Genomic DNA, 288358 nt, shown 5'->3' with positions numbered 1-288358 from the left:
GAGGAGTTGAAACCTTGTCCTAAGAGATGCCTTGCAGAGCTGTAAGTACAGCTTGATGGACTATTCTGGTCTGAGCTGCAAGACCTGAATGCAATAAGAACTATGGACTGTGAGGTTTGGTTTATGAGGGTGAGAAAGAGCTTTGCCTGGACTGGGCTAGCAGTCTGTGTGAGAAGCTTGCTCTTGTGCCCATGTCCTGAGAAGTTGTGCAGTGTTGCTTTGTGTAGAAGTGAACTGGTGTGAGCAGAGGGATATGGCACAGAAAGAAAAATCTTTGGGTGAACTGTTGCCTGTTCAGCTGCAACTGAGAGATTACAACCTTTGAGACTGGGCTAGCTGACCTGTGCTGGGGCAACAGGAAGAATGTCGACTCTTTTGAAGGGGCCTGAGTGCTCAAGGAGTGTCCTGTTCTTCAAAGTCTGCTTTATTCCCCCCTGGATTCACAAATTGGTACCCTACCTGGTATCATGGAGTATAAGAAATGCTGGAAAGAGGGTCATTGAGTTTGCAACACAGTCTTGTGTTTTGGAAATGGCCATGGGCAGTGTGAAGCGGGTTTGCTGGTTGCCTGCATAGAGACCCCATGGGGCCATGAGGATGAACCGTGGTTTGCAGTGGAGACCCAGTGGAGATGCCGGGACCATGAGATGGCTGCCAAGGAGCTGCCTGCCCAATGAAGTTTCCCAGGACTGTGGGTAGCCTAGCTGGAGGGGTGGAATTGGAATGCCAGAGACTCGTTGCTGGTTAGAATTATTGGACTTGAAGATTTGTCACTGGTTAGAGGTGCTGGACTTGAAGCTACAGAGTTTGATATTTGCCCTGGTTGTTTTAAATCTTGTATTGGTTGAATGTTGATTTGCTATGCCCAATGCCATCTTTTGCAGTGTGAATATTTATTCTGTGTCATTATGGGTTTTTTGAGGTTATTTTTTGGTATTATGGCTCAGTTAAAAGATCTTGGACTATGGAGATGTATGAACATCATTGGGATTGATAAAAACTATGGGGACTTTTAAAATGAGATGAATGCATTGTATTTTACATCATGTATGGATATAAGTTTATGGGGGCCAGGGGCGGAATGTGGTGGTTTGATTCAGGTGTCCCCCATAAACCTAGGTGTTCTGAATGCTAGGTTCCCAGCTGATGGATATTTGGGAATTAATGCCTCCTGGAGGGAGTGTATTGTTGGGGGCGGGCTTAAGGGCTTTATAGCAAGGTTCCCCATGCCAGTGTTTGGCACACCCTCCTGTTGCTGTGTCCACCTTATGTTGGCCATGGGGTGATGTCCACCCTCTGCTCATGCCATTGTTTTCCCCTGCCATCGTGGAGCTTCCCCTTGAGCCTGTAAGCCAAAATAAATCTCTTTTTCCCAGAAGCTGCTCTTGGTTGGATGAGTTCTACCAGCAATGCGAACCAGACTGCAACAGAGTCCTACCCTTCCTGTGGCTCTTACATTCTTTCTTCCACCTCTTCCACAATGGACCCTGAGCCTTGGAAGGTGTTATAGAGATATTGCAGTACTGAGCACTCATGGTCACTTCTTTCCAGCACCATAATGCCTATTTTTATTTATTTATTTAGTTAGTTAGTTAGTTGTTTATTTATTTATTTGAGACAGAAAGAAGCAGAGAGAGAGAGAGAATGGGAATACCAGGGCCTCTAGCCACTGCAAACGAACTCCAGATGCATGTGCCACTTTGTGCATCAGTCTTACACGGGTCCTGGGGAATGCGAGCCTCATCCAGGGTCCTTAGGCTTCACAGGCAAGCACTTAACCACTAAGCCATCTCTCCAACCCAACCTAATGCTCATTGTTTTAAACCACCAACTTTTGGGGTAATGGTAACACTGAGAATGTAACAGTAAGTAACACTTAGTATGCCATCAAATACCATAAAAGAATAGCTTTGGGGACTGGAGAGATGGCTTAGTGGTTAAGGCACTTACCTGAAAGCTAAAGGATGCAGGTCCGATTCCCCAGGGCCCACATAAGCCAGATGCACAAGGTGACGCCTGTGTCTGGAGCTCATTTGCAGTTCATTTGGATGACCTGGCGTGCCCATTCTCTCTCTGGCTCCTTTTTCTCTCTGTCTCTTTCAAATAAATAAAATTTAAAAAGAATAGCTTTTGTTTTGGGAGGGTTGTTTGTTTTGGTTTTGGTTTTTTTGAAGTAGGGTCTCACACTAGCCCAGGCTGACCTGGAATTCACTATGTAGTCTCAGGTTGACCTCAAACTCATGATGATCCTCCTACCACTGCCTCTCAAGGGCTGGGATTAAAGGCGTGCACCACCACACCGGACTGTTTTTGAAGTAGTCTCACTCTAGTCCTGGCTGACCAGGAATTCACTCTGTAGCCCAGGCTAGCCTTGAGATCATGGCGATCTTCCTACCTCAGCCTCCTGAGTGCTAGGGTTACAGGCACGAGGCACCATGCCCAAGGTGCAAAAGAAAGAACATCTTACAATAGAAGAAAGTACCCTTATTTTTGTAATTTAAATTAATACTAAGGTAAAAATGAACAGTAAAATAAATACATTTTACAGACATTTGCCGTGAGCTAATTTTGCCTTATCTCATCCAAGACCATTTAAAACCTTAAATATTTCCAACAGAAAATATATGCTCTCTACATCTCCTCACATGTAGTTACAAGTAAAGATAAAGGTAAAAGTAAAAATTAAAAAATAGATATTCCAGAAGGTGGAAAGTTGTGCATTAAAGATTTAATTTCCCCACATAGTAACCATTTCTGTAAAGCAAGTATGAATTACAGTAGGGAGGGAATACAGGGGAGAGCAGCAGAAAGGGGCTGAAAGAGAACCAAGTACAAGATGTGTATAAAGATGCCATAGTGAGGGCTGGAGAGATGGCTTAGCAATTAAAGTACTTGCCTGTGAAGCCTAAGGACCCAGGTTCGATTCCCCATATTCATATGCAAATGGTGGTGCATGTGTCTAGAGTTCTTTTGCAGGGGCTACAGGGCCTGGCACACCCACTCTCTTTCTCTCTCTCTCTCTCTCATAAGTAATAAAATATTAAAAGAAAATTTTAAGGCCAAGCATGGTGGCACACACCCTTAATCCCAGCACTTGGGAGGCAGAGGTAGGATCTCTGAGTTCAAAGCCAGCCTCACTTAGTATATTCCAGGTAAGCCTGGACTAGAGGGAGACTCTACCTCTAAAAAAAAAAAAAAAAAATCATAAAGAAGCCAAATTCTAAGAACTTTCCCTCTTTCCTTCTTCTCCTCTTCCCTTCCTCCTTTTTCTGTGTTTTATGTTTATCTCCATATCAGTCATTACCTCTCCTTCCCCACTCGGGTTTTGGGGTGCCTCAAGCCTATCTTCCTGTCAGCTGAGCCTTCACCTATATACAGTCCAGAAACTTAGCATTTGTCGTTATAATTAACAGCACTGCTGCCACCTAGTGTTCACACAAGTTACAGAGCAATGCAAAAAAGATGGACATCCTAAAAATCAGAGTCATAGCCGGGCTTGGCGTCCCACGCCTTTAATCCAACACTCTGAAGGAGGAGGTAGGAAAAAAATCTCTGTGAGTTTGAGGCCACCCTGAAACTACATAGTAAATTCTAGGTCAGCCTAAGCTAGAGGGAGACCCTACCTCAAAAAAACGAAACAGGGCTGGACAGATGGCGTAGCGGTTAAACGCTTGCCTGTGAAGCCTAAGGACCCCGGTTCGAGGCTCGGTTCCCCAGGTCCCACGTTAGCCAGATGCACAAGGGGGCGCACGCATCTGGAGTTCGTTTGCAGAGGCTGGAAGCCCTGGTGCGCCCATTCTCTCCCTCTCTCCCTCTCTGTCTTTCTCTCTGTGTCTGTCACTCTCAAATAAATAAATAAATAATTTTTAAAAAGTCAGTATGATAGCACTTACTGTTTGTGTGTTTATAAGAGAGTGTTAGGAGAGAGGGTTAGGGTGTGCTGCAAATGAACTCTAGATGTATGTTCCACTTTGCACATCTGGCTTTACATGGGTACTGGGGAATCAAACCTGGTCTGTTAGGCTTTGCAAGCAAGAGCCTTTAACCACTAAGCCATCTCTCCAGCCCCCATCATTTATTGTTTTTGACACTGTGTACTTCATAAACTCCTTCAATTATCACACAATAGATAGAACTAGTGATTCTGAGATAATATTTCAAGAAGAAAAAAAGAGGCATCTCAAGTTTCAGCAACTTCCTATATCACAGAATTTGAACCCCAAATGACCTGATTTTTATGCTGTCTCCACCACATTAAACTACACATTCTCGGGCTGGAGAGATGGCTTAGTGATTAAGTGCTTGCCTGTGAAGCCTAAGGACCCCGGTTTGAGGCTCGGTTCCCCAGGACCCACGTTAGCCAGATGCACAAGGGGGCGCATGCATCTGGAGTTCGTTTGCAGAGGCTGGAAGCCCTGGCGCACCCATTCTCTCTCTCTCCCTCTGTCTGTCTTTCTCTCTGTGTGTGTTGCTCTCAAATAAATTTAAAAAAAAAAAATTTTTTTTTTAAACTACACATTCTCAGGCTGGAGAGATGGCTCAGTGGTTAAAAACACTTGTAAATCCCTGGTGGCCCAGGTTTGAATCCCCAGTGCCCATCAAAAACCAGACGTCCAAAGTAGCTTATGCATCTGGAGTTTGATTGCAGTAGCAGGAGGCCCTGGCAAGCTATTGACATTCTCCCACTCTCTCTCTCTCTCTCAAATAAGTAATTTTTTTTTTGCGGGCGGGGAGGGGTTCAAAGGTAAGGTCTCACTCTATCCCAGGCTTACCTGGAATTCACTATGTAGTCCCAGGCTGGCCTCAAACACACTTCAATCCTCCTACCTCTGCCTCCCCAGTGCTGGGATTAAAGGTATAAGCCACCATACCCAGATAAATAAAGCCTGCTTTGTTGGCAATGTTTTTATGAGAAAACCTCCTAAATATGAAAGATTCATTAGGCAATGGGCTTACATTTCAAGAAGGCCCATGTAACATATCCTGAGCTGAAAGTCACCTTTTGCCTGCCAATACTTGGTGTGAAAAAGAATCCTTCATCACCACTGTATAACTTTGGGTGTAATTACCAAAGGTACAGTTAATGAAGTGAATGTGAGTGAGTTGGGCCTGGTGACACAAAAAGGCAAGGTGATTTGGGGGAAATATGCACAGGTTACCAACAATACTTGCTATCTCTCTCTCTCCTCACTCCTTCATAAGTAAATAAATAAGTTTCCCCACAAAGGAAAGCCCAGGACTGGATGGATTCACTGCTGAAGTCCACCAATTTTTTTTATTTGTATGTGCAAGCTTGTGTGCAGGTGTGCATGCACATATGTGTTCATGTAAAGGCCAGAGGACAGACTGAAATATTCTTCAGAAATATTGCCAAGTGTGGTGGTGCACACCTTTAATCCCAGCACTTGGGAACCAGAGGTAGGAGGAACGCCGTGAGTTTGAGGCCACCCTGAGACTACCTAGTGAATTCCAGGTCAGTCTGAGCTACAGTGACCTTGCCTCAAAAAACCAAATGAAAAGAGAAAGATCATCTTTTAAAGCCAGAGTCGTGACACATGCCTTTAATCCTAGCACTTGGGAGGCAGAGGTAGGAGGATTTCCATGACGTTGAGGCCAGCCTAGGGCTACACAGTGAATTCTGTCAGCCTGAACTACAGTGAGACTCTACCTACAGCAAACACCAGATATTATTTTGTGTGCATGGCTGGCTTTACATGGGTTCTTGGGAATTAAGCCCTGGCTGGCAGACTTTGAAAGCAAGCATCAGACTGGAGAAATTCTTAACAGTTAAAGGTGCTTGATTGCAAAGCCTGATGGCCTGGATTCCATACCACTAACCCACGTAAAGCCATACGCACAGTGGCACATGCATCTGGAAATTGTTTATAGTGGAAGGAGGTCCTGGTATGCTTTCTCAATCTCTCTCCTCTCTTCTCTTTCAAATACATAAAAATATATTTTTTAATTTGTTGTTTATTTCAATTTATTTATTAGAGAGCCATAGATAGAAAGAGAGAGAGGATGGGTCCACCAGGGCCTCCAGCCACTGCAAAAAACTCCAGATGCATGCGCCACCTTGTGCATCTGGCTTACGTGGGTACTGGGGAATGGAGCCTCGAACCGGTGTCCTTAGGCTTCACAAGCAAGTGCTTAACCACTAAGCCATCTCTCCAGCCCCCATAAATATTTTTTTAATGACCAAGCATGGTGGCACATGCCTTTAATCCCAGACTGAGGTAAAAGGATTACTGAGTTCCAGGCCAGCCTGAGACTACACGTGAATTCCAGATCAGCCTGGACCAGCTTGAAACCCTACCTCGAAAATCTAAAAAAAAAAAAAGAAAGAAAAGAAAGGAAAAGAAATTGGCTTTAACCACTGAGTCATCTTCCCAGCCCTCATCTATCTTTTTTTTTTTTTTTTGAGGTAGAGTTTCACTCCAGTAGAGGCTGACCTGGAATTCACTATGTAGTCTCAGGGTGTCCTCAAACTCATGGTGATCCTCCTACCTCTGCCTCCTGAGCTCTAGAATTAAAGGTGTGCGTGGCTCATCTATCTTTTTTGACACCGATTCTCTCATTGGCCTTCAGATCATCAGTGAGGCTAGAATGACTGGCCAGCAAACCCCAGTTATCCACCTGTCTCTGCCTCCTGGTGATGAGATTGCAAGTGCATACCACTTTATTTTCCTTCTTTCTTTTTGTTCGCTTTTTTGTTGTGGCAGGGTTGCATTATAGCCCATGCCAACCTGGAATTCACTCTGTAGTGCCAGGCTGGCCTCGAACTCACAGCAATACTTCTACCTTAGCCTCCCGAGTGCTGAGACTAAAGGCATGAGCCATCATTCCCCACTTAGCTTTATGTCATCTTACCTTTTTATTTTTTATTTTTATTTATTTATTTTTGAGTTAGAGTCTCACTCTAGCCCAGGCTGGCCTGGATCTCACAGTGGTCCTCCTACTTCTGCCTCCCAAGTGCTGAGATTAAATGTGTGAATGCAAGTACCATCACACATGACTACTGTTTTTTGTTGCTGTTGTTTGTTTGTTTAATGGACTCAGGGATCAAACTTGGGTCTTCATGCTTACAAGCCAGACACTGTACCTACTGAGCTATGACCCTGTTATGTGGCAAAATTACTCTGTATAGAGCCTACCCCTATTAAATTCTCTCTAAAATAATAATGATTTTCCTATTTATCTGGTGCTGACTTCACTCTGCATTGGAGAATTTGCTTCTCTTTTTCAGATGGATACAGAACCTGAGGAGAGTATCAGCCCATCGCTCCTCACCAGGGCCCCAGCTGAAACCATAGCGTAATTGCGGAAATGAGCAAGAGTGCTGCTTTCTGAGTGAATCTGGTATCAGCACAAGGATGAAGGAGATAGACACAGAGAACACTCAACTCCTACCAAACCAGACATCCAGAATCTAGAGGCTCCCAAGACCTCATCACTGAAGTAGACCTAAAATGAACCCAACATGGCTCAGGGAAATTCACACAGAAGAGGGGGCAAAACGATTGTTAGAGCCACAAGTTGGGACATTATGCACAGAGACATTGCCTCTTACCCATAACTGATGGCTAACCCCACAATGCACGACCCATATTCCCCAACGAGGACGGTCCCTGTGGAGGGGGGAGGACAGGGGGGAGGCTAATAATGGTGCCAACATGGCTGTATACACACTGTGTACGTAACTAATAAATTTAAAATACCCTCTGTATTGAAAGCAGTGAACACCTATTGCCAGCTTGATCAGAATCAGCTGTGACAACTCAGAAGCGAAGGCATGCGGAGGCTCATCAGAGCCCACCTGCGATCTCAGGCGCCCTCTGTGCCAGCTGTGGGCAGTGACAGGCGAGGTCTGGCCTCGTGAGGAGAGAGAGTACACAGATGGGAAGATCAAGGAGCAAAGCTCCATGGAGGTGGTTTCTTTGGAGTCTCCATGCTCTGTAAACCTTCACCTTGAGGATGAGGGAGGACCACCTGCATGGGTGATCTCGACATAATGAGCCCTACTGAAGGCTGCTCTGGAGTCTCTATACTCCTGGACAGGGACAAGGAGCTGCTGGAAGCAGCCAAGGAAAGTTGTCATTCAGGGTGGGATGAGACTTCTCCAAAGTGTGGCTGCTCTGGGGTCCCTATGCTCTGTAAGTAAGCCCTCCTTCTGAGGCTGAGGGGGAGCATCAGAGAAGTGATCCTGACACAGGGAGACTCATCAAAGTGGCTGCTTTGGAAGCTCCACATTCCCATGAATAACCCCTCTCCATGCGCTCTAAGTAACCCCAATAAACTCATTGGCTCACTGAAGTGGTACTGGTGCAATCTAGCTTTGGTCAGCCATCTGAGCCCTGTCTAGGGTGAAGACTTGGGTTCGCATCTCCCCAGGGGAAAAGTTTCCCACCACACTCTCCAGCCCCAAATTCTACCAAATTTTTACGAAAACTAATGTCAACATATTTAAACTGTTACGTAAATAGAAAGGGAAAAAAAAAAAAACACTACCAAACTTGTTTTAGAAAGCCAGAATTACCCCGATACCAAAACCTTATAAACACACACACACACACACACAAAGAAAATAACTATAAGCCAATTTTCCTACTGAACATAGATGAAAAATTTTTCACATACTTCCAAATTGATTTCAAGAACATACTGAGAAGATAATGCTCATAGCCAATATAGTTTCATGACAAGGATGCAAGGTTGGTTCAACTTGCACAAATTAATAAATGTAATGTATCATATAAATAGACTTAAGAACTAATATCAAAAAATCATTGGTAGATACAGAAAAGGGATTTGACAAAAGTCAATATGCCCTCATGATAAAAGTCCTAAAGGTAGATCTGAAAAGGATTATACTAAGTGAGGTAACCCAGACCCAGAAAAATGTCACATGTCCTCTCTCATAGTTGGATCCTAGCTACAAATGACTGGACTTCTGTATGAGTAGAAAGAAAACTCAGTAGCATAGACCAGTAAGCTAGAAAGGAGAAATAAAGAGAATAGAAAGGGAGGGATGGGGATACCTAATAGGATGGGCTTGTATATATGTAAGTAGAAAAACAGATTAATGGGTGAGAAAAGGCCCAAGTGAGGTCAGGGGAAGAGATTGAGTAAGGAAAGGTGGAGGGAGGGCTAATCAAAATCTAAGAGTATATAAATAAATCATATAGAAACCTACTTTTTTGGACAATGGAACACTCAGGTGCCATAGATTGTTGCTTGAAAATTTTCAGTGCCAGGAATGGGATAACTTCCAGTGAGTTGTTGGCCAGGGAGGTCCCTGATGCCCCCAAAACATTACAGGCCATTGCCTAGACCCTTGGCTTCCCACCAGGAATAGATGGTAAGACTCTAATTGCTGAAGACTCCACATATTTGGGCTGCAAGGTCACTGAGAAACCCTTCTGGAGCTGAGCTGAAAACCTCCTCCATGTAGACCAGCTGACAGAAAGCATGGGAAAAGCCATGCTGCACGCAGCTCAATGGGAGAGAGAGAGAAATCACCAGTGAAAATACTCAACAGTGAGTACTTCAAGCTGTATAGTTGGCAAGCCAGGCCAAACAAGCCAATGGGTGCAATAGTGGCACTTCTGTTATGGGGGAAGCCAACTGCTCTCTAATTGACTAGAGACCCGCTCCATGGGAGGGAATACATCCCTGATACTGAAAACCTACAATAGGGGCATTCATGAGCCCTAGGAGTGTAATATCTGCTGTTGTCTGGCTAAAACCATATACTATGCTCACCAAACTGCCCAGTAAGCACTTCTAGTAATGTTCATACCCATATATTAATGCTACTCTCACTTTTTTTTTTTTAAAGGGGTTTTTTGTTTTTGTTTTTTTTTTTAATTTTATTTATTTATTTGAGAGTGACAGACACAGAGAGAGAAAGACAGATAGAGGGAGAGAGAGAGAATAGGCGCGCCAGGGCTTCCAGCCTCTGCAAACGAACTCCAGACGCGTGCGCCCCCTTGTGCATCAGGCTAACGTGGGACCTGGGGAACCGAGCCTCGAACCGGGGTCCTTAGGCTTCACAGGCAAGCGCTTAACCGCTACGCCATCTCTCCAGCCCCTACTCTCACTTTTGATAAAGAACCTTCTCTTTTCAAATGGCAGTGACCTTGGGATGACTCAGAAGGCACCATGGTGCTGAGAAGAAGTGACAGAGGAGTGCTCAGCACTGAAATATCTCAATCACACCTTCCATGGCTCAGGATCCCTCGCGGAAGAGGTGGCAGAAAGAATTTAAGAGCCAAAGGAAGGGTAGGACTCCTTACAATGTGCTCCTCCAGACATAAAATGGCCTGGATATCCATGACCTCACAGTGCCTGACACTACCTACCCAAGGCCATCATCATGAAGTAAACAGCTCTCCCACATGCTCCCACTGCCATGACGTTCTGTCCAAATGCATGGGGCCAAGTGAGCATGGGTTGAACCGCCTGAGCCCATGAACCAAAATAAATCATTTAAGTTGTTCTGTCACAGTGACCCAAGAATAATAGATACATGCTATGGCACTAACATGTCTCATCATTCAATCTGTCACTTTCCCCACAAATATGGGTACATGTGGTGCGTGTGTGTGTGCACGTGTGTGTGTGTGCATGTGTGTGCATGAGCACAGGCACATGTAATGCCTTAGAGCACCCATGGAAGTTGGCTAGCTGGCTCTCACGGTTCTAGAAAGATTCTTCTATTTCTGCCTCCCTTCTTGCCCTAGGCATGCTGGGATTATAGACTCCTACCACAGCATCTGGCTTTTCACATGGTTCTGAGGATCTGAACTCAGTCCCCCTCCACCTCATTGCACAGCAAGCACTGAGCCACCTCCCCTGTCCCTTAGGTTTTTAACCCTCATTTATTCCTTTCACGGTGACACACTCTACTGTTCTGAAAGTAGAGCAGGTGGATCAGGAGTTCAAGGCCTTCCACTACATAATAAATTCAAAGCCAGCTTGGGCTACATAAAACCCTGTCTCAAAAAAAAAAAAAATTGGGGCAGGAAAGATGGCTTAGCGATTAAAGCATTTGTCTGCAAAGCCTAAGGACACAGGTTCGATTACCCAGAACCCAAGTAAGCCAGCTGCACATGGTGGCTCATGCATCTGGAGTTTGCAGTGGCTAGAGGCTCTGGCATGCCCATTCCCTCTTTCTCATTCTCTCTCAATAAATAAGTAAAAATAAAAATGTTAATTAAAAAAAGCTTTAAAAAACTTCGATTTGCTTCGTTATGTCACTCTTTTAAAAATTGTCCCTACTTTATCTTATTTATTTATTTATTTAAGAGAGAGAGAGAAAGGGAGATAGAGAAAATGGGCACACTAAGGGCCTCCAGCCGCTCTGAACACAAACTCCAGATGCATATGCCACTTTGTGCATCTGGCTTTACCTGGGTACCAGGGAATTAAGCCTAGGTCCTTTTGGCTTTGCAGGCAAGCACCTTAACCACTAAGCTATCTTTCCAGTGCAACTGCTTTTCCTTATGATGCTGGTAATCGAACCTACCCCCAACCACTGAATTACCGCCCAGCACTTGGTGTTTGGGACAAGATCTATCTATATAACCCAGGCTACCCTTGCACTTGAAATTCTTCTGCCTCCACCTTCCCTTCGGATGACAAGTGCATGCAATTATATCAGGTTTAGTTATATCAATTATTACAAAATTAAATATATCTCTGGAATTAACAATTTTGCAATTTTTAAAGCTTTTCTCTATTTTGAATGTAAGATCTCAGACTGAGGTCCTAATGGTTGTAGGTAAAGAGATATAGCTCAATAGGTAATGTGCTTGCCTTGTATGCATGAGGCCATGAGCTCAAGCTAGAAAAAAATCATATGATTGATATATAGCTGATGATAACCAATACTTTATATATATATATATACATGAAAGGTATTGGTTTGGAAAACACGTAGAATGAGTGAAAATTGCATATCTACCACTTTGCACCCTGTGATTGGGAGACCCATTTTCTTCACCTGCCAAAAATGTAGCCATCAGCAGTATTTTTTTTTTAAATCTATAATACCTTATTTAATCCTTGGCACTGAGCCATCTCCTTAGTGCCTTGGGTTTTTAATCCCCATTTACTCCTTTCATGGCGCCCAGAAAATGTTCCACCACAGCATAGAAGCAGATTTTACAGTGACAGAGGTGATAAGGAAAGTGGCCCTGCCCATGGGAGAAGCTGATGAGAGGACATTACCTTCTATGGGTGAGTTCTCGTGGAGAAGGCTGGGCACATTGAAGAAAGCTTTCCAATGTGTGCAGATGGGCTGATGTTGAGGCAAGGCAGGGGTGGGGTTAAAAGAAACTGTGGGGCTGGAGAGATGGCGTAGCAGTTAAGGCATTTGCCTGCAAAGCCTAAGAACCCAGGTTCGATTTCCCAGGACCCACGTAAGCCAGATACACAAGGAGGCGCATGCATCCGGAGTTCATTTGTGGTGGCTAGAAGCCCTGGTGTGCCCATTCTCTCTCTATCTACCATTTTTTCTCACTCTTTCAAATAAATAATTTTTTTTAATCTTTAAAAAAATAAAGTATGGCTGAGTGTGGCGGCACACACCTTTAATCCCAGCATCGGGAGGCAGAGGTAGGAGGATTGCTGTGAGTTCCAGGCCACCCTGAGACTACATAGTGAATTCCAAGTCAGCCTGGGCTAGAGTGAGACCCTACCTCAGAAAAAACAAACAAACAAACAAAAAGTGTAGAGTTTGGAAAGCACTCTCCTTTGAGTGAGACTCTCCAGTGCTCTCCCAGCTCACCCACTATCGCTGCCAGCTAGGCACTTACACATGGAGCTCCAGCATGTGTCCAGACTCCAGCCTCATGGGGGGTAAGGCCAAGATCCAAACCCACCACCCACCACCCTCACCCCCACCCCAGGCTCTTGTTTCACTCCTCGCAGCCCCAGCACTGCCTTTAAATGACAGTGATGATTTTTTTTAATTTTTTTTTAATTTTATTTATTTGAGAGCGACAGACACAGAGAGAAAGACAGGTAGAGGGAGAGAGAGAGAATGGGCGCACCAGGGCTTCCAGCCTCTGCAAACGAACTCCAGACGCGTGCGCCCCCTTGTGCATCTGGCTAACGTGGGACCTGGGGAACCGAGCCTCAAACCGGGGTCCTTAGGCTTCACAGGCAAGCGTTTAACCGCTACGCCATCTCTCCAGCCCAACAGTGATGATTTTTTACAAAACTGGCATCTCGTATGAAATGTTAGGCAAGGCTTGGGTAGGAGGGGAGGGTAAAACAGTCTGGCGACCTGAGATTGGCCCTAGCAAGACAACAGTCCCCATCATTCAGAACGATAGGCCACAACAGCACTCAGGATTCTGAAGTTTTGATTGCTATTTGATGGGTCCAATGACAATGTTCAGGTGGCCAATGGGGGGTGTCTTGGATGGGCCCACTGCCAGCTCTGACCACCTCGGAGGATGTGAGGCTAGATGACCTTGGGAACACAGCCATTTCCCGAAAATTCTCCGGTCAGCAATAAACTGGGAGTGGATCCTGAGGGTCAGAAGGATGTGACTGTAAAATCAATGTTTATTAGAGAAGAAGCCTTTCCTCGGGTTCTTTCTTGCTCCAGAGAGCTTTTGTGCCTTTAACACAGAGTAGGAGATCAATGATGCATCTCAAGAGGAGGTACCTTTAATCGCAGTTCAACACTAAGTGACACATCTCTATCACACACACTCAGGGACCATTGCAGAAGAGGTGGTTGGAAAAATGTAAGGACCATGCCGGGCAAGGTGGTGCATGCCTTTAATCCCAGCACTCAGGAGGCAGTGGTAGGTGGATCACTGTGAGTTTGAGGCCACCCTGAGACTACATATACATAGTGAATTCCAGGTCAGCTAGAGAGAGTGAGAGCCTACCTCGAAAAACCGAAAGAAAAAAGAAAAGAAAGAAAGAAAAATGTAAAAAGCAAACAAAGGAAGGGGAAGAGTGCATTGCAATACTATCTTTCAGACAGTGGCCATGGTATTCATGACCTCACAGTAGCTAATGTAAGACCTCATAGTAAGAGGGGAAAAGAATATATCAAGTTAGAAAAGAGACTAGTTGGAAAGAAGAAATCATTCAGTGGAGGGGGCGTTCAGGAGTGGGAAAGGAGGGATAGTGGGAGAGGATTATGAGCGTGGTATATTGCCTATATGTATGGAGGCTGTCACCAAAAAGTTTAAAACTGCTTTTAAAAAAGAAAAATGGGCTGGGCGTGGTGGCGCACACCTTTAATCCCAGCACTCGGGAGGCAGAGGTAGGAGGATTGCCATGAGTTCGAGGCCACCCTGAGACTCCATAGTGAATTCCAGGTCAGCCTGGGCTAGAGTGAGACCCTACCTTGAAAAACCAAAAAAAAAAAAAAAGAAAGAAAGAAAGAAAAAAAGAAAAGAAAAATGGGGAATTGATCTGTGGTTAAAAGCACTTGCTTACAAAGCTTGATGGCCCCGGTTCAATTCCCCACTACCCAAGTAAAGCCGATGCATGAAGTGACACATGCATCTAGAGCTCATTCTCAGTGACAAGAGGTCCTCAAATGCCCACGCTCGCTTTCCCACTCTCATGTAAATAAAATCTTATTTAAAAGTTTGAGAAACCATTTTGTACATATATATATGTACATACATACTTATAGTCACGTGTATGTGTTTCCCAGTTAAAGAATTGCTGCTATTTTTTTTATATTTATTTATGCATTTACAACCAGAAAAAGAGAGCAAGAGAGAAAATGGACACACCAGAGTCTCCTGCCACTGCAAACAAATTCCAGACACATGCATCACTTTGGCATCTGGCTTTACTTGGGTATTGGGGAGTCAAACCCAAGTTGTTAGGCTTTGCAGGCAAGCACCTTAATGGCTGAGCCATCTATCCAGTCCTTCTTATTATTTATTTCTATGCTTATTTTTATTTTGGTTTTTTTTTTTTTTTGAGGTAGGGTCTCATTCTAGTCCAATTCGTATCAGGGTGGCCACAAACTCACAGCAAGCTTCCTACCTCTGCTTCCCAAGTGCTGGGATTAAAGGCATGTGCCACCACGCATAGGCCTTCTGCATATTTTTTTTTTTAAATCCTTCAGTTCTACAGACTGACTCACCAGTACCCATGTAAAGCCAGATGTACAAAGTGGTGCATGCATATGGAATTTGTTTGCACTGGCTCAAGGCCCCGGCATACCCATTCTTTCTCTTCTCTTCTCTTCTCTTCTCTTCTCTTCTCTTCTCTTCTCTTCTCTTCTCTTCTCTTCTCTCTCTCTCTCTTCTCCTCTCTCTTCTCTTCTCTCTTTCTCTTTCTCTGTCTCTCTCTCTCTTCCTTTGCAAGGTTGTGTCCTGGAGCACCTATTTATTACCCATCCTCACCATTTACTTGTCATTTACGGTAATAGAACACATGCTAGGGAAGTACTCTACCACAGAACACACCCCCAGCCCAAAGAGAGCCAATTTAAAAATATATATTTTTTGTTTTTCTTTATTTATTTGAGAGAGAGGGAGAGGAGAGAGAGAGTGTGTTTGAGAGAGAGAATGAGCATGCCAGGGCCTCCAGCCGCTGCAAATGAACTCCAGATGTGTGTGCCCCCTTGTGCATCTGGCTTACGTAGGTCCTGGTGAATTAAAACCTGGGTCCTTTGGCTTTGCAGGCAGGTGCCTTAACCACTAAGCCATTTCTCCAGCCCAAGAGGGTCAATTTTTGGAGAAATTTCATGAAGCAACTTTGGAGACATGCTCAAGAGGAAGTCCCTGCTTTGCCTCCAGCACAACTTTTCTTACATACCAGTAGACGTTTGACACTGGTTGAACTAGTGTCTATGTGTTCCCCCTTTGGAGCGTCATACTTTCAACCTGTACACTCGCGGTGGTGTCTGGAGAAACATGGGAGAGGGGGGGCAAACAGGTGACTGCCATAAAGGGATGAAGTCTTGATAAAAAAGGAGGGATAGGGCTGGAGAGATGGCTTAGTGGTTAAGTGCTTGCCTGTGAAGCCTAACGACCCCAGTTTGAGGCTCAACTCCCCAGGACCCACGTTAGCCAGATGCACAAGGGGGCCCTCGCGTCTGGAGTTCGTTTGCAGTGGCTGGAGGCCCTGGCGTTCCAATTCTCTCTCCTTCTCTCTATCTGCCTCTTTCTCTGTCTGTCACTCTCAAATAAATAAAATAAAAATATTTTTTTAAAAAGGGAGGGAGAGCAACTCCAGAGCTACCAAGAATGCTTAGTTGTAGTTAGGAGAAACAGAACTTCAAGTTCTAATGTTCGCTTATTTTCTCTCTTGCCCCAGGGCATTAAACCAGCTACTTTGATTTCTTTATTTCAATCATGTTTCTTTTTAAAATAATTTTTGTTTATTTTTATTTATTTATTTGAGAGGGACAGAGAGAGAAAGAGGCAGAGAGAGAGAGAGGATGGGCTGCCAGGGGCTCCAGCCACTGCAAATGAACTCCAGATACATGCGTCCCCTTGTGCATCTGGCTAACGTGGATCCTGGGAAATCAAGCCTTGAACCAGGGTGCTTAGGATTCACCAGAAAGCCCTTAACTGCTAAGCCATCTCTCCAACCCCATGCTTCTTTTTTTTTTTTTCTTTTAAGGTGGGGAGATAGGTCTTATAGAATTATTTTTAATATATTTATGTATTTATTTGAGAGAGAGAGAGAGGAAGAGGCAGAGAGAAAGACAGAATGGGCGAGCCAGGGCCTCCAGCCACTGCACATGAACTCTAGTCACATGTACCCCTTTGTGTATCTGGCTTATGTGGGTCCTGGGGAATCGAACTGGGCTTCTTAGGCTTCAAGGCAAACGCCTTAACCTCTAAGCCATTTTCCCAGCCCCTTATAGAATTATTTTAAGAAGTCATTGGCCAGGTGTGGTGGTGCACGCCTTTAATCCCAGCACTCGGGTTTTTCAAGGTAGGGTCTCACTCCAGCCCAGGCTGACCTGGAATTCACTCTGTAGTCTCAGGGTTGCCTCGAACTCTTAGAGATGTTCCTACCTCTGCCTCCTGGGTGCTGGAATTTAAAATGTTTTATTTATTTACCTACTTACTTATTTTTTAAACATTTTATTTATCATTTATTTTCAAGGAGAGAGAGAATATAAATGGATGAGAATAGATGCACAAGGGCTTCTTGCTCCTCCTGCAAATAAACTTCAGATACATGAACCACTTTGTGCATCTGGCTTCATGGGTTACTGGGGAATTGACCAAGGCCAGTCAGGCTTTTGAGCAAGTACCTTTAACCACTGGGCAACCTCTACAGCCCCTATTTTACTTACTTGTATTTATTTATTTACTTACTTACTTACTTACTTACCTATTTGAAAGCAGAGAGAGAAAGAGAGACAGTGAGGGGGCAGCCTCCTACCACTGCAAAGGAATTCCTGATGCATGCACTACACTGTGCATTTGATTTTATGTTTGAGAAATCAAAACCTAGCCTTTAGGCTTAAATGCAAGCACCTAAACCACCATGCCATCTCTCCATCCCTGTCTTTCATTTCTTTAAATTAAAGGTCATTAACTTAGTAAGTGTTTCTTGAGGATTCATTTGGAGCTAACAGCTCTGGGATAACCAACAAGCCATAGTTATTGGAGAAACTGGAGAACGTGGAACGTGAGAGTGGGCGGTGGAGGAGCAGAGGCGGGGCGCTGGGCAGCGTCCTGGAGCTCCGTGCAACTGGACGAGGTCCAGGCTGGAAGCCAGGCACTTCCAGCTGTCAGCAGAGCCTGCAGTCTGGGGCCAGTCTTAGTCAGCTTCCCTGTGCTTGGGAAGAAAAGCTGGGTATGGAGCAGGGAGAGGAGAGTGAGGGCACCTGGAACCCACCACGACCTTTGTCTTTCAATGTGGCAGAGAGCAGAGCCACTCGGGGAAACACCTGTCTTTTGGTCTCTGTCCTGCTGATTCACTTCCACCTACTAAATCTCATGTAAACAGAATTGTGTTCTCAAATCTCACAGAAGGGGTCCCTGGGTACTGTTGTTCCAGCTTGGCCAAACTAATGTAATAAGTATGAGAACCTTGGTCAAGAAGTGATGAAGAAAGCCAGGCGTGGTGGCGCACGCCTTTAATCCCAGCACTCAGGAGGCAGAGGTAGGAGGATTGCCATGAGTTTGAGGCCACCCTGAGACTCCATAGAGAATTCCAGGTCAGCCTGGGCTAGAGTGAGACCCTACCTCGAAAAAAAGAAAAAAAAAAAAAAAAAAGAAGTGATGAAGAGAATTCTCCAGGGGCAAAATGTGGCTGAGGGTGGCAAGAATCAATGCAAAGAACCTGAGAGACATTACTTTTCCAGGTCCCAAACTGTTTGCAATTCCTGAAAACTTTCTCCTGTGTTCACATTACAAATATTCTACCCATAAGAAACTTTCTGCATGAAGGTAGAACTCATCTAGTAAGGAAATGTAAGGTTGGGCTGGAGAGATGCCTTAAGTGGTTAAGGCACTTGCTGTGAAGCCAACGAACCCAGGTTCAATTCCCCAGTACCCATGTAAGCCAGATGATGTACAAGGTAGTGCATGCATCTGGAGTCCATTTGCAGCAGCTGAAGGCCTTGGCACACCCATGCTCTCCTCTCTCTCTCTCTCTCATAAATAAAATAAAATAAGGTTTTTAAAAGAGGAAACATAAGGCTGATACCCAAAGCTGACCACAGTCACAGTAATTAAGGACAGTCACTGGCTTTTCCTTTTTTAGTGTGCCACAGCAGCTGTTACCGAACACTTTTAATTCAAATCTTTGTCAGACATAGACTGTCAATCTCTTCAATGATTTATGAAGTTCTAAATACACATCACGTGTAAAGGTAACACCTTGTGTGAACCAAGCAAGCAACAAGAGAAGGTTCTCAACCAAAAGTGAGAGTAACATTAATATATAGGTATGAACATTAAGAGAAGTGCTTAGGGGGCAGTTTGATGAGCATAGTATATACATTTAGCCAAACACCAGCAGATGTTACACCACTAGGGTTCATGACTACCTCTGTTTCAGGTTTTCAGAATCAGGGATATATTCCCTCCCATGGAGCGCACCTCCAGTCCAATTAGAGGGCAGTTGGTTTCCACCATGTCAGACATGCCGCTATTGCACCCCTTGGCTCATTTGGCCTGGCTGGCCAAATATAAGGCTTGCAGTGTCTACTGTTGAGTATCTTCACTGGTGATTTCTTTCTCTCTCCCATTGAACTGCATGCAGAATGGCTTCTTCCAGCTTTCTATCATCTGGTCTATATGGAGGAGGTTATCAACTCAGTTCCAGCAGGATTTTTTAGTGAACTTTCAGCCCAAGTATATGGAATCTTCAGCAATAGGGTCTTACCATCTATTCCTGGTAGGAAACCAAGGGCCTCGGCAATGGCCTGTAATGTTTTGGGGACATCAGGGACCTCCATGACCAATAACTCACTGGATGTTATCCCATCTCTGGCACTGAAAATTTTCTAGTTACAATCTATAGCACCTGAGTGGTCCATTGTCCAAAAAAGGTTTCCATATGATTTATTTATATCCTCTTAGATTTTGACTAGCCCTCCCTCCTCCTTTCCTTACTCAATCTCTTCCCTTGACCTCACTTGGGCCTTTTCACTCCCATTAATCTGTTCTTCTACATATATATATATACAATACCATCCTATTAAGTACCCCCTCCCTTCCTTTCTCTTCCCTTTATATCTCTTTTCTAGCTTACTGGCCTTTGCTACTAAGTTTTCTTCCTACTCACACAGAAGCCCAGTCATCTGTAGCTAGGATCCACATATGAGAGAGAACATGTGACACTTGGCTTTCTGGGCCTGGGTTACTTGACTTCCATCCATTTTCCTGTAAATTTCATAACTTCATTTTTCTTTACTGCTGAGTAAAACTGCATTGTATAAATGTGCCATATCTTCATTATCCACTCATCAGTTGAGGGACATCTAGGCTGGTTCCATTTCCCAGCTATTGTGAATTCCTGATGGTAGCCAATCTGACAGGAGTGAGATGAAATCTCAATGTAGTTTTAATCTGCATTTCCCTTATGACTAGGGATATAGAACATTTTTTCAGATGCTTAGATGTCATCTGTATTTCTTCTTTTGAGAACTCTCTATTTCATTCTATAGCCCATTTCTTAATTGGCTTGTTTGATTTCTTATTAATTTTTTGAGTTCTTTGTATATGCTAGATATTAATCCTCTATCAAATGTATAGCTGGCAAAGACTTTTTTCCATTCTATAGGTTGTTTCTTTGCTTTATTCACAGTGTCCTCTGCTATACAAAGCCGTTGTAACTTCATGAGGTCCCAGTAGTTAATCTGTGGTTTTATTGCCTGAGCAATTGAGGCTATATTCAGAAAGTCTTTGCCAAGACCAATATATTGAAGGGTTTCCCCTACTTCTTCCTCTAGCAGTTGCAGAGTTTCAGGTCTGATGTTAAGGTCTTTAATCCATTTGGACTTAATTCTTTTGCATGAGAGAGAGAAGAATCTATTTTCATCCTTCTACAGATACATATCCAGTTTTCCCAGCACCATTTGCTGAAGAGGCTCTCTGTTCTCCAATGAGTATTTTTGGCATTTTTATTGAATATCAGGTGGCTATAGCTACCCAGACTTACATCTGGATCCTCTATTCTGTTCCATTGATCTATATGTCTGCTTTTGTGCCAGTACCATGCTGTTTTTGTTACCATGGCTCTGTAGTATAAGTTAAAATCAGGCATGGTGATACCACAAGCCTTATTTTGTTGCTCAAAATTGTTTTAGATATTCGAGATTATTTTGTGCTTCCAAGTGAATTTTTGGATTGTCTTTTCTATTTCCATAAAGAATGTCATTAGAATTTTGATGGGGATTGCATTAAATGTGTAGATTGCTTTTGATAAAATTGCCATTTTCACAGTATTGATTCTTCCGATTCAAGATCAAGGGATGTTTTTCCATTTCCTAGTGTCTTCTGCAATTTCTCACTTGAGTGTTTTAAAGTTTGCATTGTAGAGATCCTTCATTTCCTTAGTTAGGTTTATTCCAAGGTACTTTATTATTTTTTTGGTGCAAGTGTTAATGAGAGTGATTCTCTGATTTCATCCTCTGTGTGTTTGTTGTTAGCATATAGGAATGCTACTGATTTCTGTGTGTTTATTTTGTATCCTGCTGCATGGCTATAGATGTTTTTCAGCTCTAATAGTTTTCTCATAGAGTCTGTAGGGTCCTTTATTTATAGAATCATATCATCTGCAAATAATGATAACATGATCTCTTCCTTTCAAATTTGTATCCCTTTTATGTGTGTCTCTTGCCTTATTGCTATGGCTAAGACTTCCAGTTCTATGTTAAATAAAAGTGGGGACAATGTACACCCTTGTCTTGTTCCTGATTTTAGTGGAAAAGCTTCCAGTTTTTCCCCATTTAGTAATATGTTGGCTGTCAGCTTGTCATAATAGCCTTTATTATGTTGAGATATGTTCCTTCTATTACCAGTATTCGTAGGACTTTTATCATGAAGGGATGTTGGATTTTGTCAAATGCTTTCTTTGCATCTAATGAAATGATCATGTGATTTTTGTCCTTCAGTCCATTTATATAATGTATTACATTTATCAATTTGCATATGTTGAACCATCCCTGCATCTCTGGGCTCTTAAGACTCTCAGAGTATCTACAAACGTGACCCTAGATGTGGGGTGTGCCTGCTATGAGCGTATTCAAGTAGGCTGAGTGGAACAAAATACAAGCAGATTCTAAAATTTAACTAAACAATGTATGCATTCAATGAAAAACAGCTCAGAGTACTTATGTAAGAGTAGATATTATGACAACCAGATCCTCTAACAAAGTCGTAATTCCTTAAGGTGTGTGGTACCCCACACCCTTAATCCTGTCCACTAGGAGGTTAAGATTTCTGGTCTGTTGAGAGTTCCAAGTCAGCTTGTGACCAAGTGAGATACTTCTCTAATGAACAACAAAAGAGGAAACAAAGCCACTATAAATCAGGAACCAACAAATAACAAGCCTAAAATATAGCTTATTTAAGAATGGCAACCATGGGATATTTTTTATAATCATGGAAAATGTTAATAAAAATTGAGAAAAACATTGAAAAATAAAAAAAAGAATGGCGAATCCAACCATCCATCAGATTTAACATATAATTTATCCTAATATGGAAGGTGCAATTAGCACTTCAAATTCAAGCCTATATACCAGGCTTATTTGGTGGATACAGACATAGTGTAATCCCAGTTTTCTTTTGGGATGATCTTGGCCTCAGTTAAATTGCACTCCTGCTCAGGTCCCTCTTTGGTGTGCTGTGGGTTAAAGTAGGCTGGCTGGGTCTCAGGATTGCTGGGTGCTGTGATCTCCCTTCCCTAGGTCTCTGGTTCTTGCTGGTGCTTTTGCTGGCAGTGGGCAAGGGGAGGCTGTGGATGGTGGCTCTAGTTCTCCCGCTGGTCCACGTGATCCTCTACCTTGTGATTTGGTCCTCCGCCGCTGTGGTCCTACCTTCACATTTCTTGAGTGTGTGAGGAGCTCCAGTGTGAGCATAAAATTCCCTCACCTGGCTTTTCCTGTGGCTCAAGGCGAGCCTTGCAGCTGTGGCCCCATGGACCTGGTGCTGCCGCTGCTGGAGCCACTTCTGCTGGCCTATGTGGACTCTGGATCTCTCCTACTTCTCGGCTGCCATTGCTAATTTCTTATACCCCTCACTTTTTAATAGAAGAGTGTATTTTACTATTTTGGGGGGGGGTGCTTTTTTTTTTTTTTTTTTTTTTTTACTTTTTCTCCCCTAGGCTGCTTTGGCATGGTTCCTATCCTATGCTGCCATCTTAACTGGAAGTCCTTTTTTTTCTTTTAATTAGGGTATCAGTCTAACCCAGCCTGATCTGGAATTTACTATGTAGTCTCAGGCTGGCCTCCAATTCATAGGGATCCTCCTACCTCTTCCTCCCAAGTGTTGAGACTAAAGGTGTGCACCACCACACCCAATGGAAACATACTTATTTGTTAGCTAATTAAAAGTATATAATTTAGGGCTGTAGAGATGCCTCAGTGGTTAAGGTGCTTGCAAAGCCTAACAACCTTGGTTTAACTCCCCAGTAAAGTAAAGCTGGATGCACACAGTGGCACATGCATCTGGAGTTCGTTTGCAGTGAATAGGGGCTCTGGTGCACCCATTTCTCCCCACCTCCCAACCTACCTCTTTGCAAGTAAATAAATAAATAAAATATTTAGCTGAGTGTTTAATCCCAGCACTCGGGAGACAGAGGTAAAAGGATTACCATGAGTTGGAGGCCACCTTGAGACTACATAGTGAATTACAGGTCAGCCTGAGCGACAAAGAGTCCCTACCTCAAAAAAAAAAAAGAGCCTAGAAACATGTATCTTGTGGGGGTAGATACTGCTGCACCTGGAAGCCATAGGTTGTTACAGAAAAATTCCAATGCCAAGGGTGGGATACTGCCCAGTGAGTAAGGATCTTGAGGCCCCCAAAACAATACAAACTATTGCCAGTGTTCATGGTTCCCCACCAGAACTATATAGTAAGACCTTATTGCTGAAGATACCACATGCTTCATTTGCAGAACACTGAGAAATCAAGCTGGCACTGAGCTGAAAGCTTGTGCTCTCCTGGTTAGCTGCTATACTGTTGGAAGGTGTTATACAAACTGCTGGGGGAGAAAATGTATTAACAATTAGGGGACCCTGGTGCTACATAACTGGCCATGCAAGCAAGATGTGCCCAGTGGGAGCTGGGCATGGTGGCACACATCTTTAATCCCAGCAGTTGGGAGGCAGAGTTAGGAGGATTGCCGTGAGTTTGAGGCTACCCTGAAATTACATAGAGAATTCCAGGTCAGCCTGGGCTAGAGTGAGACCCTACCTTGAAAAAAAAAAGAAAGAAAGAAAGAAAGAAAGAAAGAAAGAAAGAAAGAAAGAAAGAAAGAAAGAAGAAAGAAAGAAAGAAAGAAAGAAAGAAAGAAAGAAAGAAAGAAAGAAAGAAAGAAAGAAAGAAAGAAAGAAAGAAAGAAAGAAAAGAAAAGATGTGCCCACTGGGAAAGGCATGTCTGTTATGGAGGTAACCAACTCTTCTCTGATTGGATTTGAGTCCTGCTCTTGGGAGGGTACTCATGACTGGTACTGAAAACCTAGTCAAAAGCCTATGGGGGCTGGAGAGCTGGCTTAACAGTTAAGGTGCTTGCCTGCAAAGCTTAAGAACTCATGTTCAAATCTCCAGGTCCCACATAGCCAGATGCACAGTGACACAAGCATGCAATACCACACACGGGCACAAGGGGGCACATGCGTCTGGAGTTTGTTCATAGCTGCTGAAGCCCTGGAGTGCCCATTCTCTCTCTCTTTCTTTCTCTCTCTCTCTCAAAATAAACAATAAAGCCAGGTGTGGTGGCGCATACCTTTAATCCCAGCACTTGGGAGGCAGGTAGGTGGATCACTGTGAGTTTGAGGCTACCCTGAGACTACATAGTGAATTCCAGGTCAGCATGGGCTGGAGTGAAATTCTACCTCAAAAACAAATAAATAAATAAACAATAGAAAATATTTTCTAAAAAGCCTATAGCTTGGGAAGTCATAGGTTGTAGGTGACAAGTCACTACTGTTGTATAGTGAGGTGGTTATGTTGTGCCCATCACGTTGCCCTCTATTTATGTTTATGTCCATAGATCAGTACTGCTCTCACTTTTGGTCAGAGATGCTTCTTACTGTGGATGTGGTGGTTTGAGTCAGGTGTCCCCATAAACTCATGTGCTGTGAATGCTAGGTCCTTAGCTGGTGGCAATTTGGGATGAAAGCCCTGCTGGAAGAGGTGTGTTGTTGGGGGTGGACTTATGGGTGTTATAGCCAGCTTCCTCGGGCCAGTGTTTGCCATGGATCTGTAATTCCAATGGCCCTATGCCTACAGGAGGCAGAGGAGCCGGGAGAATCTGAAGCTTGCAAGACAGCTGGTCGCAGTTTCTCTGTAGTTTGGCAGTTCATTTGCAATGCAAGAGTGCAGGTCTCAAAGAAGGTAGAACACAGACTCCTTGAAGTTGTCCTCTGACCACCACACAGAACATGCCTGCATGCACATGCATGTGCTCATACACACACACTCGCACACTAATTAACATGTATTTATTTATGAGAGAGAGAATATGGGCACACCAGGGCCTTCAGCTGCTGTAAATGAACTCCAGACACATGTGCCACATTGTGCGTCTGGCTTATATGGGTCCTGGGGAATCAAAACCTGGGTCCTTTGGCTTTGCAGGCAAGCACCTTAACTGCTGAGCCATCTCTCCAGCCTACACTAATTATTTTTTTTAATGCCATAACTTCCAGGGAACTAGTTCAAACCCAAAGCACATTAGTACTGAGGATATTGGATTACCCCATGGGACACAGGCATAAGAATGCATCCAGCTCTACAGTAGGGACTATAATGAAGAGACGACAAGCCAGAAGCTCTGCACTTCACCCTGTGGCTTCTCTGCCATTTCCGGCTGTGTACTTGTTCCTTCCCCTGCACACTGGATTGCTCTGTGTTTCAAGCTCAAGGTGGAACACAATATTGTGCCTCCGGAGTTTGAAAGACATAGAATCTCACTTTTGGTTCTACTAGCACAAAGGAGAATCTAATCAGATACATTTGAGGTCCCTAGAGGTGGTGATGGAGGGAGAGAGAGGAAGCTTCAGTACAACCTGTAGCCAAGGCCTAGCAGCAGGGATAACCAAGGACCCCACTCCCAGATAAAGGGGAAGGAGGGAACATAAAGTCTGCACGCATGTCCAAAGATGCAAGCGCCCTGGCTTTCTTTACTTATAGAGGATGTAGGGCTAGCCCAGTGGCAATGCAGAGAGGAAAGAGGGCTGGGGAGATGGCTCCGTGAAGTGTTTGCCTTGTGATCATGAGGACCTGAGTTAGATATCCAGAACTCAAGTAAAAATGGCAGGCTTGCTGTGTGTGCTTGTAATCCCAGTGCTGGGGAAGTGGAGACAGGCAGGCGGCTAGGGCTCATGGGCCAGCCAGTCCAGCCTAATCGGTGAGCTCCAGAAAAGGTCCTGTCTCAGAAATAGCAGACTGTGTTTCTGAGGAACAACACCCAACACCCAAGGTTCTCCTTCGGCCTCCGCACGCTCACGGACACACACACACACACACATTTTAAAAAAGAGGCTCCCAGACCCCAACCCTCTTCAGCTTCCTACAGCGAGTGACAGGAGGAATGGGGTCACGTTGAAGTCAGAAGCCTGAAGAGATAGGCACTGAGGGAGCTGTAAGTAAGTCAGAATCAATAGGTAAGTAGACTACTTACTCCCAGGAATGCAGTAAGCATTGTTGAGTGCCTTTCCCGAGCCCATTCCCCTTCTTCCTCTCTACCCCGTCTAGCCACGTCCCTGAGAGGAAACTGATCAGTCAGCCACTCTTTTTGTTGCAGACTAAACTCAGCCTGAGCAGATGGCATGCTCTCTCCAATGAGACGCAAGATGAAATTTAAAGTTTTGGGAAAAGATTCCCTCACTCCCCAGTAAAAAGATAGAGATTCTCTTCCTCTCTGTCATCTCTGGATAGTGGATATGCCTGGAAATGCTGCTACCATGTTGTGGGCATGAAGTAGGAAATAATAGAAAGAGCCTGGTATAGTGGCACACTCCTTCATTCCCAGCACTTGGGAGACTGAAGTAGGATTGCCAAGAGTTTGAGGTTAGCCTGGCTAACAGAGTGGGTTTCGGTCAGGTCAGCCTGGTCTAAAGACCTTGCTTAAAAAAAAAAAAAAAAAAAAGGAGGAAGAATGAGGTTCCATAGATAAGAGATAAAGGGACATCCCAGAATGGTGGCTGTGGACAAGCCTTTGAGGGGACATCTGTCAGGAAGAGCACAAGGCTCCTGAGGTTTCTTCAAAATGAAACACTGGGGACTGGGAAGATAAAACACTAGGGACTAGGGGATAAAGTGCTTTGCACAGAAGGAAGAGTACCTGAGTTTATAACCCCATACGTCATGTAAAAAGCTAGAAATCAAGCTGGAGAAATGGCTTAGTGATTAAGGTGCTTGCCTGAAAAGCCAAAGAACCCAGGTTCAGTTCTCCAGGACCCACATAAGCCAGATGCAAAAGCATCTGGAGTTTGTTTGCAGGGCTAGAGGCCCTAGTGTGTTTGTTATCTCTCTCTCTAATTTTTTTTTTTTTAAAACTAGAACTCTTGGCAGGTTTCTACAATCCCAACACAAGGGGCAGAAAAAGAAGAATTTTCTGGAAGCTCACAGACCAGCTAGCCTGCAAAGGCAGTGATGAACGATGAGAATGACAGGCACTTTCTCAAAGGAGGTAGAAGATGGAGACCCGCCGCAGATGTTGTCCTCTGACCACCACGTGCACACGGCAGCACACACACAACCCGCTCACACACGTGCACACACATATACACACACCAGAGGAAGGAGAATCACCGTGAATTAGAGGCCACCCTGAGACTGCAGAGTTAATTCCAGGTCAGCCTGGACCAGAGCGAGACCCCACTTCAAAAAATAAAAAAAAAAAAGAAAAAAAAGAAAAAGAAAAGAGAGAGAGAGAGATGCGTGGTGGCGCATCCCTTTAATCCCAGCACTCAGGAGACTGAGGTAGGTGAGTTCAAGGCCACCCTGAGACTACATACACTGTGAATTCCCAGGTCAGCCTGGGATAGAGAAAGATCTTACCTCAAAAAAAAAAAAAAAAAAAAAACAACTTAGGGAAATCTGGCTGAGACAACAATAACACTGCCTGGAAAGCGGAGGGCAGAAGAGCCCCTGTAAGCAAACCTGTGAGGGGACCAGATCACAAACGGAATCTTGGATGATCTTCAAATGTGAAAATAAGGACGTCTGGTAGAATATGTCTCAAAGCAGGTTGACTTTCATTGCTTTGTTTCGTTGGTTCTACACACTCAGTAGAATTGCAAAATGTACACAATTCTAACTCTAATAAAATATCATACTTATAGTTAGAAATAAAGATTTAATACAGCCAAAAAAAAAAAAAGAGAGAGAGAGAGCTGGGAGTGGGTCTTTAATCCCAGCACTCAGGAGGCAGAAGTAAGAGGACCACAGAGAGTTCAAGACCACCCTGAGACTACACAGTGATTTCCAGGTCAGCCTGAGCTAAAGTGAGACCCTACCTCAAAAAAAACAAAAAGAGAGAGATGTATCTGAAGATGACAAGAAGAGAGTTGATGTACCTGAAGATGACAAGAAGAGAGTTGAAAACCTGGCAGAATTGGAGGAAATGGTGCAGCTGTGCAGGAAAGTGGAAACAATATATTATGGAATAATAAATAAATATAAGTTGCATAAATATTGATTTGTGAAAATTATATAATCTTACTACCACAATGTCTACATGGACAGGGTGTGTGGGGGGTGTTGAAGAGAAATCTTCAGTAGCAGAAAGTCCATAAGATAATGCATAAATTTTAAAAACTGATCAGGAGGCTTAGAAGATAGCTCAGCAGTCAAAGGTGCTTGCTTGCAGAGCCTGAGAGTCTGGCTTCAACTCCCCAGCATCCACATAAAACCAGATGCACAAAGTAGCACGTGCATCAGGAGTTGGCGAGAGGCCCTGTAGTACCCATATTCTATCATATTCTCTCTATATATGTAATAAATATTTTTTAAAAGCTAAAGGGAGTAGAGAGATGGCTCAGTAGTTAAGTTACTTGCTTACAAAGACTGAAGGCCTGGGTCCAATTCCCCAGTACCCATATAAAGCCAGATGCACAAAGTGGTTTGCAGGGGCAAGAGGCCCTGGCACACCCATATTCCTATTCTCTCTCCCTCCCTCCTTCTCTCTCTCTCTATCGCTCTCTCTCTCTCTTTTCCTTGCAAATAAATTGTTAAAAAAATTAAGATAAAAAAAAAAATCTTATCCAAGTGTGGTGGTTCTTGCCTTTAATCCCAGCACTTGGGAGGCAAAGGTAGGAGAATTGAGGTCAGTTCAAGGCCACCCTGACACTACATAGTGAATTCCAGGTCAGCCAGGGCTAGTGAGAAACCCTACCTAGAAAAATAAAAATCTTGGGCTGGAGAGCGGTTAAGGTGCTTGCCTGCAAAGCCTAACAACCTAAGTTTGATTCCCCAGTACCCCTGCAAAGCCAGATGCACAAAGTGGCACATGATCTGGAGTTTGTTTGCAGTGGCTGGAGGAGCTGGCATGCCCATTCTCTCTCTACTTTCTATCACTTTCTTTCTATCTGCTTGAAAATAAAAAAATATATATTTTTTAAAAACATCTCTGGCCAGGTGTTGTGGCACACACCCTTAATCCCAACACTTGGGAGGCAGAGGTAGGAGGACCACAGTAAATTCCAGGCCACCCTGAGACTACATAGTGAATTCCAGGTCAGCCTGGGCTAGAGTAAGACCCTACCTTGAAAAAAAAAATTTTTTTTTTCAAAAAGGAAAAAGGAGATAGCAATCTTAGATTAAAAAGAGAGAGAGAGAGAGAGAGAGAGAGAGAATTCAGTAGGTCTGGGAGAGATGACTCAGCAGTTAAGGATACTTACTGGTTAAGCATGAGTACCTAGGAAGGCCTGAGACTGCCTGAGTTGGCTCCTCAGAACCCACATCAAAAGCTGGGCATTAGGGGCTGGTGAGAGGGCTTAGCAGTTAATGTACTTGCCTGCCTAAGGACCCAGGTTTGATTCCCCAGAACCTGCATAAGCCAGATGCACAAAGTGGCACATGCATCTGGAGTTTATTTGCAGAGGCTGGAAACCATTCTCTCTATATCTGCCTGCCTCTCTCCTCTCTCCTCTCTCTCCCTCTCTCCCTCTCTCTCTCTCCCTCCCTCTCTCTCTTTCCCCCCCCCCTCTCTCTCTCAAATAAACAAGTAAGAGCTGGGCATTGTCATACCTATCTGTAACCCAAGTGTATGAGAGGTGGAAAGCAGAGAGTCACTTGCTGACCAAAAACAGAAGTCCTGGGATGAAGGAGAGATGCTGTCTCAAGGAAGTACAAAGTATAAACAAAGTTCTTCTGTGGCCTCTGAACATATGCATACACCATAAATAGCATCACATGTACTCTAAACACACACATGTATGCAATAAATACAAAATAACATCAGCCGCGCATAGTGGCACATGCCTTTAATCCTAGCATTTGGGAGGGGACACAGAGGTAGGAGGATCACCACGAGTTCAATGCCACCCTGAGACTACATATGGAATTCCAAGCCAGCCTGGGCTACAGTGAGACCCTACCCCCACCCAAAAAAAAAAAAAAAAAAAGGAATAAAGAAAGGAAGGAAGGAAGAAAAGAAGGAAGAAAGAAAAAGAACATCAAAAAGTCAAGGAGTAAAGCTGAGGGGCTGTAGCTCAGCAGTAGAGTACTTACCTAGGATGTCAGAGGTTTGATACCCAGCACTGCAAAAATCCAGCCCAAACTTCAAGTTGCCACAAGCCCCAAAGGATAGGGAGTACAAGGCCTCTATTCATTGTAGCAGATTATGCCAGAGGCCCTCAGATGCCACCTAAGAAGTTCAAAACAGGAGTAGGGCTGTTGTCCGCTGGCCTAGCATGCACTGAGCCATGGGTTCAACCCCCAGCAGCACATAAACTGGGCGTTACAATGTGTGGTGGCACAGACCTGTAATCCCAGCAATCAGGAAGGTGAGGGCAGGAGCATCAGAAGTTGAAGGTCATACTTAACCACAGAGTAAATTCAAGGCCAGCCTGAGCTACATGGAATCCCATCTCCAAATAAAGAAAGAAAGAAAGAAAGAAGCTTGGGCTGGAGAGATGTCTTAGTGGTTAAGGTGCTTGCCTGCAAAGCCTAAGGACCCAGGTTTGATTTTCCAAGTCCCAGCTAAGCCAGATGCACATGGTGGTGCAAGCGTCTGGAGTTCGTTTGCAGTGACTAGAGGCCTGTTGTGCCCATTCTCTCTCTCAATCTGTCTCCCCTCTATCTCTCTCTCCTAAATAAATTAATTAAAATATGTATTATTTAAAAAGTGTTGAGTAAAATAACCCAGTAAGAATTGAAGGCTATCGTCAAGGAATGATGGCAGAAATGCAGAGAAGCCCAATGCTCAGGGAAACTAAGGCAGAAGGCTTGGCAATGGACTGGATGGAAGTTCTTTTGGACAAGGGAGAAGCTTTAGAGTGTTAGGTCTGGGAAGCTATGAGATCACAGGAATGGTGTCTTTTCACAGGAATGTACCATCCTGTTAATTTTGGGAAATAAAATTAGGCTGGCGTAACTGCTCTCCCTCCACCCCCAGGCTTGGGAATATCCAGCACACAGGCCACGCAGCTCTCCCTCCAAGTCTTATCATAGACAATTGCTTGAGACACAAGGGCTGCATATTCCTCTCATGGCTGGTATGTGAACTGGAAATTCCCTGGAAATGTACCAGGTTCTTGTCTTTCTGAGCTCCAAGATTTGGAAAGTCTCTTGGGGATTTGGGCTTTTTTTCTTTCTTTGGCCGACTTGCTGTTGCAGTCTGTCTCCCCAGGTTCTCAGTAATGCTCACAATATATGCTACATTTTACTCATTCTGTTGCTTTTTGTCCTAGTATCCCTGTTCTCAGAGGGGAAGCTTTCTCAGAAATGTGACAGACGCTGTGACCCACACGTCACCTAGCTGGTGAATCTGGACGGGAGCTATGTAGCCCTCTCTTGGTCAGGATCCATAGCTTCATCCAAAGCTGAACCACGGCAGGCCCCTGTGCTCTCCCTGGAAGCAGCTCCCCTCTCTCCCTGACAGGAGCAGGTCTCTCAAGAGCCAAGGGGGGCCCTCTCATGGGTTGACTGCTTTCTCTGCTCCCAAAACAATATTCAGAAGTTAACATCTGAAGCCAGGCATGGAGGCACACACCTTTAATCTGAGCACTTGGGAGGCTGAGGTAGAATTGTTGTGAGTTTGAGGCCAACCTCAGCTACAGAGTGAGTTTCAGACTAGCCCATTGAATGAAAGAAAGAAAGAAGAGAGAGAGAAGAAGGAGAAGGAAGGAGAGAGAAGAAGGAGGAAGATGAAGGAAAGAAAGGAGGAAGGGAGGGAAAGAAGGATGAAGGAGGGAGGGAGGAAAGAGGAAGGAGGAAAGAAGGAAGGAAAGAAAGAAGGAAGAAGGAAGGGAGGAAGAAGGAAGGAGGAAGAAAGAAGGAGGAAGGGAGGGAGGAGGAAGGAAGGAAGGAAGGAAGGAAGGAAGGAAGGAAGGAAGGAAGGAAGGAAGGAAGGAAGGAAGGGATGGAGGAAGGGAGGAAAGAAAGGAAGAAATAGATTACCATATGGGCATGATGAAGCTCACCTGAGATCCCAGCACGGGTGTGGTGGTGTTACCATGCATGGTGGCACATGCCTTTAATCCCAGCAATCAGGAAAAAAGGAAGGTTGTCCTCAGCTCCATGACAAGTTTGAAGCAGCCTGGCTATACCATTATGACAGGAAAATTAAACCAGAAAGTTTGTACCAAATGGGTAATAAAACCCCAGGACTCCATCCTCAAGCTTTATCCTGTTTTGCAAAGCCTTATCTCAATGTGCATCCGTGAGCAAACCCCACAGTCTCACTGCTTTCTGCTTCTGTAAAACTGCTTATCACTAAAGAATTCCCACTCATGGCTCTTAATCACACAAAAATCACAAAAAAAAAAAAAGAAATTTAAAACCCACCAATAAGAAGAATCCAAGGCCTGGAGAGATGGCTTAGCGGTTAAGCGCTTGCCTGTGAAGCCTAAGGACCCCAGTTCGAGGCTCAATTCACCAGGATCCACATCAGCCAGATGCACAAGGGGGTGCACGCTTCCAGAGTTCATTTGCAGTGGCTGAAGGCCCTGGAGCACCCATTCTCTCTCTCTATCTGCCTCTTTCTCTCTGTGCCTGTCGCTCTCAAATAAATGAATAAAAATAAACAAAAAGAAGAAGAAGAAGAATCCAAGATGATGTCAAAATACCCATATAAGCCAGGAATGGTGGCTCATGCTTTTAATCCCAGCACTTAGGAAGCTGAGTTGAGAGAATCATCCTGAGTTTGAGGCCACCCTGAGACTATATATTGAATTCCAGGTTAGCCTGGGATAGAGCAAGATGCTACCTTGAAAACCTAAAAAAAAAAAAAGAAAGAAAGAAAGAAAAAGAAATCCATGTAAGCCCTGAAAAACATTGGCTCGGGGTCCAGGATTTGGAAGTTATTCCCCTAGACCTGTGCCAGCACAAATAAATCTTATTCTTCACTCTGCCTCTAGAGCTTGACATGTGAGCTCTACCTTCTGTAATACCATGAGACCCTGTCTCAAAAACAGACATGCTCACTTTGTTCTTGTTTGCTCCGCCAGGGTTTCCCTCTAGCCTAGACTGACTATGAACTCACTCTGTAATCCAGGATGGCCTCAAAGCGCTAGAATTACAGCATGAGCCACCACGCCTAGTTTAAAATAAAGGATACTCTCAAAAAAGCAAAAAGACAGCCCACAGGATAGGAGAAAATGCTTGTTAATTGCATGTGTGGGTCTGGATACAGATACAGGCCAATAGGCCTTTCTCACTGAAGTTATAAGAATGACCAATGAGCACAAACTCCAGCTACAGGGAAGGAGGTGGGGTGTCACTGGGGGCAGAGCTGAGTTCTTGTGTAAAGGTATGCAGAGTGCTTGAGCTCTGCCTGGGCTTCTCTCTGTGTGGATTTGGTAAAGAGGACCAGATCCTTCCACCATTTTGGAACTGTAAGCTTCAAATAAATCCCTTCCTCCCATAAACTATGTCTGGTCTGAAGCTTCATCTCAGTGATGTGAAGCTGACTGCAGTGGAAATTGGTGCCAGAAGTGGGGTGTTAATGCATGATGAATCTGACCATGTGGATTTTGGTATTTTGGAATTTTTGTGCTGGAGGAATTGGATATAACTTGGTACTTACAATTGAAGACACCTTCCACAGCAGCAAACCAAGTTTTATGGACTATTTTGGTGATAGTAAAGAGTAAAGATTGTGTTGGCTTTGTTTATGACTTTTTTCTTTTCCTTTTCCTTTTCCTGTTTTTGTTTTGTTTTGTTTTGTTTTGTTGAGGGGTCTTGACCTGGAATTTACTATGTAGTTTCAAGGTGGCCTCAAACTCATAGAGATCCTCCTACTTCCCTGGGATTAAAGATGGAACCACGATGCCTGGCAACAGCTTTGGAACTGTTGGAACTTTCAAAGGGGACTGCAGAGAATTTTTTTGGAACTGGGCTACTGGCATAAGGGCTGGCTGCATTCTGCTGTGTGTGCCCAGAGGGTTTGAGCAAAGTTAAATTTGTAATGGACTGATGTGCTTGGCTAAAGATATGGAACTGAAAGATATAAGATTTAAAATTGGAAAAATTCAAACAAGTTTAAGGTTACTGGCATAGAGACTGGTTTTAGGTTACTGAAGCTGCTATTGTCAGTCACTTTAACAATCTGAGTATTAAGAAAAATGACCCAACTACTTTACATTGAAACAACATAAAGGATGCCTGAGGAAAGACTGAATGGTAGAAACGTAAACTCTTGAAAGGAGATCTTGCCTCCACAAATAATTAAACATGCATAATCTCATCTGTAAGGTTTTCGATAAGCAAAAGGGTTAAACACGAACTTTTTTTTTTTTTTTTTTTTTGGTTTTTTGAGGTAGGGTCTCACTCTGGTCCAGGCTGACCTGGAATTCACTATGTAGTCTCAGGGTGGCCTCAAACTCACAGTGATCCTCCTATCTCTGCCTCCCAAGTGCTGGGATTAAAGGTGTGCGCCACCACGCCCGGCTAACACAAACTTTTATAAGCAAAACATATAACTGAAAACCACAGCACCAATTAATACATCTTCTTCCTCCATAGATTTCAGAGGAGGAACAGAAACACATTAATCTTTTAAAACTTTTTATTGATAACTTCCATAATTATTGACCATAAACCATTCCCTACCCTCACCATCCCCCTCACAAATTCACCCTTTATCATATCTCCTCGCCCTCTGCATTAGTCTCTTTTCTTGTGATGCCATCATGTTTTCCTCCTATTATGAAGATCTTGTAGGTAGTGCCAGGCATTGTGAGGTCATGGATATCCAGGCCATTTCGTGTCTGGAGGAGTGCATTGTAAGCAGTCCTGCCCTTCCTTTGGCTCTTACATTCTTTCTGCCACCTCTTCTGCAATGGACCCTGAGCCTTGGAAGGTGTGATAGAGATGCCTTGTCTCAGTGCTGAACATTCTGTTGTCACTTCTCAGCACTATGGTGCCTTTTGAGTTTTGGGGTTTTTGTTGTTGTTGTTTGTTTGTTTGTTTGTTTGTTTGTGTTTTGATTTTTCAAGGTAGGGTCTCACTCTAGCTCAAGCTGACCTAGAACTCACTATATAGTCTCAGGGTGGCCTCGAACTCATGGTGATCCTCCTACCTCTGCCTATCAAGTGCTGGGATTAAAGGCGTGCAACATTACGCTGGATAAGTTTTGTTTTTTTCTAGGTAGGTCTCTATACTCCAAGGCTGGCCTCCTGAGTGCTGGCATTAATAGCTGCATCACCACACCTGGAAAATGATTATCTCTTTTGCTTTAAATCTATCACCACCACCTGAAGATAGAAGATTTTTCTAACCAAAAGCAGGAGTAGATTGAGCATGGTGTCACACGCCTTTGATCCCAGCACTCGGGAGGCAGAGGTAGGAGGATTGCCATGAAATCGAGGGCACCCTGAGACTACATAGTAAATTCCAGGTCAGCCTGGGCTAGAGTGAGACCCTACTTCAAAAAAACAACAACAAAAAAAGTGAGAGTAGCATTAATATATGGGTATGAACATTAAAAAAAAAAAAAAAAAAAGAGCTTTGCAAGGCATGGCTTTAATCCCAGCACTTGAGACGCAGAGGTGGGAGGATCACTGTAAATTAGAAGCCACTTGGAGACTACAGAATGAGATCCAGGTCAGAGGAGCCTAATAATGGTACCAAACTGCCTGTACTTGCAGCATAGAAAACTAATTTAAAAAAAATAAAATAAAGCTACTATAATAATCCAAAAAAAGGAATGCAAACAATTTTCATTCTTCAAAATGGCATATGGTAAATCTAAAATAATTTGCAAGTGTGTATATCATTAAATAGTAAACTCACAAAAAAAGAGAGGCGGGGCTGGAGAGATGGCTTAGCGGTTAAGCACTTGCCTGCAAAGCCTAAGGACCCCGGTTCAAGGCTTGATTCCCCAGGACCCACGTTAGCCAGATGCACAAGGGGGTGCACACATCTGGAGTTCCTTTGCAGTGGCTGGAGGTCCTGGCGCACCCATTCTCTCTCTCTCCCCCTCTCTTTCTCTCTCTCTCTCTGTCACTCTCAAATAAATAAAAACAAACAAAATAATTTTTTAAAAAGAGATTAAAGTTTACATAGTAATGTATAACTTAATTTTCAAATATGTGAAACATTAATTGATTCATTATGTCCTTAAACAAAGCCCCACTCAAAAATGAGTGGTGAAGGAAAATCTACCCAGTATGGTTGTCTGCTATAAACAGTTAAGGAGTGTCCCCCCAAAATTCATATATGTTCTGGTCCTGTAAATATAATTTTATTTGGAAATAGAATTTTTTTGTTTGTTTAGCAAGTCAGTGGACTTTATTGTTTCCAGGAATATGGGGTTCAGGAGCGATAGGATCTCACTCTGGCCCAGGCTGCTGACCTGGAATACACTATGTAGTCTGAGGGTGGCCTTGAACTCATAGCAATTCTCCTACCTGAGCCTCCTGAGTGCTGGGATGAAAGGCATGCACCACCACACTCGACTTTCTTTTTCTTTTATTTATTTGCAAGCAGAGAGAGAGAGGGCGCAAGCAAGAGTGATGCATGTGCCATCTGGTGCATCTGGCTTTATGCGGGAACTGAGGAATGAAACCCAGCACAGCAGGTTTTGGTAACAAATTCCTTTAACCACTGAGCCTTCTCCCCAGCCCTGGAAATGGAATCTCTGCAGAGGTCATCAAGTTAAAATGAGGTCATACTGGATAGGGCAGGCCTTAATCCAATGACTAATGTCTCTATAATAAGATGGAAATTTGGACTCAGATGCATAAGGAAAAAATGCATGTCGTGACTGAGAAAGAGACTGGAATGATAGAACTTCAAATCTAATAAACACTGCCAGCAACTTCCAGACACTAGAAAGAGACAAGGAAAACATCCTCTCCAAGAGTTTCGGGAGGGAGCATGGTCCTGCTGACTGATTTTAGACTTCTCACCTCAAGAACCCGAGACAGCACATTTCTGTTGTTCCATGCCATCTGGTTTGTGGTACAGTGATTTGTTAATGCATCTACTTCCCCTGCATTGAAAGGGCAAAAGTATGCCCATCTACCAAGTCATGTACAGTCACAACAAACGATTTGACCAAAGAAGGGAGAAGAAGAAGGATTGGTGACGAAGAAGTGTGGAAGCCCAGTCATGGGAGAGCATGCCTATGATCCCAACAATCAGGGCTCTAGGGAAGGAAGATTAAAAACTCAAGGTCAGGGCTGGAGGGATGAATTAACAGTTAAATAAGTTTCCAGTGCAAGCATGAGAGTTTGAAGGAGCTTGAAACTACTGAATTTGAATCTCCAGGTCTCATGTAAGAGCTGAGTATGACTGTGCGTGTCTGTAACCCTAGTCCCACCAAAAGGAGCAAAGACCAGGGATCTCCCCTCCCACAACCCCCGTGTTCTGGAGAAGCAGTAAGCTTTCATATCAGTAAGAGACTCAGGCTCAGGCTGGAGAGATGGCTCAGTGGTTAAAGGCACTTGCTTACAGAACTTGAGGACCCAGGTTCAATCCCCAGTACCCACATAAAGCCAGCTGCACAACGTAGTACATGTGTTGGGGTTTGTTTGCAACAGCAGGAAGCCTTGACATACCCATTCTCTTCTCTTCTCTTCTCTCTCTCTCTCTCTCTCTCACACACACACACACACACACTTTCTCTCAAATAAATGAATAAATTAAAGAGAGAGAGAGAAAGTCGGGCGTGGTGTGCACACCTTTAGTCCCAGCACTCAGGAGGCAGAGGTATGAGGATCGCTGTGAGTTCGAGGTCACCCTGAGACTACATAGTGAATTCCAGATCAGCTTGGACTAGTGTGAGACCCCACCTTGAAAAACCAAAAAAATAAAATAAAAATAAAAAAGAAGGAGAGAGAGAGAGAGCCAGGCTTGGTGGCACATGCCTTTAATCCTAGCACTTGGGATGCAGAGGTAGGAGGATTGCTATGACTTCAAGGCCACCCTGAGACTGCATAATGAATTCCAGATCAGCCTAAGCAAGAACGAGACCCAACCTCGGAAAACTAAATCATCAAAATAAAAGAGAGAGACTCACCCTCAAAATGAGAACAGGTGGAAGAGTGATAGAGCAAGACACCCAGTGTTCTGCTGTGGCCACGGGACCCTCTGCAGATGAGCCCATGGGGCGACACAAGGACTCATACATGTGCACACACTACACACACATTACACACACACAAGCAAAATATTCAAGGTCACCCAGGGCTACGTGGTAAGATTATTTCACAAAACAAACAAATAAATAAAAAGTCTGGGCAGATAGCTCAGCAGTTGAAAGTGCTTGTTTGCAAAGCCTACCGTAAGCCCACTTCCTAAGCCACCCATATAAACTACATGCAAAAAGTGGTATACGAGCCGGGCGTGGAGGTGCATGCTTTTAATCCCAGCACTAGGGAGGCAGAGGTAGGAGAATCACCATGAGCTCAAGGCCACCCTGAGACTACATAGTGAATTCCAGGTCAGCCTGGGCTAGAGTGAGACCCAACCTCGGAAAAAAAAAGGGGGGGGGTATAAGCATGTGTCATTGGTTTGTAGTGGCCATAAGCCCTGGTGGGTGTGTGTGTGTGTGTGTGTGTGTGTGTGTGTGTGTGTGCGCGCGCATGCATACACACACAAATAAATCAATTTAAAATTATTTAGTAATGGGCTGGAGAGATGGCTTACTGGTTAAGCGCTTGCCTGTGAAGCCTAAGGACCCCGGTTCGAGGCTCGGTTCCCCAGGTCCCACGTTAACCAGATGCACAAGGGGGCGCATGCGTCTGGAGTTCATTTGCAGAGGCTGGAGGCCCTGGCGCGCCCATTCTCTCTCTCCCTCTATCTGTCTTGCTCTCTGTGTCTGTCGCTCTCAAATAAATAAATAAATAAAAGTTAAAAATAAAATAAAATAAAATTATTTAGTAAAAGAAAGGTTGTGGCTAGAGAGAAAGCTTAGTGGTTAGTGCAAATGCCTGCAAAGCCAAAGGACCCAGGTTTGATTCCCCAGGACCCACATAAGCCAGATGCACAAAGGTGGCTCATGTGTCTGGAGTTCATTTGCAGTGACTAGAGGCCTGGTGCACACATTCTTTCTCTCTCAAATAAACAAATATATAAATAAATAAAAACAATCTAATAAAAACAAGTGGACAAAATAATATATTTTGTGGCTGTCACTCAATCTCTTTTTTCCAGAGATATCTAATTCTTATTTAATGGGCTCATACATAAATGGCCACCATATCAAGGGTGGAGGCTGGACTTATGCTCAGTAACTCGGACTTCTTACCAACACTGGCCAGGAGAAAACTAGTGAGGAGAGCCTTATCTGTGAGCGGCAGACACGGGCAGGGCCCTGATATGGCTCCATTGCCAGGAGCAATCAGCAGACCTGGTCCACCAGGCTGATTACACACGGCCCTTTCCAGTCACTGAGAGGGCAGAAATTCGGTCTCATCAAAGTACACGCACAGTGTGTCCTGCCAAAGCCTCCACATACTCACGCCCGTTCAACATCATGGTTTTCCACCCAGCACTGCTTCTGATCGTGAAACACATTTCATAGTTAGGGGAAGGGACCCGGAGAATCTAGATCCTCCATCAGCTAGTAACCCTAACTAAAAAGGAAGAATTACTGAAAACTCACTTAAGGCAACTGTCCTTGTTGGGGGTGCTGTGACAAAATACACTGAGTGATTTATGGAAGCGAAAGCCACTTAGCTCAGTTCTGGAGGCTGGAAGTGCAAGACCAAGGGGTCATCAGATGTGCTGTGGCCTTCAGTGCTGTTGTTCTCTTACTCTAGACACCCTTTCGCTCTGTCCTCACAAGGTGGACGGTGGAAGGACCGCTCAGTCCTCTTTTATGTAACATGCTAATCCAATTCCTAGGGCCTCTGCCTCCACAACCTAAGCCACTCCTGGAGGTCCCACCTGCAAATACTCTTAACTTGGGAGTGAAAAACTGTAAAGGGTAACTTGGGGAGTACCTTCAGGACTCAGCAGTGCCAGATGTGAAAACCCTTTAAAGACAGGGTTCTGTCGTGCAAGATGCAGCGTTTGCTTTGAATCAAAGGCCTCTGTGTACAACCATCTCCTCCATAGCAAAGGCATTTGGTCTAGGGCACAGAGGCAGGTGTGGGAGTGGGTCCAAACAGTCTGGTCAATTCTTTTTCTTCTCAGCTCAGTGTGGTGGCACGTACCTTTAGTCCCAGCACTTGGGAGGCTGAGGTAGGAGGATCAGGAGTTCAAAGCCAGCCTAGGCTACATTAAGACACTGGCTCAGAAAAATGGAAAACAAGAACAAAAGCAAGAAAAATAGTATAGCCAGTGTTTAAGTATAATTTTTTTTTACTTTAAAATGGTGATAAACTATATTTAATGTAGTTTGTCATCCTAAACTATGTTTTTTCTTTTTGTGTGTGAACCCAGGTTACATCCTTACCACAGTTCCTTGGCATGAAATATATTCATATTTTATGCAACAATTAACACTATCCAACTCCAGAACTTTCTCAATGCCCCTAACTGAAATTCTTTACTCATTAAGCAATCAGTTGCCATTTCTCTTTTCCCTTGGGCCCTAGCAACTACCACTCTACTTCCTGTTTCTACAAAAATTGACTACTTCAGGTACCTCATGTAAGTGGAATCATATAATTTTGCCTTTTAGTGAGTTTTTTTTTTTAGGTAGGGTCTCATTCTAGCCCAGGCTGACCTAGCATTCACTATGTAGCCTCTGGATGGCCTCAAACTCATTGCAATCCTCCTACCTCTGCCTACCAAATGCTGATGCACCAACACACCTGGCTTTTTTCTTTCTTTTTTTGTTTTTTGGTTTTTCGAGGTAGGGTCTCACTCTAGCCCAGGCTGACCTGGAATTCACTATGGAGTCTCAGGGTGGCCTCGAACTCACAGTGATCCTCCTACCTCTGCCTCCCGAGCACTGGGATTAAAGGCGTGCACCACCACGCCCAGTTTAACACCTGGCTTTTTAAAAAATATTTTTAATTATTTATTTGTGAAGAGAGAGAGAGAAAGAGAGAGAGAGAGACAGAGTCTGGGCACCTCAGCGCCTCCAGCTACTGCAAACAAACTCCAGACACTTTGTGCATCTGGCCTTATGTGGTTGCTAGGAAATTGAATTGGGGCCAGAAGGCTTTGCAAGCAAGTGCATCTAATTACTGCGCCACCTCCACAGCCTCATGACTGGGTTTGTTGCTATATGGCAGTGCTAGGGATTGAACCCAGGGATTTGTACATGCTAGGCAAGTGCTCCATGGAGCCACATTTCAAGCCCTTATATGACTGGATTGCTTAATGTATAATTTTAAAGGGTAAAAATTGTAAACCTAGCTGGATGTGGTAGAGCACGCCTTTAATCCTAGCCCTCAGGAGACAGAGGTAGGAGGATTGCTGTGAGTCCGAGGCCACCCTGAGACTACATAGTGAATTCCAGGTCAGTCTGAGCTAGAGTGAGACCCTACATCGAAAAACCAAAACAAAGTAATAATAATAATCATATACCTCATATAGGTAAACAAATGTATCAGAGGCCTAGTTCATAATTAATGAAGGGACTACTAAGGTGATGTAAGTAGAATCGAGAGATCCAAAGTACCAAAGGCAAATTCATTTTTTAAATGTATAAAATGGCTGGGCTTGGTGTCACATACTTCTAATCCCAGCATGCAGGAGGCTGCAGTATGAGGAATGCTATAAATTTAGGGTCAGCCTGGGCAACAGAGTGAATTCCAGGTTGGCCTTGACTAGTGAATTGTTGCCTTAAAAAAAGGAAAAAGATTTTTTAAAAAAAGGTCCACCTGATCTAACTACATGGAAATAAGGTTATTTTATTCTACCAGAGGCAAGTAAATAATTTTATTTCTCTGGACTAAAATAATTTGCGTTTTAGTACTATTCTACAACACCCAAAGGCCAAAAGCAATGAAAGGAGAAAAAATAAACAGGAAGAATACTCAAGACAGAAGGCAATAATCATCCACACATGGCGGGATGGATGTTGACCATGTAGGGAAAGGCCGGGGAGGAGTGTCCAGTTGTGAGTTCATCGCTTCTCTCAGATCCTTGGTCTTGCTTCGAGTCCTCGGCATCCGGCGGGTGCAATGTTGGACCTGCTCAGCAGAGGGCAATAGAGAGCCAGGGCGCGCCGCCCTCCGCCCCAGTATGCCAGGGCCAGAGCCCAGCCTCCGGCGAGGTTCCACCTCCACCGGCCAGGGCCGGAGTCCCAGCTCGCGCGCAAGGGTGCTGGGCGTCCCCTCTGGACTTCAGACCTGGGAATTTCTCCGCCAGTTAGTAAGCCGCAGCCCCCGCCTCTCCGAGGAGGTCTGAATCTCAACCCCTTTGAAGTTCTCTTCTAAGTTTGCTCACCCTTTCTTTGTGTACTCTCCCAGAACCTTAAACTTCCTATCACATTTTCCCTGATAAGTTGTCGGCACGGGTCCCGGCTCCTAATTGATCACCACCACAGCTTACCTGGTTTCGCCTCGTTTCTCCTTTGTTGTTGTTGAGACAGGCTCTCTGTGTACCCGAGGCTGACCTGGAACGCACCGTCTATCCCTGCTGATTTAGTCGACGTCAGGCTGGGGACATGACAGTGGACCGGTGCCAAGTGTGACCAGCGCTCAGGTGTCAGCATCACAAAAGTAAGTGAACGAAACATGGCAACATAAATTAGCATGCGTCATGTCCCCTTCCAGTTTATCCCAAGGTATTTACCATATTCATATTTGATACTGTGTAGATTTTAATTCTGTGTTGTAATTGATGTATTTTTCCTATTCTATTTTCTTTGGTCCTAATTGATTTTTCTTATTTTTCAAAGCTTTAAAAAAATTTTTTTCGTTGTTTATTTTATTTATTTATTTGAGAGCGACAGAAAGAGAAAGAGGCAGAGAGAGAGAGAATGGGCGTGCCAGGGCCTCCAGCCACTGCAAACGAGCTCCAGACGCGTGCGCCCCCTTGTGCATCTGGCTAACGTGGGACCTGGGGAACCGAGCCTCAAACCTGGGCTTCACAGGCAAGTGCTTAACCACTAAGCCATCTCTCCAGCCCTGCTTTTTCTTTTTAAAAAAAAAAAAAACTTTTTTGAAGCCGGGGCGTGGTGGCGCACACGCCTTTAGTCCCAGCACTTGGGAGGCAGAGGTAGGAGGATCGCCATGAGTTCCAGGGCACCCAGAGACTACACAGTGAATTCCAGGTCAGCCTGAACTAGAGTGAGACTCTACTGCGAAAAACCAGAGGAAAAAAACAAAACAAAACATAGTGTGTGTGTGTGTGTGTGTGTGTGTGTGTGTGTGTGTGTGCGTGCGCGCGCGCGCCCCAGAGGTGCTTAGAGGACGACCCCACAGTACCTGTATTCTTCCACCTTTGAGACAGGGTCTTCAGGTGCTGTTCTGCTCTGCTTCCCTTGTTGGAGAGGCATTGGGATCAAAGACACATGTACCACTTTGTGCCTGGCTTCACGTGGGTACTGGGGAACTGAACGTCAGTTGGCACCTTTTGCCAGCAAGTGCCTTTAATTACTGAGTCATTTCCCCAGCAGCTGCTTTCTTTTCTAAGGTTATAACGGACTTTACATGGCTATGGATAGATACCTCTTAAACAGAACATGTGAAGTTTTGTTTCACTTAGTATTTAATACTTCCTCCAAAATATATTCTTTGCTAGATACGGTGGCGCATCCCTTTAATCCGAGTGCCCAAGAAGGGAGGTAGGAAGGTCTCTGTGAGTTTGAGACCAGTCTGGGACTACAAAGTCAGTTCTAGATCAGCCTGGGTTAGAGTGGAGCGAGACCCTGACTTGAAAATACACATTTGTATGTTCACCATGGGTCTTTGTGTGGCAAATTTTCAGAGGGCTTATATGACTGCTGTGTCAAGTTTAGTATACCTTTCTCTTTGTTGTTGTGTGGTTTTTCGAGGTAGGGTCTCCCTCTAGCCCAGGCTGACCTGGAATTCACTATGTAGTCTTTGGGTGGCCTCAGACTCATGGTGATCCTCTTAGCTCTCCTTCCTAAATTCTGGGACTAAAGGTGTGCACCATCATACTCATCTGCACTTGACTTTCTGTTTTTTTTTTCAAATTTGTTTTTAGACAGTCTTGCTTTGAAACCCAAGCTAGACTCTAAATGTGTGATTCTTCTGCCTCAGTCTCCCAAGTGCTACATAATGAGAATGTGCCATTCTGACAATTGAACTTTAGATGACTACTCATTTAGAATTTGATAAAGAACTCTAGGCTCAGTGCTTTTTGAATTGTTTGTCCCCAGTGTGTAACAAAAACTATAATGTTGAAAAGTTCAATACAGGCTGACCTGGAATTCACTCTGTACTTTCAGGGTGGTCTCAAAGTCACGGTGATCCTCCTACCTCTGCCTCCTGAGTGCTGTGATTAAGGTGTGCTCCACCACGCTTGGTATTTAATCTTTTATAGATCACATATTCTCTCTAGAAGGTTTCAGAATTTTTTTTTTTGTTTGTTTATTTGCTTTTGTTTTTTGAGGTAGGGTCTCACTCTAGCCCAGGCTGACCTGGAATTCACTATGTTCGCTCAGGGTGGCCTTGAACTCACAGTGATCCTCCTACCTCAATCTCGGGAGTGCTGGGATTAAAGGTATGCACCACTATGCCTGGCTCAGTATTTTTTTAATATGTAATATTTACATTTCACCATAATATGTCTAGTGTGTTTTTTTTTCTTATGCCTTCCCTCTGGTATTTATAAACTGTTTCAATCTGAAATATATTATTTCTTCACTTTGTAAGTCTTCCTCTTCCTTTTCTTTTCTTTCTTTTTTAAATTTATTTGAGATAGAGAAAATGAGAACATGGGCACACCACAGCTTCTTGCCACTGTAAACAAACTCCAGACACATGTGCCGCTTTGTGTATCTGGCTTTACATGGGTACTGGGGAATCAAATTTAGGCCATCAGGCTTTGCAAGGACCTTTAATTGCCGAGTCATCTCTCCAGCTCTCTTTTTTTCAAGGTAGGTTCTTGCTCTAGCCCAGACTTACTTTAAATTTACTATGTAGTCTTAGGCTGGCCTCAAACTCACATCAATCCCCCTTCCTACCTCTGCCTCCAGAGTGCTGGGATTAAAGGCGTGCGCCACCAGGTCTGGCCCCTCTTTCTTTCTTTCTTTTCTTTTTTTTTTCTTTTCTGTTCTTTTTTTCTTTCTTTCTTTCTTTCTTTTAGCATAAATTATGAATGGTTAAGTTTATTTTAGGGAAAGTTTGGATCCAGAGGGAAGCCTGAGCCAAAAGAAGTTCTTCCCCCTCGGAAGGGGGAGGTGAGATGAAGAAAAACCTTCCTTAGAGAGAGATCTTCCCAGAAGATGATTTTGGAGACAGGACTTACACACGCAGAAAGCAAAGCAAAAGGGCCTAAGCCACAAGAGTCAGAGAAGACTAACAGAGAGTAGTGGGCTCAGAGCAAAAAGATGGGGCCGGGCGTGGTGGTGCACGCCTTTAATCCCAGCACTCAGGAGGCAGAGGTAGGAGGACTGACTGCTGTGAGTTCGAGGCCACCCTGAGACTCCATAGTGAATTCCAGGTCTGGGCTAGAGTGAGACCCTACCTCGAAAAGCCAAAACAAACAAACAAACAACAAAAACACACAAAAGATCACTCATGTATCAAAGCGAAGAGCAACCACATGCAACACATGACGGAAAAGAAATCCTCCTTCTTGGGGGAGAGAGGAGACTGAGACAGACATACACACGTGCGCCCAGAGGAATCAAGAAACTCTTACGCAGTTGAAAAGGAGACATAAAGGGAAGAGAAAGGAAGGGAGGAGGGTACTTAATAGGTTGATATTGGATATATGTAATTACAATGATTGTAATGGGGAGGTAATATGATGGAGAATGGAATTTCAAATGGGAAAGTGTGGGGGTGGGGAGGGAGGGAATTACCATGGGATATATTTTATAATCATGGAAGATGTTAATAAAAATTTAAAAAAAAAAGAAACTCTTACGCATGAGGTTAGGCTCTTTTATGTGGGTCAAGCATCCACTTAGGATGAGCCCCATCATCAGACTCAGGTGTGTAAGGGAGAGACCTGATTGGTTGGTAGGCTCAAGAGGCTGACTCAGGAAGAACCAGCTGCCAGGTATGTGAGCCCGGGAAAGTTTGAAGAAGAGGCAGGAAGGCTGGAGAGATGGCTTAGCGGTTAAGCGCTTGCCTGTGAAGTGTAAGGACCCCAGTTCAAGGCTCGATTCCCCAGGTTCCACGTTAGCCAGATGCACAAGGGGGCACACGTGTCTGGAGTTCGTTTGCAGTGACTGGAGGCTCTGGCATGTCCATTCTCTCCCTCTCCCTCTTTCTCTCTCTGTCTCTCTCAACTGAATAAATAAAAATTGGATTAAAAAAAATAAAAAAAAAAAAAGAAGGCAGGAAAGTTTCAGTGGAGTTGTTGCTTGCCGCCATCTAAGATGAGACTGGTTCAGACAGACCTGTCTCCATGTTCTCCTTGGGCCCCTGTCCCTGGCTGACTGCCTCAAAAAGCTACCTTGCTCCTTGCCCCTATTCTGAATCATCCCCCACGTTCCTACTGAGAGGAAGCTAAGTGCTGTTCGGGAAATGGGACAATGACTACTCTAACTTCTTCAAGCCGAATAGGTAGGACAGCCTGGCAGTTAGAGCTTCCCAGGAGGAGTTTATCTGAACACCCCCATGATGGAGAAGCTTTTTTATTCTTTTTAAAAATTTATGTTTATTTTTATTTATTTATTTGACAGAGAAAGAGGGAGAGAGAATGGGCATGCCAGGGCCTCCAGCCACTACAGATGTACTCCAGACACATGCGCCCCCTTGTGCATGTGGCTTACATGGGTTGTGGGGAATTGAACCTTTGGCTTTGTAGGCAAACGCCTTAATCACTCCATCCCTCCAGCCCAATTATTTGTTTCATAGATAAACTTCTTTATCTTGCTTTATTTATTTATTTGCAAGGAGAGAGAGAGTCAGAGAATGGGTACACAGTATATCTAGCTACTTCAAATGAACTCCAGATGACTTCCAGGTCAGTCTGGGCTTGAGGAAGGCTCTACCTTGAAGAAAATAAATAGAGAGATCTTGTCCTGTTGGAAGGATGAGTAAGTCAATGTAAGAGCTTAGTGTTGTAAGCCTTAAGCACATGACCAAGAAAATTGTTGATCTAGATCTAGCATCAGACAGGGAAACCTGTTTGCCTCAATCTTTGTTTACATTCTTTTTTTTTTGTTTGTTTAAGAGAGGATCTCATATAGCCCAAGTTGGCCTTGAATGTGCTATGAAGCCAAGGCAAGGGTGACCTTGAATTCCTCATCCTCCTGCCTCTACATCCCAATTGCTGAAATTACACGTGTGTACCATCAAATCCAACTTTGTTTTTTTCTTTTTCTAACCTTTTTTTTTTTTTCTTGAAGAAACAGATTTACTGGGGCTGGGAAGATGACTCAGTGCGTAAAGCACTTGCCATGCACATGTGAGTTCCTGAGTTCGTATCCTCCCCCCCCCTCCCCCGCCCCCCCCCCCCCCCCCCCGCATAAAGCCCCACTTTGTGGTTGGCTTCTGTAATCTCAAGTAGGCCTAAGTCAGAGAGACAGGACAGGAGAATTTCCTGGAAGCTTGCAGGCCAGCTGGCCTGGCTAACAGAGCACTCAACAATGAAAGGCTCTGCCTCCAAGCCAGGTGCACAGTGGAAACCTCACGTTTTCCTCTGACCCCCGCTCAGGCTGTGGCATGTGCGTGTTTGCACACATGAACATGCATCATCAACACACAGCCCTGCAAGGCAGAGAGGCCTGGCAGTGAGAACCACCTGCAGTTTTCCTTTCTCTCTGCAACGCTACATTTTAGGACCCACCTCATCCAGGTGCCTGCATTTGCAGTGCCCTGCGTAACTCTCTGTTAGAATTTAGGTCTTGTTTGGTTTTCTTTTTCTAAATTATTTCATTTATTTAAGAAAGAGAGGATGAATGGGTATACTAGGGCCTCCAACCACTGCAAATGAGCTCCCTATGCATGCGCCCCTCATGCATCTGGGGAATCAAATCTGGGGGGGTCTTTAAGATTTGCAGGCAGGCACCTTAAATGCTCAGCCATCTCTCCAGCCTTAGTTGTTTGTTTTTAGAGCAGGGATCAATAAACTGCATCCTGCCACTTGTTTGCCAACAACAACTTCTCCTCCTTCTCCTTTTCCTTCCTCCTTCTCCTTCTCCTCCTCCTCCTCTTCTTCTTTTTCTTTTTTTCTTTTTTGAGGTAGGGTCTCACTCTAGCCCAGGCTGGCCTAAAATTCATTGTGTAGTGTCACGCTGGCCTTGAATTTATAGCGGTCCTCCACCTCTCTCTACCTCCCAGGTGCTGGGATTAAACATGTTTTATGTGATGTTTATGACTGCCTTAGCAGACAAAGGTTGATGGGACAGAACCTATGTGGCCCACAGAATTTCAAGTCTTACTAACTGGTGGAGGATGGCTGTGAGTTCGAGACCAACCTGAGACTATAAAGTAAACTCCAGGTCAGCCTGGGCTAGAGACCTTGGTGGGGGGAGGGGTTGCGGTTGTCTAACAATAGTTATCACCGTGAGGACAGATATTCCTCCTGCATTTCAACAGCGCAGTGCCGCAGGTAGGAAGGAGACCCACAAATGAAAACTGATTTGTTTTCCGTTAGGACAGGCATTGAAGACATGTGCAAAAACATAAAACCATCTTGGCCATTTCATTAACTTCATTTTGTTGGGAAAGAAATAAAGCTTTAAAAATGTAAACATGTATTTGTGCCAACTTGTTGATTTATAATTGTTATCTTTTTGTTGTTGTTTCTATTTTCCAAAGTAGGGTCTCACTCTAGTCCAGGCTGACTTGGAACTCATAGCCATCCACCTATTTCTGCCTCCCAAGTGCTGGCATTAAAGACACCTGGCTTTATTTATTGTTATCTTAAATGCTTAAATGAATAAATCTATCTATCTATCTATCTATATGTTTGTTTTGTTTTGTTTTGTTTTTCGAGGTAGGGACTCACTCTAGCTCAGACTGACTTGGAATTCACTATGTAGTCTCAGGGTAGCCTCAAACTCACAGCAATCCTCTTACCTCTGTTTCTCAAATGCTGGTATTAAAGGCATGCGCCACCACACCCTGCTTAAATCAATACTTTTTTTTGAGACAGGATTTCACTCTAGCACAGGCTGATCTAGAACTCACTCTTTAGCCTAGACAGGCCTTGAACTTAGTGTGATTCTCCTACCTCAGCCTCCCAAGTGCTGAGGTTATAAACATAAACCACCATGCCTGGCCTATTTTTTTAAAATATATTTTTATTATTTATTTGCAAGCAGAGAGGGAGGTGGGAAGAGAGGATGGGGACTCTAGGGCCACTGCAGACAAACTCCAGGTATATGTGTCACTTTGTGTATCTGGCTTTGTGTGGGTACTGGGAAATCAGACCCAGGCATTCAGGCTTTGCAAACAAGTGCCTTTAACCACTGAACTATCTCTCCAGCTCCAATATGATTGAATGTTTGTTTTCTTTTGTTTGGCCTGGAACTCACGGTTTAGTCCCAGGCTGGCCTGGAACACAGTGGTCCTCCTAGCTCTGCTGGAATTACAGGTGTGTTTCTATTTGTTGACTTGCTCTTACTTGTAGCCCTGTCTGGTCCGGAACGCATGGTGATCCTTCTTCTGTAGCGATTATGGACATGCATCACCATACCCAGCTCTTTTGGTGCTGAAAATGGTCTCATTCTAGCTACGGCTGGTCTTGGAATGACTATGCAGCCCAGGCTGTGTATGAACATATGATCCTCCAGGCTCAGTCTCGCACGAGTTGTTTTCATATCAGAAATATATAGTCAACTTTATTTTCTTTGTTTTTTTCAAGGTAGGGTTTCACCTTAGCTCAGGCTGACCTGGAATTCACTATGTAGTCTCAGGTTGGCTTCGAACTCATGGCGATCCTATAGCCATCTCCTGAGTTCTGGGATTAAAGGTGTGCGCCACCACACCCGACTTTATATTCAGCTTTTAATTGGATTAGGATTTATTTACATTTTGGTGACATCAACTCAAGCCCTGTGAGCCCTACATGCAGCAGTTTGGGAACAACAGAATCTACAGTGCTGGCGTGAAGTTCAGAAGGCTCTGGATAGCCAAGCAGCCAGTTGTTCATGCTGGGATCCAGCACAGCCCCACCTCTCTCCATCTCCCTGCTGTTTTCATCCCCTTGGACTACTCAGGTGTTCTGGAGAAACCGCCTACCCATCTCCATGAGTCTCAGGGGCTTCTCTTGTTTGTTTTTAAGAAATCATAGGAGAATATTGTCAGAAAACATCCCAGGAGTTTCACATAACTAAAAAGAACCTTCATTATAGTAAAAGAGTGATTTTTTAAAAAAATTCTGTTTCGGGAAAAAAAAAAAACACTACTGATGTCAGAGAGTTGCTTTATTTTAGGAGAAATATGAGAAATGTGACTATGTTGTTAAGATTAAGAGAGAGCTGGGTGTGGTGGCACACGCCTTTAATTCCAGCACTCAGGAGGCAGTAGGAAGACTGCCATGAGTTTGAGGCCACCTTGAAAATACAGAGTAAATTCTAGGTCAGCCTGGGCGGAGAATGAGGCCCTACCTCAAAAAAACAAAAAAAAAAAAAAAAAAAAAAAACATTGAGCGAGAAGTCCTTTATGGGTACATGCGCTTGTAACTCTAGCTATGAGGGAGTCTGAGGCAGAATTGCTTGAACACAGGAGTTTAAGGCCAGTCTGGGCAAAAAAGTGAGGTTCTGTTTCAAAAGAGAAGGAAGGAAGGAAAGGATGGGTGGGCTAGAATTTCCATTGAGTATACTGAAAATGTTATGGAAGAATTCCTGTAATAAAGAAGATGGAAAGCTGGGATGTGGTGGTGCACACCTTTAGTCATAGTACTTGGGAGGAGGCCAAGATAGGAGGATCTTTGTGAGTTTAAGGCCAGCCTGAGACTACATACTGAGTTCCAGGTCAGCCTGGGCTAGAGAGGAGACAGGTTGTATGTGTCCCAGGCTGACTTCCCAAGTTCACGTTTGCTAGGCAAGCACTCTACCAACTAGACTCTGTCCCCAACCTTGCATTTTTTATTTTCCAATTCTTATTAATTAATTAATTAATTTGTTTGTTTTAGAGACAGAGAGATAATGGGTGTGCCAGGGCTTCCAGCCACTGCAAACTCCAGACACACCATTCTGTGCATCTGGCTCTACGTGGGTACAGGGGATTCAAACCCTGGCCCTTAGGCTTTATAGGCAAGCACCCCAACCACTTAGCCATCTCTCCAGCCCATCCCCCCTTTTTGGTTTTTAGAGGTAGGTTCTTGCTCTAGCCCAGGCTGACCTGGAACTCGCTCTGTAGTCTAGGCTAGCCTTGAACTCATGGCTATCCTCCTACCTCAGTTTCCTGAGTGTTGGAATTAAGCATTTTTCCCCTTTTCTTTTCTCTTCCTCCTCAGACAGGTCTTGTATGTAGCTCAGACTGGTCTTAAATTCATGATCCTCCTGCCTCAGACTCTCAAATGCTAGTATTACCGGCATTCATGCCTGGCTTTATGTATTTTTTTTTCTTTTCTTTTAAATTACGTTTAGTCATTTGAAAGAGAGACGGAGATAAAGAAGTAGACAGAAGGAGTGAGTGTGGGTGAACCAGGGCTTCCTGCTACTGCGAACAAACTCCAGACACATGTGCCACTTATTATATCTGGTATTGTGTGGGTACTGGGAATTAAAGCCATCAAGCTTTGCAAGTAAGTCTCTTAACCTCTGAACCATCACTCAAGCCCAAATATTATTTATTTGCAAACAGAGAGGGAAAAGAGAGACAGAGGAAGAGAGAGAGAGAATGGGTGTGCCAGGGTCTCCAGCCCCTGCAAATGTACTCCAGATGCATGCACCACTGTGCATCTGGCTTTATGTGGGAACTGAGGAATCAAACTTGGGTTGTTAGGCTTTGCAGGCAAGCACCTGAACTACCGAAAAATGTCTCCAGCCCTGTATTTTCTTTTGTTCCTCTCTTTCTTTTTCTTCCTTTCTTTTTCTTTTTCGAGGTAGGATCTCATTCTGTAGTCTCAGGCTGGCCTCAAACTCACAGCCATCCTTCTATCTCTGTCTCTCAAGTGCTGGGATTAAGGATGTGCACCACCACGCCCGGCTTTTTGTTGTTGTTTTCCCTTTGGTTCTTAGGCTTTACAGGCAAGCACCCCAGCCACTTAGCCATCTCTCCAGCCCATCCCCCCTTTTTGGTTTTTAGAGGTAGGTTCTTGCTCTAGCCCAGGCTGACCTGGAACTCACTCTGTAGTTTAGGCTAGCCTTGGTTTTTTGAGGTAGGGGTTTCACTCTAGCTTGGGCTGACCTGGAATTCACTATGTAGTCTCAGGGTGGCCTCGAACTCTCGGTGATCCTCCTACCTCTGCCTCCTGAGCGCTGGGATTAAAAGTGTGCGCCACCACGCCCAGCTAATATTGAGCTTTTGCATCCTTTTGAGACTCCATCTACTACCATCTTCCTGGAGGAGGCTGTCAGGACAGCAGTGGCAGCCACTTTCTCAGCGTTGGTTGATGTGATAGAGGTGATTCCTCCTTTACTACACAGCCCACTGTGTTTTCTTGTTTCCTGATCCTCCTGAATCTACTTCCCGAGGGTTAGGAATTACAGGCCTGCACCACGGGGCTGGGAATGGAACCCAGAGCTTCGAGCATGCTAAGTAAGCACGTAGGAACTGAGCTACATCCCCATCCCCTGTTTTGTTTTGGAAGGGGTGGTCATGTTAAGGACCTGCTCATGCTGAGTTATACCCAGTCTCTGCTCTATTACAAGAAAATTGATTTTAATTGAAGTATTCTGAAACTGTGACCACACAGGGCACAAATTCCTAGTGTGAGCCCTGGAGCAGCTCATTCACACAGGAATCACATGCTCACTCAAGTCCTGTCTTTGTCACTGACACGTCCCATGGGCACACTGCCCGAAGGACATTCATATAAGTGGAATGAGCTGCTGTCTGCACCACAGCGGCATCACCGTCAGCTATAAAGCCAGGAAAATAAAAACTGCTAAATCTCCAGGTTCAACATTATTTTCTTTGACAATGAACTAGGTCCATAGCAAAAAGGTACAAAGGAAAAATTATCATTGGTGAGAAACAACGTCAGTTTCTGTTAGAAAAATTTTAAGAATTTAAAACACCTATGGGTTAAGCATGACTCCTGTCCTCCCTTGCTCAGGGAGAACCTTTAGTATTTTCATCTAAAGACACCCACCCAGGGCTTGGGTTCAGTCCTAAGCACTCCAAAAACAAACTACCCAGCTGCCCCTGACAGGTTTCATCAGAGACATCTTAATTATTTCCACTGTAAAAGTAAATGAAACCATCTCTCCGAGGCAGGACGGGTGGAGAGAAGAGCTGTATTTGGGAAAGCCTGCTAGGCCGCACTTTACACTGTCCACATCTTGGAAAGCAATCCACGGGCAGTACAGCACAGTAGTCACCCACAGGGTTAATTTGGAAATGCAAATAGCTATCGATCCGGTTTTCAATTCTGTGAACAATGAAGGTCTCATAAGGGGCAAAGCAGTACTCAAAGAGAGAGAAAGAAGCTGGGCATGGTGGGACACACCTTTAATCAGAGGCACAAGTAGGAGCAGGGCTGTGAGTTCGAGGCCAGCCTGGGACTGCAGAGTGAATGCCAGGTCAGCCTGGGTCAGAGTGAAACCCTGCCTGGAAAAACCAAGCCAAAATAAAACAGATTGAGAGAGAGAGAGAGGAAAAAAACAACAAAGGACACAGAAAGGTTTATCTTTCATACAATGGATTGCAGTTAAATTGCATTTTTTTTTCGAGGTAGGGTCTTGCCCTAGCCCAGATTGACCTGGAATTCACAATGTAGTTTCAGGCTGGCCTGGAACTCCTAGTGCTCCTCCTACCTCTGCCTCTCAAGGGCTGGGATTAAAGGTGTGCATCACCATGCCCCACAATTGTACGATCTTCATCATTTTAAATCAGTAAGATATGGGGGGGGAAGCAGAGCATGGTAGCTCAGGCCTTTAACCCCAGCACTCAGGAGGGAAGATGATCGCTGTGAGTTTGAGGACAACCTGGCATACCTCCCGAGTTCCAGGTCAGTCTGGGCTGGTGTGATACCTTAAAAATAAACAAAAAAACAAAAACAAAAACAAAAAACCAGTCGTTGTGGCACAGGTCTTGAATTCCAGCACTTGGGAGGCAAAGGTAATGGGATCACTGTGAGTTCCAGGTCAGCCTGAGGTACAGTAAGATCCTACCTTGAAAAACCGGGGGGAAAAAAAGGTGGAGCTGGAGAGATGGCTTAGTGGTTAAGGCATTTGCTGCGAAGCCAAATGACCCAGGTTTGATTACCAGGACCCACGTTAGCCAGATGCACAAGGGGGCGCATGTGTCTGGAGTTCATTTGCAGTGGCTCCAGGATTCTCTCTCTCTTCTATATCTGCTTGCAAAGAAAAACAAACAAACAAACAAAAAAAAGGCCGTGCAGGTGGCGCAGGCCTTTAATTCCAGCACTTGGGAGGCAGAGGTAGGAAGATCACCGTGAGTTCGAGGCCACCCTAAGACAACATAGTGAATTCCAGGTCAGCCTGGGCAAGTGTGAAACCCTACTTCGGAAAACCAGAAAGTAAATAAATAAAAAAAGATGTGGTTGGGGGCACTAAGTCATTTTGCCCCTTTCTGGGAGGAAGTTGAGGGAAAGTGAGGTTCGGGAATGAAACCGGCTCCCAATAGGCGTCAGGAAGCAACCTAGCCTTTCTTCCTTTGGGTGTTCTTGCCAAAGTCTCCCACTAATTCCATTAGAATTCCCCGCGGTGGTGCCGGCGGAGTTTGCGCAAAAATCCAGAGCCTCAATTCCAGAGACCTGGTTTCACAGGTCACTCGGTAAAAAGCCTGCGACACTGAGCGCGGTGCTTTAACTACTGCTCAGCGCCTCGATTTCACGATTTGGGAAACGGTAACAATATCTGTTTTACAAGGGGGTGGGGTAGGGTTGTGAACAAGAACACGAGCCCGCGAGCGAAGAGCCTTGCTGGGCTGTTAACCGGTATCCCAGAGGTCAGTCATTACGTCCACTGCGGGGCACAGAATCAATCAGCATGCACTGTCCAGGCGAAGGACACTGGCAGTGGGAACTTGACCCCGGAGCTCAATCTCGTCGTCTGGCCGTAGGGCTCCGGTGCCCCCCGCCGCCTGGGGCACGGTCACCCCCGCTCGGGCGCGCCAGCCTGGCCTCCAGGGCCGCGCGGCTCTTCGCCCGCCGGGCGGTGCCGGCGAGGGGGCGTGGCGCGGCGAGTGCTGGGGGCGTGGCCTCGCGCGCGGAGGGCGTGGCCTCGGCCCGCCGGCGTCCCCGGGAGAGGCTGGCGCTCGCAGCTCGCGAGCCGGGAGCTGGCGGAGCAGGGACCCGCGCCCGCGGCGTCCTTCCCCGGAGGACCCGTGGACCCCCCTTCTGCATCCCGGCAGCTCCGGGGAGGTGACGAGGGTGTCCGTGCCGTGAGACCGGAGGACGCAGGGTCTGGAAGGTGAGCCTGACTCTGCGCCCCCTCCCCCTCCACAGCGCAGGGTCCCCCGCCCCCTCCTCCCCACCTCCCCGCGCCCACGCCGCAGTCGCGAACTTCTCGGCAGCCGGGGCTGCCCACCCGCAGGCTGGCGCCGCTGCCACTTCTCCGGGGCGAACCCCGAGGCTGGCCCGCGCCGCCCCTCTTGGCAGTTCCGCAGCAGGTAGAAAACCGCAGGGGATGGGGGCTCGGGCGGAGGGACCCCGCTTTCCTCCTCCCAGCCTCGCCCCTGCGCTCCCAGCATCGAGCCTCCTCGCGCCTCGCGTCCTGCGGAAAGATGTCCCGTGCTTGGAAGCCTGGTCCCTGAGTTGCGTAATAGTCTCCGAAGTTTCTCGAGGAGCCCTAGCGGGGTTCTCCTGTCCTCCCTCTGGGAGCCCTCCCTCCCCCGTGCGTCTGGCCCTGGGAGTTGAGGGGTACCCAGCCCTTGTCACGGAGGTGCAGGGGGCGGCGGGCCGCGTCCGCCACGCACCGGGGAAAGTTGCCGGCACTTGTGAGACTTGCTGCCTGGGGCAGAGGGAGGCGGCGGCGGCGTCTTAAGAAAATGCGACTGGCTACTTTCCCTTGATGCTTTTTTTTTTTTTTGCCTCGAGTGAGTACCCCGAGTCCTGTGAGCACCCAGGTTACATGGAGGAGTCTCGGAGGAGTCATGGAGTACGGATCCCACATTTTCTGTGTGTAACTGTTGCATCCCCGAAGCCCTGAGGGACCTGCGCCCAGCTTGCTGGCTGAGTTCCTCCACCCTCCGAATTGTTATGCAAATCGTCCTAAGACCCTTGGCTTTGGAGGCTGCAGCTGTATCCCGGTCTTCCCAGAACCTGTGTGGGCGGAGGGCCCTGCTGCCGGTGATTCGATTTGCCTGTTCTTTTTTTGCACCGTTTTTTTTTTTTTTTTTTTTTTTTTAATAAGGGTAGGGTGGGATAATTTTAACCCTGCTGGTGCGTAGTGCGGGATAAGACATGCCACCGAGGAACTAGGCAGATTGAAAGCTTTGAGTTCGTGACCGTGAACGGAGACGGAGACGCAGTGTTACCCCGACCGTCGGTGACCGAGGCACCGCCAAGTCCGGCGGAGGTGTCCTGGAGGTGTGGGGGTTTGCACAGGGCTCAGGGCAAGGTCGTGCGGGACGCCAGGTGGGTGGCGGCGGGATACCTAGCTATCTAGGTAGGGTTAGGCTTGTGGGGGGGGTTGAGGCTCCGAAAGGAAACAGACCTGCCTTTCTAGAGTCAAGTTCTTTCCAGATACTTAGGTATAGCCTTGCTTGAGTGTTTACTTCCTCTGTCTAACGTATTTCCTCGGCTTGCCTTTCATCTTTAGTGGTATATTCGGGAAGTAGATTGGCAAGAAGATATTGGAAGTTCTGGATGTTTTAATTTAAACGTGCTGTCGGTTACCAGTGTTAGGAAGTGTGTTTTGAAGATAATATGCAGAGAGGGAATGGATAGAAGGGTAGTTCAACGATCCCCAAGGAGACTGGGAGAAAAGAGGAGTCCTAATTAGAACTCGGGACGCTCGTCTGGATTAAGGTGTTTAAAGAGAGAAGGAACCCAGTACAGGGCTTGGAAGAACTTTGGACGCTGTGAATTAAGTTAGATTGGAGAGTGGGCTCTTGAGGGGCATTTTCATTTGAAATATAACCCAGGATTGGTAAACTGGGGCTGTGGGACTTGGCGGATGTGATTCTGGGAATGCTTTCCATGTCTACCTGCAGAAAGAAAATGATCTGGGGCTGGAAAGATGGATTAGCAGTTACAGCACTTGCCTTCAAAGCCTAAGGACCCAAGGTTCAATTCCCCACTACCCACTTAAGGCACATACACAGAGTGGCACATGCGTCTGGAGTTCATTTGTAGTGGCTGGAGGCCCTGATGCGCCCATTCTCTATCTGCCTTTCTCTGTTCCTCAAATAAATAAATAAAATATTTTAAAGATGACATGATCTGTTACACATTGAATCTAATGTCTTTTTTTTTTTTTGCTATAGAAATTGAATTCTGTAGGGTCTTCTGTCATTTGATTGTTCTTCAATTTTGCAAAAAAGGCTTTGACAAATATCTTTAGTTAGGAGCCAAAGATCACTCAGAGATTGGAATATATAGCAAAATAGTTTTTTTATGTTTTGTTTAGTTTTCTTTCTTTTTTAAACATTTTTATTTTATTTTTAAAATTAACTTATTTTTTTATTGACAACTTCCATGCTTATAAACAATATCCCATGGTAATTCCTTCCCTCCCCTCACCTTCCCCTTTGAAACTCCACTCTCCAGCATATTCCCTTCTCCTCTCAATAGGTCTCTCTTTTATTTTGATGTCATCATCTTTTCCTCCTATTATGATGGTCTTTTGTGGGTAGTGTCAGGCACTTTGAGGTCATGGATGTCCAGGCCATTTTGTATCTGGAGGAGCATGTTGTAAGGAGTCCTACCCTTCCTTTGGCTCTTACATTCTTTCTGCCACTTCTTCTGCAATGGACCCTGAGCCATGGAAGGATATTTCAGTGCTGAGCACTCCTCTGTCTCTTTTTCTCAGTACCATGATGCTTTCTGAGTCATTCCAAGGTCACTGCCATCTGAAAAGAGAAGGTTCTTTAACCAAAATGAGAGTAGCATGAATATAAGGGTATGAGCATTAGGAGAAGTGCTTACTGGGCAGTTTGATGAGCATAGTATATACATTTAGGCAGACACCAGCAGATGTTATACCCCTAGGGCTCATGACTACCCCTGTTGTAGGTTTTTAGTATCAGGGATGTATTCCCTCCCATGGAGCGGGCCTCCAGTCAAATTAGAGGGCAGTTGGTTTCCTCCATAACAGACATGGCACTATTGCACCCATTGGCTCATTTGGCTTGGTTGGCCAAATAGAAGGTTTGCAGTGTCCACTGTTGAGTATCTTCACTGGTGATTTTTCTCTCTCCCATTGAACTTCATGCAGCGTGGCTTTTCCCAGCTTTCTGTCAGCTGGTCTATGTGGAGGAAGTTTTCAGCTCAGTTCCAGCAGGAACTCTCAGTGACCTCGTAGCCCAAGTATGTGGAGTCTTCAGCAATAGGGTCTTACCATCTATTCCTGTGGGAAACCAAGGACCTTAGCAATAGCCTGTCATGCTTTGGGGGTATCAGGTACCTCTTCTGTCCAAGAATTCACTAGAAGGTATCCCATCCTTGACACTGAAAATTTTCTAGTAACAATCAACATTGTCCAAAAAAGTAGGTTTCCATATGATTTATTTATATCCTCTTGGGTTTTGATTAGCCCTCCTCCACCTTTCCTTTACTCATTTTCTTCCCCTGATCTCACTTAGGCCTTTTCACCCCCATTAACCTGTTCTTCTACTTAACATATATACAATACCATTCTAATAAGTCCCCTTCTCCCTTCGGGCGTGGTGGGCGTGGTGGTGCATGCCTTTAATCCCAGCACTAGGAAGGCAGAGGTAGGGGTATCACCATGAGTTCTTTTTTTTTTTTTTTTAATTTTTTATTTATTTATTTGAGAGCCACAGACACAGAGAGAAAGACAGATAGAGGGAGAGAGAGAGAATGGGCGCGCCAGGGCTTCCAGCCTCTGCAAACGAACTCCAGACGCGTGCGCCCCCTTGTGTATCTGGCTAACGTGGGACCTGGGGAACCGAGCCTTGAACCGGGGTCCTTAGGCTTCACAGGCAAGCGCTTAACCGCTAAGCCATCTCTCCGGCCCTCACCATGAGTTCTTGACATCTTGACAATACATAGTGAATTCCAGGTCAGCCTATACTAGAGTGAAACATTACCTTGAAAAAAAAAAATCATCATATTTGCAAGCAGACAGAAATAGAAGAGAAACAAAGAGAATGGGCACACCAGGGCCTCCAGCCACTGTAAATGAACTTTGTGTATCTGGCCTTATGTAGGTACTGGGGAATTGAACCTGGGTTGTTAGGCTTTGCAGACAAGCTCCTTTTGAGGTAGGGTCTCATTCTAGCCCAGGCCTACCTGGAACTTATTCTGTAGTCTCAGGCTGGCCTCAAACTTATAGTGATCCTCTTACTTTTGTCTCCAGAGTGTTGGAATTAAAGGCATGCTCCACCCTATCTGCTAGTCTGTCACTATTGTTGTTCCTAGCTCAGGCTGACCTGGAATTAGTTTCTGTCTGGCCTTGGACACATAGCTACCTCCCGAGTGCTGGGGTTAATGGCAAGTGCCACCACACCTGGCTCTATTTAGTTTTTTGAGGCAGGGTCTCTCTCTAGCCCAGACTGATCTGGAATTCACTGTGTAGTCTCAGGGTGGCCTTGAACTCACAACAGTCATCTTACTCTTGCCTCCCTAGAGGGAGTCTTAAAGGCATGTGCCACCACAACTGGCAATGTTATTTTAAATACAGTTTTCTTCCGCAATACACAGAATATGTATGCATTTTTTTTTTTTTTTTTTTTTTTGGTCACCATAAGTCACCGTTCGTTATGGGGTAATCAGGCTATATATCAGAACTGACTGTCCGTCCTGTTTCCTATTTGGTTTAACTGAATTTTATGAAGAATTGGCTGAGCTAACAGTTCTTTTTTCTCCTCCTCCTCTTCTTCCTTCTTTGGTTTTATGTTTTGGAGTTTTGAGTCTCACATGAGATCCTATTGTCTCAGCCTCAAGAGTGCTGGGATTGTAGATGTGTGCCCCACACATAGCTACCATGCCTAGTTTAATAGGTTTTTGTTGTTCTTGTTTTTGAGGTATTTTTGAGACAGTGTCTCAGTTTGTAGCCCAGGGTGTCCTCAAACTTGTAATGCTCCTGCCTTAGCCTCCCAAGTGCTGGGATTATAGGCAAATTCTAGGATGGCCACTTACCACTTGTTTTCTTCTTTTTTTTTTTTTCCTGGGCCACATTTTCTATCTGTAAGGTTTATCTCTAGTATAATTAATTACATTACAACCTGAGGTGCAAATAAAAACTCTGCTAAACATCACACTTGTATTGAATACTTTTTCCGGTATTAGCATTTGTTCTCTGATTGTATGTTGTGGATAAAGGTCTTCCCAAAGAGATAATACATATGTGAAGATTCTACCCATTATGAATTCTCTAATGTCAAAAAACTTCACGGGCTGGAGGGACGGCTTAGTGTTTAAGGTGCTTGTCTCCAAAGCCTCAGGACCCAGCTTTGATTCCCAAGTACCTATGTAAGCCAGATGCACAAGGTGGGGCATGCGTCTGGAGTGCATTTGCAGCAGCTGGAGGACCTGGCGTGCCCATGCTCTCTATATCTGTAGGATGGCCACTTGCTTTAAGACAGGTTTTCACTATGTAGCCAAGACTGACCTGGAATTCAAGATTGTCTTGCCTCAGCCCCTGAAGTGATGAGATAACTGGTGTGCATTACCACCTTACCAGTTTAGAATTCAACTTTTGAAAAGACACATTTTAAGTTTTGTTGTTGTTATTGTTATTGAAGTTGAATTCTACTCTAGCCCAGGACTGACCTAGAACTCTCTGTAGCCTAGGTTGGCTTCAAACTCACAGAGATCCTCCTACCTCTGCTTCCCAAGTGCTTGGATTAAAGGCATGTGCCATTGTGCTGGGCATGTTTTCATTATTTTATTTTATTTTTATTTTTTTGATTTTTCGAGGTAGGGTCTCACTCTGGTCCAGGCTGACCTGGAATTAACTCTGTAGTCTCAGGGTGGCCTTGAACTCATGGTGATCCTCCTACCTCTGCCTCCCGAGTGCTGGGATTAAAGGCGTGAGCCACCACGCCCAGCTGTTTTCATATTAAACAAATAGATGGATGAGTTTTATGCTCAGTTCTGTCATCATATTTGCATAATCCCTTATGAAGTGGTTGAATGTTAAAATCCCAAATCCTGAAATGGCCTTCCACTTTTACTTTTTCAAGCATGGAGCTAATTTACATACAAATATTCTGCTGGGACCGTATGTCTGTAAGATGTCCCTCAAGGCAAGGCAGTAGAGCTGGGCTTACTACTACAGCCCCTACATTGAAAGCTCTCCTCTGACTGGGTTCCTTTGCTGTCTTAGATACTCTGTTGATAGGAAGAGCCTAACGTTTGGTATGAGAGGTTGTAGAATTCAGTATTCAGGAGATTGAGAAACTATGTAGGAGAGAGTATAAGTGAAGAAATTGCATAGCTATTTTGTGAATGAATTGTGTTTTCCTCATTAAATTATAAATTCAGCAATGCTTTCTCTTCCCAAGTGATATTTAACAGTGGCTCTGTGTTAATGTTTTATTATACACAACAAGAGGTTATTTCATATTGGTGACTTGAAACCCAGAGCTTTTTTCTTTTTCTCTTGGAAGCAGGGTCTCAATTTAGGTCAGACTGACCTGGAGCTCACAGACATAGATCCTTCTCCCTCAGCTTTGTCAGTTGTAGAAACTAAAGGCTTGTGCCACCACACCTGGCTTGAATCTCAGATTTTATTTTATATATTTTTATTTATTTATTTGAGGAGGGGAGAGGGAGGGAATGGGCCCACCAGGACCTGTAGCCACTGCAAAGGAACTCCAGATACATGCTCCACCATATGCATCTGGTTTATGTGGGTACTGGGGAATTGAACCTGGGTGTTTAGACTTCACAGGCACACACTTAACCTATAAGCCATCTCTCCAGTCCAGATTTATTTATTTATTTTTGTTTTGTTTTTCCAAGGCAGGGTCTCATGATAGCCCACGCTGTCCTGGAATTCACTATGTAGTCTCAGACTGGCCTTGAACTCACAGTGATCATCCTACTTCTGTCTCCTGAGTGCTGGGATTAAAGGCATGCACCACCATGCCTGGCTTATTTTTTTTAATTTAAAAATATATTTATTTGTAATCAGAGAGAGATGGAGAGGGAGAAAAACATGGTAAAAATGAGCATGCCAGGGACTTTTGCCATTGCAAGTGACCTCCAGATGTATATGCCACTCTGTGTGTCTGGCTTTACATGGATACTAAGGAACCAAACCAAGGCTGTCAGGCTTTGCAAGCAAATGCCTTTAACCAATGAACAGTCTCCTCAGCCCTCAGATTTTATTTAAGTTGATTATGCATACATAAGTGCCACCTCATTTATGAACATTTTATGATATTATGGAAATATTTTTTATTTTTTGTAGGTACTAACTCATTGCATAGTTGAGGGTGACCTTGAACTCCTGATCCTCCTGCCTGGATCTCAAATGCTGGGATTGCAGGAGTGTGGCCGCACAGTACTGGGGATTGAACCCAAGACTTCTTGTATGCTAGGCAAGGCCCCAGCCACTGATCACTTCACACAGCACCATATTCTTGCAGGCTTGACACCATGAGGTGGGTGCTAAGGGCATCAGAGTTGCTAATAAGAGTTTCTTAGGACAGATCTCCTTTTGTACTATTCTCCAGGGGGAAAAAAGTCAGCTGATTTTCTTAAATTATCTGGCCCATTTTAAGCATGACTAAGGGCTTCTTGTTGGAGTGACTTTTTCCTATTGAAAGATTATTGTAGCCAGTGGAGCCTGAAGGTGTTACACCACTCCTGTTCATGTCTGGTAGTTCATTTAGTATTGAGCATCTTCTCTGTGCCTGATAGTGATCTGAGCATAGGAGACACCTGTGAGCAAGGAAAGGGGCAAGGAGGGGCCTTTGATGAGGAGTGCACATTCCCAGAGGCCATTCCTACTTAGTGTTTAACCCCAGGCTTTCTCATTGCCTGCCATTTACACCTAATTGTCACTGAAGTGGGAGTTTACTTTCCATTTTAAGATCAGGAAATCGAGTAGAACTTAAGTGACTTGACTCTGTGACTCAAAGCCTGGTGCCCTTTCTACTATGGTACGCTGCTGGCTCTGTTGATATGTGGTTTCCTGTTTTTCAAGAATTACAGCTTGACTCTAAAATATAAATAATGTTTCTCCTTGACCAAGTAAGTTTTTCTGATCATTGTGGGAATGAAAAAGCATTTTCATTTAGCATTCTGAAGGACATATATTTGGGTCTAAAAAGGAAAATATTGTATGGCCCTGTTTAACAGATACATTGTTTAGTTGCACTAAAGATCCTTATCTCAGCTAGGCACGGTAATGCAGGCTTGTAATTTAGCTTCTGAGCTAGAAACTATTTGGTCTATAGCATGAGTTCAAGGCCAGCCTGGGCAACTTATTGAGACTTTTTTTTTTTGGTTTTTCGAGGTAGGGTCTTACTCTAGCCCAGGCTGACCTGGAATTCACTATGGAGTCTCAGGGTGGCCTCGAACTCACGGCAATCCTCCTACCTCTGCCTCCCGAGTGCTGGGATTAAAGGCGTGCGCCACCACGCCTGGCAAGACTCTATTTTTAAAAGCAAAAACTGGTGGCTAGTTATACAGTTTTGTGGTAAAGCACTTGCTGTAGTGTGAATGAGACCTTAGGTTTAATTCTCACTCTATCTAGCCCAGGCTGACCTAGAATTCACTATGTAGTCTCAGGGTGGCCTTGAACTCACTGCGATCCTGCAATCCTCCTACCTCTACCTCCCAAGTGCTGGGATTAAAGGCACGTGCCACCACGCCCGGCTATTTATTTTTTGCGGCAAGGCCACACCGTAGCCCAGAGTGACCTGGAACTCACTCTGTAGCCCAGACTGGCCTTGAATTCATAGAGATTCTTCTACCTCACCCTCGCATGTACTGGGACTAAATGTGTGCACCAGAATGCCTGGCAATTCCCATAGAAATGAAACATGAGACCTTAAAACCTGGCTCCTTTAGTTCAGGAAAACTATTTTTTAGTGTTTAAAAAAACAGTTTGTACACTGTTTTTAGTATATTTGCTGGGGGGGCAAGGTTGGAGAGATGGCTCAGTAGTGGTTAGACTACATCCTTGTGAAATAAAGATTTTTCCCCATACCATTTCCTTAAGGCTTACAATTGGATTGAATAGGTACAATACTGCTCAGACTTGCAGTATACATCTGAAACTTACTCCCTAATGCCCCAGTTTCTGACACAGTAGGTGGGGAGGGGCGCCCAAGAATTTGCATCTGTGCTCTGTTGCTGTTCCAGGAACCACACAGGTCCATGGCTATCAGCCCTTTAAAAAATTTCTTTCTTTTCTTTTTTTTTTCTTTTTTTTTTTTTAAGGTAGGACCTCACTTTAGCCCAGGCTGACCTGGAATTCGCTGTGTAGTCTCTGGGTGGCCTTGATCTCATCATGGTGATCCTCCTACCTCTGCCTCTCAAGTGCTGGGATTAAAGGAGTGTGCCGCTACAACTGGCTCCCTTTTTTCATTTTTATTTTGAAATATTTTATTTATTTGCAAGCAGAGAGAAAGACAGAGCGACACATGTGCCACTTTGTGCATCTGGCTGTACACATGGCAGACTTTGGTAACAAGTTCCTTTAGCTGCTGAGCCATTTCCCCTGGCCAGCTGTCGGCTCTTTATTAACTTCTTCTCAAAGAATAGGAAGTGAGGTTTTCTCCTGCTTTCTAGCTAACAAATGAATTTGCCATGGTCTTTAGGATGCTAGGTCAGAACAGAATGACTTGTTAATTATGATTGTGGTAGACAGAATTTTTTTCCCCCTAGGTAGGGTCACAGTCTAGCCCAGGCTAACCTGTAATTCACTCTGTAGTCCCAGGCAGGCCTCGAATTCAAAGCTATCCTCCTCCTCCTGCCTTCAGAAGTGCTGAATTTAAGTGTGTGCATGACCATGCCAGAGTGTTGTTTTTTTTTTTTTTTCAAGGCATGGTATCTAGCCCAGGTTGACCTGAAATTCACTATATAGTCTCAGGATGGCCTTGAATTCAGTTATCCTCCTACTCTGCTTTCCAAGTGCTGGGATTAAAGCCACTTTCACACCCAGCTAGCTAGAATATTTATTTATTTTTAAAGGAAGGAAGGAAAGTGACCGGCACCAGGCAGGTTTTTTGTGAGAGCAACAGACAGAGAGAGAGAGACAGATAGAGAGACAATGGGCACACCAAGGCCTCCAGCCACTTCAAACGAATTCCAGATGCATGCGCCCCCTTGTGCATCTGGCTAACGTGGGTCCTGGGGAACCGAGCCTCGAACCAGGGTCCTTAGGCTTCACAGGCAAGCGCTTAACCGCTAAGCCATCTCTCCAGCCCTATTTATTTATTTTTGTTATTTAAAAAATATTTATTTATTTGAGAGAGAGAGGATGGGAGAGAAAGAGAAGAGGCCAATAGAGAGAGAATGGGTACACCAGGGGTTCTAGCCACTGCAAATGAACTCCAAATGCATGTGCCACTTTGTGCATCTGGTTTATGTGGGTACTAGGGAAATGAACATGGGTCCTTAAGCTTCACAGGCAAGCACCTTAACCGCTAAGCCATCTCTCCAGCCCTAAGCCTTTTTTAAAATACTATTTAAATATTTAAAAAGTATAGCCGGGCTTTCTGGCACACGCCTTTAATCCCAGCACTCGGGAGGCAGAGGTAGGAGGATCACCATGAGTTCAAGTCCACCCTGAGATTCCATAGTGAATTCCAGGTCAGCCTGGGCTTGAGTGAGACCCTACCTAGAACCTCCCCCCCCCAAAATATTTAAAATAAACATTTGCTGAGTGTGGTGGCATATGTCTTTAATCCCAGCACTTGCTCCCCTGAGACTACATAGTGACTTCCAAGTCAGCCTGAGCTACAGTGAGACCCTACCTTGAAAGACACACACACACACACACACACACACACACACACACACACACACACACACAGACAAAGGAAAAGAAAAAGAAAAAGAATAAAAATTATTTATTTGGGCTGGAGAGATGGCTTAGTGGTTAAATGCTTGCCTGTGAAGTCTAGGGACCCCAGTTCGAGGCTCGATTCCCCAGGACCCATGTTGGTCAGATGCACAAGGGGGTGCATGCATCTGGAGTTTGTTTGCAATGGCTGGAAGCCCTGGCACGTCCATTCTCCCCCACCCCTCTCTCTGTCAAATCAATAAATAAATTTGAATAAAAAATAATAAAATTTTATTTATTTGAGGCAGAGAGAAAGAGGCAAACCAAGACAGAAAGGGAGAATGTGAGCATGCTAGGGCCTTCTGCCATTGCAAAGGAACTCTATGCACTTTCCACTTCTCCATTTTGTGCATCTGCCTTTACATGGGAATTTAGGAATTGAACCTGAGTCGTTAGGCTTTGCAAGCAAGCACTTTTTACTGCTAAGCCTTCTCTCCAGTCTGCAAATGTGCACAGGACTGACTTTCCTTTGTTTTGTTGTTGTTTTGAGGTTAGGGTCTCACTGTCACCCAGGATGACCTGGAACTCAGTCTTTAGTCCCAGGCTAGCCTTGAACCTCTGCCTTCTGAGTGGAATTAAAGTCACCACACCCTGCCCTTCCTGCACTTTTGCATCTCTTTTCCCCCTTTTCAAATAAAGGAAACAATAAGTAGTCCCTTCCTCATTCCGTATTTGAGTAGAGTAGGGGGCTAAAATTTGAGCGCTTGGAGAACATCTTACATGTTACATACCTGGAAGGAAAAGGCTGTGTTGACTCTTTTTTTCTTTAAGAAATAAGATGTTTGTTTAGAATTTTTGTTTGCTTGGTTTTTCAAGGTAGGGTCTTACTCTAGCCCAGGCTGACCTGGAACTCGCTCTGTATTCTTGAACACTATGGCCTCGAATTCACAATGATCTTCCCACCACTGCCCATTGCTGGGATTAAAGGTGTGCATTACCATGCCTGGCTCATTCAGGTTTTTTGATAGTTTAGATTTGTGGGAAGAATTTTCCTTAACTGACAAAAGGAAGCAAATAAGGATCACATAGCCTACATCTTCCTCATTTCTCATTTTGTATTTTTTTAAAATTTATTTACTTATTTATTTGAGAGGGAGACAGAAAGAGACAGAGAGAATGGGCACACCAGGTCCTTCAGCCACTGCAAGTGAACTCCAGATGGATGTGCCATGTGCATCTGGCTTACGTGGGTCCTGGGGAATCGAACCTGGGCCCTTTGGTGCCACGGGCAAATACCTTAACCACTAAGCCATCTCTCTATCCCTTGTTTTGTATTTTTTTTAAAAAAATATTTATTTAATTTATTTATTTGGTGTGGGGGAGAGAAAGAATGGGTGTACTAGGGCTGCCAGCAACTGTAAACAAACTCCAGATGCATGTGCCACCTTGTGCATCTGGCTTACCTGGGTACTGGGGAATCAAACCTGGGTTCTTTGGCTTTGCTGGCAAGCTCCATAACCACTAAGCAATCTCTCCAGCCTTTGCTTTCTATTTCACTTGTAATATTTATTTGCAAGGAGAGAGGGGGAGGAGGGCAAAGGGACAGAAAGAAAGGGAAAGTGTATGTGTGAGAGAGTGTGAATGAAGATTCGAGCAAGCACACTTAGCAGCTGAGCTTCCCCGGCTCCTTTTCATTTTTGTGCCTTAGTATGAGTGTGATGTTTGATTATGGCAGCTGCGTTTTCATGCCTTCAGATGACAAGCTTGAAGGCAGCATGGCAGAGCAGGAAGTCAGAGTATTTGGTGTCAGCATAGCGTAGCAGAAAGAATACCAGCAGGGTCTGGATCAGTGTGTGAGTGCTTGTCCCTCGAGTTAGATCCTCAGCTCCCACATAAAACGGCAGGTGTGGCAGAACACAGCAGTAGTCCCTGTGCTAAGGAGGCAGACAGGAGGAACCCTAGGTCTGGCTGGCTGGCTGTTGGTGAACTACAGGTGCATTGAGAGACCCTGTCTCCAAAAATAAAGTATAAACTGGGTGTGGTGACTCACATCTTTAATTCCAGCCCTTGGGAGGCTGAGACAGGAGGATCACCATGAGTTCCAGGTCAGCCTGCACTAAAGGGAGATCCTGCTTAAAAAAAGAAAAAAGGCTGGGGCAATGGCTCAGTGGTTAAAGGCATTTGCATGCAAAAGTCTACTGGCCTGGGTTTAGCCCAGGTTCAAACCCCCTAGTACCCACATAAACCCAAACGCACAAAATGGAGCATGCATTTGGAGTACATTTGCCGTGACAAGAGGTCCTGGTCTGCCTGTTCATTCTTTCTGTCTTCTCACAAATAAGTAAATTGTATATATGATTTCAAGGTACGGTCTCGGTCTCTAGCCCAGGCTGACCTGCAATTCACTATGTAATCTCAGGGTGGCCTTGAACTCATAGCAGTTCACCTACCTCTGCCTCCCTAGTGCTGGGATTAGAGGCATGTGCCACCACACCTAGCTAAAAATATTTTTTCCCTTTTAAAAATTGTATTATTTATTTATTTATTAGAGAAAGAAAGATTGAGAGAGAATGGGTGCATCAGGACCTCTAGCCACTGCAAATGAACTCCAGACCCATGTGCCACCATGTGCATCTGGCTTATGTTGGACCTGGAGAATCGAACCTAGGTCCTTAGGCTTCAAAGGCATGTGCCTTAACTGCTAAGCCATCACTCCAGTCCTAAAATATTAAAAATTAAGGATGTCGACCTCTGGCCTCCACATGCATGTGTATGTGTATATGTGACTCCATACACATATATACATATGGATATACAATACACACACACAGGTGCCAGAGCTACGCTCTTCTGGATTTGCTGTAGGAGAAGTATAAACCTATGTAAACAATTGTTCATCTGCAACCACACACATTATTAAGTCATGTAACAAGTCCACTAGAATAGAGCTGGGGTTGTTGGAGAGAGTGGCCGCGAGCACATGGCAGTGCTACCTTAACTTCAGGAATCTGGGATGACCTTCCTGAAAATGAATACCTGAACTGAAAACCAGGTGGTGATGCAGAGCTATCCAGATAAGAGGTGGGTACTTGTGTTTGGTGTGAGGGATTACCAGAACCCCAATAAACAGGCTTTGAAGTGGAAAAGAGATGGTTGGGGAAACTTTTTTCTATTTTGGATTTCTTTCTTTCTTTGAGGTAGGTTTTCACTCTAGTTCAGGGTAGCCCCGAACTTGTGGTGATCCTCATTTGCTTCCCAAGTGCTGGGATTAAAGGCATGTACCACCACACCCCACCCATTTTGGATTTCTTAGCTTGTGAGGCTCATGTGGTAATGGAGAGCTGGAGGAACTATAAGTGGTCAATAAGTGTGGTCAAGTCACTTTCGGGTCTGGGAGGTTCTGATCTGCTTGGGGTAGAGTTCTGGAGAATTCCACTAAACCCATGTGACTCATGACTCACTGTATCAGGTGGTTTGTCGGTTGCCAAGAGGTGCTTGTTCCTGGAAGGCGTGTGGCATGATGGGGAAGCAGAGATGGCCAGGAGGTGACCAGACCAAGCCCTTGGACTTCAGGAACCCCTTCCTCCAGGGGGTGACCAGACCAAGCCCTGGGACTTCGGGAACCCCTTCCTCATTTGGCTTTGGAAACTAGGTCATGGTCATGGGATTCATGACTTGTCTGGTTCACTTTGTCCAGTTGAAAACTGCTCTGATATGTGGAATCCTCTGGGCTTGACCAAAGCAAACCAAACCAGACCAAAATAACAGCAAACAAACTCAAGAAGCCAGGCTTGGGGTCACATGCCTATAATACCAGCACTTGGGAGGCAGAGGTAGGAGGATCTCTGTCAGTTCAAGACCACCCTGAGACTACATAGGGAATTCCAGGTCAGCCTGGGCTAGAATGAGACCCAGCCTCAAACACCTAAAAACAAACAAACAAACAAACAACAACAACAACAACAAAACCAAGAACCGGGCTGGAGAGATTGCCCAGTGGTTAAGGCACTTGCCTGAAAAGCCTGAGGACTTGAGTTTGATTCCCCAGTACCCACATAAAGCCAGATGCACAAAGTGGTGCATGTGTCTAGAGTATGTTTGCAATTGCTATTGGCCCTGGTGCATCCATTCTCTCTCTTTCTCTCTCAAATAAATAAATAGTGCCTTCAACCACTAAGCCATCTCCCCTTCCACGTTCTTGCTGTCGAAATGTACTCAGAAATAATGGCATGTATACCAAACTGTTTTTCTTCCCTCAAATGGCAGGTAAAACAATTCAGTGTATAGATTATATATGCATATGATGAACACTCACACCATGTATATATGTGTGTGTGTGTGTGTGTGTGTACACACACACACAGAGAATGAGTAGTATAAGAGGGAGAGTAACACAAGGCTAAAGAGATGGCTAACCAAAGCAAGAATGAGTTACCTGAGCTCAGGTGCCCAGAACCCACTTGTAGCACAAGCATCTGTAATTCCATTGCGCTCAAGTAAGGATCAGAGACAGGAAGATTGCTGGAAGCTTATGATTCAGATAGCCTGGGGGACACAGTGGTGAGAAAGAGACCCTGCCTCACAGAACTTTGAGTTGTCCTCTAACTTTGACCTCTACACATGTACTTTGGTACATGCATGCATGCATTCATAAATGAACACATATGTAACACACAAAATAGTAATATAAGAAATGATCCAGGCATGGTGGCACATGCCTTTAATCCTGTTACTGGGGAGGCAGAGGTAGGAGGATCGCTGTGAGTTCATGGCCACCCTGAGACTACATAGTGAATTCCAGGTCAGTCTAGATTAGAGCAAGACCCTACTTTGGGGGAAAAAAAATTCAGGTCTGGGAGATGGCTCAGTGGTTAAAAGTGCTTGCTTGAAAAGCCTGATGGCCTGGGTTTGATTCCCCAGTACCCCCATAAAACAAACACCTGGAGTTCTTTTGTAGAGGCAGGACTCCTTAACATGCTATCCATTCTCTCTCACACACATACCCTCTCTCAAATAAGTAAAACTTAAACAAATGGCTGGGCGTGGTGGCACCCAACTTATCCCAGCGCTCAGGAGGCAGAGGTAGGGAGATCATTGTTCAAGACCATCCTGGGACTAATGCTAGATGAGTGTTCTACCAGTGAGCTACATCTTCCACCCGTGTGAGTCATTCATTCACATATACATACATACGTACATACATACATACATACATACATACATACATATATATATATGTATATAAAATATATAATTTTTTCTTTTTTTAAATTGTTTCTGGTTTTTTGAGGTAGGGTTTCACTCTAGCCCAGGCTAACCTGGAATTCACTATGTAGTCTCAGGGTGACCTTGAACTCATAGCAATTCTCCTACCTCTGCCTCCTAAGAGCTAGGATTAAAGGCATGAGCCACCACATGTGGCTTTTTTTATTTTTATGAGGAGAGAGAAGGAGGAAGATAGAGAATAGGCACATCATGGCCTTCAGCCACTGCAAATGAACTCCAGATGCATGTGTCCCCTGTGTAACTGGCTTATGTGGGTCCTGGGGAGGTGAACCTGGGTCCTTTGGCTTTGCAGGCAGAAGTCTTAACCACTAAGCCATCTCTCCACCGCCTATATTTACTCATTTCAGAGAGAGAATAGTCATGCGAGGGCCTCTAGCCCCTGTAAGCAACTCCAGACGCATGTGCCCTTATGCATCTGGCTTACATGGGTCCTGTGGAATAGAGCCAGGGTCTTGAGGCTTTGCAGGCAAAAGCCTTAACCACTAAGCCATTTCCCCAGCCTCCTATATAGTTTTTTTTTTTTAAAGATTTTATTTTATTTATTTATTAGAAACAGATTGGGGGAGTTATAGAGAAAGAATGAGAATGGATGTGCCAGGGCCTCTAGCTACTGCAAACAAACTCCAGACTGATGGACTACCAAGTGCATCTGGCTTACTTGGGACCTGGAAAATTAACCCTGGGTCCTGAGGCTTTTCAGGCATGCACCTTACCGGCTAAGCCATCTCTCCAGCTCTGATTCTATTTTTAAGCATGACTTCTTGGATGAGAGTTGCTAACCTGAAGCATACCCACCAGTCTCTCCTCACCTTTCAGGTTAGGTTTCTAAACAGCTGTGCAAAGCACACAGCAGCATGCTAGGCATAGTCGGCTTTTCACAGGCTAAGTCGGGTTTTCCCTTTGAGGTAGGACTCAGTCAACAGTCTGGCACAGTATGCTTCTGTCCTGACAGAAGGCTTCTCCTGCCAGCTGTGCTGGAGACTAGAACTGCGCAGACTCAGAGGATGTGGCCTCCTCCACTTTACATACCCCAGAGTCCACCTAAGAAGTTGGGGTGTTTCTGTATAATAATTCCCACAGGCTCACCCCTTCTTCTGCTTGTCAGTAGAGACGTGCAAGGCTTGCTTCTCTCTTCTTTTTATTTTATATTTTTATTTGCAAGGAGAGAAATTGGGGGCGGGGGCAGGGAAGAACACGCCAGGTCCTCTTGCCGCTGCAAAGGAACTCCAGATGCAGGTGCCACGTTGTGTGTCTGGCTTTACGTGGGTGCTGAGGACTCAAACCTGGGGCCCTCAAACTTTGCAAGCAAATACCTTTAACTGTTGATCCAGCTCTCTAACCCCTTGCTTCTTTTAATTCTTTAATTTTTTAATGTTATATTCTCTAGTCTGTCATCCTGTATAAAATTGTAGGATCCTACCTCCATCCTCCTTTGGCATTTTGTGCTCTTGTTTTTTCTCTATAGCAAGTGCCTTAACCGCTAAGCCATTGTTCTAGCCCATCTTTATGTTTTGCCTAATGTGTTTTCATCTCTTTGCTTCCTGTGGTATATGTGTGTGTAGTAGTGACTTAGTAGTGACAAGAGTTTGCTTTTACCTTTGTGTGTCATGTGCATGTGTTGTGCACAGTACGTGTGGGGAGGTGAGAGGGCCACCTTGGGTGTCAGTCCTCGTCTTCCGCTTTGTTTGCCGGAAGGGTTCTCGTGTCTGCCACTCAGAATGCTGGGCTAGCTCACTCAGGAGCCTTGAGATTATCTCCACCGTGCCTCCCATTGTTGTAGACATGTTAAGATCACAGGCCTATTTGTTTCCTCCTCCCCCCACCCAATTAATTGATTTATTTGTCCCAGGGTCTCTTGCTGCTGCACCTGAATACCTGCCTGGCTTTGTGTATGTGGCTAGGGACTCGAACCCAGGCCAGAAGGCTGTGCAAGCAAGTGTGGTTAACCACAGAGCGATCTTCATAGCCCCTCCATAGCTGGTTTTCCATGAGTTCTAGGGAACTGAACTCTGGTCATCAAGCTTATGCAGCAATCACTTTTAACCGCTGAACCACCTCCCTAACCCCTGTTTTGACCTTTCCATCATCCTTGGTATGTGGCCTAGGAGCCTATTGGAGCCCTATGGGTAGACACCGATGGGTTGCTAAGCAAGTCATCATCCCATCAGGAGGACCCTGTGGGACTACCACTGGGGACTCTGCAAATGCCTTTGTAGAAAGAAGTGTGAAGACTGATGCCAACCAAGTCAGTCATGTTTTATTGATTATTACTGTGTGCCTGGCGCTGAGCATTGTCAGGGAGAGGGAACATAAGCGATGGAGAAGAAGCGAGGTGTGTGTAACAGGGAAGAAGAGGGGAAAGGAAGGAAAGTGTGGGGAAAGGAGCAGGAATTGAGTAGAGATGGAGTTTTGCAAACCTTAGGGGACTTGCCTAGGCCACCCCAGCTGCTTGGAGGAGCAATTCCAAAACATGTTTGACCCTGAAGAACTTAGAGCTGTGGACTGCAGCTTTGTGATCTTTGTGTTGTAGCCTTTTGAAAGAGGAGATAATAGTAACAAGTGGTGTCTAGTGTGGAAACATTGTAGTTAACAATTTGAATTTCAAGGAGAAGGATGTAAAAGACCTTATCAGTAGTCTTAGTAGGTCTATGAAGGACTGTGCAGTGATGCACTTTGGGAAGGAAGTGCAGACAATTAAAAGTGATTTAAAGTGATTACAAATTTCATATAATGTTGCCATTTGTATCAGAGAGTTTGTTAGGTCTCTGTTAAAGTAATTTCTCACCGCATACTTTGATCCTAAGAATATTTGAAGAAAAAGAAAGTAACAGTGCCAAGCTAGTTAGGGGTTAGTCCCTTCAGCTTCCAGGGATACCTGCAGGGAAAGGAAGCAGCTGCAGGGAGTATTGCTCAGAAAGTTCTAGTGCGAAGGCCACCTGCCCAGATTGGAGAACAGAGGTCTTTTCCCAGAATCCATTCTAGTTCTCAAAGAGTCCTAGAATTTATTTTACATTATTTATTTACTTACAAACACAGACAGAGAGAGGAGAGGAGGAGACAGATAGGGAGAAATGGGCACATTAGTCACTGAAATGAACTCCAGATGCATGAGCCACCTTGTGCATCTGGCTTTATGTGGGCACTGGAAATCAAACCCTGCTTGGCAGGGTTTGCAGGCAAGTGCTGTAATCACTGAGTGATCTCTTCAGTCCCTAGAATTTATTTTGCATCAGGCAAAGTTGTTCATACTTTAATCCCAACACTTGGGAAGTGGAGGCAGGATGACCGGGAGCTCAAGACCAGCTCTGCTGTGTCTGTGTGTGTGTGTGCACGTGTGTTGGGGCCAGGTTAGAACGCTGAGTGTCCTCTCCTGTCACTTTTATTTGACATTTTTCAAGGTAGGCTGATCTGGAATTCACTATATAGTATCAGGCTGGCCTTGAACTCACAGCTACCCTCCTATCTCTGCCTCCCAAGAGCTGAAATTTAAGGCATGTGCCAACATGCCTGGCTCATCTGCCTTTTTTTTAATGTGGTTGCTGGGGATGGAATCTGGGTTCTTATGGTGTACTGCAAGTACTTGTATGTACTAAGCTATCTTTTTACCACCTCGACATTTTTTGTATAGCATTGTATTCTTATGTGAAGATCTGTGGTTCTCTTGCATATTCAATATTCTACCCTTTCCTCCTTTAATTTTTTTTAATATTAATTTATTTGCTGGGCATGGTGACACACGTCTTTAATCCCAACACTCAGGAGGCAGAGGAAGGATTGCCATGAGTTCAGAGCCATCTTGAGACTACATAGGGAATTCCAAGTCAACGTGGGCTAGAGTGAGACTCTACCTTGAAAAACAAAAAATACACTAATTTACTCATTGGCAAGCAGGGGGTGGGGGAAGGGAGAGGGGGAGAGGGATAGGGAGAGAAGACAGACACGCAGAATGGATGCACCAGGTCCTCCAGTTGCCACAAACAAACTTGATATGCATGTGTTATATTATGTATCTGGCTGTATATGGGTACTGGGGAATCAAACTTGGGTTGTTAGGCTTTACAAGCAAGCACCTTAACTGCTGAGCCATCTCTGAAGCCCAGTCCTCCCCTCCCCCCACCCCTGGTGGAATTTTGCTATAATTCAGGCTGACCTGGAACACTTAGTACCAGACTGGCCTCGAACCCATGGTGATTCTCCTACAGCAGCCTCCTGAGTGCTGGGAGTATAGGCGAGTGCCACCACACCCTGCTCTTTGCTCCGTTTAATTCTGTAGAGGATGTTAATGCACACTGTGACGTTGGGCAGAACCCTTAGAACAGTGTGCTTTATTTATAAAATGAGACTTTAGTATTTTGCAAGCTTATTGTAATGTTTACATGGAATGTCATTTTTCAGAGGTCATAACATAATGCTTGGCTCAGAGTAGACATGAGAAAAATGTTACTTCCTTTCCTCCTTCCCATAACAAACCTATACACATTTTTTCCTTTCTGAATGGGCTTTGATTAATGGCCTTAAAATTCACTCTGTATTTGGCCTTTGACATGAGTCAGCTGTTTTGTTCATGTAACTTGGAATTAGTGAAGAACTATTTTCTAATTCAAGTGAGACCTCTGAATTGTGTCTCCAAGGCTCCTGCAGTCATGTGTACCTGTGTGTTTACTCATGGGGAAATGTTCACAGGCTGCTGTTTCTCTTTCAGATGAATAGATTTGCCATTTTCCACTGACTGGCAGCAATGGCATTCATGGAAAGAGTCAATAGCAGCAGCGGCGGGTAAGTTCAGCATCATGATTCACAGGCATGGTGCCATTTAACTGGAGATAGAGTCAGCTCTTCAAAGAAATGAGAACTGGGTATGGCGGTCCATCCCTGTAATCCCAGCACTTGAAAAATTGAGATTAGCCTGGATATAACTGATGGGCCAGTCAGGGCTACACAGTGATATGAGAGAGTGTGTGACGAAGAAAGAGAGAGAAGAAGAAGAAAAAGGAGGAGGAGGTGGGAGGCAGAGAAAGGGAGGGGAAGAGAAGGAGGGAAAGAAAGAAATATGGATGGAAATTCTTTTTTTTCCCAATTTTTATTAACATTTTCCATGATTATAAAAAGTATCCCATGGTAATACTCCTCCCCCCCCCCCGCTTTCCCATTTGAAATTTCATTCTCCATCATATCCCCTCCCCATCTCAATCAGTCTCTCTTTTATTTTGATGTCATGATCTTTTCCTCCTCTTATGATGGTCTTATGTAGGTAGTGTCAGGCACTGTGAGGTCATGGATATCCAGGCCATTTTATGTCTGGAAGGAGCACATTGTAAGGAGTCCTACCCTTCCTTTGGCTCTTACATTCTTTCTGCCACCTCTTTCGCATTAGACCCTGTGGCTTGGAAGGTGTGATCAAGATGTTACTCAGTACTCCAGTCACTTCTTTCCAGCACTATGATACCTTCTGAATCACTGGATGGAATTTCTGTGTTCATGGTACTGCCCTATGATGCATTGTTTTTAGAAAATGTATACCCATTGAAAGTGCTAAAACAAGCATCACATCTTATGTGAGACTTGCTGGAAGGAATTCTGGGTTATTTTATTCCTATCTCGTATCTTGTACCTTACATACTCAGTGTAGATTGTGGGGAATATACTAACTTTCTGAATTTTTTTTTTTTTTTTTTTGAGATAGGGTCTCACTATAGCTCAGGCTGACATGGAATTCTCTAAGTGTCACAGGGTGACCTTAAACTCACCGTGATCCTCCCGCCTGTGTCTCCCAAGTGCTGGGATTAAAGGTGTGCACCACCACTCCAGCGCTCTGAAGTAGTTTTGAGGAGTAACTCAGTGACTATCCAGACAGAATTCTTTGTTTTTTTCAAGGGCAGATCTCACTCTCATCTAGGCTGCCTGGAACTTACTCTGTAGCCCAGGTTGACATAGCCTCCAGAGTGCTGGGATTAAAGGTGTGCACCATCAAGTCCAGCCAGAAAGAATTTTTTTTTTTTTTTTTTGAGGTAGGGTCTAGCCCAAGTTGGCTTGGAATTCACTGTGTCATCTCAGGCTGGCCTTGCACTCATGACCATCCTCCTACCTCTGCCTCGCAAGTGCTGAGATTAAAGACATGTACCCCCATGCCTGGCAGAGCTTTTAAAAAAAGTTTTTGGAGGTAGGGTCTTACTCTAGCTCAGGCTGTCCTGGAACTCACTCTGTAGTTCCAGGCTGTCCTCAAACTCACAATCCTCCTACCTCTGCCTCCTGAGTACTGGGATTAAAGGTGTGTGCCGCCACAACAGGCCTTGTTTGAGTTGTTTATATTGTTTTTTATTTTGCAAAAAAATAAAGTATACAACTTAAGAAATAAAATAAAAAAATTAAGCAGTTTATCAAAACAAAAACTGCTATTCTTGGAGATTGAAATTGTACTGATCACTTCTCATCTAAACTCCCAGCTATTCCAAAACATAAAAGTATAAAAAATTGCTACTCATATTTACAGTATTGAATAAGACGTGATGGTGTCTATGAATTCTGGGTCCCTGGTTCCTTCCCCGTGTCAGTCTCGGGTGACCTTCCTCCCCACCACAGAGAAGACATGTGATCCAGAGCCTGGGCGGAACTCTCCCCATTTGTCTTTAGGATTGTAGTGTTCGGTGACACCTAAGTTTTACATTTTTGTATAGTTAAATGTCTTGTCCTTTATGGATTCTGATTTTGGCTGTACTTACAAAGGTCTCTCCTACTCCAAGACTATGAAAATAATGTCACATGCTCTTAGCTGACCTTTGTGTGATTTCATTTTTTGCCTTGAAATTAGGACTTGTAAACTGGTGGCCTGTGGGATGGATCTGGTCCACATGCGGGTTTTGGTTGGCCCTGCACAGCTCAGAAGGAAATTATTCATCAGTGCTCTTAAATAACTATTTAGACTTCTAGCTCTCCTTTTGAGAATTTTAAGATTTAGTAGCAGTGGGCTTACATTGCCACATAGCAACACTTCCGTTGAAGTTGCAGCAGTGATGACAAGCTTTCTGTCTGTGTCTTCTCTGGCTGTGTGTGTTTTGATTGATTGATTGATTCATTCATTTTTTTTTTTTTTTTTGAGACAGAGTCTCATGTTAACTCGCTGCGTGGCTGAGGACCTTGAACTTTCTGACCCTCCTTCATCTCTCCTTTCAAGTGTTGCATGTGTGCTGCCATTCCTGGCTCTTTTTTTTTGGGGGGGGGGGTTGAGGTAGGGTCTCACTCTAGCCTAGGCTGGCCTAGAACTCACAGTGATCCTCTGCCTCCTTGGTACTTGGATTAAAGGTGTGCACCACCATGCCCTGCTGGAGGTCAGAGATTTTTGGCTCATATGTATGCGTGTCTGTGTGTGGTATAAATGTGTGTGTATGTGGGCACACATGTTTTCCTTAGTTGCTCTTCCTTATTTATTTCTTTGTTTTGAAACGGGGGCTCTCCCTGAACCTTGAGTTCAGTTGGCTAGAGTGTCTTGCTAGTTGGGGGAGCCTCCCATGTCTGCCTCCACAGTGCTTACGCTAGCCTGGCTTTTTCATGGGAGATGGGGATCTGAACTCGGTTTTTCATGCTTGTGCACAGGCACTTTATGACTGAGCCATCTCCCTGGTCCCATATTAGGAGGCCAGTTTTCTATTTATTTTTTTTTTCTTCTTCTTCTTCTCTTTTTTTTTTTTTTTTTTAAGGCGGGTCTCTCTATAGCCCAGGATGACCTGGAACTCACAATGTAGCAGTAGGCTGTCCTGAGTTGCTACCTCAACCTTCATCATCCTGAGGAAAATGATGTTTCATAAATGTTTGCCTGAGCTGGGCGTGATGGTGCACACCTTTAATCCCAGCACTCGGGAGATAAGAGGTCAGCCTGGACTAGAGTAAAATCCTACCTCAAAACAACAACAACAAAAAGTTTGCTTGAGGGCCGGGGAAATGGCTTAGCAATTAAGGCATTTGCTTGCTAAGCCTAAGGACCCTGATTCTATTCCCCAGGACCCATATAAACCAGATGCACAAGGGGGCACATACGTCTGGAGTTTGTTTGCAGTGACTGGAGGCCCTGACACACCCATTCTCTATCTGCCTGTTTCTCTCTCAAATAAAAAATATATAATATCAAAAAGGTTTACCTGATTATGAGGATATATAAAAACAGTGAATCTAGCCAGGCCTGGCGGCACATGTCTTTAATCCCAGCACTCAGGAGGCACAGGTGGGAGGATTCTCATGAGTTCAAGGCCAACCTGAGACTACACAGTGAATTCCAGGTCAGCCTGAGCTAGAATGAGATCCTACTTCAAAAAACCAACCAATGAACCAACCAAACAAACAACAAAAATAAACAGTGAATCCATATGTTATAATTACAGAAGGCAGTGTCTGTGAAATAAGACACCACAACAGAGCCCAGAATGCGATGGAATTTAGGGGGTGGGGGACAACAGAGGGAATGGGCACACGGAGGTGTCTTGCTGATGAAAACCAACCCCTGACACATACTTGGCTTTATGTGGGCACTGGGAATTGATCCTCGGCCATCAAGATTGGCAAACAAGCACCTTCTCCCCTACCCGAGGTCAGTTTTTGAATTCTGAATTTCACAAGTGGCTTGGCTTCAGTACTCCTAGGTGTGTCAAGATGGTGATCCTGTCAGCTTCCAGGCCAACCAGACTGCTTTCTACAGACAGAAGACATCTGCTCTGTCACATGGCTCTGGAGGGTGTTGATGTCTTAATAACTTGGAAAGACACTGATAATTGACAGTTTCTTACAGTCCTTCATAGTTGGACTGACCTTTTTTTTTTGTTTTTTGTTTTTGGCTTTTCAAGGTAAGGTTTCACTCTAGCCCAGGCTGACCTGGAATTCACTCTGTATTCTCAGGGTGGCCTCAAACTCATGGTGATCCTCCCACCTCTTCCTCCCGAGTGCTGGGATTAAAGGTGTGTGCCACCATGCCTGGTTTGGACTGACAGTTTCTTACTTGCCTGGGTATCTTCACTTGTAACTCATTTGATCCACCCGTGAGTAAAGTCTAAAGTAAATATTGTCAGCTTTCATATTAATAAGAAAAGTCAACTGGGCACAGCGGCACATGCTTGTTGTAATCCCAGCATCCAGAGGCCAAGTCCAGGTGATCAGGAGTTTGAAGCCAGCTTTGGCTATGTAGCAAGAGTGAAGGCATCCCGGGCTACAAGGCCGTGTCTGTAGAAAGCAAAAGGAAAAGGGAGGGGATTGTTAGGAAGGGTTTTTGTTTGTAGTAATATTTACTTGATTTTTTTTTTTGGGGGGGGGGATAGAGAGAATGCATGAATGAATATGAATTAGGGCATGCCAGGGCCTCCTACCTCTGCAGGTGAACTCTAGACACTTATGCTACTTTGTGCATTTGGCTTTATGTGGCTATTGGGAAATCAAGCCCAGGATTGCAGGCTTTGTAGACAAGCACCTTTAACTGCTGCGCCAACTCTCCAGCCCCCACTGTTTCTTTTTTTAAAGTCTTGTTAGTTGTTTTGATGTTATTTATTTATTAAAAAGACATTTTTTATTATTGACAGCTTCTGTAATTATAGACAATCAACCCTGATAATTCCCTTCCCCCACTTTCCCCTTCATACTTCCACACTCTATCATATCCCCTTCCCCTCTGCATCAGTGTCTCTCTTATTTTAATGTCATGATCTTTTCTTCCAATTATGAAGGTCTTGTGTAGGTAGTGTCAGGCACTGTGAGGTCCTGGATATCCAGGCCATTTTGTGTCTGGAAGAATTCATTGAAAGGAGTCCTACCTTTCCTTTGGCTCTTACATTTTTCCCACCTTCTGCAATGGACCTCAAACCTTGGAAGGTGTGATATTAAGATGTTTCAGTGTTGAGCACTCCTCTCATTTTTTTCAGCACTATGGTGCCTTTTTTTGTTGTTTGTTTTTTTTTGTTGTTTGTTTTGAGTTTTTGAGGTAGGGTTTCACTCTAGCCCAGGCTGACCTGGAATTTACCATACAGTCTTAGGATAGCCTTGAACTCATGGTGATCCTCCTACCTCTGCCTCCCTAGTCCTGGGATTAATGCGTGTGCCACCACATCTGGCCTATGGTGCCTTCTGAGTCATCCCAGAGGTCACCACCATCTGAAAGGAGAAGCTTCTCTAACCAAAAGTGAGAATAGCATTAATATACGGGTATGACCATTAAGAGAAGTGCATACCAGTCAGTTTGGTGAACACAGTATAGCCAGCCAGCAGCAGGCGTCAATACTCCTAGGGCTCATGACATGCCCCATCATAAGTTTTTCAGTATTAGACATGTCTGCAGTCCAATTAGAGAGCAATTGGTTTCCCCCATTAAATAGACATGCTACTATTGCACCTATTGGCTCATTTTCTGGCTGGCTCAACTTAAGGCTTGCAGTGTCCACTGTTGTTTATCTACACTGATGAATTTTCTCCCTCCCATGGAGCTGCATGCAGTGTAGATTTTTCCAGCTTTCTGTCAGCTGGTCTATAGGGAGAATGTTTTCAGCTCGGCTCCAGCAAGATTTCTCAGTTACCTTGCAGCCAGAGCTTGTGGAGTCTTTAGCAATAGGGTCTTACTAACTATACCTGGGGGGAAACCAAGAGCACTGAAAATTTCCTAGTAACAATCTATGGCTTCTGGGTATGCCATTGTCCAAAACAGTAGGATTCCATATTTGATATAATTTATTTAAGTTTTTAATCTTTTCTCCATTTATTATTATTATTTTTCTTTTTTACTTCTTTGTGTGTTTGTCAAGCTGCATAGAATCTCTACTGCAAACAAACACCCATCTAGCTTTACATGGGTGGTTGGGGAACTAACTGAATTGGGCCAGCAAGCATTGGAAGCAGCCATCTCCCCAGGTCCTTCTACATTTATTTCAATGCTATGTCTCAATTCCATCACATTCGTGGGTCTTTGTTTTGTCTTACACTCTGCAGTCATTAGTCTCTCTCTCCCTCTTTCTCCCACTCGCTGTTTTGGTTTTCCGAGGTAAGGTCTCACTGTAAACCAGGCTGACTTGGAATTCACTCTGTAGCCTGAGGGTGGCCTTGAATTTACAGGGATCCTCCTACCTCTGCCTCCCAAGAACTGTGATTAAATACATGTGCCAACATGCCCAGCTTTTTTCTTTTTTCTTTAAATTTTGGAGGTAGGATCTCACTCTAGTGCAGGCTGACCAGGAATTCACTATGTAGTCTTAGGGCAGCTTCAAATTCACGGTGATCCTCCTACCTCAGCCTGGGATTAAAAGGCATGTACCACCACACCCAATTTATGCTCAATTTGTTACTGAGATTTAGGCATAGACAGGTCAAAGCTATAATACAGTCTGGGAAATGTTTACTTCATGGCTGAGCAAAACAAACAAACAAAAAGCATGTTAAAATAAAACAAAGACAGAAAAGAAATTTTATGTCATGCTGTCCTAGCAGATTGTTGTCAGGAGACTTGTTGATAATTGATAAGGATTTGAGAAGATTTGGGATTGCATTTTGTGAGGCATGGTCCCAGCAGCGCTTCAGTGGTGGAAACTCTCCTTCTGCAGAGAAGTCTGCAGTACTGTTTAACTCTCCTAATGGAGAAGAGGCCCCAATTAGTGAGGAAGCTACAAGGTGTTAAGCAGATTAACACCTATTATAGGAGCAGAGCTTCCCTGTGTGAGTAAATCAGGGACTAAATTTCCAGATGTTTACTGAAGAGATTAATGGCTGCAGACCATGTTTTCCTCAACTAGTGATTGGCTTGGGCATTGCATTGGGAGTTGTAAGATGTGAGATGTGAAAATGAGGAGGCCTCTGTATTTTCCAGGTGTCCTTACAAGCTAAGCTGGTGCTTACCCAGATTGTGCTTTCCTTTGTTCTGGGAAATGCTTGCTGATGGGCAAGTGTGTGTCATTGTCATAGTTATCTTCAAATGAGTTGTTCAGTTTCATGGGTTTAGGAGAGTTTAGTTTGGAGCATATCCCAGACCTATGGGAATCTTTTTTTGGAATTAATATATTTTTTTCCTCAATGGGGTAGTTACTTTGGGAAGAAAAAGATTAAAGCATAGAAGTAGAAATAGTGAGTAATGTTCCAGTAAAACCCATGCAACCTGTGCCCACATTGATAGGAACAGCTGAGTGAGGGAGTCTGGAGCCACTGTGTGGAGACTTTCTCTAACATGGTTATATAGGCAAAACTGATTACGTTTTAGAGGCTTGTTAAAGTAGAAATAAGGAGAGTTCGAGGCCAGCCTGAGACTATGTAGTGAGTTCTAGGTCAGCCTGGGCTAGAGCGAGACCCTACCTCAAAAGAAAGAGAGCTGATTAGTTGTGGCACTTGCCTGCAAAGCCCAAGGATCCAGGCTCTGTCCTCTAGTTCCCATGTAAAGCCAGATGCACAAAGTGGGGCATGTATCAGGAGCTTGTTTGCTGTGGCTAAAGCCCTGGCTTGCCTCCCCCCTTCTGTTTTCTTTTTTTTTCTCTCTCTCTCTCCTCCTCGTAAATAATAAGTGAGTAAGTAAAAATGATATTGGATGGGTATCTGGTGTTTACTGTTTGCATGTAGGTTGTACCTTTTATTCCATCATGAATGATGCACATGTGTTTTTATTTGGGTGGAGGCATTTGGGAGAGAGAGGAATTGAATAATTGTAACATGGTGGGTTTGTGCAGAGTCATCTTTAGACTATTCTGAGTACAAATGGCAGTGAGTAAGTACATGGGGCAGTTTTGAGATTCATTTGCATGTGACTTATCTCTCTCCTTCAGCCCTCAGCCGTACAGATGGCTGTCAACTGGAGGACAATGTCTCAATAATGACTTTCAATATAACACACACTGTCTAGGCATTGGCATCTTTCATTTTAGGAGATGGATTGCATGTCTTCGTCAGGATACCACTGGACGCTGTCTTGACACAGAGAAACACACTCTGGAGCTGTGACACTGTGTTCTCCTGTGAGGCTGTGCCTGAGCTTCCTTGGGAATGTGCGGACCAGTGTTAGGAGAGGATTTCCCACCGGCAAATATCTCAGTAGATGTAGATATATGATTTTAGAATTATAGGTATTTCTTTTTTTGAAAAAATGTTTTATTTATTTATTTGCCAGAGAAAGGGCGGGGGCAGAGAATGGGCATGCCAGGGCCTCCAGCCACTGCAGACAAACTCCAGACTTGTGTGTCCCCTTGAGCATCTGGCTAATGTGGGTCCTGGGGAATCGAACCTGGGTCCTTTGGCTTTGCAGGCAAATGCTTTAACTGTTAAGCCATCCCTCCAGTCCAGATACAGATATTTTTACAAAGATTTCAGTTGCAGTTTCTCCTGCTTTTCAGAAGTTTGAGAGAACATTATTTCAAACCCTGACTTTGTTTTCTGCTCCATATGATAATAATCCTTTCTTTTTAAATTTTTTTGTTTGAGAGTGATAGAGAGGAGGAGGAGGGGAGAGAGAGAGAGAGAGGAGAGAGAGAGAGAGAATGGGCGCACCAGGGCCTCCAGCCACTGTAAACGAACTCCAGACATGTGCGCCCCCTTGTGTTTGTGGCTAACATGGGTCCTGGGGATTCGAGCCTTGAACCGGGGTCCTCAGGCTTCACAGGCGAGCATCTCTCCAGCCCTATGATAATAATCCTTTCAATGATATATACTGAAAGAAGCAAAGGCAAGAAGAAGCTCGTGCGTGAATATGGGAAATCAGATGCCAGGGAATACAGGAGTTCGTCCTGCTTTCAAAAACTCCTGATGTCTGTGTTTAAAGATAGTGAAGCAACAACCCTGCGTAGTTTAATTTCCAGTTTTGGCTGACATGTTCTAATGCCTTGATCCAGTGATACCCTCTCTCTAACCCAAAATGTAGAGGGACACCGTAAAAACTTTTTATTCATTTATTTTCACGTGTGTGTATGGGTGTGTGCACGCTTGCACATGCCAGGGTGTCTTGCCCCTGGCAAATGAATGGTCATTTGGCTTTATATGGGTGTCTGGGAAATTGAACCTTGGCCTGCAGGTTTTGTAAGCAATCACTTTTAACTACTGAGCCATCTGTCCAGCCCTTCCCTACACCTTCTTTTAAAAATGTATGTGTGTGTGTTGGCGGTGGGGGGGGGGCATGCCGTGTGCCAGGGCTGCTGCTGCAGCAAGTGAATACCAAACACAAACACTGCATCTGGCTCACCTTTAACCACTGAGGCTTCGTTTCAGCCTTTTTTAAAAAAATGCATGTTTCAGCCTTTTTTTTTTTTTTTTTTTTTTTTTTTAATGCGTGTATGCACATGGGTGCACATTTGTGTGGAGGTCAGAGGACAACCTTGGGTATCTAGGCACACCATTCACCTTCTTTGAGACAGGGCTTCTCATAGGCCTGGAAGTCACCAATTAGGCTCGAGTGGCTTTGTGCTGAGCCCCAGGGATCCTTTCCTCCAAGTCTCCTCATTGTGTGCGTGTGTGTGTGTGTGTGTGTGTGTGTGGGGGTTGGGGAGGAGTAGGAAGGGGGCTACTGGTGTGGCCCACCATACCACTTAATTACACTTTACTGATGGGGCACTAGGTGTTTGCTTATTTTTAGGGCAGGGTCTCATGCTAGCCCAGGCCAATCTGCAACTCACTGTATCTTAGTGAGTATCTCAGGCTGACCTCAAACTCATGATGGTTACCTCTGCTTTCTGCTTCCCAAGTGTTGGGATTAAAGGTGTGTCACCATACCCTGGTTCTCAGAGACACTGTTTCTGCTGTTTCATAAGGAGCTGAGATGGTGGCTCCTACCTAAAATTCCAGCACTTGGTAGTTTCAGATGGGAGAATAGCTGTGAAATTGAGGCCAACCATACAGTGGGTTCCAGGTCAGCGAATGAGAACTTGCTTCAAAAACAAAACAGAACAAGCACTGCCACTATAGCTTAGTGGCAGAGTGCTTGCCTTGCATCCTCAAAGCCTATCTTCGGCACAGGCAAAAGCATTGGTACAAGGTAGATTTTATATGTATTTATCTAAGCAAGATGCTATTAGATTATTATGCTTTAGGGAGTAGGTCTTATTAAAGCTATCAAAAGAATGAAGTAGTTGAAGATTCTTGTTAAGAAGAGTCTGAAAGGGGTGGGAGAGATGGCTCAGCAGTTAAAGGCATTTGCTTGTAAAGCCTGATGGCCCAGGTTCAGTTCCCCAGGACCTGTGTAAAGCCAGATGCACAAAGTGGCACATGCATCTGGGGTTCATTTGCAGTTGTTGAAAGCTCTAGCGTGCTTGTTCTCACTCTCTCTTAAGGAAGTAAATAATTTTTTTTTTGAAGAGTGAATTCCAGCTCAGCTTAAGCTAGTGTGAGGCCCTACCAAGAAAAAATTTTTACAAGATAAGAAACAAAGAAAAATATCTTGTGCATTGTTGAAATTGCACTAAAGGATTGGGCTGAGGCTGTGGCTGTGTGATATAGCATGTGGCTCAGGTCCAAGCTTCAGTCCCCAGAACTGGGGATCTGTTGGTCCTGATTGGATCTTAATAACCTTAGTATAGAATCAAGTGCAGTTTATTATGTCCTTTCTTTAATTTTTAATCACAGAAATAGATGTTAGCCCAAGTGGAGAGAATACTTAATTTCTTTCCAAATACCCTTTTTCTCACACACATTATTTCTCAAGATTTTGCTGCCCTTAAAAGAAATCTATTCTTTCCTTTAAAAAGAAAAACCCTTAGCTGCAATATTTTCAAACAAATACCAGTCATCTGCTTTTTTCCATCCTGTGTACTTTATGTTGATCTCTTAAAATATATGTACATGGGCATTTCCCTGTGGAATCTCACCACCCGCCTCACACCCAGTAAAAACGAACATTGTAGATTTACCTAATGCCTACCCCAGCCCCAAACGTCTCAGATGTTTTTTAAATGTCTTGCTTCTAGCAGACCAGAGCGTACACATGCTTTCTACTTGGCTCCTGCGGCTTCATCTGGACTTCTCTCTCACTCATTTGTGGGTGGTGGTCTTGACCGTTCCAGGAAGACTTGTCCCATTGTGTGCTTCTATTTGCTTCCTGCTCTCTCCACCAGTGATTGTCAGCTGGGGACAGTTTTACTCCTTCTCCCCAGGGGTTATTTGGCAATGTCTGGAGAGATGTTTAGTCATCACAGTGTTGTGGGGGAGAAGCTGGGGATGTCGCCAAACACATGAGACAGCCTCAACCACAAAGGGATTACTGGCTTCAGGTGTCAGTGTTCTGAGCCTCTGAAACCTTGTGGTTCTACCCCTGTGCCTTCTAACATGGGAAGGGAACTCCAAAGCTTGGTAAGGGTTTTTGCTTACCAGTAGTCGAGCAAGGGGTATGTGAGTGTGTATATGTATGTGTGGATTTTTGGTGGTACTGGGGGTTGAATCCACAGCCTCCTTCGTGCTAAGCAGAACTTTACTACCGAGCTCTACCCTCAGCCTCAGACAACTTTAAAAGTGTATGTTACAATTTAATAATTAACGTTTTGAGATACAGTGTCTTGATGTATACCCTGGCCTGTCCTCAAACTCCTGAGTGCTGGGTTTACAGGTACCAGTTGTCATACCTGGTTACAAAAGTAAATGGTTAGGGCTGGAGAGATGGCTTAGTGGTCGAGGCGCTTGCCTGCAAAGCCAAAGGACCCAGGTTCAGTTCCCGAGTAGGCCAGATGCACAAGGTGGTACATGTGTCTGAAATTCATTTGCCACAGCTGGAGCTGGCAGGCTCATTCTCTCTCTCTCTCTTGCCCTCTCCATCTCTCTCTCCCTATCGCTCTCTCAAATAAGTAAATAAAAAGGAAAAAAGTCATTAAAAATATATTTATTTGAGTAGGACACACACAGAGGGAGGGGGAGGGGACACACATACCCACACAGGGGGAGAGAGAGGATGAGTGTTCCAGGCCTTTCTGTTGCTCTAGATGCATGCACCACTTTGCACATCTGCACATCTAGCTTTGCATGGGTACTGGGCAGGCGCATGTAGGTCATCATGCTTTGCAAGCAAGCACCTTTTACTGCTGAGCCATCTGTCCAGTCCCAATATATGTTTTAATTTAGCCAGACTTGGTGGCGCACGCCTTTAAATACCAGCACTTGGGGGGCAGAGAGGTAGGTCCCTGAGACCACATAGTGAATTCCAGATCCGCTTGGGCTAGAATGAGATCCTACCTCAAAAAGAAATTCTTTGTTCTGTATACCTTCCTCTTTGTAACGACCCCCTCACATTTCTTAGCTACCTTCAAGTAATCTTTAAATAACTTTTCCTTTTTTAAGTTTCTTTTTCATGTGAGGCTTAGAAAATTGGGGAAAGTGGATTCCCTTTGGCCTCATTGTTGGTTGGGTTGAGTGTCTTACAGCCCAGTGAAGGCACTGGTGGTACACCCTTGCTCTGGAGGTAAGGCAGCCTGCCCTTGGGGGGAGAGCTTGTGATGTGGGCTCCTCTCGGGCTCCGTCAGCATCAAGGAAAGGGGAAGCTCTTCCAGACGAGATGGTTTAAGACAGGAGTTTGCCTTTCTTTCATGTGTGGTGGGGCTTTGGAAAGGGCCGTTCTTGGCCGAAAGTACCAGTGAAAGTAGCGAATGCACTAGGGCTGTGCTGGGCACCTTTTCTTGAGGGATGTCTTGAAGCCTGTTTCTCTGCCCTGTCTGATAAATAATTGGAAGGAAAGGCAATGAATTTTTTTCTGACAGTTGGTTCTTACTGGGGGCCAGGGTTTCGTTTGCAAATGAAAGGACTGCTGTTGGAGTAGTTCAGATCACAATGGGCCCTGACTCTTTTCACATCAAAGTGTAAAAGAATCTCTAGGGGTGATAAATGGGGGCTGCTGGACTCATTACTTGTAAACAAAGCTGAGTGATGACCTCTAAATTTTTTTTAATTAAAAGAAAACAGAGTTTCTTAATGGTGAGTGTGGAGCTATTCTTGGCTTGAATTCTGACTGTTCACCCTAGAGAGATTTTGTAAAGCAAGCAGTCACTGTTATGCGGGGCCTTTGGTGACTTTCAAATACTAGAGAAACATGATTCAAACCCAGGGTGGCCCTGCGACTCCTTCCTGGGTTGAGTGTGGCAGCATAGCCACATTGTGCTTACTGTGAGGTAGGGTGAAATCTCTCTCTTTCTCTCTCTCTCTTTCTTTCTTTTCATTCCTCCCTCCCTCTTTTCTGAGGTAGGGTCTCACTCTAGCCCAGGCTGACCTGTAGTCTCAGGGTGGTCTCAAACTCACAGCAATCCGTTTACCTCTGCCTCCCGAGTGCTGGGATTAAAGGCGTGCGCCACCACGCCCGGCCCGGCTCCCAGCTCGCCGGGTGAGATTTCTGAGCCCTGTTGCATAGGGAAGGTTGAGAACTCAGATCTGTTCTCTACCCACCCCTAACACCAGGAGAAAAACTGTTTACTTCTGTGCAGTGCAGAAAGAGTTCAGTTTTTAAGAAAACTCTTGGCACTTTATAAAAGTAGTCCAAAGGCAATTGTAAAGTTTTCACTTGACGTTTAAAGGTAGAATTTCTTTTCTTTGTGTCACTACAGGACTTTGCATATGATCAAAACCTTTAGCCCACCGGGCGTGGTGGTGCACGCCTTTAATCCCAGCACTTGGGAGGCAGAGGTAGGAGGATCTCTGAGAGTTCACCTGAGACTACATAGTGAATTCCAGGTCAGCCTGAGCCAGAGTGAGACCCTACCTTGAAAAACCAAAAAAAAAAAACAAAAAAACAAAAAAACCCACACCTTTACCCAAACTGTGTATGTAACAGTTTAAAATATTGAAAGCAGCACTCCTGACGTAAGAGAACTGCTGTCCAAAATTCAGCTGTGAAATTGCTGATCCATTTTCTGTAAATTCCTCACCAGTTTTTCGCGTGGCTCCTCTGTGGCCTTCAGTCTAAGTCCTCACCAGATTCTGCACGGCCCGAGGTCAGAGCCCACCCTTTGTAATCTGAGTGGGACGACGCAAAGGACGCTAGGCATCCACAAATTCTAACGCGTTTCCTGGCTTTCCATCTGTTTGGTAATCACTCTCAGAATCTGTGGTCCATAGAAGCACTAAGACCTAAAAGGGAAGGGAGCAGAGGTCACAGCTGGAGAAGAGCTCCAAGCCCCTGGATGATGGGCAGGGGTATGTGCAACTGTAGGAAACAGGGTATTCAGGGCCATTCAGTCCCCCAGGTAAGGGATGGGGAGGATGTAGGAATGGCTATGAACACTGACACTGTTTCTTTTTCTTTTTCTTTTCTTTTCTCTTCTTTTCTCTCTTCCCTCCTCCTCCTCCTCCTCTTTCTTCTCTTCTCTTCTCTTCTCCTCTTCCTCCTCCTCCTCTTCTTCTTCTTTTTCTTTTTCTTTTTTTCCTGAGTTAGGGTCTCACTCTAGCCCAGGCTGACCTGGAATTCACTGTGTAGTCTCAGGGTGACCTTCAACTCACAGTGATCCTCCTACTTCTGCCTCTCAAATGCTGGGATTAAAGGTGTACACCACCATGCCCAGTAAACACTGTTTTTTTTTTTTTTAAGCAGCCTTTCTTCTTCTTCTTCTCCTTTTTAATTAACTAACTGATTATATATTTATTTCAGAGAGAACTGACTCATTTATGACAAACAGTCAAGCTAGTTTCTTGGTTATTTATTTATTTACTTACTTACTTACTTACTGACTCTCATTATGTAGTCCAGGCTAGCTTCAAATCCATGGCAATCCTCTTGCCTCTACTCCCAAGTGCTGGGGTAAAAAGCATGAGCCACCCTGCCAGGCTCTCAATCTAGCTCCTCCTGTCCCTGGACCCCAAGTCCATGTTGCATATTATCTGCTTAGTAGCTGGTGATGGGGAAGGTCTGGAAACTGTGGCTTGACACTTGGGGAGAGGCCCTCTGGAGCTGACTTCTGACACTGGAGATGCATGCTGGGAAACAAGTTGTATCTGGGGGCTGCAGTCAGGGTAGCATCCTATCCTCTCAGTGAAGGCACAATGCTGAGCAGGTGGGAGGTTGCTGAGGGTGCCTAATGAGCCATACGGCAGGAAAAAGATTAAATGATTAGTTAAGTAAAAAACTTAAAGGGTCAAGGTAGCGTCTATCCTACTTAGAGCCTTTGCATGTTGCCTATCCACGCTGCTCCCATCCCTCCTCCCCCAGATGGCATTTCCGAGCGCTGTGGTCTATGCCGCCCGGGCAGATGTCAGGTGTTAGCTCTGCAGATACCTCAACCTCCCAACGGTCACATGCTGTGGCAGTTCTCCTTTTTAGACTGTCAACATCCGGTAGAGACTTACTTTCCCCTAGTAAGCTCTTGATGATTGAAATAGGAAATCATCCTTAACTTAAGACTGGAGGTGCTGGTTTTCAAATGGTGCAGGGTATTTCATAAGTGAGAGGGGAGAAGAAACCTCACTTGTTTAAGACTACACTTACAAAGACAAAGTGAGAGAGGCGAGAGCAAAGATGGTGGTGGTGTGTGAGGGAGCCGTGCTCCCCTAGCAGGCTGCTTTTCCTTTCTGTGGCCATATCCCTGACCCGCAGGAAGGACTCTGGTGAGTGCGTTGCTCAGTTCAGATTCCTGCCCCCAACTGCTTACTGCTGGCTCTCCCCAGGAAGCTGCCTAATGAACTCAAAGGCTGCCAGACTTGGGTTTGGATTTGAGCCCCACCAGACATAGAATACCCGGACACTGGCTTATCCTCTCCCAACCCTCTTCCCTTATCTCTAAAGTAAGAATGATGTGGATTACATGTATTTTTGAAAATCCCAGTAGAATAATCCAAACACGGATTATTTATTATTATTATTATTATTATTATTATTATTAATTATTATTATTATTAGTTTTTAATAACTATTTCCTCCCTTTTCCGTTGGTCTTCGTTGGGTAGTTGCCCTGTTCAGGGATCTGGATAATCTGAATTGTATGATATTCTTAAAATGACCAAGAATCTTCTAGGTTTTGACTTCACTGGGGGAAGCAGCCCTTTGTCACTCATGAGACCCAGCTCTGAGGATGCCTGGCAGTGTGTTAGAGCTGTTCAGTCACATGTTCCTGCCAGTATGGGGCTTGGCTTATTATGAGATCAGTTTTCATTTGATATATTAAGAGTCTGGTGAAGTTGTTATTGCAGTTCTGGGGATCTAATTCAGGGCCTTTCCCATGCTATCCTTCTACCACTGAGCCACATCCCTGGCTCCCAACCTCTCAGTATGGATAGTTTAAAATGACTAGTAGTTATAGATTACTTTCTCAATAAAATCTCTTGTCCCCCAGGGTAAGGTCTCATTCTATCCCTAGAACACACTCTGTTATTCCCAGGCTGGGCGCACAGTAATCTTCCAACCCCTGCCTCAGGAGTGCTGGGACTAAAGACATCTACCACACACCTGTCTAATCTTTATTTCATGGGGCTGGAGAGATGGCGCAAGGGGATAAAGTGGTTCCCAACTGTTGCAGTCCGTTTCGCATTGCTGTTAGAAATCACCCAACCAAGAGCAGCTTCTGGGAAAAAGAGATTTATTTTGGCTTACAGGCTTGAGGGGAAGCTCCTCGATGGCAGGGGAAAACGATGGCATGAGCAGAGGGTGGACATTACCCCCTGGCCAACAGAAGGTGGACCACAGCAACAGGAGGGTGTGCCAAACACTGGCAAGGGGAAACTGGCTTTAATACCTATAAGCCTGCCCCCAACAATACACTCCCTCCAGGAGGCATTAATTCCCAAATATCCATCAGCTGGGGAGCTAGCATTCACAACACCTAAGTTTATGGGGGACACCTGAATCAAACCACCACACCAACTGACTACATTAGTTCAGAAACTCAGACCCAATGTGAAAGCTAGAAGCTGTAACCCCAACAGTTGATGGTGAATTGGAAGGTGATGAGGGACTTTCCTGCAAGCTCGAGGGCCAGCTAAACTGGTGACTACACACCAGTGAAAATGTGAGATGGTTCCTGAGACAGACCCTACTTCAAGTGGGTGGAAGGCAAATTGTCCTCTGACCTCCACATGTGAGATACGTGGCTTTCTTGCTCTAGTGCATGTATGTTTGTGTTCTTTCTCTTTCTCTCTCTCATACACACAATAGGAAAATTTGTATTTCCTATTGAAACTTATAACTACGTACAGAGAAAGTAGGTGGTTACTTTTATTTTTATTTTAGGAACCAGAACTCATGCATCTCCTTGATATTACTCTAATTTTTTATTTTTAAATATTTATTTGAGAGAGAGAGAGAGAGAGAGAGAGAATGAGAATGGGCGTGCCAAGGCCTTCAGCTCTTGCACACGAACTCTAGATGCATGTATCACCTTGTGCATCTGGCCCACGTGGGTACTGGAGAATTAAACCTGGGTCCTTATGCTTCGCAGGGAAGCGCCTTAACCGCTAAGCCATCTTGCCAGTCCCCTTTTTACATTTTTATTGACAGTGTTCATAATGATAGACAATTATCCATGACAATTCCCTTCCCATCCCACTCCTCCCTCACACATCCACTCTCCATCATATCCCTTCCCCTCTCAATTGGTCTTTTTGTTTATTTGTTTGTTGTTGTTTTTTTTTTTTAATTTTTTTAAAATTTTTTATTTGAGAGCGACAGACACAGAGGGAAAGACAGATAGGGGGAGAGAGAGAGAATGGGCGCGCCAGGGCTTCCAGCCTCTGCAAACGAACTCCAGACGCGTGCGCCCCCTTGTGCATCTGGCTAACGTGGGACCTGGAGAACTGAGCCTCGAACCGGGGTCCTTAGGCTTCACAGGCAAGCGCTTAACCGCTAAGCCATCTCTCCAGCCCTATTTATTTATTTATTTTATTTTATTTTTTTTTTTTTTTTTTGAGCTAGGGTTTCACTGTAGCCCAGGCAGACCGGGAATTCACTATGTAATCTCAGGGTGGTCTTGAACTCATGATGATCCTACTACCTCTGCCTCCCGAGTGCTGGGATTAAAGGTGTGCGCCACCACGACTGGCTCAATCAGTCTTTTATTTTGATACCACCATCTTTTCCTCCTGTTCCAATGATCTTGTGTAGGTAGTGCCAGGCACTGTGAGGTCATGGATATCCAGACCTTTTTATGTCTTGAAGATTGCACTGTAGGCAGTCCTACCCTTCCTTTGGTTCTTACATTCTTTCTGCCACCTCTTCCCAGTGGACCCTCAGCCTTGGAGAGAGTGATAGAGATGTTTCAGTGCTGAGCACTCCACTGTCACTTCTTCTCAGCACTGTGGTGACTTCTGAGTCATCCCGAGGTCACCGCCACCTGAGGAGAAGCTTCTCTAACCAAAAGTGAGAGTACCATTAATATATGGGTATAAACATTAAGAAAAGTGTGTACAGGGCAGTTTGGTAAGCTTAATATATGCATTTAGCCAGACCCCAGCAGTCGTTACTCCTAGGGCTCATATTCCGAACAGGCATGTATTCCCACCTGTGGAGCAGACCTCCAGTCCAATTAAAGAGCTTTTGATTTCCCTGTAACAGACATGTCACTATGGCACCCGTTGGCATGTTTGGCTTTGCTGGCCAAACTTAAGGCTTGCAGTGTCCACTGCTGTTTGTCTCCACTGATGACTTCTCTCTCTGCTTTTAGCCTTTTCTAGCTTTCTGTCAGCTGGTCCACAGGGAAGAGGTTCTGAGCTCAGCTCCAGCTTGATTTCTCAGTGACCTCGGTTGTAGAGCATCCATCAGTAACTCGACACCCACTGCTGACCTAGATGACTCAGGCAGGCCGTAGGGGCCCCAGATTGTGGTGTGGAAACCCAGTATTGTGAGCATAAGAGTCTCCAGGATGTGAACCCAGAATGTGGGTGGCAGATCATATTGTCACCAGAGAACCCAGGATGCATGCTTGAGGCTCTGGGAGAACAGAGGGCTGGGGGCCACAGAGCCCTTGGGCTGCGACACTCAGGGACGCTGGAGTGGAGAGTTTTGCCCCTTGAGGTCCATCGGCACGCTCCAGCGTCCACCCTCCTGCATGGGCCCCCAAAGCACATCACTCTAATTTTGCATGGAATTTCTTTGTCCTCAAGACAATCCAGGATTCACTCAATTCACTCAGCGGAGCCTGTGGAGGACCATCCATGTCTAAAGCGGAGCTAGGAAGTAGGCCAGAGGGTTTTTTGATTTGGGGTGAGGGTACGTCAGCCCCTTTTGGAGTGACCTCCACAGTAACTGTGAGACATATTGCCACTAGGCTTTTTTTTTTTTTTTTTCATCTAGTGGTTCAAGTTTTTTCAAGTTTATGTCTACTGCCGTGTTGCAGTGTAACCTCTTGGAGAAGTTAGGTCTTTGTTTCCATCCTAGGTTTAATAACAAACTGGAATGAGTCTCTTCTCCCTTCCCCACCTTCCAGTCTTATCAGGATCTCAGGCACCCTGCTGTGTTCAGCTTGCTCCCAGGCCCCTGTAGAGCCTGCTGCTCCCTCACGGGCCCTGAGCTCTGTCCTCCCTGTGAGCACTGCGGAACACGGCCGGCAGAGAAGCTGCGGGGGCATTGAAGAGTTAAAGAGTCGAGTTGTATTGATTCTGATTGCTGCTGCTCCACTATCTGGCCATCCAGGTGTGCACTTTGTATGTGTATATGTGAACACACATATGTACATACCTGGTGATTCTATGCCAAACCATGCACCCCCGAGCATGCTGTAACTTGGCCACTGTGTAGCCCCTGCTTGGGTCCAGTGATCCCCTGTCCTTGGGACACCGAGCCCATGCTCCAGCTTCCTCTCTGCATCTTCCATGAGCCATGGCTCACCTGCTCCCCAGAAGGTGTTTCTTGCTGCTTGGCACTGCTGCTGTGAACTTCTCTGCACTGAGTGGGTTATAGACGTACCCGCTCCATTGAATCTCAACTCTCCAGCTTCTTTCAAAGTTTGTCCTCTTTTTAAAATAAAAAACATTTTTGCCAGGTGTGATGGCACACGCCTTTAATCCCAGCACTTGGGAGGTAGAGATAGGAGGATCGCTGTGAGTTTGAGACCACCCTGAGACTATAGAGTGAATTCCAGGTCAGTCTGGGCTACAGTGAGACCCTACCTCCAAAAACAGAAACAAACAACAGCAACATTAAAAAAAAAAAAAAAAATCGGGCTGGAGAGATGGCTTAGCGGTTAAGCGCTTGCCTGTGAAGCCTAAGGACCCCGCTTCGAGGCTCGGTTCCCCAGGTCCCACGTTAGCCAGATGCACAAGGGGGCGCACGCGTCTGGAGTTCGTTTGCAGAGGCTGGAAGCCCTGGCGCGCCCATTCTCTCTCTCTCCCTCTACCTGTCTTTCTCTCTGTGTCTGTCGCTCTCAAATAAATAAATAAATAATTTTAAAAAAACAAACAAACACCCAAATTATTTATTTATTTGAGAGGGAAAGAGAGGGAGGAAGAGAGAGAATGGGCATGTCAGGCCCTTTAGCTGCTGCAAACGAGCTCTAGACACATGTGTCACTTTATGCATCTGGCTTATGTGGATACTGGGGCGTTAAACTTGGGTCCTTTGGCTTTGCAGGCAAGTGCCTTAATCACTAAGCCATCGCTCCAGCCCCAAAGTTTGTCTTTCTTAGAGTACCTTCTCTCACCTTTTTGATACTTTGTAGACTTTTCTTTACACTTTTTAATTATTTATTTGCAAGCAGAGAGAGGGAAGGAGGAGAGTGAGAGAGAATATATGAATGAATGAATATGGCACACCAGGGGCCTCTTGCCACTGCAAGCTCTAGATGCATATGTCACTTCCTGCATCAGGCTTTACATGGATGCCGAGAAATCCAATCAGGACCATCAGGCTCTGGAAGCTAACGTGTATGTAACTGCTGACCCATCTCCCACTCTTTATATGTTTATAGTCACCCCCTATCACAGATTGATGGTTCTTAGTATTAATCTTCTGTTCCATTAGTGTGTGTTTCTCTCTCTTGATTGGACAGGCTGATGTTACCCTCAGTGCGTATTTCCCTGAATCACATCTCTCTAAATGCTAATCACTTTTACACATGGAGGCCTGCTTGACCCTTCAGCAGTGTGACTGTGCTTTGTGAATGATGAGCAATTCATGGATGATGTTGGAGTTACTGCTGCCATAGAGAGCTGGAGGAGGACTCCAACAGAGGATGGTTATAATAGGTATTTAGTTGACCTTTCTTGCAAAAACAACTCAGTGTTTTTGCTTTATTACTAATTAGTAAGTTAGCTTGTTTCTTTGAAAGCCTGTAACTGTTGAAGCAATTACATCTTGTTGACTCAACTGTTGAAAACTACATTTATTTTGCACAAGGTCTGACTCTAGCCCAGGCTGACCTGAACCTCACTCTGTAGTCCAGGCTGTCCTTAAATTCACAGTGATACTCCTACCTCAGTTCTGGGAATAATACAGGTGTGCACCACCACACCTGATTACAATTTACTTACTTTTTCCCCTTGAGGTAGGGTCTCGCTGTAGCCCAGGCTGACCCGGAAGTGGTCTCAGGGTGGCCTCAAACTCGTGGTGATCCTCCTAGCTCCTCTGAAGTGCTGCAGTTAAGGACGTGTGCCACCACAGGCCTGCGTATACAGTCTTCAGAACTGTGAGCAGTGATGTGTGCTGCCTGCCTGCCCACCTGCCTTCACCTTTTCAGAACAAATCGCTTTAAAACACAGGCAAACCTCATGACCTGCCGTGCCTGACAGTTACCTGCTTTCACTCTTCAGGTTTATTTTGTCAGTGCCCTCTCATGCAGTATTTTTGTCTTCTTTACCCAGGGTGTTTGGCTTGGTTAATTGTTTCGATTTATGAATCCTTGCTCGCCTTTTCTCTTGCTAAGGCATGAGCAGAAGAGGAGAGGCCATGGCGTGGGGGGAAGTTTTTCCCCAGTCATTGGGTATTGTGAGCCTGTAACTAGTTAGCTTGGGAATAGCATCTGTGTATTTGAAGGTAACTTGATCCATGATGGCTTATTGAAAGGAAATACCGATAATGTCATTAAGGTGGACATTTTGAGGGTCTTTAGAGATTACTTGGCAGAGTTTGCTGGCTGACCTGCTGACTGTGACTCCTGGCCCATGAGTACGCCTCCTCCTCCAGTCCGTGCTTGGCTGGCTCTGTGCCATTCTAGCGTAGCGTCTGTGCACGCTACCCTATCACACTCTTCACAAGAGCCTGCCCTATTTTAGCAAGGTTTATGGAGATGAGAGCTATTAAGCATCCCAGTTCAGAAATTAAAGGGTAATTGTCTGAATGATTTATGTTTTTCTTTCTTTTGAAACTTTTTAAAAAGATTAATTTTGGGGGGGGGGGTTTCAAGGTAGGGTTTCACTCTAACCCTGGCTGACCTGAAATTCACTATGTAGTCTCAGGATGGCCTTGAACTCATGGCTATCCTCCTACCTCTGCCTCCCAGGTGCTGGGATTAAAGGCGTGTGCCACCACACCTGGCTTTATTTATTAGAGAAAGAGGGAGAGAATGGGTGTGTCAGGTCCTCCAGCCACTGCAAAGGAACTCCAGACACGTGCTCCCCCTTGTGCATCTGGCTAACGTGGGTCCTGGGGGAGTGGAATCAGGGTCCTTTAGCTTTGCAGGCATCATCCCTCCAGCCTAATTTTTCTTTTGAGAGAGGGTCTCATATGCCCCCAGCCTGGCCTGGGATTTGCCATGTAGTTTAGGATGAACTTCAACTTCTGATCCTTCTGCTTCTACATGTCCAGTGCTGAGTTTACAGGCACCATTTTGTCCGGTTTATCAGCATAGTGCTGAATGCTGAGCAAGTACTCTGTAAACTGAACTGTTTTTTTTTTTTTTTTTTTTTCTTTCTTTCTGAAGGTTTGCATGCTTTCAAAAGCAGCTAGCATCCTTTGGGTCAGGTTGGGTCTGGGTTCTGGTGCATGGTTTGTCCATTGCTTCTCCAGGGTGCCACAGCTTAGATAATAGACAGTGACTTGGAAGTCTGAGAGGTATGTGGCTTCTTTGAAATGCATGTAACAACTCAAGTGCTATATTCTTCAGTTAGTGCTCAGCACCCACCATGTGTAAAGTGATGTGCATTGAATTGGGCGCACACTGTGGTCAGTGTCCTTTGCCCGGACTTCGAGTTCTAGGGCATGTCTTGGCTTCTATGTGTCTTATCATTCTGACCAGGCCCTCCTGCTTTCTTTATAAAGCTTACTCTTTTTGGGGGGGGGGTGGAGCGGTTCGAGGTAAGGTCTCACTCTAGCCCAGGCTGACTTTTATGTAGTCTCAGGGTGGACTCGAACTCATGGCAATCCTCCTACTTCTGAATCCCAAGTGCTGGGATTAAAGGCGTGCACCACCATGCCCGACATAAAGCTTACTTTTAAAAAAACGTTTTATTTATTTATTTATTTGAGAGAATGAAAAAAACAGAGACATGGCAGAGAGGGGAAGAAAGACAGACAGAGAGAGCGCGCGCGAGAGAGAGAGTGAGCGAGGAAGCATGCATGCGAGCATCTGGCCACTGAAAACAAATTCCAGACACATGTGCCACCTTGTGCATCTGGCTTATATGAGTCCTGTGGAATTGAACCTGGAGGTCCTTTGGCTTTGCAGGCAAGCACCTTAAGTGCTAAGCCATCTCTCCAGCCCTAAAGCTTCGTTTATTTTGCTTGATAAAAGTTGCCATCCCTCAAATGTCTCTGACTTGCTTTCTTCTCCTCTTCCTTCTCCTTTCTTTCTTCGTATTTCTTTTTCAAGGTAGGCCTCACTCTAGCACAGGCTGACCTGGAACTTACTCCGTAGTCTCAGGCTGGCCTTGAACTCACAGGAATACTCATACTTCTGCCTCTGGAGTGCTGGCTTTAAAGGTGTGCACCATCAATGCCCAGCAGATGTATAACTTAAAAATAATGTTTATTTATTTGAGAGAGAGATAGCCAGATAGAGAGAAAATGAGAATGCCAGGGCCTTCAGGCATGGCAGACAATCTCCAGGTACATGAGCCACCTGTGCATCTGGTTTATGTGGTTCCCGGGAAATTGAACCTGGGTCCTTTGGTTTTTCAGGCAAGCTCCTTAACCTCTAAGTTGTCTCTCCAGCCTAAGTGTTTGACTTTTTAAAATGTATTGACATTCCTTCATAGCCCATTGTGGTAGACTTTGCTAGGTTGCAGTGGTATTTTCACTGTGCCTGGTTTTTATGATGGGTAGGATCTCAGGAACAGAACTTCAGTCACCTTTTGTAGGGGTTTACACTAAGGGAGAATGGGAAATAGCAACTCTTGTAAAAATACGATGGCCAGGGGGTGGTAGGTAAGCTAAGGGAAGGGGAAATATTTATGAGCAACATCCTGTTCTGGAATCACTGCTGGGGACGGAAGAGGAGTAGAGACTGCTGTATAAATCAGGAAGGCAGCTCCGGAAATCAAGTCTGCACAAGAGGGTCTGGGGGAACCCTCTCTGGGTCTGTTTCATGTAGTGCATGAATGGAAAGGGAACAGCAGGAACTTCTGAGTGCACCCAGAGATCTGTGCTGAGTTAGGATGCTGTGTCTCCCATTGGGGAGAATGGAACAGAACATAATAGAGAGATGGCACAATGGACTGCGAGTCTCTAGTAGTTTTCCAGTTGCTTACTCAGTCCTGAAGAGGAGCTGGGCCATTTGGGAGGAAGAGGGAGATTGTGTGCTCTTATCCCAGGTCTGATGTGGTGTTCCTACATCGGGAGCCTCCTCGTTCCTTTTTCTCCTTCCACAGTCTGCACTGTTTTCTGTTCAGTGTAGGAGCCACAGTCTTTCAAAAGGGGAATTGATTCTGCAGAAGATGTACCTATGAAATAGGAAATGAAGTACCTAGTACAAAGGATAAGAGCTGAGCGTGGCGGCGCACCTTGAGACTACTTAGTGAATTCCAGGTCAACCTGGACTAGAGTGAAACTGTACCTAAAATCAAAAAAAAAAAAAAAAAAAAAAAAAGGATTTGAGTGGGCAGGAGCTGGAGATGTAGCTCCACTGGTAGAGTGCTTGCTTGGCATGCACAGAAGTCTGGGTTCCATCCCAAGTGTCACATACGGCAGTCCACTGCGGTAATGAAATAGTCTCAGCACTCACGCGGTGGAGGCAGGAGAATCAGAAGTCTAAAGTAATCCTCAGGCCCCGGGACACTTGAGGCCCTGTTGGGGGAGGAGAAGATAAGATTGTTTTGTGTCTCAAAAAATGGCATTACAGGGCTGGAGAGATGGCTTAGTGCTTAAGACACTTGCCGAGAATCCTTAAGGACCTAGATTTGATTCCCAAGAATCCACGTAAACCAGATTGCACATGGTGGTACATGTGTCTGGAATTCCTTTGCAGTGGCTAGAGGCCCTGGCGTGTGTACACACTCACTTTCTCCCATAAATACAATAAAAAATTATAAAGGATGGCATTATGTAGTGCACAAATTACTGAGTAGAATGGAAGATGCCCTGTTTTATATGAGTTGAAAGATCATTTCATCCATCTAGATATATATATAAACAGGGCTGAGATCAGAGTCATTCCGTGTACTTAAAAGGCTCACTTTAATTCATTTTACTATTTTTTTTTTTTTTTTTTTTGAGATAGGGTCTTATTGTAGTTCAGGCGGACCTGGAATTCACTTATGTAATCTTAGGCTGGTCTCAAACTCAGAGCGAGAGGCAGATAGACGGAGACAAACAGAGACAAAGACATAGAAAGTAGACATGCCAGGGCCTCCAGCCACTGCAAATGAACTCCAGGTGCATCTGGCTTTACATGGGTACTGGGGAGTGGGACCCACGTCATTAGGCTTTGCAAGCAAGTGCCTTAGCTGCTGAGCTCTCTCTCCAGCCCCTCACATTAGTTAATTAATTTTGGTTTTTCAAGTTAGAGTCTCACTCTAGCCCATGCTGACCTGAAATTCACTATGTAGCTTTAGGTGGGTACTGGGGAATTGAACCCAGGTCTTTAGGCTTTACAGGCAAGCACCTTAACTGCTGAGCCATTTCTCTGGCCCCTTGGCTCCTTTTTTTTTTTTTTTGGTTTATCGAGGTAGGGTCTCAGTGTGGCCCAGACTGACCTGGAATTCACTATGGAGTCTCAGGGTGGCCTCGAACTCACGGTGATCCTCCTACCCTGCCTCCCAAGTGCCGGGATTAAAGGTGTGTGTCACCACGCCCGTCTTCCCTTGGCTCATTTTTTAAAAAAATGTTTTTTTAAATTGTGCAAACAGATTTGTTTACAGTTAGCATTAAGGATGTAATTTTGAAAATGCTACCAATGTTGTTTTACCCTGGGTTCCATCACCAACACCACATTATTTGAAAAAGTGTATTAAGCTTTCATCCTGCTACTTTCTTTCTTAAAAAAAAAAAAAGTTATTCAATTACTGTATTAAAGTAACAAAATCTGTGACATAGCCTAATCAGCTTGATGAAGAAGTTTGATGAACTGGACGTGGTGGTGCACACCTTTAATCCCAGCATTTAGGAGGCAGAGGTAGGAGGATCACCACGAGTTTGAGGCCACCCTGAGACTCCATAGTGAATTCCAGGTCAGCCTGGGCTAGAGCAAGACCCTACCTTGGGGAAGAAAAAAAAAGTTGTTTAGGCTCATGGTTTCAGAGGTTTCAGTGTGGTAGTTTGGGCTTATGATAGGTTAGATGGAATGTGGGGGCATGTGATGAGGGAAGCCTGTGTATCTTACGGTGGCAGAGAAGTCAAGAGGAAGCGCTGAGGTCCCAATAACCATTTAAAGGCACAGCCCAGGGCTGGAGAGATGGTTTAGTGGGTTGAGCGCTTGCCTGTGAAGCCTAAGGACCCTGGTTCGAGGCTTGTTTCCCCAGGACCCATGTTAACCAGATGCACAAGGGGGTGCACGCATTTGGAGTTCGTTTGCAGTGGCTGGGGGCCCTGGCGTGCCCATTCTCTCTCTCTCTCTGTCATTCAGAAAGAAAGAAAGAAAGAGAGAAAGAGAGAAAGAGAGAAAGAGAGGGAGGGAGGGAGGGAGGGAGGGAGGGAGGGAGGGACAGCCCAGGAGTTAAACTGCCTTTCTCTAGTCTCTACCTCCTAAAGGTGCCACCATGTTGTGCTACTACCAATGGCTGGGGACCAAGGTTTTTTAGCACATGAACTGCTGGGGCCCAGTTCCTAGCCTTGAGTGACTCAGTCACTGAACATGTGAGTACCTGTCATGTTGTTGGAAGTGTTCTACGAAGTGAGGGTCCATCACTGAAACAGATGAGGTTCTGCTTTCTGGGAGCTTATGTTTTACAGTAAAGGTCAACAAATCCTATTAGGATTATAGAGTGGGGTTGGTAGGATTTTATACCCAGTCACTAGGAAAAGCTCTTCTGATGAGGTAACTGAGCACAGTTGGAGGGGTAACAGGCCGAGGCCCACAGCTGGGCCTGGAGGGACCTTTGCGGGCACATACAGAGCCTGCGCTGTTTTCCTGCGGCTCACGAGGCTGAGCAGTGATGGGAAGAAAGAGGTATCCTGAGGTCTGAGAACTAGCAGTAAGCTAGGCTGGGGAGGATCTGTTGGATCTTTTTTGGGGGGAAACTTTGTTCTTGTTGTTTTTTGGTTTTTCAGGGTAGCCTAACCTAGCCCAAGCTGAGCTGGAATTCAAACTCACTGTGATCTTCCTACCTCTGCCTCCCGAGTGCTGGGACTAAAAGCGTGCACCACCACGGCTGGCTCCTGTTAGAACTTTCTGACATGAGATGGTTTTCCCCGGAGAAGTAGCATGCCTGCACGAGCCTTTTCCCGGATCCCTTGGAAGCTCTGTGGTATTCACATTGTGGTGGATTCCAGGGAAACTCCCTGCCCTATAGATGGAGTCATCTTCCTTCTCACTTGACAACTAGAAGAAAGCAAGTATGAGAAGCACAGGATTGTATATTTTATCAAGCAGGAACCGGCTGTGTGCTCTCCTGTGGACACTTTAGGTACTTCATACGCAGAAAGAAATCTAATCTGGGAATCCCATTTGCTAGCATGCCATTATAATGTGGTTTTCTTTTTCGTCTGAGACTGGATCTTGTTAGGTATCCTTAGCTGGCCTGGAACCTGATATGTATTAGAACAGGCTGACCTCCTGCCTCTGTCCTCCTGAATGCTGGAATTCCAGGCATGTGCCATCATGCCTGGTTTATGACATTATTTTTTAACAGATCTCTGATCAATTATTGTGATACTTTACTAGAATTTCTAGGTTCTGTCCTGTATTCTCTTTTAGAATGGACTTTTGGGAATCCATCTAGAATTCTGGGTCAGAGTGTGTTGGTGCCACCTTTTCCATGACAGTGTGCAGGTGTGCCCACACACTCAGTTCTTGGGTGGTCAGCAGGGACTCATGAAGCGTCTCTTGGAACCAGCTGTCCCTTGGTTATGTACGGCTCAGGGTGCACTTGTCTGTTACAGGGCCGTTGATGAAAGCCTTCACCTCGTCAGAAGCTTCTCTCAGATCTTCTGTGTGCAAAGCTCTGTTGTATTCTTAGAGAGCTGTGGAAACTAATAGCAGTACTATGTCTGTGGAGTTTACAACGTTGGGTACAACAAGTAAAAGTTAATGTGTTGGATCTGCAAGGTGGTACGGAAGCACAAAGGAGGTAGCAGTGAACTCTGGCTGGGGAATGTGGGAAAGGCTCTGTAGAGCAAGGAGGCAGGGGATCTGAGTATTAGTGTCTGGAGAGAAACAAAAACGCTTCATGCCTAAGGGAGAAAGCCAGATGGGTGTTGAGGAAGGGGATGCCCTCTAACATTTCCTTCCATCACAGGGAGAGTTTGTTACAGCTGAAATGGAAGCATTCTGAGGAGAACAGAGGGAGGGATGAGTTCCGCAGGAGAGAAGGATGTAGAAGCAGTTGGGAACCATTCTCCCTTAACTGGAATTTCCAGAATGGTAGCCGCCAGCCCACATGAGGCTGGTGAGCATTCGAAATGTAGCTAGTCAGAACTGGTATGTTGTGTCAGGATTTAGTATATGTAAATTTCAAAGAATCAGTCTAGGGGAAAATGAAAGGTATATCCTCTGTAACTAGCATAACATGTAAAAATGTACTTTTGTTATAGGTTGGATTAAGTAAAACATTAAAATGTCTTTTGAAAGCTGGGGCATGGTGGGGCACGCCTTTAATCCGAGCACTTGGGAGGTAGAGGTAGGAGGATCACCGTGAGTTTGAGGCTACCCTGAGACTGCATAGTTAATTCCAGGTCATCTTGGGCCAGAGTGAGACCCTACCTCAAGAAACAAACAAAAAAGCCCCTCCTCCAAAAAAAATGTCTTTTGCAGCTGAAGAGATACCTGCAGAGCCTAAGGACCCAGGTTCCATTCTCCACTATCCATGTAAAGCCAGATGCACGAGGTGGTGCAACCTTCTGGAGTTTGAAGTGGCTAGAGGCCCTGGTGTGTCCATTGTCTGTCTGCCTCTGCCTCTTTCTCAAATAAATGTTTATTTATTTTAGAGAGGTGGGTAGGGAGAGAAAATAAGAGGGGGGAACAGACAGAATGGGCATTCTAGGGCCTCCAGCCACTGGAAACAAACTGCAGATGCATGTGCCACCTTGTGCATCTGGCTTACATGGGTCCTGGGGATTTGAACCTGAGTCCTTATCTTTTGGCAGGCAAGCACCTTAAATGTTAAGCTATCTCTCCAGCCCCCAAATAAATATTTTTTAAAAGTCGTTTCTTTTTAATGTGGCTACCTCATTTAATTTTTGAGTTCTGAGACAGGGTCTCTTGTAGCCCAAGTTTGTCTTTAAGTCCTGAGCCTTTAGTCTCCTTTTTTTTTTTTTTTTTTTTGAGGTAGGGTTTCACTCTGGCTCAAGCTGACCTGGAATTCACTCTCTAGTCTCAGGGTGGCCTCTAACCACGGTGATCCTCCTCCCTCTGCCTCCCGAGTGCTAGGATTAAAGGTGTGCACCACCACGCCCAGCTCAAGTCTCTACTTCTTGAGTACTGGTATTATGCCTAGCTTACAAATTTAAAATTATGTTACATGTTTCCATTGGTCATTACAAAGCTAGGCTAGTGCTACTAGCTAGTAAAAACATGGTGGATGTAAAATGGGAGAAATGAAAGGGAAGGAGCAAGTGGGATGGGTAACTGAGGCATTTAACACAAGGGGAGGTGGGAGGAGATAAAGACCGGAGGCTTCTGACCTTGCAGGACACAGAGGCGTTGAAGGGTGGAGGGCTGTATTTCTTGTGGGGTTTGTGGATCACGGGTCACACTGAAGGGAGCTTACCTTGGCAGTGCACCCTGGAGTGGATTAGTCCTGGCCAGGCTGTAGGTGGGAGACTGGTTAGGTTGGGTCCCGTGCCCATCACAGCTCCTGGAGACATGGGTGGGGGTGGGGTGGGGAGAGAGTGGCTCCTGGGTATTGGAGTACAGAAATAAACTGAGCAATTGCTTGAAAGTTCATGGTGAAGTGTATATTGGGCTTCCTAATTCTGCCTCACTCTCTATTTCAGTCCCCCCTCCCTTAAGTTACCACATCCTTATGGCAGGGAGGAAAATAGTGTGCAAATTGTGACAGCCCCAGAAGTTTTAAAAGTGTTACATTCACCTGGGTAGAGCAGCGTTATAATCTTTTCCTTATTATTTCTGGAAGCAGATCGACTTGGTAAAAAGAAAGGAAGTATCCAAAGAACAGAAGTGCCCAGAAGGGTTCTTGGGAGGTTCTTCTCTTGTGACAGCCCGTGTTTTCACTTATCCATTCATTTGGCAACTCCTCATTGAACATCTCCCATGTCAGGAAAAGGGTTTGAATCTGATTTCTCAGAGGTCAAGATTGGGCTCCTCTGCGAGCTCTCTCTGTGTGTATGCATGTGCATGTGTGTTTTAGACAGTTTCTTACTCTCTAATATAGCCTAGGCTAACCTTGAACTCACAGCAATCCTCTTGCTTCAGCCTCTTGAGTCCTGGGATTACCAGCATGTGCCACCACTCCCAGCCCTGTTTTGTTTAACCCAAGAGTTGCTGGGGAGAGGGTTGCTCTATGAAGATAAGAGTAATTGTGAGACAGGGCAGAAAGAGAGGAAAATTGAGGATACCCAGAAAAGGAAAGGAGCTCCTCCCCCAGTCTGATTGATGTTTCTTGCTGGCTAAGAGTCAAAAATTTTGACACAACCAACAGAATTGTCTGTGAAGATTGCCTACATTGAGACAATATTATTTGGAGATATTTGAAGTAAGTGTGTTAAGATAGCAGTGGACCATGTTTCATATTGAGGCTGCAGTCAGTGTACATGCCTTGGGTTTAAACTTCTTTCTCAGCTGTAAGTAAACCTGTAACTTTCTGAGAATCTCATAAACACGATTGTAAACTTTGTTTACAGTCAAAACATGTTTTAACTCCTGTATGATCTGGTAAAGGTTCCTTGGCTCCTTGTGACCAGTGGTTTTATCTTATCAGCTTGTGCTTTTATCCTATCCAGTACACCTCAGAGATCAGCCTGGGATTGTCCAAAACAAAATTCCCAAGAAGCTCTTAAAGTGACTTCAGAAGCCACAAAAATCTGGAGAGTGGCTGTTGTTAAAGGATGATCCAGAAGCCTACACCCTTGTCATCTTTGGTAGTGGTGTCCTTTTTCTTTCTTTTAAACTTTAATATATTTTATTTATTTATTTTGGGTTTTCAAGGTAGTGTCTCACTGTGGCTCAGGATGACCTAGTCTCAGGGTGGTCTCTAACCACTGTGATCCTCCTACCTCTGCCTCTCTAGTGCTGGGATTAAAGGCTTGCACCACCACATCCTGCTCTTTATTTGAGAGAGAGAGAGGGCGAGGGAGAGGGAGAAGAGAGAGAGAGAGAGAGAGGAGAGGGAGGGAGGGAGGGAGGGAGAGAATGGGCACATCAGGGCCTTCAGCCACTGCAAAAGAACTCCAGATGCATGCACCCCCTGTACAACTGGTTTACGTGGGGCCTGGAGAGCGAGCCTGGGTCCTTTGGCTTTGCAGGCAAACACACTAATCACTAAGCCATCTCTCCAGCCCTTTCTTTTTAATTAAAAAAAAAATAAATTTGTTTATTTGCACATGCACCACTGCAAATGAATAAACAAATGCCAGATGCTAAACGCCTCTTTCTTAGTGCTTAAATGTCAATTTTTAAAATGTCTATTAAAACGGTTTCTTGATATATTCCAACTTTGGGCTGGAGAGAGGAGATGGCTCAGCAGTTAAAGGTGCTTGTTTTCAAAGCCCGATGGCTCAGGTTTGATTTCCCTCGACTGCATAAAGTGGCATGGGTGTCTGGAGGCCCCCGCTGTGCCAGTTTTCTTTTTCTCCTCCACCCCTTCCATTCTCCTTCATAAACTAATTCACTTCAGCCTTGCCTCATGCTGACTTTTCCTGAGAGTCTCTCCTTCAGTCAAGAATCCGGCTTTTATTGAGTAGATGTCTGAAAAAAACAGGCACAGCAAAGCTTGGAGCTGTGGCTCTTCCTCTGCCAACAGCATGCTCCCAGAGGCTGTGAAGTGTCAGGTGGAAACTGAGCCTAGCACATGCTAGGTACCTCTGCCACTGAGCTACATCCTCATCCCTATGTCTTTTGATGAGAACTAAGGGTATTTGAGGCTAAAAGGTAAATTCACAAAAGCACTTCGTGGCCAGCTAAAACAGAGCTCATCCTGCAAAGAATGATCTGGCTATTAGGTTGCCACATTGGCCTTCTGTCATTCTACCTTTTTTTTTAAATTATATTTATTTATTTGAGAGAGAGAAAGAGGCAGATAGACACAATGGGCATGCTGGGCCCTCCAGCCACTGCAAATGAACTCCAGATGCATGTGCTACCTTGTGCATCTGGCTCTCATGGATCCTGAAAAATCGAACCTGCCTCTCCGGCCTTTCTGTCATTTCTTCTGGTCTCTGATTCTAAGCCTTCTTTCCTTGTGACACTAGCATTGCTGCCTGGCCATTTGTTGGCAGCTCTGGTTCCCAGCGCCTGCAGTTAGCTCAACTTTGGCTCTTTCTCCTATAGTCCAAGCCGCCCATGCCTCTGTGTTGCTGACCATTTTGCTTCTTTCTAAAACTCTTGTTTTCTTGAGGAAACATACTTATCTCACATTAACCTTGGTTTGTTTTCCATTCAACAAATGTTTATTGTGGTCTTTCCACATCCTTTGTGTGGAGAGCATACAGAAGTCATTAAGATTTTTTTTTTTTTGCAGTATGAAGAAACAGCTATACAGGTATCTATTAATACTGTATATGAACTAGAATTGGGTGTTGAAAATACAATGTCAGATAGACACTGAGGCTTTCTTACATCTGTGATGTATGTGTTTTAGTGTGAAATAGAAATCAAAATTTTACTTGGGGTCTGGAGAGATGGCTTAGCACTTAAGGCCTTTGTCTGCCAAGCCAAAGGGCCCAGGTTCAGTTCTCCAGGACCCACATAAGCCAGATGCACAAGGTGGCATATATGTCTGGAGTCTGTAATAGAAAAAAAAATTAGCCAGGTGTGGTAGTGCACACTTTTTAATCCCAGCAGAGGTAGGAGGATCACTAAATTTGAGGCCAGCCTGGGACTACAGAGTAAATTCCAGGTTAGCCTTGGCTACAGTGAGAACCTACCTAAAAAAAAAAAAAAATCAGAAATTGCTGAGTGTGGGGTTACATGCCTTTAATCCCAGCACATGGGAGGCAGAGTAGTAGGATTGGTGTGAGTTCAAGGCCACCATGAGACTACATAGTGAATTCCAGGTCAGCCTGAGATAGTGAGGCCCTATCTCTAAAGCCCAAAAACAAACAAACAAATAAATAAACTTAAAACTGAGGGCTGGGGTGCTGGTTCATGGGTCAGGTGCTTCCTGCATGAGCACCTTTGCATGGATCCCCAGTTCCCGTGTGTAAAATCTTGTCATGTTGGTGTGCCCCTATAATCTTACAGGACAAATAGGGAATCCCTGGAGCTCGCTGGCCAGAGAGTCTGGCTAGATTTGTGAGTTCTTGGTTTAGCAAGAGACTCATGTTGCCAAGAGTAAAGAGGAGAGTAGTTTAGTAAGACAAGCAGCCTTGGCCTCTGGTTTTCATCTGCATGTGAGCATGTGTCCACACATGTGACATGCATACCCAGACGTGCTCACTCCATGTAAGTAAGACAAGCATTGTTGGCCTCTGAACTTTATCTGCATGTCCATGTGTATACACACACACACACACACACACACACACATGCACGCAAAAAAAAAAACACTTAAAAATTGGCATGTGAAAGAGGTGGGGGATTTAGCTCAATGGCTATGCACTGGGGAAAAACAAGAACAAATTTATTTGCACATGGTAGATATGCATAATCTACATAGCTCATTGGTAGTGTGTATACCCAGCATGGGCAAGGCCTTGGTTTGATTCCCCAGCACTGCAGAATCAAACAATCCCAACCTTATTGGAAATACTATGGTGAGGTCTTTGGTGGGTGATAGCAAGTAACTTGTGAGGGTAAGGAGTCATGTTTAGGTAAAAGGAAGGGTCAGGCTGGGCACTGTGGTTCACGTCTTTAATCTCAGCACTTGGCAGGCAGAGGTCGGAGGATTGTTGTGAGTTCAAGGCCAGCCTGAGCTAGAGTGAGACTCTACTGCCTCAGGAAAAAAAAAAAAAAAGAATAATTTAAAAAAAGGAAGGGTCAGGATAGTCCTCAGAGAAGTGTTATTTTAGAAGAGGCATTTGGATTAGTAAACTCTAAGGGCTAATTATTGTAAGTAAGATCTAGGGGAAGAAGTGCTCATGAGGTATCATCCGTGATGAATGAGAGGACCACAGTGGCCCAAGTGGGATTTTCACAGCCATGCTGTAGCAGGGAAGGGTTTGGTGGTGGGAGTCTGAAGGGCTTTGCATGGAAAAACGTAGAGGTTTGGATTGTACTCCTGAAGTTACAGAGCGCAGAAACTGGAAATGAAACAGTGAGGTGGCTGGTTAGAATGGGGGCTCTGGAGTGAGAACTAGCAAATAACTCAGCCTGTGGCATACCATGCTTGAGGTGTAGAATAAGGCTGCTGTTGTTTTTAAATATATATTTATTTATTTAGGAGAGAGAAAAGAGAGAGAGGCAAATGAGAGACGACAGGCATGCCGGGGCCTCTAGCCACTGCATATGAACTCTGGACGCATGCGCCACCTTGTGCATATGGCTTACGTGGGTCCTGGGGAATCGAACCTGGGTCCTTACACTTCACAGGCAATGAGCCTTAATCGCTAAGCCATCTCTCCAGCCCTTTGTTTTTTAATATTCCTGTGTTTGGGTTTCCTTGTCTGTAACATTGAAATGAAGATGGCAGCCTCTCGGATGACTGTGAGGATTAAATAAGTGGATACCCCTAAAGGTCTTTGCGCACGTGCCCAGTGAATGCCCATGATGATGGTTCTCATGGCTTTAGTATTGCCTGGAAATGATCTTTTGTGGGCCTTTGAACCCTCATAACTATTTTGAGTTTCTGGCTTCCAAACCCAATTTTAGAGCTACTGTGAACATGTATATTAGGGTGCTAGGGCTAGAATTGAATTTCTGTGGGTCCTGTGACCTCACTTTCCCTCTCCCCACCGGTGTAATTACCTGTTCCTTTGCCTTTCTTCCCACAGCATTTTATCTCCACCGCAGTGTTTTCCCATTGTATTTCATGGTGTGTGCTTCTTTCTTAGGCCAAGCTCCTCAGGGTGTTTAGGACGTTGTCTCAGTCATCTGCACATCCCAGTGCCAAGAACAGTGCCTAGCACTGGCACATGCTGGGCACTTGATAAGTGTTTGTTGTATTTATTTGAAAGGTTTGCCAGGGAGTTGCCCTACCTTATAATTCAGGAGAAAGGTCCTCCTGAGGGAGAAGTCTGGGCCTGTTGCTATGGGAGGCTGTTTGCATTCTTTCATGCACCGAGTGTTTATTGAGGGCCTGCTGCACTTAGAGCTGCGGGGGATACCAAGATGAGTCACAGGCGCACTCTGCCCTCGGTTGTGTTGACTCTGATAGTCTTAATTATGGGCATGAGGCAAATAGCTGTTGATAGGTTTAAAGAGAAGTAAGCTATGAAGTGGTTTCGTTGTATTGGAGTTTTTATTTAGATGTGTAATTACCTTGATCAAAGAATCTTAAAGTTTCTTTTTCTTTTCTTTTCTTTTTTTTTTTTTTTTTTTTAAGGTTTAGAGACTATTAGATTAAGAGAAGTAAAGAATAAGGAGAAGGAAGTGCAGAGAGCACCAACCATTGGGATGGTGGAGGGGTTAAACCCTGTTTTTTTTTTTTTTTTTTTTTTAATGTCTCATTGGTGGTAGCTAATTGCCCATTACAGTTCATTTTTATTTCATGACAGAATCTGTAAATTGACAGTGCAAGGTTTCATAGTAAGTCTGCTTGTTTCTTGTATGTTAATCCTGAGTAGATGGGACTCTGTAGCAGGGAGGGGGATCTTTTTCTTTAGCCCAAACACTTTCATGACTTCTTGTTTCTTTTCCTTGGATTTGATAATCAGTGTTGACTGTTACATTTGACTAGAATTTTATTATAGCTGTGTCCTAAATCTTTCCCTTGATTTGTGTCTACTTTGCTCAACATAATTCTGACACCTATTACTGCCCCTCCCCGGCCCCCTTTGTTCAGATGGAAAAGTAGTTTGTTCTGTTGTGATCACTTACAACTCTTTACTTAGGCCAGGCCACTTGTAAAGCCCAGGAAACTTTCTTTTGCTCCCTGCCAGTGTTAGTTAGCGCAGGGGCAGGTCCCGGCACAGCCAAGCCCTCAGTAAAGACACGTGGATTAGATGAGCTGATAAGGGCAGAGCACATGTGGGAGTAGGAGTGTTTCTAAACTACTGGGATTTTAGGGAGGATGTTTAATAGTTCTTTGTGAAAAAAATCTTGAAAATATTTTTATTTATTTGAATGAGAGAAATAGGCAGGGGAAGAGAGAGAGAGAGAGAATGGGTGCACAGGGCCTCCAGCCGCTGCAGACAAACTCCAGATACGTGCGCCCCCTTGTACAGCTGGCTTACTTGGTTCCTGGGGAATCGAACCTGCATCCTTTGGCTTTGCAGGCAAGTGCCTTACACACTAAGCCATCTCTGGCCCTGTGAAATTTTTTTTAAAAATCTTTTTGTTCATTTATTTATTTGAGGGTGACAGAGAGAGAAAGAGGCAGATAGAGAGAGAGAGAGAGAGAGAGAGAGAGAGAGTGCAAATGTGCACGTCATGGCTTCCAGCCACTGCGAACGCGTGTGCCCCCTTGTGCATCTGGCTAACATGGGTCCTGGAGAATCCAGCCTCGAACTGGGGTCCTTAGGCCTCACAGGCAAGCACTTAACTGCTAAGCTACCTCTCCAGGCCCCTGTGAAAGTTTTATTTGAAAACTTTTATTCCTAAAGGTTCTACCTGTCAAGAGAGTTTCATTGTAAACAAAAAGCCCGTTAGTAGGAAAAGATCTTCTGTCATGCATACTAAGAAATGTAAATGGGGGCCTGTGGGTACCTGCCATATTTTGTCATGAGACTGGCATACATCAGGAGTGTGACTACCTGCATTTTTGCTAAGACCACTGAGGTAAATTAGTGTACCAAGCTGGTGGTCACACAGTGAGACTGAATCACCGCAATTCCTGAAGTCCTAGGAGTCTTTAGTGATCAGTGCTTTTTCTTTGGCTAACAAACTGACCAAGGCTCCAGCCTCCAGGTAGCTTCAGGATGAGAGCTGGTCACCCAAATGACCAAGGCATGATGAATGGGTTGGAACTTTTCAGCCCCAGCCTTCAACAAAATCTCAAGTAACAAAATAATGTAGATTATAAAGAAGCTTATGAGACTTACTGTGCAATAAATGGATCCTGAACATAGAAGTTACATCTGAAAGCTAGTTGAGTAGTTATGCTATTAATAGGAAATTTATTGCTATTGGATTGCTGTTAATGTGGTGGTCTGAATCAGATGTCCTCCGTAAACTCATGTGTTCTGAACGCTTGGTCCCCAGCTGGTGGCAATTTGGAAGATGAAGCATTGCTGGAGGAGGAGTATTGTGGGCAGGATAAAGGAGGGGGTGGGTGTTACAGCCAGATTCCCCTTGCAAGAGTTCAGTTCTCTGTCCCACTGCAGAGGGGGTATCCAGCCTCTGCTCATGCCACGCGTTCAAGCCCTTCTTCTATCATGGAGCTTCCCCTTGAGACTATAAGCAAAGTACAAAACTTTGCTCCCATTAGCTGCTTTTGGTCCCATGTTTTGTGCCACCAACAAGAAGGTAACTTCACCACTTAAGTTAATCATTGATTTTTGATTAATCTTAACACATTTTGGATGAGATAATAGCTGTTTAGTTATGTTATTTCTACAAGTCTCCACTTTAATTTCAGTTTCAAACTGGAAAATCTTGGTCATTGAATTTCTTAACTGCAAAATCAGGAAGAGGATTAAATGTCTGCTGTGTTCTCTCTACCCTGCAGTTATGTAATCAGCACTCCCTCTTTTTCCTTCTCAGAATCTCGTATTATGGCAGTGTGCAGGCACCCATTGGGCTCGCAGATGGATGGAGCTCCCTTTATTCCTGGTTCCTGTGGGGACAGGACCTTTGGAGCGCTGGCTGTATGGCTCAGTTGAGCCTAGTAAGCTGTTGTTTCTATGCTGGCTCCTGAGCAGGATCTTGAGTAAGGGCCAGTCAGGGGTTTGACAACCAAGCATTTACAGCTGAGCCAGGTTTGGCAGGAGCCAGCCTTTTGTGTGAAGGGCCTTATTTTTCAATAGGTGATAACAGATTAGTCCTCCTATGGAAGCCAGAGGCAGTAACCACTGGAGAGTAGTTCTGGCAACCCTTCCTTAGGGTAGCTTGGCTTGAAGAAGACAGGGGGTATATATAAAAACCACTCGTAAGCTGGTTGACATGAAGAAGCCTGACAGAAACTCAAGGCTCGAGAATTCATCTCTGGAAAGTTGCAGACAATAGGCAAACACTCGGATTGCTTGAACCCCGGGGATCTCCCAAGAGCAGTTTCAGACTTTCCATTAGCAGGGGTGCCATCCATAAGTGACAGTGCTAGCTGACATCAAAGGTGTGAGAGAGAGAGAGGAAAAAGTCTCTTGCTAATCATGTCTTGCGTAACACACTATGGCTGTCATCAAAGTTTATCTTAAAAAACCAGGGCTTAAGTCTTGCATGTAGGCAGAGTGAGGCTGTCCAAAACTGTGTTTCCCAGGAACTTGGTACAACTGTGAGAATAAAGGCACAAACCACCCACATAAGTCAGGTAGGTACCAAAAAGTGATGCAAGCATCTGGTGTTCTTTTGCAGTGGTAAGAGGCCTTAGTATACCCCTCCACCCCATGCACGCACAAATAAATAATTTTTTAAAAAATCATGGGTGTTGGGAAAAGGTAGGATTGGAAGTTTTAAAAAATAGATTTATTTACTTGAGAAAGACAGAGGGAGAATGGGTGCACCAGGACCTCTAGCCACTGCAAAGGAATTCCAGATACATGTGCCACCATGTGCATCTAGCTTATGTGGGTTTTGGGGGATTAAACCTAGGTCCTTAGATTTTAAAGGCAAGTCTCCAGCCTCACCCCACCTTTAATTTTTTTTTTTCTTCTCGTTTTTCGAGGTAGAATCTCACTGTAGCCCAGGCTGGCCTGGAATTCACTATGTAGTCCCAGGATGGCCTCAAACTCACGGCGATCCTCCTACCTCTGCCTCCCAAGTGCTGGAATTAAAGATGTGCACCACCACGCCTGGCTTCCCCGCTTTAATTTTTGTGAGAATTTCTGTGTTTGTTTTGAAACAGGATCTCATGTAGCCCAGGCTGGTCTGAAGCGGACTATGTAGCTGAGGGTGGTCTTGATAACCTTATTCTCCTGCCTCTGTCCCCTAAGTGACAGGATTACAGATATGAGTCACCCTCCTCCTTTCCCCCACTCTCAACTACAATAGCTTCTTAAGAGAGGCTGCCAGGTGCTAGTGGTTTTGATGCTGGCCGCCTCTGCAGGGTGCCAGGGTCATATCTCAGACCCACCGCTTACCAGCTGCATGACTTTGAAAAAATTGTCCATCTCTGGGGCCTCCATTTCCTTATCTACATACAGCAAGGATAGTTCTACTGTACTTGGCTTCAGCATGTGGTAGGAATTAATTTAGTATGGGAGAAGCACTTAGAAGAGGGCTAAGTATAGGGTAGGTGCTAAGTTTAAACTTGTTATAAAAAAACAGTCTTCATGCACTGCTTGTCATTCAGCCAGGGTTTTGGTACCAAGACACTTGAGGGAACACCCTCATGTTTGGAGGAAAGGAAGAGCCCAGGGCCCCTTTAAGTTGGTAAGCATTTCTAGGCTTACGGCCAGCAAGCATCAGGAGTTGCTGCCTTATGGGGCACTGACAAGTCTGTCAGCCAGGAGCAGTTTCCAGGCTGAGTTTTCGCCTTGGCCGGGCTCTAATTGGATTAGCTGGGGATGTGCCCTCCACTCTGAGAACCTCAGAAACACTATTGCTTAACCCTTTCTTCCTCTCTGGGGTGCTGGGGAATGGAACCTAGGACCTGGGACATGCTGAATTCTCTCTTCACCACTGAGCCACATCCCTAGCCTTGAAATTTCCTTAAATGGATTCTTGAAAATAATGCTTAGAAATATAATTAGCTTGAGCTACAGTGAGAGCCTGCCTTTAAATAGTAATAATAATAATAACAATAATAATAATAACAATCTGATTCACTATCTTACAGATTAACTTTTTTGTTTGTTTGTTTGTTTATTTGAAAGAGAGAAGCCTCCAGTCACTGCAAACAAACTCCAGACGCATGCGCCACCTCATACATCTGGCTTTATTTGGGTTCTGGGGAATAGAACCTGGGTCCTTTGGCTTTGCTGGCAAGTGCCTTAAATGCTAAGTCATTTCTCCAGACCCTCTTACAGATTTTTTTTCCCCTCTGCCTTTGGTTTTCCAAGGAAGGGCCTCAATGTAGCCCAGGTTGACCTGGAATTCACTATGAAGCCTCAGGGTGGTCTTGAACTCACGGCGATCCTCCTACCTCTGCCTCCCAAGTGCTGGGATTAGAGGTGTGTGCCACTAGGCCTGGACTCTTACAAATTTTTGATTATGAAAACGTTTAAATGGTTAGTTGACTTTTTTTTTTTTTTTTTTTCCTTCTGAGACAGGGTCTCATTCCATCCCAGGCTGTCCTGGAACTTACTCTGTAGCTCTAGGCTGCCCTCGAACTCATGCCAGTCCTCCTACCTCTGCCTCGCAAGTGGTGAGATTGAAGGTGTGTGCCATCATGTCCATCTGGCTCAACTTTTTATTCCCTACTCACATTCTCAAGATCTTTGAAACTTAGAAAGGTATGGTGAATTCTTGGCCACCCTGAGGCTACAGAGGGAGTTCCAGATCAGCTTGGGTTAGAGTAAAAGCTCTACCTCAAACAAAAATGCCCACTAAATTCCTCCCCCCAAGCTCTTAAACAACAAAAAAGATAATTGGAATTTAGCCGGGAAGTGGCTCATGCCTATTAATCCCAGCACTTGGGACTGGGAAACAGGGGGTCAGAAATTCAGAGTCATCCTTGGCTACATAGAGAGTTCTTAGGCCTGCCTGTGCTACAGGAGACCTCTCTCACATTTTTCTCCCATGGAGGAAAAAAAAACAAACAAACTTAGAATATAGAAAATGGTGTAGCTTTTTCTTTGAGTTAATAAGTGCTTTAAGAGACAGAGTTTTCTCATCTCTGTGTCTTTTTGTCTGTGCTCACAAATGATAATAAGTAAAAATATTAAAATGCAATATATACAAGAGGGCTATGGAAATGGCTCAGTGGTTAAAGGCACTTGTTTGCAAAGCCTGCTGGCCTGGCTTAGATTCCCCAGTACCCACATGAATCCAGATGCACAAAGTGGCGCATGCATCTGGAGTTTGCAGTGGCAGGAGGTTCTGGAGTACCTGTTCTTTCTTTGTCTGCCCCTCTCTCTGTGTCTTTCTCTGCTCACAAATAAAAATATTTTAAAAAATACATAAGGGCTAGAGGGATTGCTCATTGACTAAAGTCACTTGCTTGAATAACCTACATGCCCAGGTTTGATTCCCCAGTACCCAAGTAAATCCAGATGCCCAGTGTCACATGTGTTTGTAGTTCATTTGCAGTGGCATAAGGCTCTGGAGTGCCTATACCCTGCCTCCCTCTTTGCTCACAAATAAATAAAAATATTTTTAAAAATCATGATAATAGTACTTAGGAAATAACAGGGGCTTAATAAATATTGATTTAAGTTTCAGTTTTACTTGGTGATTTAGGTTAAATCATATACATTTGGGTGGAGAGATTGCTTAGTGGTTAAGGCATTTGCCTACAAAGCCAAAGGACCCAGGTTCAAATCCCCAGTACTTATGTAAAGCCAGATGCACAAGGTGATGCATGTGTCTGGAGTTTGTATGCAGTGGTTAGAGGCCCTGGCATACCCACAGATTCTTTCTCTCTCTAACTAATAAAATGTTTAAAAAATAAAGTTATACATTTGTTAGGAATAAACCCAGCACACATTTTGGGACAGGCTGGTCATCATGGAAAGTACTTCTGCTTCTGGATCATTGTGACTTCTTGTAACTCCCTCCCCCATGCAAAAACCTCCTTGAAGAGACTTAAAATATCTTCCAGTTTCCCAGTTCTTAAATCCTTCCCCTTTTCTTCTGTATATTCAGGGAGATTTTGGGGGGCAGTTAGTGTATAGATAAAACCCTTTAACTCAGATGTTTTCTTAGTGCTTAATGCATTAGCCTGGTTATCTGGAGTAACATTAATTACTTGTTTGATTTTATTCATTTGTTTTTTGAGACAGAGTCTCCCTTGTTCACACTGACACTGAACTCTCCATTCTCCTGGCTGAACCACCTGAATGCTCAATGCTCATTTTTATCTTTGAAAAAAAAATTTTTTAAATTAAAACAGTGATTCTCTGATTTCAACAGGCACATGAACTATGTAGACATTTTATGAGAATGCAGGTTTGGATTCTGTAGGCTCAAGATGGAACCCAAGGCTACATGTCCAACCACCCTCCAGTGTTGAGGGTGGTGTCTGCCCATGGCTGTCCCTTGAGTGGCCAGGTCCCACGGCAGAGGTTCTCGAGCAGGGCAGCTCATGAAGTCACCTGAGGACATTTAAAAAGCACTGACTCATAGCTCCTACTCCAGAGTGTGATTGACCCAGGGTGTGGCAGGAATGCATAAGCTCCCCAGGCGAGTCTCAGCTGTAGCCAGGGCTTGAACCCCTGCTTAAAGACTAGTGGTTGTTTTCATTAGCTCACATCTGTGTGAAAATACTTGTCTCCATAGTGATGTCTCTATGTTTGAAATAGTGTTTTATTTTTCCCTTCGCTCTTTTTTTAAAAATATATTTTATTTATTTATTTAAGAGAGAAAGGGGGGGGGAGAGAGAGAGAGGGAGGGAGGGAGAGAGAATGGGCACGCCAGCGTATCCAGCCACTGCAAATAAAACTCCAGATGCATGCGCCGTCTTGTGCATCTGGCTTACGTGGATCCCGGGGAATCGAACCTGGGTCCTTTGGCTTTGCAGGCAAGTACCTTAACTGCTAAGCCATCTCTCCAGCCCTCCCTTCTCTCGCTTTCTTTTTTTTTTCAAGGTAGGTTGTCACTCTATCCCAGGCTGACCTGGAATTCACTATGGAGTCTCAGGGTGGCCTCGAACCCATGGCAATCCTTCTACCTCTGCCTCCCGAGTGCTGGGATTAAATGCGTGCACCACCACGCCTGGCTTCCCTTCTCTTTTTGACCACGTTTTGAATGAGCTCCTTTACTAAGAATTTGCTAATATTTAAATAAGCATTTGTTCACTTGCTTTTGATGAATTACATATCATAATATTGCCAGTCAGGCATCCACATCGATTTCCTCTCAGTGGTAGTGCCCCGAAGCTCCAGTAAGGCCCAAAGTAGATTCTTCAAAGCAGCAAACGTGTTTTCCATTGGTGGTCCTTGTCGACATCTTTGTTTTCCTTTTCCTTTCTTCTTTTTCTTTTTTTTAGTTTGTGAACATAGGGCCTCTCTGTAGCTCAGGCTGACCTGGAATTCACTGTGTAGTTTCAGGCTGGCTTCAAACTCACGGCGATCCTCCTACCTTTGCCTCCCGAGTGTTGGGATTAAAGGTGTGTGCCACCACACCCGGCTTCATCTTATTTTAATTTATTTTATTTTATTTTAATTAATTTATGTATTTGACACACACACACACACACACACACACACACACAGAGAGAGAGAGAGAGAGAATGGGTGCACCAGGCCCTCCAGCCACTATAAATGAATTCCAGATGCATGTGCCCCCTTGTGCGTCTGGCTAACGTGGGCCCTGGGAATTGAACCTGGGTCCTTTGGCTTTGCAGGCAGATGCATTAACTGCTACACCATCTCCCTAACCCTCTTTTATAAAAATATTTAATTTAATTAATTTGTTTATTTATTTGAGAGAGAAAGAAGCAGGGAGGCAGATGGGGGGAGGGAGGGAGGGAGATAATGGGCATGCCAGGCCCATCAGCTGCTGCAAATGAACTCCAGACACATGCAACACCTTGTGCATCTGGCTTATGTGGGTTCTGGAGAATTGAACTTGGGTCCTTTGGATTTTCAGGCAAGTGCCTTAACAACTAAGCCATTTCTCTAGCTCTTATTGGTCTTCTTTGAAATGCTGAAAATGGTTCACTGATTCTCATTCCCATGTGGAACCAGTCAGAAACTGAGTCCAAATAGCTTGCACCCACCTGAGCTTACCTTTAAGAACCTGTATACAGGAGAAAATCCCCCCATCTGAAGCCCCGGTGGAGTTCTTCACTGTTTTCTGTTCTTGGGGCCATCTCAGCTGTCCTTTACTCGAAGGACCAAGTTTCCTTATCCCATCATCTTCATGATGTATGCTGGCTGGGAGCTTATGGTAGGTAGAGAGTGGAGGTGAAGCTATGATGGGGCATCTGGTTAGGCTGTGTTGGAGGCCTCCATCTAGAGAAGAGGGGCATGGGCATATCAACAAAAGACATTGGCACCTTGAGTGGAATAGGAATGAAGCTGAAGACGGATCACATTGGGAAGGAAGGGCGTTAAGAAGTCCACCCCTCCCAGGGATGCAGCTGAGAATGTGTGAGCCCCCCACCCCGCGCCCCCGCCGTAGGGGGGATTAAGTGAGTATCATCTGGCTTATAAAATACTTCCTCTGTTTGGGTAGTAATGTTGAAAACCAACTGAGGGAAAAGGTGGCAAGAAAAATGATCTCATCATGAAGTGTGGGTGTTAGAGGAAGGATCTGAACTGATAGAATGATAGTAAGGTTGGGAGACTATTTTAAGAGATAAGCATGGCAGTCTGTGAGGCCAATTGTGAGGCAGAGGTAAGAGGATCACTGTGAGTTTGAGGCCAGCCTGAGCTAAAAGTGAGACCTTACCTGCAGTGAAGGGAGTGTTTTACTTATTTGCAAGCAGAGAGAAAGAGAGAGGGAAGGAGAGAGGGAGGGAGAGAAAGAACATGTGATGTGATAGGAACTTATGATCTGCTAGTGGGAAACACCCTTTCAATTTTGCCTCCTGCAGAGGTCCCAAGGGTGGAAGTGATGAAATCCCCCTTCCCAGGTTCTTTCTGGTCCCTTCCTTGGTTGCAATGTTGTCCTGACTTCTGCTTTGAGGAGACTGTCCTTTGCACACCTTACATGCTGCTAGGGCCAGCCGATCTGTATCTCACCTATCCCTGTGTGCGGCACATTGAGCATCATTTCGAACAAGCTCCCAAGTGTCCTTTTAATACCTTGGGAAGTGTTTGAGGTAGTTGGAAAGAGTGGACTTGACACTGTGGAGAGAGTGTTCTGTAGGCTGGAGTCACCAATGATGCACAAGACAGAAGTATTTAGAGAAGAGGAGACCCATGGTGACTTGTACAGTTTGACCGTGGTAGCATTTGATCCTAGGACCTGGACATGTGAGTAGAAGGGATTGTCAGGTCAGAAAACTCACAGAAATTCGAGCAGGGGCATCAAAGTCTGCAAAGAGCGCTTGAAGATGACACTGGTGCCATGTCAGGAACGAGGGTCTCTTGGCCCATATACAGGAAGAGACTAGATGGTAGCTTTCAAGAGATGAGATGGGTTTTTTAATAAAAGAGCTGGCTCTCGGACTAAGATAGAGAAAATGGGAGCTAAGTTAGAGATCATTTTATAGTAGACAGAAAAAAGTAAAGCTGAAAAGGATGTGGCATGGCAAAGGGACAGGGGGCCAGTCTGTAAGAGCTGCTCATAGCCAAGGATGGATCCTTTGTAACAAAAAATAGATCATGTAGTATTGGATTCTAACTCAATTCAATGCAAATACCCCTAGGGTCAGACTGACACGAATGGGTCACTGAATAAATAGTTACAGAAATCTCATACAGAAAGATTTGATGACTGCCACGCTCCCTAGAAGGAGGGAAGACACTGACCAAGAGAGATATATCTACCGACATCCAGTCAGAATTCCTCAGAACATTCAAGGTCATGAGCAATAAGGAAGGACTGGCCGGGCGAGGTGGCACATGCTTTTGATCCCAGTACTTGGGAGGCAGAGGTAAGAGGATCACTGTGAGTTCAAGGCCCTGAGACTACTGAGTGTGTATTCTGTGTCAGCCTGGAAGATCCTACCTCGAAAAACAAAACAAAAAAGAAAAGAAATAAGGGAGGACTGAGAAACTTTTACAGACAATGCAGTATGTGACACTGTTGGACCCAGGAGCAGAAAGATAACATTAATGGGAAAGCTTGTAAAATCAAAATAAAATTTGTCCTTGAGCTCACATGAATATCTATGCCAATGTTGATTTCCCAGTTTTTGTTTTTTTTTTGAGGTAGGGTTTCGCTGTAGCTCAGGCTGACCTGAAATTCACTATGTAGTCGCAGGGTGGCCTTGAACTCACATCAGTCCTACCTCTGTCTCCTAAGTGCTGGGATTTAGGACTGTGCACCACCATGCCTGGCTCAGATTTCACAGTTTTTATTTTTTTTTAAGTTTTTCTTTTAACTTTAGTTTTATTTATTTATTTGAGAGAGAGAGAGAGAGAGAGAGAGAGAGAGAGAGAGAGAGAGCGAGCGAGCGAGCAATGGAGAGAGAATGGGCACGCCAGGGCCTCCAGCCACTGCAAACGAACTCCAGACACATGTGCCTCCTTGTGCATCTGACTCATGTTGGGCAAACACCTTAACTGCTAAGCCATCTCTCCAGCCTGATTTCTCAGTTTTGACATACAGTAATATAAGATACGAACACTGGGAAAACTACCCAAGGGGTTATATGGTGTCCTTAGCAACCTTTCTAGAGATCTAAAGTCAAATTTATTTTAAACTAGGCATGGTGGCACACACCTGTAATCCCAGCATTGGGGAGGTTGAAAATTCTGGGATCAGAACCAACCTAGACCCCCCACAAAGAAAAGCCTCAGAAACTAAAACCCCAGTTTTTGTTTTTTTTTTAATGCATGTGTACCTCCCAGTGCCTGACACTACCTACACAAGACCATCAAAATAGGAGGAAAAGATCATGACATCAAAATAAAAGAGAGACTGATTGAGATGAGGAGGGGATATGATGGAGAATGAAGTTTCAAAGGGGATACTGGGGGGAGGGAGTGAATTACCATGGGATATGTTTTATAATTGTGGATGTTGTTAATAAAAACTTGAAGAAAATGCTTGTGTGTGTATGTTGGTGAGGGAATGGAGAAGTGACTCACGTGGATGGGCACAGATGTTGGAAGGGATAAACTGGGATTTCTTTTTTTGATTATGAAAATTTATTTAAACCTGGATATTTTATCAATGCAAACAGAAGATATTGAAAAGTGTAGGCTAGAATTAAAGAAGGTGACATTTGTGAAGAAAGTGGTGATGTTGAATAGTGGTTTCTAAACATTTATGTTTGAGAGCTGAGGATTCTGTGCCGGCCTTACATGCATAGGCCCTGGACTGGATCCTCAGCACAAGCTCAAACAACGTGGTAGCCTTTGCCTGCTATTCCAGTATTTAGGAAGTAGAGACAGGAGGGGATCAGAAGTTCAAGGTCGCATAGCTACACAAGGCCCAGCCTGTACTACATGAGACCCTGTCTCAAAATGTTAAAAATTTAAACAAAATAAAGCCTATCATTATTATTATTTTGGTTTCTTAAGGCAGGGTCTCACTCTAGCCCAGGCTGATCTCAAATTCATGACAATCGTCCTGTACCTCTGCCTCCTGAGTGCTGGGATCACTTGTGCCACCACCCCCAGCCGCCTATCACTTTAAAAAATATTTATTTATGTATTTATTTGAGAGAGAGAGAGAGAGAGAGAGAGAGAGAAGTAGAGCATGAGAGAATAGATGTGCCAGGATCTTTTGCCAATGCAAGCAAACTCCGGATGCGTGCATCATTTTGCATGTCACTTTATGTGGGTACTGGGGAATCAAACCCAGGCCATCAGGCTTTGCTGAGCCATCTCTCTAGCCCAAAGCCTATCATTTCTGTTTGAGTTCCTCCTGGAAAGGCTAACAATTTACAAGTCCTCATTGTCAAGTCTCTGTGAGGTTTATTTGACAGAGGAAATCTGGCTTCCTATGGCTGTCCTCATTTTATATGCTCCTGTGTGGTTGGCTGGAGCAAGGAGTGGATGCTGGCTTGATACAGCCTTGTTAACCTGGATGCTTAGAAGGAGGATCTACTTGCTAAGATGTTTCATTATTTATTATTTATTTAGTTTTTGGTTTTTGAGGTAGGGTCTTGTTACAGCCCAGCCTGACCTGGAATTCATTCTGTCATCTCAGGGTGGCCTCAAACTCATGGCAGTTCTCCTACCTCTGCCTCTCAACTGCTGGGATTACAGGTATGTACTAAGCCCAGCCTAAGATTTTAAAAAATTTCTCATTTTTATTTATTTATTTGAGAGAGACAAAGTGTCAGACATATAGACATATGTATGTGCCAGGGCCTCTGGCCACTGCAAATGAACTCCAGACCCATGCACCATCTTGTGCATGTGACTTATGTGTGTCCTGGGGAATGGAACCTAGGTCTTTTGGCTTTGCAGGCAAGTACCTTAACCACTATGCCATCTCTCCAGCCCCTAAAATGTTTTATATGAGCTCGAGTACTGAGACTATTCCTCCCTCTGAAGAACTGCTCCCTCCCTCTGGGTTGCAGGTTCTTGCCTGGAACCAAGTGCCATTTAAAATGACTGATGTGGGATGCATTAGAGGACTGCCCTTCCTTTGCTTGTGGAGAGAGGCAAGTGAGTCTGAGTGAATCCTGTCAGTAGTAAGAAAGGAGGCATTTTGGGGGTGGCATGGGAGTGGGAACCATTTGGAAATATAGGACCTGGAAATAAATTTACTTAAAACCCTCTGCTCCTGTGCAGTTTGGTTACCTCCAAGTAACCTAAGTTATTTTCTAATTAAATGTTTTCATTTATTTATTTATTTATTTTTATTCCGGTAGGGTCTCACTCTAGCCCAGGCTGACATAGAACTTACTGAGTGGGGCAGAGATGGGAAGATCACTGGGGCTTGGTGAAATGTCTTAAATATGCATATAAAATAATCTCTACATATGCTTTACAAATAAGCATTGGGGCACTTCAACAGTTATTCTGTTTTTATTCATTTCTGTTTTCTTTCTTTTTTTTTTTAAATTTTTTTTTAATTTTATTTATTTGAGAGCGACAGACACAGAGAGAAAGACAGATAGAGGGGGAGAGAGAGAATGGGCGTGCCAGGGCTTCCAGCCTCTGCAAACGAACTCCAGATGCGTGCGCCCCCTTGTGCATCTGGCTAACGTGGGACCTGGGGAACCAAGCCTCGAACCTGGGTCCTTAGGCTTCACAGGCAAGCGCTTAACCGCTAAGTCATCTCTCCAGCCCTCTGTTTTCTTTCTTATGAGACAGGGGTCTCCGGTAGTTCAGGCCCCTTCAACTGGCTAAAGCCAAGATGACCTTGAACTACTCCTGACCTCCTATCTTTGCTTCCCAAGGACTGGTCTGTTTGATTCTTAGACAAACAGGACTGAGTTCACACTTGTGATTATATTGAAGATGTATTCCATTCAGTTGTGGCTGTAGCTTAGCAGTAGACAGCTTGCCTAACATGTGTAAGTGAATTCTGTCCCTGGCCCTGTGGGATTAGCGCCTTCAGGAAATACCCTGCTGATCCGTGTGTGCTTCCCGTCCTGGGAAGTTGTTTCTTTGTTGCATGGGTGATGTCCCAGTATACCAAGTATCATTCGTTCCATTACTTTCACTAGAATTCTTCACTGCTTGACAAGTAAGACAGCTGTGAGGATTGTTTCTGTTTTGGGGATAGGGTGGGGAGGAGAGAGAGGTAGACAGGGTCTCATGTGTAGCCATGGCTGGGCTGAAACTTGTGATGTAGACCAGGCTGCCCTCGACCTTGCATGATCCGTCTGCCACCACTCAGGCCTAGCTCCTAGCTAGGCTCCGACTGGAGGAAAATTTCTCCTGTACTTCTTCTAGCATTTTCAGTTCTTTTACAAATCTAGTATAATCCTACTTCTGGTTCAAGTTACCCTAATTTACATCCTGCAAACCACTTAGAAGAGTTCAGGGAATCTCAAGATAATTGTGATTTTATGTTTATTTCTACTTTCCCTTCCTACTTTCTTTTTATTTGCATGTGCAGCAGGACCTCTTGTCACTGCAAATAAATGACTGACCAGCTTTACCTGAGGGGCTGAGAAATTTAACCCAGAACAGCAGGCTTTACAAGCAAGCACCTTTAACTGCTGAGCAATATCTCGAGTCTCTTTTCCTCTTCTCTTCTTCCTTGTTCTATTGAGGCAGAGGGTCTCTCTCTAGCTTAGGCTGACCTGGAACGTACTTTGCAGTGCAGGCTGGCTTAAAGCTCATGATGATCCTCCTACCTCAGCTTCTAGAGTAGTAGGATTAAAGATATGAGCCACCACACCCAGCTGTATTCCCTTTCTTTATGAGTAAATATTTGCTCTATTGTTTTTCATTTTCTCGTCTCATATTTAAATTGTATCAGAACAACTACCACTCTAGAGAGAATAAGGTAATCTTATTATTTATTAAATTATTATTTATTTAAAATATTTTTATTTATTTGATAGAAAAAGAATGAGTGTACCATGGCCTTTTGCTGCTGCAAGAAAGCTTTGCCAGGGGCTGTCATACTTTGCAAGGAAACACTAACTGCTAAGCCATTTCCTCAGCTTTTTTTTAAAAATCTATCTTATCATTTATTTATTGTGGTGCTGGGGAACAGACCTATGGTATTGTGTGTACTAGGCAAGCTCTACCACTGAGCCAAGGCCCTAGCCTGAAAAAAAGAAGTAATTTTAATATTAGCGATAAATTTCTAGTCTGTGGCAAATGGAAATTTTGAGTAAGTAATATGAGTGATATTATGAACTATTACTTTTATTTTGATGTTCTTATAAAATGGTTTAGTGCTTGCAAATAAATCATACATATCATCTGATATATACAAAGGGAATGCTTATTTCTGTGTGTGTGTGTGTGTGTGTGTGTGTGTGTATGTGCTTGTGTGCGTGCGTGAATGCTGGCACGTATATGAAGATCAGAGGACAGCCTTGAGCGGTGTTCTTCCAGCCTGTTTGAGTCGGGGGCTCACTTGCTGCACTGCTGGGCAGGCCAGTCTAGCTGGCCATCAAACCTCAGGATTCCACTGGCTCTGCCTCCTGTTGCCTGCGCTTTAAGATGGGATTAGCATTTGCCACTTTGAATCCAGCCTTATGTGGGTGCTGGGGATTTGAACTCCAGCCAGCAGGCTTGTGGAGCAAGCACTTCTAACTGCCGAGCCATCTTCTTAGCCCCAACTTCATCTGTTTTTGATGTAGGCTCTCAATATGTAGTCCATGCCAGCCTCCTGAGTAGGTGAATTATGGGGTGTGGGTGCTGCACCCCAGGGAAGAGAGATTTTCATGCCTTCTTTAATACCTCAGTTGCACAAACCAGAGATTGCAATCCCTTTGTCTTACACTTCAGTGGCTCTTTCACCTACTGGAGCATGATTTTATACCTTCCTGCGCTGGTCATTTGTAATCTGTTGGTTTATGCAGGTCTTCTAAAATCACATCACCGCCATTGTGGTCTGTCAGGAAAACTTTTAAAATATTGGGAAACTGTCAGGTACAGTTGCAGGTGGCTCAGTTTTTATTATTAGCAATAAATACTGTCAGCTGTTTTTCTTGAGGTAACACTTTGTTCATTTTAAAGACCATTTCTGCCAGATACCCAAGTGGGAATAGCCACATTCTGTGAAAAGAGATTTCCTTCAAGTGAATATGGTCACCCGTGAAAAAACAGCTAGTTGAGCTTGCAGCTCCGTTACACAAGGACAGCCACCGCACTTCCGGGTCCAGCAGAGCGCTTGGCGGGCAGAGTCGCAGTTTAATGGAAGTGACAGCTGACTTTTGGCTTCATTATGGGCACTCGTAAAGGAAGCTGGCTTTTTAAAACACTCGGATGCGGTGTGCTGTGGTGAGGACTGCGAGGCTCTTGGGCTCATTGGCTGCCCCAGCCTTATTAGTGCTATGGTGTCAGCAGTTCTCTGCAGGTAGGTGCCTCTGCGTGATCAGTGCTAACGAAAGCACCAGTGAAAGACAAGCATTGCCCTTGTGATCTTTTAAACATAGTCCTGACTTCTGGAAAGGCTTAGGGACTCCAGTCACTTTGAGGTGTAGCATTGTAGTTTTAGGGCCAGACCTTACTTAATATGTGTGCATTGCACTTCTTAGTGGATTGTGAGACATGGGTAATAAATACTGTCGTGAGTTTAGGTTTAGGTACCCATTCAGAAATCATGGAAGTGTTGCCAGAGCATCATGTCCATCATCATGTCACTGCCCACAACAGTTTCTAACTGCTTGGTTTTAGGCATGGCCTAAATGCCTTTCCTGGTCCTCTAGTAGGAAGCGATTTTGGTGTTTACGCATGGATTGTGGTTTTTGCATACTTTTGTTTTTGTCTTTACACAGTCCTTTAATTACTCAGGGACTCACATAACGTGATTTGTTTTGTGTCAGCTGCATGTTGTCCCCAGAGGGAAGTGGCTTTGTAAACGTTTGTGTCATGAATTCAAAACTGAAAGCACAGCGAGACGAGCGTGTGTTCGAGAGGAGCGTGTGTTCGTGGTGCCGCTTGCTTCCTGATTGGCAAGGCCGGGAGCGATGAGAGGTGTGATCGTGGGTTAGCTGCGGTGCTCCCTCTCCTCTTGAGCTGCGCGTTCCGGCGGCCGCTGTTTGCACCGAGCCCTCGGCTCCGCCCCGCCCCGGCCCAGCGCCCTGTCCTTTTAAGGAGGCGGGCCGTACCACCAGAACTCTCCCAATGGGGGGTACTGCGGGCCGGGCGGCCCCTGGGACGGAGCCCGGGGCGAGTCCAGCTCCCCTGAAACTTGGGGTATCCACTGCTCCTCTTTTGGGGCTCCGGCCAGCCCCGGGCCCCCTGATCAGGATCCTCTCCCCGGATCCGGAGGGCTGGTGCGAAGGGTGGCTGGCCGCCGGCCTCAGTGCCCGGATGTCCATCAGGATTAGCGCGAGCCAATGCACTTGGGGGCGGGGCGGGGCGGGGCGGGGCGGGGGCTGCTCGGGACGCCGGGCTGGGGCAGGTAGTCTCCGCACCTCGGGTGTCGCAGGCTGCTGCGTCCCCGCCTGCGGCTCCGAGAGCGCAGCGGGCGGGCGGGCGGGCGGCCCGCGCTGGAGGCGCCCATGGGCGCCGGACGCCCCGCGCTGTGAGCCAGCGAGCGGGCAGCGAGCGGAGCCATGGCAGCCCACCCGAGGTGAGACTCCGCCGTGCGGGGGCGCTGGGACGGGGCCGGCGGCTTCGTCGTCCAATGTCACCCCAGAAGACTTTGGGGAACGGAGCAGAAGGAGCTGCGCACAGCGGGAGAAGCAGCGACTTGAAAAAAAAAAAAGTTAGATTCGAGTCAAAGAGCCCTCTTCCGCCAAAATAACTGTTCTTCTTCTTTTTTTCCTTCCTGGAAATTGAGTTGATTGCACTTGTCTGCCTGCGCCTAAATTTTCCTGTGCGCTCTTTGTGCACCCTTCCCTTTGGCTCTCCCCCACGGCTCACTGGGTCTACCGCGGGATTTTGGAGGGGGTGCTGATTAATGGGAAGTAGAATTGGCGAGAGGGAGAGATTGGAGTGTGCCTTGTGACCGAGAGGCTTGGACTGCCAGAATGCACGACCCACATTAACTAAGGGCAGCCGAGTGGCTGCTGAGTCGGCAAAGCCCGCAGTGCGCGGGGCAGGGGGAGGCAGGGAAGGAGCCGCCGGCGCTGTCACCGGAGCCCGCGTGGGCTGCTGTCGTGGGCTGCTGTCGTGAACCGTGATGGTTAGGGTCGGGCTCAGTGGGATTTCATCTGAGCCGTGACAGCGGTCGGCACCAAGCGAAACCGAGGAGTCATGCATACGTTCGTTTAAACTTTTGCGAGAAAGTGTGTCTGCACGTATGTACAATACCGGGAAGGCGCTTCAAAATAGTGGTTGATGTAGGACAGTGATTTTGGGGAGGGGATGTTTCGGAAGGCTGAGTTACGGTAATGATAGGTCTGAAGACCCAGATCACAGGGCAGTCGACAGGAAATGTTGAAGTCTTGAGCAGATACTGCTTGTAATACTGTCCTAAGATAGAACTTTTTAGGAAGCAGGGGAAGTCTCCAAAACAGAACCCTCTGAGTGCTATCTGTGTGTGTGTGTGTGTGTGTTTTGAGGTAGAGACAGTCTCTCTCTCCAGCCCAGGCTGACCTGGAATTCACTATTTAGTCTCAGGGTGGCCTCGAACTCAAGGCAAACCTCCCACCTCTGCCTGGGATTAAAGGCGTGCCCCACCACGCCTGGGCCTATCTGGTTTTTATATTTAATCCTCTCAAGTTGGGGGTTTATCCTCAGCCTCCATTTTATAGATTGTTCTAAGAAAGGACCCAGGAGTAGCCAAGCAAAGAATAGGAGAACTTGGATGAGAAACAGAAGTTACATCCTTACTTTTGCTAGGCTCTTAACTGAAAAGTAATACTTATTTTAGTAGGAATATAGACCCAAAACTCTATAGGTCCAGTACTTGAGATGTTACCACAAATAGAAACCACACATTGATTTTCATAATGTCATTACAGTTATTGCCAGTGATGTAAAAATAATCTCTTACCATTTCCCACTTACTAATGGAGTTAAGAGACTGCTTTATCTTGTTTGGATAAGTCATAAAGAAAAACACAGTATTATACTATTACTTTTGATCTGTGAAATAAGTAGTAATGTAACATGGGGATTTGAACCCAGGTTCAATTCAGTCCAATGCTTGAGCCCTTAAACTAATGATAAAAGTCAAATGAGATAAAAAGGTAAGTTGGATACTGTGAGTGCCAGACAGAGCATTAAGCTGCTGTAATTGGATTACTCTTCTGGGTCAGCTAATAGATAAGTGTTTTTATTATCCACCTTTGATAGTTAAGGAAACTGAGGACCAGGCAGGGTGTTTGTTGCCTGAGGTCACACAGGTGGAACTCCAGAAAGGCTCTGCAGCATTTCCTGACTGACACACTGCTTCTGAGGCAGAGTTGAGATCTGAGTGTAGAGCTGCGAACCTCAGTGTGGAGCACACAGCGCGCTCTCGGCCCCCGTTGCCGCTCATTGTCGCGGTGTGAGCTGTCAGCACGGTGGTTGTGCGTGCTAGTGATTAAAAGAGGGGGCTCTGCGTTGTCTCTGGTGCTCTGCCTGGCCTCCCCACACGCCCTGGAACTAGAAGCAAAACCACAAGGCCACTATGTGTGTTGTTTTCTTAGCCTGCCTGCAGGGAGTATATATCATGTTGTAAGTGCACCCCTTCAGTTATACCTTGAATGGGGTCCAAGCTTCTGCAGACATTCTGTTGGGTGGGAGAGCAGATAATCTTAGATCTAAAGAGAGAATATGTGGAAAAGATTCAAGGTATTTTTGGATTTCAAGGGAAATCCTAAAGCTAGGCCAAGTTTCTGTGAATAATGCTAAGAAAAACTAAAACATTCCTTAACATTCCTTGTGATGTATAATCTTGTGCACCGAAGCCACAACCATGGGTCATATAGAGTATTTGTTTGCTCTTGAGACGATTAATTTGGACTGTCAGGCTCATTGGACTTAGGGACTCATACTCAGTGTTTCCCACAGTACCTTCATTGTTCACTGAAGTAATTCATAGATGGGAACTTAGTTGAAAATATTGCAGCAGTGAAAGTGAATACTGGAGCACACCCTTGGCTGTTTCCTCTAATGAGCACGCCATAAGGAATTGTCCTTCCTGATTTGATATTGGTACATGTTACAGGCTAATTTTTTTTTTCCTGTGAGTGGGCTGTTCGGTGGCTTCATGAGGTAAGCTGCTGCTGCTTCTAGTGTTCCCTGGATAAACTTAAATTATTTTTAAATTAATTATTTGAGAGAGAAAGAGAATGGGTATGTCAGGGCCTCTAGCCACTTTAAAAGACCTCCAGACGCACGCGCCACCTTGTGCATCTGTCTTATATGGGTCTTAGAGAGTTGAACCTGGGTCCTTTGGTTTTGTAGGCAACTGCTAAGCCATATCTTCAGCCCCCTGGATAAACTTTGAATGATGGGGGAGACTAAGTATTTCTTAGCTTGTGAATGATTTTAAAATGGAAGTTAACATATTTTATCTCCTCCAATCCTAAAAGTAGGAAATTATTTCTGTTTTGCATTTGTGTTTTTTTTTTCTTTTGCAATAGAAGGCATTTGTGGACTATAATGTGAATTGTTTAACTTTCAAAAATGAGGGTTTTTTGGTTGGTATTTCAAAAGCAGTTAGCATTTGGTTTCTTCAGTGCGGGTTGGGAAAGGAGAACGGCAACTTAGACGCGTCACATGAGCTGCAGCAGGGCCTGTGCTGTCTCAGCTCCCGGCACGAGCCTTCTTTGGAACCTGTAAGCACAACACACGGGGAATACGCTTCTGGAGATAACTGTGATAAACCTGCTTGCTTGCTTTCTTTTTTTTCCGAGGTAGGGTCTCACTCTAGCCCAGGCTGACCTAGAATTCACTGTGTAGTCTCAGGCTGGCCTGGTACTCGCAGCGATCCTCAGCCCCTAGAGTGCTGGGATTAAATGTGTGGATTAGTTTGCTTTATGCTGAGGCGTAATTGTGTGATGAAATAAACAGGACACTTTTGCATGTGTCTCCTGTTTCCCCAACACCCTCTTTGAGTCAGTTCTTAAATTTTGGAGAGGAGTATGTATTTACCTTCACTACTGTTAGGTGTTAGACAGTTTTAAAACAATGATGACAACAGTAAACAAAACCACCACTGACGACTCATTCCTGTAATCACAGCCCTTGAAACGTAGAGGTAGGATGATCATGGGGCAAGCCTGGGCTATTGAGTAAGTTCCAGGTTGGCCTGGACTAGAGTCAGACTATGCCTTAAAACAAACCAAAAATAAAATTAAAATAAAGGGCTGGAGAGATGGATTAGCAATTAAGACAGCTGCCTGCGAAGCCTAAGGACTTAGGTTCAGTTCCCCAGAACCCAGGTAAGCTAGATGCACGTGGTGGCTCATGTGTCTGGAGTTCGTTTGTAGTGGCTTAGTGGCCCTGGCATGCCCATTCTCCCTTCCCCCTCTCTCTAATAATAATAAAAATGAGGTATTAAAATTTAAAAACACTGGTATACTCTGAACCCCTCACCCCCATGGCATATGCCCACCCTGGAAGGAAGGGTGTCTGGATGGAATGAGGGAGTTGAACTTGCTTTTGGTGTGTGTGTTCAGTCTCAGAGGAGCCATCTTCCAGACAAACTGCAAAAGGAAATTGGGTCTAGTCTGCTCTCCCACAGTTTTTCCTTTTGATTTTTGTCTCAAATTAATGATAATGAAGCTTTGAAACAATCACTAAAGTAGCAAAAAGTCAGATTGTTCCCTAGATTACTCTAGCTGGTCTTTAGTGGCTCCCTTGATTCTGGCAGGGAAAAGCTTCTTGCTGCAAAATGAGCTGCTCTTAAACCAGTGCTGAACCAGTTTCGCCCCACCCTTTGCCTCCCGCTTCTGAGTTGTAGCTACTGATTACCTGGGCAGTACTGAATGCAAAGCAGCCCTGATTAAATAGGAGAAAAATACCACTACTTTGCAAAGTGTACTTGAAGGACTAGAGGGCAGTGATGGATGCAGTCTTTTGACCCTGTGAATGTTCTCGTTTCTCCTGACACCAGTCCACACAAAGCCTCTGACAGAAGAGGCACCATGCCTTCCTGCGTATCCATGGCCCAGCCGAGCTTCCTGACTCACAGTCTAGCGCTTCTTCCATGACGAAACTGAAGGAGCCCTGAGTCATTTTCCCCTCAAGTCAGCCAGTTTGTGCCAATGTTGTTTGGCAAAATTAATGGAAATGATCACTTAGATGTAGGTGGATCTGTGCTGTAGCATGAGATGGCTGTCCCTAGCTGGATGGACCTAGAGTCTTCAAAATGAGATTCAGTAAATTCTGCCTTATAATTACATTTAAATTCAAATATATTTAAGAATGAAAAACGGATCTTAATCATGGCTCTGAGGTGTCCTGTCATGTTTGTCTTGACCATACAAGCCTAGGTATTGCCTACTAGCTGTGGGAAAGAGGAACTTAATTGATATTTGAAATGTACAGACTGCTTACACACACACACACACACACACACACACACACACACACACCCCTTTTCTGATAGCAAACCTCTTCATTTCGTTTGTTTTCCAATACTGGGAAGTAAATGCATTCAGATTCTGTATGTGAAAAAGTGTGCAAGTACAGTTTGTACCTGTACGTGTTTGTTGGTTCAGAACTGCAAACATATAGTGAACAGGAATATTTCTTTGTTTGGGCTCAGTTACATTTTATTGATATGCTATTATGCTATGAGAATACCTTACCGATTAAAAAATTTTTTTTGTTTATTTTATTTATTTATTTGCGAGCTACAGACAGAGAAAGTGGCAGAGAGGGAGAGAGAGAAAGAGAAAGAGACGGAGGGATAGAGGGAGGGAGGGAATGAATGGGCACTCCAGGGCTTCCTGCCACTGCAAAGGAACTCCAGATGTGTACGTCCCCTTGTGCATCTGGCTAATGTGGGTCCTGGGGAATCAAGCCTCGAACTGGGGTCCTTAGGCTTCACAGGCAAGCACTTAATCGCTAAGCCATCTCTCCATCCCCTGATTTTTTTTGTACTCCTTTTTATTATGCGAAGAAAAGTTGGAGATGTCTGAAGTAGGGGTTCTAGTTGTGCCTTAATTTATTGTAATTCACTTTGTTAAAGATGAAGCATGCATTCATTTGCTCACAATAGTAATACAGAGGCAGACTGTATAGTGTCTTGCTCAAATGTAAGTCTTAACAGTTGAAAATTTAAATTCAGAATATCAATTGGGTCTAATACAGGGGTAGAGGGAGGAGGGACAAAAGTAAGAAAAACCAAGTCAAGTGCTGGCCTTCTGTGTCTGGTAGTGATCAACTTGGAGACTCCTCCCCTGTGCAAACTTTCCCTTCCTATCTATCCTGTGAGTTAAAGCTTAAGCAGATGTTCAAGGCCCCAAGACTAGGTATACCAGGAGCCCTGTTCTTTGCCGAAGGTCTGTTTTCTTGTATTTCTTGATTGGCTTTCTTTTTAATTGAATCAGCTTAGAAGGCTGTCAAATTCTTAATACTTTAAATCTGACACCAGATCCCTGCCTTAAGAAGTCTCACTAGTGACATTATCTTTTTCTGAGGAACTGAAGCAAACAAAGGGAAAACATTGGGGGGAGGGGGGAAGGGGATTGTTTGAGGTAGGGTCTCAGTCTAGGCTAGGCTGAACAGAAACTACTCTGTAGTCCCAGGCTGGTTAGGTCCAGGCTGGATCCTGGACAGAACCCTGCTGGCTCTGAGGCCAGGGGGCCACGTTGCAGCTTTGTGAAATGCTTTGCATGAGAGGGAGGGAAAAATCTTGTAACCTGTGTCAAGCAACACAGTTAAATTTTTATTTAATACATAGTTAAGTACCCACAGATTCTCTCGTCAAAGCAGACTAACAGCTAGCAGAGTGTGGGTAACATCAGTTTAGGTTCATATTTTCCTTGACTGAAATGTTGAAATGCCAGATGTTCTGATGTTTATAAATGACACTTAAAGGAAGGGTATGGAGAAGACAAACAGCTTGACCATGCTGCACTTTCCAGGAATTGCTGCTTCCCAAGGGCCTGAATGCATAGTTTACCCTTTCCTGTGCCTTGGGGCTCCGTCCCAAGCCCCTGGGTCTATTCCATGCACAGCAGGTGCCCTTGCTGTGCTCAGGGAAGACCTACAGCTGTGAACTGGTGGTGAATTATGTCCACACGGTGAGCTGAAAAGAAAGCTGTGCCCTTCTGAACACAAAAGCAATGCCTAGGATCACTGTTGTTGAACAAATGATGTTCAGGAAGAAATTTTAAATAAGGCCCCTACTGGGAAGTCAATGTTAAAACTACAGCAGATGGCACTTCCTGTAACAAAATTCAGGAAACATTCTGGTATGTGGGTGTTGTAACTTTTCAATTCTTGGAACTTTCCTTCAGGAAACTGCCCTGTCAAAAGCCAAGCAGTCGATAAAATATGGGGCACAACTCAAACAGTGCTGTGCAGTGTAATTACATTTTGATTTGCCGCATATGTTTTTGTGGCCACTACAGACCTGAGATCACCACGTGACCTCCACCCTGGGTACCGTGTCTGGATAGCTTATTAAGTTGTGTCCCCTTCCCGTTTGCTCATTTTAAAATGCAGGTGTATCTGATTTACTCTGGAGATTATTTGTGGAAAGTGCTTTAAAATTAACCACTTCTCTGCATTTTGTACAGTACTAGGAAAATGTTTTCCTATCCAGTTTTGCAGAAGTTGGTTTAGTCTCATGATAAACTGTTTACCTTATGCAGCTCTAAGCTACAGGGCCTTTCTTAGGTGGTATCTTTTAGCTACTAAAAACATTGTTCAAAAAGATGAGTTCCCAATATCATCCTCTGGTTTCATTTTTGTTTTTTTGAGGTAGGGTTTCACTGTAGCCCAGGCTCACCTAGACTTCACTATGTAGCCTCAGGCTGGCCTTGAACTCACAGTAGTCCTTCTGTCTCTTACCTTCCAAGTGCTGGGATTAAAGGCGTCTTCTGTTTAGAAAAGCATTTTTATTTCTTTATGAAGGAGGGGTGGGTTAGAGAGGGAGAATTGGTGAATTTCAGGATTAAAGTGTTGGCATTTTTCCTTTCCATGCCTGCAAGGGGGATTGAATTTAGGGCTTCTCACCTGTGTTCTCTTTAAATAATATTGTATTTATTTGCAAACAGAGATAGAAGAAAGACACAATGGGCGAGCTAAAGCCTCCACCACTGCACATTCTAGACTCATGCGCCACTTTGTGTATCTGGCTTTATATGGGTACTGGGGAATCAAACCTGGATTGTTAGGCTTTGTAGGCAAGTGCCTTAGCCATTTAGACATCTCTCCAGACTCTCATTTTGTTGATATTTTAAAGAAAATATTTATTTGACAGAGAGCGGGAGAGAGTGGGTGTGCCAGGGCATCTAGGCACTGCAAACGCTGTCCAGACACAGGCATCACCTTGCTCATCTGGGTTATGTTGGTACTGGAGAATTGAACCTGGGTTCATAGGCTTTGCAGGCCTTAATTGCAAAGTCATGTTCCATCCCCCCCCCTTTTTTTTTCTTTGAGGGAGGATCTCACTGTAGCCCAGACTGACCTGGAATTCACTCTGTAGTCTTAGGGTGGCCTTGAACCCATGTCAGTCCTCCTACCTTTACCTCCCCAGTGCCGGGATTAAGGGTGTGTGCCACCATACCCGGCTCAAATGAAGGACTTATAGTTACGTAATTATGTATTTAGATTTCTGTTACTTGAAGGATGTGTGTCCAGTGCTAGGATTTATGTTTGGCATACACAGTGAAGCCTTGGGTTCAATTCCCAGTAACACAAAAATAAAACCAGTTTGAGAAACACAATAGAAAATTTTCTGCAAGTAAAATGAGTTGTGGCCTTATAGAAATTAAAACATACTTTCTAATAGTCAAATACAAAACATCTCAGGATCCTTTTCATAGCCTATATAATTAGGAAGACGGAAGTGGAAGCCATTGTTGTCTTAGCTGTGATGTGCTGGAAGAGCAAGGAGCCCAGATAGGCCATCACCTCCACCTCTGTGTCCCCAGTCTTGCCAGGGTCCTTCAGTGCTGAGGCCGATGGCACGTTAGTGGAATGTACTGCCTGAGTTTGAATTTACCTGCTGAAGGATTATATCAGTCTGAGCGCTTTGTGCATGTGGCTAGCTTGCATTCAGTAACGGCATATATTTAGTAATAGTTCCTATCAAGTGTTGATGGATGCTTTGCTGTTCACAAAGGTCAGCCATTGTTACAGCATGTGTGGAGCTATAAGTTGACACATTATTTGTTTTGAAGGCAAAATGAATACCACAGCAATATAACTTGAATTATTAAGATAGAGGTTTAACTGCTACAAAAATACAAACATGTTTAACAAGTTTTGAAAAGAAATTTGGAGGAATAGTTTTCATAATTCGGAGTCATCAGATAAGGGAAATAGTAGAATTACAGAAGTCCTAGCCAGAGTTCACAGGCCCCAGGAAGTGACACCAAAGGCAGTTCATTTGGCTACTAAGTACAAAGGCTTCTAGTCCATGTGAAGGTCTGTTCATGGGAAGTGGGGCAAAGGTGCTCCCCCTCCACCCAAGCAGATCTTGCCACCTTAGTTAACTTACATATGTTAAGTTAGTCAGTGTCCACACATGAGCTTCTCATTAAAGAGTGGAAGCGGAGGCAGGAGGGATGGCTTAGTGGTTAAGGCATTTGCCTGCAAAGCCAAAGGACCCAGGTTTGATTCCCCAGGACCCATGTTAGCCAGATGCACAAGGGGGTGTGTGCGTCTGGAGTTTGTAGTGGCTGGAGGTCCTGGTGTGCCCATTCCCTCTCTCTCCCTCTTTCTCCGTCAAATAAACAACTAAAAATAATTAAAAAAAAAAAAGAGTGGAAGGGATGTTAATACATTTAGAAACAGAAACAGGTATATTTTTTTTCTCAAGAGATTCAGTGGCTTCTTGAAAAGATGTGGTCATAAGAAACTTGTGTAGGAGCTGTAGGCTCTTGTCTGAGGAGACAGTGTGCTGTGGCTTCATGGACCCAGCACTTGATCCCTTGTCCCTGCTGTACAGTTACATATTCAAGTGAATGCCTGCAGTTGTGAGCCTTTTGTGTCATATATGGTATGTCTTAAAGCTATTTTGTCATTTACTTGCAAGCAGAGAAAGAGGGGTAAGAAGCAGAGGGAGAAAGAAAATGGGTGTGCCAGGACCTCTTGCCAATGCAAACAAACTCCATATGCTTGAGTCACTTTGTATATCTGGTTTTACATGAGTACTGGAAAATCGAACCTGGGGCTGTTGGGCTTCGCAAGCAAGTGCTGAGCCATCTCCCCAGCCCTGGTATGTTTTTTGTTTTTTTTTTTAATCATTTTTTCCCTCCTTCTCAGACACTAGAGTTAAAGGTATGTTTGTACATTATGCCTAGCTTTATATTTAAATTCCTGTCCATTTAATCTGCCTTGAATTGAGAGATCAATTAAAGTCTCACATAGTTAGTGGGTTTATTTTCCTTAGTGTCTTATGGTACTTTTGCTTTATAGGCATTGAAAAATGAATTTGCATAGATATTCATAACAGTTATTCTTCCTCTTCACTATGTAGCCTAAGCTGGCTTTGAACTTGCCATCCTCCTGCCTCAGCACCCTCAGTGCTAGGGGGTTAAACCAGGCATTACTATGCCCGGTTCATATCTTTGGCTTTATGAGGTGGGATCTTGCTCTAGCCCAGGCTGACTTGGAATTCATTATGTAGTCTCAGGCTGGCCTTGAACTCACAGCCATCCTCCTATCTTTGTCTCCCTGGGCTGGGATTAAAAGTGTGGGCCATCAAGCCTGGCTTAACTTTTAATTTTAAAGTTTATATCGTCTTAAGTTGTCTCCTTTGCTGGTATTAGCTAATCATCTTTCTGAAGATATCTCTTAGTATAGATGATCTTTTTGAAAGGTATGTATCTTAAGTCTTTATTTTGATTTAAGGAGGGACAGTTCCATAAATCTTCCTTCTTTCCTATCCTCAAAGTGCTCATTCTGTTCCATTTATTCAAGAATCTTCATCGAGGGGCTTGGAAGATAGCTCAATGGTACAAGGCATTTGGTTGTAAAACTTTCTGGCCCAAAATCAATTCCCGAGCCACACACGTAAGCTGCAAAAAGTGGTGCAGGTACGTGGTATTTGTTTGCAGCAGCAAGAGGCCCTAGTGCATGCAGACACGTACACAGGTAAATAAATAGAAATTTTAAAAAGTGCCGTCATAGACACCTGTGTTGCTCTGTAGTTAGTATGCTTTGGTATGTGACAGAACTGATCTCCTTTCTTTCTCTCGATATTCTTTTCTGAAACATACTTTGAGAATTTCTATAGTGATTTTCTTGTGTGTATTTTTCCACATGAACTTGACTGTGTTTTGTCAGAAAACTTGTGGCCTTTTAATAGGATGACTTCCTCACAAATTTGGAAAACCTCATCCTGTTTTTCAGAATATTAAAGTTTAAAACAGGATTACCATGCTCTTTGTAAGTTTTCATGAAATGGAAAAGACTAAGTTGGAGTGCCAAGGACCCGTGAATCACTCAGCAGCTTCCATTGATGTATCATGGAGACATTTGGAAAGTCCTGTTTGCCTCACTTTCACCAGAAAGCAGTAAAACGTCCCTTTGCTCTTGTCATCAGTGAAAGTATTGCTAAGAACACTAATAGCTGGGTCAAACGCTCCCTGCGATTCATAGCTGAGCTTAGGCAGGGAGCTTTTATAGTTGTATCTTTGCTGTGGGTTCACCTCACTGTATAGGAGACTTTTCATTCAGTTCTGCCATGACAGTAGCTTGACGTCCTTTACCCCTACCCCCTTTTATAGCTTAGTAAGCACTAAGAATTGTTTTGTAGTTAACAATGAGAAAGCACTATCTTTTTTAATCTGAATAATTTGCCCAAACATTTTCTTTTTGTTCTTTCTGCTTTTTCTTTACATGATAAGTGTTTTCACATGGTTGCATCATTCTTTACTTGTTTTGATAATTGAGTGGAGTCAGTGTGTAGGGAAACAGATTGAGCTTCCTCTGTCTAGTTTTGTTTTTTTGGTGGTATTGAGGAGTGAATGTAGGGCTTCATTCATGCTAAGTGTATGCCGAGCATACTTTAAGATTTTTATTATTATTATTATTATTATTATTATTATTATTATTATTGTTTTTCAAGGTAAGGTCTTGCTCTAGCCTAAGCTGACCTGAAATTCACTATATAGTCTCAGGGTGGCCTCAAACTCATGGCCAGGATTAAAGGTGTGCACTACCATGCCCAGCTTTTGAGCTTATTTCAGACTGTTGGTGCTTTTGGGGTTTGTCACTATGTTTTAGCTTTGAAAAGGCAGAGATAAATCTTCCACATATTTTATGCATATATATGCCATACTAGAAATACACTCATGCATGCGCACGTGCACACATACGCGCGCGCACACACACACACACACATAATAATAATGTTGGTGTTTTTTTCCTTCCTTCCTTCCTTCCTTCCTTCCTTCCTTCCTTCCTTCCTTCCTTCCTTCTTTCTTTCTTTCTTCTTTCTTTCTTTCTTTTGAGGTAGGGTCTCACTCTAGCTCATGCTGACCTGGAACTCACTCTGTAGCTCTGTACCTCTGCCTCACCATGCCCAGCTAAAATACAATTACTTATTTATTTTTGTTTTTTTGAGATAGGGTCTTACTCTAGCCCAGGCTGACTTGGTATTCACTATGTAGTCTCAAGATAGCCTTGAACTCATAGTGATCCTCCTACCTCTGTCTCCTTAGTGTTTGGATTTAAGGCATAGTCCACCATGCCTGGCTCTAAAAGTACATTTTAATTTTATTTTAGTATTATTATTTATTTATATTTATTTATTTATTTATTTGAGAGCAACAGACAAAGAGAAAGAGGCAGAGAGAGAATGGGCGAACCAGGGCCTCTTGCCACTGCAAACGAATTCCAGATACATGTGCCACTTTGTGCATCTGTCTTATGTGGGTCCTGGGAAATTGAGCCTCTAACTGAGGTCCTTAGGCTTAACTCCTAAGCCATTTCTCCAGCCCTAAAATACATTTTTAAAAGGCCAAAATGATGGGTGGGGAGATGGCCCAGTGGATCATACATACATAACTGAGTACTTGAGTTTAAATCCAGGGACCTATGTAGAAGCTGGAAGAAGTGTGCTCTGTAAATAAATCCTGTGCACCTACAGCCAACTAGGAGGAGGAGACAGAATTGCCTGGAAGGTCATAAAAACAATAAACAGTGAGAGACCCTGCCTCAAACAAGGTGGAACACAGACTGATCCCAGAGTTATTCTCTTTTCACACACACACCAATTGTATGCATACGTGCATATATACAAACACAGAATAAACAAATAAATATATTTTTAAAGGGCCAAAGTAGCCTGTTCATATCAACCTGATGCTGTGTTATATATTGTGCTGGGAGCCACTGTTATTACAGAGATATTAGCATGTTCTGTAGCTGTCATAAATGTTGGAGTCTCTTAAGGGTAGTGGGGGTGGAAAGCATACTGAATAATTTATTCATTCATAGTTATTTATAGTTGAAGATGAAGTAGCGTAGCCCACAAAACCCTAATACACGAGGACTTCTAGGATGTTTTTACACACACACATACGCATACACATATTAGCGTTGGACCAGAATTACGACACTAGGGTAACTTGGTATCATACATACAGTGAAATAACTTATAATTTTTTTTAACTTCCTAGTATGCACTCCTTTCTTTTTTATTTTTTATTTATATACATTTTTTTTTATTAGTTTTCTATTCAGCAAATACAGGCAGTTTGGTACCATTATTGGGCTCATCCCTGACCTAACCCCTCCCCATTGGTCCCTCCTTGTTGATGTAAATGGGTCGTGCATTGTGGGGTTAGCCCACAGTTACTGGTACGAAAAATGTCTCTGCATATCCTGACCTAACATGTGGCTCTGACATTCTTTCCGCCCCCTCTTCTGCAAAATTTCCCTTAGCCATGTTGGGTTCATATTTGGTCTGCTTCAGTGATGAGGTGTTGGGGGCCTTTGGGGCTCTGGCTCTCTGATTTGGTAGGAGTTGATTTTTCTCTGTGGTCTCCTTCCCCCTTGTGCTGGTATCTGGTTCATCAGGAAAATAGCACCCTTGCTTGTTTAGCTAATTTTCCTTAGTTTCAGCCGGGGCCCTTTTGAGGTATGATGGGGTAGCTCTCTCCTTAGGATCTGCATCTATCTGAAAAAGAGAAGCAGATTCTCCAACGGACAGTAAGTTAGCTCCTGGACGAATGAAATAACCCTTACTTTTTTTTTTTTTTTATAGAGAGTTTGATAGGTGTAGGCCCTCTTGTAGCCCATGATTGATGGTAGCTTGATATTGGAGATTGAGCTTATATTTGGATATGATTCTGACATGTTTTCCAGCTCCAGCTATGGATTTTGTACCACTGAGGGGATCAGTTAGCCAAATCAAGAGCAGTTGGTTCCCCACCATGGCTGTGTGCCACTATTGCACTTGTGTGGGCATCACAACCAGTTATTTGTTGCTAAGTAGGTTAGACCATGAGTGCTTGGACAGATCTTGGTCATTTTCCCCAGTCACCCATGTAGCACCTTCTGGCACTAGATATGCTGACTGTCTGGGGACTGACTCTCTCCTGGCTTCCAGCCATGTCATTCCATTTTACGTGTCAGCTACATATGGTGTCTTCAGCAATAGGGTCTTACCACTGACCTTTGGTGGGTCATCAAGTACTCTGACAGAAATCTGTCATTCTTTTAGGAAACCTTGTAGGTTTCTCTGATCAAAAGCTCATTGTGGATGATAGCCCCATGCTGGTACTGGGAGTCACAGGTCAGTGCCCACTAAGAAAATGAGGAAGAATATAACTAATGTACAAGAGTTAAGGAGGAGAAAGAGAGAGAGAGAGGAAGAGGGAGAGGGAGGGAGGGAAGACGTAGAAGATTTAGGTTATATTGATCCTACTCTCTCCAGTGTCTTGTGGTTCAGGTGTTTCCTATAAGGGCCTGGTAAGGTTCAACCATTTGGTCTGCCTTTTAGGAAGTAGAATTTTATGGTACCATTGCCGTTTGGGTCTAGATTAGTGTTTCCCACCCTTTCGATGCCCTCCCCGCCCTCCCCATCCATCCTAGTGTCTAGTCCATGAGATGCTTGCTGGGTATGTAAGGTATCTTGGGTAGATTCAGGTTATGTGCTGTAGATGAGTGAGACTATGTGGCGATTTTTTTTTTTTTTTTTTGGTGATTGGGTAAGTTCACTGAGGATGATCTGTTCCAGGTTCACCCATTTTAATTTAGGATTTTTAATTTAAACTCAGCAGGTGGAAATTTATTTTATCTCCTTGATTATTTTTTTTTCAGGTAAAGATTGACCAAGGAGCTGGGCACCCAGCATTTGGGAGGTTGAGGCAGAGGATCACAAGTTCAAGCCTAGCCTAAAGAATAAAATGATGGGCTGGAGTGATAAGTTAGTGATTGAGGCACTTGCCTGTAAAGTCTAAGGACTCATGTTCCACTCTCCAGATCCCACCTTAGCCAATTGTACAAAGGTGAGGCAAGCGCAAGGTTGCACATGCCCACTAGGTGGTGCAAGTGTAGAATTTACTTGTAGTAGCTGAGGCCCTGAAGCACCAATTCTCTTTCCTCTGTCTCTCTTAAACAGAAAAAAAAATGAGATGACATTGAAATCCTCTAAATTACCATATCAGAATCATATTATAATATTTATATTTTATAGACTTTCTTTAAAAATTTGCTTCAGCATAAAGACAGAAAAAGCCACTGAAAATTATTCATTTACTTCAGGGAAAATTTTTTGTTTTAATTAAACAACTTACAGTATTTTCATAGTTGAGCTGGTCAGAGTGAGTAGTTATTTGAATAGCTTTTAGAAATTAAAAAAAAGGTTTTTAATATGGTTTGGACTTTTCTTCTCAAAATGTGTTTGGGTCCCAGGGAATATTTTACAGAGGCAAGAAAAAAAGAAAAGTCATGTGATAGGAGGATAGGCCCAAGGCTAGAGTCCAGGGATTCTTAACCTTGTGCCAAAAAGTAAGACATTTGGGACAATAATAGAAAATGGGAGTTGGTGACACAAGGTGTAAAAACTATCCTTAAACAATTGGTTCTATATTTATGTTACGTTTTTTCTTTAGTTGGGGGCAGGGAGGAGTAGTATAACAGATTTTTTTTTTTAGGTTTTAATTTGAAGACATTTGGGGAAAATCAATTTTGGCAGTTATTTGTAATGATGAACGTGGGCAGTTTACAGTCAGGTGTTACGTATAGTTTTGACCTCTTAGCAAGAGCAGCTGCTCATTAGGCATTCATTTATTGGGTGTTCTATTAATATCCTGAGCCAAAACCTTTGCACATTTGGTATTATTTAATATACAAGAAAGAGATTATCACCCTGTTACAGATAAAGAAACTGAGAAGCTTGCAGGGATATTAATTTGACCAAGGTCATGCAGCCAGCAAATGACGGCTGATAATCTAGTCTAGGCTTTGACACATCTTCAACCTTCATACACTTGGCCACATGGCCAGTGCTTGTTGGTTTACGGGTAGAGCAGAGGAAGGACGGGGGAAACAGGATGTGGCTGGGGTTTCAGTCTGCTGTGAAAGGGCTGGGGAAATGGGAAAGGGGAGCCAAGAGCAGGGAAAGTGGTTTGTGAGAACTTCTCTTGAGTGAAGTCCTGGTGAATGGAATGTTTCCCCATTTTGGCTGCTAGGAAGGTGTCCTGAACCCGCCACCTGCCCCTGGGTACTGTGAGGAAGGAAGAGGTGCTTCTTCTGAGGAGTGTTGCTTGCAGTCAGAGTATCCATAGGATTCCAGCTCTCACCCACCCTCAGGATCCTGCTTCTGCAGAAGAAACTGATGTTAGAAAGATACTGATAACTTTCTACCCTTTCCCTTTTAATATAAAGTGCACGCCCCCCAAGAAATTATGTGTTTGTCAGTCTGGACCCCTCCTTTCCCTTTGTGCCTGCTGTCCTGTTCCGGAAGCTGTCAGCTCTGGAACCATAGTCCTGTGCTCTGTTTCAGGTTCTCTCCTAGGGAGGAAGAGGATGGGATGGAGCCCTGCACAGAGAGTGGGCGTGGGGAAAGTCAAGCCTTCATCCTTTGCTCAGCACTTGAGCTAACCCTGTGCTTGTCTGTGGAAATGTAAACTAAACATTTGCACAGATCAGCTATTGAACGTTTCCTGTGTGCTAGGCACTGAGCTCAATCATAAGTTTATATTCATTCCCTTAATTCTCACAGTAGCTCCCCATTGTCATTATCATCTCCGTGTTGGAGATGAGAGAACCAAGGTTTAGAGATGACATTTGTTCTCAGAGGTACCAGCCATCAATGTAGCTGTTGGGAATGATTTCCTGCATGCACTATTGTGGCTTTGGGGAAAATGTCTCATTTTCATAGCAGTGGGTATAACCAGGGGAAGAAATGCCACCCCCACTCCTTCCTGGGAAGGTATTTGGCAATGTATGGAGAAATTTGAGCTGTCACTCTAAGTGCTATGTTACCATTATATAAGATAGGGGCCAGAGATGCTAACGTCCTACAGTGCACAGGACTGCCCTTCTAGTGTTTTCTGGCTCCAGATGTCAATAGTGTCTTGGCTAATAACCTCTGTTTTGCAGGTTCCAAGTCTGTTTCAAGGGACCTGTGAGCTATAGTTCAACTGACTCGGGCTGGCCTGGGTGCTGTTAGTTATCAACAGTGTATGCAAGATATTGCTGGGTGGGGTACAGATCCCTGAGGGAAAACTGAGAAGTGGTCAGTTAAGAATATGGAGGAGGGCCTGGACAGATGAGCTTAGCAGTTAAGGAACTTGCTTGTGAAGCCTAAGGACCCAGGTTCACTTCCCCAGAACCCATGTAAGCCAGATGCACATGGTGGCATATGCATCTGGAGTTTGTTTGAAGTGGCTAGAGGCCCTGGTGTGCCCTTCCTCTCCCACCTCAACAAACAAGCGGACCAACAAATAAGATGGAGGAGACACTGGCTGTGGCTATGAGGGAAGGATTAGTTGAAGCAGGACTGAGATAGGCGGGAAGTGTGACACCTTTGGAGGTGTCCTGTCAAGGTGGCAGGGAGGGCATTTTCAAGCAAGTGCCTTTAACCATGGAGCCATCCCTCCAGCCCAAGGGAGGTCATTTTTAAGCTTCTGCCTTACCCAGCTGGATGCCTTGTTGTTTCATGCTCTAATGACCATTAGCTTTATGGACTTATTATTATTATTATTATTATTATCTGCACCTCCTTTAAAAAAATTTTTTTTTCCTTTGGTCTTTCAAGGTAGGGTCTCACTCTAGCCCAAGCTGGACTGGAATTTACTATGTAATCTCAGGGTGGCTTCAAACTCACAGCTCCTCTCTCTGCCTTCTGAGCGCTGGGACTAAAGGTATGTGCCATCATGCCTGGCCAAAAAATATTTTTTTTTAATACTTTTTTAAAAAATTATTTATTTATTTATTTGAGAGCGACAGACACAGGGAGAAAGACAGATAGAGGGAGAGAGAGAGAATGGGCGCGCCAGGGCTTCCAGCCTCTGCAAACGAACTCCAGATGCGTGCGCCCCCTTGTGCATCTGGCTAAAGTGGGACCTGGGGAACCGAGCCTCGAACCGGGGTCCTTAGGCTTCACAGGCAAGCGCTTAACTGCTAAGCCATCTCTCCAGCCCCAAAAAATATTTTTTTGAATGAGGTCTCTGTCTTCAGGGCTTGTCTCAAACACTCCATTCTCCTGTTTCAACCTCCCAAGTCCTGGGAGCATTGATGCATATTTGCACATATAGTTTATTACCATTCCCTTTTAACCGCTGATGTAAATTGTCCTGGAGGACCTCTGCTGGGCAGTGGCTAGAGGGTGGCTTTGAACACTTCACTAACTCTCTTCTATGCTGATCATGAGTGCTGTATTGCTCAAGCTTCATCTTCCTCAAGTGCAGCACACCTGTGGCAGCTGAGCGCAAATTGTAGTCTCCATGTGGGAGCTGTGTGGCTGTGGCCTCCCAGTTCCAGTGAGTGACAGGGTCAGCACCCGACTGCAGAGCTGAGGAGGCTTGACCGACACAGGGAGAGCTTATGAGAGCAGCTGTGTTTTGAACTTGCTCGCAGGAGAAATAATGTTGGAAAGGAGACTGGCACTTGCAAGGAAACCACCTATTCTGTTACAGAGTTACTTGTGTGAAATGCTTTTTAAAAATCTGTGTCTTTTGTTGGTTGGATATCAAATGTAACTCATACCAGGTGGAAACAAATCAAGGGTTCTGCCCCCTCTAAAGGCCCAAGCTTGCTGGGTAGGCAGTTTTGTAAGAAGGACTTGCAGGAAAAATACTTTGAAATATGAAGAAGGAAATGTGACTCGAAGGCACTAAATCAGAACACGAGGAAATAGGACACGAACCAGGGAAGATTATTTTCCTGGAGTCTCACAAAGAACCCAATCCTCAAGTAGGTAAAAAGTAATTTTTAAAACAACAAACAAAGGGGCTGAAGGGATGGCTTAGTGGTTAAGGTATTTGCCTGCAAAGCCCAAAGACCCAGGTTCTATTCCCCTGGACCCACATTAGCCAGACGCACAAGGGGGCGCATATGTTTGGAGTTCGTTTACAGTGGCTGGAGGCCCTAGCACACCCATTCTCTCTCTCTCCCTCCCTCTTTCTCTGTCAAACAAACAAATATAAGCTGGGTGTGGTGGCACATGCCTTTAATCCCAGCACTCGGGAGGCAGAGGTAAGAAGATTGCCATGAGTTCGAGGCCACCCTGAGACTACATAGTGAATTACAGATCAGCCTGGACCAGAGTAAGACCCTTATCTCAAAAAAACTGAAAAATAAATAAATTAATTAATTAAACAAATAATTTTTAAAAGCAACAAACAAAGGTGGGGAGAGGGCATCAGGGGAAAGTGAAGTCACTCATTGAAATGGCTGCTAGAAGAGTGCCCTGAACACTTTCCAGGTGGGTCTAGAATTTGCTCCAAATAATGCATGGATGTATCTCTCTTGGATCACTTGTTTCCCAGTAGCTAAAGGCAGATGTCAAAGCTGGGCTTGATGACATACACTTGTGATCTCAGCACTCTGGATGCTGATGTAGGGGGATCCCGAGTTCAAGGCTATCCTGGATTACAGATGAATTCTTGTCCTGCCTGAGCAACTTGGGAGACCCTATATCAAAATAGAAAATAAAAGGAGAGCTAAGGGTATAGCTCAGTGGTGGAACCCTTGCCTAGCATGTGTGAAGCTCTGGGCTCAGCCCCTAGTACTAAGGTGGAGGGAAGTGCTCATTAGGTAGGTGCCAGGACTACTTGCCTGTGTTCCACCAGGGTCATGCTGTCGTAGCCATGGGTAGGTAGGTAGAAGGCACTTACTGGAAGGAAGGGTTTCAGTTGATACCATTCTGCATGGATTGGGCCTGTGGTCTCTGAGTTTTGGGTTCGCAGAGTCTTCTCTTTGAGCTGAGAGAAATCTGAGAGTGACTGAATGTCCTTAAGGGCATTTAGGGGAGTGGGTCTGTAGATTACCAGAGGCCCCAAGCTGAAGTTGGGCAAGTTTAATTTGGCAAAGTACTTAGTTGCTATTACCCATTTCTTTCTATCCTGTTTTCCTCCAGCTTTGGGCAAAATGTCCTATTAATGCCTCTCTGCCCTTTCTCAGCATCTTTACTGTCAGGGAGGACTTGAGTCCCTGGATGGGTTGTAAGAGAAGCAGAATTCTCCTGAAGGCAGGTGGAGGTGGCAGTCTACTAGTGAGAGCCCAAGGCTCTAAGGTAGTGGAAATGCAGTGCTAAGAATGTATAAGAGGCTAACTCTGCCCCCATTTGAAGATGAAGTTTCACTGGATGAATGCTGCCAACCCTTTCCTTTCTTAACTGTCACTCTGACACGTGTCCTTTAAAGCGACTCAGATCCATTGATACAGTCTCCACCAGACTTACAGAATCATGGTTTTTGAGGAACATACATTCTGACCTTTAACAATAGCCATTCTTCCTATTTCCTGAAAGTATGACGATACCTCTGAGGGAGGTTGCATGGGCTCATTGTGTCTTGGTAGTTGTGATCACAGACTTGTTTCCTTATATTCTGTCTCCTCCTCCCTCATATCATACCACGTATTTATTTTATCCTAAAATTATTAAAAAAAATTTAGTCTGAAATCTATTATTCCATTTAAGATACAGTGACTGGAGCCAGGTGTGTTGTTGCAAGCACACCTTTAATCCCAGCACTTGGAGGCAGAGGCAGGAAGATCGCCATGAGTTCGAGGCCACCCTGAAACTACATAGGGAATTCCAGGTCCACCTGACCTAGAGCTAGAGTGAGACCCTACCTTGAAAAACCAACCAACCATTTTTATACATGCCGTATTTCTCTCACTTATCCCAGCACACCCTGCTCAGTGCTTGGAGGCCGCTGCGGAGGACAGGTAGGCTTTGGAGACACTTTGGAGACCTGGAAGTACAGCCTTAGTCCCACGTGGTAAGACTAACTAGAGCCTGGTTTGCTCCCCATCACACACCCACATGCTGATCCTTCCAGATAAGAGGGTGTAAGGGGGAGACAGTTCTGTGAGACAGATAAGCTGGGAGGTATTTATTTATCTTTCCCCCTCAAGCAGGAAAGTGGATAGTGAGAGTGTTAGGTCTGAAAGACTATATGTTGGATTGGGGGGTGGGGATAGCTCAACGGATGAAGTACTTGGTGCACAAGCATGGGTGCCTGAGTTTTGATCTCCAGATGAGTTAGTGCGGGCGTCTGTAATCCCAGTGCTAGAGGGGAGGCTGAGGCAAGAGAATCCCCCTGGAAGTTTGTGGCCCAGCTAACCTGGCAAAATGCAGTGATGAACAAGGAGAGTCCCTGCCACAAACAAGGTGGGAGGTGAGGACACAACGCAGGTTGTCCTCTGACCAACACGGGTGTGTTGCATGCACACGCATACACGCTTTCAGATGTTCTTTTTTAAAAATATTTTTCTTTGTTTGTTTGAGGGAGAAAAGGGGGAGAGAGGTAGCATCAGGGCCTCCAGCTGCTGCAAATAAACTCCAGACTCAGGCACCACCTTGTGCATGTGGCTTTTGTGAGTCCTCGGGAATCAAACCTGGGTCGTTACACTTCACAGGCAAGTGCCTTAACTACTAAGCCATTTCCCCAGTCCAAGATTATTATTTTTAAAATACTGTTATTTGTGAACAGAGAGACTTGGAGTGAATGGGCATAGCAGGGCTCCCTGCTGCTATAAACAAACTCTAAATACATGCGCTTCTTTGCTTTACATAGGTACTGGGGAACTGAATCTTGGACCAATAGGCTTTGCAATCAAGTATCTTAATTGATGAGCCATCTCCCAGATAAACTATGTCCAAAGCAGTTTTCCTCAGTCTTTTATAATGAAAGCTTTATGTGAGGTGAATTTATTTTTTTTCTGGAAAAAAAACCCAACTTATATTTTGGTATTCTTTAATAGTTCAGAGTCTAGTTCAGGCATCCACAAACCTGTTGTGTAAGGTACCAGATGGTAAAGATTTTAGACTTATCATATCTTATGGTTTGTTTTTTCCTTCTTCAACCCTGATTGGTAGGACTAAATTAGACACAATCTCTATATAAACAAATGGGCAGGGGACTGTATTCCAATAAATCTCTATTTTGAAAAGCAGACCAGATTTCCAATTTCTGATCTAGTTCAATTTTTTTTTCTTTCTAACTTTGCCCAGTCATTGTTTAGGAAGAACTTTAAGTGTTGGACAATGTGAGGTCAAATTTCACATTTCTTTCTTTCTTTTGGTTTTGTTTTTTAAACATAACTATTTGCACCCACAGAGAAAATGAGAGTGGCTACGTCAGGGCCTAGCGTCATTGCAAGAGTGGGGGTGGGTGGGATGGGGGGTGGATGTGTGTGTGTATATGCACATGTGTGCGTGCCCCAGGGCTTTCTGCCACTGCAAACAAATTCCAGATGCATGCGCCACTTTGTACTTTGTCTATCTGGCTCATGTGGGTACTGGGGAATTAAACCCAGGTGGTTAGGCTTTGCAGACAAGTGCTTTAACCAATGAGTCACCTTTCCGGACCTCTCTTTTTATTCATTTATATATACATTTGAAAGATGGGTGGGGGGAGAGAGAATGGGTGCACCATGGACTCCAGCTACTGCAAACAAACTTCAGGTGCATGCACCACCTTGTGCATCTGGTTTACAATGGTACTGGGGAATCAAACCTGGGTCCTTCGGCTCTGCAGGCAAGCGCCTTTTCTGCTAAGCTATATTTCCAGCCCATCTTTTGAAGCAGGGTCTCACTCTAGCTGAAGTTGATCTGGAACTCACTGTATAGTCTCAGGCTGGCTTCAAACTCACAGTGATCCTACCACCTCAGCCTCCTTAGTGTTGGGAATAAAGGCATGCGCCACTTGCAGGGCCAATCTTGTGTCTTTTATGCAACATATTTAATTTATAAGCCTCTAATGCCTGGTCTATAATTAATCTGGAATTGAAGATACAGTTTAGTGTGGAAATGTAAACTAAATGTCTTCACAGATCAGAACTATGATCTGCAATTTATGACTGCTGGCTCAGCAAGCAGAGGGCCCATAGTATTTAAAAATGGTATTAAATATAAAATCATTTGAAATAGGAAGGCACACTGGGCTTGGGGCGGCATTACTCTGGGTTACGGAGGTGCCTCCTTTGGCCTGGAGCAGAGGGGCCTGAGTATAGTGACTGTTTTTATGTGATAGTCCAAGGCCTCAGTTGATTTCTGTTGCATTCTCAACTCTCACAGAGTCTGCCCATGTACACAGTCACCTGAGCTCATTTCTTCAGGCTGGGGATGGTGGGCGATTGCTGTTCTGGCAAATAACTGGGGTGCCAGGCTAGTCCAACAGAGTGGGTGGCTGCAAGCAACTTTCACCTGCATGAGTTATCAGTGATTTTTTCTATCTTATGACAAGTTGAGTTGAGGGTGGGGTAAGCTGGTTATAAGTGATCGCTCCTTCACTCTTAGATGCCTGCTCCAGGGGGCAAAGAGGCCCCTGATCCACTTCTGCTCATCTTTCAAGATTCAGGTCAGCTGTCCACGCCTGGAACACCCAGGGCTTCTCCATCAGAATTTCTGTTTCCTTCTCCTCCTTTAACACTTGCAACCTCTACCATCATGCCTGTTGTTTTGCTTTTTGCTTTTTTCCTTCCATTGCATATTTCTCTGGATTCTGAAGTCTTCTATATCCTCAAGTCTAACAGATAAGGAGTCAATATCTACTAGAAATTAATGGGTTTTCTTTTCTCATTCTGTGAAGCTTAGAGCATAGGAAACTATAGACATTTGTTCATGCTCTTAAATAAGTTCAAGTATTAAGAGTCTTCTTCAACATGTCATTCATTTGAAAACAATTATGTCATAGTCAGGTCTTACATAAATACATACATGCATGTATTTGGTAATTGTGAATTCTGGCTTATTGTTTACTTACAAGAGACCCATTGGCCTTGACCTTTGAGAGACTAAAAGAGAAAATTCAAGCATGGTCAAGGGCACAATTTAGCAAGGTCCAGAAGTATACTACCTTTTCTTCTTCTTCTTCTTCTTCTTCTTTTTTTTTTTTTTTTTCATTCCTTTGAGTTGGGTCTTGCTCTAGCCCAGACTGACCTGGAATTCACTATGTAGTCTCATGGTGGCCTCAAACTCACCACATCCCTCCTCCTACCTCCGCCCCCGGGAAGCTGTGATTAAAGGTGTGCACCACCACGCCAGGCTACCTCCTCTTTTTTAGTTCACTGAACTTTCAAATTTTAGTTTCTTGGTAAAGAAGGTAGAAGGATGCTTTGTTGAAATTGATAAATACCCTTTGTTTTCTGTAAGTGAATAACCTGCTGGTTGTAATGAGGAAGGGATGATATATTCTGCATAGAAATGTTGATATTTGGGCAAAAATCCAGCCTAAAGAATCCTGACAAGCTTTGTAAGGCTCACAACATCACATAAGCAGAGGTCAAATGAAGGGAGACTCCTCCAGAAAACAATGACCTACTGTTTAGCTGTAAGGAGATGCCAATTATAGCGGGTAGTGGGAGGTGAGCCGAGGTTATGGTGAAAATGAGAATATTTAGAAACATGTAATTGTTGCTTGTTGCCATATAAAATACCACCACATGTTTCCAGCTTTCTTCTATAATAATACCCCTGTTCTTCCTACTTGAAAAGTCTGTGGAATGAAGTGGACTAGAAACTGCCCCTGGTTTTTATGACATTAAACTTTCTGTGAAGTGTGTAATTAAACTACTAAAGGGAGAGATAAATACAAGTTAGAAATACAGATGAGTGACCCTGATAATTCTTTGAAAACATTTTTACAGGCAGCTTGTTCTTCTGTTTTTGTTGTCTGCTTTGTGTAATATGCAAATCAAGTTAGTTGCTGCCTTGTGTTTATAAGGATAAAACTCCTGGAGAGTTTCTGTTTTAGTGTGTCTCTGTCCACAGAGCACCTGTTTAACTAAATTGAAAATATAGTTGGCCTTCCTTTCTTCTGTTAGAATTTATGTGCTCATTAGGGGATAGAGGACCCTTGAATTTAGTTTTTCTAAATTAAATATTTCTCCACGATGGAGCGAGTTTTTATAAGTGTGGGAATCCTACTTTTTGTTCTTGTTGTTATTTATGAAATAATTGAAAAAATATTTTGATGAATCTGTTTACTCATGTGAAGAATAAATATTTCTGGTATTTTTATTAACAATATTGAGAAATAAATTACATCTTGCCAGTGTCCTTATTATTGCATTGTTCCCTAGCTGGTCTTATCAATGCACAGACCTTGCTTTTCCTTTCATTTTCTACGTGGAAGCCTTTTCCTGTTGCTGTGGCTGCTGGTGAGCATTTGTTCTGGCCGGGGCTGCGCTTCACACACTGGCCCAGTTTCAAACAGTTTTTCGTATTGTATGTTGTGCGATTGGCTCTTCGGAATGTGTTAGAAGTTCATTCCTTGGGAGGGACTCTTCCTTCTGCTGTGGCAACTCCTGAGCTGCGTTCCAAGCTGTTGGGCAGAATGTGCCTTACTCCATTTTAGAGTATGTTTGGGATTAATTGGCGCTTAAACTGTTAAGTGAAAAAATACCTTTAAAAATGTTTAGTATGTTTGGTTTTTTATGAACTGTAAAGCCAGGCTCTTAAAAACAACAATAACTAATACAAACTTGCTCGTGAGTAATTAAGAGAAAAATCATCATCTTTAAAAAAAAAAAAAAGAAACTCTTCCTTGAGTCATTCTAGCACTCATATCTTTAGATGAATTTGGGAATAATTTATCTCTTCAGTGTGGCTCATGAGAATTTGTTGATGGCTATTTGAGAATACTGCTTGTACCAACTGCCTGTTTTTGGCCATTCAAGGTAGGGTTTTGCTCTAGCTCAGGCTGACCTGAATTTCACTATGTAGTCTCAGGGTGATCCTCCTACCTCTGCCTCCTGAGTGCTGGGATTAAAGGTATGTGCCATCACGCTGACATGTAACTGCCTGTTTTACAAATGTTATTTCCTGAAATGCTTCACTTTTACTGCTTGGATTTTGGTCTATACTGTGAGCAGAGAGGTGTGTAGAGGTTTGTACATTGCCTCGTGTCCATGTGGCTGAGTGAGTTCCTAAGGGGCCCGTTCTGGGGCTGAGTGTGAGTCAGAGGATAATTGGGTAGATAAGCTAATACAGAAGATAATTTTAGATAGTAATTGAGAGATGAAGCAAGGCGAGGTGCTGGAGACCCTCTGCTGTGGAGGTGAAGTGCTGTGTGTAGATCTAGGATCTGAGATGCCATCGAGAGGACAGAGCCAGCTCCTGGCACAGAACATCAGACAAGGACCCAGCTGCTACTGTTTAAGGCATGAAAAGGCCAGTGTGGCTGCACTGCAACGGCATAGGGGAGGAGGCTGAATCGAAGAGGCTGCAGTTAAGGAAGGGGGAGGGTGTGCTAGGAATGGAGCCTTCTCCATCAGGCTTCCAGGTTTCAATGTTGAGTGAATGATGGGCGACAGGGACTGTGTGGTTGTGAGACAGAAAGATGCGTGCATGAATGGATGCCTTTCCTGGAGTGGGAGCTGGCGCCATGTCCCCGCCCCTCTCTGAAGCCCTGGGTTTTAGAGCTGCTGTTCCAAGCCGCCTGCTCCATGCTGATTAGGTAGTCTGTGGTGGCTCCCAGCTGTGGGAGGAGACACTGATGGGTACTTTGAGGCATTTCTGTGGACTGTCTGCTTTTGTGTGTGTTTCCTCCCCTTTTGTATCTATTACAGAAACACTTTCCTTTTTGGGATATTTGTTGTTGAAGTTTTAGTCTGAGAGGAAGCCTATAAAATTATTTGGGGGACGGAGAGATGGCTCAGTGGTTTTAGATACTTCCCTTCGAAGCCTCATGACCCCTATTCAGTTCCTCAGTACCCGCATAAAACCAGATGCACAAAATGGCACATGCATCTGGAGTCAGTTTGCAGTGGATAGAGGCCCTGATGTGTCCATTCACTCATTCATTCTCATTCGTTCTCTCCTGTCTCTCTCTGCCTGCAAATAAATATTTTAAATATTATTTGGAATTTGCTCAGCATGGTGGCACACAACTTTAATCCCAGCACTTAGGGTTAGAGGTAGGAAGATTGCTTTGAGTTCAAGGCCAGCCTGGGACTACAGAGTGTGTTCCAGGTCTGCCAGGGCTAGAGTGAGACCCTACCTCAAAAAAAAAAAAAAAAAAAAAAAATTGGAATCTGTGGTTTTAAAAACAAATGTATAATTGCTCTGAATGTTATCCAAGCATCTTTTGCTTCTATTCCTCTTCTGTGTAGTAGAGTTTTATGACTAATTAGTAAGTATGGTAAACTGAAGAGTAAAACTGGCAGCATTCGGTGATAAACACATGCAATTAGCTGAGGCCCCTTTCTTGGCTCAGTGGGAAAGGCTGATGTCTACTTCCTTTTAGGTTTGAGTCATTTGATGGGCAAAACAATCTGGTAAATGGGTTTTAGGTATCAGACAGTGAATCACATTTTGTCATCAAATAATAGACTGGCAATATTCTGGATCGTTTGAATAATGCTTGAGCATAATCTCTCCAGTCAAAAGATACGGATTAAGCATCACTCTGCCTCCCACTGTGATTGTGAAACACAAGTCCATAAACTTCACTTATGCCTTATAAGGAGGCTTGAAATACCAGCTCTACCACCCAGTGCTTCAGCATGGTGAGCACATGGTTCAAGCTTCCATTCTATGAAAGACATCCACGTGGGCATCTCTCATGTAGACTGAACACATTCTGCTTCACACCTACACCACTACTTAACATACTGCCAAGCACCGGCAGGTGTGACACCCTCAGGAGAGTACCTTGTCCTTGACAAGTTCCTAGCCCATCTAGAGCCCGACTAGTTTGTGTCAACACCCAGCACATGGAGCCTGAGATGGTCTGAGGAAGTGGTGCTTTGGGTAACCAGTACTATGGAGGGCTGTCTCTCCCAGCTCCCGGTGTGGTAGGTGGCGAAGGTGAAGAGCAGAAAGGAAGGTGCTTGGCGCCTGCAGAAGGTGCAATCCTGTGCACAGCAGAAGCTCCCTAGGGTTGCAGTAGGGGAAGAACAAGATCAGACCTAGCCAGCTTTTAAATTTTTATTTATTTCGAGAGAATGAGAAAATGAAAATGAATGAGAATATGGGCACAACAGAGCCTTCTGCCACTGCAGATGAATTCCAGATGCATGTGCCACTTTGTGCATCTGGCCTTACGTGAATACTGGGGAGTCAAATCTAGGCCACCAAGCTTTGCAATCAAGTGCCTTTAACCGCTGAGCCATCTATCTAGCCTAAGACTTAAGAATGTTTTTCTTTTCTTTTCTTTTTTTTTTTTTATTTTGGTGGGGGGGAGTGGGGGATTGGGTTTTGGGTTTTTCAAGGTAGGGTCTCGGTGGTAGCTCAGGCTGACCTGGAATTCACTATGGAGTCTCCGGGAGGCCTCCAACTCTCGGCGATCCTCCTCCCTCTACCTCATGAGTGCTGTGATTAAAGGCATGTGCCACCATGCCTGGCTAAGACTTCGGAGTTTTTTTTTTTTATAAAGTCCAGAAGCTCTGTTCATTATTTATTTATTAATTTGAGAATGACAGACACAGAGAGAAAGGCAGAGAGAGAGAGAATGGCGTGCCAGGGCCTCCAGCCACTGCAAACGAACTCCAGACGCTCCCTGCATCTGGCAAAGTGGGTCTTGGGGAATCGAGCCTTGAACTGGGATCCTTAGGCTTTACAGGCAAGCGCTTAACCGCTAAGCCGTCTCTCCAGCCCAGACTTTGGAGTTTTAAAAGATAAATGAGGGCTGCAGAGATGGCTTACTGGTTAAGGTGCTTGCCTGTAAACCTAAAGGACCCAGATTTGATTCCACAATACTGATATAAAGCCAAATGCACAAGGTGGTGCATACACCTGGAGTTTGTTTGCAATGGCTAGAGGCCCTGGCATGTATTTTCTCTCTGTCTCTGTTCCCCTTTCTCAAGTAAATAAATTTTTTAGAAAAGATAAATATGGTAGCTTTGCGGAGATAGATAACCCAGAAGGGCAGCTGGTTGGGTCTGCATCTAAGCATTGAAATAACACTACACTTATATTGAATGTTTTATAGATTTAATTCCTCAAACTTCCACCCCCTCAAAGTTGAAAAACTAAGGAGTTGTTAGAATCTAAAAGGGGCCAGGAGAGTCCTTTAAGTTTGCTTGCCTACATTCTTTTTTTTTTTTTCTTCGTAGGTATAGTCTCACTCTAGCCCAGGCTGACCTGGAATTCACTGTGTAGTCTTGGGGTGGCCTTGAACTCATGGCGATCCTCCTGCCTCTGCCTTCCGAGTGCTGAGATTCAAGGCATGCGCCGCCATGCCTGATTTACATTCTTTTTTAGTTGTGACCAAAGGATCTTTGTATTTTTTTTTTTTTTTTTTAATGTGCCCAACTTTGAGCAGCCTCATTACTTCTTAGGTGTGTGATGTGGCCCTGCATTGTCAGTGAATATACTGAGAATGGCACAGACCAGGCCTTCTGGGGAGGAGCAAGCAGCTCTGCCCAGGTTTCTGATTGACTCCTGAGCAGTGCCAACAGGGCAAGCAGCCAAGGTGGTTCTGACCACTGGGGAACTAAAGGGGAGACACAGCCAGGTGACAGATTTTACCTTGATCAGCCTGAAGCCATGATGGAGGTAATTTCTGTTTGTTTCTTCAGTGTATTGCAGGTAAATACTGTGGAATTAGTGATCTGGTTTCAGAGATTAAGTTTTCATTTCATGTAACATTAAAAACATATTATTAACCTCAAGTTACAGATTGAGAAGTCATTTTTTTTTTACAGTGGAATTGTTTCTGTACTCGTTCTTAATTATATGCAACCCTCATTCAGTATAGTTTTTTTGAATATTATTATTATTATTTATGAGAGAGAGAGAGAATGGACATGCCAGCTTGTCTAGCCAATGCAAAGGAACTCTGGACACATGCACTACCATATACATCTAGCTTACGTGGGTTCTAGGGTGTCAAACCTGGGTCTTTAGACTTCGCAGGCAAGTGTCTTAACTACTAAGCCATCTCTTAAGCTCAAGTCTGGTTGGTTGTTTTTTTTTTTCCTCACTTTTTCAAGATAGAGTCTCACTGGTTGGGCATGGTGGCATGTGCCTTTAATCCCAGCAGATGCAGGAGGCATAGGTAGGAGGATCACTGTGAGTTCTAGGCCACCCTGGGACTACATAGTGAATTCTGGGTCAGTCTGGGCTAGAGCAAGACTCTACCTCACCCCCCCCCCAAAAAAAAAAGGGTAGAGTCTTTTTTGTATCTTGGAACTCACTCTATAGTTCCATGCTGGCCTTGCACTCTTGGTGATCCTCTTAAAATCTATCTCCTGAGTGTTGGGATTAAAGGGATGTGCCACCATGCCCAGCTTTTTTTTTTTTTTTTTTTAACTTTTTTTCTTTTCTTGAGGTAGGGTCTTGTTCTAGCCCAGGCTGACCTCAAACTCAATGCTATTCTACCACAGCCTCCTCAGTGCTGGGATTAAAGGTGTGTGCCACCACACCCTGCTTGTTTTACTTTTTAAGCATGTTTGAACAGCAAGACTTTCTCTCCTGTATGTGGGAACAGCTTACCATCTCATCTGTCTCCTTGTCCTTTATTGATCTGTGTGTATATACCCCTCCTAGTTTCCTCACTGCCTGTAAAAACATCAAGTGAGGAAAAGAACAAGTTCTGGGCTTTTCCACCTGTAGTTTCAAAGTAATGTCTCTCTAAATATATTACATTCTCTCTGAAGAGAAGCAACTGACTACCTTGGGTTAAAACAGAACAAAAACCACCAGCTGCTGGTATCTGATCTTTGGACCATGTTCTCGTGTACACTGTACACCGGAAATTCTACGTTTTGCAGATGAGTCTACAGCTTTCAGAGCTCCTACCGAGGCACTGCAAAAATGATCAGCTCTCAAATACTGATTTACTCCAGATTTTCAGTGTGTCTCTTCACTGAAGTAATATGCAAATACCTTCCTGTGAAAGAACATTGAAACAAAACTGAATGTTAACAATATGCTCCCTAAACCATATTACCACTTAACTTGATTCATCCTTACATGTCATCTTACAGACCTATAAAGTGTGTCATTTTAGACCTTTCCAAACTATGCCTTAAGACACAAACAGAAGTATCTGGCTGGTTCTTTTGAAGGTAAATCAATGTGTCTAATTAAAGATTGGCAAAATTCAAGTTTGTTTAAGTAGGGTCTGTCTTCGTTTAAAACCTGCAGTTGGAGTGGAAAGATCGCTTACTGGTTAAGGCGCTTGCTTGCCTAAGGATCCATGTTCAACTCTCCAGATCCCATGTTGTCAGATGCACAAAGGTGAGGCAAGCACAAGGCTGCACATGCCCACTAGGTGGCACTAGCATCTAGAGTTCAATTGCAGTGGCTGAGGCCCTGACACACCAATTCATATTCCCTCCCTCCCTCTCTCCCTCTCCCCTAAAAAGTAACCTAACAGTATAAGCTGGGTGTGGTGGTGCATACCTTTAATCCCAGCATTTGGGAGGAAGGGGTAGGAGGATTGCTGTGAGTTCAAGGCCACCCTGAGACTACATAGTGAATTCTAGGTCAGCCTGGACCAGAGTGAAACCCTACCTTAAAAAACTAAAAGAAGGGGGGAAAATCCTGCAATATTGGGCTGCAGAGACGGCTCAGTGGTTAAGGTGCTTGCCTGCAAAGCCTAATGACCTGAGTTCGATTTTCTAGTACTCATATAAAGCCAGATTGTCTGAAGTTCTTTTGCAGCGGCTAGAGGCCCTGATGCACCCACTCCCCGCTCCTCTCAAATTTTTAAAAAAAAAAATATATATATATATAGTATGAATTTAAGATATTCAAAATACCTTACTGGCTGTGTGTCCTAGAGAGAGTTTATGATGGGTAACAAGAATTCACCTTTCACTGTCATGTATACGTCAGAGGAGTGTGAAGAGGTAAGACATGACGCAGACAATGTTTTCAAGGTTGATTTAACTTTCTAGAATAGGCCGCTTAAAACTTAATTTTCAGTATTATAATCAATTATGAGGCCAAGCCTTTCATGACCAATAGAAGTGGTTCGCAGAGTCCTGGTCTATGTGATTGCCCGAGTTTCCTCTCAGGAAAACAGCTGACATGTTGCTCTTTTGTCATTGTACTAGGCTGATTTTTTCTTTAAATATAAAGTTGGATTATAAGACTTTATATTTGAGTATCAAGTTTCTGATTTTTTTCTTTATGTTTATTGTGTGTTTTAAGTTACGAGTGAAAACCTTGGAAGATTTAGCTGAGTGATTTTTATTATGAGAAAGCCTGTTGCAAATTCTTTTCACATGCATGGAATGAGAAGGGAAATATTCTCCATTCTTGGAAGAAATGGTTGTTTTGCCTTTAAACATGCTACTTCTTGATTTCCAAATAGTATTTGGATAATATAGCTTAATGGCAAGCTAATATTGTGCGTTTCAAATATGTTAACATGTTTTCATAATGCCAATGTGTAAAATTATTTACCAAATAAGGGAGGGGGGAGCAATAGAAGAATGTGGAAACAAAGGGGCAACAGACAGCTCAAGTTAAGCAGAAGTCATTTCCAGTATCTAAAAGCCACTTGCATAGTAAGTGAGAAGCCAAGCATCCTGTCCCTTTGTGATACAAATATGTATCCTCATTCTCTTGGCTGGGCTTACCCCAGTGTGTGAGTTTTATAGGCTGTTCTCCTTTGTTCAAAGCAGAAAGACAAAACAGTGAGGGGACTTTTCTTTCTCAGTTAACGTGCACTGTTGATTTTAGAATTCTCCTGGTCCTTCTGACCATAGGTCTCCTTCCTGCCTACAAAGATAAATACAGAAGCAATATTACACTCAACTCTGCAAAGGAGGATTAAAAATTTACAGGTTAATTCTAGAGGGAGTTGGTGACATCTTTAAGAGGAAGGCCTACTGAAGTGAGCAGTCAGGGGTAATGAATGGGCAGTCAGCTGTGCACAGCTAGGCCTGTGGCTGTGGGTTGCCATGGAAGCCTGAATGGCATTCACTGGTCCTGCATGACTAACCTAGTTTAGTGGCAGGCCCTTTGGGCCTGAGAGAGGTGCTTCAACCAGATCATTCCAGAGCATAAGTTACAGGGCTTATAACTCCATGGTTCCAGCCCAGCTTAGGCCCTTGAGTCACTGTCTTTCCTCAGCCACTTGGTGCAATTTCCTTTTTCATTGCAAACACAAGAGAGCATCACTGTCACTAGTCCTTACAGAATTTGTATGGCTTTCATTTTATCACTGTATTTTAACGCCCTGCAACACATCCCATGCCCCAAGGATTTTCCTTTGAAAAGTCAGAGTAAATGTGCCCTGACAGGCCCCAGCACGGGGTTGGCTCCGTGACTGTACCGAATTCCTCAGGATTTTCATCTCTCCAAGAGTGTGCACACGCTGTCATGTTTTAAGTTCCCAAAGCTTCATTCAGGCTGTTGTGCCGAGACGAAGTGGGGAGTTCTGTCAGGAGAATATCTGTGCACAGTCCTCTTAGCTGGCTTCCGTTTGTCCTGCATGTGAATCTTCATGTGTGACTGCTGTCACCCTCCACTGGTGGCCTGAGGCCTGCAGTTTCCTTCAAGGTCTTTCGAGATGCGTGCTTATAGAAAGAAACTGCCTCGTTGTCTCTCTGCTGCATTGCGATGAACGTTGAAGATGGTAGAGAGGAGCATGCGATCTGAATGCAGAAATACAGTGCCTGAGAGCTATATGTACCTAAAGATGTCCCACCCTCTTTTCCTTTCTCCTTTTTTGTCCCCCATCAGGCTCATGCTTCATCACAGGGAAAGATTTTATTTTTTAATTTTTTAAGATAACTTATTATTTTATTTATTAGAGAGAGCGGGGGAGGGGCACATAGAGAGAATGTGTGCTCTAGAGCCTTCAGCTGCTGCAAACAAACTTCAAATGCCCATGCCACTGGCTTATGTGGGTCCCGGGGAATTGAGCCTGGGTCCTTTGGCTTTGCAGACAAATACCTTAACCTCTAAGCCATTCCTCCAGCTCCAGAAGATTTTTTGAAAATTAGTTTATTTGCAAGCAGAGAGAGATAGAAGAGAGACAAGAGAAAAGGCATACCAGGGCCTCCAGCCTCTGCAAACCAACTCCATATGCACGCGCCACTTTGTGCATCTGAATTTACTGGGGTACTGGGGAATTAAACCCAGGTTCTTAGGCTTTGCAGGCAAGCTCCTTCTTCATTGCTGAGCCATCTCTCCAGCCCCTTAAAGATGTGTTTTGAACACTCTGGCAGGACCCCTGGATTACTTGGGTGAATGCACTTCCCACTGTCTCCCCTCGGGAGGGTTATGACACCTCGACGCATGTGCTTGTTCTAGAGTACTCAGTTACTTCCAGCCCTCACATGTCTTCATATTTATTAGTACTATTTGTGCTTTTTTATGTTTTAAAATTTTTACTCACATGAGATAGTGAGTGAGAGAGGAAGAATGGGGACAGCAAGGCCTGTAGCCGATGCAAAGGAATTTCAGATGCATGTGCTACCATGAGTGTCTGCCTTATGGGTACTGGGGAATCGAACCTGGGTCTTTAGACTTTGCAGGCAAGCGCCTTAACTATTAAGCCATCTCTCCAGCCCAGTTTTTGATTTTTTTAAGGGTAAAGTCCTGCTTTAGCCCAGGCTGACCTAGAATTCATTGTGTAATCTCAGGCTGGCTTCCAACTCACAGGGATCCGCTTACCGTAAAACTACCAGTGTGTGTCACTACACCTGGCTATTACTGCTTAAAAAAATTTTTTTTGTTAGTTTTATTTATTTATTTGAGAGTGACAGAGAGAGAAAGAGGGAGAGAGAGAGAGAAAGAGAATGGGCGTGCCAGGGCCTCCAGCCACTGAAAACGAACTCCAGACGCGTGCGCCCTCTTGTGCATCTGGATAACGTGGGTCCTGGGGAACCGAGCCTCGAACTGGGGTCCTTAGGCTTCACAGGCAAGCGCTTAATCACTAAGCTATCTCTCCAGCCCATATTATTGCTAATTTTTAACATTTCTTTTTAATCTCCTACTGGGTACTCCTGGAGTGACTAAACAGCTGATATCAAGGCCCTAGGAAGGAATATGGCCTGGGTCAGGCCCCCAGAAGTCAATGGGAACCAGCTTCGTGTTGTGGCATGCCATGCCTGCTCGGATAGGTTATTTACAGCCTGCTTGAGAGAAACCAAGAGTTTCTTAGCACATCAGAGATGACTTGTGAGCCCCGAGCTTGGTATGGAATCAGGACCTCCAATTTGTAAAGTTTTGAAAAGAAACTAAAAATAAGGATTGGTACACAGTAAAAAACAAACAAAAACAAGCTTTGACAATATCCCATCCACTACACCTCTCTCTGTGTCCCTCTGTGCAGTGCATGTGTCAAATAACTCATGTATTTTTTGGTTCTGAGATTATTCTGGTGGCAATAATACCCCCTTGACACTATGTAACCAGGAGTGATTATAAACTGGCTGCCGCCTTTGTCCTCCCTTTGTCCTGCTTATTAAGGTAGAGAAGAGAAGCTTCACTGCCAGGGTTGGCATTCTCAGGTCTTATGAGCAAGTTATTTTTTTAAATTATTAGTTATTTTTAAAATTATTATTTATTTATTCATTTTGTTTTTTCAAGGTAGGGTATCGGCTCTAGCCCAGGCTGACCTGGAATTATAGTCTGAGGGTGGCCTCAAATTATTAAATTTGCAAGCAAAGAGAGACAAGAGAACGTGTGCTCCATTGCTACTGCTAACAAACTGCAGATGCACGTGCCTCTTTGTGCATTTGGCTTCATTGGGGATTCAAACCCTGGTCTTTAGGCTTTTCAGGCAAGCATGCCTTAACTGTTGAGTCATCTCCCCAGTCCTCACCAAGTCAGTCTTAGAGCCCCCTCACCCTCGCTTTGAAAACAAGGCAGTCGTGGATAGGAGGGTGTCTTGGTGTTCTCTGCTCCGTGCTGGCTGAGGAATAGCCCTGAGGTGGGGCTGCTCTTCCCAGTGCTCTCACTTGGTGAGCACCCTGGAAACGCACTTTTCCCCTCACAGGTGCACCTGGGTACTTTTTAAAATTTTTATTTGATTTTATTCATGTTTACAGTATATATAAAATATTTTAGTTATGTTATTTCATTTACAGTATAAAAGTTGAGTTTTTCTTTTTTTTACTTTTGTTGCATTTTTTTTCTCAATTTTTATTAACATTTTCCATGATTATAAAAAAATATCCCATGGTAATACCCCCCCCCCACACACACACTTTCCCCTTTGAAATCAGGATACTTTTTCCTCACCTTTTGAGCGAAGTCTGCTCCGAGAAACCCTGCATGCCACTGATGCTTTCAGAAGCTTTGAGCGTGTGCAGAGAACTACACAGCCCTCAGGTGGAGAGCAGCACGTTCACTGTTAGGTGCAGATCATCCAGCACCCTTGACCACCCTGATGCTGGGATGTCACTCTCTTATCCTGAGTACTCAGGAGAAAGGAATGAGTTTCTCATCTTTGGGGAAAGCCACCTTTAATCAAAGTGATAGTTAGCTTGTAATTATTCAGCCGTAATTACAGTTCGTGAATCATGGAGGACTTGGTTTGCCCAAAAGTCCCCTCATTTATAAACTTCGACCCTCCCCCTCCTTGCTTAACATCTTGGTCTGAAAATAGTCAACAAAGGTTTACTGTGTTGTGAATTGCTTGCTTCTTTGTTTTTTAAATTTACCATTCCCCCGATTTCAAAGTGGAATCTGCAAAAATACTGCCTGGAAACTTTTCATACAGCATTCCCTAAGCAACTGCAAGTTTATGGTAAGACATGACATAAACCAGAAATCTACAGAGTAATTGACAGAAGCCTGTTAGTTGCCCAGAGTTTTTAAAAAAAAAAAAAAAAAAAAAAAAGAAGACAACACAGAGCAAGGGTCCTGGAAGGGGTGGGGGAGACAGACAGACAGACAGACTCCTGCAGATGCCCTTGGTAGAAATCACACCTTTCACTGTCCATCTGTCCTGGCCACAGCTTGGTGCATGCACACTGGAGAAGAGGAGTTTAGAAAGGCATTCATGCTGCTCTGAGATTATAGTTGCCTTCTCCACTCCCTCTGCAAGAGCCCGCCCCCCAAAAAAATCTTGAGGGAAAGCAAACAGTCATTTCTTGATCAGTGCTCTTTAGTGGCTTCTGTGGTTATATGCTTAATGGTATATGGCCTTCTGAACCAACAGGAGCAGTAAGCAAAGCCATTAAATAATAGAAATTACTGAGAGGTCATTAAGGCCACTGTGGTACCGGCAGCCAGAAGAGTCTCATGTCTTTGTGAACTCATGAGAGGGGATTCTAACTTATGCTATAGTTTTCTCTCTTTCATTATGCTCAGTAGCATAAATTATCTTTGTAGTTGTGCATTTGTGCCTGTCATCTTTTGAAGTTTTTGATATATTGAGACAAGGTCTCACTCTAGTCTAGGCTGGCCAAGAACTGACTGTGTAGCCAAGGCTGTCTTCAAACTGCATGACAGTCCTGCCTCAGCCTCCTGAGTATGGGGATCCTGGGTTTGAGCCACTACGCCTACCTTAAGTAGGTAATATTCCCTCTCTCTCTGAGAGACAGACAGGCATAGGGCAGGGTCTCTTGCTGCAAACCAACACCACATGCTTGTGTTACTTTTTCCAGTCAACTGGGGTGGCTTGGGAATTGACTTGGGCTGGCAGCTTTGCAAGCAAGCATCTTTAAGTGCTGAGCCATTTCCCCAGCCCTGTTAAGTAGATACTTCTTTCAAAAATTTTTTTGAAATTTATTCGGAGTGAGGAGAAGAGAGAGAAGGAGATAGATAATATGAGGATGGGTGTGCCAGGGACTCTTGCCAATGTGAGGGAGCTCCCGATGTATGTGCCACTTATCTCTGCTGTCTTAGGGAGCTCTTCCACTCCCTTCTGGGAAGATTATTTTTGAGAAATTCTGACCCCAGACAACGGACCTCAGGACCAGACTGGCTAGACCATCTACCCATTCATGGGGCTCACATAAAAATTCTCAGCCTGAGTCTCAAGGTGGTCTTCTCAGACTCCCTGGTGTCTCCCTGGGCAGGACTGTGCCCTATTACCTTCTGTTAAGTGCAGAGCCTTCCAAACCCTGTCTTCCCTTTTGGGCAAGAACCATGTCTTTCCTTCCTTTCCTTAAGCTCTTCTTTTCTTCAAGCTCTCCCTCCTAAAGCTGTAAGCTGTTATTAAATTTTTCTGAACCTTATCCTCTGGTGTATGAATTTCATTCCTCGACTTCAAAAGACAAGAATGTGACACCCCAGAATTATTGGTGTGTTGGTGTATTACACTGATGTGTTGGTAAGGAATCCCCAACGTTCTGTATTGGTTTCTTTTGTGATATGTGTGTGGTATGTCTATATCGTGAACACACAAGTACATAGATGCATGTGCTCCGAGTGCACATGCGCACAGGCCAGAGGTGGCCTGTCGCTCTTCTGCTTTCTTTCTCACAGTGGAATCTTCCACTGCACATGGAGCTGCCATTTTTAGTCAGACTGGCCTGCTGGCAATCCCCAGCGATTCTCCTATCTCTGTGCCCCACAGGATTGAGGTTACTTACTGGTGTGTGTGGCCACACCTGGGTTTTCATATGGGTGACACTCGAATCACGCCGGATCTGTTGGATCTGAACATTGGGGGTTGGGGTATATGCTTGAGAGAGAGAGGCAGACATTTGTTTGTAATTTGAACTCCCAGTGGTGCAAAAGGGGTTTGTAAAGGGCAGTTTATCCTGGAAGAGCTGTCTGTCTCTTGGTTAGGGGTCTAGGTAGGGATTAGTGGAAGGACTGTCTCTTACAGGGTATGCTGGGGCCCCTGTGGCAGGTCTGCAAGGGGCCAGTGGGATTCCTGCTATAGCAGGTCTGTACTGGATTATGGGGGAATTTTAATGTGACAGTAAGAATTTCTAGTTTATTCTGCAGAGTAAGGCATCATTAAATTCTTGTTATTTTAGATATGGACAGGGATATGAAAGAACCTTAAATCAGGTGCTTTTTCATGGGGTGGTATGGGGGGCAGGGAGACTTAGGAGATCCTATCAGAGGTAATAGAAGTAGCAGAGAACAGAGAAGCCAGAAGGCGGCTTAGGGAGAACGTGTGACATCAGGGCTGGCATTTGGAATGATAGGTAGACAGTAAAGGAGATTGGAATTTTTCTTAAGTATTCAAATAAAATTAGCAGTGAAGATGCTGTCGATGCCCCGGAAGCATGTCTATACACCCAGGCCTTCATAGTTCTTGGAGTGGGTGGGAGAGAGCAGAAGCTCATGGCTGCTTTCACTGTATAACTAGAATGACCTCGAAATTTAGCTCTACCTCCCCCATGGCTGAGATTATAGACAAGTGCCATTTGACTTCATTATTCACAGGAGGTTACTCAGGAGGGCCTGGTGGAAAGACTGTGTGTACCTTGTGGATGGTGAGGCAGGCTCAGGTTTGGCTTAGATGTCAGCTGAACTCATCCTTTCAGAATCCTCCTACCTCATCAGTGAGTGTGTTTTAACACCTGGTGACAGGTCTAATGCTGTAGAATATACGCTGTGTGTCTTAAGTGTTGCGGGATTGGAGCCCTGGGAGGGATTAGATCCCTGTAATAATGTAAGAGGTCCCCAGGCTTGTGAACCTCTAAGGTCCCTGTAAATTGTCAACGAATTGAAAAACACAAGGCGGGCATGGTGGTACACACCTTTAATCCCAGCATTTGGGATGCAGAAGTGGGTGGATCTCTGTGAGTTTGAGGCCACCCTGAGACTACATAGTGAATTCCAGATTTGTCTGGGCTAGGACGAGATCCTACCTCAAAAAACAAACAAAAAACCCCCCAAAAAACAAAAAAAAAGAATTGAAAAATGCAGACTCAGAACAGTGCTATGAAGTATTTATTAAAGTAGAATGGAAACAGGAGAAGAAAAATCGGGAAAGGAAAGAGAGGAAGAGGCCAGGGAAGAATTTTCACACAGTGATTCTAGCCGCCGTCTTTGGGGAAGAAGTCTCTCTCACATGTGGCTGGGGTCCACTTCTATGAATCAGATGTCCCACTGGAACGAGTCTCAGCCTCAGGCTCAATGTATAGGAAAGCCCAGGAGAAGGCTGGCTCAGGAAGGACCAGTCACAGGTGTAAACCCATGTTGGGGAAGAAGCTGAAAGGACCAGGAGGAGGCGGTGGCTGCTTCTTACAGCCACGTGGTGAGGTTGAATCAGGCTAGAATTCTGGTCTTGCCAAGGCAGGCAGAGTGGTATAAAGACAGAGTAGCATTGGTGTTTCTTTGGGCCAGTTCCTATCTAACTACCTATTTTAAAAAGCTGTTTTGCTTTCACTTCATATCATAAGTAGATTCATATCATTAGATTGTATGGCTTAGTAGATAGAGCTGACCTCTATAATTGGATTTTCTCATCCTTGATATTTGAAATAAGAAATAAAAAAAATCATCTTACTGCATTTACATGTCAAGACACTCCCAGTAGAGGAGGCTGAGAATACAGTAAATGCTGTTTTGGGTACCTGGTGATCTTTTAATTAGGAAATAAGCCTTTTGATTTTAATCCTCTAAAGTGTTTGCTGCTCATCTTGGACCAAAGCCTTCCTAAAGTCCACATCCTGCCTTGTCTCTGGATGAAAAGCATCTACCACAGCTAAAACAAACAAGATCTTTACTCTTTGTCTCACACTGCTTGTAGGGACCATCCAGAAAAAGACCCTTTAGTTCAAAGTTGGTCCTAGCCCAGTGAACCTAGACATCCAGAGCCAGGACTAGAAGCAGCAGGATCACGGCCAGTTGAAGCTGGTTAAATAACTTTGCTTGCTTGCTTTTTTCTCTTTTGTTCTCTGTCCTCCCAGCTCCCCTCTCTGATGGCCTGGAAGTCTGTAAACCAGGCTACATTCAACCTCCAGAGATGCTCCTGCCTCTGCTTCATCTTGAGTGCTGGGATTGCAGATGTGCGCCACCACCCCTGGCAGGGCTTAGACTTTATTTTTTTATTTTTCTGATTTGTTTGAGACAGACAGTGTATGTGTGAGTATGAGTGCGCCGGGGTCTCTTGCCACTGCAGACAAACCCCAGATGCAGCTTCTCCTTTGCGTATCTGCCGTTAAGTGAATACTGGGGAGTTGAACCCAGCTCATTAAGCTTTGCAAGCATGCACCCTTAACCCCACTGAGCCATGTTTCCAGCCCTTTATTTTTGATTTTATCCAGGCAGGATCTCACGCTAGCCCAGGCTGACCTGGAATGCTGTAGCCCCAAGCTGTCCTCAAACCCATGGTGATCCTCCTACCTGAGTCTGCTGGTGCTGCGATTGTTGGTGTGAGTCACCACAGCTGGCTAGGCTTTGTTTCTGTCACAGCGCTGTCACGCTTCTTGGATCTAGCCCCTCCTTCTTCCACATGCATGGAACATCACTTGGGTTCTGATAAATTTTGTTTTTGTTCTCTTGTGGCATTTGAAACAGCTTGTATAATGAAGGCAGAAACCTGCTTCGAATTAGAGAGAAAGAAAGACGCAACCAAGAAGTTCACCAAGAGAAAGAGGCATTTCCTGAAAAGACTCCTCTTTTTGGAGAGCCCTACAAGGTATTTACTATATATGAGAAGGTTAAAGTATGATTTATCACAATATTAAGCACTGTGATGAAAAAGATCACTTGGAACTAAGTTCAAACAAGGGTCACAACTGTGAAAATAATTTATCCCAGTGCTTGTTTTTGAAAACAAAATCTGAAAATTCTTTGAACATTGTAGTCAGAATTACCAAAGTGTGCGGTTTTCCTTTGTAATGTCAGTCTCCTGTAATTAGTAATGTGTGTCCAGGGCAGGCTTCTCAGAGGGGGAAATGAGTTAAAACTCCTCATTAAATTCTGCTTGTCTGTCACACATTAAATTGAGGGGGTTAACAGTATTATGTTCATTACATGATTGTTTCCTTAGATCTGTTTCCTGTATCTGACTCTACTGTCTCTTTTCAGACAGCAAAAGGAGATGAGCTGTCAAGTCGAATACAGAACATGTTGGGAGACTATGAAGAAATGAAGGAGTTCCTTAGCCCCATGTCCCGCCCTCAGTGCTTGGATGCTTCTGAGGACCGGTTGGGGAAGCCAAGATATCCTATATTTCCTGACAAGGGGAGCAGCATTCCATCAAACTCCTTCCACATGCGTGCCCAGCACCAGCCCACTCACACTTCCACCCCCGGATCTCTTCCTGCAAGTAACAGCCACAATCCAAAGATGGCGCCACCACGAGCAGAACCGTTGCCAAGTCTCCATGCCAAAAGCTATAGCCTGCAGGACAGCCAGCACCTGACCCAAGATCGCCTTAATCAGGACAGTTATAGCTCCAGTCATCACAAAAAAGGTGACCGCCAAGCTGAGGGAGACCACTGTGCTCTGGTGACAGACTTGGCTTCAGGGAGGGAACTTGCTCCCTTAATCTCCTCTATGCCCTCTCCAGTCCCCCCATTATCACCCGTACATTCCAGCCAGCAAACTCTTCCTAGGCTGCAAGGAACCAGCAAGGTTCACAGCAGTAGCAGCAGCAGCAGCAGTAAAAGCTTCTGCCCGTCCAAATCGCCCAAGGACCTGGTGGCGAAGGCCCGCGATAAAGAGACTCTTGCTCAAGACAGTGTGGTGGCAGTTACCAGCCTTGGGGGAGCCCCTCCGCAGCCACCTCCTCAGACATTTCCACCTTCCTCTCTTCCCTCAAAAAGCGTTGCAATGCAGCAGAAGCCCACGGCATATGTCCGGCCCATGGATGGTCAGGATCAGGCTCCAAGTGAGTCACCTGAGCTGAAACCTCCGCCAGAGGACTACCGTCAGCAGTCCTTTGAGAAAACAGACTTAAAAGTGCCCGCCAAAGCCAAGCTCAGCAGACTGAAGATGCCGTCACAGCCGGGCGAGGTGAGTGGGATTTCTTATCTGGAGCAGTTCCAAGCTTCTCAGAACGGGACTGGGGAGCCAAGTCTGGCTTTGGAGTGGGCTATCAAGTCACGAAAAAACTCGGGTCTTAGGTGAATCTTTGGTAATTATTCAGATGAATTTTCTTCTTTTGAGGGAGAGTGTCATTCTACTGTGCTGCTCTGTCCAGACTTTGAGGTCCTCCTGCCTCAGCTCCCCAGTGCTGGGATGACAGGCTTTTGCAACACCTTGTAGAATGGTTTAAAAATTCTTATCTAATCTGGGTGAGGTAGCCATGAATTTGAGACCACCCTGAGAATACAGAGTGAATTCCAGGTCAGCCTGGGCTAGAGTGAGACCCTACCTCGAAAAACAAACATGCAAGCAAACAAACAAAAATCCCCCAAAATAAAATAAATAAAATAAAAATTTTTATCTAGTCATGTTGGACTCACTGGTAAAATAGAGATCCTGAGAGGATAGTTTGTGTATAGGCCTGTATAGCCACAAACCAATCAACATATAAAATATTTCTAATGACAAAAAGTTCCAGGAAGGTTCCCCCTTACTCCCTACCCCACGGTAGAGTCACACTCTAGCCCAGGTTGACCTGGAGTTCATTATGCTGGCCTTAAACTCTTAGGGATCCTCTTACCTCTTCCTCCTAAGTGCTGGGATTAAAGGTGCTTGAGCCCACATGCCCTGGTTAAAGGTATTTTAATTAAAAAAAAATATTTATTTATTTGAGAAGAAAGAGGCAAATAGAGAATGGGTGTGCCAGAGCTTCTATCTACTGCAAATGAACTCTAAATGTGTGCACCACCTTGTCCATCTGACTTTACGTGGGTACTGGAGAATTGAACCTGGGTCCTTTGGCTTTGCTGACAAGTGCCTTAAACTGCTAAGCCGTCTCTTTACCTGTAAGGAAGGTTTTGAGGCATCCTTTTTGTTTGTTGGGGCTTAACAGTGTGAAGTATGGGGGGGGGCACGTTGGCTTTTATCTCCTCAGTCCCACATAGTTTCTCCCAAGATAAATAAAGTTCAGATATTAAAATGTTGAAGGGAATGCCTTTATTTTTAAAATACTTGTACCTTGTAAATTTTAAGGAGTTTTTGTTACCAAGTTTTCCTGTAATGTTTTCTCTTTACCACCTTAAGAAAAAGAGTGGGTGTGTGATGATGAGTCATAAATATAATACAGAATGTTACTCAACTGTAGGGCTTGCAAAGCCTGATGACCTGGGTTCGATTCCCCAGTACCCACATAAAGCCAGATGCACTTCGTGGCACATGTATCTGCAGTGGAGGAAGTGCTGGTGTGCCCCTGCTCAGTCTGTCTGGCTGCCTCTGTCTCTTGAGTGAATGAATAAATAGGTAAATAAATAAAGTAGTTAAAAGATAACGGGTCAGGGAGATGACTCAGTGAATAAATGTGCTTTCTGCTGGGTTTGATTGCCAGGTGCATAAAGTGATGTATGTGTCTGGAGGTCCTTTTCAGTGGCAGGAAACCCTGGCCCATCCATATTCTAGCTCCCTCCCTTTCTCCACTGCTCACAAATAAAAAAATTCTAGCTGGGCATGGTGGTGCACACCTTTAATCCCAGCACTTGGGAATTCGAGCCCACTTTGAAACTACATAGTGAATTCCAGGTCATCCTGGGCTAGTGGGAGACCCTACCTTGAAACCCCCTGCCAAAACAAATAGTAATAACTACTGACTGGTGTGCATGTGTGTACACATGTAAGCACACTAGTATCTCCTGCCAAAATCCAATGCCACTTGCATTCACCATGTGAATGAATGCCCCACTTTCTGCATCAGGCTTTACCTGGTTGCTAGGGAATTGAACCTGGCTGGGCTTGTAGGCTTCACAAGCAAGTGTCTTTAACTGCCAAGTCATTCCCTCAGCCCCTAAAATGTTTTTAAAAATGTAGCTTGGGGAGATGGCTTAGTGGTTTTAAGGTGTTTGCCTGTGAAGCCTAAGGATCCAGGTTTGATTCCACAATACCCACGTAAACCAGATAAGTGCACATGGTGGCTCATGTGTCTGGAGTTCATTTACATTGGTTAGAGACCCTGGCTTACCCATTCTCCCTCTCTCTCAAATAAATATGTAATTAAGTAAGTAAATAAATCGCTAAATAAATATTTTTTAGACGTCGGTTGAATTCAAAATCTCTCACTTCCATTTCCTCGTTTAACGAGATTAAAGATAAGAAACCTCAGGGGGCCTGTCCCTGTCCCCAGAGCAGGTGAAGCCTGGCCGCAGAAGCAGAGGACATGTAGCACCTCTGCTTAGGGAGGACGGAGGGTGCCGGGCAGAGGAGGAAGAAGGCTGCTACATGGTTTTCTAAGGCCAGCTGGAGACTCACTCACGGCACTCTCAAAGCGAGGGAGGTTCCAGTTTTCTGTTTAATTTCCCTGCCTATTTCTCACTGCTACCAAATGAACCCAAATACGAAATTCACCTTGCCTTTTGCAGCTCCTTTATTTTCAAGCCATAGACACACGGATTGCTTACACTGCTGTCTGTCCTTGATGTTAAAATGTTAGCTGGTACTCTGAAAAAGCAAACAAAACCCATTCTTTTCTGAAGTAAGTCCTTCACATACTTTAACATACTGCTTCCTCAGATGCCAAGTAAAGGAAGCAGTCATCTCAAGGTTAAAATCTGGATAGAGGCCCAGACCTGCAAATGCCAGTCTGTATCAACTGGAGGGTGCCCAGCCTTGGGTGCTGATCTTGCTGAGGGCAGGGCACAGGGCGGGACTCCCTGATCTCAAGGGGATGTTTCCCAGCTGCAGAGTTGCCACATCCTCTCTGGCCAGTCCAGCTGGAAGGGGAGGTTGCTTCGTGTCTGTTTTCTGCTTAGAGATAGCAGGGAAGAGAAGCTGTAGCCCTTTCTTCATGAGCTTGGAGAGCAGCTGGAGAACAGGGTGAAATTGAAAGGGGCATGTGTGTGAGGTTTTAGACACGGCGTTATGTAGTAGATAACCTTTTATTATAAAAGGGAAGTGGGGGAGGGCTGGGATGGATGGCATGGTGGTTAAAGACATGTGTTTACAACGCCTGCCAGGCTGGGTTCATTCCCCAAGTCAATCACACAATTTTTTTGAATATTTATTTACTTATTTCTTGGAGAGAGAGGTAGATAGAGAAAATGGGCTCACCTGCCATTTGCAGAAGTAGGAGGACCAGGTGACCTGTTAACCTCCACCACAAGCAAATAAGTAGGGAGAAAGTGAGTGAGAATGAGAATGAATTGGGCTAGGCATGGTTGTAATCCTGTAATCCCAGTACTCTAGAGGTGAAGATAGGAGGTCTGGGTTCAAGGCCATTTTGACCACATTGTGAGACCCTGTGTCAACAACCAAGGGCTGGTATTGCAGTTCAGTGGCAGAGCTCTTGCCTCGCATGCACGAGGACCGAAATCCAATCCTTAGCACTGCAAAGTAAAATAATAAGAGGGCTGGAAAGATGGCTGAACGGCAGAGGTTCAGTTTCCCAGTACCCAGTAAAACCAGCTACACAAAGTGGTGCATGTAGCTGAAGTTTGTTTGCAGTGGGTAGAGGTCCTGGAATGCCCATTCTCATTCTCTCTCTCTTCTTGCAATTAAAATATTAAAATATGAAAAATTGAATAAGTAGATATTTGGTATGTCAAATGATAGGTTGATTTGAGAATATTGTCATTTTAAAGGTAATCAATGCTTTTATTTTGCAAATACTGTATTATAGTATGAAGTTATTTCATTTTGTGAAGATGTATAGGAACTAGAACTGAGTTGTTTGGTCTTTTCGCTTTGATGATTCTGGTGGCTGTCCGACAGAACTGGCTGCACTGGTGGGAATGGTGGTGGTGGGAAGTGTGTGTGGTTTTTGTTTTGTTTCCTTTTGTAGCAATACTGGGGATCTGTCACTGAGCTACACTGTGTGTGTGTGTGTGTGTGTGTGTGTGTGTGTGTGTGTTTTCAAGGTAGGGTCTTATCCTATTCCAGGCTGACCTGGAATTTACTATGCAATCTCAGGGTGGCCTCAAACTCACAACGATCCTCTCACCTGTGCCTCCTAAGAGCTGGGATTACAGGTTTGTGCCACCATGCCAGGCTCAGTGAAAAAGAGTTGAACTTTGTCGTCTAGAATGAACCTAGAGCAGAGTCTTGGGGAATGCAATAAGTTTCACTTATGTACCTCTTAACTTCACGTTTTTTTCATCCTTCTTTATGTTTGATTTTTTGTCTGTTGTGAGATTTTTGAGGCACAGTCAGGACTGAGATTGGAGGTGAGATGGCAGTGAGCCCATTTTCTCTATCTACCTCTCTCTCCAAGAAATAAGTAAATAAATATTCAAAAAAATTGAATCTGTTTTTTTTTTAATTAAAAAAATGCTTATGCTTAGGACCAGTTGTGTTTTGGACTTTGTTTAGAATTGTCTGTATTTAGGAATTTTTACATATATATAATAGGAAGTCTAAACACATAGTTCATTTATGTTTCATATGGACCTAATACATTTTTATTTACTTGAAAGGGGGAAACAGGCAGAGAGGGGGGTAGAGGGAGAGGGAAAGGGAGGGAGAGAATGGGTGCACGAGGGCATCCAGCCACTGCAAACGAACTCCAGATGCGTGCGCCCCCTTGTGCATCTGGCTAATGTGGGTCCTGGGGAATTGAACTGAATTCCTCTGGCTTTGCAGGCAACTACCTTAACTACTAAACCATCTCTCCAGCCCCGCCTAATGGTAATTTTATTCATGTTTTTGTGCATGCATTTTGACTGTGACCCATCATATGAGGTCAGGTGTGGAGTTTTCCCCTGTGATGTCATGTTGTGCTCAGATTTCCAGATTTGGGGTATCCCATGTAACCTTTACACAGTGAGAACATTGTTAGAAAGCAGATCCACAGAACTAGAGAAGACTGCATGGGGCAGGGGGGAGGGGCTCAGTAGTTAAATGTGTTTGCTTGCAAAGCCTGCCTGCCTGCCTGCCTTTTATGACCTCAGTGCATTCCCTGGGTGGATAAATTTAGCTTTGACCGCTGGCTGCCACACTGCACTCACTGTTTTCCTTGAGGCCTCTCCTTATACTGTGGAACAGGAACATTTACCTGTAGTAGAACTTCACTCATCACACCTCTTCAGGTGAGCCTTACGTTTTCAGTGAACTGCTAACCTGGCAACTGGATTAACCCACAGTGCAAAACTACTTCAGTAGTTAGTATTTACAGTACCCAAAACCTCAAGAAGAGGTGCTTCGTGTTATGAAGCATTCTAGAACTTCAGGTGGCTCACTTTCAGATGTGGGCATGTACTACTGGAATCTTCCTTCAAAATAGAGTTGAGCTGGACATGGTGGTACGTGCCTTTTATTACAGCACTTGGGAGGCAGGAGGATCACCATGAGTTCGAGGCCACCCTGAGACTACATAGTGAATACATAGGTCAGCCTGGGCTAAAATGAGACTCTCTACCTTGAAAAGCAAAAACCAACAAAGGAACAACATTAAAAAAACAGTTGAGGAGCTTACTCTCACATATGCACCATCACTTCAGCAAAATATCCCAGGCACCTGCTGTCTACCATGCCTCGTGCTGGGGTCAGAGTGAGTCTCCCTCTGAATGGGACTGGAGAGGAGTAGGGGTGATCAGTGTGAGGCCCGTAGAAAGTGCCATGTGCTAGTGGTTTATGCCACACAAAGTCCTAAGACCATCATGTCTTAGGCTATGGACCCAGTCCTGTAGATCAAAAGAGAGAGCCTGGTGCAGTGGTGCACGCCTTTAATCCCAGAACTTGGGAGGCAGAGGTAGGAGGACTGCCTTGAGTTCAAGGCCACCCTGAGAATGCATAGTGAATTTCAGGTCAGCCTGGGCTAGAATGAAAGCCTGCCTCGAACAACAACAAAGTAAGAGGAAGCAGAAGAGAGGCCCCCTTCGCAGCACTCAGGCGTCCTCGATGACAGTGTCAGGTGTTGACTGGAGCATATCAGTCACTTTCTTCCTCCTCTATGGCTAGTGTCATCATCTGCCACCAGCATCTGGAAGTTCTGGGGAGAGCATCAGCTTCCAGCACAGTCCTTTAAAAAAATATTCTCATCTGTTCATTTGACAGAGAACAAATATGTGCGTTCCAGGGCCTCCTGCTGCTGCAAACAAACTCCAGACATATGTGCCACTCCGTGGGTCTGGCTTTACAGGGTACTGGGGAATCAGACCCAGACAGGCAGGCTTTGCAAGCAAACACCCTTCACTACCAAGCACCCCCCCCCCCCCCGCAGTCTTCTCTAGTTCTGTGGATCTGCTTTCTAACAATGTTCTCACTGTGTAAAGGTTACATGGGATACCCCAAATCTGGAAATCTGAGCACAACATGACATCACAGGGGAAAACTCCACACCTGACCTCATATGATGGGTTACAGTGAAAACACATGCACAAAAACATGAATAAAATTACCATTAGGCAGCATGTATTAGGTTCATAAGAAACATAAATGAATTTTGTGTTTAGACTTCCTATTATGTACATTTAAAAAATTCCTTAAAACAGAAAATTCTGAAGTCCAAAACACAACTGCTCCTAAGCATAAGAATTAAGTCTTTTTAAAAAAAGATCTGACTTAAAAATATTTTATTTATTTGTTTATTTGTTTATTGCAGAGAGAGGTAGATAGAACGGGCTCACCAGGACCTCCATCCACTGCAAAGGAACTCCAGATGCATAGGTGTGCATCTGGCTTACATGGGGCCTGGGGAATCGAGCCAGGGTTCTTGGGCTTCTCATGCAAGCTCTATCTCTCCAGCCCTGTTGTTATTTTTTTTTTATAAGTAATTTTTCTTTTTATTTATTTATTTATTTATTTATTTATTTATTTATTTATTTGAGAGAGAAAGACAGGTAGAGGGAGAGAGAGAGAATGGGCGCGCCAGGGCTTCCAGCCTCTGCAAACGAACTCCAGACGCGTGCGCCCCCTTGTGCATCTGGCTAACGTGGGACCTGGGGAACCGAGCCTCGAACCGGGGTCCTTAGGTTTCATAGGCAAGCGCTTAACTGCTAAGCCATCTCTACAGCCCCTGTTATTTTTTTGAGCCAGGCGCACACTATGTATTCCTGTGTAGGCTGGTTAGAATTCACTGGTCTTCGCTGACCTAAGTCTGCTCCTCATGCTGGGATTGCAGTCGCACATCATCACACCTGCGTGTGGACGAAGAACTCAGAATTTATCTGGCAAACTTAAAGTAGACCTCGTGAGCTAGACCTCCCGTAGTCTGGGCAGGCATACACGCCTGCCGTGACAGCAAAGCGACTGTGCACTAAGTGCTCAGTGAAGAACCAGGAACCAGCACCCTGGGTCTCCCTAGAGGCTGGCCACGTTTTAGACCTGCCTTATCTAAGTATAGATGTTTAAAAATAGTCACAAGTGACCCACAGACATTTTGAGCAGAAGACACTTAATAGGCAGCTTGGCCGCTGCCGCTGTTTTGTTTTGCATTTTCTGTTTCTTCTTTTCCATTTAGCCGGATTTACACACTAGAGAACTGATTTTCAGCAGCTGAGACTTCCAGTTTTCTTTCTCCAGAAACTTTCAACTGCTGCTAAGTAGACTTACCTGTAGTATTTTCTGGATCCTGGCAAGTTCTTGAAAATCACTTCGAACTCTGAAGGAAACATTTTAAGTAATGCAGATAAAATATTTTGAAAAGCTCTGAATTGGCTAGAAATGAGCTAGTGCAAAGAACAGAATTGCTGGTAGTAGTCCAAGAGGAAGGTAGAAAATTGAAACTGGAAGGTCTTTTTGGGTGGTATTAATTGGAATTGTTTTTCACTTTCTGTTCCTTCTTAAAAATGCCAGAAGTACATTTGGTACTGGGATAAGAAATTCCCGTTCCTCCTTGTTGTTTTCACACTGGAGATGTTTGTGGATGGATATTGGATCCCCTGTGGGTCTCGCACGTAGTGACTCTGCCAAGACACGCGGACATGAAACTTTGGAGTCTGCCCAGGCTGCGTGCTCTTCCAGGCTCTCCCAGAGCCACCCAGTCGTTTGAACTCCTCTATAGCTAGATTAATTGTGCTTTATTTTGAGCCAGTTGATAGTCTCCAGGGACAGAAAACCAGATACTTCGAGGGAGAGTCCGGCTACAGACTGAGTCAGTGGCTGTGATTTGGACTGTTTTCGTGGGGTGACCAGCAGAAGTCCTCCTAGGAGAGAATCCGGGTTCGTGTTTTCATAACAAACTGATTTTTTGGCCTTCTATTTCTACTTTTCTAGTGGCCAAGAGCTACAGAACTTGAAAATAATTATTTTCCAAGGTTAACTTTGGTGTTTGTTCACATTTTCCAAAACAGCATAATCAGCTATTTGTACACTAATTTTGTTATTTTTAGTTGTTGAAATCACAAGATTAACCAGCCCTAATTCCCCCTCCCCCACCCCCATTCAGTGTCTGTACAGATCACAAGTCTTCCCATGAGTTCATCTCATTCTGTTTGAGCCTGGCCTACTTTCTTTCTGCATTGTCTCCTTTAACCCCATGGTAATTTGTCAAGCTCCCTCTAATCTCCTTAATCCCTTTGGCTGAAAGGTTTTGAGGTTTAATGTTTTAATCTAGGGGCCTCAGTATTTAAGTAATTAGAGGTCCTATTTCTAGCTCTGTCTTGTAGATTTAAAAAAAACACATTTTAAAAAAGAAATTTTAATAAATAAGATAATTCTAAGACTGCACCCTGGGGAGATTTTGGATCTTTGGGTGGAATGCATGAGCTGTGATGTTTCTTTCTTGCAGCGTCACGCCTATGGAGTCTTTTCCTCTCAGGTCAGCTTTTGTTATTACTTTAGTTATCCATAGTAATAGGACACAGCAAATAATTCAAAGACATGTATGCCATTTTTAATGTCAAGTCAGAATAATTAACATTTCTCTTTAACTGGATATTTAATTTCTTAAAAATAGTATATTTCTTTCAGAGAGAGAGAGAGAGTGTGTGTGAGTGTGTATGGCATGCCAGGGCCTCCTGCCACTGCAAAAAAAACCTCCAGATACATGTACCACTTTGCATCTAGCATTATGCAGGTGCTGGGGTATTGAACCAGGGTTGCCATCAGGCTTGGCAAGCAAGCGCCTTGAGCCACTGAACAATCTCTCCAGCTCCAAAAGAGTGGAATTTTGAAGCATTTTGGTTATTGGTGAAAATATTTTCCAGACTAAAGTTTTGGGAGAAAAAGGTCATGAGTGAGACAGAGTAAGACCTCTAGTAGGAGGTAAGCATACAGAGTCAGATGAGACCAGTTTTTGCAGTTCTTTAGTTAATAAACCAAGGACATTCACGTGAAGTGCTTAGAAGTGGTGGGAGGTGTGACTAGGAATGAGATTTGAACTCAGAGTTTAGAAAAAGGTAGAACTTGGGCAGAGTGTAATCAAAGGGACCATGATTTTCTAGGTGAATAAGGCCTCCTTCCCCAATTTGTGTACATGCACGCACGCACGCTTGCTTGCTTGCTTGTTGTGCTGGGGGTTGAACCTAGGGCCGAAAGCATGCTAGGCAAGTGCTCTGCCACTGAGCTATATCCCTAACCCCCAACTTGATTTTAAAAAGGTTTTTTGAGATAGAGTTTCGATGCTCTAGCCCAGGTTGGCCTCCAGCTCACAGTGATCTTTCTACCTCTTCAGTGGTAGAATGACAAGGGTTACTGGTGTGAGCCACCACACTTGGCTTGATTTACATTGTTTTCTTCCTCCCTCCTCCCTTCCCTCCCCAGGCTGGCTTAAACTCAGGACACTCCACCTTCCAAGTGCTGAGATTAAAGGCATGGGCCCCCATGCCTGGCCTCAATTTGATTTTTTTTTTTAAACGTTTTTTGTTTATTTTTACTTATTTGAGAATGACAGACAGAGAGAAAGAGGCAGATACAGCGAGAGAGAATGGGCACGCCAGGGCTTCCAGCCACTGCAAACGAACTCCAGATGCGTGCGTCCCCTTGTGCATCTGGCTAACGTGGGACCTGGGGAACCGAGCCTCGAACCGGGGTCCTTAGGCTTCACAGGCAAGCGCTTAACCGCTAAGCCATCTCTCCAGCCCCAATTTGATTTTTTAAATGATAGAAAATAACTGAAAAGCCCAGGGAAAGAGTGCTTTTTTAGGGATTACCAAGGTCACAAAGAGCTGGTTTGCCAGCTAGGTGTGGTGGTTCACACCTGTATCCCACACAAGGCAGGAGCGTGCTTGACATTAAGACAATCGTGGACTACATAGCAAAATCCTGTTTCAAAAAACGAAACAAAACAAAACCAAAACACCTTGACAAACAGCTGTTTTGTCCAAGTCTCATACTGTCCCACTGAGCCCTCAAAAGTTCCCTTCCTTCTCCTGATACCCCAGAGGTCGGGCACACCGCAGAACACTAGCATTCACAGGCCGGGCAGTTTGTAGTAAATGTTTTAGTACTACCTCCCTTTATTCCAAAGCACGGGCTTGTTTGTTTCTGTCTTGATTGTTACAGCAACCTGTGAGTAGGGCAGGGCAGTTGACATGCGTGCAGACCTGAGTCCCTAAGGAGCTTCATGACTTAAACTAGTCAGCGGTGAAGAGGACATGAAACTCAGACTTCTGACTCATGGTGAAGTCAGTACCCTGTAGAAAGTGTCTGCCTGTTGAAGGTTTGTATAATCCTTTTTTGTTTGTTTGTTTGTTTTGTTTTTTTGAGGTAGGGTTTCACTGTAGCTCAGGCTGACCTGGAATTCACTAGATAGTCTCAGGGTGGTCTCCAATTCATGGATTCTCGTACCTCTGCCTCCCGAGTGCTTGGATTAAAGGCGTGTGCCACCATGCCCGGTTTATAATGTTTGTTTTTAAAGCACTCTGGGGGCTGGGAAGATCACTAGTGGTTAAAAGCACTTGCTTGCAAAGCCTGCTGGCTCAGGGGCAGTTCTCAGCCACCAGCATAAGCCAGACCTGGAAAGTGAATGCAAGCATCTGTTGTTCATTTGCAGTGTTAAGAGGCATGTGCACACATGCATCTTAGGTATACAGACAAATATAAATTTAAAAACCAGGGCTGGAGAGACAGCTTAGTGGTTAAGGGGCAAAGCCTAAGGACCAAGGTTCAACTCCCGGAAACTACATGAGTCAGATGCATGTGGTGATGCATGCATGTGGAGTTTGTTTACAGTGACTAGAGGCCCTGGCACGCCCATATATTCATTCTCTTCCTCTCAAAAATAAATAAAAATGAATTCACACGCGCGTGCGTGCGCGCGCGCTCTCTCTCTCTCTCTCTCTCACACACACACACACACACACACACACACACACACACACACACACACACACACATATATATACTATTTATTTAGGTTTTTCGAGGTAAGGTTTCACTCTGGTCCAGGCTGACCTGGAATTCACTATGTAGTCTCAGAGTGGCCTTGAATTTATGGTGATCCTCCTGCCTCTGCCTCCTGAGTGCTGGGATTAAAGGCATGTGCCACCATGTCCGGCTCCAAAAATGAAATATTTTTTTTAAATTTAAAGTCCCTTCACTTTCTCTGCAGCCTTGCCTTCATGTTGACAGCTGATGCAGTGCAGTTATGTGTCAGATACATGGTTCCAGTGAAAAGACTATTGGAACTCAGTTTTGCTTCCTACTTTTCCTCCCCATGATCCCCGATACGGATTCCCTTAGTTCCTTTTTATCTTTACTTTTTAATATTTTAATATTTTCTTTATTTTACCTTCTTTTAATTTTTCTATCTTATCCATTTTGAGAGAGAAAGTGAGGGGGGGGGAGCGAGCGAGCGAGCGAGCATGTGCACAAATGGGCACAACAGGTTATCCAGCCACTGCAAACAAACTCTAGATGCATATGCCTCCTTGTGCATCCACCTTACATGGGAACTAGGGAACTGAACCTGGGTCCTTAGGCTTCATAGGCAAGCGTCTTAACCAATACTCCATCTCTTCAGCCCTTAGTTCTTCTTTACATATGACCTTTCTCTCCACCTACATCTACCACTTACTTGTTTTGCTCTTTGTGATCTCAGTGTCACAGGAGGCGTTCTTTCTTCCGCCCTCCTCGATTCACACTGCCCTCACGCAGCTCCTTCCCAGCTTCAGCGCAGAGCACGTGCTCCACTCCAGTCTTACTCTCTTCACTCCTTTTTCTTGTTTTGGTTTTTCAAGGTAGGGTCTCACTTTGGCCCAGGCTGACTTGGAAGTAACTATGTAGTCTCAGGGTGGCCTTGAACTCACGGCGATCCTCCTGCCTCTGCCTCCCGAGTACTGGGATTAAAGGCATGGACTACCATGCCCCAGTCTTGTTGTTTTTTTTTTTTTGTTTGTTTGTTTTTTTGTTTTATTGACCTAGAATATACTCTGTAGTCTCAGAGTGCCCTTGAATGCACAGTGATCCCCTTACCTTTGCCTCCAGAGTGCTGGGATTAAAGACATGTGCCACCATTTTCTCCCCCCCCCCCCCCCACCGCCAAAAAAAAAAAAAAATTGGAATCTGAAGTAGGCAAACCGCCGGTGGCTGCTTCCTCTCCTTGAGTGTTTCAGGCCTATACCTGCACTGGGCCCTGTCCTACTTCACATCTTGTGCAACTGGCACACCCTGAACTTCCCTCCTTTGCAGCTGGCTCTTCTCCTGCCTCTTCAGAAAGGCCTTCCTCTCCTTGGAGCTTCCCTCTCTGCCCACCCCAGAGCTCTGCCCTTACCGTCTTCTCCCGGGTGACTCAAGGCTCTCTGCGCTCCAGGTCAGCTGCTGAAGTGGAGATTAGCACAAGCTTGCATTTTCTTCCCTAAAACACTTATCCTTTCACTTCCTTGCCCCCTGGACTTTTCTAGAAGTTTGCACGAGCATCTGAGAGCCAGTCTGTCTGGCAGACTACATTGTATCGCCTTTTCCTTGTCTCATGCATTCGCAGTGTGTTCCTTCTTCCTCCTGAGCATAAGGCTCACTTCCTTTCATCTGCATTAGCCATTTGCCACATCAGTCCAGTACATACTACTTTGTAATTAGTCATGGGAAGTACCCTTTTTCTTTCTCCCACCACCTATGGTTAGTTTACATCTCTAACATAATCCTTGAACTATGGTAACTTCCTTCCAACCTGTCTTCCTGCTTCTTTCCATCCATCTCTTCAGACTGCCTGCCATCCCATTCAATGAGAAAGTAGTTTTTGCTGTTTGTGTTTTTTTTTTTTTTTTTTTTTTTATGTAGGGTCTGACTTGATCTAGGCTGACCTAGAACTTAGTAGCCCCAGGCTACCCTAGAGCTCACAGCAATCCTCCTACCTCAGCCTCCCGATTGCTGTCACTAAAGGCATGCGTCATTATACCAGACTTAAGAAAATAGGTTTTAAAAAAATATATTTAAAAAATGCTTTTGAGCCAGGCCTGGTGGTGCATGCCTTTAATCCCAGCACTTGGGAGGCAAAGGTAGGAGGAATGCCGTGAGTTCAGGGCCATCCTGAGACTACATAGTGAATTCTAGGACAGCCTGAGCTAGAGTGAGACCCTACCTTTCAAAAACCAAAACCAACCAACCAAACAAAAAATCTTTTTTTTAAATTTATTAAATTTTTATTTATTTATTTGAGAAGGGAGTGCTGATAGAGCAAATGGGCACTCCAGGGCCCCAAGTTGATGGAGAAGAAATCCAGAAGCATGTGCCATCTTATGCACCTGGCTTACATGGGTTCTGGGAATTGAACATGGCAGGTGCCTTAACTTGTAAGCCATCTCTCCAGCTTTAAAAATATTTTTAAAGTATTATTTATTTGCAAGCAGAGAGAGAAAGATTGAAGGGAGACAGAGAGAATGGGCACCCCAGGGCCTCTAGCCGCTGCAAACGAACTCCAGACACATATACCACTGTGCATCTGAATTTATGTGGGTACTAGGAAGTGGAACCCCGGTCATTAGGCTTTGCAGGCAACTGCTTTAACTGTTGAGCAATCTCTCCAGCCCCCTAAATATTTTTATTTGCTTACTTGCAAGCAGAGAGAGATAGTAGAGAGACAGAGAGAGAGGGAATTTTTAAACAGGGCATGCAAGGGCTTCTAGCTGCTGCAAACAAACTCCAGATGCATCATCTGGCTTTATGTGGGTACTGGGGAATCAAACCCAAGTAGTTAGGCTTTGCAGGCAAGCACCTTAAGCACTGAGCCATCTCTCCAGCTCCAGAAGGGTAGACCTTCCCCCACTCCACACCCAGGGTAAGGACTTGCTCTAGCTCAGGCTGACCTAGAATTCACTATTTAGTCTCAGGCTGGCCTCGAACTCATGGTGCTTCTCCTACCTCTGCCTCCCACGTGCTAGGATTAAAGGTGTGCACCACCATATCCAGCAAGAAAGTGGCTTTTATTAAATGAAAATTGGATCAAGTTAAAGATCTTCCATTCAATCCACCCCTTCTTTCCATCCACTCCATCCCTCTTTTCCTTAGCTACCCATTGTGTCCTTATATTACCTACATTGGCCTCAGTTGTTTCTTGTTGGCCCAAGTGATCCTGTCTTGCATCCCTGACAGCTGTAGCTTCAGGTGAGTGCCACTGAATCAGCCCTCTTTCCATTGGCTGTAGTTGTTTTGTCTTCCGACGGGGTTTCCTTTGCAGCTCAGACCTCCAATGATCTGGGATCACAGGTGGGTGCTACCATGCCTGGCTACCAGTTGTCATCTTAATAGAGCTCCTCCTGGCGTCTACAGTTAAGGTGTGACCCTCCTGTGGCGCTGGCTTCTCACCCCTGCCTACCTCTTGGGCTGTTTTCTGTGCCCCTGCTGAGGCCTGAGCTTCAGCAATCTTCCCTGTATTGTGCACTGCCTGTTCTTCTCCAGGTGGTGAACATTTTGAGAGCAGAAATCAGTGTGTCTCTTGTGCATAGAATAAATGAGGACTGGGTGAAAACTGGAATTTTTGCCACATTGTGCTCAGCTTGAAGATTTCCTAACACTTTGCTTTTGATCTTGAGTCTGGAGGATATAATCCTTTTTAAATGTTGGTCTGAACAGTATGGTGTGAGAATTGATTTGTATTTAGGATACTTGGCTGGGATCCTGGCACTATGTTCAACTTTTTAAAAAGAATTATGGTTTCAACCCAAGTATTTAAATCATGGCATTCGTACATGTGAGTGAAAATGTGCAGCCTCATCCATTCTTTAGCATTTTAAGTGCATGTCTGCCCCTTCATTACTGAACTTCTAGGCATGGAGTCTTGATATTTGTCAGATTGCTTAATGTGCTATAAACTTGGAAAGCCAGGCATAGTTGTCACACCTATGATATCAGCATCTGAGAGGTTGAGGTAAAAGGCTCATACGTTTGAGACTTAACTTGGACTACAGAGTGAGATCCAGGGCAGACTGGGCCAGAGTGAACCCCCCCCAACAAACAAACAAACAAACAAACAAAGCAAAAAATTGGAAAGTCATGATTTGGTGAATCAGTCATACATCTAGACTTATAGGGGTTCCCCCCTACAGTTGAATAAGATACAGCATTTCCTTCACTGTTTTTTGAAAATAAGTGGTATGTTGTAATAAAATTGTTGCCCTAGACAGACAAGGATTCAGTCTTAAATATTTTGTGTTGAGTGAATCACTTTTCCTGGGAATGAGCCAATCAAATCGGGTGGAGTGTTTACTGTCTCACCACCACAAAGGTGTCATTAGTTAGTATCCTAGTAACTTAAAAATTACTAACTCGGAAGAAGTTTGACTGCAGCCTGGGCTTCATTTTGAAGTAAGATTAATGATCTTGCAGTAAGGAAAAGCAGAGCCCTGGGTCCTTTATCTCCTATATATTCTTTCAAGATTCTAGTGAAGCAGTCGCCAAGACAAGGAAAAACACTGGCATATTGTTCTGAAGTGAATCTAGCCTCTTATGTTGTATGACTCACCTAAAACTCAGATTTGTTCCATGCAAGTCCAGTAGAGTGACTGCCCTGTGGTTTGTTTGCTTCTTTGGGTCATGTTTCTAGTAGTCTGTCTGGGTGTGTGTTCTAATCTGCCAACACCTGCCTTGGCAGGAGGCCATGCAAATCACCGAGGAGCCCCCCTACTGGCCCCCAAGCAGTAAAGGAACAAGACTGCCTCATGCATTGTTCCCCCAGGCAAAGGGCCTGCTCAGTCTAAGGAAAATGAAGATATCCATGATGCACATGCTATATAATGCTGGGGCTGTGTTTAATGTAAACAGGCTTCTTAAAAATGAACACACTTAGGCTGGAGAGGTGGCTCCACGGTTAAGGGTACTTGTTTGCAAAGCCTGATGACCTGAGTGTCTGTCACCCCCACCTCCCCCAATAGGGTTTCACTGTAGCCCAGGCTGACCTGGAATTCACTATGTAATCTCAGTGTGGCCTCAAACTGTTAGTGATCATCCTACCTCTGCCTCCTGAGTGCTGGGCTTAAAGGCATGCGCCACTACACCTGGCTTGACCTGAGTTTTATTCCCCAGTACCCATGTAAAGCAAATGCACAAAGTGGCACATTTGTCTAGAGTTCATGCTCTCGGTCTGCCTCTTTTTCTCTTTCAAATAAAATAGACAAAATGAAACAAAAAGGGCTGGAGAGATGGCTTAGTGGTTAAGGCACACGCCTGTGAAGCCTAAGAACTCAGATTCTATTCCCCAGAACACATATAAGCCAGATGCACAAGGTGGCACATGCATAGGGTTTATTTGCAGTGGCTATAGGTCCTGGCGCTCCCATTCTCACCCCTGTCTCTACTAAATAAATAAAAATAAAAGTTAAAAAATAAATAAGAAAATAAAAAGTAATAAAATATTGAAAAAAATGAGCACATCTCCAGATCTCTATTCCCACGTTGTCCCCCAGAATTGGAGAAATGTCCCCTTGTTTTGAACAGTACTACCATCTAAGAATTAGTATACTTTGTGTTGATTTCTGTTTTGGGTGTTTTCACTAAAAACTGAAGCATATTGGATTGTTAATGGAGTAATTTCTGACTTCTTAGAATGCACAGTGAGTCCTTCTGGGTCCTTCCTGTCACTTGCCTTTGACCCTTGTAAGTGGTGGTAATCTTTTCCTGTGCATCAGGGTCGTTCTATATACATGTGACGATTCTTCACGTTCTGCAGACTGGAGAGATGAGACCCCACACATCTGTCCCCTCTCTCTTCCTTCTCCTTAGCTGGCCTGGAACTCCCTGGATGAGACTGACTTCAGATCTTCTTGTCACCTTGTCCCAAATGGCTCACATGTGTCCTAGGCATATATCTTTTTTTAAAAGATTTCTTATGAAATGTCATTAATATTATCTACTTAAGCTTTAAAAAGTAATGTACAGGGCTGGAGAGATGGCTTAGCGGTTAAGTAATTGCCTGTGAAGCCTAAGGACCCCAGTTTGAGGCTCGATTCCCCAGGACCCACGTTAGCCAGATGCACAAGGGGGCGCACGCGTCTGGAGTTTGTTTGCAGTGGCTGGAAGCCCTGGTGCACCCATTTTCTCTCTCTTTCTCTCGCTGCCTCTTTCTCTGTCTGTTGCTCTCAAGTAAATAAATAAAAAATAAACCAAAAAATATTTTAAAAAGTAACGTACAACAGGCTCTTCTTTTTGCTTCTCTTCACCCTGTGTTCAAATATGTGTATGTGCTACTTTGCATCTGGCTTTACATGGCACTAGGGGATTGTACCTGGGCTGGCAGGCTTTGGAGCCAAGTACTTTTACATTGAGTCATCTTCACAGCCCTTGAATGATTTCTTATACTCCTTAAATGTATGATATCAGCACTTGTTTTCGTACTGTAGTAAAAAAAAAAAAAACAAACAAGTATACCAAATATTAGTAATGTCAGTCTACTTGAAACCTTTCCAGTTAAGTGACCGCACCCAAGACAGTGGAACCTATGTTATCAAGACAGTGGGACATGTGCTGTCCTCCCTGACGATGAGTCCAATGTGAGTAGGAAGGACATAGAATTATTAGTCCTCTTGCAGCTCTTACAAGTTATCTTAGACTAAACGATTTGTAAGTGATAGAAATTATCCTTTGTAGTTCTGGCTACTGGGCAGTCCCAACATCAGCACACCGGCAGCTTCAGAGTGTGGTGAAGGCCTATTCTGTGCTCCCAAGGTGGTGCCGAGAGCTGGGGAAGATGGCTCCGTAATTAAAGGGACTTGCTTCCAAGAGGGTGGGTATCTCCTGACATGGGGCAAAGGGGACGTCATATCCTCTCGTATGGAGGGAGAATTGGGAAGGATAAAGAAATAGCCTCAGTTCCTTAGGGCCTTTTTGTTTGTTTTGGATTTTTTGAGGTAGGAGATATATTTATGTATATGTATATATTTTGAGTTAGGGTCTTGCTCTAGGCCAGACTGACCTGGAACTCACTCTGTAGTCCCAGGCTGTCCTTGAACTCAGGGCAGTCTTCCTCCTACCTCTGCCTCCTGAATGGTGGAATTAAAGGTGTGTGCCACCATGCCTGGCCCAAAGAGTATTTTTAACATTTTTTTATTGACAGATTTTGAGAACTTCCGTAATTATTGACAATAAACCATGATAATTCCTCTCCTCCCCCGTTTTCCCCTTCACAAATCCACTCTCCATCATATCCCTTTCCCATCTCAATTAGTCTCTCTTTTGTTTTGATGTCATCATCTTTTCATCCTATTATGAGGTTCCTGAGTAGGTAGTACCAAGCACTGTGAGGTCATGGATATGTAGGCCATTTTGTATTGGAAGAATGCAGTGTAAGCAGTCCTACCCTTCCTTTGGCTCTTACATTCTTTCCACCACCTCTTCTGCAATGGACCCTGAGCCTTGGAGGGTGTGATAGAGATGTTTCAGTGCTGAGCATTCCTCTGTTGCTTCTTCTCAGCACTATAGTGCCTTTTGAGTCATCCCAGAGGTCACTGCCATCTGAAAAAAGAAGCCTCTCTAACCAAGATTGAGAGTAGCATTAATATATGGGTATGAACATTAAGAAAAGCGCTTACCAGGCAAGTTATGAGCATAATATATTCATTTTGCCAGATACCAGCAGGCATTATACCCTCCTCGTGCTCATGACCTACCCCATCATAGATTTTCAGTACCAGGCATGTATTCCCTCCCATGGAGTGGACCTTCAGTCCAATTAGAAAGTGGTTGGTTTTCCCCAGAACAGACATGCCACTATTGCACCCTTTGGCTCATTTGGCCTGGCTGGCCAAACTTAAGGCTTACAGTGTCCACTGTTGTTTATCTCTACTGATGACTTTTTCCCTCTCCCATGGCACTGTGTGCAGCATAGCTTTTTTAGCTTTCTGTCAGCCGGTCTACATGGAGGAGGTTTTCAGCTCAGCTCCAGCAGGGTTTCTCAGCCCTAGCATATGGAGTCTTCAGCAGTAGGGTCTTATCATCTATTCCTGGTGGGAAATCAAGAGCCTCAGCAATGGCCTGTAATGTTTTGGGGACATCAGGGACCTCCCTGTCCAACAACTCACTGGACGGTATCCATCCCTGGCGCTGAAAATTTTGTTGTAACAACCTATGGATTCTGGATGCACCACTACCCCCAAAAAGTAGGTTTCCATATGGCTTATTCATACCCTCTTGGATTTTGATTAACTTTCCCTCTTCCCTCTTCCTTCCTCTCTCCCTTCCTTCCTCCCTCCCTCCCTCCCCCTTCCTTCCTCCCTCTCTCCCCCCCACTTTCTTTCTTTCTTTCTTTCTTTCTTTCTTTCTTTCTTTCTTTCTTTCTTTCTTTCTTTCTTTCTTTCTTTCTTTCTTTCTTTCTTTCTTTCTTTCTGTTTTCTGAGGTAGGGTCTCCCTCTACTTCAAGCTGACCTGGAATTCATTCTGTAGTCTCAGGGTGGCCTTGAACTCATGGCAGTCTTCCTACCTCTGCATTCCCAAGTGCTGGAGTTAAAGTCTTGTGCCACCAACCCCGGCCTCCATCCTTTCTTGACCCAATCTCTTCCCCTGACCTTACTTAGGCCTGTTCATAAGAATGTTTTTAAATGGTGTGTATGTGCATGTGCACATGTGGAGGTCTGAGGATAACCTCCGGGTGTTTATCCTCCTTTTCCACCTTTCTTGAGACAGGGTCTCCCTTGTTTTTGCCACTAAATGTTTGTCATTATAGCTGGCCCTTGAGCTTCTCCTGGATCTGTTTCCCATTACTATTCCTGTTGCTGTCGGTGTGTTCAGATGTCAGATGCATGCCACTTTGTGTCTGGTTTCATGTGGGTGCTAGAGAATTGAGCTCATGCCAGCAGACATGTAAGCAACTGCTCTTAACTGCTGAGCCATCTCCCCAACCACAAAGAATTCCCCCCCCCCCCGACCCCAAAGTAAGGTCTTAGTCTAGCCCAGGCTGACCTGGAACTCACTCTGGAGTTCCAGGCTGGCCTCAAATTCACAACAATCCTCCTACCTCTGCCTCCTGAGTGCTAGGATTAAAGGTGTGCACCACCACATCCAGCATTTGAAGATTTTTTGTTTTGTTTTGTTTTTAACATTTTATTTTTTTATTTATTTACTTGAAAGAGAGAGAGAGAAATACAGAAATAGGCAGGTAGACAGAATGGGCGCACCAGGGCCTCCAGCCACTGCAAACGAACTCCAGATGCATGTGCCCCCTTGTGCATCTGGCTAACATGGGTCCTGGGGAACTGAGCCTCGAACCAGGTCCTTAGGCTTCACAGGCAAGCGCTTAACTGCTAAGCCATCTCTCCAGCCCTGTTTTGGTTTTTTTGAGGTAGTGTCTTGTTCTAGCCCTGGTGACCTGGAATTCACTATGATTCACTATGTACTCTCCAGGTAGCCTTGAACTCACAGTGATCCTCCTACCTCTGCCTCCCTAGTGCTAGTATTAAAGCTGTGCACACTCACGCCTTGCCAAAGAATTTTTTTTTCAGAAGGCCTTTGTGGTGGTTTGAATATGATAACCGTTTCAATTTTCAAAAACATATTTATTTATTTGAAAGCAGACATACATACACACATGCACATACACACACACACCGAATGAGAGAGAGAGAGAGAGAGGGAGAGAGGAGAGCGAGAGCAAGCAAGCGAGAACGCACGCACACATATGGGCATGCTAGGGTTTCTAGCCACTGCAAACAAACTCCAGATATATGTGCCACTTTTGTGCATCTAGCTTTATGTGGGTACTGGGGGATCAAACCCAGGTTGTTAGGCTTTACAGACAACTGCCTTAGCTGCTGAGCCATCTCTCTAGCTCTCAACTGTTTTAGTTTTCTTTCTGCTGATGTTACTAGGGTTACCTGAAGGGTGGTAGTTGCATAGGACTCAATAGACTGGACAGGAATTTGTCTAACAATACAAGATCATACAGATTTCCTTCAAAATACAGAATAATGTAGGATATCAATCACTGCATGAGAATAAAGATGTAGACATGCTTTATGTCCCTTGCTTATAGACCTAATTCTACGTACTGATTGGCACCAATCATGGGCTTATCCAAAAATTTAGGATTAAGGATGGAGGAATTTTGAATACTGCTCCAGTGGTGGAATAAGTAGATCTTAGAGCATGCTTTCTAGTGGCTCATCATTGCCCCGCGCTCTGCATAGGGGCACTCATGGGACATTCCGGACCTGGGGCTTATGTCTAATCCTAGAACTGAGAAGCCTGAGACAGGAGGAATGCCATGAGTTTTAGGTTCGCTTTGGCTACAGAGTGAGACCCTGTCTCAAAAGCAAAACAAAACAAACTCAAAAAGGAAGGCTTTAGATGGCTCGGCAGGTAAGAATACTTCTCACTCAAGCAGGAGTGCTTGAGGGGACTTGACACTATCTCCGCAGCACCCGTGTAAACACCTGGGTGTGCCTACACAGCTCTTAGCTCAGTCCTGTGGGGAGCAGAGACTGAAGAAGCCTCTTGGAAAGCCTGTGGATGAGTAATGGAGAGGGGACACCTACCTGCTCTGACCTCCTTGTGCATCTGTACGCATGCACATGCACACACACACACACACACACACACACTCCCCACACACAAAGTGGGGTATGACTGACATGGTTTGTCCTGGCTTTTTCCATAGGAGAAGCTCTTTTATTCTTTTCCTTGTCCAATAAATGACTTCACTTGAGGGGTACCTTGTAGTTATTCAGCCCAGCCCTCAGGGTGTATCAGCACTTGGTTGGTGGACAGCGCCATAGCCCCTGCCCTGATTCCTTCACCCTCATCCCCCAGGATCCCAGTATCTAAAGTTACAGTGTTCCCCAAAATCACTCAGTTCAGAGATTCGAAACATTCCATACACACACAGTCAAGTGGTTGATCGTTTCCTCAGAGCTACAGAGATGATGGCTATTAAAACCACAGGAGGCTGTTGTGGGGAGGTGAGAAAATTCAGTAAAATGTAGGGAAGGAAAAGGGACAAGACAAAACTGAGACTTGGTGTCATGGTGAGACAGTGAAAAGAGTGGAAGCATCTGTGTCTTATTAGCAATGTTCCCTGTGTAGGAGACCCATGTTCAAGCTGTTTCAAGCAATGATAGAGGCATGGCTTGGAGCTTGGATATGCCTGGCTTGGAATTGTGATTATCAACATCAGCCTATGTGGGCAGAACATCTGGAGGTGACCTTGGACAAACACGTAACTTTCTCCCAGCTTGTCAAGTCTGCTAATGTTCTGCCCGTAAAGGGCAGTAAGCATATTGTCAAAGAAGTAGGCTTGCATCCACTAACTACTGATGGAAGGTCTTGGTGAGAAGTGGATTTTTATTTATTTCTTTGCTCAAGATGGGAGGGGAAGGAGGGAGAGAGAAAAGACTGTGGTCATGCCAGGGCTTCTTGCCATTACAAACAAACTCTAAACACTTTATGTGTCTGGCTTTATACATGAATACTAGGGAATTGAACCCTGGGCCAGCAGACTTTGCAAACAAGTGTCTTTAACCACTGAGCTATCTCCGCAGCCTGAGAAGTGGATTTTATTTATTTAGTTTTAAAAAAAAGTTTGGTTTTTTTTTTTTTTTTTTTTCCAAGGTAGGATCTTACTCTATCTCAGGCTGACCTAGAACTCACTCTGTAGTTCCAGGCTGGCCTGGAACTCAGTGATCTTCCTACCTCTGCCTTCTGAGTGCTGGGATTAAAGGTACACATCACCAGGTCCTGCTTAAAAGTGGGTGTTAGAGTGTCAAATTCATGTTTGTGTTTAAGCGTGGTTGTAAGTTTATGTGTGCCATGGAATTTTAGGGACCTTGCCCAGCGACCAGTCAAGGACTGCTGGATGTTTTCTGCTTCTGTAAGTGTTCAGGTCAGACGTGATGAGAACACAAGGTCAGTTTATCCTTTGTAGCTGGAACTTCGTTCCCTGAAGAATTGCTTTGAAAACATGTGTTCCTAATATGTCAAAATTGGATTGACTTAGGCTAAAAAGAAATTTGTAGCCTGATTGTTTAAAGGAACAAAAATATATTCACATGCCAAAACTTGCAGAGAGCACAGTGAGCGCTTGATAGATGCTTATGCCTTCTGTCAGTCTCATTTTCATGCGTCCATCCGTGGTCCAGGTAGAAAGTACTGTGCCGTAAAGAATTACAGAACTTCACCTCAGTCTCTTGTATACGTGGTGGCAGTGCTCTGAGGAGCCTCAGTGTTAGTGAATCATCTCACGAACTTGCTACCATAAATATGTTAGGGTTAAATAGCATAAAGATGTGATAAGATTGTTTTGAAATCCATAACACTTAAATTACTCACTTATTCTTCTCTATGCTTTAAATTTTCTTTTTTTTTTGCTGGTTGTGTGTGTTTATAATGTACATGAGCATGGAAGTTGTCATTCTGTGGACTGGAGTTGTGCCTCATTGTAGCACTTGCCAAGCATTCAAAAATGTCCTAGGGATTTAGCACTCTTCCTCCTCCCTCCCACCCAGAAAGAAAGAAAGAAAAAGGGAAAGGGGGAGGGAGGGAAATTGCTATTTTTACTCTAGGAATCTCCTTTATTACTTACCTTATGTTGGTATATATCTATACACATAATGTCGTGTGATAGAATTTGTTCTAAAGGAAATTGTTAACTAAATGAGATTTTTAATTCAGATACATCCTCTGGTGTAATTGTGTAGTCACACTACTTAATAGGTGGAGGTTAATAGGAATTCCCACTGGTGGCTTAAATATTTTGCTTATGTGCCATCAACTGCCTTAAATCGTGCCGATCTTTCTGTTGTCCTTGCAAGCCAAGCAAAGGGTAAGCTTTTCGGAATCCTGGTTTTGTGGGAGGGGGAAAAGACTGCCCATTTTGTAAAGCTGCATGTTTTTAAACTATGCACATGGTTCTTTGCACGAGTCAAAATTGCCAAAGGGACAGATGTTGCCAATTTCAAATGTACAGGGGGAAGGCAGAGATTGCTAAGCAACGGTGTACTTGAGAGAGCAGTTTTAGGAGCAGAGCCAGGGGACTTGTGCCTGGGAGCACTCGCGGCTTCTTATGGCTGTGTACCAGGGACGACATGCAAAGTTCTTCCCTGTCAAGGCCGCCCTTGCAGCCACTAGCGCCAACGACAGGGACCTAGTGGCACCATCCATGTAGGGCTGGCAAGGGGATGTGTGGAGACAGGAAAGCTCTTTTGCCATGTGGGAGGGCATTAAGACATGCTCAAGGAGGTAAGTGCCCCCAAGTATTTAGCTGCCTCCCAGTGAGCATGCAGCCTGAGGCTCAGATGGTGTAGAATGTGAGGCCTCCTCAGAACATGGGTCTGTCTGCTTCTCCTCTTTTCTTGGAGAGAGAGAACAGAGTAACCTTTGGTGTGGAGCTGCTGTGTGCATGACTCTGTGTGTGTGTGTCTGCGCGTCTCTCTCCCTCCCTCTCTCTCTCTCTCTATGTATGTATATGTATGTGTGTATACACACACACACACACACATGCGCGCGCGTGCGCGCGCACACAGTAAATAAGCTTTCCAGCCATAGATATTCTGCCTCTGCCTTTGTATACACCTGGCAAGTACAGACAGTGGCATGCTGCGGCTTTTCTCTTTCCTTTTGACTGCCACTGGAGACTTGGCACACCTCTTGAGATTTGTGTGGTTGTTGGTTTGCATTGTGTATCTTTTCTTCCTTCATAATAAACCAGTACTAGTAACTGCAAAGGAAGCACAACATCGTATCGTATTTGTAGAAAACAGCCACCGCTTTGTTGCTGTTAGGAGACATTGTCTCACTGTAGGGCCCAAGCTGGCCTTGAACTTAGGGCAGTTCCCTTGCCTGTCTCCTAAGTGCTGTAGTTACAAGAATTCACCACCATGCTCATCGACAATGTATTTTGATAATATATTTTACAGGAACTGAGAGCATACATATTTAATAATTCCTTACCACTAAAGATATTTCGCTTCATCTTTTAAACTGTGGTCCTAAATTTCTGAATGACTTAGCAAATTTTATAAAGCTGCAAATTGAATATATTGAGTATTGAAAAGCCGAAACATGGATTGTGTATACGTGTGTATTCTTTTGAAGGTCTCCCTGCTTTTATTTGTGTGTTGTCAGTGGACACATACTCAGGTCTAAGTGAGAAGGCTGGGGGTCCTCCTGCACAGGCAGCTGCCTTCTCACCCAAGAGGCACGTTTCAGGGTCTTCCGAGGAGTGTGGACTAGGGGGCTGGGGAAGTTTCATCCTTGCAGTTTTATGGCCCCCATTTCCCTTTTCAGCAGTGCATGGTCACATGGCTGCATGTGTCCTCAGGCTACGTTGATGAGATGAATGCAGCTAATAAGAAAAGGTGTGTTTCTGTTTTTGTTCCTGGACTACAGATTTGCTTAAGGTTAAACTATAGTGTAATTGAACAGAGAATCCTCAAATTATGGTGTGAATTCTTACTTCATTGATTTTAATGCAAATTAAGCCTTTTTTGGCTTTCGTTTCAAGTAGACTCTGGATCATAAAATAAATCAGAAGTCCTGTTACCAATAGACTTAAGAGGCAACTTAAGTTTCCTCTGCCTCCTGAGTGTTTTTTAAGTGCTATGTTTCATTCTGCAAAAAGCTTTAGAGCAGTTTTCTTTAGTATATAAACAACTCTTTGACATGAGATGCCTCTAAAAGGTTTACTAAAAAGTTTACCTGCCCAGGAGCCAATTTGAATGCCTCCAGAGCTACCTAACGTGCTGCTCATTCCAATGCAGCGTGCTACACAGCATTACTGTGACTGTGTGGAGAGAGGATATTACAGTAAATCAATTAAAGAATTTCAAATCAAAAGAACTTTAGAAAAATCTTTGTAAGGAACATGTCCTTCTCTGTCCCCCAGCTGGCCATGTAATTATGGTGTCAGGAAGGAAGTGTAGTGGGCTCCACAAGTGTTTTCCCGTGGGCTGTACGCCAGGTGTGTGCAATTGTCAGGAGGGCCACAGTTGGATTTATGTGAAGCTGAGATATAATTTACTTCTGGTTTGACCCTCCCATCTTTAACCACAGATTTCAAAAGCAGTTACTTTTGTTGTTACTATTAGAATGGTTGCCTTTCTTCTTTGGCTAGCTTTTATGGTCTAGAAAAACATAAAAGGAAAAGATGTAAAGAGGAAAGATAGTAAATTTAAGGGCGTTAGTCAACCCTTGATATCAAATATTTTTGTACGTGTTATCAGTTCAGTTAATTAGAATTAGTGGACCAGATGAACCTTTATTGGAAGTCCCACTCTGCTTGTCTATACCTAGGACATATTTATATATGAGAACAATGCAGGAAATTATTTGAGATTCAGTATAGTTACTAATTTTTTCAATGAATTTGGCCTCTCTCTCTCCCTTCATCCTGTCTTCCCTCCCTTGACGTAGAATCTTGGTATGTAACCCAGGCTGCCTGAATTCATAAATCTCTAGTCTCACCTCCCAGAATAGCTGTTATTACAGATATACACTATTGCATCAGCTTTGCTTTTTTTTCCCCTCCCTCCACCCAATGTTTTAGTCTTACTATCTTGAAAATTTTTCTTTTAAATTTATTTATTTAGCAGAGAGAAAGAAGCAGATAGAAATAGAGAAAATATGGGCATCCCAGGACCTTTTACAGCAAACTCTTACACACATGAGCCACTTTTGTATCTCACTTCACCTGGTTACTGTGGAATTGGACCTGGGCCATCAGGCTTTACAAGCACTGAGCTGTCTCTGCAGCCCTTAAAATTAGTTTTTTAATTTTTTTTTTTTTTTTTTTTATTTGAGAGCAACAGACAGAGAGAAAGAGGCAGTGAGAGAGAGAGAATGGGCACACCAGGGCCTGTAGCCACTGCAAACAAACTCCAGACACGTGCGCCCCCTTGTGCATCTGGCTAACATGGGTCCTGGGGAATTGAGCCTCGAACTGGGGTCCTTAGGCTTCACAGGCAAGCACTTAACCGCTAAGCCATCTCTCCAGCCCAAAATTAGTTTTTTAAAAGGCTATGCAAAGTCAAAATAATTCTTTAAATTTAGATGTTCTTTGGCTGGTTGAGAAAGATTTATATCCATTCATAATGTTCTAATAATAAATGCTACAATGTTTTCAGTGGGGGGGAGGAAGATACTGGGGATTGAGTCCAGGGCCTTGTGCATTCTAGACAAGGGTCTTGACAGTAAATGAATTAATTGTACATTTCCAGAATGTATTTTCCTCTAACAATTTATTTCTTCAGCTCTAAGTTGTGAAAGAGGCAAGGGCATCTTTACTTGCCTCTTCTCGTCTGTTTGTTACAGTGTCTGTAATTCCCAGGGTAGCCTGACGCTCAAGAGTATTTATGCTTCTGGCCTGCCACTGCAGTAATTTTCTTTGCTTTCTTTCCACTGGATTCTGTGTTTTGTTTTTGAAAATATTCAGTGCCAGGAGACAGATAATGAACACCTAGCCTGGAGGAGACTGGTTACTGGGAGAGTGAGCCCAGGATAAGATCTCTACTACTTCCCAACAATGCATTGATTAAATGGTTTATCTTGCTCATATGACTTCATTTTCTTTCAACTTCATCCAGAGACTGACGGAAAGCTCCCCTCCCCCCACCTTTTCTTCCTGGTGTTTCTGTAGTCTTCACTCATGCTCAGCTATGGAAAAAAAATGCCCAGGCGCCCGTGAAACACAGAATTAGACATGGTTCTCTAACACTGTTTGCCACTTAAATTTGATAGACACGTATGTTTAAAGAGGGAGCAATAATACAGGTTTATGTCTCTATAAATCCTGTCATGGTTGACAAAGTAATTTAGTACTGTTGTTTTACATCAGAACCATCAGTTAATATGATTTGTGAGAGGTGGGGCTAGCGAGAGACGGAATGTGCATGTGGTGGGCGTCTGGATAGGGTGAAGTAATTAGCATAGTGCCAACACCTCCCATTGGTACTTTCACACCCTCCCTGCAGTGATAGGTTCTAGTTGGAGTAGTCATGATTTGCAAAATTGATCTTCCCACTCAAAACATTTCCTACTCTTATGTTCTGAAGGCATTCTAGTAGAATTGGGTTTTGGAAGAACTAGATCATGTAGTTCAGGCCATTTGAAAGAACCTTCCTTTTAAGAAAGATCACTGGGATGGAATGTCTAGACTTGTTCTTTGATGGGGTGTGCTTTTTTGTTTTTAAGCATTGCCCTTTTAGCCATTCTTACTAAATCATTCATGGTTGCTATACCCACAATGGACTTCATGGGGGCTCACGTGATCTTTCATCAAAAGTGCAGCGTTTTAGAGGGTTAGAACCTTGGAGGTGTTAGCTTCTCCTTATCACATGGCAAGTGGTAATGGCTCACAATCAGCAGCTAGGAAGTTGGTGAGTAATGGAGATTAGACATACTTTCAGAGTGAGGCTTGCTGCTGTTTTGTTTTTACTGTTTGTTTTCCCACCAAGTACTTGGTTTCTAAGTGAATTTAAACATATCCCAAGTATAGCCCAACTGCTTAACCTTTGTACTGCCAAGTTAGTTGACTAGTTTATGTATTGCCAAAAATAAGTGCTAAAATCATTTCTCCATGTAATGCAAAACTAAATAGTAGGTGCTGTTTGACACAACTATAATAATCCTTACAAATGTTAAAATTGATAATGAGGTAGAGCAATACCCAATTTAGTGAAACCAGCACCTTTCCTACTTCTGTCATGTGATTTGCCTGTTTGTGTCCAGTGAGTGCTTACAATTCTGTGCACACTAAAAAGCTGCACACTTTCGTTTTTATTTATCTAATCTAGATTTCACAAACTGGTTTCATCAGTGTACCTAATGCTCTAATGCTCTTTTTAATAGAGATTGGAACAGAATTTCCAGAATGTTTCAAGTAGCTCATTTAATACAAGTTGAGATTTTTGATAGTTTTTTTAATATGCTTTAGGAAAATGAACCATCTTCATGACACTAATGAAAGCAAATTACTTCACTGGTATGATCAAAGTGACTGGAAAGGAACAATAAATTTTGTAATTGCTCGTATTGATCTTTAAAGGCTGACATTTCACAAGACTGCTTCCTGTAAGGTTTTGTGAGTCTCAATAATGTCTTAGAGTAATTTTCCTTCTCCTTTCCTTATTTCTTTGCCTGTCTTTGCTTTAGTTAATGAAAATCAGACAAGGAGATAATGTCAGCAACTTCATTAAAAGTATGCTTTGAAAAAGTCAGGGCTGTGTGCTCTTGTGTACGAAGTAAAGTTGGGTGCCAGCACCTCTATAGACTTCCGCATTCTCTTTCGACATTGCCTCCCCACCCCCGGGTCTTTTAAGCTCCTGTGTCAAAGAGACATGCTCCCTTCCTTCTTTTACCATAGCATGCTACCCACCTTCTCGGCCTACCCCAGAGACCTGGAGTGATGTCACATGTAAGATTTAGTTTCTGAGAAGTTCGTGTTCCCAAATTGACTATTCCAGTAGGTGACGTCTCCTGACTGTGTGGTGGTGATTGATGCATTGTGGTTAAGATAGGCATTAGCTTAAAATTATTATTATTATTTTTTTAATATATGGTAAGCATTCTTTTTTTTTTAAAATTTTTATTTGTTTGAGATAGACAGACACAGAGAGAAAGGCAGATAGAGGGAGAGAGAGAATGGGCACGCCAGGGCTTCCAGCCTCTGCAAACGAACTCCAGACGCGTGCGCCCCCTTGTGCATCTGGCTAACGTGGGACCTGGGGAACCGAGCCTCGAACCGGGGTCCTTAGGCTTCACAGGCAAGCACTTAACCGCTAAGCCATCTCTCCAGCCCTTAAAATTATTTTTGCATCTTAAAAAAATAAGCTTTTTTTTGTGTGTGTGAAGTTATCTATGGTTTTGTGAACACACACAAACACGCACTGCCTTCCAGGGAAAATAACTCCTCCATTACTGTCTGGATAGCTTGTGTTTCTGAATTTTAAGATGACATCAGATGACCAACTCAGATTTCGCAGCTGTATCTTCCCTAGTCTGGGTTTGGTGGATGTAGAGATGATGGAAGCCCAGTGTCTGCCTCTGGGAGATGAATGGGGGAGGCAGACGAGAGCACCATGAGTTACAGTTCAGAGCTGAGTGTGGTTGGAGCCAGGACAGTGAACATTTTCCAGAAAGGGACTAGCAGTATTTATGTTTATGACATATGTTAAACACTTCCTCCTCTCTTCTAGATTCCCCCACTAGAGAACTGCTTGGTCTTGCCACAATAAGTTTTTGGTTTTGTTTTTTTCTAGGTAGGCCCTCCCTCTAGCCCAGGCTGACCTGGAATTCATTATTTAGTCTCAGGGTGGCCTTGAACTCACACCAAACCTCCTACCTCTATCTCCTGAGTGCTGATTACAGTGTGTACCACCATTCTTGATCACAGTGAGGTTTTGTTGGGAATTAAGGCAAGTGACCTGTGACTTCTCTCTTCTCCTTCCTCCTCCCATTCAACTTTCCCTTTTCCTCCCTCCCTCCCTCCCTCCCTCCCTCCCTCCCTCCCTCCCTCCCTCCCTCCTTTCCTCCCTCCCTCCCTCCCTCCCTCCCTCCCTCCCTCCTTTCCTCCCTTCTTCCCCTCCCCTCCCCTCCCTTCCTTCCTTGCCTCCCTCCCCTCCCTCCCTTCCTTTTTTTTTTTTAAGGCAACTTTCCATTGTAGCCCAGGCAGACCTCAAAATTACTGTCCTCCCTCAGCCTCTTTGGAACTGGGATTGTAGACATGTGCCACGATGCCCAGTGCCTTGTTGTTTTAAATTTTACTTATTTATTTATTTACTTATTTACAAGCAGAGAGAGAGAAGAAGAAGAGAAGAGAACAGAGAGAATAGCGCACTAGGGCCTCCAACCACTGTAAATGAACTCCAGATGTATGTGCCACTTTGTGCATCTGGCTTTACATGGGCAATGGGAAATTGAACTTGGGTTGTTAGACTTTGCAGGAAAATGCCTTAACTGCTGAGCTCTCTCTCCAGCCCTGCATATGCCTTTTATCTGGCAGGCAGTTTAATGTTAGATGGAAACAATTTTTTTCTCCTCCCTCCCTCCCTCCTATCTCTCTCTCTCTCTCTTTCTTTTTCTTCAAGGTAGGGTCTCACTGTAGCCCAGGCTGACCTGGAACTCACTCTGTAATTAAAGGCCTGTGTTACCATGTCTAGCTTGTTTGAAGACTAATATTCTATCCCCACCATGAAAAACAAATCAAAAGCCTGCTCAAAACCTTTCCACAACTTGAAAATAATGCCAAATGAAAGGTATGTAGTCTTTAAAGGGATAATTTTTATTTTTTAATTTATTAGCGAGAAAGAAAGCAAAGAGAGACAGGGAGGGAGAGAGGGAAGGAAGGAGGAATGGTGCACCAGGGCCTTTAGCCACTGCAAACGAACTCCAGATGTATGTGTCACCTTGTGCATCTAGCTTATGTGAGTCCTGGGGAATTAAACTTGGGTCCTTAGGCTTCGCAGGCAAACACCTTAACCACTAAGCCATCTATCTCTCTAGCCCTTAAAGGGAGAATTTAACCATTTATGAGACAATGAATATGAATGAATGGGCATACCAGTGCTTCTTGCCACCACACATAAACTCCATAGGCATGTGTCACTTTGTGCTTTACATGGGTACTGGAGAACTGAACCCAGACTGGCAGCCTTTGCAAGTAAGTGTCTTTAATGGGTGAGCCATCTCTTCAGCTCCAGTAACACACGTTTGAAGAAAACTGTTCAGGTGGGAGTGGTGGTGCGTGCCTTTGATCCCAGTATTCAGGAAGCAGAGGCAGGAGGATCACCGTGAGTTTAAGACCATCCTGGGACTACAGAGCTCTTGGTCAACCTGGGCTACAGTGAGATCCTACCTGAGGGGGGCGGGGACTGTTCAGTATACCTTGTTCCTTGTTTTCTTTTTCTTTTTTTTTTTATTTTTAAATTTTTATTAACATTTTCCATGATTATAAAAAAATCCCATGGTAATTCCCTCCCTCCCCACCCCCACACTTTCCCCTTTGAAATTCCATTCTCCATCATATTACCTCCTCATTACAATCATTGTACTTACATATATACAATATCAACCTATTAAGTACCCTCCTCCCTTCCTTTCTCTTCCCTTTATGTCTCCTTTTTAACTTACTGGCCTCTGCTTTGTTCCTTGTTTTCTAGTTTAGTAACCCTCCTATATTAACACTCTTTAACATGACTGTTCCTCCCCGCTCCCTGTGTGTTTGTTTTGTGGTTTTTATCTTAGATGTATGGGCATGTTTATAGTCCAAACTATCTGTGAGCCTCAAAAGTTCTTATCCTGAAATTCTGGGTATAGGTTGACATCCAGGCAGTTGCCCAGAAGGCATGACGCTGCTGAGGTAATGCCACTGGTACCTTTGTACCTCTTCCAGCCGAAGCAGGCACACCCAGGTAGTGCGAACATGTTCTTGGAACAGACTTAGCTGTGTAGGCAACTTACTGCCCAGAATACAATTAATGTTATGTCAGAACCTTGTTCAGCCAGGCTTTTTGGTTTCCTCCTCTAATCTTTCTTAGAAATGATGATTATGGTGTCTTCACATAATTGCAAGTAGTTAGTTGTATGGTACAAACCTTAAGATGTACTCTCATTTCTTTCTCATAACAGTCCTTCCATGCTGTTCATAGTTTGAATGTGCTTAAGAGTAAAAGGGGAACCCCCACATTGCTTCTCCTTCAGGTCCTTTGTATTTCAGTACTGGGGGTGAGAGCTTGCCTGGCCGAGGCCCTGGCTGTAAGTTCTATGTACCAAGCCTACTGACAGGGCAGTTCCTCGCCGCGGGCTCGCAGCACTTAGGTGTGAGCTGCGGACAGACCGATGATCATGTGAGTTTGGGGGAAGGAGCGTCACATGGAGGAAGGCTGATGGAGAGTAAACATGGCAGTAGCTAACGTCCTGCTGTAGTTTAGGATTTTTTTTTTTTTTCCTCTCTGAGGTAGTGTCTCACCCTAGGCCAGGCTGAACTGAAACTCATTTTTTAGTCCTAGGCTATCCTTGAACTCATAGCAATCTTCCTACCTGGCCTTCAGAATGCTGGAATTAAAGACATATGCCACCATGCTCAGCTGAGAAAGAGGATTTATCTTTTTATTTCAAAATCATATTTTTATGACTAGTTAACATATGTAATGATTCAGAATTTATACATAAAAAAGAATATAGTGGAAATCTTCCCCCTTCTCATTTTCCATCCACCTAGTTCTTCCTAGAAGAACTTGTTGTCATTCCTAGGCAGTATTCCCAGTGATATTTAATGCATAGTAAGCTACTCTAGCTACATGTCCTGTCCTCTGTGACACATTTCCATTGATATAAATGCTGACATATTATGCCCTTATATATTTCTCTCTTGTAGTATAGCTAGGCAATTGCCTCCAGATTGTGCATAAAGCTTTCTTGTGTTTGTGATGTAGCTGCCTAATATGTTTTTGTAGGGAGCTTGGGTCATAGTTTTCTTATCCACTTACCCACAGGCAGCCATCAAAATTGTTTCTTGTGTTTAGCAGTTTACACTCTGAATGGAAACCTTGCAGACATTGTTTTGAACATATAGGAGTCAATGCTAGAAGTCAGAGAACACATGGATCTGTTTATTTAATTGTTAAAAAATTTATTTGTGAGAGCCTAAGTACAAACAAACCCTGGCACACCAGGGCTTCCTACCACTGCAAATGGACTCCAGACGCATGTGCTGACCACTTTCTAAAGCACCTGGTTTAATGTAGTACAGGGGAATTCAACCCAGGCCAGCAAACTTTGCAAGCAAGCGCCTTTATCCACTGAGCCATCTCCTCAGCTTCCAGCTACAATATTTAACAACGTGTTTCCCCTCATCTGCCTGATGGATAGTGCCAGTCTTTTGGTTAGCTGCCAGTCTGATGGGGTAGGGGAGATAGTAATTTCAGCATTTCTGTGGAAACAAAAAATGCAGGACGATCTCCTTTTATCTCTGAGCAGGTTTATTTCCACTTAATTTGTTCAGGTGTAGATTTTGAACTTAAACAGCCAGCAGCATCTACTGAGTTTCTAGAGCTCTAAAAGTTGGAGATCTGTTTTCAGATTCAGAGTTTGAAGACTGAAGGCATCCAGCAAATGTTTGCAGGTGGCCTTTGTGCGGCGGGCACGTGTGACTGGTGAGCGCGCGAGGTGGTATACTAGCCCCTTCTTGCATGGGGCTGGGACCCACAAGCAGCAGAGGACAGCAGCAGAGTTCAGAGAGCTCGGGGCATGGCAGGAGCACCTGCACAGTAAGGGTGCGGCAGGGCGCGTTGCCTTCCAAGAGATAGTTCAATGCGACCTGAAGTGGAGCAGGAGCTGAGAGAGACCAGCAGGTTCCAGGAAGGTCAAGACCAGTGCACCTGAAGGGAATTGGAGGCACATAAGCAGCAAATTGCAAACTCTAAACAGCAATCCAAGAAGTGACATATTTGAAGAAAAATAATAGACTTTTGTGACTGTTAATGTTTTAAAAATTAAACTGTAAATAGAGACCTATTGTAATCCCCCCCCCCGTGTGTGTGTGTGTGTGTGTGTGTGTGTGTGTGTGTATGTGTGTTTCCTTTTTTCCCCTGAGGTGGAGTGTCACTCTAGCCCAGGCTGACCTGGAATTCACTATGGAGTCTCAGGGTGGCTTCAAATTCTCAGTGATACTCCTCCCTCTGCCTCCCAAGTGCTAGGATTAAAGGCGTGTGCCACCATACCCGGCAACAAAACACACTTATTTTTAAGCTTTATCAGTTTGTATGTGTATGTGTGTACATGTGTCACTTTGCATCTGGCATTATATAGATGCTGGGGAATAGAACCCAGGCCAATGGGCTTTACACAAGCAAGTGCCTTGTAATCACTGAGCTATCCCCCAAGCCCCTGAAATCACACTATTAAAGAATACATGATAATTAAGGTTGGCCCTGCATATTCTGCATATTAGTACCTTTTGACAGCTTTTAAAGTTTAGTACTTTGGCATTTGACTTCAAATCAGCCCCGTGAAGTGGTTAGCTGTGGCAACATGCCCCTTGCCACGACAAGGAAACAGTCCCAGAAAAAGGTTAATCTTTTCCAAGATTGCAGAACCCAGGCTCAGCAGAGCCAGACCAGGAATCCTGCTTCTGTCTTCAGTGTGCCATCCTTGTCTCCCGTTTCCTGGTTGAGCCCTTTCAAGAGCAGCAACTTGATAAAATTCTTTTCTGTTGAAACCTGAGAGGCTTCACACACAACATTGTAAGACCAAGTCTCAGTGGTGAGATGTTTCTTCCATCCCGCTCTTTTTAGGTTAGCAAAACAAAATGTGTCACGCTTAAAAGACCTTTATAAATACATTTCATTTTGACCTCAGTAGCATTGCCTTATGATTGCACTGTTATTCTAAGAGGAGTAAGGGATCAGATGGAGGCCAGCGTGGCTGCTTTGTCTGGTTGAGGTAGTTCAGTGTGAATACTGAATGCTGCTTGTGGACGAGATGTGAAGCATAGCTCTTAAACAAACGGTTTGAGTCATGGTTAGGAGAACCAGAAGCACAACTGCTCCTCGGATGTGGACATGTTCCTCAGGCATCAAAGTTGAGGTGGATTTGGGGAGCCAGTTAGACAGGATTGTGAAGCCAGGTTCAACCACTTCAGAGCTTTTGTGAGGCCTTGGATATACAATATTAGTCTCCCTGTTATAAAAACTGGGATCATACTTACCACAAAGGTTGGTATGAGAATGAAATTGAGACTTGTACAACATTCCCTGGGACATTTTATTTTGATTTTAAAATAATGGGCGTATATCCTCTGGTTGATTGTTGATTTGGTGGCTTTCTTCTACCAAGCTAATGATCAGTTTTCTAATCAATGGTATTAGATTGAGAAAATAATAGTATAGAAACAATGGTATATAGAAAGGTTGATTGCAATACCAAGTGTAATAGGTATTCAATAAGTAGCTGCCTTTCTTTTTCTTAGGTAGGGTTATTGTTCTCACATCAAAACCATACACAAGGCCAGGTATGGTAGCACATGCCCTTAATCCCAGCATTTGGAAGGCAGAGGTAGGAGGATTGCCATGAGTTCAAGGCCATTTTGAGATTACCTAATGAATTCCAGGTCAGCCTGGGCTAGAGCAAGAACCTACCTCAAAAAAAAATACCCTCCCCCAAAATAAGGTCTCTGCTGAGACATTGGTCTCTACACAGGACCCATGTGTGAGGTGACACCGTATAGGCAGGAAGGGCAGCACACCTGCTGAAGGAACCTCAACATTGGGGCGGGAGACTGTCAGCCTGAGTACCTACCTCTACAGAGAATTGGGCAGGGAAGGGCCTGCGGCCTACATCTTGAGACACGCAGCTGCTAGAAATGCTTGCTGTTGCTTCATGCTATCTCATTCTTAAAGAAGTCTTTTAAGAGTCTTCCATTGAGTATCAGCCGTGCTGCAGAGCCGCCTGGCCAGGACAGGGTTTATAAAAGCACAGCCTGGCTCTGCTCAGTAGGAGCAACACTGCTCACTCCTGTAGGGAATGGGGTTTAAGAAAGGGATTAAGCACAGATATTCCTTTCTTTTGGAGAAGTTGGAGTTGGAGGTGCCAAGTTGTGCAGCCTGTCTTTACAGATTTTAACTCTGCAAACATACCTGAAATACTTTTTTCTCTAGTTTGTCTATGTAGAGGGAAGAGTGCAGATGTGAATTTCAGGTAGATGGGACATCAAGTAGGCATGTACTATTCACTCTTGTAACTTTTTCTCTTTTAGATATGGGCTCAAAGGTGGCATGATACAGAAAGATTTTGGGAGAAAGACATTATTTCTAACTTCCTCTCTTACACAGTTCAAGGTGTATGTGGGTGGGAAGGTGAGTAGGTCTGGAAACAGAAAAATCAAATGCGAACATTTGGTCAAGCTGCATGAAGGGGTTTGTGGGAATTCCTTTTAGGATTTTAGCAGGTTAAGAACTACTTATTATTTTATCATTTTTTAAAAAAAATTCTGAGCAGAGAGGGAGAGACACAGAGAAAGAGAAGGGAAGAGAATGGGTGCACTATGTCTCTTGCCACTGCAAATAAGTTCCAGATACATGTGCCACTTTTTACATCTGTATCTATGTGGGTACCAGAGAATTAAACCAGACTGACAGGCTTTGTAAACAAGCACCTTTAACTGCTGAGCCACCTCCCTATCCCATTACTTAGAATTTTTTTAAAAATATTTTATGTATGTATGTATGTATGTATGTATGTATGTATGTATTTGTGAGAGATGGAGGTCAAATAGAGAATGGGTATACCAGGGCCTCTAACCACTGCAAATGAACTCCAGATGCATGTGCCACCTTGTACATCTGGCTTACATGGTGTTGTAGTCAGGTTCACATTGCTGGCAGAAATCACCCGACCAAGAGCAGCTGTGGGAAAACAAAATAAAACAAAACAAAATATGTATTTTGGCTTACAGACTTGAGGGGAAGCTCCACGAAGGCAAGGAAAAATGATGGCATAAGCAGAGAGTGGACATCACCCCCAGCCAACATAAGGTGGATAATAGTTACAGGAAAGTGTGCCAAACACTGGCAAGGGGAAACTGGCTATAACACCCCTAAGCCTGCCCTCAGAAGTACACTGCCATCAGGAGGTGTTAATCCCCAAATATCATCAGCTGGGAACCTAGCATTCAGAATACCTAAGTTTATGGGGGACACCTGAATCAAACCACTACACATGGGTAATGGGGAATCAGGCCTGGGTCCTTAGGCTTCATAGGTGAGCGCCTTTACCGCTAAGCCACCTCTCCATCCCCCTTACTTAGAATTTTAAATGAGTCAAATAATGACTATTTACAAGTACTTTGGTAAGGTAAACTTTGCTAATTTATAGTAAATTCTATAAAAATTTCTTCAGTCTGATTCATCCAATGGAATAAAACTTTAAAATAATTATTGGTTATATGGAACATGTTGGCTGAATGTAGTTGACTGCTTGCATAATTAGGTTGCCTAATTAGGAAGACCAGAAAAAGTTTGGGAGGAATCTTGATGTAGCTTTCTGATGCCAGTCAGTCTTTTGGAAACAGTTGGGACATTTTTGTTGGCCCTTGTATCAGTCACTTTCTCATTGCTGGGACAAGATCCTCTAACCGAAGCAGCTTATGGAAGATCTAATTCGGTTTACAGTTTCAGGCAGACACCTTAACCACTGTGGCATCTCTCCAGCCCTCACACCGGCACCAAGGCTATAGAACAGCAAGCAGTGCTGGCCTTTGAAACCTCAACACCTGCCCCCAGTGACACACTCCAATAGCTTAACTTCCTGAAGGTTCTACAACCTTCAGAACAGTACCACCAACTGGGGAATCAAGAATTCAAATATGAATATATGGGGAAATGCTACATTCAGACCTCCACATTTAACCCCTGGTCCCCATAAATTCATGCCCATTTCATGGTTCAAAATACATTCAGTCTGACTCTGAAAGTCTCTCTAGTCATTACCACTGTCAACACTGTGCAAGTCCAAAGTCTCACATTTGATTGAGATTCAAAGCAGTCTCTTTAACTGTGAGCCTTATAAAATCAAACCACAAGTTACATGTTTCACCACATAATGTTACAGAATAAACATTCCCATATCAACAGGAGTGAATGGAGACATGGCAAGGGAAGATTGGACCAAGCCATGCTGAAACCAGCAGGGGAAACACCACATCCTGCACCTACAGGTCCAGTCCAGAGATTGCAGATAAAATCCTCCAGGTTCCAAAGGGTGTGGTTGGGTAGCTCCATCCCTCCAGCCATACTGTAAGGAAACTGGCTATATCCTGTGTCCTGAGAACGTGAGCCAAGTTGAACTTAAAAGTAATAGACTTATGCTTGATGGAGCAGATTTCAAGGCAGAAAAACATTGAGTATATGATACGGATTCTTTTAGATACTCTGATTCAGATAAAAGATTAAAATCATAGTATATAGTTAAATTTTACTCTCAGGTGCAAAGCGCTTTTTTTTTTTTCTTTTTTTCTTTGTATCTTTTGTTTGTGCTAAAACAGGGTAGAAGTCTTTGGTGCAGATTTTTAGCATCCTTTAATGGTTTTGGCAAACAAAAAGCTAGGTTGAGCCAGGCATGGTGGCACACACCTTTAATCTCAGCACTTGGAAGGCAGAGGATTGCTGAGAGTTTGAGGCTATCCTGAGGCTACATAGTAAATTCAGATCAGCCTGAGCTAGATTGAGACCCTACCTGGGGAGGGGGGAGCTAGGTAGAGCCTACTTAGAAGTACCCTTAGTTCTTTGTGGTTATACTTCTGAGCTTCTTGGCCCAGTCAACAAAACTCTAAAGGTGTTGATAAAATCATTTCCAGGATATTTACATGTTTTGAATACTTAATTGTATAGGCCAACTCACATTCGAATTTTGACTTGGCAGCTAGGCCCATTATAGAACCCTGTGAGTATTGCATCCTTTTTTCATTTTATTATTCCTTAAGTTGGAATGAGAGAAAATGGTGGGCTATTAAGCCCTGGGTTATGAATTAGCAGCCAGTGTTGTATTAGATTACACTTCTCCCCCCTGCAGTAGGTAGGGTCTTACTCTAGCCCAGACTGACTTGGAATTCGGTCTGTAATCCCAGGCTGGCCTTGAACTCACAGTGATCCTCCTACCTCTTCCTCTTGAGTGCTGGGATTAGAGGCATGTGCTACAACTTCTGGCATAATTGTACTCTTACATATATTATTCCTTTAGTATTCCTCTTCACCCCCCTCCTAGCTATGATGTAGCCATCATATGCCCAGAGGAAAAGACCGACAGGTGTTTCATAGCAGTGTTAGGAAGGGCGTGTGTGCATGTGCCTCAGGCCCAGAATATATGGCTCATGGTTGCAACAGAATGAAAGTTGCTATTTCATTGAAAATGATAGTTGTGTGATACATTGCATGCCTCTAGTTTAGAAAATGTGTGACTTTTTATTTCTTTGCTTTGTATTTAATAATGTGTAGACTCTAAGTTGACGTCCCTGAGCACTGTGTGATGGTGGTATTAGCTAGCAGCTGCAGCTGCCCTGCCACCTTCATTTTAGCTGGAGGAGGGGAGGAGGCAGAAAGAGTGGATTTTTCTTCCAAAACTCTAATCTGCTCACCTAAGTTCTCCCCCCCCCCTTTGGCAGGCTGGCTTATTTGTTTATCTATTTGGGTGGGGTCCCCCCCCTTCTCTCAAGGCAGACCTGGAACTTACCTTATATCCGCAGGCTGACACCTTACTCACAGAACTCCTCCTACCTCAGCCCTCCTGAGTGCTGGGAGTAAAGGGGTACACCGCCGTGCCCTGCCCAAGTAGTCTTTTTACATACATATAGCTATGCACACACGCGTGTATGAATGCTTGTATAAAGTAACAGTTCTGAAAGAAGTAGGTAACTTTAAAATGAGTTTTAGCAGATCAGAATGTTAAAAAAAAGGAATCCATCTTTTAAAAAAATATTTTTATTTGAGAGAGAAAGGGAGATATGATGGGCACTTCAGGGTCTCTAGCCACTGCAAATGTATTCCTGTGCCACCTTGTGCATCTGGCTTACATGGGTTCTAAGAGTCCTTAGGCTTCACATGGAAGCGCCATTACCACTAAGCATCTCTCCAGCCCAGAATTCCTCCATTTCTTGAACGTTGGCCCTCTTCCTGTGGACCCGATGTGTTGAGATGACTGTCACGCCTGTGCTCACTTCGCCCGACTCATTAGATGTTCTGAGTTAGCCACTGCGGTGCGGCTTCAGTCTTATTTGCCTCCCTTTGTGCTATCTCTGGTACGCCCCTGGATGCACTAATGTATTCCTTTCTTATTCCCTTTTCCTCTTCCTCCTCTCCCCTCCTCCAGCAGGGCTACGCACACAGCAGGTGAGTTCTGCTACTGAGGTGTGTTCCCAGCTCTACTCTGTGTTTGCCAGACATGTTTTCTACTGGCTATATTCAACCCGGTGCTCACAGCTAGTCTGGGGTATGGCTTCTTAGCTTGCTGTTTTCACCTAAAATGGAGTGAGGTGAAGCGCTTTTTGGCCTTATCATCTCGAGTATGAAGTTGTTAGTGCTCAGCTATAAAAGTTGGTTCTGAGGCGAGCCTACCTGTGCCAGTCAATTCCTGCACTTGCCTTATTACCATCCCTCTTACTGTTGTTTTTGTTAAGCTTCTCCTTCTTTTCATTTTCAGCAGACCTATTCTAATGAAGTCCATTGTGTTGAAGAGATTCTGAAGGTAAGTTCATTGTTATCACATATCATGTGAAAACTTAGCAATGCAAACAGACATGTGCTCACGAACTTTCATTTTAAAATAAGTGTGCCTGCTCTCCACTTCTCCACTCCCCCTGCTTCCAAGGGCAAATTAAACCAGGAGAGTCACAGAGGGAGACTTAGAACATTATCAAATTCTGTACCAGATTTTATCAATTAAAATGAGGTTTACAAACTACAAGGAATTTGGAGCAGAGTTTTATGGCACCTCTCAAGTTTTTCGTCTTGTCCATAAAAATTCAGGGTTGCTGCTCATTTCCCAGAGCGGAACTGCCTAGTGCTTGTAGCCGGGGAGGCACCAGGGGCTAAATGGCGCGGGATTGCTCATACCTCTTGGTGTTTACCAAGTAATACCAAGGGGATGTGTGGCCTCCTCTTTAGCGAGGCTGTGGAGATTTAAAGAGATTTAAAAAGTCATGGGACTAGATGGACATCTTCAGATTTACCTCAAACAGTTACAACCCTGTTTATTGAGAACATATATGCTTCTGTAAATACACCATTCAGTGTGCTGTCAATGATAAATTCCTCCTAGTATTCAGTTCTAAGAAAAAAATTAATAAATTTTTCTCTTGAATATACATGCTTTTATTTTTTTTTTTTTACCAGGGAAGAATTGTTTACATTGTCATGTGACTTATTTTGGTTTTAATGCAGGAATCCAGAGTTTAATTGTAATGCTTAAATACAGTAATTTCAGTAACTGGGGGGTTTCAATTTCAATGATATTCTGTGTCTTTTCTTATAAGGTTGATGTATTTTACATTTGTTTGCAAGCAGAGAGAGAATATGAATGGGTACACCAGGGCCCCCATGCATGTACCACTTTATTCATCTGGGTTAACAGGTACTGGGGAATCGAACCTGGGTCATTTGTCATTGCAGGCACGAGGTTTAACTGCTGAGTCATCTCTCCAGACTCTAAAGTTTGATTTTTAAGTGCTATAAGATATGACATACCTATTTAATCCCTATGGTTCATATTTTTCTTTCTCCAAAATATACATTTGCACAATTTTCCCACTTATTTTTATGTTGTAAAATAGGGATGATGTTGGTGTTTGCAACCAGAGCATAAGTAGAGTGTTTGTTTATTTTTAGTGTTTATTTTTTAACTTTTGACATTTTGGCTTATGTAGTATTTGACCAGATCTTTGGACAGCATTCACATCATTTCTGTTTTACAACATGTTCCTTCTTCTTTTGTAGTTGTTTTCTCAGGGTGTTACCTCCACGGAAACATAATTTAAACTGTTAAAAGATGAGAACATTTCTGCTAACCAGCAAGAAAGATTAATATTTAACAAATTACTTTTTGTATTTCTGAAACTCAGTAATATAACAAATTACTTATTTATAAATTATGACCATAGTATTTTCTCTGAATGTTGTGATTTGTTCTTTACTTATTTCAGAAGCAATTGCAGTAGACTTGACAGTGAAAAATCAAACATTGATGCTTAATGTTCAGTTTTCCTTGGTTCTTTGGGACAGTGTTTAGGGTAGAACATTCTAGTAAAGTAGAGTTGGTGCCCTATTACCTGAAGTGTTTTAATGAAGGAGAAATGGTGCCTTACTGTCCCTGCACAGAGCACAGTGACTCTGCCAACCAGAGCCAGCAAGTATTCTGGTTCCAGGGTCCAGAAAGGGCAGCATGTCTTCAGCAAGCGAGTAGACACAGCTGTCGGGTGACAGCTCCAGGAGCCTATGAATGGACATTACCTGAGTGCTGGCATCATGAAGGGTAGCATTCTTGTTCGTTCATTCATTCCTTCAGATACTTTTCTAGCCACTGGGATTGCAGTACAGAGGAGAGTCCTTGGTATCATAGAGGTCAAAGGAGGAAAGGCGAAATGAGAGTGCAGCCAGCACTGAGTCGGGCCAGTGAACAGAGGAGAAGGCCGGTGGAGGAGTTGGGGAAATGGCTTAAGATGGGACAAGTTGGCACTTTAGAGGAAGTACTAGAATCTGTCTGTGTGTCCAGAGCAAAACGAGCCAGCAGGAGAGCTCTTGGGACACATAAGGATGAGGTTTCCAAACACTTCAATTAGTTACCACAGGCTTGTATATTGTAACGTTTTAATGTTTTCCACACCTTTTAAGTAAAGTCTTGTTACAATATTGAAATGCCTTGGGAACTACAATTTCAGGAGAGAGGAAAGGGCTGCGGGGCCTGGAAGGGTGGGGCCGGGCTTGCTTGGCTTCGTCCTGTGAGCGCTGAGCCCAGGCCTTGGAGCTGCCCAGTCAGCCGCTTCTGCTTCCCTGCGCCCCCAGCTCTCCTGGGCGCAGGGCCTTCGGGTAAGTTAGTCATTTAGGGAAGTGTATAAATTCTTTCGGACTACCCAGGAACCACTTAGAGCATGAAAGAATGTGTGCACTTTCCAACTGCCGCACTTAATGGTCTGGATCTGCCTTAGGCACTGGGAGTCACTGTGACGTAGTCTGAAAGAATGGGTGACTCAATGTCACAGATACCATCACAGTTCAGAGAGCTCTTGGGACACATAAGGATGAGGTTTCCAAACACTTCAATTAGTTACCACAGGCTTGTATATTGTAACGTTTTAATGTTTTCCACACCTTTTAAGTAAAGTCTTGTTACAATATTGAAATGCCTTGGGAACTACAGTTTCAGTCAGAAGTTATGATGTTGCTGGATTTGGAGGTATACAGGAAGGCTGAAGCAGGAGGACCACAGCAAGTTCAAGGCCTACCCAGCCTACACAGTGAGACTACCTCAAAAGCTTTCCTCCACGGCCCTCCCCCACCAAAAGAACTTGTAATTTTTCCAGCTAGTGTGTTCTGACACATTGCACTAAGGATTCTCAGTGGCATTAGGGCACTTTTTAGGGGGAACTGAAGTTCAGAATTCAAGCCATTCTGCTGACCCACATAGGCCTGTTAGGATTCTGGTTGGGGTTTCTGGGGTGAGGTCTCTGGCTCCAGAGTGCTTCCTCTTTCCCCATTGTGCTTCGGCTCAAAACTGCTGTTGTATACCAAGTGAAGTAGAGGCCCATTCTTATCTTGTACTAGTAATTTATTCAGCTTGCCCAGAATCCAATCACAGCTTTGTATTTTATTTATTTATTTTGTTCCTTTTTATTTATTTGAGAGCAACAGATAGAGAAAGAGGCAGAGAGAGAGAGGGAGAGAGAATGGGCGCACCAGGGCCTCTAGCCACTGCAAACAAACTCCAGACGCATGCGCCCCCTTGTGCATCTGGCTAACATGGGTCCTGGGGAATCGAGCCTCGAACCAGGATCCTTAGGCTTCACAGGCAAGTGCTTAACTGCTAAGCCATCTCTCCAGCCCAAACATAGCCTTTTCTGATGGCAGTAGACAGTTAACTGACAGTGAAAATCAAACAGATGTTTGATACTCAGATTCATGATTTCACAGTTAGCAGAATGCACAAAGCTGGTAGCAGTTGTGTTACCTGTCACTCTACAAGGTCTCTTGAGTCTATCTTAAGGCTTTTATTACCCAGCTTGGCAGTGGGGAAAGGAAGGGAGAGCAGCGCAGAGGTTGAAGTGCAGGTCTTGGTTCAGAGAGAAAGGCAGGACTTTGAGAAGAGCGTGGTGTCAGGAGAGAAAGTGTGGTGTGCAGGGGAATGGGAGAGCTTGTGGAGAGAGACAGTTGCCTTTCCATTAAAGCTGGGTTGTCCAGCAAGTCCCATGTGACAAGGACTTCTTTGCTGCTGGGAAGCAGGACCTATAGCCTGTTGTCTGTTCAGCCGTCAGCTTCCTGCAGGGCCTTGACCCTGTCATTTTAGTTCCTTTTGAGAGAGTCCCAAGTGTCCCAGGCTGCTGTTAAACGTGGTATGTTGCTGAAGATAACAGAACATCTCCTCTTCCTGCCTCCCTGTCACAAGTGCTAGGATTGTAGCTGTGGGCTGCTATTCCAAGTTTATGTAGTGCTGGGCATTGAACCCACAGTCTAATGCATATTAGGCAATCACTTTCCAAACAAGCTGCACCCTTGCTTAGTCCTCTGTGTTTTGTTTTGTTTGTTTATTTTGGTTTTTCAAGGTAGAGTCTCACTCTAGCCCAGGCTGACCTGGAATCCACTCTGTAATCTCAGGTGGCCTTGAACTCACACTAGTCCTCCTACCTCTGCCTCTCAAGTGCTGGGATTAAAGGTGTGCGCCACCACTCCTGGCATGGTCCTCTGTTTTTATCTGCAAAGCATTGAAGTTTCTCCATCTGTAAATTGGTTCTCCATTGCTTTTGTGAGCCTGTCAGGAAGTGTGTACAGTGTATGTGTGACTGTATGCATTTCATTTGTAATTGAACAACCCTTTATCTGCTAGACTTAGTTTTCCATTAGTTTATTTTTTTATTTTTTGGGTTTTCAAGGTATGCTTTCACTGTAACCCAGGCTGACCGGGACATACAGTGATCCTCCTACATCTGCCTCCCAAGTGCTGGGTCCATGAACTTTTAAGCAAAGCAAAATAAAGATCAAGATTGTGCTTAAAAGTTTTTTTGGGTTTTCAAGGTAGAGTTTCACTCTAGCCCAGGCAGACTTGGAATTTACTGTGTAGTCTCAGGACAGCCTTGAACTCATGGCGATCCTCCCACCTCTGCTTTTTGAGTGCTGGTATTAAAGGCGTGCGCCACCACGCCCAGCTTAAAAGTATTTTAATATGTACGTTTTTAGAAATCTTGCTTTCAACCAAGAAAATAGTGACTAGGAATTAAATTTTTCTTAATGGAAAAAGAAAGTCATTTTTAGGCTTTTTCCTCTAGAGTTCTTACATGTTAATAGTGTCTACCAGGGAAGGGTCAAATCTATTAGAACTCTACCAAGTGGAACAAGTAGCCTGAATTACTTGTTTATTTAAGTCAAACAGGAAAGTTCTTCTTCCTTTGAACTTCAATAATTCCAGGAAGTGCCATAAAGAAGCCGGGAGGAAGAAAGCAGTGAGGGGAGCCGGAGCAGTTTCCCAGCCCTGACTGCCTCGTCCAGCGCGGCAGTTCGGGAGCTCGGCTGGCACCTGTGAGAGCTTCTGTGTGCTTAAAGTAACGTTCAGTGTGTTGAGACACTCAGCTTGTATGCTCCTGTTATTCCTAAGCTTATTTCTCAGTTTCCTCTTTTGGAGGCATTTAGTTTTTAAAATGGCCCATTTCAAGCAGGAGTTCCTGAAAAGGTAAGTGATGTAATTTTTGAGATTGTTCTTATCATTTGCCACCAACCCCACTCTAACTTCAAGTCTAGCATCGAATGTTCCATTTGTAACTTACTCTTTCTTCCTTTTCCAAATCTCTTTCCAGGAAATGACCCATTCATGGCCTCCTCCCTTGACAGCAATACACACACCTAGTACAGCTGAGCCATCCAAATTCCCTTTCCCCACAAAGGTAATTCTTTCAAGTATGGCGGGCACAGCATCCATGTTAATGAGAGGTGTGAGGGATTCCTGGGAGCCAGTTATGTGGAGTACCACTGGTGGAAATTTTTAAAGACTGGGTTAAAAGCCATAGTACTTTAAAATGCCTCTAAACAACTCATGTTAATAAGAACAAGTTAGAATTTATAGGGTTTTCTTCTTCATCCATTATCTCATTGGTTATTTTTCTTTTTTCTTTCTTTCTTTCTTTCTTTTTTTTTTTTTGGTTTTTCCAATTAGGGTCTCAGTCTGGCTCAGGCTGACCTGGAATTCACTATGGAGTCTCAGGGTGGCCTCGAACTCATGGTGATCCTCCTACCTCTGCCTCCCGAGTGCTGGGATTAAAGGCATGCGCCACCACGCCCGGCTTCATTGGTTATTTTTCTAGGGGAGGAAAAAACAGGCAGAGTGAAGTGGATGCTTTTTTCCCCTAGTTTTTTTTTTTTTTTTGGTTGTTGTTGTTCATTTATTTATTTATTTATTTAAGAGTGACAGACACAGAGAGAAAGACAGATAGAGGCAGAGAGAGAGAATGGGTGCGCCAGGGCTTCCAGCCACTGTAAATGAACTCCAGATGCGTGCGCCCCCTTGTGCATCTGGCTAATGTGGGACCTGGGGAACCGAGCCTCGAACCGGGGTCCTTAGGCTTCACAGGCAAGCGCTTAACCGCTAAGCCATCTCTCCAGCCCTTTTCCCCTAGTTTTGATTCCTATATGTCTGCATGCATGCATCTGTTCACCCCTCCATTCATCTATTATGTATGCACATATGCAAACCTGTGGATTCCACACTTCGTATGTTTTCTGTAATATTTAATGTGAACAGATACAGTAGTGTTGGTTTTCATAACAAGCAAATGCACTACGAACTGACTTTTTTTTTTCTCCAAGGTAGGGTTTTACTCTAGCCCAGGCTAACCTGCAACTTGCTCTGCAGCTCCAGGCTGGCCTCAGGGAAACTCACAGGAATCGTTCTACCTCTGCCTCCCAAGTGCTGGGATTAAAGATGTGCACCAGTATGCCTGGTTGACTGATGGGTGTTTGTTTATTTATTTATTTATTTATCCGAGGTAGGGTCTCTAGCCCAGGCTGACCTGGAATTCACTATGGTGTCTCTGGGTGGCCTCGAACTCATGGCAGTCTTCCTCCCTCTGCCTCCCAAGTGCTGGGATTAAAGGCACGCACCACCACGCCCACATTATTTGACTGAAATGTTTTAGAATAAAGTATTAAAGCATAACCATCTTCCTGTTTTTGGCTTGCAGTTTTGAATAATCTTCAGGATATGTCCATAGTTCTGTGCTCTCTTTAGCCTGCTGTGCACACACATATTTATAAGGCATTCCTTTCCATACTGTTTTCAAAAACATCATATTCACATCAACCCAAATTTGCCACAGTTCTTCCAAGTTTACTACTTGTAATTCTACTTTTATAAAAAGGAGATATGCTAATACTGATTTTTAAAAATATTTTTACTTATTTAAGAGAGAGAGTCAGAATATGGGCACACCAGGGCCTCCTGCCACTACAAACAAATTCCAAACAAATCTACCACTTTGTGCATCTGGCTTTATGTGGGTACTGGGGAATCTAACCTGGGCTGCCAGGCTTTGCAAGTGAGTGCCTTTAACCTAACCACTGAGCCAACTCTCCGGCCCATTGGTGCTGGTTTAAAAATAAAGCTTAAAGGGCTGGAGAGATGGCTTAGTGGTTAAGTTGCTTGCCTGTGATTCCTGAGGTCCCACTTTTGATTCCCTAGTACCCACATAAAGCCAGATGCACAAGGTGTTGCATGCGTCAGGAGTTCTTCAGGCTGGAGGCCCTGGTGTGCCCATTCTATCTGCCTCTTTCTCTCTCAAATAAAAATAAATAAAGCTTTAAGCTCTATACAGATATCTTTGTTCAACATCAAAGGCAAAGGAAACAATAAAGACTTTTGTATAAAAAGTAGATTAGGACTGGAGAAGATGGCTTAGTGGTTAAGGCGCTTGCTTTCAAAACTAAAGGATCCAGGCTCGATTCCCCAGGACCCACATAAGCCAAATGCACAAGGGGGCACATGCATCTGGAGTTTGTTTGCAGTGGCTAGAGGCCCTGGCGCACCCATTCTCTCTCTCCTTCCCTCTTTTTCTCTCTCAAATAGATTAATTGAATTAATCAGTGTTTAGGTCCTACGCACCAAAATATGATTGATGGATTTACTAGAGGGCTGGATAGTTGTGTCATCTAGCAAAATACTCATTGTAAAATCTATGTTGCTCAGGTGTGGTAGTACACACCTTTAGTCTCAGCATTCAGGGAGCTGAGGTAGGAGGATCACTGTGAGTTCCCAGCCAACCTGGGACTGCACAGTGTGTTCCAGGTCATCCTGGGCTAGAGTGAGACCTTACCTTAGAAAAACTAAACAAAACAAAATTTGTGGTAAGTAATATAGGTATTCTCTGCACTAACATTTCCATTTTTTTATGTACTTGAATGTTTCATAAGACTTTTTTTAAAGATTTGTTTTATTTATCTATTAGAGACAGTGGGAGAGTGAGAATGAGCACGTCAGGGCCTCTAGCCACTGCAGACTAACTCCAGATGCATGTACCACCATGTGCATCTGGCTTATGTGGAACCTGGAGATCAAACCTGAGTCCTTAGGCTTTGCAGGCATGCACCTTAACTGCTAAGCCATCTCTTTGGCCCAAGACTTTCTTTTAGCATAAAACCTGTGTTGATTTTTCTTTAGGATTTGTAAGCCATAACATTTGACTAACAAGATTTCCTCCCCTAGGATTCTCAACACATCAGTTCTGCAACCCTAAACCAAAGTAAGTAAAGATCTGGAATTCTGTACTGCATTGGGGAACAAAGCATGGTTTCTATAACTGGTAGTAACTTCAATATGGAAATGTGAGCAGCACATGCCCACAGAGTAAGAATGGAGAGCAGACTTAAAGCCATTCTCAGGTGCAAGTTCAGATTGTTGCAGGGCTTTAAGATGCTTTAGTAAAATATATGGTGCATGCTTATCTTGACTATTGACTAAGAATTGTAACCCAAGACTGTGCATGACAAAAGACTGGAGTATTTCGTGTCATTCTTGTGTTTTGTAAACAAAACTGAGATTTTAAAATATTTATTTGAGAGGCAGAGAATGAGTGAACACAGGCACACCAGGGCCTCTTGCTGTTGCAAAGGATGTGCAGATATATTTGACCCTTTTGTGCATTTGCCTTTCGTGAGTACTGAGGAACTGAACCTGTACTGTCAGGATTTGTGAGCAAGCTCCTTTAACCACTGAGCCATCTCCCAGTCTTGAGATTAAAAAACAAAACAAAACTTTATTTATTTTGTATTTGAGGCGGGGAGGGAGAGAGGGAGAGAGAGAGGGAACATGAGCGAGAGAGAGCAAGCATGTTTACATGAGCCAGACCTCAAACGAACTCCAGATGAATGCACCACCTTGTGCAGCCGGCTTTACATAGGTACTGGTGAATTGAACCCTGGGGGCTTTGGCTTTGCCGGAAACACACCTTAACTGCTAAGACAGCTCTCCAGCCCACTGACATTTTTTTTTTTTTAAATAAGAAATGTAGTGCACAGGTTCTCTAGCCCCTCTGTGTCTGTTGGCATATGACTTTTTCTTGGTCTCTCTCTTTTTTTAATGGACTGTAAAACTCATAAGGAAAGGAACTGGGTCTAGCGTCTCTCTTCAGCAGTGACTCCTTAGGTCAGTACATTGCCCATGTCTCAGCTGTATGTTTGGTGTGTGAAACCTTACAAAGATCACGAGGTATTTACAGTTGTTACTTCATCAGATTGTAAGAGCAATAAGCCACCTGCACAGGTGAAGGTAATGTGCATCACAAGGTGATAATTGCCAAAGGAATGAAAGAGGAGGAGGCCCACAGTTGAGTGCACAGTGTGTGTGTGTTTACGCGCGCGTGCATGCACACGGGTTGGGGAGAGAGGAGTTTGTAAAGTACAGAGGTAATTCTCCCTGTAAATAATATCCCCACTTTATTCTTTTCCTTCCTTGTATTATTTTTCCCCTGATGATTTGCAAAGAAGGAAGGAGAGGAAAAAGATTAAAACAGCAAGAAATAGAATGACCTTCCTCTAGAACAGGGTTGAACAGATCACAGCCTGAGGGTCAAATCTTCGTGCAGCTATTTTTTAAGTAAAGTTTTATTGGGCCAAGATCGTGTCAATTTATTTATTCTGAATGGTGTAAACAGAAACTACTCTACTTACTGTTACCCAACCCAGAGATGTGTAATGCCATCTTGCAAAGAACTCAAAACTGTATCTCCATCATCTGATTCTCCTGCTCCAAGTAGCAGAGTTTACTGATACTGATGGCTATGTGAGGAGATTGGGGGGGCACCCTTCCCCCATGCTTTGGCAGTCAGTCCAAGAATATATAGGCAGTGAAATGGCACAGATCTGAAGAGAGAACATCAGCCCAGCTGTTGACAGGGTTGTTGTGTGTCTCTTTACCTCTAGCTGCCTGCCCTTCTCCATTTACCCTGGCTGCCAGTCATGTGGGTTTCATTCTTCTATGAGTAATTCTTGGCTCTTGCTTTAGGAAGGTGGAACCTTTAATCCCTTTAACTGTTGGATTGATTCTAGATGAGCTTGGAAGGGCTTTCATGACCAGGAATGAGTCTCTCTCTTGGCCTGTGCAGTGATTTGAGCTAATCTTTGTTCCCCTGATGACGATGAGAGGCTGTCAGGTGCTGGCAGCTTCTGCAGATATCAGCTCGCCAGCTGCTCACTTCAGATTTCCAGTCACAGCTGATGCGCTGTCCGTGTTTCATCATTGTGAGAATGTGGCCTCGGTGGTCTGAACAACAGGGATCTAGTTGTTTTCTTGCTGAAGAGGGTGTGAGGCAGGGGTGGATGCAGCTTGTATTGAAGAGTGGAGTGTGCATGCATGTCTCAGAGTAAGTTAAGTAGGTTTTGGAGTCTGGAGAGGGCAATTGCTGGGATTTTATGTGAGTGTACTGCTGTTTATGGCTGAGTTTGTACAACATGGCCGCCTAAGGATTCCCAGGATCTATGAAACTCGTACACTAGTTAAGATGGACCTTGTGAATAGTCAGAAGAGTGACAGCTGTCCCTCTAAATTGGAGTTGTAATCATCTAGACAGAGGGAAGCTAATTCGAAAATGTACAGGCTGCTGCCACCATGAGGATAAAGTGGTGAATTGCAAGCATGCATGTGTGCCCCTCTGACATTTGTGTGAGTCACTAAGCCCAGAAAGGACACAGGTTTCCTTTCTTCGTGGTTCTAGCTCCTCTGACCTCCTGTCTGGGCACACACAGCTGCCTACCAACTAGTGTTGCATCACTTTCAGCTCTCCTTAGGGTGCATGTGGTGGCACCACCGGCCTAATATTTCTGAGGCATATGATCATTAATGACTTTGTGACTGACCCGTGTGGTCTTGTTGGTCACCACACATCCCATGCATGGCCTTAGCCTCGCTAGTTGTGGGGGCCGGGGTGTGCATGTCCCACTCCTCCCCTTCTTTACGTCAGTTCCTGCAGTCACTGTCAGAATTCCACCCGTCATCTTTTAATGACTCATCCATCTCATTCTTTCTGTAATTTACCTTCTTTGGTCATTACAAGTAGAATGAGTATCTAGATTCCCAGGACAGTACATTTACATAATCGCTGTGTGTATTTCTCTCATGCTGCCTAGGATTATAGATATTTCTGGGCCTATATCATGTTCCTCAAGCTCACCGAGGACTGGTCCAGACACCTTACATGTATTGGTCTCGACTAGGCAGTGTGTAAACAGCTGCTGCATGAAGGAATTGAGGGTGGAGGGCAAGGTGGGATGGAGAGCACATTCGCCAAGAATGGAGGCTGTACAATCTTGGGTGAACCTGGGAGTCATGTCTGGTTTGGGGAAGGAGGTGAGAGTCGGGTTGATATTGTGATTCCCTATGAAGCCCTTTAATTTTAACTATGAAGAACATAAATTCTCCCTTGGTCAGGAAAGCTACCAGCAATTTGCCAGGACACACTGCAGGCTTTCTAAGTAGTTTCATATATTGAGAGGATTTCTCGGTTCCTGAGCATGCCTTCCCTCTCAAAGTGAGATTGCATCGAGGGCAGTGCATAGCACTGCGCCAGCAGACTTTATCCTATGCGTTCAGGTAAAAGAGGGAAGCAGCCCAAAGGGAACTTAAACCTAATGGCCTTGGAAATGTGTATCCTGCTGCCCTGACCATGTCTTCCTCCTCCACAGAACAGTATGACGCACCTTCCAAAACCCACCCTCATTCTCAGCAAGGAACGTCGTAAGTAAAATGCTTTCATTTATTAGAAGGTGTACGACACAAAATTTCCCATGTGAATCCATTGCGTAGATTTTTTTTCCTGCTCTCAGTTAATGACATTCGTCAGAAGCTGCTGCATTGTAAAGGGAGGAAATTGCCCACAGTTATACTTGGATCCGGTTCTCCTGTTGAAGGTTTATTCACCATGGGAGAATGTGCTAGAGGGTTTTTTGGAAAGAAAGGCATTGAGCTGTTATTTACATATTAACAGTGGAACAGAAGGCTTTGGCTTTTTAAAATTTCAGTTTTACATGGCTTTAGCTCTTCAAAACAAATTTTGGGGGAAGTGTACAATTTGAGATTTTTCTGACCTAGTTTTACTCAATAAGGTAATAGCGGTAGTACCCCACTGAGCTTTATTAAGGCCTAGCAAGTATAGATATATTTGGGGTTTTGGGAACATTTTTAGACTTCATATTATAGATTTTTAATTCAGCATTTTGACCCACTTTATGTCTCAAAAGTGTTTGAATTACAGTATCCAACTTTCCTCTTCCTGTCACTGGTTGTTATGACTGAATGAGGAAGTCCTTGTCACCTTCAGGTCTGACCTGTCACTCACTGGCTGACTTGCTACACAGGTGCTCAAGGCATTCAGTCTCTGGTTCTGGTTCTGGCTGTGGTTCTGGTGTTAGGCACAGTATCTGGCCCATGTTTCCTGTGGGGCGAGCATTGCTGTGGGTCAGTTTAAAAACCATGAAGTAGCTGGGTGTGGTGGCGCAGGCCTTTAATCCCAGCACTTGGGAGGCAAAGGTAGGAGGATCGCCGTGAGTCGGAGGCTGTCCTAAGACTGCGTACTGAATTTCAGGTCATCCTGGGCTAAAGCGAGAGCCTGCCTTTAAAAACAAAAAAGAAGTAGAGCTGATGAAAAGATTATGGTTAGATCGTTGTTCTCAAGGGCCAGATCCTGATGGAATTTGATTTCATTTCCCCACAGCAGAATGAACAGAATTGAACAATGTAATGAGATTTTGTTTTTTTCTAGGCTGGGTCTTTGCCTAGCTCAGGCTGACCTGGATCTCACGCTAGTCTCAGACCTGCCTTGAAGTCATGGTGTACACCACCATGCCTGGCTAGAGCGTTTTTCTTTTTTTTTAAGTGTACTTATTGAGAGAGGGACATTATCATTATGAATATGGGCACACCAGGGCCTCTTGCTGCTCTAAACAAAGCATGTGCCACTTTGTGCATCTGGTTTTACGTATTTGCTGGGGAATTGAACCCCTGCTGGCAAGCTTTGCAAGGAGGCATCTTTAACTGTTTAGCCATCAGCCATTACTGCAGCTGGAGACTTAAAATAATTAATGATTTGAGATCAGAGACAGTGACCATGACAGTGTGAGTATGGGCACGCCAGGGCCCCTGGATGCTGCAAATTGCAGATGCTTGTGCCACTTGTGTGCTTGGCTTTACATGGATACTGGAGAATCAAACAGACCACAGGCTTTGCAAGTGCCTTTGACTACTGAGCCGTCTCTCTGGCTTGAGATTTTTCTTTTGTTGTTGTTGTTCTGTGAGGTAGTCTCTAGCCCAGCTGACCTGGAACTCACTGTGTAATCTCAGGCCGGCCTTGAACTTGAACAGTGATCCTCCTACCTCTGCCTGCTAAGTGCTGGGATTATAGGCGTGCACCACTACACTCAGCTGGCTTGAGATTTTTGATCTAGAATTTGATCACCTTTTTATTAAGTTTATTATAATTTCAGTTTATTACTTTGGGGGGTTGTGATCAATGTATTTTATTTGTGTTAGACAAGGAGTTTTTGTCTTTTGTCCTTTACTTGGAAAAAAAAAATGCTAACCTTATGTCAGTTACCCCTTTCCTTTTCTACTTTACCTTTTCTTTGTGGGAATTTTCCTGGCTCTTAAACTCCAGCAATGTAGAGTTGTTGGTTTTGATGGCATTTCAGGGAGGAAGAGGTTTGTTGAACCAGCTGCTGGCTGGTAGGGAATAGAAGAAGCTACTGAGCCAGGGACCACAGCTGTGAAATTCTGAGACTGCCCTAAGCTCAGGGCTTGTGATTGAAGGGAGGAAGGTCTGTGCTGTGCCTGAGAAGCAGCTTGGACTGAGTGGCAGAAAGCACTCCCACCCCTGGTCATTCCTGTGCAGTCTGTGAGCAAGCTTGGACCAGGAGTCCTGCTACTAACAAGATGGCATACCCCTGAAAGTACATTATATAGTATGATGTGTATGTTCTTTATAAGCAGACATCTGAAATTATGCAGTAAGTAGAACTTGTATCAGGGAAGGGGTGAAAGAAGGCCCTGGTGGAGGTGCGGAGGAGAGAGAAGAGTAATTAAGAGTGGAGGAAGCATTACTGAGACTGGGCAGGGAACAAAGGCTGCATGCCTTAGTGGTTGTGTGGGGCATGGGTTAGTAGTATTGAAACATACCAGAAAGAAATGTAGCTCACTGACAAAAAGCAATGACTTTTATGAACCTGCTTTTAATAGAGATTGGCTGAATGTGGCATCCCAATTAATTTGTGAAGTGCAATCATTGTTTCCAATTTAGTGTGGCAAATCTCTAGTGCTGTGGGTTTATTTGATCTGTTGTCAGCATTTGGGATCTCAGATGTGCAGTGAGGCTGTTGAAGTGGCAGGTAGGTGCCAGAGAGGCAATCTAATGTACTTTACAAATTTCTAATTACAAGTCATTTATACTTCAGCTTCAAAAGTCAATGTAGGATTTATGCTTTTTATTTCAGTTATATAAAAAATGGATAGTACATAAAAAAGTAGGGACCCAGCAGCAAGAAAAAGTTTTGAGGAGCCTGTATTAACTGATCTGTCTGGTAGAGATGACAAAGTGGTTGAAGGATATAGGAGGAAAGAAATACATTTTGAGGGTTGGGGACATGGCTTAGCAGTTAAAGGTGCTTGCTTGTTAAGCCCACCAGCCCAGGTTCAGTTCCCTGGTACCCACGTAAAGTCAGGTGCACAACATGGCATATGCACCTGCAGTTGGTTTGCAGTGGCAAGAGGCCCTGGTGTGCCTATTCTCTTTGCAAATTAATACTTGTTTTTAAAAGAAATGTATGTTGAATACAGTGGTTTTTTTCCCTATGTATTTTAAGCTCCTTTTGTTTCTCAAATGACAAATTCCTTCTGCAAAGCGCTATAGGTAACTGATTTTGCTGCTGCTGCTTGCCTCCAAGTTTAGGAGGGAGTATATTTGCTTAAGGATTCTTGGTTTTGGAATTCTCTTCCTTTTCAAGATACAGATCTGTGGAGTTCTCAGGACAGAGTACAAAGTATTTCCTCTTCTGTGGTTATTGTGTCCTTCATGTGATTGTGGCCACTTCCTTTCTGTGCGTCCAGGTGCAGTGTGCAGGGCAATTGTCAGCCTCTTGGAAGGACTCTGTGGCATACTTTAGAACTGTCATAGGTGACCTCCCCCACACCTTTTGCTAAACCCTTCCTTCATTTATATATTTTCCTACTTTCTCTGAAACCAACCCCTACTTTGAATAAGAGACACAAATGAGCTGTTACAGCTATTTGAAATTTTTCAGAATTTTATTTGTGAGACTGTCTGGGGGGGAGAGGGTACATGCTTATCAGGGTCTCCTGTTGCTACAAATACCAGGCCTATGTGTAACGTTGGGTTTGACTTTACATGGGTGCTGGGGATTGAACCCATGCCAGAAGGCTTTGTAAGCAAGGACACTTAACCATTGTACCATCTCTTCAGCCTGCTATTGAAATTTTACTTACGTGTAATATGAGACAATCCATCAGGACTTAAATGTCCCTCAGGTTTTTTTTTCTTCTATTTTTGTTTTTGTTTTTGGTGCTGGAGAACTCAGGACAATTCTAACTGCTACTGCTATTTTATGATGAATGTCATCAAAAAACAAGAGTAGGCCAGGTGTGGTGGTGCATGCCTTTAATCTCAGCACTTGGGAGGCTGAGGTAGAAGGATCACTGTGAGTTCGAGGCCACCCTGGGACTACAGAGTGATTTCCAGGTCATCCTGGGCTACAGTGAGACCCTACCTTGGTGGAGGTGGTGGTGGGTTTAGAAATGGAAAGCTCTAGTTGTAAAGTTTGCAACTGGTGAGCAGTGGAGGTATATCTTTCCTTCTTACTGACCAGGAGCAAGCACAGGTGCTATTTATATATACATTGGCATATTTACATTTATAATCTTCATTTAGATGGGTGTAGTCGTGCCTTCTTTAATCCCAACATGTAGGAGTCTGTGGTGGTAGAATTACCATGAATTTGAGGCTAGCCTGGGGCTACAGAGTGGGTTCCAGGTCAGCTTTTATAAAAGATTGAAGATCCCCATGAGGTGCAACACACCTTTAATCCTAGCACTTGGGAGGCAGAAGTAGGAGGATTGCCGTGAGTTTAAGGCCATCCTGAGACTACATAGTGAATTCCAGGTCAGTCTGGACTAGACCAAGACCCTACCTCAAAAAACCAAAAAATAAGTAAATAAAAAATAAAGAGCTGGGAGGTTTGAGAACCTGCCTTACACCCCAGAACGTTCCCAATAATTCTTAGTAATCTAGACCTGGTTGGCTAGAAAGGATACACTTTACTTTCAAGAGATTGAGAAACCAGGGCTAAAGAGATGGCTTAGTGGTTAAGCATTCGCCTGTGAAAGCCTGAGGACCCCAGTTTGAGGCTCAATTTCCCAGGACCCACTTTAGCCAGATGCAAAAGGGTAGCACACATCTGCAGTTCATTTGCAGTGGCTGGAAGCCCTGGCACGCCCATACTCTCCCTTTCTCCTTCTCACTCTCTCACTCACTCGTTCTCTCTGTGTCACTCTTAAATAAATAAAAATAAATAATAAAAATAAAAATAAAGAATCCAGAGCTGTGGGTGAACATGACCATTTGGTTACAGAAGGACGCGTTTCTTTTCTTTTCAGGAGAGAGAGGCACACAGTGAATTCAGAGCAGAGGATAAGGCTGCTAGTCCCTCTTCCTGCCTTCTTCCCACTTACTGTAACTGCTTAAGACCTCCTCTTAGCCATTCTCATTTATGGCACACAGCACTCTCTGTACTTTGCAACTTCCCATCATGTCTTCCAAGATTGCACTGGCAGTTCTTATTTCTGCCATGTACCCAGAAGGAACCAGAAGCCCTGGTTGGTGGTACATGCCAGGAATCCTAATACTTGGGAGGCTAAGGCAGGAAGGTGGCTAGTTTGAAGCTAGCCTAGACTATATAATGAGACCGTGTCTTAAAATGCAATAACCAAAGCCTGACTAAATTTAAAGTTCTGGAAATTATGGATGTGCTTTGGAGCTTACCTTCTTCCCACATATCCATTACTCATCTATTCCCAAAAATTAATTTCAGTTTGGGAGATTGTATAACCATATACAGTCATTGTGCTCATTGGTGGTTTTTAAAAATACTACTTTTTGTACCATCTTAAGTATACTTAATACCGTGATCATACCTTATTAATTACAAATAGCGACTGTGAGCTTGCTTTCACATGCTCTTTGTCAAATGAAATGTTTGTATAAAATACTAAGGCAAGCACTAAGTGTACTTAGGTAGTTTTGGGGTTCTGAGTTGATGTTACAGAATGCTATCACCGAGAGCTCTGGGCAGGTCCAGTGGAAAGGAAGGGAAGGCTCTGCTCACTTGGGCTGACTCACAGAAGCGTGCCCGCCAAAACCTGTTCCTAGCTGCCCGAGCACTTTGCCAGATGAGTAGCTACCTGCCTAACGTTTCTGTACAAGGAAGTTAGAAGATCGCTTGCAACCTTCGTGTGCAGTGTTTACCTCACCTATGATGTGAACTGTGGCGAAACTCACGTGGCATTCCAGAGTTACTTCACCCGCCATAACAAGTTTGGCTTCTTTTGGACGGGGCCGGAACAGGGCATGTGCCACTTTATGCTTCCTTACCGTGGAGGTGAAAATGACATTAGACATTTCATCACTTAAGCTCTGTAAGACTTAATGCTCATTTATTTTCACTGGAAAAATAGCATGTTCATTTTATTATACCAGGGCAGCTGTGTTTTAGGTTAAATGGGAAGACTTTCTCTTGGTCGCTTGGAACTCAGATTTAATTCTGTCAGGTCTTCTAACGATTGTGTCATATATTGTCCAGAGCAAGAGGATCTCAGATGGAATGAACTGTGCATCTGGTTCTGTCCTGCACCAGCTTTGTGATCCGGGGTATAGGAAGTGGACTTTTCACCATTGCAGTCACCGCAAAGTGTTGCAAGGGTAGTGTAGTAACTGTCAATGTCTGGTCACTCTGTGGGCAAGGCTGGGCCATACTGCTACTCTTGGCATGAGTGAGACTGGTCCTGAGAGATTTTGGTTGCCATTTAGCAGGTGCAGATGTGCTTGCCCAGTGTGCTTTGCTGCAGACAAATTCCAGAGGTATGCACCACCGTGTGCATCTGGCCTACTTGGTACGGCATTCCTTTGGCTTTACATGCAAGCGTGCCTTAACCACTAAGCCATCTCTCCAGCCCTAGAAAATATTTTATTTATTTATTTTTGAAGTAGGGTCTTGCTGTAGCTCAGAATAACCTAGAACTCAGTCTGTAGTTCCAGGCTTGCCTTGAACTCAACAGCAGTCCTCCTACCTCAGCCTTCCAAGTGCTGGGATTAAAGGAGGGTGCCGCCACACATAGCTTGATTTTAATGTTAAGCCAGAATACCTAGAGATACATATTTAGTACACTAATACAAGTTTGGAAAAGTGACCAGAACTACAACAGTAAGGCTAAAACATTTTCTCCTAATAACAGATTCATTTTACCACCAAACTTCTCCTTGATTTGTAGTCAAGCAAACAAAACAATGTGAAATGCTAACCTGTGTCCTTTGGACAGAAATGGAAGAGACCTGGTGACAATTGTGTTGATAGTTTCCTGCATCTTACTGTGTTAATTTTGTCTTTCCATAACTCTTTTCTATACACCGGCACTGTAAAGCGCCTTGTACAGACTCATGCAGCCTTATCTCCCGGACTGCTTAGTCATTTACTCTATTTCAGTTGTAGACTGAAGAAGAAAAGAGTTCAAGTATAGTATGCATATGTTTTGCCTTTCTCTTTCCATTTTGTGTGTTTATATTGACTTTGTCCTTATGGCATAGGGTTGCAGATATAGTTAAGGGCTGACAAGAAATGCCTGCCTGGAGAAGAGAAGCTCTGCTTCCAACTTCAGGACACATGAAAGATTAAGTTTGGGTGTAGAAGATGACTTATCTGAACTGGTTTCTGTGTTAAAATTGTAAAACTTGACTTACTAGGAAAACGAAGCAATTTGATGAATTAAAAAAAGAAAAAAAAAAACCCAACAACCTATTCCTGTCTCGTCCTTTTTGCCATAGAATATATTTTCTTGTTACATGCTTTAACCGTTCTTAGTCCTTCTCTCACATTCTCCATTGCCTGTCCCTCCCCTCTAGCATGCTCGAGGACGACCTTCAGCTCAGTGACAGTGAGGATAGCGACGGCGAGCAGGTGAGCTGACACTACCTGGTGAGGCCCGGAGTCCTTGTAACTCCATCGCGTGCACCTGAGCTGCTTGTCCTAACCTGTTTTTGTTCTTTCCTGGCACTTCTCCCCTACTGTGAATGCCCAGACCCCAGAGAAGCCTCCTGCCTCATCTGCACCTCCAAGGTATTGTCTATGGGGTTCTCTTCACTGTATAAAACTTTAGAATATTGTACCAGTTGGGAAAAATAAAGTTTTATCTCAGTCCCTCCAAAACTTTATGAAAGGGAAGAAGGCACAGTTGAAGAAAAATGCCATTTAGTTATATTTTGGAAACTTAAATTGGCTGGTGGGAGATTATTAACCCTATAAAAGTGAGAGTCCGTACAGCAACTGCTTATGTCATTGTTTTGGATGTTAAAAGGTTTTGAGCCAGATATGTTGGGGCATGCCTGTAAATGCAATACTTGGAAGACTGGGGCTGGAAGATGGCAAGTTTGAGGCCAGCCTGGATTAGAGAATGAGACCCTCTCAGTTTTTGTAAAGATTTTAAAAAATAAATTGGTGATTTACACCTTTAATCCCAGCACTTGGGAGTCTGAGGTAGGAGGATTGCTATAAGTATGAGGCTAACCTGGGAGGCAGAGTGAGTTCCAGGTTAGCCTGGGCTAGAGTGGGACCTTGTCTCAAGAAACTAAAAGAATAAAAGTAGTTTATCATTGATATTATATAACCAATATTCTAAGTCTGAATGAAGAGACAATGTAATTATAAAGTGATAGGTTAACTATGCTTTGAAAATTTATTCTGAAGATTTTTTTCTAGAACTTTTTCCCCAGTGTTTGTTTTATTCTGTGTGCATGAGTGAATTTGCATGTACATATGGAGGCCATAAAACAGCTTGAGTGTTGTCCTTTGTTAAGGCAAGGTGTCTCAGTGGGTGGAGCCCACCAAGTAGCCTAGCCTGTCAGGTCAGCACGCTCCCAGGATCTGTCTCTCTCTGCCTCTTCGGTACTGGGATTACAAGCCTGCACCACACTGGCATAACATGGCATCACATGAGTACTAGGGATCGAACGCAGGTCCTTATGCTTGCAAAAGCCAGCACTTCTTTTTTTTTTTTTAAATTATTTATTTATTTATTTGAGAGCGACAGACACAGAGAGAAAGACAGATAGAGGGAGAGAGAGAGAATGGGCACGCCAGGGCCTCCAGCCACTGCAAACGAACTCCAGACGCGTGCGCCCCCTTGTGCATCTGGCTAACGTGGGACCTGGGGAACCGAGCCTCGAACCGGGGTCCTTAGGCTTCACAGGCAAGCGCTTAACCGCTACGCCATCTCTCCAGCCCAAAAGCCAGCACTTCTGAGTCATCTCTCCAGCCCTTCTTGTTTTCTTAGTTATATGAACATTCAAATTGTTTTGGTTGCTTAAAAATAATTACCTAGGGCTGAAGAGATGGCTTAGGCGGTTAGGCACTTGCCTGTGAAGCCTAAGGACCCCGGTTCGAGGCTCACTTCCCCAGGTCCCACGTTAGCCAGATGCACAAGGGGGCGCACGCGTCTGGAGTTCATTTGCAGAGGCTGGAAGCCCTGGCGCGCCCATTCTCTCTCTCTCTCTCCCTCTATCTGTCTTTCTCTCTGTCTGTCGCTCTCAAATAAATAAATAATTAAAAAAATAATTACCTATAGTATATTTTAATCCACAGGAAAATGTCCCTATTATCACTTTTTTATTTGCTTGTTTTGCTTTTTGAGGTAGTTTTTTTTTTTTTAAAAAAAATTTAATTAGCATTTTCCATGATTATAAAAAAAAATCCCATGGTAATTCCCTCTGAGGTAGAGTCTTGCTTAAGCCCAGACTGACCTGGAATTTACCCCGTAGTCTCAGGGTGGCCTTGAACTCACCACAATCCTCCTACCTCTGCCTCCCGAGTGCCGAGATTGAAGGCATGTACCACCACGTCCAGTTTATTATCACTTTAAGTGAGCCAACCATATTTTAGAAAACCTTTGAGTTTTGGAAATGGGAAGTACTTGAACTGTTTTCACAATATTTTCCTGGTACTAAATGAAGTAATTTAAGATGGCAAATATCTTTCCTTCATGGACCAAGAGTTTTTTGTTACCTTGCGATGGTGTCCTTGTTCATTCAGAGACCAGACCATCAATGAAAACGTGGCTGTCGTAGAAGTAATGTGTAGTTGATGGTTGAGAAAGCCCATTCCTTATACAGTCTTAAGGGGTTCATAACATCAGCTTGTTTAGTTAAACCCAATTTTGTTAGAATTTCTGGCAGCTCATGCTGTCTCATACTATGACAAATTAGTCTCATATAAAAGTAGAGAGAAAAGCAGAAGAGAAACCAAAAGGCAGAAATAAGTTAGAGGTAAGAGGTCCATTGAAAGTGTGTCTCCAGGGCTGGAGAGATGGCTTAGAGGTTAAGGCATTTGTCTGCAAAACCTAAGAATCCATGTTCAACTCTCCAGATCCCACGTAAGCCAGATGCACAATGGCGAGGCAAACTCATGGTCATACATGCCCGCTAGGTGGTGCAAGCATCTGGAGTTCGATTGCATGCCTGAGGTCCTGGTGTGCCCGTTCTCTTTCTCTCCTTATCTGTCTCTCTAAAAGAAAGGAAAAAAGGAAGTGTGTCTCTAGGCTGATCCTGTGTTTTATGTGAGGATCTGAGGTAGTGTTGACTTTAAAATCACCTAGGCAGTGATTGTATTATTCAATTATTTTATTACTATATGAATTATTTAATGTGTTTATTTTGAAAATATTATATGTAGGCTTGGAAGCTTTGAAGGTCATAAGTAATCACTTACTGCTTTAGCTAATACCTCTTAAGGCAAGATTTCAAGATTGCATCTGCTTTGAAACTGTCAAGTGTTATCAATATGTTTCCTTAGTAATTACTCTTTAAAACCTGAAAGTATTCAGGTTTCATTCATGAAGAATGGTCCATTTTACAATTCCATCAAAAAGTGTGAGTGAATCATTTTTGTGCTCACCCTGCCTGGAGCACCATCTGCTCAGTGTGTGGCTGATACTCATGTGGGAAAAAGGGAGGGGCGGGGTTACAATTTGTTTATCTTTTACATATTTTCTTTGGGTAACGCATGGTAGGAACCAGCAAGCTTAATCAGTCACATAGTAAGTATTTCAGCCTTTGTGAACCACTTTAATCTCTGCTGAAACTGCCCAGCCATGCTGCTGTGTCATAGCCACGGCTGGGCGGGACAGTGGTCGCAGACATGTTCTAATGAAACCTGACTTGAAAACCGACAGCCTGTCCATGTCCAGACCCGATTTTCCGTTCCTTGATATCAGGCACCCAGCATCTAACTTAGATTATTTTTATTTTATTTATTTTATTTTTTTTTGAGGTAGGGGCTTGCTGTAGCCCAGGCTGACCTGGAATTAGTCTCAGGCTGGCCTCGAACTCAAAGCCACTCCTACATCAGCCTTCTGAGTGCTGGGATTAAAGGTGTGCCCCACCATACACAGCAGATTCTTTTTTCAAAATAATAAATCCACATGATCTTCAGTAGTAGAATGCCAGTGAACTCTTTCCTGCAGGGAACTCTTTAAAAGGTTTTCACTGCTTCTTAAACCAGTCTGGGCCCTTCTCTCCACTGAACGGTTAGGAAAGATTGAAGCCCTTTTAGGAGCAAGACAGTGTGTGGATTGCGTGGATCAGTGAGGAAGAAACCCACTGTGCGTGATTGTCTCATTTTCTCCCTGGGTTGCTTTGCAGTGCTCCACAGTCACTTCCGGAACCAGTGGCCTCTGCACATGCCAGTAGCGCAGAGTCTGAGAGCACGAGTGACTCGGACAGCTCCTCCGACTCCGAGAGCGAGAGCAGCTCCAGCGACAGTGAGGAGAACGAGCCCCCAGAAGCCCCTGCTCCCGAGGTACTGTGCCCCCTTCAGAAAGGCCGTTCAGGATGGCGGGGAGCTGTCTTTGGGGGCTGGAATCTGAGCTGTGCATAGCACTGACCCCCAAACAAGACTTTCCTGTGCCTACCCCAGGGAGCCATCTGTTTCTGGTCGCTTACTGATGACTAAATACTTGGCAAGAGAAAACAGGAGACATGGCTTCCCTCCTTGGTTGGTGCACAAGAAGTTGTCTCTGATAGCTAATGGTTTTCAAGCACAGCTCATGAATGTTTGCACACTATTCTCTCTGCCCTCTGTTGAAAATTTGTTTTGAGGAGACTTCTGTTTTAGTGATAATGAAAGTTCAGGAATGTCTCAGTCAGGGAAAGCAAAAGGAGACTGCCTGATTTAGCAAGGACTTAGAAGTAAAGCACCACTGAAAGCCATGGATTTTGTTGATGTCCAAGGGACTTGCCAGGCCTCCAGGTTTTGTGCCCTCTTACCCTGTGTAATATAGCTATAACTATGTGTATTGTCACCCACCTTTGGACTGTAATTATCAACAGATCAGTGAAACCAAAAACCCAAGCACTTAGCTTCCCTGGAGAATTTACACTCTGCCGGATGGCTGAGCGTAAGAAATTGTCCATAATAGCTAACAATGTTGCCACATGCCTTTAAAACTTGGGCATCAGTTTAAAAATGAGGCTAGGGAAGGATAGTAGGAAAAGGGAAGGCATTCTTATTTTTGGTGAATAAGACCAGCCAATATAGAGAAATTACCTGCATGTTTAAGAACAGGATGCCAGGAAAGGGGGCTTTCTGATAAGAAAGTGTTAGGGTTTTCTATACCCATCTCTGCTGTTTACAGCCATGGCAGCCTCAGTCCAGCAGGAACGGAATGCATCTGGAGATCTCGGCAGGAGAACCCAGAGCTGGACTGAGCGTGGGGGCAGCTGGGAGGGCGAGCAGCATATTTTGTTAGGTAGGAGTCTAGGCCTGGCACAAGGGACATGTTCAGTTCTTGAGGGTGGGGGGTGTTGATTAACACGGATCAGCATTTGCTGCATTGGAAGTGCCTCTCAGAGTCTAGAAAGAGCTCAGCTGGCTTGTGCAGTAGTAATTGCTATTGAAATAATGCTTCAGTGTCTCAGGGGAAAGGATAGCTGAATGTACCACATAGACCATTTTTGTGATGTTTATAAGGTCTTTGCTTCGTGTTCCATTTTTTAAAAAAGATTATGTATTTGTACATGTGTGTGTTCTGTTATTGAATTTTGCACATGTATTTCCAACAACTGAAGTTTTATTTAAAAAGTACATATGATACCATAACTCTTGTTACTTTGAGTTACAGTAAAGGGATATGTGGTGATGCATATTAAAACATTTTAAAATAATTTAAAGTAAAATTCAGTATACCTTTAAAATATAAAATTAAACATTTAAAAATTTTTTTAAATGCACACTTTTTTTCCCTTTTTTTTTTTTTGGTTGTTTTTTGAGGGTCTCACTGTAGCCCAGGCTGACCTGGAATTCACTATGGAGTCTCAGGGTGGCCTCGAACTCATGGCAATCCTCCTACCTCTGCCTCCCAGGTGCTGGGATTAAAGGCGTGTGCCACCATGGCCGGCTCTTTTCCATTTCTACTGTGGAGTATTTGGGTTATGCTAGCATTGAGAGGAGAGGGGAAGATGATAGGGCACACCCTGGTCCTACCTGACATTTGTCTGTTTAAACAGTATTTTACAGACTAACATGATGAATCCCTTAGGTTGATATCATCCTCATCTCAATATGTAACCTTAAGTCGACTGTTCATAGGAGGGGTGGCTTGCATGTCCCCTTGTCTGAGTATACTCACTCAGTTTCACCCTGAAAATGGGCCACAGGCCTCCCTTGGACATCCAAGACTGAAGTGGAAGTTATTTCTGTAACCAGGACATTCCTTTAGGGACCATTAAATGTATCTCACTTCCACCCTGCTTTGGGGGTGGAGTGGCAGATGTGACTACACCAGGAGCGACTTTCGCATTGGGTTCCCACATGACTAGCCTTCTAAGAGTCTCATCAACAGTTGGTATAACCTAGGTGGTGAGTGAGGTACATCCATACCTTTCCTGAGGAATGGTGGGAAGGCTTTATTTCCTCATAGGTATGGCAGTGTTGTATCTTAGCACCTTATCCCATCATTTAACCACTAATTAGTGCTACCAAAACTTTGAGTCTTTGGGGCTGGAGAGCTGGATCAAAGTTAAAGGCACTTGTTTGCAATGTTTGACAGTCTGGGTTCAAATCCTCAGTACCCATCTAAAGTCAGATGCACAAAGTGGCACATGCATCTGGGGTTTGCTTGCAGTGACAAGAGGCCCTGGTGTGCCCGTTCCTTCTCTGTGTCATTCTCATTCTCCCTCTGCTTGCAGGGAAAAAAAAAAAAAAAAACCCAGGTGTGGTGGTGCACGCCTTTAATACTAGCACTCAGGAGGCAGACGTAGGAGGAGCGTTATTTGAGGCCACCCTGAGACTGCATAGTAAACTTCTGGTCAGCCTAGGCTAGAGTTGAGACCCTACCCTACCTCAAAAAACAAAAACAAACCAAAAAACCCCTAAGCTAATTGGATTAGATCCAGCTTACTAGGATGGTCTCCTTACCCATGATCTAATCAAGTAGGTCACACATATATTACCTTCTAGTTAGTTTCCTGATGCTTTGTGTGTGTGATATTGTTATTTATGTAAGCCACCACTAAGAACAAATGGATCCTGAAATAAACATGTAGTAAATCACTGTCATGTAATTCTTCCAAAAAAACATGATCTTCATTTTCTCAACATTGGTGTTTTTCTATATGATATAAATCTCAAGTAGAAATACCCATATATCTTATATTGTATGCGTGGGACATGGTCGCTTGTGTTAGTAGTTAATTTAGCAACAACAGTTTACATAAGAGATGACAGAGGAACGTCTGCTGATTTGCCATGTCAGTTAATCATCTTAATTTCATTGCTCATCACTGTCTGCTGTGGACTCACCTTTTGCACTAAAAATAGGTGTAACTTCAGACAAGATTGACTATACCTAGAGGTATAATGTCTGGCTTAAAGAACCAAAGATAGTGTTAGAGAGAGGCCTCAGCACTTGTCTGTGAAGCCTAAGGACACAGGTTTGACTGCTTAGAATCCATGTAAGCCAGATACACATGGTTATACATGCATCTGGAGTTCGTTTGCAGTTGGCTAGAGGCCCTGGCACGCCCATATTCATTCATTCATTCTCTCTCTCATAAATAAATAAAATAATTTATAGAAAACTTAAAAGAGAACTGGGTGTGGTGGCGCACACCTTTAGTTCCAGCACTCAGGAGGCAGAGGTAGGAGAATCACTGTGAGTTCAAGGCCACCCTGAGACTACAGAGTGAATTCCAGGTCAGCCTGGACTAAAGTGAGACCCTACCTCAAAAAACCAAGGGGAGGAAAACAAAAACAAAAACAAAAACAACCTTAAAAGAATTGAAGCCAGGTGTGGTGGGGCATGCCTTTAGTCCCAGCAACGGTAGCAGGATCGCCTTGAGTTCAAATCCATCCTGAGACTACATATTGAATTATAGGTTAATCTGGCCTAGAGCAAGACCCTACCTTGGTGGATGGCTGGGGGGGGGAGAATCAAAGAACAGAAAATGTTTGGTGAACATGACTTCAGCTGACTCTTCCAACGTTTAAAATGTGAAAATCGGGGCCTGGAGAGATGGCTCAGTGGTTAAAGGCACTTGCTTGCAAAGCTTGATGGTTTACATTCGATTGGCCAGTACCCACATAAAGTTAGATGCAGAAAGTGGCACACTTATCTGGTGGTCATTTATAGTGGCAGGAGGTCCAGGCATGCCCGTTCCTCTATGTTTCTCTTTTTCTGTTTGTAAATAAATAAAAATATTTAGACTTTTAAAATTTATTTGCAAGGAGAGAAGAGGGAGGAAAGTAAGGAGGGTACACCAGGGCTTCCAGCAGCTGCATTGAACTCCAGATACGTGCACTACTTTGTGCATCTGCCTTTATGTGGGTACTTAGGAATTGAACCTGGGTAGTTAGGCTTTGCAGGCAAGCACCTTAACCACTAAGCCATCTATCTCTTCAGCCCATAAAAATATTTAAAATGTGAAAATTACATCTATCTATGCATGATAATCTTACACATAAATACTGCGTTTATTTAAAACTTTTTTTTCTTTTCTTGGTTTTTTGAGGTAACCCTGGTGTGCCCATTCTTTTTATCTGCCTCTTTCTCTCTCAAATAAATAAATACATTAAGAACAAAAAAAAAGATTTAGACACAAGAGAGACATAATGGGCACCCCAGGGCCTCCAGCCACTGCAAGCAAACTCCAGATGCATGTAGCTCTTTGTGCATCTGGCTTTCTCTGGGTACTGGGAATTGAACCCAGGTTGTTAGGCTCTACAGGCAAGTATATTAACTGCCGAGCCATAACTCTAGCCCTATAATAATGATTTTAAGTAAGAAAGAGGAAATCAAATCTTGAAGAGAAGTCCTTGTCACTTGTGTGCCAGAGGAAAAGCCTGACATGCATGGTGAATCAGTAAAATATATCTTATTAGCTACCTTCTGAAAAAACCTTGAGAAAAGCTTTTTTTTTAAAGTTCTGAGTATGCATTTTATTTCATTTATTTGAGAGAGAGAGAGAGAATGAAAATGGGTGTGTCAGGGCCTCCAGCTGCTGCAGAGGAACTCCAGATGCATGCACCACCTTGTACCTCTGGCTTACGTTGGTCCTGGGGAATTCACTTGGGTCCTTTGGCTTTGCAGGCAATAAGCAATCTTTCCTGCCTGAGAAAAGCTTTTTTTAAAAAAATTCCACAACCTGGTTTTACTCTCTAATACAGTAATTTACAAGTAAAAATGTTCTGTTCAGATTGCACCTTAGTATTAGAACAAAAGGTGGCTAACACAGTGATTTCTCATCGCGTGTGGCCTGTTAGTCAGTATCCACTAGACAGAATTCCCAAACCACAAACATACTGGATTGCTTTTAGAGTTGTTGCAGGGTCTGATCTGAATTTGACACAGATGAAGAGAAGGTAAATTCTTAGGTATGGAGTGACCGCCATTCCCACATAATTGAACAGCTAACATAAAAGAATAGGTCATTAGTCCTTGTTAGTTAACCCTCTTCTCTGTTTCCGTTTTCAGCCTGAGCCTCCAACAACAAACAAATGGCAGCTGGACAACTGGTTAACCAAAGTCAGCCAGCCGGCTGCGCCTCCAGAGTGTCGGGGCCTCACAGAGTCCCCACACTGGTGTCAAGAGAATAAAGGTGGCAGTGTCAGCAGCAGTGGCCAGGAGCATCCTGAATCCAAAGACCCTCCCCTCAAGAGCTCCAGCAAAGCCCCCCGGGGGCCCTCTGAGGGCCCCCACCCTGGGAAGAGAAGCTGCCAGAAGTCCCCTGCACAGCAGGAGCCTCCACCTCGGCAAACTACAGGAACCAAACAGCCCAGAAAACCCGCCAAGGCCTTGGGCCAGGTGGAGCCTCGAGCCAGCCTGCAGGTGGAGAGTGAGCCAGGATCTCAGGATGCCTCTGGCTTGAAGGAGCAGACTTCCAAAGACAAGCCCAAGGTGAAGACGAAAGGAAGACCACGTGCTGCGGGCAGCCAGGAGCCCAAGCTCACAGCGCCCACGCCCGCTCCCGCTCCCACGCCCACCCCCAGTGACAAGAGGAAGCACAAGAGCTCCCTCCCCGCATCCTCCAAGGTGCTCTCAGGCCCCGAACCCCCGAAGGACAATGTAGGAGACAGGAGCCTGGAGTCCTTTGCTCTTGTGCCCCTGACTCAGAGTCGGGGTCCACCCCACAGTGGCGGCGGCAGGACTAGTGGCTGCAGACAGGCCGTGGTAATCCAGGAGAACAGCCGCAAGGACAAACTCCCATTGCCTTTGAGAGACACCTCAGTGCTCTCGCCGCTCAGGGACGCTCCGGCCCCCACGAGCTTGGTGGTGAAGATAACCCTGGACCTGCTCACCTGGGTACCCCAGCCACCAGGGAAGGGGAGCCGCCCAAAGAAACCCGAGGACAAGCAGACGCCTCCAGGGAAGAAGCACGAGGCCGAGAAGAGAAGCTCTGACACCTCCAGCAAGGTGGCCAAGAAGAGAAAGGTGAGGCCAGGGAGACTGCCTCCCATGACAGTGTGAGGCGGCCTGCGTGTGGCCGGGAGGCTCTGGGGATCTTGGACCACTCCGCGCCGTCTTAGAAGAGGCCGGACGCCTGCCGTGGCTCGCCGCACTTGGCTTCTTCCCGCAGGCTCCTCTGGGCTGCCTCTGCGTCCATTCTGCGGCCGCACAGTCGGGTCGTCCGCAGACACGGAAGGTGACACTGGTGTTCACCACCTGGCCTCCGTGGTTTGCCCTAGAAAGCTAGGTGTTACATGAACTGACATGTTAGTTAGTATTTTGCGTTGCTGAGCTATCCATATTTTATTCCTATAGTGTGAGCTTTTCAATACCAGTAACATATTCATATTTTAACCCGTGACCACATATTTTATTTATTTTTGGTATATGTGTGTGGTGTGCATACATGTATATATAGGTGTGTTCATGTGTGTGTGTAGGCCTCATCTTTTTTGTTGTTGTTGTTGTTGTTTTGCGATAGGGTTTCACTCTAGTTCAAGCTGACCGGGAATTCACTATGTAGTCTGAGGGTGGCCTTGAACTCACGGTGATACACCTATCTCTGCCTCCCAAGTGCTGGGATTAAAGGCATGTGCCACCACGCCCTGCTTGTTAAGAAATCTAGACGCGTGCACATCCTTGTGCATCTGGCTAAAGTGGGTCCTGGGGAGTTGAGCCTGGATCCTTCGGCTTTGCAGGCAAATGCCTTAACCGCTAAGCCATCTCTCCAGGCCCAGCCCCAGTCTCATCTTTTTTTTTTTTTTTTTTAATTATAGCCAGGAGTGGTGGTGCACTCAGGAGGCAAAGGTAGGAGGATGGCTGTGAGTTTGAGGTCACAGTGAGATTACATAATGAATTCTAGGTCAGGCTGGGCCAAAGCAAGACCCTACGTGTATGTATAATGTTTTTTTTTTTTTTACTTGTAAACAGAAAGAGACTGAGAATAGGCATGCCAGAACCTCTTGCTACTGCAAACAAATTCAAGATCTATGTGCCATTTGACGTATCTGGCTTTACCTGAGTTTTGGGGATTTGAACCTAGGCCATCAGGCTTTGCAAGCAAGCTCCCACAGCCACTGAGCCAGCTCTCTATCCCACATCCACATCTTTTTGAGACACAGTCTCTCATTGGCCACCTGCTTAGTGCTGGGATTTCAGGTGTCACCAGACCTGGCTTGGGTTCTGGGGATCAAACTCCACTCCTCACGTTTGTGGTTCTTTGGCATTGTTCTTTCTCCCCAGCCCCCTGACTATATCCTTTCTTACTAAAGCTTTTAACCATATGGTTAGGGCATCTTGCTGGGTAAGTTGATAAAAACGTACCTGGCAGAGAATACTAACCTGTCGTTCTCTATGAGTTCTAGAAGTTTCATTTAAAGAAGGTGGGGAAAGGCTGCATTTCTTCTCCTGGGCATACCTCTCTTTTGAACAGAGTCCTTCTTTCCTTTACTCAGAATCCTTGAGCTCTGGCTCTGTTTTTTGCTTCTTCATGATGACAAAAGATTAGGGAGCGTTTCCACAGGGGCATTCTCAGGCCCTGCCCCAAGATCCTTAGACAAAAGCACAAGAAGGGCCAACCCTTCTTGACAAGGAATACCATTTTTAACACTCTTCTGAGTACACGAAAAATGTCTCACTCAGCTGTGGAAGTTGAGCTAAGAATAACAGAGAGGAAGAGATCCCGAAGCCTGCTGTCATGCCTGAGTCCCGACTGGTTAATCCACTGGGTTAAAAATATAACATGGCTTTCTCAAAGGACCAAGGACAGCTGTGTTCTCCAGAGCTGGGTTGCATGAGGCAGGATGTGTGGCGGTGCATCCACAGCAGGCAAGTTGAGTGGGATGGATCAGGTGTTCGCTGGTGGGGCTGTTTTAGAGAAGGGCAGATTTTTATACCAGAAAAGTTTGAAAACTCAAAATGAGAAGGGATGGGCTCCTGGGTGTGTTTACATGCATGCGTGTGTGCATGCAGTACAAAGCATTGAGAAGGAAACTATGGTGGACCTGCTTAGGGAAAAATGTGTGCCCACATCTAATGTCCCCAAGAAAATGTCCAGAGCCATACTCATTTACCCCTCTTGCCAGTAGGCCCAAAGTGGTCTCACCCTCCTGGCCCCCTGGCCTTGCATGCATGGTCTCCCGTGCTAACCTGTCTTCACTGGAGAAGGGAGAAGTATTCAGTCTCCAAATCTGTCTTGCCAGGAGGAAATGTTGGGAATTGGAGGGTCACCCAGCGTTCTCAGCCCAGCCCGGCCCAGCCCTCAGTGCAAATCTGGAAGCCATGCCAGCAGCAGAAAGGGAAGTTTCTCACACTCTGTCTCTCTTGGCTCTGAAAACTGTGCCCCCTGGAAGCCATGCTCAGGCTTTGGCTGAGCTCCTCGAGGGCAGCTCATGTAGCCTTCTGTACTGAGCACAGAGAAATGATGATCCCTGCATCTCAGTTGAGTGTGAGATCTGACCTGGAAGAGTCTGCCTTTCTGAGACACCAGCAGTTCAAGCAAGGTCTGACCCCTGGGTTCCAAATTCTGGCTGCATTCAGTTCTCCTAACTCTGATTACAGTTACCTAAGATGGCAGAGGCCATCCCCCCTGGTGTTCTTGAAAGTGCCGAGTAATCCTAAAGCTCCTTGGGGCAGGAAGCACTGGTGCCCACAGCCTTACTGGAAGGCCTCGGATGCCGCAAAGCTTCTCTTCTTGGGTGGAGAAATTCCTCAGGTGTTCTGACTGGCAGCTTGGATCTGGGCAACCAGGAATTCCTTGCCTGATGTGTGTCCTTAGGGAGCAGCCTTGCTTAGAAGTGTTCAGCTAAACACGAACAAAGAGCAGGCAGTCTGCTGTGTATGTAATTGCTGAGCGGAGCCTTGCGTCCATGTCCGCTGGCCGTTCTGCTTTCTGAATGGTTCCGGGTGGAAGGTGTTACTGTGTCACTCATCTCCAGGCCTGCTGAGTGGGTCTCTTCTGGGCTGCAGCCCACCGACAGGCACAGTGGCTCCAGCGGGCAGCCTGGCCTGGCACCCTTGCCCATGGCAGAGCCTGGATTGACCTCTGTGGGAACATGGGGTACTGTTCCCTTGATTTGGATTATGAAGACAGTTTAGTTTTAGTGTAAACTCTAGAAAAAGCTCTAAAGATGCTGTCAGAGCTGTTTCATTGTTCCTGACCCTTCACAGGAGTGGAATCTAGTGTTTTTTTTTGTTTAAAAAAAAAAAAAAAAAGCCCTTCCTGGGTCCTGGCAGGAAGTCTAGCATATAAGGATTCTTCAGAAATGCCATTTTAGCCTTCAACACCTATGAAAAGTATCATGAAGAGCTCATGGTAGGGGCTAGAGATGTTGCTCAATGATTGAATACTTACCTAACATTTGGGAGACACTAGATTCGGTCCCCAGTCCTGTAAAACCAACAGAAAACAAACAAAAAAGAGCAGGTGGCTGTTAGCTTGTTAGCTGTGATAAGGCCATCAGATACACATATTTTTCATGACTTAATAGAGTTAGGAACAGATGTCAGGCACAGTGGAGACATTGTGAGGGAAAAGGTATAAACTCACATAATCCTTCCTTAAACCACTGAATTTTAATACTCTGATTACAGTTTAGAATTTCACATACTGACGTCCATTTGTCTTTTATATAATTTTTAAGCTAAGACTTTGTTTTCCAGATTTGAAGGAAAAACTAAAGTTGAGAATCATGGTGTAATAATCAGGCTGAACAATTGAGAACAATTTAAAAATGCCCCTAGTGGTTATTGCATAAATCCTGTGCTGGGCCCTTTTGTAGATGATATCTTATTCTGTGTAAATAATTCTTTCAAATAAAAGGATAGTGGATGCCTTTAATACCAGCACTTGGGAGGCAGAGGTAGGAGGATCGCTATGAGTTCGAGGCCACCCTGACATTACATAGTAAATTCTAGGTCAGCTTGAGCTAGAGTGAAACCCTACCTCAAAAAAACAAAAACAAAACAAAACAAAAGGATAGTGGGTTCCCTTTTCTCCCTCCTTCTCCCAGATAGGCTGACCTGGATCTAAACTCAGTGATTGTCCTACCGCTTCCTCACCCAAGTACTGAGATTAAAGACTGACGCTACCACACCCAGCCTATTTAATTCTTAAAATATTTCTTCTCATTTGAGAGAGAGCGAATGGGTGTGCCATGGCCTCCTGCCATTGTAAACAAATTCCAGATACATGTGCCACTTTGTGCATCTGGCTTTATGTGGGTTCTGGGGAATCGAACCCAGGCAATCAGGCTTTGTAAGCAAGTACCTTTAACTGCTGAGCCCAATAGTTATTTTTTTGTTGTTGGGTTCTGTCTTTCATTTTTAGTTTAGAGACAATGCCTCACCTTGCAGCCTGGGCACCATGGATCTCAAGATCCCCCTGCCTCAGCTGTCCAAGTGCTGGGGTCACACATGTATGCTGTTGCATCTGGCTCAATAACTAGACAGTCTTTTTTACTGGTGATTTTGATGAGATACTGAATTGAGGGGGGAGGGTTCTAATTGCTTTACTAACCGAGATACCAAGATATTTGGGGGCAAATATATTAGTGCCATTTATGCACTTTGTAGAGGGGAGGAAGGTTCTGTTCACGTGATGGGAAAAGGTGCATTTTATTGCTTAGGATGGTAGGTCCATCTTTTTTTTCCATCCAAGCTCTGTCTTGTGTTGTTTTTCCAGACTACCATGCCAGAATTCTGTCCTTAAAAATATGAAGGGTTTGAGCCAGGTGTGGTGGTGCATGCCTTTAATCCCAGCACTTGGGAGGCAGAGGTAAGAGGATCACCATGAGTTCCAGGTCAGCCTGGACTAGCATGAGACCCTACCTGGAAAAACAAAAGGAGGGTTTGAAATCTGGTCGCTTATAATTCACTGAAGTCTGTTAGACCTACTTTGTACCTGTCATTTGTCCTAAGAGCATGACAGCCATGTGGTGGCTGAAGCTGCCATAGTCACCCAGTGCCCTCACCATAGAGGATGGGGGGATCAAGTTTCCTTTCTTCCAGTGCTTACTGCCTTTTCAGTACTAGATGAGCGTCCTTGTCGCCTCCTTTTTGAGCCTCTGAGTTTGCCAAAATCTTACTGCCTCATCCTTTTTCGTCTGCTTCACACGCTGCCAAACTCATTCGCTTTCCTTTAGGACTCAAGAGAAACTGTGAATACCTTGTTTTGCAGTCACCTTTCCTAGAGGAGATCTAAGGCCCTGGCATCAAGTGATGCTTAGTAACCGTGAGCCAGGAGATCCTGGTGTGCCTTGCCCCGTCCAGTGGTTTTTGTTATCCTTTTTCTGCATTCACTGTCTGTAGGGAAGATTCTTGAGTGAGGCACAAGGTCAGAGTTCAAGGTCAGTGTGTGAATGCTGCTTACAGAAATTAGTTGGCCAGTTGCAATATCCTTATTGGCTCTTATCCTCCATTTCCCTACCACTGCCACCCCAGTGCCTATACACATCCCTTCTCCACGGTTCCAGGTTCCTTTTCAGACCCTCCCTCCTGTCTCTTCTGTCACAGCCAAGCTCCTGGTATCTTTCTGCCAGTTATAGCCCATGGCTACACATAAGTGTCAGTTTTAGAAAAGAGCGTCTTCATTTTCAAAACCCTGACTCCAGGTACCTGCATGAGGAGCCAGTATGCCAGATCGGCGACGGGGCACCCTGGAGGTGAGCTCTGAAGGCCTTGCTGAGCCCCATCTCTTCCTTTCATGGTCTTGTGTGTGCCCTTTGCTCCACTGTGAAGGTGTAGCAGGCCACACTTGGCACATCACCCAAGGTTGCCTGGCACACCACATTGAGAAAAGCAAACAGTGAGTTGGGACCCGATGGGTAGGTGGCATCCTCCCCGTATGGAAGGCACAGGTACCACCATAAAATAATCGGAACACCAGACATTTGCCCCGTCTCCTTAAAGAGGTGGGGGGATCTGGGGATACAACACAGGGCAGAGGAGCTTCTTTCAGTATTTTTTTTCTGAAGGTTTCTTGCTCTCGCCTGACTTTCACATGGCTTCTTCACCTCGAGAAACCTAAAGAACTCTGTGCCACCTGTAATCCCACTGAAGTCACAGTTCTGACACCCTCTCCTGTGCGTGTCTACATTAGCGGTCCTCTCTCCAGACCAGCCACTCCATGGTGTTCAAGCAATCCTGCTTCCAAGGACCTCGGCTGCACCTCTCAGCGGCCAGGCTTCAGTTCTCCACCAGCTGACAGATGCCCAGCGCTGCTCTGCCAAAGCCTTGGCCTGATCCAGTCAGAGGGGATGACATTTAAGTGCACAGTGTGCAGGGAGTAGGGTGCGCCAATGTGAGCCAGGGGATATGGGCACCACAGCCTGGCAGAGGCCACAGAAGGGGCTTTTGCTATTTAGTTTTATTGCCTCCTTTCTGCTAGCTATAAAATGTTACCTGCTTCAGGGCTGTGTAAATTTAAAGTTTATCATCCCAGTCACTTGTAAATGCTAGTGTTTTTAAATGCCTGCTTGAGGGTGGTGTCTGGCAAGTTCTTGGTGGCTGGCTCCTCTCAAGTCCATGATTGACATGGGCCAGAGTTCCAGGCTGGTGGTGAGAGTGAATCTGATTTCCATGTGTGGGTCAAGTCTTCTGCTTGGTTTGTCATGCTAACCAGCATGTCCTAAGCAAGGTGAACATGCGCACACAAAAATTAACTCTCACTTCACCTCTGGATTTGGGTGTCTCCATGCAGAAGCCACTTTGTGGATGGATATGTGTTTGGCGTTGCCTTCTGCACTTCTGGAAATATCTTCCATTAAAAACAAATGTGTAAATTGAGGCTGGAGAGATGGCTTATCAGTTAAGGTGCTTGACTGAGAAGCCTAAGGACCCAAGTTCGAGTCTCTAGTCCCCATGTAAGCCAGATGCACCAGGTGATACATGCATCTGGAGTTTGCTTGCCGTGGTTAGAGGACTTGGCACACCCATTTTTTCTATCTGCGCCCCCCCCCAAGATAAATTAAAAATAAAATATTAAAAATATATAAGTTAGCAATCATGTGTATATTTAAGTAGAATTTCCTGACTTTGGCCATCCTCTTATGGGTTGCTAAGACATCTTTGTAGCCTTCAGCCTATAGCTCAAGAGAATTCCCTGGGCTCTTTGGTGATAGGGTGTTTGGGCACAGGTAAGTGCCTAATGGACAGGGGCTTTCCAGGCCTGTGACAGAGTTCTCTTGTAACACCTTGGTGAAGTCCCTGTGTTTGGCTCTCTTAACAGTTTAGCTATCTCCCCAGCCCTAATATATATATGTATATGTGTGTGTGTGTGTGTGTGTGTGTGTGTGTATATATATATATATATATATATTATTATAAGTGTATATATATGTATATGTATGTGTATATATGTGTATACATGCATACATATAGATATATTCTGAGAATGTTAGGGGAACAGAAAAGGACAATACTAGAGGAAAAATTGAGAGAGAGAGAGCCAGAATATTCAAGGAACCATTTTCATGAGTGGTATATCTATGTGATTATTTCTGTAAGGTGTTCAGAAGATTTTATAGCCTTTTTGTTTGTTTGTTTTTTCTAGGTAGGGTCTTGCTGATCTGGAATTCACTCTGTAGTCTCGGACTAGCCTCAGACTCACAGCTATCCTTCTACCTCTGCCTTCTAAGTACTGGGATTAAAGCATGTGCTACCACGCCCAGCTAATTTTTATTTATTTATTTGCAAACAGAGAGAGAAAGGGAGGGAGAGAGAATGGACACGCCATGGCCCCTAGCAGACAAACTCTAGACACACATGCCACTGTGCATCTGGCCTTACTTGGTACCAGGGAATTGAACCCTGGCTTGTTAGGCTTTGTAGGCAAACACCTTAACCACTGAGCCATCTCTCCAGCCCAGTGTATTTTTTTTTTTAAACAATACTCTTATTTTTCATGAGAGGAGAAATAAGTCTTAAGCATTCTACTCTGAATGTTACATTAAACATAGAATAAATTAGATTCATGTAGGTGATTCTTTTTAAAGAAGTGAGAAGAACCTCCTAAAATTATTCCTGGTAACTTCATTGTGACTGTACATGCTTTATATTATTTTATGTTTTTTTTGGGGGGGGGTGGGTAGTGTGGCCTTGCACATAAGAACAATGATGTGTTGAAGTTGATTTGTTCTTGTTGTCAGCTGTTATTCTTGACATAATCCCTTGTTTGGATACAAACCACATCAAATTCTGATTGTCCTGAAGTTTTATTCAGCCATGAAGAAGAATGTTATAGAGTAGATAGAAAAATGGATGGAGGGGTTGGAGAGCGGTTAAGGCACTAGCCTGTGAAGCCTAAGGACCCAGATTTGATTCTCCATAACCATGTGAGCCAGATACACATGGTGGTGCATGCGTCTGGACTTTGCTTGCAGTGGCTGAAGGCCCTGGCACCCCCATTCTCATTCATTCTCTCCCTGTCCCTCTCCCTCTCTCTCTCTCTCCTTCTCCCTCTACACACACACACACACACACACACACACACACACACACACACACAAATAAGTAAAATTAAGTATCTTTAAAATGGTTGAAACTGGTGATCATTATGTTAAGCAAAACAGATCAGAATCAGAAATGTAAATGTCACATGTTTTCTGTCTTGCAAAGGCTAGAGTTTAAAAATAAATAGTGTGAAAGTAGAATGGGGACTGTTTGGGAAGAGGAAGGGTACCAGTGAGGAGGAGAAAGAGAAGGTAAGAGGGTTATGCATTACATACATGTAGGAGAATGTTGTGATGAAAAAATTTTTTTTTTCTTTTTGGTTTTTCAAGGTAGGATTTCACTCTAGTTGAGGCTGATCTGGAAATAACTTTGTAGTCTCAGGGTGGCCTCGAACTCATGGTGACCCTCTTACCTCTGCCTCCCGTGTGCTGGGATTAAAGGTGTGCTCCACCACACCGGCTGAAATGCATTATTTAGTAAGTATTATCTTGGCCACTCCATCCACATCACATATAGCCCCTGCGAGTGAATGAAGTTGCTGTCTGCACATGGGTGTCTACAGATAATGAACTATTTTGTTTGCATTTCCTGTATTTTCTTTTCCATCTTTTCTGTATAACTTCTTTTAACACTTGCTTTGTTTGTTATCCTTCAATAATAGAGTGAAGCAGAAAGAGATGATGGTAGCAAGAAAATCAGACTGGAGAAAGAAGTCAAGTCACAGTCGTCTTCATCATCATCCCACAAAGAATCTTCCAAAACAAAGTGAGTACGGCAGTCGGGAATGGCCACAGCAGAACCAGTGTATTCAGGAGCCCCCTTGGGCTCACTTTGATGTGTTAAAGCTCGTTTCCTATGGTCCATACCTTGGGCAGCAAAGCTGGATTAATCAGAAACATTTTCATGAAGGGAGATGTCTTAGACAGCTGCATTGACTTTTTCTTTTTGTTAAAAATGTCTTTATACTGGTGCTAAGAATGAACCCAGAGCTTTTTGCATACTACATTACTGTTCCATCACTGAGCTCTGCCCTGGCCAGGAACTTTTTTTTTTTCATAGAGGAAAATAAGAGCTAGAGCTATGTCAGTGCTGAAGCACTTGCCTAACAGGTATGGGGCCCTGCATTCAATCCCCAGAACTGCACAGGTGACAGACAAGAAAGATACTCCTGTTGTTCATTCTTGGTAGGATGAGAAACAGGCAACAAGAGAGGTGGGAGGGGACAGGGCCAGGTAGGGACAGAGAAAGGATGAGAATGTGCTTCAAGTCACAAGGTTCTTTCTGAGTCTTCCTTGGACCATGGGGGTCCTGGGTCGGCACTCCTTTTAGATGAATAAGAACCTGTAGGACCGTTAGGTTTCTGCTGCTAGGGAGAAAAATTGCAGATGAAAATCTAAAAGGCAATCATTATTTACTCTGGTACAGAAGAAATTGCCTCATAAGGTGATACAGCACATAAGTTTATAGTGTATTGAGGGCATTGAGGGGAGATGCCCAGGGTGATGTGAGGGGCTGGAAGGGAAGTGTCAGATATGGAGGTGACAGCTGAATGCACTTGCTTGTCTGGGCAAGGTCCAGGTAGGGAATAATTGGAGCAAAAGATAAAAGTGGTTAGAGAAAGTAAGAACAAGTATACAACTTCATTATTAATGGAGAGGCCTAGGTTTTTCAAAGCACCCCAGAAAAGTCCCTAAAATTTGTTCTTTCTGCAACACAATAATGTCCCCTATGTTGTGACAGTCTTTGGTGCCAGTGACCATTTTGTCCTTCCTAACCAAACCAAGCAGAGATCTGTATTCTGCCCCCGCTTAGTTTGATATGTTTCACTCCAGGACACCGAGGCCCTCCTCAGAGTCCTCAAAAAAGGAAATGCTTCCCCCTCCACCTGTGCCATCTTCATCCTCGTCATCCTCATCATCCTCTTCCTCCCAGAAGCCATCCAAGCCTGCACACAAGAGGTCCAGGCGGGAAGCAGACACCTGTGGCCAGGAACCCCCGAAAAGTGCCAGCAGTACCAAGAGCAGCCATAAAGATCCTTCCGTTCCCAAGCACAGAAAAGTACCAGGGAGGGGCACTGGAGGCTGCTCTGAACACAAAGTGAGTAGCAACTCGCAGCAGCAGTAAAGGCTAAAAGGGAAGGTGTTGTGTATCTTGCATTTTCACATGTGAATTCCTGATGACAGTTTTCACCAGGTTTGCTGGCTTGCTTGTCATCTATTTATCATCTGTCAATGAAAAAAGGATCTTATGTAGCCCAGGGTGACCTCAAATTCACACTGTAGCCAAGAATGACCCCCCCCCCCCACACACACACCTTTCTCTTTGGTGTTGGGCAGGGCTTTCAAGTTTGGGTCTCACTGTAGCCCAGGCTGACCTAGCACTCACTCTGTAGTCCCAGACTGGCCTTGAACTCACAGCGATCCTCATACCTCTGCCTCCTGAGTGCTGGGTTTAGAGGCATACACTACCATGCCTGGCTTTCATTGAGTTTTATATAAGATTTTTATTAGAGTCCTATTCATAATAGCTAACTCCTAAAGAGAATCCAGATATTTGTCAAAATATATTCACAGCTCATCCACATGCTGGAATGTTACATAGCAGTTACAATGAATGAACTAAAATGACCCTAAATAGATAAATACCATCATTGTACTTTTGACTTAAAAAAGTAAGTCCCAAAGATTATGCACTCCTTGATAACTCTTTTTCATTATTGTCTAAACCAAAAATGTTAAAATATGTGTATCTGTATTTTATAAATACAGGCCCAGCTGACCCAACTTATTTTTTTTTTTCTTCTTGTTCTCCTCGCTAGGGCTGGGATTACGGTGTGCACCACCACATTCCATTTTTGCTGGGGTTCAAAACCAGGGCCTTGTGCATGCTTGGCAAGCACTGTACCAACTGAGCTATATCTCTAGCCCTCACCTGTATTAATGTGGCTTTGATTAGCTCTCTTTGAAGAGTAATGATAATTAATATTACAGAAAAGTTGAGGGGTCAATATAGTTTATTTATTTTTTGAATTTTTTAAGATAGGATCTCACTGTAGCCCAGGTTGATCTGGAACTCACTATATAGCTCCAGGCTGGCCTCAAACTCACAGTGCTTGGATGAAAGGAATGTACCACCATTTTTCTTAAAGTGTTAAACAGTGGAAAAATCAGATTAAGCAGGGTTTTAAAAAATATTTTTATTTGTTTGCAAGCAGAGGGAAGGAAAGAAAGGGCGAGGAGAGAGAGAATGAATATAAATGGGTACACCAGGGCTTTAAACCACTGCAACTTCAGATGTGTGTGCAACTTTGTGCATCTGGCTTTTTGTGATTACTGGGGATTTTTGAACACAGACCATCAGACTTTGCAAGTAAGCATCTTAACCACTAAGTCATATCTCCAGCCCTGTTTGTTTTTTAACTGCTTGTATTTTTACCTATTTGCAAGGAGAGAGTGGTGGGGGCACTTTTAAATGAGCCCCATTATTTTGTTTTCAATTCAGGGTCTCCCTCTAGTCCAGGGTAGCTCTGTATGTTTGACAGTTCTCAGATCATGGCCTCCGAAGTGCTGGGATTAAAGGCATGAGCTACCATGTCTGGCCAGAATAAGCTTTTGAGGTCGTTTTCTCAGAGATTTCAGGTGTTGGCAGTAAGAAATGGGTTTCCACAGTTCCTTAAAATAACCATGTTCTAGGGTCAGACATCATCTCTTCTTGTTAAACTGGGTTAGAGGGTGCATGCGCATGTGCATGAGAGAAGATGTTGTGTGTGGTTCTTTCTCGTCTTCGTATCTTTTCTGTTCCTGACAGCCACAAGCTACAACCTCCGTTGCATCTAGCTGGGAGAGTACTGGGTCACGCTAAATGTGCAATGTTTAATTTGCTGCTTTTCAAACTGCTATGTTGGGCTACTTCTGAAGGAGCTACTTTAGGAAAATGGTCTCCTAATGGTTAGACACCAGAGTGTAATGAATACGTGTGGTTTCACAGGGACCTTCTGGAGAAACTGCAGATCCTTTCCCAGTGCCTTCTTTGCCAAATGGTAACTCCAAACCAGGGAAGCCTCAAGTGAAGTGTGACAAGTAAGTCTTGAATGCTTTCTTCTCACCATCCCTCATTCTCCTCTTTTTATTTTTTAAATTTTTTTTGTTGCTTTTTATTTATTTGAGAGTGACAGATAGAGAGAGAAAGAGGCAGATAGAGAATAAGGGGGGGGGGATGGGCGTGCCAGGGCCTCCAGCCACTGCAAACGAACTCCAGATGCGTGCGCCCCCTAGTGCATCTGGCTAATGTGGGTCCTGGGGAATTGAGCCTTGAACTGGGATCCTTAGGCTTCACAGGCAAGCACTTAATTGCTAAGCCATCTTTCCAGCCCCTCATTCTCCTTTTACCCTGTTTCTTTTCCTTCTTTTCTTACCTTCTCCTGTTCTTTTTCATTCTTCTCTAGTCATTTTTCCCCATCTAGTAAGTATAGGTTCATATAACTCTCTGTTTTTTCCTTTGCTTTTTCAGACCACAAGCTGATTTTCTCATGAAGGAGGCTAAAAAGTTGAAGTACAAAGCAGAATCAATGGTCAGTCTCAGCTTTTTATTTTCTTGTGTGGTATGGAATGTTTTCTGATTAAGAAAATGTGTAGCCTGAATTGTAAATATTGTACAAGATGAAGCATGTGTTTGGGGGTTCCTGGGAAATGTAGTCTCCCTTATGCTATATATTTCACACCATGAAGTGTTTCTGTATTAGGGCACAGATCTTGAGAAATGTGCTCTCCATTCTGCCATATTCCACACAATGACGTCTGTTTGAGGGATTCTAGGATGGGGACAGCAGGCAGCTGGCTTGTGCTGGCCGCATAGTGAGCAAGTTACCAGATCTTAATGACCATAGCATAAGGGGTTTTGGTGGAATCACTTTCTTTTGCTCCATGGAGTCTGATCACAAGCAGATTTACAAATTATCCAGTTAAAAGTGTGCATCGAGGCTGGAAAGATTGCTTAGCAGTTAAGGCACTTGCCTATGAAGCCTAAGGAGACCCAGGTTCAATTCCCTAGTACCCACGTAAGGCAGATGCACAAGGTAGCGCATGTGTCTGGAGTTTGTTTGTAGTGGTTGGAGGCCCTGGTGCACCCATTCCCTCTATCTGCCTCTTCCCCCTCCCTCTGTTCCTCTCTCACATAAATAAGTTAGCTAGCTAATTTTATTTTAAAAAGTGTTGCATCTAGAGCTAGAAAGATTACTCAGCAGTTAAATGCACTTGCTTTCCAAGCTTGATGACCTGGGTTCAATTCTCCAGTACTCTCGTAAAACTAGATACACAAAGTGGTGCATGCTTCTAGAATTTGTTTGCAGTGGCAAGAGGCCCTATCACACTCATTCTGCCTGTCTGCCCCACACTTTAAAATAACTAAATAAAAGTGTTTTCTAAAAAGTGTAGCCAGGTGTGGGTGGAGCACACCTTTAATCCCAGCACTTGGGAGGCAGAGGTAGGAGGATCACTGTGGGTTCAAGGCCACCCTGAGACTATATAGTGAATTCTAGGTCAGCCTGAGCTAGAGTGAGGACCCCACTTCAAAAAACAAAACCAAACCAAAAGAAGTGATATTGAATCTAAATGAAAGGTGGTCTATCTGATGGAGGTTTAATATATGAGTGGGGTTGAGTTATTTTGGTCACATTAAATCGATTCTTTGGATGTGAAAACCAAACTTATTATTGCATAAATCACCCATCTTTGCTCACCGTGAAAACATTTCACAAGATGAGGAGGCCTATTTCCATTCTAAAATGATCTTCAGTGCCTGAGGCACTGACCTGAAAGAATAGTTGACTAAGGTCAGAAAGTTTGATACAGGCATTGATTTGTATTGCTAATAAATATGCCCAATGACAGGAGCTGGATGTTTACAAATTGACCATTGGACTCTGGAAGATGATGGTCTGATGTTAATTTTATACTTAAATAATAGGTTTTATATCTATGCTGCAGTAAATGAGGTCATGTTTGCTGTTTGTCATACTTAAAATTTTATTTGTTTGTTTGTTTGTTTGAGAGAGAATATAAATAGACACACCAGGGCCTCCTGCCACTTTGTGTGTCTGGTTTTATGTGGGTACTGGGGTTTTTGAACAAGCAAGCAAGTACCTCTAACTACTGAACAGCTCTGTGGCCCACTTCATCATTTTTAAACCTTTAAGACCCTGGTGTCTGTTTGCTGGACATTCTCAGACATGTGCCCTGCCCAAAATGCACACACTTCTGTGGGAACTCTGTGCTGCATTGCTCTAAGTAAACCTGTTAGGTTACCGCTGTTCTGCCCCATGCAGACCTACTGGTCCTTGCAGGGCCCATAGGGCCCTGGCTTGAGCTGCCCCTTAATACTCTTTTCACCCAGGCTGCAGAAAAGTAGCTGTTCTCTAATTATTTAAGGAAGGACACAGAGACCCTGTAGCAGGTTTCTGTTCATCAGGCAAAATGGCCCTTGGTCCCTTCTTGTGTTAGGGGCCATGAGTGAGCCTGGGGGAGGTCTCTGTGCCTTGTCCATGAAAATTGCCTGGACCAGGACTACCCAGTCAGGGCGGGCTGTGCCAAGCAGTGGTGCTTGCTCAGCTGGCTTCTTTCCAGGACTGCTACCAGAACTGTGTGAATGCTTCAGGTTTTAGAAGAGGCTAAATACTTAGCACCACAGCCACATGCCCAAGACTTACCTTCACACTGGGCACACTCAGCTCTATATTGCCTCATTCAAACTGCTACGATTCAGTACTCCCCGAAGCTTTGTTTTGCTTCGAATCTATACAGAAATGTTGGCCTTGAACTCATCATGGTCAGCCTTCTACCTCAGCCTCTCAAGTACTGGGATTCTAGGTGTGTGCCACCATGCTTATTCAATAGTTTCTCTTAGTTGCATCATGCTGCAGGCAGGTCAGTGCACCACGGAATGCAGGAGTGCTTCATCTTGATAGTTTACTCTCACTGTATGGGGAAATAGAACTGTACGTCTTCCTCATCATTTCAGGGGACTTACAAGTGTTAGCACAGGAGTAATGCATCATTCAACTCACAAAATACTTAAGGGAGTGGCTATTGACTATTTTCTCTATGATAGTGCTTTTGCTTCTGCCCTAAGGCCAATATTAATTTAGGAAATTCCATGAGAGAAACAGTTTTATTATTTATTTATTTATTTTGTTTTTTTGAGGTAGGGTCTCACTCTAGCTCAGGCTGACCTGGAATTCATTCTGCAGTCTCGGAGTGGCCTTGAACTCATGGCAATCCTCCTGCCTCTGCCTCTTGAGTTGTGTGCTGGGATTAAAGGTGTGTGCCACCATGCCCAGCTGAAAAATAGTTTTACATGAGCATTTTTTTGAGAGTGCCATAAATGAAGCAAACCAACTACACCCTGTAAAACTGCATAAATGGAATAGGTTAATTTGACTTGCATTCCTTTTTTTTAGTACACATATGTATTTATTTGAGACACAGAGATGGGGGTGGGGTAGGGGATAAGAATGGGCGTGCTACGACCTCCAGCCACTGCAAATGAACTCCAGGTGCATGTGCCCCTTGTGCATCTGGTTTACACGGGTCCTGGAGAATCGAACCAGGATCTTCTGGCTGTGCAGGCAAACGCCTTAACCACTAAACCATCTCTCCAGCCCTTGACTTGTATTCTTTCTGTCACTAATTATCTGAGCCTGAGCTCTCTATGAAAAGTATGGTTTAATTAAGGTGATTCTAAAAACTAAAAATTTCAGAATAGTAAGATTGAGTATTCTGAAATATAAGGGTGTGTGTGTGTGTGTGTGTGTGTGTGTGTGTGTGTGTGTGTGTTTGTCCACATAACAGACCTGTTTGCTTTGTCACTGGTAAGGCTTGGGATCAGCAGTAAAGTGCAGCTTGTGGGGGAAGAGCGGTATCTACCAGGGTGCAGCTGCAGCCCGTGTAAGTCTAGGAGCAGCCGCCCAAGCCATCTGTGCACATCTCCATCTCCTAAATTCCACTCACATCTTTGCTGTTTTCATCATGTTCAGACGTAGTAAATTGGAAGCACTGGCAGAACTTCAAACCGGCATGTGCTAATCAGCCATTCTCAGTGTGTGGTACATATGCCACATGCAAGGCAGAGGGAAAAATTGAGATGTTCGCCACAGTGGGATTGGCTGAATTGGCTGTATGCCAGTGATTGAAAAAGGATTAAGTAACTAAGTGTGTATTAAGGCTTTGGGTGTCCACCAGTGTCTGATTTCATTTATATTTCCACATTTCCTTTAGTGGATTTTGAGAGTATGCTACTGTTGGCCTAGGGGATAGCCTTGTATGCCAAACCAAGGCACCAAAGGAGATTAATCTACTGGGCTCCAAAGTGCACCAAGAGATTAGATATTTCATCTGCAATGCTCATAAGTCATAATTAATGTCTTCTACTTACAGTAAGATAAATGCCAGTGCCTACAAAGAAATGTGTGTGTGTTGTGCTCGATGTGTGGCATAGCTGTTTCTCAGTTATCTGAGTGATGGCATGCTAGTGACAAGAAGCTTTGCTCCTTGTGCCTTACTTTGAGTATTTAGGACCCTAAGTTCTGAGAGAGTAGTCTTCATACGGGATTGTTTTCTTTTTCCTAATGAGCTTTTGCTAGCAGCAGGTTTTGAGTAGGGCAGAGCTGACCACATGGGTGATTCATCGCAGCGTGTTTGCTCATTCTCACCGTTCTCTCTGACCCTGTGTAAACTAAGACAGTGGAGAAAAGTTACAGGGAAGAATGTGGGTGAGAAACTAAATAAACCCTGTCCTGGGCCTAACAAAGACTGTGTTCTTCTCCTGCAGACAGATAAGGTTGGAAAGGCCTTTAAGTACTTGGAAGCCATCCTGTCCTCTATTGAGTGTGGAATCGCCTTAGAGTCGGAAAGCCTGGCATCTAAGTCGGCTTACGCTATGTACTCTGAAACTGTAGAACTCATTAAGTAAGTGCCAGAGCGTCCCTCCTTCGCCCAGGCGTCTCTCCTCACCCTTGTTTTGCTTCACTTGAGCTTCAGTGTGAAGACTAAGTGAAGGGGAACCTCAGAGTTACTGGAGCTGGAGCTCATGGGTGGAGTGCTACCCTAGCACACATGGGGCCCTGGCTTTGATCCCCAGCATTGCAAGCGGGGGGGGGGGGGGAGGGGAGAAAAAGAAGTTGTTAGTGGTCCAAGACCTCGCTCTTGTCCTAAATGAAAATTTGTTCTAGTTGAAGTTTTAACATAGCATAACTAAATCCAACTGTTTAGTTCTGCCACGTGTTCCAAGAAGCACCAGGCGTTTGGGGGCAAAGGTGGTTTTTCCTATCCGAGTTTCTTCCCTGTGCTCGGTTGCTCAGGTGTGTCCACTTCTGTCTCAGCAGGGGACCTAGCGAGGACATGACCACCATTGATGTCAGGAGGCAGACAAGCCACAGGACCAAGTTTTCTGAGCAGCCCTGTAGTTCTTAGTGCCTCCTATCTCAGCGTAGAAAAATCAGGAGAGCGAGCCAGGCATAGTAAGACATGCGTGCACCTGGGGTTTTGTAGCCATCTTTGTTTAACCTGATGGACTTTTTTGCTTCCTCATAGGTTGACATTGTCATTAAAATCCTTCTCAGATGCCACAATACCAACACAAGAGAAAATTTTCACTGTTTTATGGTGTGTATACTTTTCTTTGTGTATAACTAACACTAAGCTTATTTTTGTTTCTTTTGATTTTAAAAGATTTTGAGCTTTGTTTTCTTAATGTGAAAATTATGACAAAAAGGAAGTCAATTCCTTGGTTCAGGGCTTAATCCCACTCATGGTTATTACAAAATATCTGCTCCCATTCTCCTGGTGCATCCGGAAATGCTTCAGTCTTTAATTTAATTAAATCTGCTAAGTTAGTGTTTTTCTGCCAGTATTTATTTATTATTATTATTATTTTTTTTTTTTTTTTGAGGTAGGGTCTCACTCTAGCCCAGGCTGACCTGGAATTCACGATGGAGTTCTCAGGGTGGCCTCGAACTCAAGGCAGTCCTCCTACCTCTGCCTCCCGAGTGCTGGGATTAAAGGCCTGCGCCACCATGCCCGACTATTTTTATTTTTTGTGTGGCAGGGTGAGCAGTACAATAAGCCTCTTGACCTCCGCGCTCTCACAGAGAAGGAAAGGCAGTGGGCTCATGAGGGTTAATTGGCAGTTTGGCAGCAGAAGCCCTGTCCAGGAGGTCACTTACAATCTACTTTAACTTCTGTTTCTTCCACAGTTTACGTTGCCAGTCCCTCTTGAACATGGCGATGTTCCGCTGTAAAAAAGACATAGCAATAAAGTATTCTCGCACTCTTAATGAACACTTCAAGAGCTCTTCCAAAGTGGTACAAACCCCTTCTCCATGCATTACAAGGTAATTAACTGACCAAGTCATGTGTTTACCTCTGCTTTTGTAAGTGCCTTTATTACAAATGGTATAATTGATGTATGTGCTTTTTTGCTTCTTAAATGTAAATCGTTAACACATTTCTGGCTTTTTGAGAAATAAAAGCCAAGATTTAACACAAAAGGTACAGTATGTTCCCTATAATCTGCCATCAGTAATAATCAAAGACACCCAGTAGATTACCTCAACAAATCGTACTTCTGTACTCCTACATACATTTAACTTAAAAAGGAATACACTAAGATTAATAGTGCGGGCTGTGAATGTGGCTCTTACATGCTTAGCATAGATGAGTCTCTGGACTCCATCCCTAGCACCACAACCAGCTAGGAGCAGACCAACAGAACCAAAGCCAGTATCCTTTTTCCTTCCTGTATGTGATGTATTTTCTTGGCATTTCAAGAGATAAGAAATTTTTCAAACCATATACCCTCTGTAATCTTCAGAACTCACACCAGTGATACTAAGAGTAACACAATTTTGTCTAGCAAAATTACTTTGCCTATTAGTGAACAGAATACTTGTGCTGTAAAGTATCACAGAGTCCTTGTGCTGCTTTGTTAAGATGAAGATGGAGTATTGGACAGTCCTTCTTTGATGTGTTTGCGTTGGGCCTTTTGATTATTTTGAGACAGGCTATCACTCAGTAGCACAGTCTGGCTTTGAACTGGGGATCCTTCTGTTTCACCTCCTTAATGTTTGCACCACCATACCCATTGGGGGGGGATTTTTTTTTAATATTTGTATTGATTATTTATTTGCAAGGAGAGAGAGAGAGAGGAGAAAAGAAAAGAGAGAGAATGAGCACAGCATGGGCTGTAGACACATGTGTCCCTTTGGGCATCTGGCTCTATGTGGATACTAGGGAATTGAACCTAAATCATTAAGTTTTTCAGGCACATGCCTTAACCATTGAGCAATTTCTCCAGCCCATGTTTGTTTTCAGTGTGGTTACATTCCTTGTGAAGTTCTCAGTTCTGATAGGCTTTGCTTTTTGTTAGTTTTGTTGTTTTTTTTTTTTTTTTTTTTTTTTTTTTGAAGTGGGAGATCTCCCTCTAGCCTAGGCTGATCTAGAATTCACTATGTAGTCTCAGGCTGGCCTGGAACAAACAGTGGTCCTCCTACCTTAGCTTCCTGAGTGCAAGGATTAAAGGTGTGTGTCATCACACCTGGCTCTTTTGAATTTTTTAAGTTAAGGTCTCAGTCTAGCCCAGGCTGACCTGACATTCACTCTGCAGTCCCAGGCTGGTGAACTCACAGTGTTCCTCCTACCTCTGTACCCCAAATGCTGGGATTAAAGGTGTGTGCCAGCGTGCCCAGTAGGCCTTACTATTTTAAGAGCATTACTTACAGAACTGCCGTATTACCAGCTGTTCAAAAGAAGAAACTAAAAAGGAAAGTCCTAAATAAAAATTTGCTAATCCAAGCTAAACTGGCAATCATGGGATTTTAGAGAATTCCTTCAGCCTTCTGCCCCACCCAGAAGCTCTTCATATCCATGGCATAGCCATCCATGATCCAGCAGTAACTGGAGCTGCCACCCTGGGGAAACTTTCCCTCGAGACCTTGTAAATGCAGGCTCTGCTGGGCAAGCTGATGGGTCACCACTGCAAGGCTACTGCCACCCCATCTTTCCATCTTTTATCCACTTACTTTTCATGTTTTAAGAGTTTCTTTGTTTTTCTTATTTGACCCAGTGGAGGTATGTTGATTTGCTTAACCAGATACTGAGCCCAGGGCACAGAGGAGAGAAGACTGAGTTTCCTGACTCATGATACTTTTCCCTGCGCAGCCTCGTGTGTTCTGTTCTGTATCAGTTCATTCGCCGATTCAGCAGGAGCTTATGAGGAGCCTTTCCTTAGCACCTGCTGTAGCAAGTGCTAGTAAGGCAAAGATTAGCAAGATGTGCTCTCTACCTCTGTGGTGCCGTGACCCCAGAAAAGATGAATTCAAGATCACACAGAGAAGTTTCAGAGGTGGCAGGAAGGGAGCTGTGACACGTGCCAGTGTCTGAGTGTGTCAGGTCAGAGCAGGTGTTCGGCCTACTGTGCACTGAGCGGAAGAAAGTCAAATACAAGGCTGGGCGTGTAGCTCGGCACTTGCTGTCATATGTGAAGCCCTGGCTGCCATCCCCAGCAGAAGTGTCAGTAGGATTTGGGCATAGGAAGAAGGTGGGGTTCTAAGCGCGGGAAGATGAGTGGGAAGCGTGGTGGCAGTTCAGATTAGTCTTTTGGGTGTCTCCTGAGCAGTGATGGTCATTTTTCTCAGTAGACCCTGGAACTTTGTCTCTTAGACTGCGGGTCCAGAAACAGGAACTGTGATCTGACAGTTTCCACGGTGAACCAATTCCCTCTTCTTTTCTCTCTTGCAGGAGCACAGGTGCACCGTCCCCCCTCTCGCCAATGCCTTCTCCTGCCAGCTCCATAGGGTCCCAATCAAGTGCTGGCAATATGGGGAGCAGCGGGGCGACTGTCACCATTAGCACCCCAGTCACCATCCAGAATATGACCTCCACCTATGTCACCATCACATCCCATGTCCTCACCGCCTTTGACCTTTGGGAACAGGCTGAGGTTCTTACAAGGAAGAATAAAGGTAAGGGACTCTTGCGGTGGTGTGGCCATGGGGGAGGGCGGCATTGACTGTGCTTACATTTTCTCAGGTAAGTGAAGAAGACCAAATGGGGAGCTCTTCCCCCCACCCTTCTGTTTTCTCCGGTAGGCCTCAGGCCCTGCCTGGAATTCTTCCTTGAGCTCTGCTGTGAGCTGCACCTTGTGGGCTTTAAAAGGGGCTTCAAGTCATACCACCATGAGCGTGCCCTGTCTTGTCTGATCTTGGAAGTGGCTTCAGCGCCCTGCCTTGCCACAAGTCCCGCATCATTTCAGCCCGAACTGAAATGTTAGCCGTGGACGAAGCGGAGGAAGCCATGGCGGAGTGTTCCTCAGCTCTGCGCCCTGGAGGGGGAAGTGACGCATTTCAGAGCACTGCCTTTCTGATGAGGAGGCCTGCCTGGGGAAGAAAGCCCTGAGAGTCCACGTTTGGGGAGCCACTGCAGTGAGGGGAAATGGTTGGTCCTGGGCCAGCACCCACTGAGGAGAGGTTTCACACACACAAGCCATGTGAATGCCGTTACAGCTTTTCCCCTGGCTGGGGCAGCGAAGAAGGCGGCCAAGGGGCTGCAGCTCTGAATATCCCCACAGTCTCAGCTAGTTCGATTTTAACGTGCTTGGTTCTCTTTGCCCCACCTGCCTACTTAGGCGTCTGTTGATCCAAATGTACACACTGGGCATTTAAAAGTGCTAGCTGCTGTGCCGCACAGCTTCAACCATAGAAGGGTACCAACCTTCTAATGTAAAGCTGTGCAGCATTTGCAAGCAATTACAGTGGGCTGTGGGGTTTTTCTGTGATAAATGAATTGCAGGATATCATAGGGACCTAGTTTCTAGAATCTGGATGGAGTTTTGTGATTTCATTTTAATTTGATGCCTGCATGTGTGTTTACTTGGTTTTCATTTGGATTTTGTTGCAGATTTTTTTGCTCAGCTCAGCACAAAAGTGTGCACCTTGGCTCTGCACAGCAGCTTGGTGGACCTGGTGCAGTACACGAGACAGGGTTTGCAGCGTCTGAAACACACACTGAAGACACCCTAACAGAAGGCCAGGCTCATGCAGTGTGTGCGTCGGAAACATTTTTTGCACAATTGGAGGCCTCGATACAGTTAGACATGTGTCTCATCAGGACATCAAATTCGAGAAGGGGAGCACCATGAGATAGCCGGAATGCCTGTGTCCTGAAAGTCAGGAGCTGCGTGATCATTGTCGGACGCTGTGGATATGCAGAAGCAGAGATGGCGGTCAGCCCCAGAGAAGATCCTGCCTTTCCTAACGGATGGAAGTGCAATGGAACCTAATGGGTGTATGAATGGTCTAGAAACATTTCTTTTTCTTTTTCTCTTTTTCTTTTTTTGGTAAAACAAACAATAGGATGCAGGTTGCAAAGGAAATGAAGCAATTTCAACTTTAAGCAGTGATTTTTGGTGAATGGTTTTGTGGGTCAATATTTTCTTGTAAGGTCTCAAGGCCACCTTGGTTTAATAGATTCTAATGGCCATCACTGAGCTGAAGTTGTGGAGGAGTCCACCTTGGCTTTGGCACATAATCTCTTTTATAGGAGTGAAGGAAGGCCACAGGTCAGCAGTGTGGGGCAGCCGCTTTGGAGCCAGACTCCTCAGGACCTCCCTCACTCCCCAGTGCACTTCCTCCCCAGAAGCGTCTGACTAGCAAGGCACCTGGACTGTGTGCACTTGGTGGGGGTTGGGGGGGCGTCAGGTTTTTCCTGACTAGATGGCTAGATTGCTTTGCGGCCTTTGTGGAAGTAGAGCTGGGATTTGAGGCATTCATCAGAGGTCTACAGTTACATGGTGACTTGTGAGTCTAGCCAACTCAGAGTTTTGTCAATGAACAAAGAAAAATGAAATCTTCATAGAGAGGCTATATTTTTCTGCTACAAATTATTTTATATTTATAGCAAAACTAGACTTTGCAAGCCCTTGATTGTCCAAGGGAAGTTCATTCCCTGAGAAAATGTGTAGGTTCAGGGAAATGAAGTTAACTTTTTTAAAAAAAAGTACCACACACTTTCATTTCAGAGTTCTCAGGCAGTGAGGTTTGATTAGCTGAAAAGGACCTGTGGCCTTCCCTTAAGTTATTTCTATACTGTGTACATTAAAGCAAGTTTATTTTGAGTGACTAAAAACTTCAAAGGAATATAATCAGGGTTTCCATATGCCCATAAGCACAAATTTTCTTTTTCACTGAAACTTTGAAAATTATTATTGGAAATACTGAGTTCATTGTGTGTATGCATAGTTTGTTTCTTTTATTTGTTTTTGTTTTTGTTTTGTTGAGGCAGAGTCTCAATCTAGCCTAGACTGACCTGGAATTTATCCTATAGTCCCAGGCTGGCCTTGAACTCACGGTGATCTTCCTACCTCTGCCTCCTGAGTGCTGGGAGTAAAGGTGTGCGCCACCATGCCGGGCTGAGTATAGTAATTTTAAAAGCCCAATTTAAAAGTAATTTTCTTGTCCCATCTAGAGTTAGAATTTGCACATGTGTTAAAATTGAAGTGTGAGTGTTCTGATTGGTTTTTCTCTCCCTTTACTCCCATCTGTTTCTCCCATGTTGTTTTCCTACCTTGCAAGCCTGCTTCACATTGTCATAATTATCTATCAGTGGAGAAGGAAGAAACATCTTATTTATGTGGAGATGCCCAAAGTCATTGCCATGATGGATGTAATAAACTCCTGGTAGTTTGGTAAATATACAAAGGGATGTGTAGCAGGCAGGAATGATGCTTGTTTTTCACAGCGTGAATTGTTTGGACATTGGGACATTGTTCTTTGGGTCTTTCATCCTGGCTAGGTTAAAGCTAGGGAATGGCCACTGTGTAACTTATCTGAGCATTGGACTTTTGTGTGTGATCGTGACAGAGCAGTTTTCTTGATTGATGTTCTAAAGTAAAGTACTAGTTTAAAACCCTGTTGTTAAAGAGAGTAGTCGCCTGGTTTGTATGTGTGGCATTGTGTGTGCACCAGAATTGGGCTTGTGAGGTTCTTCAAGATCTTTGTCCTTCCCCCAGTGGCTGTCCCTTCATTTGCTGCATTACTCTCTGAAACAAGGTGCCTGCCAGTGGTGGTGGGTTATGTTCTTGGTGACAGCCTCTCATCTATGCAGACTGCGCCAGAGTGTGTGTGTCCCATCAGCGAGCAACGCAGATCCCTTGAGTGGACACATGTACAAGCGAACTCTGCCCAGTGCTCACAGGGCAGACAGCCACTGTGCAGTGACCTTACCCTGTGCGTGTGTTTTCCCTATAGCAGTTTAATCTGCCCCGTGACATCTAGTGAATTTGGGCAGATCACTTGGTACTATGCTGGTCTGTAGGTATTGGTAATTTCTTACTACAACTCTGATTTTACCTAAGAAAGAGTCCCTGTGGCTGCCTTCTTAATGGAGACGGTAAAAGGCAGCTGCTGATGAATTGCTCATGCTCCTGTGGACTTTGCACTGTTCCACTTGTACAGAAATCTGAAGGGGTTTTAAACCTTTTGCAACGTTCATGGTATGCTTACAGTTCCCAAAGGCAGAATTTGTACTGAGCTCTATGACTTGAGAGAACTATAAATTTACACTTTGAGTATGTGAAGTTCTCCTAAGAATAGTAATACTGCTTCATGGAGAGATGGGCAAAAAGCTTCTGAGGAGTGAAAATAGTATAAATCTTGCCTTTGCCACATCAGAAGGATATGTGTGTGTGCATGTGCCCACATGTAACAGGAAATAAAACATACTCGTTTTATTTTAAAAGTGTTGAATATTCTTCTGTTTGGAAATAATTAAAATATCAGTCAGTGTATTTGAGAGCCCTGATAAATGAGAACCACTTTACTGAAATCAGTTATGCTTGTCTCAGATTGTGAAAGTAGACGCCATGTGGTTTCAAAGGTGAGGGAAGAGAGAGCCTAGGAAGCACTTCTCGGTGATCAATTGAGTCATGATTAGCAATACTGAGGCATCTGAAGTTTGGTTTTTGAGGTAGGGTCTCACTCTAGCCCAGGCTAACCTGGACTGTGGAGTCTCAGGCTGTCCTCAAACTCACAGTGATCCTCCTACCTCTGCCTTCCGAGTGCTGGGATTCAAGGCCACCTTGCCTGGCTGGTGGTTTTTTTTTTTTTTTTGTTTTTTGTTTTAATAGCTGTATTGGCCAAAATGTCTTAATCTATTCCCCTGGACAAGTTGGACCACTCATTTACTTCCCTCAATCTATGTCTTGTTCTAGATCTTAGGGATGTTTAGAAACTGATCCTCTCCTCCTTTTTAGCTAAAAATGTGCCTTCACCTGGGACCTTGCATAGTAATGTTAATAGGGGCAAGAGCTTAATCCCATGATTCCTATAGTGTAACGTGTAGAAGCAAAATTAAACCACTGTGTGCTGCACAGCTCTTCTCTCTGATAGACATAGGCCATCCATACACAGGTGCAAATGTGAGAACAGATTTGGTCAGGTATATTTGTGCCTTTGCTGACCAAACTAATTTTGAAGTAATGTTTTCCCACTGCTTCAAGGATGTTTCATGGGTCTTAACATCTTTACTCTTCCATACCTCCTCCAGATTTCTTCTACTTTTTCTTAATGAGTTATTTTCTCCAACACTACAAAATGTCTTCAAAAATTTACCATTTGATCTGTTACAGTCCTTGCCACCAATTTAGCAGTATTTAAGTCTTGCAATGATGTTTCGATCTTCTTTTTGAACACAGTAGATTTTCCTCACTGAAAAGTGAGTTAAGCACTGCAGCCGTGGATAAATGCCTGCTCTTCTTTTCCCTTTTGCTAGTGGACTGCCTCTTAAGGTGGCTTATAGACCCATGTGGAAATAGTGAGCAGGAGGAATTCCCCCCCCCCTTTTTCTATTGTTGCTCTATGAGAGGAAAATGTCAGGCCAGAGGAGCACGGTGATGGGGATTTTCTTCCAAATGCTGCAGGTGGGGTTTTTGCTGCCCGGCCCTGCAGTGTGCAGACCAGTCCTGTTGGTTCATTGGTGACCAGGAACACACACCTCCTGAAGTTGTGAGCTCTGGCTACATTCTTATTTATGATTCATTGGCAAGCACCCTCTACCACTTTTCTTTAGGTGGCTCTAAAATTCTTGGTTTTCTGGTGGGGGGTGCGGAAATCATACCATATTTTATCCGACTGTGCATCCGACATTACTAGGTACTGTGATGGGTCATAAGAGGGAGCCTTGGAGGCCTGGAAGGAAAACTTTTGCTCCTTGTGAGCCTATATACTGATACATCGGCCTGGGCGGATGTTGGAGTACGACCTGACAGAGGCCAGCTGAGCTGCCCATCAATGGCTGACCTAAGGAAGATAAAATTTGCTTTGCTTAAAAGTTGATGTTTAAGCAACGCTCAATGCAGGCAGTATTAAGTGTGCCTTTTGTTCAGGCCGTGACATGTATTGTTGAGATTACTGCACATCCTCCCTGCGGATACCAAGTATACACTGTTCATGGTGTGTGTGTGTGTGTGTGTGTGTGTGTGTGTGTGTGTGTATACACATGTGTCTTGAATCTTGTTCTGATTTTTTTCTGAATGTGATCATGTGTTGGGTGATACCTGAGCAGGATTGTCTTTTTTTATTTATTACCATTATATATTATATATTTTTTTCTTTCTTATAATGTTAGAGGAAAGCCAAATCTTGGTATTATTAAAATTGCTTAAAAAAGGAGTAAGTTGTCCAGGTGATAAATGAAAATCACTGGTCTACCTTTAAAATAATGTGTTTTTTTTTCCTTTGATTACTGTGGAATAATGTGCCACCTGTTGTTAATACGATGATTTTGTATGTAGGCTAGGGAAGCAGCAATGCTCTCGATGGGAAGACGTGCAACACAATAGGGGTCTCCGTGTATTTTACCGACTTCGGCAACAGAACTGCAACTCGGGGCTTTTGTGAATAAAGTTTAGCTGCCTTGTAGTCCTTTGAAAGAGACAGACATGATCTGTGAGAGAATCATAGTTGGTTTTTTAGATGAACACTTTTCAAAAGATCTTTCCAAAGATAATGTGCCACGGATCTTCTGTTCTCTGTAATGAGGAGTAAGTGCTGTTTTAAAAAAAAAAGTAATTGTTTAATCTTCAGATTATTTCCACAGGAAAATTGAGCTGTAGAAAAAAAATGAATAAATATTTAGAGAAATTGTTGTGTTATGTCCATGCTTTTACTTTCTCTGAATAAAATGATTCAGTGACTCTGGTTTGGGGGATTTTTTTTTTTTTTTGAGGGTGGGGTGTTTTGAGGTAGGGTCTTGCTCTAGCTCAGGCTGACCCGAAATTCACAATGTAATCTCAGGATGGCTTCCAACTCTCAGCGAACCTCCAAACTCTGCCTCCTGAACGCCAGGATGAAAGGTGTGCGCCCCTACGCCCAACAAGGAGGATTTTTTTTTTTTTTTGGAACAAGGTTTCACTGACCTGGAACATTTGAAACAGCCAAGGCTGGCTTTGAACTCACAGCAGTCCTCCTGTCTCAGTCTTCTGAGTGCTGGGATTACAAACAAGCTATTGCACTTGCTGTGTGAGATTGCCACGTATGGTCAAGGAGAGTTTGGTGTGGAGCAAGGTGCCCTCCCTCAGCCTGCGCTGCGACTGCTGAGCTGTCTGTAGCCGAGGGGAGAGACGTGCTGCTGGAAGGCAGCTGTTCTGCACAGTTCACTTTCAAGGTCATGATCACACACATTGCCTGGTGCCACCCATGTGGCTCATCCTAACATCAGCTGCCAGGGGCAGCAGTGACCAAGATTACCTACTTTCAGTGTGCTGCTAGGTAGACGGTCTGTAGAGTGCTGGCAGTGAAAGAAATCTAAAGGCTTTCTGGCCTCCCCTCTTGGCTCTCCCTAGTGAAGTACTGACTTCATTGTATACAGTCAGGAAAATGCAGGGACTAGAACCTGATTGCCTGCCTCTGGATCTTGGTTCCCTGGTTTGCTAGTTCTGTGGCCTGGAGCATGTGAGTCTGTTTGCTTTTATTACTTATCAACTGTGTGGCATCTACCACGTCACAAGGATCACAGCCATTGGCATGGAGTGCTTGGTATAGCGCTTGGCATAACTTAGAAGCTTTCAGTGGGTCCCTCCTCTCAACACACCACACAACATCCTACCTGTCCCTGTACATTGATACAGAACTCCCATCTCACCTGACTTTCCATTTTCATACTTGGAGTCTTAGCAAACAAACTTGACCAACTCTGCAAGCTCATGATCAAGTTGACAAGATGCGCATGGCGAGTGTGAGAAAGGGAATATGTGATTGAGAATCCTCAGGGAAGAGATCTAATTTAAAGTAGGTCTTAAAGATGGGTCATCAAATCTCTTCAGGGTATGTGACCATTTTTTTCCACAAAAACTTTCTATGTCATTTTTTTTTTTTTTTGGACATGTCTTTTATAACCTTGTAGTGGTCCAGGTATGGGTATACCAATTTATTTACCCAAACACCTGTTAGAGATTGTTGTTTGGGGGTTGTATTATGAGATTTATTAAGTGAGCATGGTTGGGAAGGTAGTAAGCAGTGGAGGACCTCATGAGTCCAGAGCTGGCCACTTGCCCAGGGGACCTCAGCTGGGGATACATCTGCCCTCACAGCCATCAGGGATGAGCCGCTTTCAGCTGCCACATCTTCAAAGTCATTTGCATTGACCTCGGTGAAGCCTCCCTTTTTTAAGATGTGGGTCTTCTGATGAACAGGAAACTTGAACTTGGCCCCACACAGGGCCTCAATTACATACTATTTATTTTGCAATTTGGTGCTGATGAACACAATGACCTAGCCAATATGAACCCTGGCCCCTGACCCCTAGAACTCCCAAAAGCACCCTGCATACCTTTTGAGCCTAGATTGGAGATAGCATGAGATCAGAAACATGGAGATCCAGGGGCCTTTGGCCGCTGCAAAGGAACTGCAGACACACACACCACTTTGTGCATCTGGCTTTACATGGGTACTGGGGAATCGAACTTGGGTCATTAGCCTTTACTGGTAAGCACATTTACTTCTGGGCCATCTCTCCAGTCCCTCAACCATGTATTTTATGAAAATGTTTTACATGGAATAGGTAAGTTACAGATGTCTTCCTCCCCTAGAAATTTCAGCATAAATCTGGACACTTTCCAGCATAACCATATCATTACAGATATCTTTGAACATTCCTCAGTATTTAGTGCTGTTTGTATTTGGGTTTTTACCATTGAGCTCAAGCTATCTTGTGGCTTTTTAAAAATTATTTTTTATTTATTTGACAGAGAAAGAGGGAGAGTGAGAGAAGGGTCATGCCAGGGTCTCCAGCCACTGCAAATGAACTTCAGACGTGTGCACCCCCTTGTGCAGCTGGCTAACATGGGTCCTGGGGAATCGAACCTGGGTCCTTTGGCCTTGCAGGCAAACGCCATAACTGCCAAGCCATCCCTCCAGCCATCTTGTGGCTGTTTAAAACAGATTCAACAAAATTTCATACATTGTATTTGGTCATTATATCTTTATGAATCAATAATTCTTCCCTCTTTAATATGAATGGCCTTGGGTAGTTAAGTCTATAATTTCTCTGATCTTGGATTTTCCCCCATTGTCAATAAATCAGTTCTACCTCCTGTAAACTAAAAGGTTTGATCCTATGTGACATTCCTTTTTTTAAAAAAATATTTTTTATATATTTGAAAGAGGCAGAGAGAGAATGGGCATGCCAGGATGCCCACCCACTGCAAACAAATTCCAAATGCATGAGCTACTTTGTGCATCTGGCTTAGATGGGTCCTGGGAAATTGAACTTGCTTCACAGGCAAGTAAGTGCCTTAACCGCTAAGCCATCTCTCCAGACCCCCGCTCCCATGTGGCATTCTTTATGGGTGATGCCATGTCTCTTACTGGATTACATCCACAGGTGCCAACCTGGACTTTTCACTATCTGTGGTGCTGCCTTTGTCTAGTAAAGATAAAGTCACTCAAACTGCCCTTCATAAATACAGATCCATGTTCCCACAACCTTACCACATAGTTGACAATCCTCGCTTGAACAGTTACTTTATTGGGAGCTGAAAACTGAAAGTAGGTACATTTTATGTATTCCAGCTGTCAAATGCTTAGAGAACAGTTTTATCATGTCTTCCTCCCTCACTTCTGGATTTATGTTTGGAAAATGGGAAGGGAAAAATTCCCTGAACTTGATAGGTGATTAAGTGGTGTCTTGCCCCCCCCCCCTTTTGAAGTTTCATGGCATTAAATTTCCCTTTAGGGTTAAGTTTTGTTTATAGTTTGTGGGCTGTGTGACCAGTAGATGCAATTCAGCAGTGTAGTTTGGTAGCTGTGGGGCCTCTTGTTTCCATGTCAATCATGGAATGAGCTCCCTGTGAGGAAGGCTTCTGGTAATGAAGGGGGAAAGGATTCTGAACAGTTAAATGTGTGCAGGCTAAAACCATCTCTTTTTGCTTATATATTCTGGGCATTAGTCTTGTTACTTTCTAGTTTTCATGGGCATTTCTTTCCAAACTAACTTTGCAGTTTTTATGTTTTTGACAGTTGTCAAATTTTCAAGTAGACGCTCTTCTGTCAACGTCTTATGGTTTCTGCCTTCTCAAGAGGAACCCAGGACTGTTCCTCAGACACTGCAAGGCAATTTTCCTGTCACAGAAGACTGCCCTTCCTTCCCTCCCTCTTCTTATCAAGTGTGTAAGCCCTTTGGGAGCCCTCATACCCCAAGTAGACGTTGTTCATTACCTGCTAGGGTTATGGAGTATGTAAATCATATGTAAACTTGTAGCAGATTTACTCTTCAAGTCCATTTTGAATAGTATTGATATCCAGTGGATTCTGACCAGAATGTAACTGAAGAAGACTTTGGCTGTGATAAGGTAATTGTACTACCTGGTGTTAGGAACAGGGCTGTCAGTGTTTGTGGTTTCCTGGGAGCCCACATTCAGGAGAGTCTTTGGTGATAATGGAGGCCTTTGCCCTTCCAGCCGACTGGAGGGTGAGCCTTGAAACACTTTTGTAATCAACAGTTCTATTTTAGCTGTGAAAGACGTGTGTCTGCTCTCAGTAAGTGATTTAAATCACCCTTCTCTATCACTGGGCCTGGGCCTAATGTGTCTTCTTTACCTTTTTCATGTGTAGGCAGAAGAAACAATTATGGGTTTATATGTCTCCACAGCTAAATATTCCTGTAAACCATCTTTGAAGAACACCAGACATCCCAAACAAACAAACAAAAAATACCAGGTACACACACCATGTTTTCCTTTAAGTGGTCTCACTAATGGACATGAAAGAACAAATGTACTAAACAGTGTGGCCACAGACAAAAGCCTGCAGTAGCTGCCCTCCATGTCCATCTTTGCAGAAGCTCCTGGTGCTGGTATGACTTGGTGCCCAGTTGGCAACTGGAGTCTCTTTTTTTTTTTTTTTTTAAGGTAGGGTCTCACTCTAGCCCAGACTGACCTGGAATTCACTCTGTATTCTCAGGGTGGCCTCGAACTTACAGTGATCCTCCTATCTCTACTTTCCAAGTGCTGGGATTAAAGGCCTGCTCCACCACGCCCAGCATGGAGTCTTTACAAGAACTTCTAGGGAGGTCATCTGGTGGGGCGGTTTGCGTATTCCAGGAAAATGCTATACTAAGGAACCGTATATATGTCCATGCACTTTCAAAGCATCCTGTAGGATAAATTCCTGGATAGAGAGTATCCGAATCAATCTTTAAGCCGAGTTAGAAGTCTTGTTGAGCTGGAGAGGTGGTTCAGCAGTAAAGAACACTCACTGTGCAAGTGGGCCTGATGGGCCCCAGAGACCAGGAGGAATCCCCAGACCTCAGGGAAACAGCTAGGAACTGCCTGGTCTCATGAAAAACACTGAACTCTGGTCAGTATCCAGTAAGAGACTTAAGCACAAATAAGAACGGGAGAGTGGGGGCTGGAGAGATGGCTCAGCAGTTAAGGGCACCTGCTTGCAAAGCCTAATGACCTAGGTGCGATTCCCCAGTACCCACAAAGCCAGATGCACAAAGTGGCGCGTGCATCTGGAGCTCGTTTGCAGCGCAAGAAGGCTCATGACGTATCTACACCACACTGCACACTTACAAGCAAAAACCCCTCTCTGTTGGAACAGGGCCCGCCCCACGGTGGCCTCGAGCTCGCTGTCCCTCTGCTGTAGCTTCCCAAATGTGGGAACTGCAGGTGTGTGCCACTACATCTGGCTCAACTTCTGCACATTTGATCTTGTGGTATTACCTGTTCAGACAACCAAGGATGAACTTGCAGTGGGATAGTGTAGAAAGCAGCCTCATACTACTTCCATATGCACTTCTCTGATGACAAATGAGTTGACTGTCACGAACTTACTGGCAATTTCTTTGCTACTGGGAATTTAATCCAGAGCAAGGACAGGCACTCTACCGTTGTTCTACAGTTCCCCCCCTCCCCCACAGCTTATTTTTGAGGTAGGATCTTATTCTAGCACAGGCTGACCTGGCACTCTGTGAATTTTTTTTTTTTTTAATTATTTGAGAGAGAGAAAGAGGCAGACAGTGAGTATGAGCATGCCAGGGCTTCTCACCACTGCAGAAGAACTCCAGACACATGTGCCACTTTGTGCATTTGGTTTTATGTGGGTACTGGGGAATCGAACCCAGGTCATCAGGCTTTGCAAGCAAATGCCTTTAATCACTCTCCAGCCTAGTCTTTTGTGAATTTTTAATTGTTGAGAATGAGCTAAGAATAAATTGCTCCACCAGGAGGGTCCCCATAAACTTGAAGACTGGACAAGAGGAGACACCCTGAAACGTCTGGCCAATGCTAGTGAGCCCAAAGGTGGTCCATGATAGTTATGTTTCAGATTCTAGTACTTCATTCATGACCACCTTGATGCTCCTGTAACCATTTTTATGATCAGTGAACAAAGATGTCAGAACTAAAAAAAAAAGACAGGATTTTGCTTGTGCAACCACAGGAAATGTGCATCGTGTCAGCTGCAGTGTTTCCTGACTGTTGACATTTAGCTATTTTTGGATTACTCTGGAAATAATAAGGTTAGTAAAGCTAACGTGTGAGTAGACATGAGAGAGGGTTTATAAACTGGATTTGAGAAAGGAAGCTCTGAAAATCTGCAGTCACTGGAAAGTTCTAGTAACGAGCGCAGTGGGATATTATCCGTTCCAGACTTCCTCTCTTGCCAGGGCTGTCATAACACTAATACAGACCATTAGTGGCTGCTGATATTGACAAGTGAGTGAACAATAAAGGGTAAACAGGAAGTGGAAACCATCAGGCAGCGGTACAAATCCTGGAGCCCCAGCCAGATTGAGGGGACTGACAAAATAAAATTTCACCTCTGAAGCTCACTGCTGATCATGAAGCCCAGGAGCCTCTGCCCCTTTCCAGACAAAACTACTAGCCAGGGCTGGAGGGATGGCTTAGCGGTTAAGGCATTTGCCTGCAAAGCCAAAGGACTCAGGTTTGATTCTCTAGGACCCACATTAGCCAGATGCACAAAGGGGCACATACATGTGGAGTTTGTTTACAGTGGCTGGAAGCCCTGATGCTTCTATTCTCTCTCTGTCTCTCTTTCTCTGTCAAATAAATAAAATATTAACAACAACAACAAAAAACTACCAGCTAGTAAGCAGTGAATATTCATCCTCTAATGACTGCCTGTGACAAGAAGCCGTTGAAGTACATGGTATCCTCATCTATAAAATGAAAATACTATATTTCCCTGTTAAGCTGGGGTTTTTTTGTTGTTATTTGTTTTTGTTTTTCGAGATAGGGTCTCACTCTAGCCCAGGCTGACCTGGAATTCACTATGTAGTCTCAGGGTGGCCTCCAACTCTCAGCGGTCCTCCTACTTCTGCCTCCTGAGTGCTGGGATTAAAGGCATGTGCCCCCACACCCAGCTTTAAGCTGGTATGTTTAAAGAGATGTATTAAACTTATTCTAAAGATCTATTGCCCTTAAAAATTACTTGAACCTAGGAGTACTAGGCCAGCCAAGACACATGTCTCTCTCAAAAAAGTCCCTATTAGGTAATTTCAATATAAATATTATTTTTGTCTTATAACAGCACCATTTTAAAGGATCTGGATAGCATGCTTAAAAATTATCCTACTCTCAGATTATTTCAGTTTCCTCTAATGTCCAGTGCTTACTCTGAAGTCAAGTAAGTTTTCCTACCCTGCTCTTTGTAGCTGTATCCACTATACTTGGTCAGTGAATTAGCCCATGTTCACGTATCTGTGAATATTTTGACTTCTCTCCCTGCCTTGTGACCAATGCAGACCAAGAGCTGTGGGTGGGCCCATTGCATGTGTGTATTTGTGCATTAAAGTGTGTGGATGTACTAATTAATGTACATCGCAGTTATACACACCTATAGCTTAATAGATGCATGCCAGGATAATAATACACACTGTTAGGTATTTGGAATTCTATGGCATGAGAGCTTTGGGAAATTTTATGTCTACAGAGTCCACTTGCTAAAAAAGTAATCTCACTTGTGTGGTATCCTTAAAAACAAAACTTAGTTTTTCACGTCAAATCATTAAATGTTTGGTTCTTTCCCCCTGGTTTCCAGAAGTGATGTCTTTCTTACCAACTAAATAAAATATTCTCTGGGGTCCCTATCTCACCTCTTCAGTGCCTGGTAACATGCGGTGTACTCTTTAAGAGCTGAGGGGCCCGAGGGCTCCCAGACTCCTCTGTAAAAACTTTACGACTCTCCGAAGACACATTTACTAAGTGCTGCCTGAAAATGCCCAGGAACCACCAGACCCCCACTGGGTGTGCAAGTCATTACTCTCTCTCTACCAGAAAACATCACTCCTGTGGCTGTGGTTTGAATGGATGTGGTAGGTTGCAGCCAACAGAACTACCTCTGGCCTCTCCCCTTCCTCATAGGCCATAGGCACTGCACCAAGGGAGACTGCAGGAGGAGGATGAAATTGGGACAAAAACTTGGGTTTTGATTTTAATGTACCTCCTGGGATTAAACACTGAGGCTCCCCCGCCTCACTCCCGAGGGTCATTAATAGTGGTAATGACGAAAGCATCTTAAAACTCGGCTGAGGTTGCACATATGCCAACAGCAAAAGCACACCGTGAAATGAGTGTAAAGTTTTAACAAGGCAATTTTGAGTTTTCTGCTTCTCATTAGGGTCATGTTCCTTCACATGTAACACACAGGATTGACCACTAGATGGCAGCCATTCCCTTTGACGAGCCGCAATTATAGTTCAGACCTAGTATAACGAGAATCATCAAACACGACTCAAAAGTGGGAGGGAATGAAGAAAACCCAGAAACCTTGTATTTTGCTGGTGGAAATATAATATAGTACAACAACTTTAAATAATATGTACGCTGATGTTTTTGGTGTATAGTATGTGTGGTGTGTTTGTTTATAGCATTTAGAATCCAGAGGAAGACATCCAGTTCTCTGTCGCTCTTCAACCTTACTTCCCTGAGACAGAACCTCACTGAAAACATCAGGAGCTCCCGTTTTTACTTAGACTGGCTGGCCAGGGCGTCCCCATGATCCTCCTGTTCATGTTCCCCATTGGGTAGGGGTTGTAGGCATCTGTGGACACACGGATTTTTAAAAAATATTTATTTGAGAGAGAGAGGGAGATGAAGATAGAATAGGAGCACCAGGGCCTCTAGCCACTGCAAACGAACTCCAGATGCATGTGCCATGTTGTGCATCTGGCTTTACATGGGTCCTGGGGAATTGAACCTGGGTCCTTAGACTTTGCAGGTAAGTGTCTTAACCACTAAGTTATCTCTCCAGCCCCACACCCAGATTTTTATGTAGGTGCTGGAGACTGAACTCAGCTTACTCTTACCCACCTCCCTGGCTCCCAAGCTATTTTTTTTTTTTTAACAGTGCAGGGAACTGGACCCAGGACCTTGGGCATGTTAGGCAGGTTAGCTGTTTTGTTTTTTTTTTTAATTTTTTTTGTTTATTTTCTGGCAAAGCCAAAGGACCCAGATTTGATTCCTCAGTACACGCATAAAGCTGGATACACAAGGTGGCACACATGTCTGGAGTTTGTTTGCAGTGTCTAGAGGCCCTGGCATGCCCATTCTCGCTCTTTAATGAAAAGAATGGGTTTTGGAGAATCGAACCTGGGTCCGCAGACTTCACAGGCAGGTGCCTTAACTGCTAAGCTATCTCTTTAGTGCCAATTAAATATTTTAAAATAACTGATATAGTTAATGTTTTAAAAAACTACCACTGAGCAAGAACTGCATTTCTAGTTTTATTTTTTGTTTTTGTGTTGCTAAGGATCGAACCTGGAGCCTTAAGCACACCAGGCAAGCACTCTACCACAAAGCCACACCCCCATCACCTTTTAAAAAAAATTTAGTTATTTGAGAGAGAGAATATGGGCTGTCAGAACTTCCAGCAGATGCAAATGAACTCCAGATGCATGTGCCACTTCGTGAATCTGACTTATGTGGGTGCTGTGGAATCAAATCTGGGTCCTTTGGCTTTGTAAGCAAGTGCCTTCACTGCTAAGCCATCTTTCCAACTCCCCCATCACCTTTTAAACTTTAGATCCCGTAACTTATACACTAGAGGCATTCAGGGAGAAGAAGAGCCTGTGACAGGTGTATGCATACTGAGCGACCTCACCATTCTTGAGTTTCCCATTTATATGCTCCTAAATTCATTCAAGAAAGTCATAGGATGCTGGTAAATTTATGACAAAAAATGTACATTCCCTTGGGCTGGATAGATGGCTTATGGTGAAGGCACTTGCCTGCAAAGCCAAAGGACTGATTTGATTTGATTCCCCAGGACCCACATAAGCCAGACACACAAGGTGGCACATGTGTCTGGAGTTTTGGTGCAGTGGCCAGAGGCCCTGGCATGCCTATTCTCTATCTGTGTCTTTCTTTCTCTGTGTCTCAAAAACACACACACACATACTTTAAAAAGTACATTCCCACCTTTCATCTGAGCGTGCAGGAGGAAAAGTTAGGAGGATCTCCATGAGTTCTAGGCTAACCTGTTCTATAGTAAGACCCTACCTTCAAGAAAAAAGTTGGGCTGGAGATATGGCTATGTTGTTAAAGGTGCTTGCTTGCAAAGCCTTATGGCCCAGGGTTCAATTCCCCAGGACCCATGCATAGTGATGTGAATTAGGTGTCTGCCATAAACTCGTGTTCAGAATACTAGGTTCCCCAGCTGATGGCAATTTTGGAATTAAAGCCTCCTGGAGGTGTTAAAGGTGGGCTTATAGGCATTACAGCCAGCTTCCCTTGCCAGTGTTTGGCATGCTTCCTGCTGCTGGCCTCTGCTCATGCTGTTGCTGTGAAACACCTGCCCATGTGGGTTTTGATCTTTTGGAACTTGTATGCTAGAGGAATGTGGGCTGACTGAGGACTGCAGAAGCCTTACGGAGTGGTAAGGCAAATTATATGGAATATTCTCATGACTTTGAAAATGCTAAATGCAGACAGAATTATAGACTGTGAAGGCTTGGCTTGTGAACTTCCAAAGGGGAAGGAGAGACAGCAGAGGACTTTGTTAGGACTGAGCTACGGCATGAGGGCTGGCTGTGTTCTTCTGCCCAAGCCCTATGAACTTGAGCAAGGTTGAGCTTAAAAGTAGTGGACTGAGCCAGGCATGGTGGTGCATGTATTTAATCCCAGCATTAAGGAGGCAGAGGTAGGAGGGTTGCGTGAGTTCAAGGCCACCCAGAGACTACTGAGTGGCTTCCAGGTCAGCCTGGGCTAATGTGAGACTGTGGTGGTTTGAATAGATGGCCCCCAATATATTCAGTTGTTTGTTTGTAGTTTGCATCTGCAGCCACCTGGCTGGAGGCAGTGTTTCTGGGTGGATCTTAAGGTGTGGTGGTGAGTTTCAGGTTTCAATCTAAAGATATGCAAAGTGTGCCTAGCTGGAGTTCCTGAAGTGTGCTTTTGGCTTTTAGGCTTATGCTTCTTTCTTTCTCTCTGCTTGGACCTGTGAAGGCAGGCCAGCTTCTTCTGCCATTTATGGAACTTTCCCTGGATCTGTAAGCTTCAATAAACATCCCTTCTTCCATAACTGTGCCTGGTCTGGAAGTTCATCCCAGTGAACCTGAAGCTGTCTGCTACAGAGACCCTGCATTAAAAAACCATTATTTCAGTAATCAAATGTGCTCTATATGTACATACATCCAGGCTGGTGTAACTTCCTTTCTAAGTGTGTTAATTACCTACGTAGAAGCCAAAGCCAATTGGAATCATCAGAGCAAGAGGCGCCAATATTTTGGCCTGTGCTCCCAGGTCATGAGGCCACTGGAGATGATGGGACACTTCTCCACTGACCCTCTGGTAAGTCACCTGTCTTCCTGAGCAGGGAGGATATGGAGACCCAAACAAAATTGGTGTACAGTCTGAAACAGGAGAGTCACAATTGAGGAGCAGTCAGTCCTCCTGACTTCCCAAAGAAGGAAAAACTACTTGGGAAGCATGGCCCTAACTCATCCTAACAGACAAGAGACACCAGTAAGCTATGGGGCTGCTCCTGTGTCCCCAAAGTCTCTTTGGAGAGCCATTAGTGACCTCCAAAACTAATCCTTAATCACACGTGGCTATCTGCATGTTCTTAAACACTCACAGAGAAATGTATAACCAAAGATAAAAAATACCTTACATATATGAATGTCCTATTAAGTAACACAAGACCTTTCCAAGAGGGGAAATAAACATTAAGACATCTTTTCTCCATAGTTTTAATTCTATAATAAAGAAAAACAAATAGAGATGTTCAAAGTTATTTTCAAATCCTAAATATGTAAAATACGTAATTAATCCAGGAGATTGGGTGTTGCCATCACTGGGAGACACTGGAACCCTGCTGGAAGGGACCCTACATCTTCATCCTGACCACACCTTCCGCTGTGAAGATGGACGGCATTGCCACTTGGATTCATCACACTCACATCTGACCAGCAAAACCACTGGCTGAACCTGAGGACTATCAGCCACAATGGAAACGCAGCACCCCACTCAAGCTTCAACTCAAATGCTCCTGATCCTGACTGTGCTCCTAACTGTATGTATTGTGGCAGCTCTTCCCCACCAAGTTTATAATCTGACCTGGCTAATAACCAACACTGCCATGGGGGAAATTCTTGCCCCACAGGGAACCTGGTTTCCTGACTTGATCTTCGACCTCCATCAACTTGGGGGTCACTCATGGGACTCTGGCGAATCAGGAAATTTCTTATTTCTATGTATGCCCCAGACACTTAGGGAAAGCAAGAGTCAAAGGTGGCTGTGGGGGATCTGAAGCCTTCTACTGTGCTGGCTGGCAATGTGTGTCTACAGGAAGGGTATATTGGAACCCGCCTACTAAGGGGGACCTTATCACCATGACACAGAACCAGACCAGGGACCAAAAAGGACCATGTTACCTCCCTCCCTTGAAAGGAAATGAGACCTGTAATTTCGTTTCTCTCAAGTTTACAGAAAAAAGGGAGACAGGTGTCCTGGGATAATGGAAAGACCTGGGGAATAAGACTGTATGTTACTGGGTATGATCCCGGTGCCTTATTTACTGTCCGATTGGTGACAACGTTTCCCGGTGCAGGCCTGGAAGGGAAAAGAACAGGCAGGGCAGCGCTCACCCTTTCAGGAAAACATCAAGTATAGACTTAGACATTCAGAGGCTAGAAATGTCCATTACTCACTTAGAGAAAAATGTAGATTCCCTAGCTGAGGTTGTATTAGGGAATAGACAGGGGTTGGACTTATTATTCCTCTAGCAAGGGGGACTATGTGTGGTCTTAAGGGAAGAATGTTGTTTTTACGTCAACCATTCAGGTATAATTAGAGACTCAATGGCAAAGGTATGAGAGAATTTGGAAAAAGGAAAGAAAGAAAGAAAAGCTGATAGAGGATGGTTTGAGTTATGGTTCAGTCGTTCCCCATGGTTAACAACTCTGCTGTCGCTTTAGCAGGGCCATTACTTTTATTTTTGTTACTAACCACAATAGGACCTTGCATTATTAATAGATTATTTGCTTTTGTTAGGGAACGCATTAATACAGTACAGCTTATGGTTTTAAGATCACAGTATATACCACTAGACTCCACTCAGTAATTCAATTGGGATCCAAGATTGGCTCCTCATGGTACAAAGAGAGGGGGTAATGAAGGATTCAGGAACCAGATGGACGCCATGACAGGCTTCAGAGTCCTCAGTAGGCCTAAGTTTCTGTTTCCCGGCAAGATCTAAGGGTGGGTTTAACAGTTACTGGAAACTGATTATATGCCATAAGATAAGTTCAATTCCCCTAGCTGCAGCCTGCCGACCTTGCCGTAAGGGTAGGCTTAAACTGATTATCCCATATATTCCTGAAGTCATGAGACATTCCCATAGTCATAGTTGAGCTCAATTCCCCTAGCTCCAGCCCATCAACCTTGCCCACCAAAATCCTAAGCCAACCATAAGAGTACACTATTTAAATCAACCAATCATGTACCCATCCCCTTTTTCTATGTTCAAACCCCTATAAAAACCCTACCCTCCCACTACTCGGGGCTCTTGTACGGAACCACTGCGTTGGTGAAGTCAAGAGACCGAGCTTAAGCCTGAATTAAAGCTCCTTGTACTTGCAAAAAAAAAAGTAATGAACTAGAATGCTTAGGGGATGGTATAGATAAATTCAAGCAAGTTTAACATTATTGGCACAGAGACTGGTTTTACGTTGCTAAGGCTACATTTGTTAAACAGATTACCACCACTAAGGATATGCCAACTGATTTTCATTGCATAATGGAAAAGATGCCCCAGGTAAGGCTGAATGAGTATGAATGCAAACTCTTTTACAAGGGGATGACTTGCAGAAAGCATTCTGAAGAAGTATGCTGTTCTTTAAGGTCAAAATAGTTTTTTTTTTTCAAAAAAATTATTTATTTATTTAACTAGATGGAGAGAGAGAGGGAGAGAGAATGGGCACACCAGGGCCTCCAGCCACTGCAAATGAACTCCAGATGCATGTGCCACCATGTGCATCTGGCTTACGTGGGACCTGGAGAATTGAACTTGGTCCTTAGGTTTCACCGGCATGCGCCTTAACTGCTAAGCCATCTCTCCAGCCCTAATTTTTCTTTTTTAAGTTTCTACCATTAAAATATTCAACAAACCTCACTCATGAATTCAGTGTTACATAACTGAATTATCACTTAAGACAAAACTACCTTTTTCTTTGGCCTCTTTCAAAGGGGAAGGAGGGACTGTGTGGTATTAAGAGCTGAGCAAGAGAGCACAGTAAGTTTGTGACCAGAATAAAGGAGCTCACTGACTTCCACAGGAAGGACCAGCTTGAGAACAGCAGCTGAAACCACAAGGGGTTCTGCCTCCATCAACAGACTGAAATTGGAACTCTACAAATGGATGGATGCTATACAGAAAAAGGCAACAGAAGATACAAACCAAATTGAATTAGTGAAAACCTCTCTATAAACTTTCCAGAACAGAGCCAATCTTATGGAAGGCAGAACCTCAGAGCTGGAAGATAAAACTGAAGAAACAGTTTGGGAATCAAATATTTTAATAAGTTCAAAAAATCTTGTGAACAGAACATAAGGGACCTGTATGATAATCTAAAAACACCCTAACATTTGACTCATGGATATATGAGAAGGGGAATAAATTCAGACCAAAGTCATAGAGAACTTATTCAACAAAATTATTGAGGAAAACTTTCTAACCTTTTAAAAGAGAGTCCCATCAAGATACAAGAGGTAAGAGAACTCCAAACAGACTGGACCAGAAGAAACTCTCCAAGGCACATCATCATTAAAACTCTAAACAACAAAAACAGAATGCTACAAGCAGCAAGAGAGAAACAAAATATTACATACAAAGGATATTCTATCAGAATTACCTTGGATTTCTCAATGGAAACCCTGAAAGCCAGAATGGCCTGGAATGGAACACTTCAAAGTCTAGAGATCTATGGGTCCCAACCCAAGCTACTGTACCCAATGAAAGTATCCCTCATAGTAGATGGTGAAAGAAAAACTTTCCATGATAAAAGCCAGCTCTATGATAATATGAATACAAAGCCAAACCTACAAAAAATACTTCAGGGAATACTACACACCGAAGAGTCAAACAACCAATCTCAAGAGCCTACAAGAAGAAAATCACAATAACCAAAACTAGAGCAGGCTCAAAAAAGTACAAAGCACAAGAAAGCACCAAACCCCATAAAGCACCCCATCATGGCAGGGATTAAATCGAACCTCACAGTTATAACCTTAAATATTAATGGTCTTAACTCACCCATCAAAAGACATGTTAACAGGGTGGATCAAAAAAATGGACCCTTCAATTTCTTGTCTTCAAGAAACCCATCTCCCCACTAAAGACAGACACCTCCTCAGGGTGAAAGGATGGAAAATGATATTTCCAAGCAAATGGAAATAAGAAATAGGTAGGTGTTGCTATATTGATATCTGATAAAGTAGTCTTTACACCAAAAGTAATCAAAAAGGACAAAGAAGGCCACTTATTAATCATCAGGGCAATGATCCAACATGAAAACATCACAATCATACATCTATATGTGCCAAACACAGGTGTACTACAGTTTATAAAACAAAACCTACTTGACAAAACACCAGAAATGAACATCAACACCATCATAGTTGGAGACTTCAAAACTCCATTATCACCCACAGACAGATCATATAAACCAAAAATCAACAGGAAGTAATAGAGCTCAACAACAACACAGATCAACTAGACCTAACCGATATCTACAGTGCTTTCCACTCCAATTCTACAGAATATACATTCTTCTCAGCAGCCCATAGAACCTTCTTCAAAAAAATAGAACATATATTAGGCCATAAAGCATGCCTCCATAATTTCCTTCATTATATAAGATCACAATGTTTTAAAGCTAGAAATTAGCAACAAGAGACTAATCAGGAATTACACTAGCTCCTGGAGTCAGAACCACACACTTTTAAACAATGAACGAGTAGTGAAAGAAATAAAAGAAATTATAAAATTTCTAGAACTGAATGACATTGAGAACACAATTTATCAAAACTTATAAATGAAGATAGTCCTAAGGGGAAAATTTATAGCACTAAATGCATTCATAACAGAGAGATCTCAAATTAACAACCTAACAATCCACCTAAAGGGGTTGGAGAAACAAGAAGAATCCAACCCTAAGAGATCCAGATGGAAAGAACTAATCAAGACCAGAGCAGAAATTAAAGAATGGGAAACTAAGAAAACAGATGAAGGCTGGAGAGATGGCTTAGTGGTTAAGTGTTTGCCTGTGAAGCCTAAGGACCCCAGTTCAAGGCTTGATTCCCCAGGACCCACGTTAGCCAGATGCACCAGGGGGCACACGTGTCTGGAGTTCATTTGTAGTGGTTGGAGGCCCTGGCCCACCCATTCTCTCTATCTGCCTCTTTCTCTCTCCCTCTTTCTGTCACTCTTAAATAAATAAATAAAAATGAACAAAAAATTAAAAAAAAAAGATGAAATGAAGATCTGCTTCTTGAAAAAATAAACAAGATTGATAAACCCCCAGGCAATTTGACCAAGTAAAAAAAGAAGTTTCAAATTAACAAAATCAGAAATGAAAAGGAGAGGTCACAACAGACACCAATGAAATTGGAGGAATTATCAGAACTTACTTCCAAAACCTTTATTCCACAAAATGGGA

At 44.2% G+C, this 288358-nt stretch overlaps 1 protein-coding gene across 4 annotated transcripts; it reads left to right on the top strand.

The window, feature by feature from the left end:
• The first annotated feature begins 55730 nt into the window (after positions 1–55730).
• Aff1 (AF4/FMR2 family member 1) lies at positions 55731–269749 on the top strand. Of its 4 annotated transcripts, XM_045143706.1 has the most exons (21): positions 55731–55842; positions 76508–76581; positions 171906–172026; positions 172419–173348; positions 214881–214925; positions 220237–220323; positions 223134–223170; positions 226607–226658; positions 234100–234154; positions 234276–234313; positions 237889–238045; positions 243216–244172; positions 253297–253400; positions 254468–254732; positions 256623–256714; positions 257145–257205; positions 261459–261595; positions 262220–262291; positions 262882–263019; positions 265424–265647; positions 266582–269749. In XM_045143706.1, the coding sequence occupies exons 2-21, from the start codon at positions 76544–76546 to the stop codon at positions 266701–266703; spliced, it is 3732 nt and encodes a 1243-aa protein (XP_044999641.1). In that variant the 5' UTR covers positions 55731–55842; positions 76508–76543; the 3' UTR covers positions 266704–269749. The 4 variants fall into 4 exon arrangements, with proteins under 4 accessions (XP_044999641.1, XP_044999642.1, XP_044999643.1 ...); XM_045143707.1 differs by lacking the exon at positions 55731–55842 and having other exon boundaries at positions 76565–76581; positions 214884–214925; XM_045143708.1 differs by lacking the exons at positions 55731–55842; positions 76508–76581 and adding an exon at positions 130376–130451.
• The last annotated feature ends 18609 nt before the right edge of the window (positions 269750–288358 follow it).

Source organism: Jaculus jaculus, chromosome 2, assembly GCF_020740685.1.
Source record: "Jaculus jaculus isolate mJacJac1 chromosome 2, mJacJac1.mat.Y.cur, whole genome shotgun sequence".
Lineage (NCBI taxonomy): Eukaryota > Metazoa > Chordata > Mammalia > Rodentia > Dipodidae > Jaculus > Jaculus jaculus.
This window is presented reverse-complemented; position numbering and strand designations above follow the sequence as displayed.

Excerpts from the sequence above, each read along its gene's own strand:
- Aff1 (XM_045143706.1), top strand. The coding sequence starts at position 76,544 with ATGGCATTCATGGAAAGAGTCAATAGCAGCAGCGGCGG. Across the intron at positions 223,171-226,606 it reads TTCTGCAACCCTAAACCAAA|AACAGTATGACGCACCTTCC; the intron begins GTAAGTAAAGAT and ends CCTCCTCCACAG. Across the intron at positions 257,206-261,458 it reads AGTACAAAGCAGAATCAATG|ACAGATAAGGTTGGAAAGGC; the intron begins GTCAGTCTCAGC and ends CTTCTCCTGCAG.